Genomic DNA, 217,761 nt, shown 5'->3' on the forward strand with positions numbered 1-217,761 from the left:
AGAACATGAAAATCCTTGGTTACTATAAATTTGTGTCCTCCATGAAATGTAAAATTTTCATACTACAGAATGTTTCTTCCTAAACCATACATTGAAATATTTTGGAAAAAAAAATTCAAACAAACCCCCCCCCCCCCCCCCCCCCCCCCCACACACACACACAACACATATTTTTGCAATATTTTGGTTCCCACTCCAAATGGCAAGAGAAGGTAACAACTTTGAGCAAATTACATCAGAACAAGATTAACACCATGGATATTTGCTGTATATGTTTTGTTAAGTCCTTTTGAAGTACATATGCCCTAGTTTGCCGAGTTGTCCCATATTAAGAAAGTTTTGTATGAAAATGCACAAATAAATTGGGTACATCCTACTTGTATCTCAGAGATTTTTACTGTGTCATTGAAAATATTATGGATTTTTTTTATTGTTATAGCCAACAGCAACATTGGTACTTTGAACTTTGTCCTCATTTATCCACCATGGGTACAAGTAAATGTACATGCTTATGTGTTGTTTTTTATATGAGATTTATGATCACAGAGATCTTTTCTGTGTTAAGAATTCAAATTGTGTTGATCTTTTTTTGGTCATTTTTTGTCCAAACAGTCATATCATTGACAGAGAAAAGTGAATCCTTCTTGTTTTCTGTCAAACATTTTGTACAAAAAGTTATGTTTCTTGTTTCTTTTGAAGTCCTCACTGAAAATCATTGTGTTTAGCATCCATGTATTAATGTTTTCTGTTTCCTATCTTGTTCTCAATCCATGATCGATCTCTCTCTCTCTAGGAAAACTTTAATGAGTTTAACTGATTTAACTGATATGGAGTATGATTTCCTCTGCAACTGTCAAGAATAAAACAGAATTTAATGCACAATTGAAGGTCAACACTTTAACTGAGCTCTAAAGGTAATGGACGTAAAGAAAGTAAAAGCATATTTGATTCACAATTGACTTCAAAGTTAATGTCATAAATATTTAAAATGAATGGGCATTAATTACCTTATCAACATGTATCTGTACAAGTAATGTTTACAAAGTTGCATGTAAATGCTCTGCTTCTTATAATTTGATTAATTACAATGTAATTTTGTTCACTACAGAATTTATTGATGCGAAGTTTAAAGTTTGTATGTTACCACTGACATGGATTTTACAAAGTAAATCTTGTGTTGAAATTGTGTATTTTCTTCTTTTTAGAGTTTACAGTTTTGTTGATAGATGTGTTATAGACCATTTTCCTATGACATATTTTGTATCAAAGTTATTCCCCTTAACCGCCATCTTGTAGGCCATAGTAGGGAATTTTCCTATTTGAGCAACCAATTTTAAACATGCATGCAAGCAATATATGGGGGAAAATATTTATGATCTTAAAATTATGAATTAAAAGAGGCTTTAACAAACGTATATTCATAAGAAAAATAGTGTTATCTTTACCTCAGTAACCAGTATAACAAATTGAACTCAGTTGAATAATGAAGGGATCTAGGAATGTTGACCTACATTACGGCGGCCATGGGGAATCACTCTTGCTTAAATCACCTTTAATGGAAAACACTCTGTTATGATAAACTTTGATGTCAAGGTTCAAATCTTGAGGGAAAACAAAATTTGCCACCTTCTCACTTTTAAAACAAAGTATGATTTTTAGTCTGCAAGGGGATTTGATTACATGTAATTTACCAAATGCACTGCCCAGTCTTCTTTCAGTAAATTTTCCCTCTTACCTTTTAGCTCCAGAAGAGCTTATAAATTAGGGAATAACTGTCTTCTAATTTGGTATTTGCGACCGTTAATGCTGATTTAACGGTCGCAAGCTGAGTTTTACCGGCGACGCGTAATTGCAATTACCAATTTTAAAAAGAAATGCAATACGTAGAGGTATATCGTTAAATTACGTTTTTGAGATGTTCCCTTACCTGTAAAGTCCGCAGTCCGTAGTACGTTGTCAGGTGTACGTGATTCCGAAAATGTCCAACCCGGAGTAGACAGTCGAGGAGTCATAGGACTGTAGGGCAGGTAAAAAGGAGAAAAATTTCCCTTTCGTTTTTTCCCTATCCTATGTCTCCTCTCATAACTTATTTTCTCTTACACAACTCTTTCCCTCTTTCTTACCCTCTCTTTCTTTTTTATGCGCCCGGATCGATAGATCCGAGGCGTATATTGTTTTTGTCCTGTCTGTCTGTTTGTTTGTCCCCAAACTTTAACCTTCGCCATAACTTTTGAACCATGAAAGATAGAGACTTCATATTTAGTATGCATACTCCACTAATTAAGCTCTTTCAAATGACACCAAGGTCAATGACCTTGGGACCTTGACTGTGACCTATATGCTAAAGTTAGCTTTTTTCGAACTTTGTTGCTGCCGCCGGGCGCATAGTGTTTCACAAACACATCTTGTTTTTTAATTTTTCTGCTTTACAACGTTTCGCCGTCTACTGGTCGTAGAAAAATTTATATATGGAAACATTATCAAAAAGTAATAGTGTTTTAAGTCTGGCATTACTTTTATCGCCAAAATTTACGTTACTGGTTAATTAGATTCAAGCTAAATCACAACCATTAATATCTAATTATGATTTTGAACATTCTTGAAAAATTAATTTTCCAAAGAAACATATATGTTAATTTGTAATGACAAAATAAACTCTAGAAATTTGCAACGCATACAAAACGTTTACGCTAAGAATAGAGCAATTGAAGCACTAAAGGTGCCATAGGCGCTTCCCATTCCTATTTAAAAATTGTATATGTATGCCAGATTTTTAGTCTAAAATTGTTTTGCAACTTTTATTGGTAATTAAAAAAACTCTGTACAATATAAAAACCTACATGATTATTCACGTATAGTTTGATTTTTATGGAATCACTGCCTTATAGCAGAACACTACTATTGCATTGTGTCAACCTTCCATTACATTATGTCAACTCTTTATGACATTAACCCACACTACTATTGCATTGTGTCAACCTTCCATTACATTATGCCAACTCTTTATGACATTAACCCACACTACTATTGCATTGTGTCAACCTTCCTTTACATTATGCCTACTCTTTATGACATTAACCCACACTACTATTGCATTGTGTCAACCTTCCTTTACATTATGCCAACTCTTTATGACATTAACCCACACTACTCTTGCATTGTGTCAATCTTCCATTACATTATGACTCTTTATGACATTGTGAATATAAAACTTTATGACATTAAAATTGTGTCATTACATTATTAATACTTATATCATTGTGTTAACTTTCCTTTACATAGTGAACATGTCACAATTATAAATGCATTCTAACTTTTCCTTAGTTTTTATTTATCGTTGGCGTGCATGTTTCTGGCCTTTATATAGGATTTGATTTATGTAGAAGAGATTACGATTTGATAATGACATCTTTAAATGAAAACTTTAAGGACAAATTTATCTTGAAACGTGGAAAGCCTTAACACTGCGACTGTTTAATTTGGTGTTTACTTTAATCTCATAATTAAATAAATCAAATTCAATAATTTTTTTTCTTTTTATTTTGAATTTTTTTTTTTAAAAGTCTTAAAAATACATTGCATTAATTTCACAATAAGCTCTGAATTAAGTTGAAAACTTTTTTTCTATAAAACTATAAACTGAGACTGCCGCCTGTCTCCAACCATATACCGCCCCCCTTCCTTGTTCAAGATTCCCATATCTGCCACTGATAATGCATGCTTACTAAGGCATATTCAATTGATTTAGTCTGGTAGATTTTTGGTTGGATTAAAAAAAATTTATTGGATCCAGTCAGAAAAAAATCATTTACCCGCAAAAATGACAAGCCAAGAAAAAAAGTCCAAGGTTTTTTAAAAAAGATATATAAATTACCCTTAGTGGATTACATGTATACTTCAACAAAAAGTGTTGTGTTTCAATGAACATTACATTTTCTGTAAAGCTATGGAGAAGGCGGGGGTCAATTTTTTTATATATGATTTATGTAAATGTTTTTTAACATAGGTAATGAACTTTTGGAATCAACATGATAAAGAGTTAACACAATATAAAGATATTTTTAAATCACATAAGAAAGAGTTGACATAACGTAATTATATATCTACATCACGGAATGGAGTTTTGACATAATGTAATAAAGTATTGTGTGTGTTACATTATGCTATACACTTTTTACACCACGTAATAAAGCACTGACATAAAGGTACGATGTATTCACCTCACATCATGATGCCCTCGCCGTAAAATAAAGATAAATCCATATCACGTAATAATGCTTTGATATAATAGAAATATACACTCTCAAAAAGGAATGGGGGGGGGGACGTAATGCAATTTTGACCTCACATATTAAAGAAATGAAATGATGTAAAGAAAAATTCATATCATGCAATAAAGTTTTAACACAAAATTTACACATTATCACTTGACATAAAAATTCAAGTTATGAAGTGCTGACATAATGAAAGGATGTATTTACATGTAAGACATTGACATGATTTAAGATATTATATTCTAAAATATAAATTATCTATAAAGATTATAGGACAGATGTTACAATCAAAATTAAAAATCACCTTAAAAGCCGATCGAGGCACATGCAAATTCTAGTAATATTAATCATTGGGGTGTCGATTGGTTGGTTATTGGAAGCAATTGAAAGTGGTACTGAAGCTATGGAGAAGGGGGGGCTAAATGATTTGTATAAAAAAAGATGTGTTTTGTATCTTCAAAAAAATACCTGACAAGCATTTTATTATATTCTAAAAATAAAAAAAAGGGAAATGTCCAAAATTAAAAATCACCTTAAAAGCCACGAGGCACAAAATCCTATATCCTTTTGAAATGGAAAATCCTATATCCTTTTGGGGGGGGGGGGGTTTCGAACTTCAGTACCAAAATTTTTTTTTCCAAACACCACCACTTTCCCCATTTTTAATCTATATTAAGACGTATCTGTGGAAAGTGGGGGGCTAAACCTACGAAGATATGTTCAATGTCTATACTAAGTATATATTTGGAAAAAAAAGTGGGGGGGGGGGGGGCTAAGCCCCCCTTGCCCCCCCCCCCCCCCCCCCCCCCGGTTCCGACGCCTATGTTAATTACCCCTATAAATATCAAATAAAGAGAGGTAATGTTTTGGATTTCAAGATGATGTTTTGATCAGGAACGTGTAGATGTACAAATATAACCCAAAACCCTACTAAAAGTTTGTCCCCCCTTTTCTGACGGATAAGCCTTTAATACCCCCCCCCCCCAAAAAAAATCTATTGAATTACTAGTATTTGCCTACAAGGAAATGTGGGAATTAGATACCAGGTATATTGTATCTAAAGGGAATACTCTTTCTTCTTATTCATTCCTTCCTTTCCTCCACGGTTAAAAAATTCCTGAATCCGCCAATTTGTGTTTTTATTGTAATCTATCATAAGTTTTAATCAAAGCATGCGTATTAAAGATATTAAAGATAACAAAACAGGCATTATCATCTTTGAGCAATGGCAGTTTGCAGTATGCAGTAAGCAGCTGGCTGTCGTATATGGAATTCCTACGATGTTTTTTTTTTTTTTTTTTTAAGTTCAGTGTTCTTAACATGGAGAAAGAATTTTTGTGCAAAATTCCAATATTTCTCTTTACACACAAAAATGCAAACAATAAAGCTCATTCAAAGTTTCATTCAAGAAAAAAATAAAAACGATATCATACATAAAATACACGACATTTAAAGCTTACTCGCGTGAACTGGTACCTAGAGACTTGCATCCAAGATCTATATCATTATCATTTATGGCTCTGTAAGGATTGGTTTTGACATTTTCTCCCAAAGGGTCACATATTACATGCAACTTCCAAAAACTTGTCTATTTGCAGCATGAGACTTACTTGGAATCGTAAGCCATACTACAATAATAGCGAGAATCTGACCTTTAACATTTTCTACGTTGACTTTCGTACAAAGGAACTGCAAAATCATGTTGATTTTTTCCCATAACAAACTTAACCATTTACAGGGTATTTCGGAAAAGCCAGTTGGTCAAAATAGAAAAAAACTTTTAATTTCAAGAAATCGATGAAAATATCAATTATCCTTGACAAGATAGATTTCCCCCTTTGGCCTATGTTTTGCGACTTGCAATGTAGGCTAAGGGATAGAGGAATAACATGAATATCAGTTACTGTATAAGCAATTACTTGCTGATACATAAATGAATTTATAAATAAACAAAAAATGATGCAATATATATAAGACCGATTCCTGCCAGCACAACACTTAAGATTCCGTTTGGAACGATGAAGCCAAGTTAATGGCAGTTTCTCGGCACATTGCACGGAAACTTCATCTTCATCTACAGATTTTGATTAGTCGCCAGACAGGACATTTAATCAACGGATTGGATTTTATTGCCAGAAACTCTAGAAAGGATGAGACCAGCTCAGTCATTTTTACATCACTTTTGCCAAAGTTTATGGACATTGAGTGAAATGGACCTAGATCGATTCAAAAGGCTTGACTGCAAAACAAGTAAGGATATTTAAGCTACAGAAAGGAACTTTAATACCCAAATGGCGAATACATTTCAGCCAAATACAGACCAAGTAATTTCTTTTAGTAATTTCTGAAATAGGTCCAGCACGTTTATCGAGGATACAGTCCTTTCTAGCCGATTTTCCCTTCAAATAAAATCTGCAACTTCTTCAAAGTATTAAGTCGTATTGCACAATTTATTTGCTAAAATACAATCTGCCATACAGAGATTTTGCCATACTCTAATGACTCACGAATCACACTACAGAAAAACAAACGATCGTCTATAGTTGCTTTCATTTTTCGTTGTTTCTGCCCTTATATGGTGCGTGACGAGGAACCCTTATGTGCTCCCTCAACGGTATGAACCACCAACCACTAGAAACATTGATAGGTTAGTCATAATACACTACCGTGCACGGGATAGCTAAATTCTTCCCTCGAGATCACACACGATCTTGTAAACTAAATGCAGAAAATAACAGGAAAATTGCTAGCTTGTCTATTTTGTGTTAGAATGGACTTCATCGCTGAAACTGCATGCAAATAACCGAAGAAGTTCGATGAAATTCTAAGAAAAAAGGTAGAATATTTTCTTTTAACAGGAACATATACCAATAAGCTTGGCAGTTACATACTCTGTAAAATATATATGTATCTCAAATCAATGGTCGGATTCTATGTTAGATACTAGAAGTCAGGACACGTGAAACAAAAACAATTAATATCAACTCAACCAACTGTAACAAAATGCAATACTGTTGTAAGACTAGTGTGACAACGATTTATCCGAATTTCCTTAACAACTTGTTTCCTGAAGAGATTGACCAATATATCAAGATGTCAGTATTATCAACTGTTGCTTTTGAGTCGTTTGGTGGTGAGTACGTAGAACTCTCTATATTCATTCCTTCAGAATACAATCTTCTCATTACTACAATAATCCGATTTAATTAAGAAGGAATGATTGAAATGATGGTTGGAATTAAAGATGTCCAAATGAAATAACTCGAGAGAAAAATAAGTAATATGTGCTGAACTCTGCACAACTGAAAGTCAAATAGAAACATTTTTCATAACATTAATTGTAATAATATGAAAAAATTAATTGAAGCTATAAACTTTGCTATGATATTGGAAGAAATGACATTTAGTCTCAATTAAAGTCAACGTTTCACAATTTCTTTTTCTATACAATGACCTTGTTTACAAATGCAACCTTTCATTAGGTAGAATGTTGAGTTACGTTTTTCAAATAAATTATTTTTAAAGGATTTTTTTCTTAGTCCGATCAAGAGATTCCAAGGAGCACATGACGGATGTTTCGGGCCGAAAAGCGATGCTTACTCCTCCATGGCACCTGATCCAACCTCTATGAGGTCTGTGTTTGCACTGCTCCAAATTTTTATAGTTCCTTTAGAATTTAGAGTCTTATTACAGTTCTTGTCTTCATATTTCATGGTAAATGTCACCAAGGCCAAGTGTGATTGAGACTGTCAAAGCCATCTGCAGAAACTTCCGCGAATCAGATCCGTTTGGGGTGACATAATTAAAAGTTACGTGTCTTCAATTTCAAATAGTTTTTGATGTTTATGTTCTAGATTGATTAAAAGCAGACAATTCATTTTTCCATACAGAACAAAGACTTTGTAAGACGGTACTTTTAATAATGAAACCCTCACATCCAACAAAAAGTGATTGATTTATACATGAAATAGACACATTTATTACTTTAAGAAGCAAAACGCAGAATCACGTGACGCTGTTAGTTTCTGTCTTTGACGTGTCGGTCTTCCGTCTACGATTTGTTCGATGCTGAACGACCAAACGAACTGCACTGGTTGTCAGCAGAACAACACATGCATCCGTCATTCTGAAATGACAAAAAGAAAAAAAAAATGAGAAAAAAATTTGCTTGAATTGACAGCCAGTTGACACGGAAGTTCCCAAAATTTTGTTTCAGCTCACTGATTAAAAGTGAGTCTTTATTCCAAGTATTATTGAGTAATTCTCCTTTGCGACCTTAAAAGTTTACCCCTTCCCGTTGATATATACTGTATGTTTTTGCAGGAAAATTTATGAAATGATTTTCTATCGCTCCATGTGCTTGTGGCAGCATATACAAAGGGGCTAACTTATGTTCTTTGTAAAATGTTGTCGATTGAAGCGAAAAATTCTAAGATCTTGCTTGTTTGTTTTTTAATTAAGGCATCAAAATATTTATCTCTTAAGGACATATGCAAGGTACCTTTCCTACTGATAATTTTTCAAGAAATTCTTAAGTTAAGGTAGTCCGATCCTCAGGTTTAAAAAATTAGCTGTTAAGTAATCAAAAATAGTCATAAAAGTATATCTGAATCCACAAAGTTATGAAAATTTATCCACAGAACTATTTCTTTAAAGTTAAAGATTAAAGTTAATCATATTATATAGGGAAAATTGTCAAATCTCCAATATTTTTGCAGAAAAAGCGTATTGGAATATCAGCAATGCATTTTCTAATTGCAAATTGATCAACAAATGTATTTCAGATTAAAAAAATATAGGTATCCAGGTATTCAGAGAAATAGTGATTTTTATACAGGTCTATTGTTATTTTTTGTCTTCTATTTTCGCCATGTATTCTATGATACATAGTGTAAAAGACTTTTGCTATCATTGCAAGACACCACAAATCACTTCTTATTTCATATCCTGCTAATAAACATTGGTATCTAAGGCTGGATTCAAGAAAATCTTATTTCTCTACAACTGTATTAATTTTTTTTCCTTTTATAGAGTACAAATTTCAACTTTTATAAGACCTTTTCTAAGACTTCCAAAAACCTTGAATCTTATAAAGATGAATAAAATGAAAATTGTTGCATGAAAAAATTTCATTTTCATGCATTTTTAATTAAAAATTAATTTTTGGAGTTATCCTTTCTGGCTGAGGATCGGATATCCTTAAGATCATAGTGCCATCAAATGTTCATAGACAAAAAATCAGCATGCATTACCAGGGTTTTTTAGAAGATATCAAATAATGAAAAATTTTGCATTATTCAAAGAAAATTATACAAAAATTACGAAACATAAATTCCAGCTTTTTCCCCATCAAAATCTGTTTGAGAAGAGATGTACAAATCCATATATAAATATTAAAAGTATTGCACACAGATCCTTCGTTTAGTGGAACTCTTCAACTCCAGGGAAGAGCCCAATAAAGTTAAAACTACGTTGCGTATGAACTTAATTCAGAAATTGATAAACAAATATTACAATGATGGATCAACTTATTTGGTCACTTTTTTTAAAAAATCTGAATCACTCAGGTTTATTCGTTCAAGAGTTTGGACTGAATACAATAAAACTAATTGTACAAAGCGACATCAAGATACCTCCAGTAAAATAACAATCCGTTAAATTTCTTATACGTCAAGACTAACCTATCAATGTTTCTAGTGGTTGGTGATATTGTTAAAATAATAGCCGAAAAATGGATTTTTTTGCTTCATCAAAATAGTTCTAATTTCTCTCTTTCGTTTAGAATTGTAGTGTTCCAATGGAAAACATGGGCATCAAAGCTGAAAAGATAGCATTCGCTATTGCACATAAAAATATTTATTTCCAGATAGAAAATACATGATTCGTGGGGGAATGTTGAATCGTGGAGGTGCCTTACATCAATCTTCTCTGCAGCCCTATATTGGTATATTTAAAATCCGTTTTTTTTACGATTGGGGGCCCGGACATGACCTGTGACCTACAGAAATGAGACTGACTACTGATCCCGAAACTCTCCTAAAAATAACAGTTTCATACGACATTTTTTATCAGACTAATTGCAATATCATTCTGTCTTATCCGTCATGAATGTGTGTAATCCATGATGGATCAAATCAGATAGAAAATTCCATGATTGTATACAATATTTTTTCTTTTTGTAAAAAAGACATTAAATTGCAGGAGGGAAACACTACCAGAAAATAAATGGCTATTTTGGAAATTATTGGGTAGGTAGGTTTGCATGTTTAATGCTATTAATTGAAATCATAATTGGTAAACCGGTATTTTGAAATAAATGTTTAAAACATATTTAATTAAAGAATATTATAGCATTAAATGCACATTGCTGAGGAATACAGTTACTTTAGTGTCAGCAAATATTGTCCTTCTAGGATACTACCAGTAGTACTCGCCATATCAATAATGATATTGCGTCATACAACTCTTATAATGAATAGAGAAACCAAAATCCTCACTGGAATACAGAGGGTGATTTATAGTATACACTTGATCCATTTGAATTTAAAATTATTCGTCTTAACTTATTATTGTACTTTTTGTCTTAACACCATCCTCTGGCTTAGTAAAAGCTGGTACCATTTTTATCCGAGTATTATTAGTAAGTACAGAAATATTATACCGTATACCAACAACCTGACCATATAATGAAACAACATGGTCCGTATTAGTATGTAGCTTGATGTTATATTAATTTACAACAGTACCAAAAATATAATTAATTCGATGTGGAAAGCTCATTAGACATGAAATGTATTTGATAATAAAATCAATATTCGTTCCTGATTATAGCACCCTCTATTTTACTTATAAGTCACCGGTATATTTGCTATTAATTAGTTGATAAAGTACATGTATAATAATATGTATACTTAGTTAAGAAAATAGGAAGACATATTTTCAATAAACTATATGCAACTTTAAAATAAACTCTTACCTGTCAAAAAAACGAATTGTCAACTGTTTTTGAATATCCTCATTTATTTTCTGTTTCCAGAAATTATAAACACGGCACACTTTGACCAGAGAGGACACACAGAGAATAACTGTTAAAGTGTAACAAAGATACAAAAGTCTGTGTAAAAGACGACCTTGTTGAACGCGATAAAAACTTAAGAATGATAATGAATTTGGCAAGGTGATGGCAGAAGGGAACAAAAGTTCCAAAGGTTGAGTTTTTTCGCTACAATCAGAGTTCATACTAATAACTTCACTATCTGCCACATAACCACTACCTAGATTTCTTCTGCTTATTCTGGTTATTCCCGAACTATTAGATGAAGCAGGACTAATGTTGTGTTTGAATTCTGTATGATCATTGACACACAGAGTATCAGATTTATTCAAATTGCAACAGGATCTAGGAATTTTTAGAGTTAAAGGTGTAGCATCCGATCCCTCTCGTGGAAATGACATTGACCTGTGACCTTTTCTGGGTAGTCCCTCAGAGTCTCTTTGATTCCTCGAAGCAAAAGGTTCATCACTGAGCTCATAGAATAAATTTGTGTCTGAAGTCCGTTTCACACCTTCATATTTACCTTCTTCTTTTATAAAATTACATGCCGACGATTTAGAAACCCATCTGTATAGAGAGACGTGTCTACAAGTACTGTATTCCACTGTCGATGACTTTGTTTGTTCTGTCAAACATTCAGAAGATTCTGAATCACTGACTAATTTCACAGAGTTCCCGCAATTTCTGAGACGAGGGGCTTTTACGCGCTTCACAGAAGACTCACGCGAGGAATAATTCCTTTTTGATAGCGTATGGATGCTTATTTCTCGCTTGACATTTCTCAATTCTTGTGTGTATTTGGAAAGTTTAGGGGCACTTAAAATAAAACATACCATATGATAAGACGCATAACAAATAAAAGAAATATCTGATAAAATTATCAAATTCATGTCAAAACAGGTGACAAAATTTAGGATTTGAAGAGTTATGGCCATCAACAGCATACCACAGGTAGTCAAAATAACACATTTAATTCCATTATATTTAATCGGTCTCACATCAAGACGAGTGAGTCTAAGAATTACAACTTGAGTCAGACAGAAACAGTTTATGACGAAAGGAAAAGATAAACTTCTCACTAAGTCAGAATAGTGGCTCACAGACTCAAATAAAAGAAGAACCAAGGAAAGAATTGAGCACAGGTTTGTGATCTCTATATATATGACTAAAAGAAAAATATCCAGAAGCTTAATGGTTCTTTTTCTGTAGTGTATGAACAGAAGTCCGTTTGTCACACCGATCACCAAGAATATGCACAGAAATACAGACACAAACACTATGAGTTTCCAGGAATAGCTTAACTTAGTATCTGTCGCCAAACTGGACGAGCAGTTTACCCCCGTAAGGTTCATGGATATTCTGTAAAATTACCGTATGATTTTAGGTCCTAGATTAGCAAGAAAAAACGTTTTCTTTTTCATTTCCAATAAACCATGTGGTCATCTAGCGACAATAGGGCTTCCCGGTAGCTGTCATCAACACAATTCTTATCGCAGTTAAACGTCCCTTCATTGTACAAGTACATCGTGGCGGTCCTAGCAATGCCTTAAACTAATGTGAATACAATACTGTATTTCTTATTAAGTCATCATCGATCATATTTGGAAAACTGTCTGCACCAATATTCTCACCAACATCGACATGAGTGCTGAATATCGGTTTATGAACCTTTCGTAATTGGTATCACTCGTTACCCCATGTGCTAATGGAGGCCTCTGAACGGTAATTCTGAGGAATAGACTCTAATGAACAAGCTCCATGCTTCACAGTTTTCACACTTTGGGGAATAGGATATGTCAAAGTGTTGCTGCAAAAAACAAAACTGGAATATCAATGTCCTCTCTCTTTTCATGGAACATTACGAACTCATAATTAAATGCTTCAACCAGTCCATCAATGGTTGTGAGAGGGACAGTTCATCCTTTCTGAAAAAAAAAAAATTATACGTAAATTATTTAAAGAAATTAACGAACAAATATATCTTTTAAATACATTTATACAATTTATATTTTAAATTTACAATGTAAATTACATTTTAAACAACAAAATACCAAAAATAACAAAAATACAGAGTATTTAAAAAGCTTCATTTTATTATAAATACAGTAAACAGTAATGCACAATCATTGCTGAGTAAGATTTTCAAGAATTTGAATTTTCAAAGTTTTACTTTCTATGACTATTTCATGCCAACAATATATAATCCACGACCAATAACAAAGATCTTTCAATAAAGCTACCATAATGAGATAACAATGCTTCAAAGCAAATAACAATTTCATAGGCTTTGACCAATTTGGATAATTTGGACCAATAGATACGGGAAATAAGTATATCATCGGCAGTGGCTCTATTCAATTGATCGACTGTTTCCTGCTATTACAGACTTATCAGGTGTAATTACGATGCAAGTCCGTGTTCAGCAGCTGGATTTCTATTCATTTTTCTTTCTTTTTTCTTTTTTAAATGCATGAATTTAAGGATCAAAATTAAGTTATATATACCCGGTATCGTTCAAATTCAGCAAGATCAAATATACGTAGGGATTTCTGACAAATACTATACTCAGCAGAATATTATAATGATGGTATGTGGGCGTTTAATTCATTTCGAGCAGATAGAAACGACTCGATAAATAAAATGCAGCAAAAACAAACTTGATCATTTCACCCCTCACACTCCATTACCAGCATATTATTTCATTTTCATGCAATTTCAGTGCAAGCAATTCCAGCAAGATCGGTGTAAAATTATCAGATTTGTGAATTGATAAAAATCAATTTACAATACAGATAAATGAACGCTAATTTTCTGCCGTCACTTCGGCAAAATGATTCTAAGTTCATATATCTGGGAAAAAAGTATTCAACTGAGAATATCTCCAGGTTATTATTAAAATTTCTCTGTTGTTTTCTGCAATGATTTTTCAGGACTACGAAGTTTGAATTTAATGAGGCTATTATATAACAGATATGACAATTTATTAATTCCTTTTTAAATTATATATTCTGGATGTTAGGGTTAGGGTTAGGTCTGGGGTTAGGGTTAGGATTCCCCAATTATGGCTAGGGTTAGGGAAGGAGCATGAGTCTTGTAATGTTGTGAAAAGAGTTAGGACTGGAATTAGGATTACGGATGAAACATATATGAAGATAAAGAACAGTATTCAAGATCAAAAATCCATAAAACAATACAGAATATGATCAGAGCAATCACAGACCTCAAAATCATCAGAGGTGGGATCAGGTACCATGGAAGAGTGAGCATCCCCTGCCGACAGGTCACACCTAACGGAAAAATCCGTGTCAATTCAGTGTGTAAATAATGGATTAACAAATAGTATGAAAAACGTCATTCAGCACTGGACTCAATGACAAACTATATTTGCTGACAAGGTCATTGTATCGCCCAAAGAACTTACAAAATGATGACTTTAAACTCTTGATATTGTTGTTATATCAACTTGTTTGACAATAATTTACCTCGTTTTAGAAATTATTCATACGTAGAGCATGCTCTTGCTTATCGAATCAACTGAGATGTATATAAACTCCGTATGCAGATGATGAAGGTGTATATTGCTGCATAAGCAAGCGGAGTTAACGTTTGAAAAATTGAAGTCATCACGTTTATCATCGAGCTTGGTTGAAAGATTACCATTAACGCATGTTTTCAAGTAAAATATCCAAATATGAAACAGATGTGTCAGACTCTGTGGTATCTTTTATGATATCTCAAGCTCAGCAGGATATATCGTAACGACATAAGAATGGAAATTACCATTGTTAATTGACAGTACGTCGTCGATATATCTAAATGTCGAGTTGAAGGCCACAGCAAGTGTTTTCTTCTTTTCACGCATACGATTTTGCACAAATTCTGCTTCATGTGAATACAAAAATAGGTCTGCTAATAACGGGGTGCAATTGGTTCCCATGGGAATTCCAATAGATCGTTGGAAGACCTGGTCTCCAAAAACCAAATAGATATTGTCAATTAGAAACTCAAGCATCTTTTTGATGTCAACTTCAGAGTACTTGTGTGTACAATCAGAATGTTTTTTAACAAAATAATTTTGCAAATGACCAATGATAAGTTAAGTAAATCTACGAGTTCCATTTTTATTGAAAAAGCAACAGTCAATTATATCAAAGAGCCTGGACTTTAATTTATCACGGGGAATGTTTGTATATAAATTGAAAAAGTCGTAAGTCGTAAGTTTTTAAGCTATTAGTTTTGGTAAATCTTGTGGGTTTTTTTCAAATTGCCCTTGGAATTTTTAATTACTTAGTATCCACATCTGATTTACACCACTTCTTGAATATAATGTTTCACAGTACTTTAGAAGTTTCTCCTTCACTACTGTTAATATCTTAATGAGGAGTGGCCCCGTGGGGATCCGGGTTAGAATAGGTCCTCAGTACCCCCTTGCTTGTCGTAAAAGGCGACTAAATGGGGCGGTCCTTCGGATGAGACCGTATAAACCGAGGCACATGTCACGGCAGATGTGGCACGATAAAGATCCCTCCCTGCTCAAAGGCCGTAAGTGCCGAGCATAGGCCTAAATTTGCAGCCCTTTACCGGCAATGGTGACGTCTCCATATCAGTTAAATATTCTGGAGAGGGACGTTAAACACTATACAATCAATCAATCATTCTTAGTGAGGAGTGAAGAAAGAGGCTTGGTTGAACATTTACTGTAACCGGATGTATATCTTTATAAAGTTTCGGAATCCAATATAAATATGGTAGTTTAAATTCATTTTGGTTCTTTAGGATATTAAAAATATTTAGAACTGACATATGATTTTGAAGATTTTTTTCCTTAGAAAGGGAAGTATATGGTGTACAACTTGTAAAATTACAACTAGTTCTTCTAAAATACTCTATCTAATTCTTTTTTCACTTCTGGATTATTGAATACAGAAGGATAGATGGTTTACCTATTGCCCCTCAATCTTTTTATACGGAATTGTAACATGTTTCTGATATATTTAATCCATTCTGACAAAGTGTCAACGTCTTCTTTTTCATATCTGGTCCATCGCCTGTCGTAATCCTCTACTGAATCCAAAACTTGTATGAAATTCCGACGTCAGTTGAAGGATCGGGGTTCCCTATATTTAGGACCCTTTAAAATAAGAGATTTAAGGTTCTCATAATAACTATATTTACTTCACATGTAATAACGTGTCCAGCAGGACTGTAGGTATGGAGTGAAGAAGAACCTGAACACGATGAAAGATTATGTTTCAGAAAATCGATATCCAGGCCCTGTAAAGATTTCTTGTAATTAAAAAATTTGGAAGCAATTAGTCGATGTATATTTATAGCAAATACAAGGTGTAGTCCATAACTTGAAATATGGTGGAATACAAGACTGGATCCTTTTATGATTAAGAAAATTGCTGATATAATCCGTGTCAATTCCTTTGTTTGCATCTTGAAGTTTCAGAAAAAGACGGATAGTTTTAGCTGTGTGATTTAAAATATCCATCACAGATCCAAGGCTATATTCTGGTGTCGAGGAATAAAAAAATGAGCTAATGATAATGAGCAGGTAAATTAAAATGTTTGCGTAAAAGCTGCTGACCCCATTATTTATTTGAAATCGATGACCTAATATTCTTTTATTAACTAGTGATCCCTTGGTTTCACCAACATAAACAAGTCCACACAGGTTACATTCTATTACATAAACAAAATAAGATTTCCAGTTCAGATTTTCCCAAGTTTTGGTATAAAAACTCTGTCCAATAAGATTACTGGTAAAAAAAAAGTGGTTAGGGTTAGGGTTAGACTGATTCATGCATTTAGATTTATTGAGGTGTCCAGAAAAGGATTTGAAAACTATACTGGTAATTTGTAAACCGCTGTAAAGGAGAATGCCGATATTCTTTTTACATGATCTTGTTTGTCAATAAATTGCATTTACCTCGTTTTAGATATTGTTCATACGTAGAGCTTGTTATTGCGCATCGAATCCTGTGAGATATAAACTACATATGTGGGTGATATGATTAAGAAATCAATGTTATTAATGTTAACAGCATGTTAACAACCTTTTAATTAAAGAAATAGTTTAAGCTGAACAAGACTGAACAAGGAAGAAATTAATCCTTGTTTGCCATATAATGATCTCTTGACATTTTCACTAGTCAGTCAAAACCAAAAGAATCGTAACAGAAAATTGAAAGACAAAATTCGAACTGTCTATCGTTTTCTTTTCATGAAAACGGCGGTGATGGAAGAATTAGATAGATTACATGAGCAAACTTAGCTTTAAGGCTCCTACATGTAACAATGACGTCATTTTCGAAAGGCTCATTTAATTAACTGCATTTAAGAAAACCTTGGCTTTAATTCTACTTCTGTTACCATTTTTTTTTGTATACTTGCAGATTACTTTCTAAAGATGAAATACTTAAAAACTTTTAAAAGGCACCCAATGTGAAATCAATCTACCCTAGCTATACTGGATTTCTAAACTTCATAAAAACCTTTCAAACAGAGGTATATTTTATGAAAAAGACAATAATGGTGATTTAACAACCAAGCTCTATGATGAACTTGATGACATTAACTTTTCTATCATCAACTTCTCTTACTTATGCAGCAATATACCTTCATCACCTGCATATAGAGTTCTCAGATCTCAGTTGATTAAATACGCAAGAGCATGCTCTACTGTTGAACAATTTCAACAACGAGGTAAATTATTGACAAACAAGTTGATGAAACAAGAATTTCAGCAGGCTCGTTTAAAGTCATCATTTCGTAAGTTCTCTGGTCGATACAATGACCTTGTCAGCAAATACAATTTATTATTGCGTCAAATGCTGACTGACGTTTTTCATACTAATTGTTAGTCCATTATACACAAATTTGACGACGGATTTTCCCATTATTTTTCGATCATGACAATGAGCACACGGCGGGTGTGACCAGTCGGCAGGGAATGATCCCTCCTCCATTGCACCTGATCCCACCTCTGATGTTTTGGAGTTCTTTGTTTGCTCTGCCTCTATTTTGTACTGTTTTATGGACTTTTGATCTGAAATACTGTTCGTTATCGCCATATATTTATTCACGCTTCTAAAAATCCTAAATATACAAAATAATAATCCATTCTGGCGTCTCAATATGAGTAAAAAAATCTTGAAAAGGACATTAAACAAACAACAAACAAACGAAAAAAGTCCTAACAAACAAAAATACATATAATTTGCATTGTCCAGCATATGCCATATCGAACCCCAGGCTCTACGCCTTACAAAATTAAGAATGCTGTAAGAATGCTGTAAAGGAGAAAAATGTTTTAATCAGATGCGGATTCTAAAAAAAAAAAGTCCAAAAAACTTTTTGAAAATTAACAATTTTACAAGTACGACTTTTGTACATTCTATACTAACTCATGATAAATTAAAAACTAGGCTTTTTATTTTGAAAACACAGACAACTGCTCCTTCCATAAAATGTAACTTTGGAATATTCATATTTTGTGAAAGATTATCAATTTTGTAGATTCTATGGTCGTTAATGACCTCGGACTTTTGAATTTAAATACTGTTTGTTATCCCCATATATATATTAATTATATTTCAATGGAAGAACATAATAAAGGGTTCTTATATTACAAGTTAAGTAAAAAAAATTAATGGAAAAATCCTTAGTCAATTCAGTGTTAAATTATGGTCTAACAAATAGTATGAAAAACGTCAGTCAGCATTTTACTTCATGATTGATTGTATTTGTTGACAAGGTCATTGTCTTGTTTTGACCCTAGAACTTACAAAATGATCACTTTAAACTCTTGATATTCTTGTTTTATTTACTTGTTTGTCAGTAACTTAACTAGTTTTAGAAATTAATCATACGCAGAGCATGTATTTGGGTATATCAAATCAACTGAGAGATATACATGCCTTATGCAGGTAATAAGAGCATACTGCTGCAGTTCTAAGTAAGGGAATTTACTACGTTTAACATATAGTTTTGATGTTAGGTGACGTCTTTTATTTAAAGAAATATATGAACCATGAAACAGATGTGTCAGATTCTGTGGCATTTTACTTTAAAGCATCTTCCTTTCCCATTTTCCCTCTTGACCTTTTCACTGTTTATTCATATCACCAAGTTGTCTGTATAATATTGCACAGGTACATATGGACATGACCCCTCTCCCTAAAATATCAAACCCGGGTCTTATTTAAGAAATAAAGTCCGCGTTTTCGTGAATGTTGCAGAATAACCTCCGAGGTCGAGAAATGTTGTTTGAAAGATAAAAGCCGAGGCGCTAGCCGAGGCTTTCATATTTCAAACAACATTTCGAGACCGAGGAGGTTATTCTGCAGCATTCACGAAAACAAGGACTTTATTTCTATTCTTCCACGTATGGTACAAACGCTAAATTAAGGATAATCGTTTCCTCTATAGAGAAACGAATTAGGTCACCATGTCTCGATTACGCTGTTTCATTTAACACCAGAAGTAAAATTTGTTTGCTTACCTGTGTATAGAATGCAGACGATTTGAGCTTTCGTTACATTAAAAATAGCCTTTTTACAAATTACAAATATGTTCATAATATGTATTGATAAGTTAAAATGATTATACAATAACAAAATCATGTTCCTGTTTACTGCTAAAATCACGTTGTTTAATGTGTAGGGAGGTCCGTGGAATAGCCCACTTACAATGAAGCGTATTGAAGTGGTAAAATTTTCCGTTCGAATGGAACGTTTTGAGCTATCTTTAGAACGTTTATTGTCAACTTATGACACGCCCATTTCTTTAGAAATGGATAAAACGGTCAATGTGTTTATTCGAATACCTGTAGAACAGGTTTTCCATAAATATAATAGCCAATCAAATTGACGGTCTAAATAAACAACGAGTAAACACGTGTTCGACCGAAACACGTGTTGTGGAAACTTCAAAAGACATGATAAATTCAAAAATATGTACATATTCGTTGCAATTTGTGTTTTACAGAAGCGGGAGTCTCTAACTCTCTCTTCTAATTTTTTAAAGCTCTATTTCAGTGTAACTCATATTGCTTATCGCGAAGAATGGAGTGTCCTAAAACATTACGAGGAATATTTCTTTCTTGTTTCTAAAAATATGGGCGTGTCATTATGTTATAATTGACGTTCAAAACATGACTCAGAACGTTTCATCCAAACGGAAAATTTTACCACTTCAATGCGCTTCATTGTAGCTATAAAACCCGACATTCATCAGCAACTTGATGCAATTAACAGTGTTTATAATGCAAAAGACGACACATCGATGCGGTCTAAACAAGTATTTCATTCTACAGCCAAACATGCATTTGAATTGTTTTAATTTGATACGTGTTTCTGATCTGATAATTTTTTGATGACGTTCGTGATTTATTGGAGAATAATGTCCGGCGGTTTCCTTTGATGTTTTGAATAATCGTGGTAGAATGGATATTTCTTCACAAATTATATTTATTACACTTATTTATAAAGTATACCACAGGAAAATCGGGAAAAACTACCATGGAAAATACTCGTTCCATACATAGTGGGGTATTTCTTTTATGGAACGATTATTTTCCAGTTTTCCCCGATTTTTCCTGTGATATACTTAATAAATAAGTGTAATACGCCCCGAGGTTGATATTTTAGGGGGGGGGTGTCAATCCACATGTGCAAGTACCTGTGTAATATACCAGTAGATAGATTTAAAAGCTACCGAAACTGTCGAATTAGCTTTTGTTTAAACGCAATTTTGAAAAAAAAGGACTACACTGAATACGATATACTCTTTAACATTCTACACCAACATTCATCTCGGAACGTCTGCTCATGCTCTGAAAGTTTAATTTTTCTCTTATCTCCTGATGTCAAATAGCATACGGCGTTTGTGACCGTTCGGTAGAAGATGATCACTACTCCATGGCACCTGATCCTACCTCTGATGTTTTAGAGGTCCTTGTTTGCTCTGCTCCTGATTTGTATAATTTGAATGGGTTTTTGAGCTTGAATATTGTTTGTTATCTCCTTATATTTCAATCAATTTATGCTTGAATTGTTAAAATTGTCCATTACTTCTATAAATAATTTAATGATAACATTTTTAAACTGGGTAGTTTCTTTGTAAAGAATTTTGGTAAATTATAATTTCATTTTGATTGTCAAGCATTTCCTTTCTCGTTCAAAACATCACAGTCACTTCCAGTAACACTGTCTCGGGCTCATTATTCAAGTTTATCATTGGACTTATATCTACTTTCGTTTTGATGTTTGACTCATAAATGTGAAATAAATCCTTTGTTTCATTGGTGTACTCTAAAGGTTCTGTTCTGTTTTACGTGAGTAGAATGAGGGACTGAAATTAAACATTTATTCTGGGTATCACTTTTTTTTCTATGTATATAAAATTATCCAATTTTTTTTATAGAATTAAAAAGAATTAACATCTTATTAGGTTATGAAAGAAAACTGAAAGTTGTATTTTTATTTCAAAGGGCGTTGTTCTTGTTATGAAAAATTTACCATAAATCTTTTTTTAACTGGAGCAGGTGCTCTTGAATTTTACGAGTTACCAGAGAAATGTTTTATTAAGGGCTTTATTTCTAACTTACTGATGAAAAAATCAAGTTTTTGTGGCTTTACAACAGTTGATCACTAGATAAGCAATATATCCGTAGTTTATCCATTTTCAATTTCCAGGAATTGTGTTACCACTGTTACTAAGTATAGAATAATCTACGGAAATCAATATACACACATGGTGAATGATTTTTTTTTTTTTTACAGTTTTGTAAAATGTCCTTTAGTTGTGAATTTCGAGCCCCAGGATTGCCAAAGAAACTGGTTTATACAGCTGTGAAATTGTAATTCACATAAAATGTTTAATTACAATTATATGTAAACTAATTTTCGATTACAGATATGAGTATATAGTGTATGTTATCCTTGCTTCTTCCGGTGGTCTTTTAATCTACAGTGATGCTTGAGAAGAAATATTTCCGGAATGAACTATAGCCTTCTTTTCCTCCTTTTATTTTACAAGGTAAATAATTTTAAATGGCGTTAACTCTCTGCACATTGATAGCCATTTATTTTGTTGACCCTGTTCATATGTCAACTTCTGAGAATGACCGCTGTTAGTTATCTTTATATAACCTCTTTGTTTGGATATAAGCTGAGCACCGGGGCATGCAACTTATATTTCAACTAGGAAAGTACTTTAAAACAGGAAAATCTGCTCCCAAGAGATAAAGAATAAGCTATTTGATATTTCAGTTTAGTTTTATGAGTATACATCTTCGTACTTTTTTGCTTACCATCTAGGACTACATGTGGATTAACATTTTAACGCATTGAACTAGTCAAATTGCAATCTTGTTTTTTCATTGAAAGCTCACATATTTTCATTGTTTATTTACCTATCTTATAATGTTGTTACCCCGTGATCATGCCCTTGATGGATCCCTGATGAGGGAATCAAATTATTATTATTATGGACTTACAGATGCTGTCTTGTTCATATTACTATAGCCAAACGATCAGAGTTTTGAATCTTTTAAAAGTGGATGTAGCATCCCCTTTCCACCCCAACCCCCCACCCCGCCGATTCTCGCAAGGAGGACAAATTTTCTAGTCCGTGTACTAAACCACACTTTTAAATAATGTTCTTGTCTCGAAACTTTTTTTAAAAAGTTATGTTTACATCACAGGTGTTTATCTCTTATGGTGTGGAATGTCCAGGGAACTCTGACAAATATATATTGCGGGATGGAAAACTTTGTCAAAAAATCTACAACTGTGATCCAGGTAAACAACATTTTACTATTCATTTCTTAAGGCTTTTGACCATGTAGGCCTACCAGAAATGTTCAAGATGTATATTATGGTATAATTGATTTTTTTCCCCTCTCATTTCTTGCTATAATAATTGTATGGTATGAATGATTCCAAATTAATTCCATTGATCTGCGTACATGTACGCTTATTTTAGCTTCACATTCCTTCAAATAAGTAGATTTTTTGTTAAAGTAAATTTATTGTCATTTCAGTAGAGATAAACAATTAATTATACGAGTATGTTGTTTATATAACATCATATAAGAATTTTTCACTCAAAGTAAATTTCAGAGATTCATCCCTTCAGGTGACATCTAAACAGCTAGAAGGCATGATTTTGGCATTGAAGTAGAATGTATTTTTTTTAGATAATGTGAACTTTTCTGGTAATATAAAAGGAAAAAAATTCAATATCATGCATCAACTACTGACCAGAAGCACCCATTTCCTTTCATTTTTGAATATGTTCTTTGGTAAATATGCTAACGTTCTAGCCTTTCATTTGTCCCAGCTAATTTGTACCAATATAATTATGGAGACTTGGTTTTGGTGTCTGAATGGATGTTTCGCCTTATATGTATGGCCTTATCTGAAATTGTTTGCTGAAGGGCTGTCTGCGATTCTTAACTTGGTCTCTATACTTATTTCTTGCAGATGAAATTTCTGCTACAATACGCAAATTACTAATTTCTTTCAATCTTGAACTGGTTAGTTTTTTTCTTAACACTTCAATAGTTTCTTTTGTTGCCAACTCACTGTCCTTTCTTTCAAGAGGAGTCTAGCTTATTCAGACTAAAGGTACTAGGGCTGTTCAATAAATAATGTCCTCGGTGCTCGGAAAGAAACAAAAGACGATTTTCAATGATTTTGTCTTCATTTTTTTACTTATTATTCTCTTTTAATTACAACACATGTCCGTAACCTTTTTCATCCAATTTTTGATTGATTTTAGAACTCATTTTTGGGTATGACCCTTGGTATACTGGAAAATGGCAGATCCAATGATTTCCTGGACTTGTTTCTTTCTTATCAAAGGTGTTTTTTTTTCAAGTTTGGAAATAGAAATAAGTCAAAAGGTCAAAGATCTGGCGAATATTGTTAATGTGAAAAAATATTAACTATCTGTATCCCGAAAACCCGTTTACTCTTCAGGGCGTGCGGGTTTGGACGCTGTCAAGAAGAAATTTAATGTAGTGGATTCCTGATTCTGGGTCCTTCCTCTAGTAAACCTTTCGATTTATTTTTGCAAAAAAAATGTTTTCTAGCCTCATCTAGAAATTAAACTGTCTCCCCGAATACGAATTTGAACAACAATACCACTAATATTTAAGAACATTGCATATAAATCTGCCTTTGTGCTCTTGCAATTCTTTGCTCTCCCCAGAACTTCCCTGTTTTTGTTAAGTACATCTTATGGTAAATTTTATTTCGAGGATTTTAAGCAATAGATTCAAGTTTCATTATCTGTTTGAATATCCAAAAAAAACGTGAATAACTCCAATTACTGATATTTTAAAATAATTGTTAAGACATTCACACACGCTGTCGTTTTCACTCATTTTTCGAAATATAGGGTGAGCTTTGAGTACTAAGCTTTTTTACCGTCAAACGTTTCTTAAAAACAGTGTAAACTACCCTCGATGTGATGTCTATCAAACTTGCTATTTGTCTTAAAGTCAATCCTACATCATCAAGTATTTTTTTTGTTGAAATTTGGCAAACAATACATAAGTGTTATTTTTTCTTGGCAAGGACGGTACCCATTTTTGATCCCCATTGTATAATTTTTTATCATTGAAATCCACCTGCTCATTTTTCTATAAAACAGGTATTGGTTGCTGTAAATGTCACATATTTCAGTGAATATTTCTTTGGGATTTTTAACAAGTTTTGGAGCAGCTTTGATTAAGCTTTTATTTTCACTCTAGATTACCGATTCTTTACCATTCATTTATAATGCAGTGTCTCGAAAAGCCCTTGTTTCCCAGCTTCTCACAATGAAACTATGTGATGAAAAGTGGTCACATGAACTGTTATAAATTCATTAAAGATTCAGTTATGAGAAAAAGCCAATTTTAATATCATATGATATCTGTATTGTATGTCATACAGTTCAGGACATTATTTATTGAACAGCCCTCGTGTAACACTTGTGAGACTAAGACTATATAGAATTTACCAATGCCTTTACCTTAATGTTTCCCTCTTCTAATGATACTCCTGATTTTTTAGATGTGTTTCTGCGTAACAAGCTGTCTTCTTAATTGCCAGTTAGTGTTGATAATCATTTCTTTCTGATGACAAATTTAGACCATATAGACGCCAATGATTTAAATGGTTTAAATGATTGGGAGTTTCATTCGTATTCGTTCTGATAATCCAAGAAGTAGGGATGGAAATTCCAGTGCTGATGAATTGACATTAAAGATGAATTCAACTCTTGTCCTCGAAGAATAGCTTCTTGCAATTGCAATTTTCTTTCTTGTAAATGTCTATTAAACGATCTTTTTCTATAATCAAATTATGTATCAATGCTTGCTAAGCCTTGAAGAATCGCTCTATTGAAAACTGTTTCATTTTAGCAATCTGAACAGAACGCGGTCAACATGCCCATGTCTGGGGAATGTGCCCACACATTTTAGCAAAATACTAGTAGTTACAACATATATGCCGTCATCTATACAATAGTTATTCATGTAACAAATGCAATATCTTTTGAAGCTCTTTGTCTTCTACAGAATTTCCAAAATCCATGGCTCTAGTATAAGGTTCTGACCCCCAGTGTGGGACTGGGTTGGTCATTTATTGACTTAAACAATAAAATGCTTTCTTTATTTGTTATTACTGGAATTAACGGAAGCAGCTGTTGCAGAAAAAATACATAACCCGCGTAAGCGGGTTATGTAAATTGTTTTCTGCAATAGCTGCGACCGTTAATTCTAGTAATAACAAACAAAGAGAGACATTTTATTGTTTATATTATAATCATTTAAATTAGGAATAAAAAGATTAATTATTGTATTAATGATGCGAACGTCTTTTTATGTTTCATTGATGGAACAGCCACTGATCAAGAAATTTGTACAGGCGACATGCCTACTGTAGTTCATGCAGTGATTAACGCAATAGGTTTTCTTAAGAAATAAAGGAGAAAATATTCAGTGGATGTAAATATAATGCATTAAACTTTTGAAAATCTTTCACACTAAGATATCTAGAAGGTAAACTGTTTACATAATATGGTAATGATAGCCTTGTATTAAAAAATATTAAATAATATTACATTGCAGTCAAGCATTCTGAACTGAGATTCAGCGTTGGGACTGAATTGAAAATTACATTCTGTTTCAAAACTTTCTCTTCTAAGGAGATAAACAAAAAGAAATAACTGTTTGCTTTATTACAATAAAGTAATACTTTGACGAAAATTTTAACAGTTATAACACATGGGTACTTTTTAATGTAATATTCCGCTATCATCTGCATTTAGTGTTAACTGTTATGTCTCAAAACTAAGTTACTCGTTTCCATAAAGCATGTTCTAAGTACGACCAATACATAAAACCGAGTCAGACTCTTGAAATATAAGTTGATCTTACAGGTATAACGGATTTCTATAACCTCCTTTAATTCAGCAAATCATAAATTATTTGTCCTTATAATATTTTTTAACACACAAAAAACCTTAAGTTTATTTTTATTTCCATATTTCATTCCAATTGTAAGGCCATTGTTTTCATACTAAATGTTAATTCCACCTACCATATATATACAAAGGGATCACAGCAGTCGCTACCGGTCGTCAGGGAAAGACAGCTTCTTTTTTTCCGGGAGTTTCCTTGGTGTACGATTAGTTTGGTCAACTGGATTTTGGAGATTGATCACTTTGTGTATCTTTTCTCTAGTTTCATTAAAAATATCAGTTTTAATATGTGATCACATTTGCGACAACTTTTAGTCTTTAAAGCCATTTTGATTTACAAGTTACCCGCTGTTACAAATTATATATAGAAGAGAATTAAGAAGTTTTTTAAAGTTTGTTACATACACTGACATAGTGTACAGGAGTGAAAAAGGCGAGGTTAACGAACACTGATCGAACTAAAAATAGGGATGACGATTTTGTCCTTTTTTGGATATGTAAGTATGAGAAAAGTACTCGTAAAGATAATAAACCAACAGAATAACTGATTTCTCTCTCATATGTAGGTAATGAAATAATTGCCTGCAAAGATAATTGTTCACCAGAAGAGTGCCACCAATGTTCTATAGGAAAAGTTCAACCATTTCAAATACACTCCACTACCGAGCCAGAAACATACAGGAAATGTTTCATGCCCCTAAAAGAATGTAGGAATAGAGGTAAGTATTTATGCATCTTTGACTAAATGTTTATTTAAAGTGTGTAAGAGAACCTACTGGTTTTTGTTTGGGTGTGTGTATGAATTACTATACAAACAAGAGGCCCAGGGGCCACAGCGCTCACCTGAGCACATCAGCTAGGAAAAAACACATATCAGATCAGAACTGAAAGTTAATTTAAGTTGGGGGGGTTGAATTTTAACCCCCAAGGGGATCATAATTTGAACAAACTAGAATCTACATTACCTGAGGATGATTCCATACAAATATTACTAATCCTGGCTTTGAAGTACTTGAAAAGAAGATTTAAAAAGGTTTCCCTATATATTTCTATGTAAAACTTTGGTCGGCCATTTTGGCCACACCCTTACCCCGGGGTCATGACTTGAACAAACTTGAATCTACACTACCTGAGGATAATTTCACATGAGTTTCATCTTTCCTGTTTCAATGGTTCTTGAGAAGAAGATTTTTTAAGATTTTTCCTATATATTTTTTAAGATTTTTCCTATATATTCCTATGTAAAACTTTGATCGGCCATTTTGGCCCCACCCTACCCCCGGGGGTCATGATTTGAACAAACTTGAATCTACACTACCTGAGGATAATTTCACATGAGTTTCATCTTTCCTGTCTCAATGGTTTTTGAGAAGAAGATTTTTAAAAATTTTCCTATATATTCCTTTTTAAAACTTTGATCGGCCATTTTGGCCCCGCCCTACCCCCGGGGGTCATGACTTAAACAAACTTGAATCTACTCTACCTGAGGATGATTCCACATGAGTTTCATCTTTCCTGGCCCAGTGGTTCTTGAGAAGAAGATTTTTAAAGATTTTTTTTAAAAATGCCAATAATTTTTCTCTAAATTCATGATTCATCTTTCTGGCCCAGTGGTTCTTGAGAAGAAGGTTTTTAAAGATTCTTCCTATATATTCCTATGTAAAACTTTGTGGCCCTACCCCCGGGGGTCATTTGAACAAACTTGAATCTCCCCTGAGGATGATTCATCTTTCCTGGCCCAGTGGTTCTTGAGGAGAAGATTTTTTTAAAATGCCAATAATTTTTCCAAGTTTGGTTGAACTTGAATCCCCTTCACCCAAGGATACTTTGTGCCAAGTTTGGTTGAAATTGGCCCAGTGGTTCTTGAGAAGAAGATGAAAATGTGAAAAGTTTACGACAACGACAACGACGACAGACGACGGACAAATTTTGATCAGAAAAGCTCACTTGAGCCTTCGGCTCAGGTGAGCTAAAAACACTGATGCTTTGGGATGGCAGTCCATGTTGTATATGGCGAGGGTTAAATTTCCTGAATGCCGGTGACACATCAGGGAGAAGAGATCAAAATGGTACCAAATGAAGGCTGTATTACCTCAAGGAAAATACATGTGAAATATAAAAGCATAAGCACAAATAATTCAAAAGTTATGACCAATGTTAATTTTTTCTTAACTCTAGCGTAAAGGTTAAAAAATATTGATACCAAAGGAATTACCTTGTCTCAAAAATACACCTTAAAAATATGAAAGCTTTAACTCTAACGGTTCAAAATTTGGGCCTCTGTTGGTTAAAAATCTATAAAAGTAGGTACGTCAAACTCCAAGATCTGGGTCAATTTTTTTTCTTATTGTTAAATTTGATAAATTTCAGCTAAATAATGGGTTTTAAAGTTTTTTAAAAAAATTGAACATTACTTCATTGTGCGCAAAACCGAGTCAATTTTACCTGATTTTTTTTGAAATATGAAACAATTGAGGAGAAATTGAGCTTTCAAGTTTCAAAGATTAACTAAGACAAATTTTTAAAATGATACAAGTATACATGTAATATTACATTTTACCTGTAATGTATTAATAGGGTTAATATTTTATACATCAGAGCAAATTTCTTTCAGAGCTGGTCCCCATTCGAAATGGAACTGCTACCCCTGGATGTTCCAAGGCGGATGCGTGTCAGTGCGACTTAGCCAATTGTTGGTTTGGCCGCAATCCATGTAGCTGCAATAAATACAAGCAGTGTCTCGAAGATGAATATCTAGTTCCTGTTAATGATGGAGAGTCTGCAAGTTAGTAGTCTACCTAATAGTCAACATTTTTTGGAAAAGACTTACACAAAAATATGATTTTAAATTGTTTTGGTTATCAGGTTGTAAGAAGTGTCCAAAAGGCACAAGGAAAAGAGAGACAGGCTGTGGGCCGTGCCAACTGATTGATTCACTTAACCAGAGTATGACGACCGCTTCGCCAGCTATTGCTATTTCTGGTTTGCTTGACTTTTCTTTCGTATCATCTGTTCCATGTTTAACAATAAATTTCGACATATCTTGAATTTGTATTGTTTTTATTCAGTTACCTCTGAAATATCCAGTTTGCCTTCCAACGTTAGTAATACTGCAGACACTTCTAGGAGTTTGCATGTACTATGGACAGCGTAAGATATACTAGTATACATTCAACCTGTTTTCCAAACAAAAATATAGTTATCAAGATAATAGTCCAGTCGATCGATTTTCGTATTTTTCAACATATTGAAAATTTAAATAACTTAAAAATTGAATTTTTTCCTCTTAAGTAGCTTGATTTAAATAAAAGGATTTAATAGACTACTCACATGCATCCTTTATTCTAGAATTAGCGTTGGATTGACCGTTGTTATTATTGTTGTGTTGGTTCTAGTCATCTATTTAAGAAGAAAATGCCGTTTTAGTGGTAAGTCAGCTATTATGATAAGAATTACCTATTTATAGATATTTTCTGTTTAATATGGATTTTTTAATGGTATGTCCTTCTCCTGAATTGTTAATCCATTTATTTACAAGGCACACCTAAACAAAGAAACATTAGTGATGAGGAAAACCTTAATGGCGCGGAAGACAATCAAAAAGACGATGACACGGAACATGTTATTCCGATCGAAAGGTGAATTTTTAAAATGACACTTTTTTTTATGACAATTATTTTTTTCTTCAAAATTAATCTTACGTGAATTGTGATCCATTGATCCATATAATTATTTGTTCAACATCATCTGACTGCATTTTTGATTACATGACTTTGACTTTTTTGCAGCTAACAAGCATCTTTTAGTGTGTAATTCTTTATTTCCTTTGTTGTCCCAGGCCACTTATCGTGTGTGCTTCTACAGAAGAAGACTTGACCGGTAACACTCCAAAGTCACCAATTGTTTCTGAAACCGAGCAACCAGTGGCGTTCCATCCATGTGATCCGCGAGCATTACGACAACGACATTTTAACGATCGGGATTCGTCGATGGAAGATGATTCATACACCACTAATTATCCGGAAACAACAGGTCCCGAGTATTAAAATGTCTGAGCTACTTTTTTTTTTTATCTCACACAATCTTCCAAATTTAAATTTTAATTCAAAAAATGTTATATCCAGTACACAGACTGCATGACAAAAGTACATTGTGCTCATGGAGATGACGAAAGTTTTTAATTTTTATGATTTGCTAATCAAGTGTTTGACTCATATCGTAGTTCAGCAAATCTAATGCCTTTGATTTTAGACATATTTTACTCAGATATATCTATTTAAAATGTATTCTAAATATACTTATCACCAGTTTTTAATTTTCCTGTTATAGAAAGCTCTGAAGAGACGAATTTCTCAAATCAACAATCTTATACGGAAACTCCACTAGTGGATACTATCGAAAGAAGTGAAGGTACATTGTGTCCTCTACACAAATTTGATTTTTTCAATTACGATGTGTATATGACAATAAATTTTACTGAAAAATTCTTTTTGTAGAGGACAATTGTATTGCTAAAGATAAGGGGCAATGTATCAGATGCTTATCTTCTTTAAACTGGTAAAAAAAAATTACTAAACTCGAAATGGTCTTTGCAGGTGTTGACTACTTATTGAATAAATTAAACGTGGACAATAGTGAAGTAAAACAACCAGTGCAATGTGAGGAAGAGGCATTAAGTTCACAGACTTCACAGAAACTTCCACACAGTGATTTCACTCATCAGAAGGAGATGTGTGATTGGGGTTTACAGAGTTTAACTGAGGAAAAGTTGTTGTGCTCTACTCAGATTTCGGACAAGACTCACCTTAAACATCACATTGACTCTCTCCTTGAAGATACTCAACAGAAGGAGAAAACCTCTTGACGTTAGAGGAGGATGTGTTTCTATTAGAAGATAGAATTCTAATTTTATAACTTTTTCTAAACCATTATGTTTTTCCATTCACTATAGTTTGTTAATATTATCGCCAACAGTGGTCTAGTCTAGTTAAACTCTGCGATATGTAAATCACATATTCCAAATGGACACATCTTCCTGTAACGAAAAAGATAAAAATAACAATTTGAAGTCTGATGAAGAACATAGGCAAGCAGTGTCTGAATTTTCATTTGGATTTTTAATACTGTACTATGTTTATTAAATTTGTATTTGATACATGAAAGGGTTTATACTTAGTAATCACGTGCGTACAAAATATATTTAGGACAATACTTCAATTGAAATCTTGCGCCCAGGATCATGAAAAAGACAAAACGGAAAGGATTTTCTTTTTGGACTGCCTATAAACTTCTAAATAATTTCAGCACCATAGTTAATTTTTGACTTTAAATGCCTAAACTGCTTTATTATCCCGGAGACTCAAGGCAGAAACTTTTAACTTACTTGAAGATCAACCATGGGATGCAATGCGTTTAAGTCAGAATTGGTTTTGCACATAATCAACGATAAATACGTGTCTCGTGTATATAATTAGCTTTCAAACCCAGAAGGAATCCTCTTTGGCTCGGTTTAGGACCATAATGAAAGGAATCATTGGACATTTATTAATTTTGTCAAGTTTCAGGAAAATGATTCGAGTTATCATTGTGAAAAAGTCTGGCCATTGTTCTTAGATAAAGAATAATTGTCATTACCACAGAAACATTCTTCTTCTTGCAGAAACTTGATATTAATAACGATATTACTTATTTATATGTCAAGTATGTTTAAATAAATTCCATTTCTATAAATTGGTGAATTTACTTTTCTTTATTTTTGTAGAAGTGTTACATAATGTCATCTTTTTTCTCTAAGTACAGAGCTTCAAAGCAGCAGATTGTTTAACAAGTTGATTTAAAGCAAGTTGTATGTCTGCTAAATGACACTTTTAAACTCGTTTTGAAATTTTGGAATAAGAATAAGATTAATATATTTTTTTAATTACTTCATGTAATAATTTATAAACGGTAGTGTAATAAAAGGTTATAAATCAAATGTTGAAAAATGTTTTCCTTGAGTTGTTTCATTTGGATGATGTAGTTCTTGCAGTTCTTCCAACAATCTGTTAGAGTTCCTATGGGTACCGACTGCGCCCCGTTATTAGCAGACCTATTTTTGTATTCATATCAAGCAGAATTTGTCCAAAATCTTATGCGTGAAACGAAGAAAACACTTGTGGCCTTCAATTCGACAATTAGATATACATGTATCGACGACGTATTGTCAATTAACAATGCTAATTTCCATTCTTATGTCTATGCGACATATCCTGGTGATCTTGAGATAAAACATACCAAATAGTCTGACACATACGTTTCACACTGGATATTTTACTTTGACTGGTCAGCTCACTCCTCCATGGCACCTGATCCCACCTCTGATGTTTTTGAGGTCCGTGTTTGCTCTGCTGTTATTATACCCCACGCAACTAGTTGCGTGAGGTATAATGTTTTTGACCCGTCCGTCAGAGTGTCAGAGTGTCAGTCAGTCAGTCCTTTTTTTGTCAGCGCAACTCCTCATAAACTGCTGCACAGAATTTTGTCAAACTTTGCAGGTATTTAGAACACAATGTGTAGATGTGCATAATACCAGGAAATTCCGATTCCTTTACTTTTTCCGGGAATTTCCGCACTTTTTAACATTTGTCCATACCTTGAATATAGAGATGAACAGTTTGTCAGCGCAACTCCTCATAAACTGCTGCACAGAATTTCGTCAAACTTTGTCGGTATTTAGGACACAATGTGTAGATGTGCACATTACCAAGAAATTCCGATTCCCTTATTTTTTCCGGGAATTTCCGCACTTTTTAACTTAGGCCTTTGGCCATACCTTGAATATAGAGATGAACAGTTTGTCAGCGCAACTCCTCATAAACCGCTGCACAGAATTTCGTCAAACTTTGCAGGTATTTAGGACACAATGTTTAGATGTGCATATTACCAGGAAATTCAGATTCCTTTTTTTTCCGGGAATTTCCGCACTTTTTAACTTAGGCATTTGGCCATACCTTGAATATAGAGATGAACAGTTTGTCAGCGCAACTCCTCATAAACCGCTGCACAGAATTTCGTCAAACTTTGCAGGTATTTAGGACACAATGTGAAGATGTGCATATTACCAGGAAATTCCGATTCCATCATTTTTTCCGGGAATTTCCGCACTAAAAACTTAGGCCTTTGGCCATACCTTGAATATAGAGATGAACAGATTGTCAGCGCAACTCCTCATAAACCGCTGCACAGAATTTCGTCAAACTTTGCAGGTATTTAGGACACAATGTGAAGATGTGCATATTACCAGGAAATTCCGATTCCATCATTTTTTCCGGGAATTTCCGCACTAAAAACTTAGGCCTTTGGCCATACCTTGAATATAGAGATGAATAGTTTGTCAGCGCAACTCCTCATAAACCACGGCACAGAATTTCGTCAAACTTTGCAGATGTTTAGGACACAATGTGTAGATGTGCATATTACCAGGAAATTCCGATTCCATTATTTTCTCTTAGAATTTCCACACTTTTCAACTTAGATTTTTGGCCATACCTTAAATATAGAGATGAGTATTTTGTCAGCGCAACTTCTCATAAGAAGAAAGTACGGTATGAACAAAAATCCGCCCAGTCCCAAAATCTTATTAAATTGTTCTAGAAACATGTCGAGAGTGACCACTTCCTATGTCATTTTAATTTTTGTTATTATCTCAAACCATTTCTTCAAGAGACCTCTTCAAATATAGGTAGTTTTCGTAAGAAAATAACGCTATGATGTTATGACGTCGTCAACTTGGCGTTATCGAATTTCAACGTTTTAACGTTTCAACTTTTTAATCCCGATACAGCGCCAAAAAAGAAAATAATTTTGAAGTGAACAAAAAAAATTATAGCTTACTCATCTGTTCCATTTATGAACTACTCTTAAAATGTGGAGCGAGTTCGCTGAATATAAAAATTAATTTTCTTTACTGGAAATATTGTTGGTCATTGATTTTGCTACTTTTTGCGAGAAAACGATTCATCAAGAAAGTCAATGGAACATTTATAGCTTGAATTAGTCTACAATTCCAATCTTTTTTGCTCACGGTGAAATCTTCAAGTTCCGAAGAACAATATATCTTTCTTTTATTCACTTTGATTTTGTGTGTGTGAGGGAGGGTGTGTGTGTGTGTACAGTATAAGATAAACACGAGGACATACACCACAGATATACGACATTGTTCGTGTATAATTATGATGGTTCTAAATGAAGACGGCTATCTTAATTTAATTTTTGTTGATAACATGTATATAAATAAACCTAAGACAATTTTTAAATCGGCTTTTTTCTTTATGAGAAAACACATGTATGTATATATACAAGAACATTTTTTTTACTATCTATACAAAAAAAGAACATCAGGATATTCAAACACGAAAATCTTATTTCGTTTGTGAGAGGGGTGTGTGTGTGTGTGGGGGGGGGGGGGTTTAGATTCGAACTCCAGCACCAAATTTTTTTTCCGAACACCAACACTTTCCCCAATTATTTAAGCCTGTACTGCAACATGTCTGTGGAAAGTGGGGAGGGGGGCTTAACCTACGCAGCAGTGTCCGATGTCTTTACTAAGTCTATCTTTGGGGGAAAAAAAGTGGGGCCCGCCCGGTTCCGACGCCTATATGGATCTCTTTAAAAGTATGCAAAACATTCAAAAGAGTCTTTTTTGTTTAATAATTAGCATTGTAAATTCCCCCTCTGATAAGTTGTGTGAAATCATTAATCCACCCTTTATAATTTTATGACATATGACATTGACGTTTCAGCATTATTGAATCACACGTTATGCACATTCTTTAATTGCAGACTTATGAGTCATCATGTTTATTAACTGCAGATCTGTAACTCTCCGAAAAATATATATTGATAGACCGGAGAGCTACAGTGCCACCCATTGAAAAAAACTGTATATTTATTGCGCACCAAAAAGTGCGCTCGGTTGTCGATTTATTTCTCCATGTTTTTAAAACCGTAATCTCAAAATATTACTAACCGTGTGTTCTTAGCATATTCTTTTACTCTGTCCACAACAAAATATTCCTCATAATTGTTGTTAATAGTCCTCCTGACCCTGATATTGTAATCATCGAACATTTCGCTTATTACGCTTATGGTTTCAAAGATAATTCGGACCAATATTCGTCGTTCAGATGTCAACTACGAGAGAATTTGATAGAGGAGAGAGGAATTTTTTGAAATCTTCCCTATTTTTGCAAATGAGGTAAGAATTTGGAAGAATTAATCAAGAACCGAGAGCACTTTTTTTTTGCGCAATAAATACACAGTTTTTTCGATGGGTGGCACTGTAGCTCTCCGGTCTATCAATATATATATATTTTTTTTTTTTCGGAGAGCTACAGATCTGCAGCTACAAGTTTATAAAATGCAAGTATATCTAACCTTGCAATTGGTATTTTTAACGACTTGCGTTTAATTTTTATTTCAGATCTTTGTTATGCTCCGAAATTCGGAGCAAAAACGACATCTGATTTTAATCAGATTCCCTTGATGGCAAATAAGGACGGTCTTTGCACGAAAAATTCGCAAGAGGTTAAACATCGATATATCATTAGTACTTTATTATTAAAATGCGGGATAAACATTCTTCCGAGTTATATAACACTTGTAAATAAATCTCTTTTTTGTATAATTCTGATTTGAAACATAAGTTGTCATTTTAATTTGATTTAATTGAGGATGTAAATTCAAACTAAATTTTTAAACAATATAAAGGATATCTGAGCTAAAAAAAAACGCGATTAAGTGTAGATTAAGATGATACTTGCTATCTGCGTGCAAATTAATTTTTTTCATGAATTTGAACTTTGATATTCCCAAGTTTCTGTGGGTTAAATTGACGTTAAACTGCATCTTATATTTTTTATCCGATCCGGAAATGAATGTATATATACATGTATTATTGTTTTAAATCTCGAATATCTATGAAACCTGATTGATTTATATTATTGTGTAAATTACAGGAATTCAGATCTTTATTTAAAGCTACAAAAAAAATAGAAAGATCTTTTTAATTTTATTTTGTCTGTACGCCATTTATGACTTTAAAACAAGGATTCTCAGGATTTAATGAATATGTTCTTTGCGAACACTGCATCTAAATCTAACATTTTTTCACAGCACTTATTTCAATGAATGTAAACATGAAAATATACCTTTACAAGATGTCGATGATGAAAACTTTCTTAATGGATACGGGTTAATAATAACTAAGTTTATTAAACATTTACTTTTTTATATCAAAGGGAGCAGTGAGTCGGAAATGTGTTACAGCTCTTTTCCCCAGACACAAAAAAAAATTTATGAAAATTGGGACTGATCAGAAGTGGCAATATATCAATAAGGGCCGCCACGCTTACCATTTTTTACTTTGCAAGGAACCGATAAAAATGACCCCCACCATTTTTTTTTACAATAATTTCATCGAATCCCACACATCCAACCTCCCCCCCCCCCCCCAAAAAAAAAATGTGTTTAAATTTTCTTGTTAACTTACGTCGCTTCCTAACTCCGTCGTCTTTTGATGTTTCGGGATCCCTGACAGAAAATTAATTACAATCATTTTTACCAGGTGAAATATAGGCCTTTTTTCGTTAATTCATCGTGGGATATAAACATCTCTTAAAATATAGACTGGTGCATTCAAAAGTTTATCGAGATGGCACAATAAGCAACAAATATAGAGCGTGAAATTAAATATAAACATTTTCAAGTATCGTTTTTTATATTTTCAGTCTGGCCGCTGGAAGGATATATTATGTATCCGTATAGGCCTACTATCCGTATGTCGGTGCCGTATATATGTACGTATACATGTGCGTTTATATCAGAATGCAACCATGTATGGCCTTGGAATATTGATAAATATGAACAAATTTTGCAAAGAATTATTTTGTTTTATATAGGCTAGTGTTTTGAATAAAAAAAATAAATTATAAGAAATTCAAACGAGATCTATTGTGACGTCATCTTTGCGTTATTACGTAATTTATTCACATCTGCTGATGGTAGCTTTGAACTCTCTCATTTCCAAAATAAAATTATACCGTTGGCATAAAAAAAGAAGCCCGTTTTCTTCTTCTGTGCTAATTAATACGATTATTCAATTGATCTTTTTTTATTTAGCGTTTTCTTTGGCTCTTTATCCTTATCGGAAATATTTGACAGATCTATGCAAGTTAGGCCTACACATCACAGGGCCATTGTCATCTGCCTTATTATCCTTGCATATTTTCCAGTTTGTATGCTATTTTTTGACAAATACACTGACATGGAAAATAAATATATTGCCGATGCATGAAGTATTTCTTTATTAACATTTTTTTAATGAATTATGGTAACATAATTTCACATAAATAAAATTACACCTCTCAATGAACTTTCAATCCCCCACCGGAAATAGTAATATAAAGTCAAAATAAACATACTGCACATTCCTCGAGCAAAATCTTATCCCTGTTTTCATACGTCTTTCATCAAAATGTTTTGAAATATATGTGTTTAATTTTGCTCGAGGAATGTGCAGTATGTCAATTTTAGAAATATCTGTTGAAAAAAGTGGAAAAAATAGCAATTTCCGGAAAAAACGGATCTTTAAACGTGGTGTATACGTTTAAATAACGGAGTGTGGAAATTTTGCTTTGCATATTTAAAAACTACCAATCTTCTAGTACATGTACATAGTTTTTATAATTTGGCAAACCTGTTTATTAAATTACAGAAAATACTGGGCCTCCGTATAGTAACTAACGTACTTAATTCTTTGCTGCACAGATTTTCGTCAAACTTTGGAGATATTTAGGACACAGTGTGTAGATGTGCATATTACCAGGAAATTCCGATTCCTTTATTTTTCTGGGAATTTCGGCACTTTACAACTTAGATTTTTGGGGATATCTTGAATATAGTGATGAACAGTTTGTCAGCGCAACTCCTCATAAACCGCTGCACAGAATTTCATCAAACTTTGCAGATATTTAGGACACAATTTGTAGATGTGCATATTACCGGGAAATTTCGATTCTTTCATTTTTTCCGGGATTTTCAGCACTTTGAGTTTTGGGGGAGCGTGGGGTATGTGAGCTTGCTCACTTTTTCTTTCATTCTGTATTGCTTTATGGACGAGTCAAAATTAGGTCTTAATCGAGTTGGGTATGGACGAACTCTAGCATCGGGCCTCCAAGTACAGTAAGTATAATATACATAGCTTTTACGATCCTTTGGGTGAGACCGTATAAACCGAGGTCTCCGTGTCGCAGTAGATGCTGCCACAAAAAAAGCTCCAACACTGCTCAATGAGTGCCGAGCATAAGTCAAAATTTGCAGCTTTCAACCGGCAAGTGATGGCTTACCCATAATAGTGAAAATTCTCGTCAGGGACATTAAACAACAAACGAACAATACATAGTTTTTTGTTGTTCAATAGAATAAACAATTGTTGTTGAACAGAGTAAAAACTTGCTGAGTAAATTGATGGACAGGTATGTCTCTTTGATTGAATGAACATGACAGAGTTACTAAATAACTATTATGAACATGGTTTTGATGCGGAATAAACAGATCCTGAGGCATTTACACCTAACATGTATCAATACTTATATTACAGTCAATAGGAATGTCTTTATCCTGCTTCAAAGGGAATGAGAAAAAAGTACATTGATCATCGGTAAAATATTAGACGCAAAATAATTATTGATATAAAAGAATTTTGTAGATGAATGCCCGAATATAAACCATTAAAAATATTTTAATTCACAAATGTTAATTTGTTCAGTGATAGAATTATCATGTATATGTAAAAAATATAAAAACATTGTTAAAATAAATATACGAGGGCTGTTCAATAAATAATGTCCTCGATGCTGAGAAAGAAGCAAACGACGCTTTTCAATGATTTAGTCTTCATGATTTTACTTATTAATCTCTTTTAATTCATTTTTATCCAATTTCTGATTGTTTTTAGAACTCATTTTTGGGTATGACCCTTAGTATACTGGAAAATGGCAAATCCAATGATTTTCTGGACTTGTTTTTTCCTTCTGAAAGGAGTTTTTTCAAGTTTGGAAATAGAAACAAGTCAAAAGGTCAAAAATCTGGCAAATATTGTTAATGTAAAATAAACATTAACTTTCTGTCTATCTCGAAAACCCCTTTACTCTTCAGGGTATGCGGGTTTGGACGCTGCCATGAAGAAATTCAATGTAGTGGATTCCTGATTCTGGGTCCTTGCTCTAATAAACCTTTCGATCTTTTAGCAAAAAAATTGCCTTCTAGACTCCAACAGATATTAAACTGTCTCCCCAAATACGAATTTGAACAACAATACTACTAATATTAAAGAAAATTGCATATAAATCCGTCTTTGTGCTCTTGTTTACCTTTGCTTTTGTCAGACCTTCGCAGTTTTTATCAAGTACATCTTATAGTAAATTTTGTTTTGATGATTTTAAGCAATAGATTCATATTCCAATATCTGTTTAAATATAAAACAAACGTGGATAACTACAATTGCTGATATTTTAAAATAATTGTGAAGACTTTCGTACACGTTGTCGTTTTCACTCATTTTTCAAAATATAGGGTGACCTTTGAGTATCAAGCTTTTTTACTGTCAAATGTTTCTTAAAAACAGTGTAAATAACTCCCGATATGATGTCTATCAAATTTGTTATGTATCTTAAAGTTAATCTTTCATCATCAAATATTATTTGTTGAAATTTGGCAAACAGTACATAAGTTGTTACAATTTTTGTTGGCAAGGAGGGTACCCATTTTTGATGCCCATTATATAATTTTTTATCATTGAAATCCAACTGCTCATTTGTCTATAAAACAGGCATCGGTTGCTGTAAATGACACATATTTCAATGAATATTTCTTTGGGATTTTTAACAAGTTTTACAGCAGCTTTAATGTAGCCTTTATTTTCACTCTAGTTTACTGATTCTTTACTATTCATTTATAATGCAGTGTCTCGAAAAGCCCTTGTTTCCCACATTTGCTTCTTTTTCTTTCTTTTTGCTTCTCACGATGAAACTATGTGAGGAAAAGTGGTCACATAAACTGTTATAAATTCAGTAAAGATTCAATAATGAGAGAAAGTCAAGTTTAATGTCATATGATATCTGTATTGTATGTCATACAGTTCAGGACATTATTTATTAAACAGCCCTCGTACAGGCCGCTTACATCAACTGCAAAAATTCGAATTACTAGAAGACTTTTCTACCAATAGAGGACGGGTAGCAGTTGCTTTTATATATTCTCGGGATCTAAAACTATCAAACATATTTAATTCCGCTTGAACATCAACAAATGTTAACTTTTAAATCCTCCTTATCTATATAATACACATCGAGTGTTTTAAAGCGGTTTAATACCTCTTTCATTAAAAAAAAGATATTCAGAGTTTACAGTGTACTTTTAATTTACTCCTAAATAGGTTAGGGGTTTATTTTAAATTTTAATGCTTTATTAAGGTATTTATTATTTAAAATCCTCATATAAACTAAATTAGACCTTTACCACAAAAGTAACCCATAGTAGGAAAGACCCCAAAAGTCCAAGCATTGTCATTAATGTACTAGGGTAATAGATAAAACTAGACTGTAATCTGTCTTGATATTGGCCCTTTGATACCATGTTATTCATTAAATATTCTTCTTAAATAGCTTGGGATCCCCCCTTTTGAATAATGTTTATTTCCTGTCTTATATTGGAAATGGCTTGGTTCCGACAGAGGCAAGTGGACTCTTACTCCACTTTAAATGAGGAATCTGCAATAGAAATGAAAAGACATGATGAAAAATTTGATAAGATCATTCGCAGAAATTCTTTTCAAGAAACACAAGAGATGTGCATAGAAGATTCTTCGAATTATGGAAGCTTAGAGAATGATAATAAAAACAACGTAAATATATCAGAGGAGAAACTGACAACCTTACAGGCTGCATGGAATATCATTAACATGATACAGGTAATGTGCACCCTTATATTTGAAAGTCACCAAAAGCCAAATTTGAATAGAAAAAAATACATAATGGAAACTTAAAGAGGTGCGCTTTTCGATTACAAGATATGTTAATTGTTAATCATTTCCTACATCATGTGCATTAGTTTAGGAGTATTATTGCTTTTTTTTCTTCTTAAAATAAAAGACTGACTTTTTAAAATTTGAAGTCTGGAAAAGTTTTCCTGAAGCACTGATTGACATGAAAATCCGTCGACCTAACAGTGTGTAAATAAGGGTATAAAAATCAGAATGAAAAACATTAGTTAGCATTCAAGAGTCATTGAAAAATTGTATTTGCTGACAAGGTCATTGTAACGAACATAGGACTTACGAAATGATGACTTTAAATGAGACTGCTGATATTCTTGTTTTATCAATTTGTTTGTCAATTTACCTCGTTTTAGAAATTGTACATAAATAGAGCATACTTTTGTGTATTGAATCAACTGAGAGATTATATACCCCATAAGTAAGGGGAGTTTACGATTGAAAATATAGAGTCATTAGGTTTATCATAAAGCTTTGTTATTAGATAACGTTAACGTCTTTTTCAATTAAAATATCCAAATACGAAACAGATGTATCAGACTCTGTGAAATTTTTTATTTCAAGCCCGCCGGGATACATCGCATCGACATAATAATAGAAATGTTCATTGTTAATCGACAATATGTCGACGATATATCTAAATGTTGAGTTGAAGGTCACAACAAATGTTTTCTTCTTTCCACTTATAAGATTGAGAACGAAGTTTGCTTCATATGAATACAAAAATAGGTCTGTTAATAACGAGGTGCACTTTTTATCCACTGGAAATCAAATACATTAGATTGTTGGAATACCTGGTTTCCAAAAACCATAAAGATATTGTCGCTCTAAACTCAAGCATCTTTTAATATCACATTCAGAGTACCTATGTGTACAATCAGAATGTTTTTTAACAAACTATTTTTGCAAATGACCAAAGGAAGCAATAAATTAGCGTCTAGTACTTACAAAAATTCATCGCAATAAACGTTAGACATATGCATATTGACCTTCTATTTCGAAAATTTCAAAACACCAAACTTTGCTTTGGAATAACACCATGTGATTTTTGTTGACTTCAAATATGCCGTTGTGTACATGAAACTTTAAAGTGTTTTTATTTCTTTCAGGGAAACGTAATTTTGAACTCTCCTTATGTGCTGTTGGTGGGAGGGGTTCCGGGTATTGTCCTCACTGTAGTCGTTGGTTACGTCAGTGTCCACACGTGTCGTCTGCTTATTGACTGTCAGTATGACGAAGATGAACTCGGTAATAAATCCAAAACGAGGCACACAATGCATGATATAGCAGTTCATAATTTGGGAAAGAGAGCAGGCGTCTTACTTATTGATCTGCTCCAGATTACGTTGATGTTTGGAAATTGTGTCTTTCAGCTTCTGTTTTGTGGTCAGATGATTTCTCCTTTATTTCCAGAAAATCCCGTCGGTTTCAATGGAATTATTCTACTCTTCTCACTAGCCTTGTTTCCGTTCGCATTTGTTACGTCCATTAAAACGGTCAGTTATTTCAGTTGTGCGAGTGTAGTGGTAACTTCCTTATCATACATAGCTTTAATCTCGTACATGTTCTCTAAAGTTGACAAATGGGTAATAGAAGAATTTCCACTCACTACAAATATCTATCAATCGTCATTATCGTTAGGTATGATTGTATTTGGATTTGATTCCCAGCTTTATGTTAATTCTCTTGATAACAAATTAAAAGAAGGGTCCAACATTAAAAAAATGATTGCATGGACTCATGTAATGTCAGTCTTCTTGAAGATATTTTTTGGTATTGTGGGTATTTTTACTTTCGGACAACTAACGCGTGAAACAATTACCAATAGTATTGACAATATCCCTTTGAAATATTTCTTTAATATTTTATTTCCCATGAAGTTTTTTCTCATTTTTCAATTTCCATATTTTGCAATTATCGACCTCATCCAAGAAAAACTTTTTCAAGGAGTAAACCTAACTCGCTTTCCTTCCTGTTTAGATAAAGAAAACTCTTTAAAATGGTGGGCTATTATTCTTAGATTATCATTAGTACTTTTGGTTGTGATTGTCTGCTTAATTTTTCCGGATGTTGCCATCTTGACCAGTTATACAGGTTCCACAATTGGTGCTTTTATTATGTTTCTACTTCCGGTATATTTTCATCTGAATATGTACTGGAGGAAAATGTATTGGTACCATATTTTACACGATTATTTTGTGCTACTTGCCGGTGTGGTTGTTGTTTTTTGTGGTATTTTTACATTTGTGCAAAGAGAAATTGTGACGAGAATATAGAAATAACCCAATCTTGCAATTCAAAATTGTGTCAGGTTTATTTTCTGTGGCCAGATTTTTATGTTAGTAAAAAAGATACATGCTTGTAATGTTTGTACATTTTCATCATGTTTCATTTATGCATTAGTGTATTTTCTAAGGTTATGCAGTTTAAGTCATTTAAAGGCGTGAAATATCTTTTTATGAAATAAAAAGGTACATAGCACAATTGATTTTTCTCTTATATATAATAAGGGCCTTACTCTGCGGGTACCCTATAGTGACTGGTGATCAGTCTATCCGTTCATCATATACTCACCGTCAATAGAAACGCAACACCCTAATTTCTGGGTGAAAATTAAATACATGCTATAACTATGTACCAAAAAAGTTAGAACATCTTTTACTTTGCCAAATCAGTTATTTAACGGTTGAATGAATTTCTTCCCATTACCGGAAGTTGCTTTTTAGCCCTCTTAACAGAATTCAAAATTTTGCATTTTTAATGAAATTTTAAACAATATTTTCGGTTTTCAAGGTTTTGTAGCTGTTTATTATAAGTATTGTACTAAAAGGCCGGGAAAAAAATCCTTCTTTCTTTACCGGATGTGATGCCTATATTTCCTCAAAATGAATGATTTTTATTGCTAATGCTGAAAAATCTTAAAGAAAAAAAGAGCTACATATGCAAATGTACACTATATCAGACTCATCAGGCTCATGTGTTTCAATAGCATAAAACCGGAAGTCCAAAATACGGCAGGTTAGAGTCGACCGCAGTATCGGAAAATCATGTATTTAAAAATGCCCAAGAATATAAATTTCGCTCAGATTAGGACATTAATAAACTTAATGCATGGTAGAAATCGGGCTGCATTTGTTGTAATTACTAGCACGTTTTCATTAAATGGTAAGGGGGGATGTTTTAAGATTTGTATTTGTTAAGGTCTAAAAATAATATTTAATGTTTAAATGGAGCATTAATTTTTTGTAAATTTACTTTTTACCTAAATATATTCATTTTTAATGTTATCATTAAACTTTAGAAGGTTACACTTAACTCTTAAAACAGCCCCCCTTCTTGCTATCAGTCACTTTGAGGAAATATAGGCATCACATCCGGTAAAGAAAGAAGGATTTTTTCCCGGCCTTTTAGTACAATACTTATGATTAACAGTTTCAAAACCTTGGAAACCCAAAATATTGTTAAAATTTTATCAAAAATGGAAAATTTTGAATTCTGTTAAGAGGGCTAAAAAGCAACTTCCGGTAATGGAAAGAAATTCATTCAACCTTAAATAACTGATTTGGCAAAGTAAAAGATGTCCTAACTTTTTTGGTACCTAGTTACAACCTGTATATAATTTTCACCCTAAAATTAAGGTGTTGCGTTTCTATTGACGGTGAGTATATTTTCTCTCCACTTGTGCTCATATTTCATTCGCAGAGTGCCATTGGTCAATGGATGTACAGTGACTTTGAACGAAGTTTCTAGGTCACAAGGAACCATGTTTCTAGGTTTAAGGTTAAGGTCATAGCAGAATTATATGAAAAATCCTTGTCCGGAGCATATCTTTCCTCCCCTTGGTCCATTGTGGTTTATACTTCACACAAAGAATGCCACTGGTCAATGGATGTGTTGTGACCTTGAACGAAGTTTTCTAGATTAATGTCAAAAATAGCTTCTCTGTTAAAACTTGTTCGGTGCATAATTTCTTTCCCTTAAGTCCAGTCAGCCTGAAACATTATATCTTTACTGAGGGTACGGAACATTTGTGATTTTCCTTCCATACGTTGATGAAGGATATGCAACAATTTTCATAGAGGAAATGCACCAATTGATTTTGCCACGGGATTCACTGTTCTACAGATTTGAATATTGTATTATTGAGTTCAGTATACTTTTTCGACCCTTCTTCAGTCTTCAGTGGAAAATATACTCAGTAGTGTGCTACATTTTAAAAAAAAAATCATGTTTTGCTTTACGTTTTGAGTAGCAATAGAATACAAAAGACAAGTCATTTGCATGTTTTTCAAGTTTGATTTGTGAACTTTACAACAACAAAAATTCATTCGGAAAAATCTTGAAAATTCAGGAAAAAGTCTGCAAAATCTGTATACCATGTATGAGTATTGTCATTTGCTTCTTCACTTTCATCCAGAATACTATACCGATTAAGGTACAGGTACAATAGGTATGCCAGAGAGAGGATCATAATTAAATACACGTGCCCCCCATCCTTGATCAGCCACCGCCAAAGTTTTGTCAACATGTTTATCTAATATGAATCTTTCATCAATATTTCATCAAAAACATTGAAGTAAGTCTTCATCTGTTAAAAAGAAAAGGAAAAATACTCAAAATGAATAATGTGGATAAAATGTCACATTCAATGCCACGAATACTGAAGATTATGAAAGAAATAAATTACCATTGGTTTGAATTGTTTCTTGAAAAACTTATCTTCTCCAATCGTTAAAACTAAAGACATCTACTTCCGCGTTTATGCATTGACATTATTTTAAAAGTAAACAATTCATCAGGTAGAAAAAATTGACATAACTGACAAATAGGCTGAAACAATGAATATTTTAAATGGCTGTTTAATCACATGTTATGCATGTCTCCATATGTTTCATGTACAATTAACATATAAATAGTAAAGATCTTACCTGTGTTTGATTAAAGATACCGCTACAGTCCTTAAGTAATTTACATCCGGTGCTTTATAAGATACCAAATGACAAAATTTGTATCACAGATTAGTTAAACAGTCGAATAACATCATCTCCATTTGAGGCATTTATAGTTTTGTGTGTACATTTTAACATATAAACATGTTCTTCTTATAAAGTTTATCAGATTAAACCACGACAAAACACTCAGGTAAATTTAAAGCTTGTGACATGCAACGTATATTGCAAGGTCGTCAGAAGTATGGGATAGCATACACATGTAATTTTGTTTGGTTTTTCAATTTGGTTATCTAATGTAAATTTCATTATTTTAATGTTTAAATAAATGGTTTGCTTTGAAAAAATGTATCAAATGTCTGATATTTAAAAGTTAATGTAAATTATCACTTAGATGTAATTTAAACTCAAAATTATGACCATATTTGATTTAAGGGGGCCAACTGTAATTTTCATTGCGCAGTATTTCGCGCATATCATTGTAAAATGAAGCGTATTAACTGTTTTAAAGCAACTTTTTTCGCTTAATTAATATTTACATCCTTTATATAACACTACTGAAAGCAAGCGTTTTTATAACTGTATAAATACAGGTAAAATGTTCGTATGGATAAACGTTCGACGTAATTTCTCAGTGACGTCATAAAGGGTCGACGCACGTTCAGTGGATTACATACATGCCGTTGGGCTTGAAAAATAATGCATTTCACACGTTAAAAGTTACAATTAGGCAAATTTAAAGTTTGAATAAGTCACAAATGTAAATATAAGTAATAAGGTATCATTTTTTGAGTTTTACTGGGATGTAAAACGGGTCGGCACATTATCAAATCTTCCATAAAGCCCTTCGGGCTTTATGGGATTTGATCACGTGACCAACCCGTTTTACATCCCAATAAAACTCAAAAAATGATACCTTATTTCTTAAATAAAATTAAACAAAATTAAGAAATTACAGGTTTCAAAATGAAATTACGATTTTATATTGCTGATTTTTCAACCGATTTTGCAACTGATAGGTCAGATGACGTCGTTACAGTGTCTTTTGACGTTATGATAAACTGAAGTTCTTAAAGAAAGGGGTAATAAAAATGTTATTTAAGAAAAAGTAATAAACATACGCTTTTGAAATTTCAAATATAGAAATTTGAGAATATTTCCATATTTTTATTATATTTTCAGATAAATCCTTTGTGCCCGTCACATTTCGTAGTACTCCATAAAAACAGGAAAATTAGTTAATTTTTTGGCATTTTGAGATGCCCCCTCTGGTAACAAGACGGTAGAATTTTTTTTATTTCTTACATATAATGTACATTACAGTAATACTCATCAAATATTATAGTTTGAAAAAGTCTATTGTAGTATTTGTATAACTTTAAAGTGTTAAAATTGGCATCTAATCCTATAGTAAATGTACCTGTATTTTGAGACGATCCCTTAACAATACCTGGAGGTAGATTTTCCCAAAACTTGCCATGTACACTGAAGTTTATGTAAAGTATATATGGTATAAATATGAAGAGTTTCGCTACTGTAGTTTTCACACATTAAAACGATAAGGATTTAAATCAGCAGCGGCTGATTGCAGCAGCAATACCACTTACATCTGACTCAGATAAAATTAATAAATGGGCTTCAACATGGGCTGTGGATTTTAATCCAACTAAAACCTGTAAGAGCAAGGTATGGTTTCTATACAAATCTTGCCCTGTGATTTTCAAAAAAGTAAAACTAGTGTAAAAGATGAAAACTAATGCTTTCTGAATCATTGAAATTCCATGGAGAAAAATCAGCATTTTCCTCTCACGTGTTTTAAATGCTAATTGTGACGTCATAAACATGTGTATTTTCACGTATTTTCTTCAAAAGTTGCAGAAGACACCAATTTTCAATGAAATTTTCTTTTAGAAAATATTGTCCACAGGCATCGCCCACAAAGATTTTGAGATATGTAAATTTTTTTATTGTTTTTTGCACAACATATAAAAAATTAAAGTGGGCGACGGCTGTGGACACTATTTTCTAAAGTAAAATTACCCTTGAAATTTGTTAATTTGAGGCTTTTTCTGTCAAGAATACAAATATGCATCACATTTATAACGTCATAATTGCAGAATGATAATTCTTTGTGCCATATTCTTTCCTGATTTATCAAAGTCATATACTTAACTAATATTTAAGCCAGTTTCAAAACTTTTCGATGACATTACATTTTAAGGGCACAATAAAGCTAAAACCATACCCTCTTTAAATTTTACAAGTTCAAATGACCATCCCCAGTCCATTTTGGCTTTAATGGTAGTATTATTAGTGAACCTAGAACACACTGTCATTTTGGACTTCTTTTTCAAAGTGATGCCAAATTATCATTTCATATAAATATTTATATAAAAAAGCTTGTTCTCGGCTAAATCTTTTAAGAATGTTGAAACATCTACTAGATAGAAGTGCTTTGGTAAAAGTCTATTTTGCTTTTATTCGACCCATTCTAGAATATGGTGGCATTGTTTGGGATAATTGCTCACAAGTACTTTCAAATCTTTTAGAAAATATTCAAGTAGATGCTGCCCGAATAATAACAGGACTTAGGCAAAAATTAATCTAGAAATGCTCTGTATTTAGAATTAGGTTGGGAAGCATTAGATAAGAGAAGGGAAAGACAAAAACTCTTATTATTTTATAAAACTGTGTATGGTATATAGCCCCTCTCTATTTACAAGAAATGGTCCTACCTTTTATACCAACAAATCATAGTTACAATCTTAGAAAGATTGGTAATTTAATTTTTGTCATACCTCAAGCAAGGACAGTCTTATATTTCAACAGTTTTCTGGCTTCTGCTAATTAATTATGGAACAATTTACCACTAGAAACAAAATGCATTGAATCTTCTTCAAATTTTAAGAATGTCTTACTGTAGATAGAATAAAGGATGTCAAGATCTTTGCTAGTAATCGCAAGGAAAACATTATACATTGTCAAATAAGAAATGAATCACCTGTACATGTATATAATCAGTATCTAAGTAAAGTGCGGATACCTTAACGAGGATAACTAGCTTTGTTTTCTTAGATTGCCCTGCCAATAATAATCAGAGAATGGTCTTTTTGAAAGCCTTGAAAGAGTATAATAGAATTAAAAACCCTGTCTCCTGATCAAATTTTGAATACTTTGCTATTTAGTGATAGGCAATTACCTCATAAAATTAACTGTTCAGTTTTTGACACAGTCCAACTGTACATCAAGTCTTCGAAAAGATTTTGATTTTTATATCAAATTTGAGGACAGATGATATAAACGAACTTTTGTCAAAAATTTTGAAATATCAACTTGAATCATGTTTATGGAAGTAAAATGAACAAGTTTAACCGTATATTTTTAATTTTTCATTGAAAGTTTCACAAAAATGGGATTTGAAGTGACGAAAATTTAAATAGATTATGAAGTACGGTTGGTGAAAGGTACAGTTTTGAACATCATGGAAGGTTTACAATTTCTTAATATTTTATGAATTTATTATTTGCGTCATTTACAACAGCAATAGGCCAAAAATATATACCAATCCAGACATCCATTTTTTGTTTGTATCACCTGTCTTTCAGTTTAAATAAATCCTGATATTTTTATACTTACTTCAAGTCTGATCAATTCCATGTATATGTTGTATTTTTCCTGGGATATTTGTCTTTGCACTTTCTTTTTTTTCTTTTTTATTATTCAGTGTTGTTGCTTGCTACGAATTTATTTATCTTTTGATGTTGCTATTTTTTCTTCTCTTTCCTTTTTATTTGTATTTTTCAATGCATATTTGTATTTGCACTTTATCTATTTACTTATTCTGTTTTGTTGTTTGTTTGCACTCTTTTATTTTCTTGTCATTATACTGTATAGTGAGTATACAAACTTAATAATAACACTTATGTATGATTTAATTAATCTAATTATATTTTATTTCTTTTTCCCATTTCCAGTTAAGAAAAGAAATTAATGTAACATATTAGAATTTTTTTCATCTTTGTAAACCACTGTCAATTCTTAACATTTGTAACCTTGACCTTGGAGAGGACTTATATAGACCATGCCTGATGTCTAGTCCAATTATGTAATCTGACTTTACATAATAAAATATTGATTAAATTAAATTAAGGATTTAATATAAATTCAGCAAACACGAAGTCATTTAACGCATGAGGCCTGAAGAACCCTTACATGTATGTCGTATATGTTGTCCATGTTATAATGTCTGCTGTCGCATAAAATCAGTTAAAATTTCAAAACAGAGATGAACATATGTCATTTTTCACACTTTATTAAGCAAGATTACAACTTTAAAAAACGTAGAAAAAACAATCGCACATTCTTTGCAACATGATAATCAATTTCAGGATAAGCATGGTAAGAGCAATATATTTTTTAAAGATAAAATTGCAATATAACAAAAGATGACGATACTGAGAATAGCATGTTGAGTATTAATACTTAATACTTCTATCATCACATGAATCTCTAAACTAAGTCACTCAATGGACGAGTCTAGCAGTTAGAGGAGCATCCTCTTCGCTTGAGAAGCTTGAGCAGGCGTATGAACGGTAACTCAATCCCCACTGAGAACAAAGTACCGACGGCAAACGACGAAATTAGATGGCCAAGGAACATGTATGCCTGGAAATAAATAATTAACGAAGCCACTGAGTCGTAAGATTAATTACATCCTCCTTAAAAGAAAAATTACTTTTTCACTTAAATAGTAGAGCTGAAATTGTTAAAATAACTTTTAAAGGGAATATTACATGTACTATAGACAAATTGCTATTTTTTATACTACAGTAAAATTTGCGTCAGTGTTATCTTAAGTAAAATAATGTTTGTTAAATTTCATTTTTGTCGTACTCTGATTAAAAATCTACTTGTAGTATACAAAATAAATCCATTATAAAGGAAAAGATAAAGGTCATATTCTCTAGCTTTGTATACTTGAAATTATTTGGTTTTGAAGTCTTTTTTTGTGAACGATATTTATATTTTTCGTATCTAGATGAACTACTTACCATTTCTAGGTTGTTCATGTAAATTAAAACCTTCTTATTATAGACAAAGGCCACCATGACGACTGGGTGAATGAGATAGACAACATATGATAACCTGGACAGGGGAAGAAACCCTCGCCATGACAGAATCCAGTTCACAATTCCTATAGATAGACAAATGTATTTAAAAATGTTTTGTGTCAGCTTGACAGAAAAACAATTCATAATTCCTATATACTAGTAGACAAATATATATTTTATGTTATGCGTGATAATGAAGAGTGAGAGACCCCCACCCACCCTTAAAAATTGAAACATTGTATCATAAGTTTATAATATTTTGTAACGGTTTTAGCGCAATTTCTGCAAAACAAAACAACATACCACCATGATCTTTAGCACATGCAAAAATCACCCAAGAGAGAGCCAATGCCCAGACAACGTGGGATACAGCTTCATACACCTCCGACTGGAGGGGGGTCCAGGAATAGCCACCCTCGCGGTGCTTTGTGAAGGGTGAGTAGGCCAGGGTTATCATTAAACCCAAAGAAAATAGCCATCCAAAAAGATTGACAACCTATAGTAATATAACATTGTCAAAAAAATCTTTCTCTATAGAATAAAGCATTTAAAAAAAAAACCTTTGACGATTTCTTCTTAAATAAAAGATAATTATTATAATTAACAGCCAATACATGTAGAATGAAAGTCAACTGTCACAAAATATAAGAAACAATATTCTTTATTTTGATATTTACCTTGTTCATTTTGACTTTTTCTCTAGAATCGTAAGTATCAAATACGAATCCCAAAAGAATACCGATGCAGTAGACACCCACTCGGCACCACGGGGTGATAAAGACATTGTTCCAATAGTCTCCACCATCAGACATCGTCCTTTGGTAAGATTAAAAGGTTACATTTAAAAAAAATATTTAGAAGTTTACAGCTTGCATTTTTGTTCACATCTTAAAAAAAAAATTCGTCAATATATCGTTATTTTCATTCTTTAAATTGATTTTGTATTTACGAATAGTTTTATTATTCTTGAATATCATAAAATGAGGGGATAACTCACGACATGATGTCTCCAGTGTACATTTTCTCTTTGATCGCTGTCGCAACAACGCTTGCTGCCAAAAGGAGCCCAACTATAACCGACCCAAGAACTGAGGACCTTCAATGTGAAATTAGCTAATTAGTCGTTAAAATTAGTTAATCTGAATATTTATATTTCAAAGGATATCAGGCTAAGATTTTAAAATTTTAAAACGTACAGGTTTTAAGCTTGCATTATCATAAACCATCTTATTTAATTCATAGATAATAGTACAGTAATTTTTTTACTTTGTGGGAATTAAACGTCCTTCAAAGTTTATCAATTGTAATTAATTGGTTACCCGTATACATTGTATATTCATTAGAATAAGACGATAGACTATTTTTGAATACTTACCATAAATAAAATACAATGAGTATTGGTGTTATAAGGTAGAACTGCATTAAGCATGCTAGAAACCAAGACCAGGGCATGCACTAAAATGGTAAAGAAAGTCAGAATAAGAAGAATATACAAGATATACCGTAAATCTGGAAATTTTTGCTGTAGATAAATTTTTAGCAAATTTGCGAGTTCGTTGCATTCGCAAAAATATTTTTCTTAAAAATAAATTACCTTTAAGAAAATGTAAACAAAGCAGTGGTCATTCGCAAAATTTTGAAACGTAAAAATTAATCAACAGCATTTTGACCCGAATTCGCAAAATAAAATCGACGTAAAAATTTCCAGATTTACGGTATGATATTTCTATGAATATGTGCACTTCAGTGTACGGAGTGTTTCAAAACATCTGTTAACTCCTGCATATATAAAACAAGAATATGATAAAGAAGAAATACCTGTTCAAAAGCTGTATTCCCTGTCGTTCCTACGATATTGTTTATGTATAGTATATGATGCCACCAGTTTTCCTTACACTTGTCCGCAACAGCAATGGACTGCGGATACAAGGGACTGTCCCCAAGGTAATGATAGAAACACGTGTATACCATCATAATGATTATATAAACAGGGGTTATTCTGAAAGTAAATAGAATATACATGTATATAGAATATATCATCAATAATTAAGCATTTATATATATATACTATTTCATTTTAATTTCATAAATACAATGCATTCTGTAAACTTAAAATACCTTATATATCTGTTAGAATAGAATCCAACGATTGACTGCCATTTCAGTTTTTGTTTTCGTGTGCATTTTCGAAGGAATCGATAAGTCACTAAAAATCCACTGTGACGAAAAACGTACAAGGTATTAACAAATAATCAATATTTTAAAATAATCAATTTTAAAACAAACAAAAAAGTCAACCACCCCCTCAAAAGAAACGAAACAAAATACGGCCTAATGATCTTCTTTTAAAAATATGTTTATTGAAAATAAGGAGATAACGAACAGTTTTTACGTTCTAATTCCATTTAAAACAATGCAAATTGGATGCAGAGCAAACAAGGACTTCTAATTATTTATGGCGTTCAACAAGTCACTTAATCTAGTGTATTGTATATTTTCAATGGTATCCTTTTATGATAATCTCCCAACTATAGGTCAGAGAGCCATATTGCTAATTCCCTTATTATCGTATCTTTCATTCTTTTTCCCCTTCTTTCTTTACCTGATGACGAAGAAAGAATCGATGGCAAAGGGTGAGGAGAAAACAGCTTGAAAAGTGAACTGCTTTAGCATATTCAATCCTTCCAACAAGTTACCTACAAAAGTAAGAAAATCCTGCCTCGTAAACATACAGTTGTCACTTCATTATTAGAACAAATCTCCTGTCAGAAAAGGAGGAATAATAGCTATCGAGGATCAGAATAGTAAAACATCGTACGCGTACAATTTATATCATTTCTATATTGTAGATTAAATGTTGGAACATTTACACAATAAATTGTAACTTTAGGCGAAGAAATTATATAGTTGTGGCTAATGGATCTTTTACTTTCATTTGTTTGTTTGTTTGTCATTGTTTGTTTTGTTTGTTTTTTTTATTTCAAAAACACATTTTCAACAAACCTGTAACTGGTGATTTATTTAGGGACAGAGCTGCATACAGAAATGTGTCCCCTAAAACAAGCCATGCGAGACTCAGAAATCGTATACCGTGAAGACATTGGATGGAATCTTTTGGATGATCAAACGACAAAACATCGGGTAAGTTTTGGTACAACGAAAAGCTCTTTGTGACACCTTCCTTAGCGCCTGGAAATGATAAAGCATTTGTTTCAAAAGCATATGAACCAAATCAATTGAAAACAAACTTCATTGTTAAATTTTCTTATTATAAAAAAAAACTGTGAGGTTTTGATGGATTCGAAAGAGGGGAAGTTACAAAATACACCAACTTTTATATTCTTAAATGTTTTCTTTAAAACACCTTCATATTTTTCAGTGGATGATTTGTCCAAAGACTCGATATCAACGTCTTCAGAGTGCAAATGTCCATTTCCCGTTGTGTGTCCATTCCTCTTTTCGGTTGAAAATTGAGTTTCTTTCATTTCTGATTCATATCCTCTGTTGTCATAAGCTTCAGGCAGTGAGGGAGAAAATACTCTTAACTCCTCGTCGTCTTCCGAGAACCGATAGATGTGAAATAAAGTCGCCATTATGCAAACGAATGCAACCACGCAGAGGATAATTCTAAAATGTAGCCGATATTAATGACAGGATTACTGATAAATCCTTCTCTTTTAACAAACTATGAATGGTCTACATCCACGAGAGGAAGTATTTTTTGTTTGTTTACATACTTACATAACAATGATAGCATCTCTGTCTTTTTCCAGTGAATACGAGTTGGAACATTCCACAGATGGTGCTAAGTTAAAGCTTTTTAGGAGGCCTAAATTCAGAATACTAGGTAAGTGTTTCTTATGCCAATGCTTTAGAGTGACAAATAATATTTTTAGTTGTACACATACCCCAAAAGATGAACAATATAACTATATCTATATTGCAGTTTAAATTTAAGTACTCACCTAATTTAAATAATTCTTTTACGTCTCCTTCCTGACAAGAAGCTGGTAGACACAACCCCTCTGTCAGTGTAATGGGAACGCCATACGTGTTCTGTCAATAAAGGAAACTAATCATTAGAAAAGAATAACATCATATATTTACACATGAATCTATGTAATGGACAACAATCATACCACATCTCCTATCAAAGATGTGACGGATGCCATTAGACTGTCTGGAATATCGAAGGTCGCCCTGCAGTATCTGGTGTCAGTGGTGGTCAGTTGTCCACCGTCACTGCTACTCTGTGGCGTGATGGACAGGCACTGATCATAGGAGCCAATAAAATGAAGATTACCAGTGAGTGTTCCAGTAGGGGGTTTGCCAGCAGAATCGAACACTGAAATAAGTATTAAATATTGAAAATAAATAATATTATTTTGTTTTGAATTGTATATCTTCGAAGTATTTGACAATGAAAAGATGAGCGTGCAAGAGAGAGAAAATACTTCTTACTTTGAACAGCCCATTTTTTTCCTCGAAGAAGGTTGTTCAAGAATATCATAGAGTCACTGTAACACTGGTCTGTAAGAGTTGATCTTTGAGGTTTTGGAAAAACATTTTCCATAGGCGTAAGAATAGTTTGTAGGATACCCACACCAAGCTGTAGTAGACTGGATTGACTCATTTTTGTGTCCGATGTACTGTTTGCTGTTACTTGCAATTGAGACCTTATGTCAGACTGTATCTGTTTTATAATTACACGTGAAATCTTTTCACCGTTGCTTTTTACAAATTCTTTGATCTGTTGACCTATACCAAAACTGGGAAGTAAGGAATCCAGCACTACATCCAATGACAACATTCCTGTATGTAGCAGGTCAAATCGTGATATAAATCCCGCCATGAAAGGGTCTATTCCACTTGTATTCAGACCAGTGATATTGACATGGTTTACTTCATTCACAACTACCCGGGTGACATTCAATAGCAGTTCACTCTTGAGGACTTCTGGTATTTTGTCTAAAACCCATGGCAGCAGGAAACGATTGATTTCTGGTCTGATCTTAACAACGGATATCAATGGTAATGCACCTAACAATATTTTCTCAAGTTTATTGAATAGTTCAGGCTGTTGAATTAAAATATCTGCCATTAAACCTATCTTCTGTGTGATATTCATCTGACGTATAATAGTTTCTATTGAAACTGATTGAGCTGTTGAGTGATTGAGTGATTGAACTGTTGAGCTGTGATTGAACTGTTCAGACTGTATTTGTTTAATAATGACATGAGAAATCTTTTCACCGAAAATTGTTACAAATTCTTTGATCTGTTGACCTATACCAAAACTAGGAAGTAAGGAATCCAGCACGACATCCAACGACAACATTCCCGTATGTACCAGGTCAAATCGTGATATAAACCCCGCCATGAAAGGGTCTATTCCACTTGTATTTAGACCAGTGATATTGACATGGTTTACTTCATTCACAACTACACGGGTGACATTCAAAAGCAGTTCACTTTTGAGGACTTCTGGTATTTTGTCTAAAACCCACGGCAGCAGGAAACGATTGATTTCTGGTCTGATCTTAACAACGGATACCAATGGTAATGCACCTAACAAGATTTTCTCAAGTTTATTGTAAAGTACAGGAGTGCGAATTAAAAAGTCTGCCATCAAAGCTATCTTAGCTGTTGTATTCATCTGATTTATTGCAGCTACTATTCCATCTAGAGACTGTGATTGAACTGTTGGTATGGTTCCCCAGCTGACCAGTACAAACAAGCTTAGCGCTCCAGCAAGCACAGAAAGTCTCATCCTTACCGGTCTGAAAGTAACAAATATATTAACGTTTGCTTTTAAGCTTTCAAGGATAGCAATAATTTTTCTTTTTCTGTCATTGTGGATTAATTCTTCAGTGTCTTTTTAAAAACGTATGATTAAATGTATCAAACTAACTTGTCGGAGGACTTTTGTTTTGTAATTGACGAGATGTTTAATGATGTTTCTTTTTATGTATATCTATATATAACGTTCGGTCTTACTCTCAAAGTTCTTATTTGAAATTTTCTTTGTCTTTATTAAAATCTGAACAACATAGTTCAATTTAGTGAGCTCATTGCTCACAGTACCTCTAGTTTATTCTTGTTTTATTAAAATCGAACAACATCTCAAAAATCTACCTCACATGCATATTTTGTTTGACTCATGTTCATGAAACGTTTCCTGGAGGCATTGAAAGTTTCCAATAGTTCAATGCTTTTGTACTTTCCTCTCTGTGCTTGTGAAAATTTGGCAAAATTTAGATGAATCTCTCTATATATATATATGGCTTTCATATTTTACATATTACCTACTTACTGAATGTGAGGAGAAACAATAACAAAATATTGAAATTAATATATATCGGTATAAAAATTTATATGAGATTCTGGTAGATTCATTCGATTAAACCATACTTCTGCTAGAACTGTGACAAGTTTTAAGTTTAACATGCAATGGATGTATGTATGTAACAAACCTATTTCTGTATCAAAGTCTTTCTTCCATAAACATCGACAGTTATTACCATTTATGAAGAGAACTTCACAAGTTGTTATGACTTGTGTTAAAGGGACATGGGCACAGTTTCAAATGATTTTATAAAAGTACATGTAACTTTAATGTTTATAATTCCTAATTAAGGCTATTCAAATGATTTGAACATCATTTGTTGTATTATAAAGGAGATACAGAACTTAAAAATCCTTCATAATGTAAACAAGGCCTGTGCCTTGTTTTTGTTTACATATAGAAAATATTATATTATAAGAAAAAGGATTCAACAAAAAACACTAGAAACTGTCTTAACGTATTTAGAATTAACTTCTATATTGAAAAAAATCTGCTTTGAACGGACATATTTAATATAATTAATCTATGCAAACAAATTCATGGCACGAGCCTTGTTAGCATAACAAATTTTTGGAGCTCCAGATATGTCTTGTGTTCTCATGATCATTAAAAATACTTTAGTTAAGTATTTGTAAACATAAAAAAATGGAAAAATAAATTTAATTTTTTTTTTAAATCCATGTCCCTTAATTAAAACAATAGAATCTTTTTTTCCCGTAAATTTGATTGTCCAATTTTTATCAAAATTAATGTGTAACACTTTTAAAATTTCACAAATTATTTTTTTTTAATTTTATGCTAAATGATTCTAATTTACTAAATTTACTTTCCTTCCAAGATTCTCAAAAATTCTATTTGTTCAAAATACTCTGGATTTGGTTTTGCTGTTCATGTACATGTAGATTTCACGTAGTCAAAGGTACATGATAATGTCAACAACAGATTCAGAGAAAAGGGCTGTCTCTGATACTGATACCTACATTTTCTGGATTAACATTTTAATCAGCGGAAAATTCGTATCTAGTAAAGAATTCATTTTTGTCCATTTATTTTAAAGGAATGAAACTAAAAATGTACAAGCGTTTACGATTTATTATTTTAGTTCTTAAGGCAAGTTCCTATGATCAATGAGTAGATAAATAAATAGGGATTTTATAAACAAGATTTACGGTGATAATATGTATACAAATACGTACAGTTTTATAACCCAGAAAAAATATCAATATTTACCTACAGGTATATTGATATCATCATTATCAATATGACCCACATTTTCTGAGTAAACAAAACAAAGCAAGATCGTAAACCATTTTTTTTTCAATTTTTCAATTTTTAATGGGGAAATTTAGTAAAGTTAATGTTATTTTAACAGGTAGGAAAAGTTTTTGAAAATGAAAATGCATCTTTATTGTGATTAAAGAAAGGAAAACTCCTTCTTTCAACACCTCATTAAATTTGCTTATTATGTTTGCAAGTCTAATTATTTTTTATCGTCCTTATAGGAACTTGGATTTAATTCTGCAAGTGGTTATCCAACTTAATATCAGGAGGAAATTCTTTTTTAACCATACCCATACTTGGTTCCCAAACTGCATAAAAATCCTTAAGATACCTAACGGGTTCGTTTAAATATTTGACATCGCCTCTTTCTACTCCTCATCTAATACATTGAAATAAAAAAAAATAGGAGAACAATACAACGCTATTTTCAAAATGTTTTGTTTATTGAAAGTAGATAAAATCTGCAAGAAACTTTTAGAAAATTCGAATTCATAAAATGTTACCAAAGTCAATATTACAATTATTGACTTTTGATGAGGTCTACTCGTGACTGATGCAGGTATTGATTTACCGAGGCCGAAGGCCGAGGTTAACTAATACTTGACCAGGTCCGTATATTTACGAGTAGACCGAATTCAAAAGTCACTACATGTAACCGTTTTATTAAATAATACCGTCTTCCAAGAAAGACGGCAATAATCAGGAATTTTTTCAGGAGCATTTTTGGCACTTTAACTCTTGTCACCATCAAATATAAACACTCATAATATAATGTGCAGTGTAACAGCACTGGTTCCTCAGGTTCATTCTACCTATTCCTACTTTGTGAAAATCATGTAGAAAAAGGTAAGATTTTATGTGGGAATAGGTGGAATTTTGTGTAAACAAATAATTAACTATGTTCTTAAATTTAGGTATTAAGTTGCTTTTTCTTGTAAGATCTTTTTATTATTTCAAAAATCCGAAAAAAAAATCATATTTTCTCATAGATGTATTCATTATTTTCTGTCTTTAAATGTACAAAATACAGGTAAATCTAAACATCTATTGTTTGTTATTTGGTAATAGGTGGAATTGAGATTTTTAAAAAGTGGGAATAGCTAGAAGACACCACAGCACTTTATAATTAATTAATTTTGACACCTTAAAATTGTTTTAAAGTGGACGACAATATTATTAAACAATAATACTCAACTATTTTACCTACGAAAGTAGTTAAGTCTATTTGGTACTGGCGTCTCCCATGTTTACATTCACAACGAAACATGCTTTAAGACGCCCGATTTGATTGGTCGAAGAAAATGTAAGCAAATACATGGTTGGTCAAGAGGAAGAACCCGAATAAACCTCCCAGAACGTCATTTGAGGTGAACTCACTCTGAGGCACATCACACACAAAAGGCCTCTTGACCAATCAGAGAGCATCAAAATTCCTGATTATTTAATAATAAAAAACTGAAGCACTATGCAGTCATTCCCCCTTCGGCCTAATTTATAAATCATAATAATATTATGTTAATTAAATTACTTTCTGATTGTACATATTAGTAATTTCCGTTAAGTGTAAAGTTTTGCATTACGTCACGACCTTTTTCGACAGATGCATCCAGCGTAAACAATTCACGTCCCTGCTGTGTGATTGGTCAACTCATATTATCAACATTGACACGGAAATAGTCTGTTGCACGAGCAACCAATCAGGGAATAGAAGAAAGTTCCAGTCGTAAAGTTTGCGGTTAGGAGGCGTCTACTATTTTCCTTGAGCGCAATTATCATCATAGGGTTTAATGTAATGCGCAACTTCACACTTAACTGAAATTACTAATATAAGTAATCCAGGTCGTACGCGTGGCGCAGTGGTTAGGGTGTTGATTAAGGAGTTGATCCTTACGTTGAGGGTTCTATCCTACAGTGGGATGTTGATACCGTATAAACTGAGGTCAAATGTCGCAATAGCCACTGAAAAAAAGATAGACCCTTCACTGCTCAAAGACCTTATACGCAAGCGCCGAGTACAGGTGATCGCCAAGACCCATGGGCCTTGTTTTCGAGAAACAAGGAAATACACATGTACTTGTACATGTATATGTGCTACAACCAAAATCCGAGAGGATACCGGTTTTGTTCTATTAAAATGGTCCTTATCGATAGCCTCCAGATGCACCTATGTTAAAAATTTCTCAGTGAACCTTCACTAAATCTGTCCATAATAGGAATTTCTTTTTAAGTGAGTTAAAACAACTTTTAAAGGAAATGCTAGAACATGATTTTATAGATTAAGACTTAAAAGATGCCATATGAAAATACATACCTTAATGAAGTAGTGGAGAAAGAGAGCAATTATTGTAAGAACACCTTTTGTTGTTATATTTCGTCTAATTTGACCTCGTTAAGGTGTGCGACTTGAAGGTTTGCCTCTTTATTACGCGGTCACTTTTATCAATGGTAGTTTACTTAGTCTGATAGCGTAATTACACATGCAGCAACGAACGAAGGAAAAACAAGAAAAGTAAAAAAAAAAAATGGGTCAGATTAAAAAGGTTTAACTGTGGAAACAAAATTTATCAGATAAAAGTTAAGACCCACTGAAGGTTTTCATTCAAATGTAAATTTGAAAATTATGTGATAAATTATTTTAGCAAATTTCGACAATTTTTCTATGTACAATTGATTAAAATTACAAACTTACTTAAGATAGAGTACATCGGAATTTTGAAGTAATCATTTAACTAGTAACTTTGTTTGGACGACCTTCCCAAATTTTGCAAAAGATCATAGTGTAACATCGCTGATAAAGTTATGATCAAAGTATAAATTATCCGCGATTACACAGTTTAAGATCATTGTCAACTGCGTCTTTATCATAGGGATAAGTTTAAGGACAATACTTCACAAATCATGACCACATCATGATTTCTTTTTTTTTCTTCGTTAGACACCTTTAAGAAATTATGGACAATATCAATCGCATAATCTTCAAAACTATGGAAGCTCAAGTTGTTACTTCCTCTTTGAATAGATACATACGATATTTACATATACTAGTACATGTGTTTAATACTTTTCCTTAAATCTATGATTGAAGTTTGCATGGGAAAAAATAAATAATTCTTTATATTCGCCCAGTTTGTTTGTTAATTAAATGTAAGTATGGGTTTCGATCCATCAATTTCTGTCATTTAAATTCAAAAGTATACCTCAGTCATACGTTATTGAGAATTCGACGTCATTATTACATCTCTGCAAAAAAAAAAAAATGATGAAAAGGTGATGATTCAAAGCTTCTTTGACATGTTACATTCATCATTATAAACATGTATCAATTTTGGGGGGAAAAGTATTTATTTTTATTTCATTGAGTTGTTTATAAACTACCTGTTTTTCTTTTCTCAGGTTTGGCGTTTTAGGGAAGTGTCCTCAAATGATGAAATCGAACAAACATCAAAATGAGATTGAGTTATAAAATATACGAAAATAAATAAATAATTTTATTATACTTTTATAATGATTATCTAAATTGGAAGCATTTAGTAAAAAATATTTTTAGTGGCCACTTACAGCCACCATAGTCGTGAAACAAACTTAGCCTTGAAAATGGAACCTTCAGTTCACATCTTACAAGTACAACATCCGTTCCTTTACATTACGATCTGTTTGTCATAATCTCTATCTTCATAAAGTTCAGACTTGTTTTCTGTCCACTCCTTCAACTTTATTTATTCACATTTACACAGTATTAGTTTATCAGAACAGTGTTTTCATGAATTCAATCAGAAATGAAGCAATTAATCTTCTGTCTTAAGGACAGACGGAACGTTCCTCAATAATATATAATTTTTTCCAAGATTTTGTCATTGAAGAATTACTACTTTGACATGTTTACTGACAAAAAATTGAGGTATCTTACCGGGCATCAGATACCAGATGATGGCATTTCTTATAATCCTTTAAGGAAAAAACTTAATTTGCCAAAATCACATTTTCATTGTTTGAAATTTTTAAATACAATTAGAAACCGGTTTAGGAATCAGAGAGTAATTGAAACGTACATTTTTCATACATTATGGAGATATATAAAACAGATTTTTGGGGAACGTCTCCTCTGACCTTAATATAATGTATTTTTGTAATTTACGTGGTGGAAGTAAATATATATATAACAATTTTCCATTTATGTTGATTCTTCTACCCGGTAAATTCAAAAATTACAATACCGAGTATGGCACTTCATTGAAGTTGAATTCTGTGCGTGTATTGATAAGAATAGTAACGAGGCATCGTGACTATTAACCATAAAGAACTCATGACACACAGGTACAGAAATAACCTTGATGTACACTACAGTGTATATCTTTGTGACATATTGTTAAAAACAAGGAAATCTACTGTTAAATCAGTTATTTCAAAATGAAATTGTTTGACCTTTCTCTACACTCCAGGTAAAAAATAAATATACTTTAGCAAATACACTATAATTTGATTAAATGCTATTGTTCACTGCCCTTTGAAAGAACGACAAAAACAAATCATAAAAAAAACAACCAAATTATAATCCCAGATAAGAAACAACAAAACGAAAGGTTGATCAAGCAGAATTGCTATGTTTTGTTTCAGTAAAGCACTGTAATATAATACAAGTAAGTTGGTTGTAAAAAGTCAAATCAAAAATGGCCAGCACAAAAACATATCTTTGCTCCTACCCCTATATACAGACATGCAGAGAAAACTTTAAAAAGTCGATCACCATGCATCGTCTTTAGTCGGAAACAATAAAATCTAGGTCAAGATCGAGAATTTTTACCGAACTATAAAAAGATAATCATAAATATATACGTATATAACATGAAATCAAGAGAAAACAAATAAAAACAAATCTAGTTCAAAGTTCAAAGGTCCTAGAAACAATATAAATCGGTAGCAGAGCCAATACGGACGACTAACAACATTAGAAGTCGACTGGTCGTGTCCGCAATGTCTTCTTTTAATTGTGACAGTCAGAATCTGGCAAACAGATAAAATTCAAGTTACTTATTGATAGACTGCATTTGTTTACAATTCATTGTATCGACCATAGAACTTGCAAAAAGTGACTTTCAACGAAGTCAAAGAAATTGTTGATACATTTTTACAGCACATTCAATGTCAATTGTTTTTCTCGATTTTTGAAATTGTTCGTATGTAGAGCGTGCTTTTTTTCAAGTTCACTGGGATATATCGAGTCGACATACGATTGGAAGTAATTATTGTTAAATGTTAATATGTCGTCGATATACTGTATATCTAAATATCTCAATTAAATCATCTTAGTTTTAAATGTGGTTTCATTATACCTCAGATATATCTTGAACTAGTACATTTACTTGTTATTCAATGAAGCAGTTCTCTCAAGTCTACATGGAGAGAAAATTTTGATTTGAATAGAATTAATTCCTTGTTTTAACGTAAACACATAAAGATTATAGTTTTTGCAGAAAAAATAGGAATAACCCATATACACGGAGTTTTGTACTTTTCTGCAACACCTACAATAATTGTATCGATTACTATATTTATAACTTAATTAAAAAGATTTATCGTGTAACGATTGTGACCACAGCGTAGTCAAATGATTTTCTAAACGATTTTTTCCTTTAAAGACACAATCATCTTTTCACTTAATAAGTTGATAATATTTCTGGATAAAAAATATTCAAGCAAAATATAGAATATTAGTGACAGAATTTAAGAAAATAGTTGTGTTGAACGTAAATACGTACTCATCGAATGAGTTATATCTCTTACTAGAGAGAAAAAGGCGAAAGAAAAAGATTATATGGTTATAGTCCTTGATAACAATTTCATAAAAATTTATTTAGAACAAATTCTCAGATGTCCCGTTTGACAAGGAAAAAATCCTTTGTATAAAATTTGTAATTCTAGTAATTCGCAAGGTCCGTTGTAATTAGAGTATCTTAATGGACCTGTCGACTATTATAGCTTCAATGGAATTAAAATGTTGGCAAGAATCTCTTCTACATGTGTTGACATAAACTAAAGTCATCGCTTAATACCTTTTAACCCTTATCACATTATCATATCGATAAAACAGAGGAATTCGATATTTTACAATAAAAAATTGACAGGATATTAGGTTTGGTACCGTAAATTAATGTTTTGCTGACAATATTAATTGATAATTCTCTTGCCACTATTTAGCATATTATTTTTCAAATACAGTACTTTAAAGTACGAACAATGATAAACAGCAGGTTCCAGTAAATGTTCTACCAAGTCTCTTTCTTTATCCTCACTAAAATATTAACAACATTTAACTACGAAAGTACTGTACAACAAAATATTCGAGAAGTAAATCAAATGTGGATATTTAAAAATTCCAATGAACGTTTAGAAAACTTGAAATCTTCATTTTACCAAAATTAACATAAAAACTTACAGTGTACGACTTTTCAACCTTATATGCAACCACCATTCCCCATGATAAAATTTCGACATCATTGACAGCTGCTTTTTCAATATATGTGGAACTCTTAAATTTACTTAAATTGTTCCTTATCATTGGTTATTTGCAAAATTATTTTGTTAAAGACATTCGGATTGCACACGCAAGTACTCTGAAGTTGATATCAAAAAGATGCTTGAGTTTCTGATTGACAAATATCTGTATGGTTTTTAGAGACCAGGTTTTCCAATAATCTGTTGGAATTCCCATTAGTGCCAATTGTGCCCCGTTTTAAGCAGACTTACTTTTCTATTCTTTGAAGCAGAATTAATTCAAAATCTTGTACATGAGAAAAAGAAAAACTTGTTGTGGATATCAACTCGACATCTAGATAAATCGTTGTCAATTAACAATATATTTTTCCATCCATGTGTTGACACAATATATCCCAGTGAGCTTGAAATACTGGTAAAAGATACCACAGAGTCAGTCTGGTACATTTGTTTCTTATTGGCTATTTTACCCGGAAAAGAATTGATATTTAACCTAACAACACAACTTTATGATACACGTGACTTAAACTTTCCAACCCTCAACTTTCCTTACTTGTGAAGCAGTCTATCCTTATCAACTGAATACGGAGTTTATATCTCTCAGTTGATTAGATATTCGAAAGTATGTTCTACCTATGAAAACTTTCTAGAACGAGAAATTCGAGTATTCAAGATCAAAAGTCCATAAAACAATACAAAATAGGAGCAGAGCAAACACGGACACCCAAACATCAGAGGTGGGATCAGGTGCCACGGAGGATTGAGCATCCCCTACCGACCGGTCACACCCGCCGCGTGCTTCTTGTCAAACACGAAAAAATCCTGGACTAACAATTAGTATGAAAAACTTAAGTCAGCATTTGACTCAATGATAAATTGTATATGCTGACATTGTCATTGTATCGACCATAAAACTTACGAAATGATGACTTTAAGCGAGACTTCTGATATTCTTGTTTCATCAACTTAAAGGATATACAAAAACACGTTTCATCTATAAATTAGTCCTTCTGAAAATGGAAACCATAAATCTTTATCCTCAATAATGAATCACTTCATCCCAGTGTATCTCAGCGATTCCCTCAGATGAAATCAGTAATGTTTGCAATATCTATATAGCGTATTTTTATATCTTTTACTTGATAAATCTCAGCTGTAAGTATGTCAATTTCATTGAACTAAAGCAATAAAAGTGTAAGAGTACAGAAATATAGTGTAGACTACTGACAAGACTTACGAGTGGGCTTTTGTTATAAGCCTAGCTAATATCGATTTCCAAACCCTAAATAATTTTTTTTCAATGTATTGCCCCATGATTATATATTTGCTCACCATCTTTCAAAGCAATAGAAATAATAATAAATGTATAATGCAATTCTTTTTTTCAAAAGTTTACAAAGTGATAATAAAAAGTCTTTAAAATGCCGTTTGCTTTCTTTGACTTAGGTATTTTTGCATGACGCTGTGGGTTTCCACTTTACGACGAACACTCCGAATCCGTGGATATTTGTCTAAAATATTCGGCTGGCCTTGTAAAACGACGTCAAATGCCTCAAAAATAGATATATCCGCAAAAGTGAGCTACAAAGAAAAAGAAATTTGTTCAACTTTCTGTTTTGGTTCTTCTCTAAAAGTCCATTTTCCTAATATTGATCTTTTGTTAAAATACTCGTAGTTTTCCACCAAACTTAAAATTTTACAAAACAAACTCCTCAGTGTTAAGTACACAATTTAAAGTCCCAGATCTTTACTCTCTCACCTTTTTGCCCACTGCCCAGCCATCTGAATTTTTATTAGTGGATATTACTTCGTTGATTCGCTTACAAGACTTATTCACGGTATCCACAAATTGTGCATTTAATGTCTTCTGTGATTCCTATGTAAAGATGACAGATTTTCTTTTTTTAAAAACTATTACTTTAAATAAATTATCTCAAACTGTAAACTTCTACGAGTTTTAAGAATATTTTTAAGAATACTTTTGAAACATTTTAATAATGTGATATCTACATGTACATTGTATATTTCATACCTCATCTTGCGGTCCGAGATAACATTTAAATGCTGCTTCTTTCATCTCTGCAAGATATGTCGTAATTTCATCTACTTTTGATTTATCCAGTAAAGAGTCGCCATCAAGTCCTGAAAATAAACAAGAGTCAAATACAGTTTGAAGAAATATACCTTGTTTTGATCTTCTTTATTGTTTTAGTATTATATTTCGCCCATCATATTTAACATTTGTTTAAGAATCATTTAATGTACTCCACGAAACTCTTACCAAACATTCTAGATAGATGTCGAAATATAACAAGACTTTGGGTTAGAACTGTTCCATCTATTTCTAAATAGGGGAGAGAACCGGCTGGGGTTTCTGTTAAGAAAAAATATTCAGCATGCTTCATTGAAGGAAAAGCTACAGTTATTTGTGTAGATTAAAGGAGTTTTATGACAAAGAAACTAAAATCATTTAGGTCATCAAAAGTATTATCTTTAGAAGGATTTTAATGGAAAATGTCATACTTTAATACTATTTTGAAAAATGTGCTTTTGATTATCTGAATGAGTGAGCACTTCAGTGAATAATAAAAATAATAAACAATATCAAGCAAGAATATTTTTAAGAGAAATAGTGTTTGAAGTGATATCAAAAATAATTAACTTAATTTTTTTTTTTTTTTTTTTTTTTGCTAACCTACAAAGATTTTCCAGGGCAGAAATACCACAAGTGTACATTATATCGACTAAACAATTTTAAAAACTTACTTGCTTTGTACTTTGGCCAGTCAGCTTGAGGTATCCTTTCATCCTGGAAAGGTATCCCCGCCATGGCAAAAAGCATCCTCCCCGGCTCCCCCCTCCCCCGAATATCAAAATAATGGTAAACGTACTTTGGCATGTCGACTCCTCGATTCAATGAACTGAACTGGATTATTCATCAGTCAATTTAATGATTTGTATTTGTTTACCAATTTCGAAATGACCTGGGTCAGTGTTTGAACTGTCACAGATGTCCTAGATTTAACACAGCGCTTTTTAATTTTAATTTCTCTTTGGAGAAAAACGGAGATTTATGGTAAAAATACAATAAGTGCTCTAATCATTTCTCTCTACTTTTTTTAAACATTTTTTTTCTTAATACATAAAATTTCTTCATTTTACCACAAAAGAAAATTTAAATTTTACCTGAAATATTAAAATCTAACTTACTGTAGAAAAAAGTGATAATTTTAAGAAGGTGTTCTATCTTGTTTGTTTGTTTTCTTTAAATCTTTATCCCTTCAAAATCTATCTCTTTTTCTTGGACATCGTCAATTCCCTTGAAAACTGCAATATTTGATTGAACTCATGAGCATTGAAGATTCACTTTCCTGCCAACATGTATTGGCACATTGGGACTTGATTTTTTTAACAGTGTTATATTGCAACAATTTTAAATCTGCAAAGTAAAGTTCAAACCTTTACTCGAAACTCTATCTAATGCGTGGCACAGTAGTCAGAGCGGTTGCTCGTTGGGCGTTGATCCATACGTCAGGGTACGAATACCACTCAGGGACTTAGAGACCACTCTCACATCGTAGTTGATACTGGCACGAAAAATAACCTCAATGCTCAAAAAAAGCCCTGAGTGTCGAGTAAAAGATTAAATTTACAGCCCTTTCCAGAAAGTGGTTGTGTCTCAGTATGAGTGAAACATCGAGAAAGGGACGTTAAGCAAATAAACTAACTAAATTACTAACTAACTAATGCGCTACGTGCTACTGGGCTATACTAGAAGGGATCATGTATTCACCCACAGGCGTATGGAAATTGTAACAAAGAAAAAAGGTTATCAATCATATCCTTATACTTCCATTATATCTTCGGATGATTTTTCCCCTGTTCAATTCGTTTTCTTTAAAACGAGAAGAAAATTATAATTTATCTTTTTATTACATTTTGTATATTAGTGTTAGAGCTAGAAAAATAAACTTAGTATGGCGGTCATCGGTTGGCTTTAAGTTATTTTTTCTCTTGATATATAATGGTAATTGCACTGTTGAAAAACACATTCCAAATGCATCTTTTTTGTATTGACTTGTTGTGTGCACACAAGGGAAAAATAAGGTTATAAATCAAAACAATTTTGATATAGTGTTTACAGGCACGTAGAAGATACATTACCTTTACTATAGAAAATGTATACTGAAAGGAAGTTGGCCCCCCCACATTTCAGCACAGTGTAGTGTTATAAAGAAAATTTGTTTGTTTTTGAAAAAAGTGCAGGATTACTTTGGGCAACTTTTATATATCAGGTAAGAGAAAAAATACGTGCCTGGTTTATATGTATGTTATTTATATAGTGGGATCATGAACAATACATTGATAAACAGCTGCATACTTTGAACATTTTGAAACAAGAATAAAACGTAAGAGTAAAGAAAGAACCATCTCATGTACTTTTAACGCTCTCTCTCTGTGCTTTTGTTTAGAGAAAAATATAAAGTGAACATTTTTTTTCTATTTCTATTTCTCATTTAATATAAATATAAGATTATAAATACAAAAAAAGCTAACTATAAGTTAAATACACATATAATATTAAGAAAAATGAGGTTGAAATAAAACAATTCAGTCTTTACAAAGTCATTTGATGCTCATGCACACGAATTCCTTGCAAATGATACAAAAAAGTAATATCCTTTCTATCAGTTACATATTCAGTTATAAAAGTAACATTCTCACTAATAAATATACAATGTAATGACTAGAGAAATTAGAATGGCGTTTGCTTTCTTTTGCTGAGGTATTCTTGCATCTTCTTGTTGGTCTTGACTTTCTGTCTACAGGCTTTCACTTTAGGGAACTTGTCTAATGCAGCTGGATGGTTTTCAACAGTGGATTCAAATGCTTCATACAACATGATATCCGCAAATGAAATCTGAAATTCCAAACCAATCAAATGATTGCAATTGTTTCGTTTCCTCGTTTTGGCATTTCTATATTCAGATTAATCACGTGAACACTTTTACCTTATTGCCGACAGCCCAACCGTCCGAGGATTTATTGTAGGACATGATCCTCTCTATCTGAGTACATGATTTCTCTAGAGCTGCCATGTAATCCTCCTTCAGCTTTTTCTGCGATTCCTGTGTCCAAATATTATACAATGTGAATAGGAGACATGAATGAAGTTTCTGATCATTTTCGATACAATACCGGCATTGAATTTCTTATTTTTTTTAATGTGCGTTTCTAGGTTTAAATTTATTTAATCGAACTCCAGCATCATTTTGTAGATATATGCATGAACATTTGTTTGATTATGTCATCTTAAAGACGTTGTTTGGTTACCCTCTCCCGACCAACTGACTAAAAATGGCTTTAAACTTTTTTTTTCAAAATTCAAGACACAATACTGTTTTCCCTTTTATTCATCTTATCCCACAAAAAATACTTGTAAGGTAAAATTTTCTGGGGAAAACATTTCCCATCTAGGCCACCTATCTGAATCGGGAGAGGGCAAGCAAACATTTCTTTTTTAAATGGTTTTAGCTTGTACACTTATTAGGTAATTGATCTGGTTTTATACCTCATCCTTGGGACCAAAAAATACTTTAAATCCAGCTGCTTTAACTTCAACAAGATATTCTACAATCTCTTCTACTCTTGCTTTGTCCAACAAATTTTGTCCATCTAAACCTTTTAATGGAACATAAAATATCGATATATAAACACGTTTTTCCTGAATAAACATGACAAAGTAAACGTGTGAACATTTAAATGATCTACTTCTTGGCAAAATGAATTAAAGGTTATTTTTCCTCATCAGAATGTTTTAAGATCGAGTCAATCATTGTGTCATCGACCTCACACAATGCAGTGTATTAAAATCTATTTCATCATTGTGAAAATTTTCTCGTTTAGGATATACACGCAATTTGCCTCTTACAAAAAGTTCTGTATTCCGACTTACCAAGAGTCCTTGCTATATGTCGAAAAATGACCAGGCTTTGAGTGATAGGCTGGCCATCTATCTCCAGAACTGGTAGTGATCCACCGGGAGTTTCTGGAATGCAAAACAATAAGTCCCACAGATTAATTAGAATTCAAAGATAAAAAATTATGTACCTTTGTTCATAAGCTGTACATTACAGAAAGGCGCTAAATGTGAATATGTTTTGAACAAACATTAGCAATTATCTAAACTTGATTATGGTTAAAATATACAAACAAGTATGTCATTTTATCAAAATTACATTTATTCCTGATAATACTGATACCCACTTGGTTTGAGAGCTGGCCAATCCTCTTGCTTGATTCGACGGTCCTCGAAAGGTATTCCGGCCACGGCAAAAAGCATCCTCCCGGGTTCCCCCCTACCCCGTCCGTCAAAGTAGGTGAACACGTATTTAGGCATTGTACTGATGTTCCGTTCTTTGACACGAATGAGGTCAGGTTTAGTCGATGCCGAGCTTTATATACCCGATCTGGACTTGTTCTTAATTTTGACCATGGAAAATCACATGCTAAGGTCATTATCTAACGTATACTTCAAACAAATCATTATGCTCAAATTGATCAATGCCTGAAATTATTGACATTAACTTATTCATGTTCAAGGCTAATATTGAAATTTTTAAAAAAATTCATTTTCAAGATCTTTAAATCTCGGTTTACTTTTCAATTGTCCCTTCTTCCATGAAGTCGTGTCTTCAAATTAGTTTTCATATTATTTTAAATATCTATAGGAAGTTTTAACTTCATGAGCAGCAAACAATTATAACTAACAAAAACAATTGTGTATTTGCATGGACCTTCATATTAAAAATTACAATTTTGAATTATATTTTTGTACGATTTTTTTCTTAAAACTACTTTCCTGTCGAAACTCTATTTTGGCATTGTAAATTAATGTTGCTTAATGGAGTTTTACTGTTCATTTTCTTAGACCCGATCTCCAATATTGTGTCTATCAAAAATGTAATGAACTATAAACTTTGTGCTCATCATTGTTTAAGATTGAAAACTTGGCTGTCTGTAAATGTGGCAATATTGATACCTTGGCTTACATTGGTGAATGGAACTGGAAATATCTCCTGTCTATATGTTAGTGAATCATTAATATTTTCATGCCCACTGGTTTCTTTAATACCCTAGGTCAAACTTGTTGATCTTCATTTAAACTCTCTCAGAAGCCAGTGTAATATGACCTGATCATGAAAAAATAAAATGTTCGGTTTTGCTCCTTTCGTGATGTCATGGTAGATGAAAATCGGTTCAGTCTCATAAAAATTAAAATCAAATTAGATTTTAGATTTTAAAAAACCAAAATATACACATTGTATTGAAGAAAATGGAACAATTAAGCTGCCAGGATTAGTGGAATTGACTTCACCACTTTCTTCTCTATGAGGTCAAAATCTAGGATTCTTATCTGTGTTGCTACTAAACATTACTTGTGTTTATTTTCATGCAAACAATGTAAATATTAATTCTGATTCAAAAGTTTTCGTTACGAGAAAGACGTACATTAACAAAAAATAATTTAACTAAACAATAAATAAATTGAAATTAAAACAAGCAAAAACAAATTTATAGAAACAGATGCAATTAAGTAAACTATTAATTTACCTGTTTCTTGATTTGCACGAGGGGGTCAAACGTTTACAAAGACTACATTTTTTAAATTCCCAACATTTATCATAATGAAAAAAAAAAACAATTCGAAAGTAGACTACCGTTTTGATCACCTAAAACTTTGAAAATAAAAAGCAAAAGTTGTTAACACAAATATTTGCTCAGATAAAATCTTATAAGAACGACTTATTCTTTTTTTAAAAACTCTTTGACGACAATGACCTTGAACTTTTCTAAGTTTACACTCATAGAACAAATAATTTATTCTATAATTAATGACCTATTTGGATTGGTATCCTCGTCTATTGAAAGAAAAATGATCCATATGATTAAACAGTAATTTCGATGTTTCCTTCTCTATTAATAATTGATTTCGAATAAGAAAGTATACAGGACAAATGTCCGGGAGAAAATTTTAAGTTCCCGATCTTTCTTCTTTTTTTTGGGGGGGGGGGGGGACCTTTATAATCTTATACCAAACTTCTTAAACTTCACTCTGTTTTACCATCCAGATGAGTTTGTTGTCTTGATACGACCTTGGTTTTAAGGCTAACCTTTCTGTTGTGACCTTCTTGCTGACAGTTTAGCTCTCTGTGGAATTTTAACATTACGAACTTATCTCTCGCTTTACAAACGATTATTTTAGTAGATATCCTACCTATCTTGCCCGTGACTGTGAGTTTTCTACGTCCCATTCGAAAACACCATACTGTGAAAGGCATTTGTCCTTACGGACATTGTGCGGTGAGGGGTTTTATTGTATACAATATTTTTCAGTCTTAATATTTCACTAATATTTTTTGTACATGTATCAGCTTTAAAATGGAGTTTAAATATTGAAAAGTAACAAGGCAAAATTTACCACGTCTTTATGTTAACTAATCACAAGAAGTTTTAAAGTTCTATTTTATTACTATTAAGTCATGTTCCTTTTTGAAATCTTAAAGGCGGATTGAGTTAACACATTTTTGTATTCAATTATTGCATAACCTGATACCATTATTTAACTAGTCCACGAATCTGCTAGTAGGGTTCACTGCATGCAGGGTGTTTCTACCATAGCAAATTTCTTCTCCAAGGTCAAGGTATGTTTAGGATAAAGGTACATTGTATGATATACATGTACCGGGTAATAAGACCAAGTTTTAGTGTTTGGTCCTCTAGAAAGTGAGATAAAACTTTGTTGATGCTTCATTTTAACCATAATTTGATTAAAAAAAAAAATTCATCGTTATGGAAGTGTAACTACTTGAATAATTATCAAAATTCAGGGTTGGCCTATTGAATTTAAACGGACTTCTTTTTCATTCATGAATACCATGGGAGAAAACACAGATAATTATTTTTAAGTTTTTGTGATGTACTTTTCCTTTTTGAAAACTTCATTTTTTTATTCATGGCAAATTATTCTAATTCTTGTAACATTCACATTTAAAATGTCATATTGAAGTCTTCGACCATTGCTAGTTAAAGCACTAAAGTTTAAATTCTTTTGTCATTGTCTCTCAAAAACGAATGAATACATATCAAATGGTAATTTACTGTCGAGTTGTGTGAATAAAAAAGGTATTATGCACTTTGCATTCATCTTGATATAAAATCAAAGCACAGCTCTAATGTTTGATTCCCAACTGTTGTTAACTTGCATAGATTTAAAGAGAACGTAAATTCAGTCTTTGTATTTGAATCATAATGGGGCGATATTGTAGGAGTAAAATGCATTATACAGTTATTGTCGTTTTATAGCAATACTGGGATTTAGCTAAAATGTAGCCATTGTACTTAAAAAGATAGGCGAGATCAAATGAGGTCAAACAATATGGATCGGTAATAGGTTTACAGAACTTTTTGTCTCGTGTTTGCAGACTGTTACTGCAAGATTTTCTATAGTACTTTGTGGTGTACAACAAATCACTCAAAAATGGAATCTTCAACTCTTTATTTTGCATCACTTTCGAGGAGAAGTAAAAATTTTTGATAGTTATTTCGCTGAGAAGAAAAAATTAAATAGAAACACTAGAATCTAGTATGTGTCCGTTTTGAGAGATATGTTTTCAAGTTTTTGTTTGCTTCTAATTTCTGTCGACAAGACTTGATTTTTAGAAAACCTAAAGCTGACGGATTTTGGGCAACGATTTCTTCGAAGGCCTCAAACAACATGATGTCTGCAAACGACATCTGAAAAACACGAAGCAGAAGACACGTCAATCTCTTTACCATCTACTGGTATCCATCTGATTATTCTCAATGACAATGAAGTCTAGTATAAAAGCGTGGGTAAAAGTTCAAATAGATGAAACTTCTGAGAAAAATAAAAGAAAATACGCATCATAGAACCAGAAAGAAAGCTCAGATCAAAATTTGACGATGGACTTGAATATATAGGTTTAACTATGGTCCTTTGGATCAGATCTCTTAGACCTTCCAGTAAAGAACATTATACATTGTATAAGTTTTTGGCACACCCGGTATATACAAGTTAACGAAACAAGAATATCAGCAATCTCGTTTAAAGTAACCATTTCATAAGTTCTATGGTCAATACATTGACCTTATCAGCAAATACAATTTATCATTGAGTCAAATGCTGACTGACGTTTTTTCATACTAATTGTTAGTCTATTATTTTTACACTGTATTGACAACGGATTTTTCCGTTATTTCCCGATAATGACAAGAAGCACACGGCAGATGTGACCGGTCAGAAGGGATACTCACTCCTCCATGGCACCTGATCCCACCTCTGAAGTTTTGGAGGACCGTGTTTCCTCTGCTCTAATTTTTTGCTTTATGGACTTTGATATTGAATAATGTTCGTTTTCTTCATATCCTTTATTTTAAAAATACACTGCATACTATGTATGTTTAAGAGTACTGCGTAATTGAGTGCAATTAGATTAAGAGGCAATCAAAATGACAACCTTTGATCTATTAGAAAATTTGGAAAAATTTTACATAAAGCTACTGCTCTACGAAAGTCTAATTTGTAATTACTATTGATATCTAAAGCCTTTGTGTATTTTTGTATATAATGTTTTATTCTGTACTCTTTATATTCTGTATAAAATCTGATGAGCCTTCGGCTTAAAGAATAATAAAAAAAAATGAAAACTAAAAGATGACACCTTTGACCTTTATGATGAACTATTGAAAAATTAGAATTAAAATCTTTGTATCCTTATCCGTTTGCCAACAGCCCAGCCTTCTGGTGATTCGCTACATGAAGGTACTAGTATAGTATGATTCTTGCCTGACATTTGTCAGGCAAAATTCTGTCTATAAACACCCTGAGCAAGCGAAGATGCTTCATAACAACAACAAAATCATTTTTTAAGTTAATTTTTATCTGGTCATTTTCTTTACATTTATATAAATTGCTTAGTTTAGACTGATGTACAATAATATATCAGATTTTTTTTTCAACGTTTTTAAATTTCAAAGTGTAGACTTGTGTACAGTATTAACAAATAAGTAACTTAATGCATGTCAATAACTCACATCAATGTCAAAGAATAATCAATATAAATTAATCTAATTAACTATAAACATTAGAATGGTGTCTCCTTCCTTTTGCTTAGATAATCTTTCAAGTTCTTGTTTGCCTCCATTTTCTGGCGACAGGCTTTGATTTTGGGGAATTTGTCTAATGCTGAAGGATCTTGTTTAAGGGTGCCTTCAAAAACTTCGAACAACATGATATCTGCAAAGCTCATCTGCCAAAATAAAACCATACGATTCATCATAAAAATATGCATTTGTTACAAGTATCATTGTAAGTCTTTACCGTCTTTGCATACATTGAACATATCTTATATTTGATCTTAACTTTAGATAAAATTACCTTTTGTAATTCGACTTTAATCATATGAAAATGATATCGAAATACAAAATATTGTAAAGGAGAACTTATGAGATTTTGGCCAGTGTCTTTGTCATTTGACTATTCTCACCTTGTCGCCTACTGCCCACCCATCTTTTGATTTGTTGGATGAAATGATGCTTTCTATGCGACTACATACAGTTTCAAAAGTCTTCATGTAGCTCTCCTGGAGTTTTTTCTTCTCTTCCTGTATCAACATAAAACGTATATGGAGAGGGCTTATATAGGCTATGCCTGCTGCCCAATCCATTTATGTTTTTGCATAATAAAATATGTTCAAATCAAAACATAAAACGTACATGTGTCACAGATAACTACTATACATTGGGGGGACTTAAAAAAAAAAGAAGAGAATATTTTGAGTTTGAAAATTAATCAGTTTAGAGAAAAACTATATACGGAGTGATTTTACCTCATCCTGGCAGAAAGCAATTTTGAACCCAGCTTCTTTGACCTCAGTGAGGCTTTCAACAATTTCTTCAATTCTTGCTTTGTCCAAAAGAGTTTTGCCATCTAGACCTGGAGATTAAAGCAATTAGTGCTTACTAGTAATTTATGTACATGTGTTCTGCAATGATCTTTAGTTATGGAAATTTTTAGTTGCTCTCAAACATATAAAACATTTTTATCCTTTTTTCTAGTATTTACATACCAGTTCACGATTACTTGCAATTGAATTCGACAAATTTTCAACAAATTCTGTCTTCTCTTATTTTTTTTTTCATGAAGATTGAAATTTAAAATCCACAGCGATGTATTGAGACATACCAAAACACCTTGCCAGATGGCGAAAGATGACAAGACTTTGAGCAATACATTCACCGTCAACTTCCAACACTGGCATTGATCCCAGTGGAGTTTCTGAAGAAAAAATATAATTTGTACAATTGTACATGTATGTATACAAAACGTATAATTCACAAACTGTACATTAATCTGCACCCAAACTCTCTCTCTCTCTCTCTCTCTCTCTGTGTGTGTGTGTGTGTGTGTGTGTGTGTGTGTGTGTGTGTGTAGTAAATCTATAACTTACAATCAGAATGTAAAGCGTACAGTACTAATTTTTCTATTTTTTTTTTTAAATCTATAAAGGGTGTAACCTTTTGTGTTCATGGTATAACAGTATTATTTGGATGTTTACACAATAGGAAACAACAATTAGAGAAGGTTCGAACTTCAGTACCAATTTTTTTTCCAAACACCACCACTTTTCAATGTTGAACCTATACTAAGACGTATCTGTGGAAAGTGGGGGGGGGGGGCTAAACCTACGTAGATATGTTCAATGTCTATACTAAGTATATATTTGGAAAAAAAAGTGGGGGGGGGGGGGGGGGGCCCCCCCCCCCCCCCCCCCCCCCCCCGGTTCCGACGCCTATGAACTACGTGTAATATTCTGACTGCACAAGTTAAGAACACAAAATAATTTCTTATTAGTACTTACTTGGTTTAAAAGCAGGCCAGTCTTCTTGTTTGATACGACGGTCTTCAAACGGGACCCCGGCCACGGCGAACAGCATCCTAGCGGGCTCCGCCCGACCCCTGGCGTCAAAGTATGTATACACGTATTTAGGCATTGTACAAACGTGACGGTTCCTTTAACACGACTATATACAGTGAATGATTCCTGGGCTTTATATACCCATGTATGCTCTTATTCCTGACCCCACACAGATGTTTTTCTAAATCATTTTTCGCATGATTGATTTTTAATATTACACATATATACACAAAAGATGCATTAATTTTACTCTAAAAAATGTGGTGATATAGTTTTACAGGGGATATCTGAATGTGTAAACCACCCTAGCGTTATCTATTATCGATACTTTGCATAATTTCATTATTTCGAAATTGCAAAAAAAAAAAAAAAAAAAATCATTAAATCTTTTACAATGTAGGTCTTCTTCATTCCTTCCTTTTTGGTGAAAAAGAAATGGTAAAACACTGACGAAATGTACCCCATTGCCTTCCAAAATTACAATCGTGAGACCTAAAACAAATGTTCTTGCATTCATCCTTTCACAAAACAAGTAAATAGGAAAATAAATATTTTATGCTACAGCTGTATGTAGATATACAAGTCTGTCAAAAATATTGATATGCTACAAAATCTTTACAACCATAGGCTTATATTTTTAAAAAAATACATTTATGAATGATATGCATATATACATTGTTAAGGTACATTCTTTTAATTGCTTCTTTTTTGTGGACAAGATAGCTCTAACATGTTTCAAAGATTTTGATCACTAATCATGCCATTTACTTATTGACTTGCATTTGAGTTGAATATAATTAATGCAAAATAATTCATGCACCAAAAAGAAATCAAACTAATGCAGTTTATGTCACTTTTATATATACTGCATGAATATCGGGTCGTTATGTTGTACACGTATGTACTAGATGGAAATTCGATACGTGGTGTGTGTAATATAGTTTTTGATTGATCTATAGCGCAGAAGTGATTTTATCAATACTGGATACGTGTACAGAATGCGAACTAAGTAGGACACAATCCACGAGTAAAAATAGAAAAAGCCCATGATTCACTCGGACAATGAATTTAAATGTCTAAAAAAAATTAAGGGGATTTTGAAATATATATTTTAATTATGTAAAGGAATGGTGCAAGTTCTAATAAATAACTTTAACTTGGAGTTTTCTTTTCCAAATTTAAATAGTTCATCGTTATCTTCTATCCAAATTACATGATTAATTTTTTCAAATCATATTTTGCAACTTTAATAGATTCTTTTCAATAACCATCGAGGGTTGTATATTTGCATATCTTTATTTTACGATACATGGCGAATCTCTACACGTGAAAAAAGTGTAAGTTGTTTTCGTTAACGAAAATGTCACGAAATATGACGTGAATGGCTGAGCAATGTCATTTTATTTCGAATTACAGGATCTTTTTTATCATTGAAAAAGAGGGTGCACACTTCAGGTGCCCGTGGTATAAATTTAAAATTTTGATACTTTTTTCCTATATATAATATAATACTTTCTATGCTTATAAAACATAATGAAGATTTTTTTCTTAGAATGTTACAAACAGAAATACTGTGAAACAAAAGCACTGGTCAAAAATATTTCCCGGATATTTTGTGGTTATCAATAATGTTCCAATATTACAATTTTGTTTTCACGATCACCGGAAGTAGGTTGTTTACCATGGCCGACTACGAAAGTGTTTTGTGTGTGAAAAACAATGTCCACGTATACAGAATTCCTCCCCGACCATCAAATAGGGGTTACAGGTGATAGTCTACTTTATATTTATAAAAAGATCAGAAATAGGTCGAGTTTAGAAGCGTAATAATTTGAGAAATTAAATTTGGGGGCGTTTCTGTTTGGTTCGACACCCGGTGTCTGGAATAAACGTTGGGTTGTGTATACTTTGTTCTTCAGTCCTTATAAAATAACAACGTAATACAAATTGTTAATAGAAATATAATACAAATTGTTAATAGAAAGTCCAAATTCCTCAGCAGAATCAGGATATTAGTTTGATAAAGGTATTGAGATGTTCCTTACTTAGTTGTCAGTCACTCAGTGGCATTGCTTTCACTATAGTTAACTATAGGGGAAAGTGTGTGTTTGGGATGGGGATGGGAGGTCCCCCACCGACCCCTCACCCCACCCACCCCTGATACCATATGCCTAGAACATGTCATAAAATAAAACGTATTTCTCCATTAATTAAATATCATATAGTAAGAAACTAAGATATGGTAAAACAGAATGAGAAATAGATAATACTTTGTTTATTTCAGCTAAAAGAAATATAAGCATATATCTGACCAGTTTTAGTGTTTGATGTGCTACTAAAGTCGTATGTTATTTCTTGAAGAAAAATATAAATGTATGTTTTTGCCATCTTTTGTGTAAACTTATAATATTCATAATTTAATTCAAATCATCAATTTTCAGAGTATCATAATATATTAATTTGAGTCCTTTTGATTTCCTTTTGGGTACCATTCAAAAATTAAGCACTCTTCATTCTGAATGGGTATCATTGCCATTTGATCACTAATGAGTAAAGTTTGTCAATCTTGGTTGTAGTTGTGACATACTCTCTGTATGATATAACTCATTTAACTGCAAGCTTTGTCTTTCAACAAAATCACATATGTACTATATTAATACACCATAGGTGCTTTGGTCAAGGATACTGTTTTCTATATAATGTATTTGCCAAGGAAATTCAAACAATACTCGTAACATTTTTTTAAGTAAGTTTTAGTTTTTTGTCAACCTTTCTGCTTCATATACACTAGAATGTCACAGAAATTTGATTTAATTTATGCATGTTTTAAAAATGACATATCCCACTGTATACTAAAAAATCTTCAAAATACATGTTTATAAATAAATTGCTGAAGGTGGTGATAAATTATTACATACTAGCTATTATCAATGTGACTCACGATTTCAAAGATTTTGTTTTTTTCAATTCATTTAAAAGATTGAGTTCTCTGTATTCACTCGTGTTTGCAACTTTTATGGATTTTCATCGTTATTAGAGAAATGGTGTTCTTGTATTTCATGGGTCACCGTTATCAACAATTTCTAACAACAGCAATAGCGACAATATCAGTTCTTATTTTATTGATTATAATTTATCATTTTAATAAACCAAACCTTCACTTGCTTGCAGGGCCTCTGACTGGAAGCTTGATGCCCCAGACTGGGATGGAAGATTAAGAGTTGTAGCCAAAGGCAAAGATTTGTTTATCAAGCTGGAAGACAAAACATCAGGTTCACTTACCAGAATCTCACATCTTACTCTTGTATCCTGTTTATTAATATTGATTCTTGATTCTAACAAGGAGTGATGTTATTTTCAGGGGAGCTTTTTGCCCAGTGCCCTGTGGACAGCCATCCTGGAGCAGCTGTGGAGAGTGTTATGGATTCCAGTCGATACTTTGTCCTAAGGATTAAAGATGATAATGGTAATACTGAAAGAAGAAAAATGTTACTGATGTTATAAAGACAAAACCATGATAACTTATTAAATATTGTAAATTTAATATGTTTACCTAGAATGTTTGTATTTCACAAAATATGAATTAAATTTTTAGTGAGGATCTCATAATGGAATACTGATGTTTGGGTTTTAGTCATTTGTAAATTGAACATCCTTACTGCCATTAGAGACAAGAGTTATCTTTCTTAAAGTGTATATTTCATACAATGTGTGGTCAAACTAGCTTTGAATTTAATAATTTGCTCAAGTCAATAATTTGCTTTGATATACAGTAGACAAGAATTCCTGTCATAGATCTCCATGAAGTAAAATCAGTTCACTGATTCATTATTCTCAGACATTCTTCATGTGAATTGTTTACAGGTCGCAGTGCTTTTATAGGGATTGGGTTTGATGATAGGAGCGACTCTTTTGACTTAAATGTAGCGTTACAAGATCATTTCAAGTAAGAATTTAATTGTAGCAGTCTTCTGCATATAAATCTAAGAGATTCTGTAACAAATTACTGCTACAGATGTAGCTTCAAAGTCATTTTTATTACAATCTTAATATTGTAAATAGTCGAAACTTTTTTTACTTTTAAATTTTGAGCAATGTCAGAATAATATGATATGTCTTGTAGCTCCAGATATAAATTTTTGTAGATGGTTGAAGAAAGAAGAGGAGGCACAGGTCGCCACCAAAGAATTTGACAGTGGACCAAAGTTAGACCTGGGTTTTAAAGCAGGGCAAACAATCACTATTAATGTAGCAAAGGTATACATGTCTGAACATGAGTGTAAGGTATACCTTGTGTGAAATATGTACCTTACATTTATTAAATGCAAATGTAAGAACCATTGAAACCAGAACCTGTGGTAATACGTTAGTATACATAATTATGTTCCCCAAACGGAGTTTGGGAACATATTGTTTTTACTCGGTTTCTTATTATTATTATTATTATTCTTTTTTTTCTTCTTTGTTCTCCGGTACTTTTTTGTCCGCGAGTGTTCTCAGAAACTGTTCATCCAACTAAGCTAAAACCTTTTTAGGGTTAATAGGTGTGTAGTGTAGGTGTGCGGAACGAAGGTCATTTTGCGCGCATACGCATGCACGTGCGTGCGCGTGAAATGAGTGAAATGACCGATATACTTAATATAGCTATAACTTTTACATTTTTTAATTAAATGATTTGAAACTCATTATGTAAAGATATAATAATAGTGTAGATAATATGACCTTGTCAAATTAGCACGAACTCACGCGCATGCACGTGCGCTTCGCTCTGATTGGCTGAAACAAAAATCTCAATATCTTTTCTGTTTTTTGACGAAATAATATGAAATTTAAAATATAGGCATACTGTAGGATGTTCTACAATATTATATATAAAAATTGTCATGAAAACACGCGCATGCACGTGCGCTGCAATCTGATTGGCTTAAACTTGAAATGGCTATAACTCCCTTATTTTTTAACCAGACAGGATGGGATTTAGAACATAGACAGATATAATAGACTCCTACAAGAAGGTATGGTCATCATGCACGTACATGCACGTGCGCTTCGTTCTGATTGGCTGAAACAAAAATCTCAATATCTTTTTTGTTTTTTGACGAAATGCTATGAAATCTAAATATATACATACTTTAGGATGTACTACAATATGATATATAATAATTGTCGTGAAAACACGCGCATGCACGTGTGCTGCATTCTTATTGGCTAAAACTGTAAATGGCTATAACTCCCTTGTTTTTCAACCAAACAGGATGGGATTTAGAACATAGACAGACATAATAGACTCCTACAAGGAGGTATAGTCCTCATGCACATGCATGCACCTGCGTGCATGTGAAATGAGTAATATTAAAATACGCTTAAATGAGTGTATTTTCTAATACTTCTGGATTAATTGATTTGTTATTAAGTATATTAAAATATATATATAGTGTAGACAAGATGATGTGGTCATTACGCACATGCATTCAGATGAGCACGTGTGCAATGCTAAAATTTGAATACATTTTGTATTCTTCTGGGAAAACGTTGTTTAAGTCTAAATTGCATAAAGTGTGTCTTACTTAATAGCGCTTACAGGGAATACGGCACCAAAAGGGAGTAGGGGAGCGTTTGGGGAACATCTGTAACGGTCCCCGTTACAATTAGCCCTAGTTTTTGAAGCAGTAGAGACCATTGTTTAGGAATTTAGATATTTAACATTGATCCACCTATGGGACTTAACACAAGGGCAGGTAACTCACTATGCTTGATTGTATGTGATCAAAAATATACAAATGTTTAATTGACCATGTGAAATCAAGTATAATACCAGTCTGTTATTGGCCCGTGTGGAACTTAAGGATACAATTTTAAAATTACAGTAATAAGTGTAAAGTTGCAATAATTATAGCTCTAGCTGTTTAATTTGCTTTTATTCCACAGACGAAAAAAGTAGGATCTGATACAACAACTTCCAAACCTCGACCAAAAGGGGGTACAACTGGAGGAATATTACCTCCCCCTCCAGGGGGAATGAAATTACCTCCACCACCAGGTGGAGCTTTACCACAGACTTTTCCAGCGCCACCTTCTGGCAATGTGTCACAACCACAAGTGAATAAGAACTCTGGTAGTAATGTTGATCTTTTAGATTTTGACTTTGGTGATTCATCTAGCAGTACGTCTTCAAACACAGCCCCCATTCAACCTGTACAGACCAAAAGTGATCCTTGGGGGGATTTCACAGGAGCAGGGTAAATATTTGCAATTGTCATTGTACTTAATAAAGCATTATAAAATTTTGAAGGAAAAAAACTTTTTTTTCTTTATAACTCTACGTAAAATATAATTCTCACGTGAAACTCATATAAAGCAATCCTTTTACTGACTTATTTCAATAGACATGTAAACTAGCATTCTGTACTAGCAAAACTAGTTCAAAATATGTGAAGTACATATTCTACATGTAACATTTACAGAAAGGTGATTTTTCTTCCATCTGCTGTCCTTTTTTTTTTAAATACATAAAGCAATTGAATTATTATATGCTGGAGATAGTAAATATGCAAATACATAATTATGTACATGTATATACATGTAAGTAGTATTTCATGTAGAAGCCTATCTTCCACTTTAAAAAAACACATTGTTTTACCTACTGTATATATAATTCATACCCTTTCAGTTGTCATAAGCCATGTATTACATTTGTACAGTATATAGAGACTTTAACTATTAGACTATTTAAGAGTGTATTCAGTTGTATCTATTCAGTTACATGAAATCCCAATTTCTTGTCCCTTTGATATCTTTTAAGTTCTATTCCCTCTCTCTTCTCATACAATGCTCATATTATCTTTTCTCTTTGTGAAGTTCTGGTAAACACTAATGGAGTGACATTCCACAATAAGGTGACAGGACACCAGCCATTTCTTTTTATAATACATGTATATACTTACCATGTTTACTCAAAGTTTGCCCCATCCTGTCTTCACTTTGTGACAGTATTTTTTCCTGCACTTTCCATGATGATATTCACTGTATCCCCCACACCACCCCCACCAAATTTCAGATATGGTAGTATTTTTACGTTAACCTTGAAAAGGACACCCATTTGATCCTTCCTCTTTATTATATATTTTTATTTTAATGCAAGTACAGGTTTATGTTATAAAAACAAAACTACATGTATTCATTTTCTATGATAAATTTTGAATTTAAGTTAAGTATTATGTGTAACTTGTTTTAAAAATTAAAAAAAAAAAACACCTTGTATAGAATTTTATGCAATTCATTACTATGTGTATAATTGCCTTTGATTAATTGTTTTTTTTCTTTTGACAGGTCCAATGACAATAACTGGGTACAATTTTGATGACAACAAATGAGATATTGTTGTACAGCTGTATATTGAACTCCTCTGCATTGAGCTACACTCTACCAAACAATGATTTTCAAGTCACATGTACTTCAGCCATTGGACACAGTCCTGTTACCTATTATCTGAAAGTTCTTCTTAGCCAACATTTTGCAGATAAAAAAATTATTACTGGTAATAATTAAAAAATATTGTATTAAAAAAATTAGTTCGATATTTTGATAAATTTCTCTAGTTCATGTAATGATAATGTATAGTTAGCTGTCAGTAAATATGTTCATCTTGGCAGCAATGATAATGAATAACTGCTAGTTGTTATGTAAAAGCAATCACTCATTTTGTATGGGATAAATATTTGTCAGAGAATTTTTTTTCCCTTATCTTCTGCAGTGGGAGGTATAATTTGTATGATTTAATGCCATCTTTTTCTCTGAACTTGTCATATATAAAACACCTAATGCTCAGTGAAGGCTTTTATCATGAATACAGGATTAGGGACTGCCTTTTCTGCAGGGCAGAAAGTATATCGTATACTGAGTATACTGAGCACACTTTTAAGCATAATGATCTGTTTTTGTTGAGTTTTTATTGTTTTTTAAATGCATCTGTATGTGCTTGAAATGCAGAGTTCATTAAGAGTTTGATAGTTGATACATTAAGTCATACTGAATGAACTAGATAATTTACAAGCATAGATATTCATGTGATTTCATATCTGAGGAAGTTTAAAATTGTTCAAAGGTTGTACTGAAATTATGATATTTTTAGACTGAGAAAATATGCTGACATATTACTCTTGATTCATTTAAGGGTCAAATAGATGTATCTCTATATTTTGTGTACAAACTGTACATAGGGAAAAGTACACTTTTTTTCAATATCATCTCTTCAAATTTTTTGGAATATTTTTTTTACATAACATTTTTCTGACCATTACAAATTCATAAAATGTTCTTGCCCATATTTCTTGATGTTTGAATTTCATCAATTTTGAAAACATGTTTTTCTGTGTTGAATAATTGTAATTTTGTTTATTTGGAATCACAATACAGCAAAACTCGTTTATTACGAACACGGATATTGCGAATTCACGGATATAGCGAAGTTATTTTGGATCCCCAGCTTTATAAATTTAACTATTTCCTTATACGGATAGAACGAATTACAGATATAGCAAAGTAATTTCATAGGTCCCAGTGACTTCGTTATAACTGAGTTTTACTGTACATTGCAGTATTGATTTTGTGCTGCATGATATTGATTCAGTTTAATTTGGCAAAAGATAGGAATTCTTTGAATATTGTGCAACATACAATTTTTCACAAATCTTACGGAATTAAAAAAAAAAGATAAATGATGATTGTTCTTTTCTGTCTCTTGTTTTAAAGTAATTGAATGTTCAGTTGAAGTAACTTTGTTACATGTATAAATTTCTTGAATTGGTCTAAAATTGAATGCATGTGTATATATATCAATATGTTTGCATTACTTGCTGACTTGTATTACTAAAATTTTATGTACATTTTTTGTATTTTCACATATTTTCTAGTCAGAATTACAAGGCGATATTACTTTTTTAATGCTTCAGCCAAAAAGGATTCAGGTATACTTTGAAAAAAAGAATCTTGGAAAAAAATACATAATGGGATTTATTTTCATATCTGAAAACGTTTCTTTATGATGAGACAACAAAAATAAAATGAAAATAATGAATAATTTATTTGATATGTGACCAAATACAGATTTGTTGAGCTTATATGTTATAAATGTAATGCGACTTGTGTAAATTGTATTATTATCTTTAGAGAATTTCTCTACCAGTTTCCATTCCATTGTGTGCATGCATTTATAAGGAGTGAGTTTGTCAGTTTTACATGCGCAAACATTAGATGTTAAGATTTATGATGTTTTTCACAGCATTGACAAAGTAAGATATTGATGTATGATTTAAATAAGAAATAAAGATGCAGTACTTAAAATTTGTATTTCTTGAATAAAATCTATGGGATTAAGTATAAAATATATCTATCAGTTGTGTGGGTGGTTAAATATTTATTTTGTGATTTTGGGGAGGGAGGTTTAAATTCTATGATTTCATATCTGGCTAACAAAATGCGCCGCTTGACCTTTCGTTTTTTTTTTTTTTGAATGGGAAAAGGAGAAGGGTTACATTAACACATTTCTGTTGATAATTTCGATTTATGTCTATGATAATTATTTTAAATATATTTGCATAAAATTGACTTCAGAATCTCCTGCAGCTATGCTAATATTAAGCATTACAAAGACGGGGGGGAGGGGGGTAAATTTATGCTATTTTATTGTTAGTGTAAAGTGCTATGGTCTAAGTCATTTGTCTGCAAATCCAACCAAATGAATATACCCCCCCCCCCCCCCCCCTCCTTCCTCTGTTGTGGTCTAGTATGCCTCAATTTTCAGACATGTAATTGTTTGAAGGGAATGGATACAAAATTAACAGTAATATACGCCTCTCAAGAAAAAAAGAATTTGGTGAGAGAAAGCAGGAATCCACATTTTTCAGGCTGCAAAGAGTGTAAAACGAACAATAATACGAAAGACTTGTCAATTAAATACAACAAAGTGAAAGTAAGAAATAGAAGAATGGCTTTTCAAACGATTTGGAGGTGCGACAGATATGTTTTAAAGCTGGAAGTTGTCTAAAGATTGTTTTTTTATTTTAATGTGTTTTTGTGTATAATGAAGACTTTTTCCCGACACTCTTTATTTAATTATTGCTTTTTTAATCTGAGAAAATTCAAGTTAGAACTAACTTGCATGATCATGAGACAGCTACATGTAAGACCCATACATCGACAAGCTTCTACCCAAACTCCCAGTCCAAAAATGAAAAAAAGGATTAATTTGTACAATATAGATCTGTAATATCTCAAAATTTAAGAGGTATTGGTGAAATGAAATGGGGAATGAGTATTTCGAATTTTTTCTGTTAATATTTCTGATGTCCGTCCTTTATTACAACATCCATTTTTTTTTCTTTCTATTATTTGTTTACTTTGTATATATGTAACAGTCCCTTTAAAACATTGTTTGAATTTCCAGATTTTTAATTCTTTATTTGTTGTTTTTAGTAATAAAGAGCCCATCAATGGGATCAATTGTTTCTTTTCGGAGGAGTCTTTCAACAAATACTCGAGGACCCCCTCCACCCTGGAGGAGAGGCTGTTGATGAGGATTAGACAGGTGAAGGGGGAACCAGTGTATCCTAATACAGCGCAGGTCGAAAGTTGTTCTGCTGACACTAAGTACGCTTGAACTTTGATTTTTCAGAGAAAACAAAAAGAGACATAGGTCATAGGTCATCTGTGGAAAATGCTGAACTATTGTTGAAGACTGATCTATAACATTATTCTTAATCAAGTTATATTTTTTTATGTATCCACTCAGCTAAAGTCATGTTAGAGGATAATTTAATTAAAATTTGGAACATCTAATTTTAATAAGAATGGTAAGGGGAACTTTTTCTTTCACGTTTTTAAGTTTTAGTAAAGATGCAAAGTCAGAAGGAGAGAAAATTACAGACACTGGTGACAATGCAGGAGAATCTCAGCCTAAACAAGCAGGGGCATCTCAGCTTAAACAAACAGAGAGGACATTGACTATACCACAGAGTACCCCAGCAAAGGAACAACAGTCAGCTTCATTTTCAGTTTCTTTGCCTATTTTACATTCACTGATCATAATCATATTACACAAATACATATACAAAGATTGGAAACTTTTAATTAAAACAAATAAAAAAAACTACAAATTTGTAAAACAAAATGAACATCTTGAAAATTGCAGAAAGAAGAAAAAGTGCCCAGAGTTACCACATACTAAGAAAGTAGCCCCTCCCAGAAAGTCCAGGTTCTCACATGATCAACAGAAGCGATATGTTTATCTTTACAAAAAATATTCCCACAGAACCTCCATTGATACAACACCGGAGGAGAGAGGAGAAATAAGAGAGCTACAGGTAATTAATACCCCCTACTGCTCCCCCCCCCAATGGTTTAATCTTTTGAATCGTCTATATGTGATGTTTGCTTCCAGTCGTCACATTTTCTATGAAATAATTATAAAACTTTAATGACTGAATGACCGTGATTTCATGTAAATGAAGACTTGGGTACTACATGTACATGTATTTACTTAGTTTAGTTATTTACTTGCTTATATTTCAAATACTGACTAGTAAAGTTAGACTTTGTATAACTTAAACTTATTTAAGTCAAAGTGTCAAAATAATAAAATGAGCATTGTGGTTCATTGGCCTTTTCTTCAAGATAGGTAGTTGTAGAATTCTTGAGTAAATTGCCTATAGTTGACAGTAATATTTTCACAGATATTGACAAGTGAAGTTCTAGAAGAACAGAAAGAATTCCAGGAATTTCAGGAGATGCTTTCCAACACAGCCCACAAAACTGACTATACCTACATGAATCCTGCAGCCAGAAAATACATGGAGGTGATATTGTTGTATATACATATAGATACATACAGTATATAGGCATTACTTTGTTATGAAAATTTGTTTGCATATACATGTACCTGTACTCTTGCTGTTAGATTACATCCCCACAAAATAAATAATTTATAGCTTGATTTTTCAACACCCTGACTTATCTGGAAATATGTTATATATTTTGAAATCCATGTATCATCCTTTGCTTGCAAGATGCACAATCTTGTGTATAAGTTATATCAGTTTAAAATTACTGCCATAGTTACAAAGAACTAGGAATAATACTTCTAATTTTTATTTGATTTCTTTTTAATTTTTTGTAAAAAACATCAACTTGAATATTATTCTGTAAATTTTTGGGGAAATTTTTCAAAGTATACAATAGGCGCACCTCTTCTCTTTCCTGTTATGTGTACCGGGTGAATGTGTAGTAGAGCTTAAGACTCATCAAAGACTTCTGGTTTTGTTTCAGGATTATGTCCATAGTCGAAAGAAAGAGGCGGAGTTATACCCAAAATATTATAACACAGAATCATCATTTAACATTGACGGGGAGGGTCAGCCTTCTAAGATGGTGTTTATAAAACCTCTCCTACAGCTGGTAAGTTAGCAACAAAGATTTCTATCTATGCAGTGTCATTTGATTAGTCTTTCAAATATAAATGTTGAAAACTCTGTATTGAGCTATCAGAAATAAACATGGTAAATTAAAGTAGAAGAAAGTCAATAAAATAAATGTATATGTTCAGTTTTTGAAAACATTAATAGCCATTCTCTGTAACCACTTAAACTTCGTTGCCACGCATGGTCACCGATTTTGATGAAACTTTACCCATGCTTAGTACTTGACACCAGAAACAAATATCAAAGAAAATTTCGTTGCTAAGTGTCTCGGTTGCTATGGCAACAGCCGGAAAACTTTGAAAAATCAAGATTTTCAGCCATTTTAAATCTTGACTGTGGCTTAATAAAAACTAGAAAAAGCAAACAAACCATTTTAACAAAAACATGAACCTTGATGGAATATATTAAGTAAGTGGTAACCAAGGGTACATTTGGAATACATTTAAAATGGTGAAATATGCTGAAAATAACTCCGTATTCACTAATGGTAGGTGTTACATGCTCAAACTCAATCAACGACTAAGAAAAACATGAAAATGTTTGACTTTAAGTATATAAGTATAAGCAATATTATTCTATAAATAACTTTTATGGTTGCCATGGTAACACAGTATAACCATGCAAAACCATTAACTAAGATTAGGTTAATGCTACTGTCTTGAGGAAAAACATGAAAATTCAAGACTGGCAAATATGCATCCTTAGGACCTTGCAACACCAAAACCATAAGAAAAATTGGGTATAATTACTACTTTGCAGTGTTACCATGGAAACAAAGTACCAGTGCTTAAAAGTGAATTATTTTTCGCTGTATTAAGAATTAAATTGCCATTTAATCAAGAAACAAATTAAAGGACTCAGTTTGAATAGTACTTATCTGTTAGAACTGAAGTTGAATATCATATACTGATAAAATTTGATGAAGAAAACAACACTGTTGCTATGGTTACCAAGAAGGGAAAATGTTCGATTTTGTGAACTTTATATCAATATTAAACCCTGTGTGCCAGCTTCTTGCATCCACTTAGAGATTGGATGATATCAAAATTAAAAGTGTTAGCTGTTAATAAATATCAATCATAAAAGTTTTGGGTGTACGTATATATTTTTCAGTTTTTTAAGCATATATTTTCTGCTTATTTCCATAGCAACGCTATATTTAAAGAATCTAATCTGATTTTTTTGAAATGGGAAAAATAGGAGCACACCAACATCTTTAAAAATTCATCATTAGTTACGAGGAAATGTGGATAATCAGATTTAAACATACAGAGTGTTACTTTGAAGGCTCTCTGTGGTATAAAAACCTTGGCAACCATTGCCAACCAAAATGAAATATCATATTTTGTTCTTGATATATGTTTCAAGGCTCTTTTTTCTATTATTTGGTCACATTTCATCCTATAATTGCTTTTTATTTTTACGTGTATGACTTTATAAAATTCAATGAATGTATTTTTTTACTTTTGAATACTTTGTTACCATAGTAACGTATGTAATAGTTGATTTACCAAACATGTTTATCATGCATTTGAGACATCTGACCTTCAACTTTTGGAAACAGTCATTGCCAATTGTTTGCTTTGCCGCAAATGTTAACTATGGGGCTCTAAACATGTTAAAAAATGCCATTTTTCGAACTTTAAGACATGTTGCCATGGTAACTATAAAACATAGCAACCAATTTTTGCCTGATTTCAATTTAGGGTATCAATGACTTTTATCATAGAGAGTTTGGAGAAATTCTGAGACTATGCGTGCCACAGCTCCTATATAAAATTTCAAATCATTACAGAGAATGGCTCTTAAGCAGTATGATTTTCTTTCTAAGGGAATTGTACCTAAGATGATGCTGCCTACAGTGACCCAGCAGCTGAAGCCAGAGCTACCTCTGGATTCCCCGGCGGTCAGTCAGCAGTATCCTGTGTCTAAAAGCAGAAATCACAGACCAGGAGCCTGGAATCATGAGGCATGTTGTGTCTATATACTTTATATTTCTTCACTTTTGTATGATGCATACTTTGGAATCATTTATGTTCTTGCCATGGTGGTGGTCAAGTTTTGTGCATTGCCTTGAATTAAAAAAAATGATTGTGATGAGATGTAATTTTTATGACAAACTTCTTGTCATGGAAATATTGCTTATTGATCAATTTCAGTATTCATTGAGGTAGAAAATTGGGGTTGAGAGTGTATACCCTCATAATACCACAACATAAGCATAAAAATCAATTGAACCCCGCAAATGATAATTGTTTCAATTCTTCAATGGTAGGATCTGTATTTTATTTGATATATACATGTATATATTTTTTCTGTACAGCCTTGTACTTTGGATGACAATGCCACACACTTGGCCGTAGAGAATCGAGCCCACATTGTGATATCAGCCGGGGCCCTTCAGTGCTTGGTGGACAACCATGCCCCCAAACACCTGGAGGAATGGGAGATGCCATTTGTTGTCAGGGAATACAAATTAAAAGGTCAGAATGATTTTTAAAAATGAAAACATACATGTAAATAGTTTCATGAATGAAAAAATATTTGTTTTCAGTTTATGCTTTGACAAAGTTATTAATCATTATGAATTTAAATAACACATGAACATATTATTTAACGTTAGATTTCTTTTTTTTTAGCTCACCTGAGCCGAAGGCTCAAGTGAGCTTTTCTGATCACATTTTGTCCGTCGTCCGTCCGTCCGTCTAGCTGTCCGTCCATCCGTCGGTCTGTCAACTTTTCACATTTTCGACTTCTTCTCAAGAACCATTAGGCCAATTTTGACCAAACTTGGTACAAAGCATCCTTGGGTGAATGGGAATTTAAGTTGTAAAAATGAAGGGCCAAGTCCCCTCAGAAGGGGAGATAATCAAGAAAAGACAAAAATAGGGTGGGGTCATTAAAAAATCTTCTTGTCAAGAACCACTGGGCCAGAAAAGCTGAAACTTATGTGAAAATCCCCTGAGGTAGTGTAGATTCTAAATTGTTCAAATCATGACCCCCGGGGTTAGGGCGGGGCCACAATGGGGAATCAAAGTTTTACATAGAGATATATAGGAAAAATCTTTGAAAATCTTCTTCTCAAGAACCAATGGGCCAGAAAAGCTGAAACTTGTGTGGAAGCATCCTGGGGTAATGTAGATTCTAAGTTGTTCAAACCATGACCCCCGGGGGTTGGGCCACAATGGGGAATCAAATTTTAACATAGAAATATATAGGAAAAATCTTTAAAAATCTTCTTCACAAGAACCACTGGTCCAGAAAAGCTGAAACTTGTGTGAAAGCATCCTGGGGTAGTGTAGATTTCAAATTGTCTAAATTATGATCAGTGGGGCCACAATGGGGAATCAAAGTTCAACATAGAAATATATAGGAAAAATCTTTGAAAATCTTCTTCTAAAGAACCACTTGGTCAGAAAAGCTGAAACTTATGTGGAAGCCCCCTGGGGTAGTGTAGATTCTAAATTGTTCAAATCATGATCCCAAGGTTGGGCGGCACCACAATGGGGAATCAATGTTTTACATAGAAATGTATAGGAAAAATCTTTGAAAATCTTCTTCTCAAGAACCACTTGGTCAGAAAAGCTGAAACTTATGTGGAAGCCCCCTGAGGTAGTGTAGATTCTAAATTGTACAAATCATTACCCCCCGGAGATAGGGCGGGGCCACAATGAGGAATCAAATTTTTACATAGAGATATATAGGAAAAATCTTTAAAAATCTTCTTCTCAAGAACCACTGGTCCAGAAAAGCTGAAACTTGTGTGGAAGCATCCTAGGGTAGTGTAGATTTCAAATTGTCTACATTATGATCAGTGGGGTAGGGTGGGGTCACAATATGTATTACAAGGGGGGAATCTGGTAAAGAACAGAATGGCCAAAGCTTCTTAGGTGAGCGATGTGGCCCATGGGCCTCTTGTTTTAATTGATATTAAAAATCAAGACAATCGGGTTTCATATGCAACTTCCTCTTATTCTTCTGTAGATGGTGATAAAGTATTGGTGCAAAGGGTTGTCTACATAGACAGGCCATTTTTACAACCACAGCTTACCCCCAAAGATAAAAACACAAAGTACTTCAAGTATGCTCTGAAGGCGTTTATAGCCAGGCCATCACAGAAAGGCCATGTGTTCAGCAAGATTGATGAATCTAGGGTTGATGCAAAGGTAGGAGCAACTTCTCAAGTTTATCAACAGTCAACAAATTCAAACAATACAGCAAGTTCCAAAACAAGCTCTGTTGAAATGGGAGAAAGAAGTGTCATCAAAAAGAAAGAAGAACCATTTTCTGTTGGAGATATTTCTCTAGAAGACCTTGAATGCTTTGGGACTGCAAAGAAAAAGGAAAATACAACAGCAAAAAACAAGCAAACATCAGCAGTGGACATGGAAATAGAATCTCAGTTGAACATAGATGATTTGGAATCATTTGGAACTGCAAGTGTATATAAATTTAAGAAAACTGCAGAGAAAGCAAAGCCTAAGGATTCTGATCAAGATTTGCTCAGAAAGATCAAAGAAATGCACAAACCCCAGAAACAGGTATTACCCACACAAAGTCTGGCAAAGGAAAATCCAGCTTTGGATGTAACAGAAATAAAAACAAGTCCTGTAGGAAATTCAAGTGAAGTGCAGGAAATTCATAAGGAAAATGACTTAAATGTACATAGAGCAGGAAATGAGCAAAGTTCAGCAGATGTAGGAAATGTACCAAAGGAGGAGCATTCTCAACCAGTCTCTTATGATACAATTGTGAAAGATTCTCCAGTGGAAAATATAAATATAAACTCAGAAAATAAAATCTCTCAGATGTTAGAGCAGAACATAGGTAGTAGCCAAATTGATGAAGTACCTCAAATGATTCCATGGCGCACACCTGAATTGTTTAATGAGAGTGATCAGAAAACCACCACTAGGAAGTCGGAGAGAATTCAGACAAGGAGTGCACCTGTCCCAAGTGAGGAGGACAGCAGTGAAGATGAGGACAAACTCTTCATTATGGAGAGTCCTACGAAGAAGGTAGAAGTGTTTGATGAGGCTCCTGCCAGTCCTACTCCAGCTAGTCCTGATCCAGGTCAGGAGGATACAGAGGTCTGCAGGATCATTCCTATAGGATCAGACTATACTCCTAATCCTTCTCAGAGCCCAGCTAGGAGACAGGAGTCTCCCACTAGTCCAGTGAAAGGAGGACTTTCTGACTTCTCTGAAACCATGCAGTGTCCTGTCATTCCTTTGTGTAGAGAAAGTGAAGATGAGACTTTTGATACATCATGCCAGGGTCAGATGTCAAAAGAGATGAGTCATTCACCTGATGGTATTTTTGAAAAGCCTGTAGGCACACCATTAAGGAGATCAGGAAGGTACAGGAAAAACAGCCAGAGTCTGGATTCTCGTAACACAGAAACTGGACAGACTGCACAGAATACAGTTAGTATACATGTAGGAGGTTGCTTCAGTGACACAGTTCAAAGTTGTGAATCAGATGTGCATCATGAGGAAGATGATGATTCTAAAGAAAAAGTAATGTCAAAGAGGAAAAAGTTTAAGAAAGATGTCATTACATCAGACAGTGAAAATGAGGAAAAGGAAATCAAACCAACTGCCCAACCAGTGAAAAGGAAAAGAGGAAGGCCCCGGAAAAATCCTACTCCTGAGTCATGGAAAGCTGAGGAAAATGAGAGTGAAAAAGGTCAAGTGGCAGCTCCACTCCGTATGTCGACACGATCCAGATCTAGGTCCTCAGTTGGTGGGACGTCAGAAGATGAGGTCCCTGAAAAGGAGGCAGCTAATCGATCAAGGAGGAAATGCAAGTCTGAAGCAGGGGGATCTAAAGAGGTTGAATCAGAGGCCAGGAAACCCCCTGAGGATGGTGCTAAAGCTGTCACAGGTCTGGAAACTAAGAAAGATGAACACAGTATCAGAGTTCCATTAGAGATATCTGTGGCAGATGTACCAGTGCAGGCTAAAAGACCAAGGCCAGACATTGCTGGTAAGTGTTGTTAAGACATTGACTAGATACTTTGTATTTTTATAGCATGCTGATTATCATATGGAAGTACTTTTAAATCACCAAGATAGAATAATGCAATGTGATGCATATAAAGATAGCAATGCAGTTAGCACCAGTTCATGGTTGCTATTGTTGCTATATGTATAATTTGTTCACAACCTTAAAAGATGTGTTAAGTTTTAAATTTGCTAAATTAGAAACCATAGAATTTTTCCAAAGGTTGTACTTAAATGTTAAAGGACAGGAGTTCAAAATTTTATCAATAAAGTAAATTGAATCACTTGATTGACCAGCCATGAGCTTTGAATTAGCATGGCAAAAACCTCAAACTCCTGTAATATTATTCAGAAATGTGCTACATCAAATCTACATTAACTTATTGAAAAATGAATTTCCACTAATACATGTATAATTCATTTACCGATACATTTTACTTTGATTTTTATTTGTACAGAAAACCTCTTGGGCAACATTGGACCACACAAAAGAGTAAGTCGTGTTGGCAGACTGTCATCTACACCAGCTCACCCTGTCACAAAACCAGAAACTAACCAATCAACACAGGGGTCAGAGGTCAAATCAAGGGAGAGCAAGAAAACCAACCAACAAACACACAAAGCAGAAGACAGGTTCAGTTTGGATAGCTTACTCAATGTGCAGCAGACGCTTCTTAAATCGGGTGAAGGTACTAAAATTATTTTTGTATTTGATTTATCATTTGTGAATTCATTCTATTCTTTGTTTTGCAGTTGATACTAAGTTTATAATTCTGAAAACATGAAATTAACAAAACTGAAAGAAAACTTGATAATTTATCTCTTTCTATCATGTGTTTGCAGTTAGATTATGTATCATTATATGATTATATTATTTGGAAATTTTGTGTATAGGTAGACCATTATATCCTCCCAATTTTGACAAAATTAATGATAATCTGAATTCAATGGATCTATATTTCCATCAATTCCATGGCAATGAGTCTAAAATATGAACAGATTGGGATTTTTAGCTATTTCCCCTCCATGATACTTTTTTAAGAACAATGTAAATGACATAGTAAATGTATATAGGAATTAGAAGTTGAATTGTTGAAGATATAATGAAAAACATGATGATTGGGCCGTCAGTAAAAATATTTTTGTTTGATGTACTCAGACCCTTGTTAATCAAGGTGGGTAAATAGGTAAGTACTTAATTATTTTTTTTTTTGCTTAACAGTATTGGACAAAAAAATCACACACTCAGAAATTTATTTTTGTTTTCTTTACACACTGGATAGATATAAATATATAGATTTATAATTTATTGCTATGAAATTTTCAAATAAAAAAAAAAAACATCCAAGAGAATTTATACTATAGAAACTGGAAAAAATTAAGAATTCAAAGTGCTGAAAAAAATGATTGGGTAGGAGCAAGTTTGATGGGTCGATCGGAATACATCAAACAAATCATTTTTATTGTTCCCATGGCCTCGAATAGCAAAGATTTTCAGAATTTATAGATAATACATGTATTTTAAAATATGATGGGCTAATTCAATTGGGCATTTACTGTGTCACATAAAATTTAAAAAAAAGTTTCTGTAGTGTAGGATTTCATAGATATGTACTGAAGTAATTAATATATACCAAGTGATTTAAAAGAATTAGCTGAATAGTTACTGGTATGTTTATCAGATTTTATCATAAATTGTGAATCTTCATAAGAATATTTCTTCTTTTCCTGATGATTAAGCAGTAAAAGCAGAAACAATGAAGAAAATTTCAACACCTAGTTGTAATTAATTCTTTTATTTAGAAAGATCTTTAATTATTACTGGGTAGAAATTGACAGCAAATTTATTAATGTAAAAAGTATTCTAAATTATTTATCAATTGTGATCACACCTCTGTAATTTTGATTTTACCTTCTCATTTCCATAGCAATGTAATATTTTTGTACCTTCTATATTTTCATTAATTTTTATTATTTATTAAACACCAATTAAACCCTTTATAAAAGAGTAATAACTTGTCCTTGAGCTATGATTAATTTGGTGATGCTAGGCATTCACTAACATTAGAAAAAATATCTTTTTATGGATCTTTTTCCATAACTATGATGTCATCATTTACAATGTACAGTAAAAACACTAATTTTAGGGATTACAAGGTAGAAAGCAATCTAATTCTTAATTAATTTAAAGATTAGCCAGAACAGAAAATAGAATTTTGTTTTCTAAGGAAAGCATAAAATAACAAATATAGCATTTCAAATCTTAATAGCTTTATTCATGGAAAAATATTTATTAAAATTTTATCTGATCTTTAGATGTATAACAATATTTAGTATTCATTTGAGGCAATTACAACATTTTCTTTTCTCTTTAAGAACAAAATCAGTCCAGTTTTACAGCTGAGAACAGTAATCATGTTTACAAGTTTCCACAACGAAACAATGTGACCTATAACCTTTGGGATTTAGGAGGATTTAAGGTCATAGTTCGCTGTAACATTCATGGGGTCATCAGAGACGTGAATCAGCAGGTAGTGTAATTTACCGTAATTAAAGGCCATTTAACGAAGTCTTTCTCAATCAAATGTTCTCAAGAACAGTAATTTATGTTCTGAACAGTTACCAACATTTTAGAAAAATTAAATGCCGTAATGAATAATACTGTCTGAAACAGATGCAAAAGTTGTAATTCTCCATGTAATAGATGATATGTTTATGATAGTTTTTTAAATAGTCCTTAATCTTTTGACAGTTATCATTTGTTCATCTGATGCCAAAGCTGGAGTATCAGTGTCAGTTTGGAATGGAACAGGTCACTCCTAGTGAAACAGCCAGAACCTGGATCTCCTCTTACATCAGACCTAACTGCCGAGTCCTTAGGGGTAAGTTGTTATAAATAGAACTAGTAGTGAAACAGCTAGAACCTGGATATCTTCTTACATCAGACCTAACTGCCGAGTCCTTAGGGGTAATCATTATAAATAGAAATGGTAATGAGACAGCTAGAACCTGGATCTCTTCTTACTTGTGTACATCATACCAAACTTTCTATCTGGTCCTTAGGGGTAAGTCATGATAAATAAATGGAAACAAGAAACAGTCAGTGAGTCACCTAGAACCTAGATTTCTATTAATATCATTTTCAGACCCTGAACCTAGAATCTTTTTCCTTAGTTGACTTTATAATGGTATTTTATTTACTAATATGTACCTACTTATGGCCCACAACCCACAAACAGACACATTGATGTATATGTTTCCATCATTTTAGCAAGATTTCACACCCAGAGAACTGAGCTATTTTCCGTAGAAGAATTACAAGCAGCACAGATTGTTCCACCATCACAGAGCTTTAGGTAAGGCTTTTTATTCGACTGAGATTTCAATTTCTCTTGAGATTTTACAGTTACAATTTATGTCAATTCTGAAAAAAAACAATATATTGTCCTTATGTGATTAAATTGAATATTATAATTAAATTACCCTAATTAAGAAATGCATAAGAATTCTATGGAGGATCCAATATTTATCCTCATTTGATTTCTGATATCTTTTTTTCAATAGCCCAGGGAATGGCTTTTTACTGTTGCAAAATATATTCCACCATCTTCATCAGTGAGTATGAGTTTTATCACAAAAAGCAATGTGCATGTATTCAATTCATCAAGACAACAAGGATATGGTTTATGAACTTAACCTTGAAACTTTAGTATACTGTATGTTGAATTGTTTATTTTTTAATTATTTAGTTATTGCTACTATATAACCAAAATATAAATTAAAGACAAACTGTTTGTATGAGAAGTAGACATATAGGTAAAGTTTGTTGTTTCTTCATGAACATGAAATCCAGTTAGTAGTAGTACTTTCAGTTCTTTGATTATAGGCTTTCTCCTGGCCAGTATCTTCTAAGTCACAAGAAGTCCTCAGATAAATGTGTAATAAAGAAAGCTACTGAGGACAATAAAAGGTATTAATGTTATCTTTTATTTCACTGGTAAAGTGGTGTGTGAGTCATCATCATCAATTTTCACAATATGATCCCTTTGTTAATTTTGTCATGTTCAAGAATGTTGTCTTCAGATGTTTAAATGTCACGCTAAAAGCCACTTCAGTGAAATAATCATAGATTTTCTCTTTGTTCTCTATGGTCTTATGCTAGGGCCGGGCTATTTATATTGAAAATATTTCCTTGAAAATCTTTTCTGTGCCTGGGTGTATGAACTATGTACATAGTTATGAGAAGGAAGGATGCCTCTTTGAAAGTTTGAATTTCAGGGCCCGTGGGTCATGTGTTGAAAAATGTTTATATATTTATATATTTCAACACAATTTCTTATGCCAATGAGGTTCCTATGACTGCTACATTTCTGGGCCCTTTCAATCAGCTTTGGGTCTGATGCTAGGTCATGCACTGATTTTCTCTTTGTTGCTTGATTTACCTCTGGGTATTAAGTAACCAAAGTTTGATGTATAATGATGATAAGAAATGGTGTCTCTTTCAAAATTGTGAATTTCATGGCCTCTGGTTTAAAACAGGTATCAAATTCATTTGTTGGAAAGTTGTTACAGGATACTCAGGTGACCTATAAGGCCATGAGCCTCTTGTTTTATTTGTATGAAAATGTATGTCTAAGAAAAAGAATTTCTTTCCCAGAGGTTCCTATGACCTACATTTCAATCAGCTTGGGTTTGCTGATCCCGAGTTTGATAAGCGGAAGGTTCAATGGACCCCTCTGGATCCCACTATTATGCTCCCCTACCACACAATGAATGGCAGAATCCCAGTGACCTTTGACCCACCAGGTAGGTGAAACTTTTTTTTTAGAGAGAGAGAAATAGCACTTTAAAAACTGGAGGGGGCGTCTTCAATGGGCAAAATTTGAATTATTAATTCATCATAAACTTCTTCTGTTATATGGCTTTGTAATTCAAAATGCACTTTCAACCTTTTTAGTGTAAAATTTTAAAAGATTGTGATAATGTGTTTTGCAAAAAATATCTTTGTCAGCTGGTTGCTCTCTTTGAAAATCCCGTTATTATACATACTTTTGGAATTCTTCAAGTTGATGAAATGTTGTTTTGCAGATTTCAAATTTACCTACTCATCTCAGAATAAAAGCAACAAAAGAAAGAAGAAAAATAAAGCAAAGCGCAAAAAGAACAAGAACTCTGTGTAAATCTCTGTGATATGTATACAGTTGTACATCCTGGATATCTTTCAGATGTGCCATTTCCTGTATGTATCTCTGTCCAGTAGAAGTGATTGATCTGGTCTTCTGAAATAAAAAAAAAAAACACAAGAGTATCAATGGCCTCTAATCAGTTTATATGACCTTTCTCAATTAGTGGATGCAATCTTATTAAAAGAGCCCACCATCTGCTTCTTTTCTGCTTATGATTCCAGACTTATGAACTGAGATTACTAGCTTTTAGTTAGGGAAATTGATATAGAGTTTTCATAGAGAGTTTGGACTTTTAAAAGAAGGTGGATGTACTTGCATTCCACCAAACGGTGAATCGTATATGTATATTCATATGCTGAATATTTTGCATCATAACTAGCATAAACCAAGAAAAAATAGTTTCATTTCCATGTGAGTTCCAAAGATACATTTACATCTAGATTTAACCCCCCCCCTCTCACTTCCCCAACCACAACCCCCCACCCCCATCCACCCTAAAGAGTGTGTGAGCTAGAGGGAAAATAAAAAAAAATTAAATTCAACATTTGATATTAGGGAAAGAATTTAATAGCTTCCCAAGTTATACTGTATAAACTGGGTTGGGGCAGTCTACCCTTTATAAATTGCTTAGTTCCATTATTTGATAGCATGCCCCCACCCACCCAGTTTATGTAAGCCTAGCAGAGATATGGTTTAGATGACCTTTAGTTCTGTATGAGTGGCAATGTCACTCTTGAAAAGCTATGCTGAATTAAAACTAGTTACTGGAGCACTGAGCTCACTAATGATATCCCCTGCCTTCCATATGATTATAATGGCAAAGTCCATGTTTTGCTCTGGGAGACCATAAATGTGTCAGATCAAAAAGTAAAAAATAGGAGATGCACAATACGACTTTCTCATTAAGGCATAGTATATATATTTTTTAATCGTATGATTTTTATTCAGTAAACGGATTCAGAGAAGGCCTGCCGATCGCGACCTCTTTTTTTTTTGGTTCCATAGAAATTCATAATCAAGGGTGGACAAAAATTAATATCAGATTTCTCATATTCTACTTGGAATTTTCGTCGTGTTGAGTTTCGCACCCCCTACCGACCTCGCACCCCTCCATTTTCTGGGGGGGGGGGGGGGGGTTGTTCATTTAACAACTTGAATATACAGGCAGGTTGTATCGGGGGGGGGGGGGGTGTCCAAACATTACTCTTTAGTATTTAAAATGTTCATTGGAAGGCTGATCCCCTCCCCCCTTTCGTTGCGGTATTAGCATAGTATGTGATAAAAATCCGTGTATTATGGTAATAAAGAAATAAAACATAAAATTTTGTTAAATTGAATGAAGTTGAAACACCGCCCTTCAAAGAAATGGGATCTGAAATCGAGGTTGGACAATTTAATTACCATTTTCTTCCTCCTTTCTTTTCTTTTTTTTTTATTTTGGTATTGGTTTGTCAAAATTTTCTAGTAAGTTGAATTTTTTTCTTCTGTTTGGCATCCCCCTTTGCTTCACTCTCAACGATACTACTTGCATGATGAATTGTGAGGAAAATCCCCCCCCCCCTTGATAAAAGTCTAGCTCATTTCGCGTGGTGAGGTACTTAATAACTACAACCGTCCGAGCTTGTCGCATGCCAGGCGGTGTCTAACAATTCCTATGGTTGGTAGCACTTGGCGACTTGTCAAGTTGCTCATTTCGGCAGGGCAGACGGGGATATAAAATCGAATATTGTATTATCGCAGGTAAGTTTCATACAGCGATTGTAAAATTATTCTCTGTATATATTTTAAATATCGAGTTTAAAAGTGTATCATTTGTTTTAATGTATGTGTACATGTGAAGTGCAAGGAGCCCCAAAATCACATGTTGGTAATATCTTTATGGCAATTTTATTGCCCATGTCTGTCAACTGATAAAGACACGTTAATACTTTATTGTCTTTTTATTCTTTTATGAACATCTTTGTCATATACAAAAAAAAACGTGTAATATAAATAGAATATCATTGTTTCTATTAGTTTTATTGTCGCAAAAAAGCAACTATAACTGCACTAGTGCATACCATTTTTTAACGTCAAGATAATCAATGGATTAGCTTAAAAATTAACACTTTAATCGGATAGGATTACTGAAATTTGTCACCATCGGTAGGTATAGGCCAGCGATCCTATTATAACCTGTATATTGAGATTTATTGATTAGTTTTTTGTCTACAGTTGACAATAGAACAAAAGCAGAGAACAATACGAGTAGGTAAATCATTCCTTGCACTAAATAAATGATCACCTACTATACCAAACTACCACAAAAGAAATTGGCGCATATGCCTTTTTAAGCCCTGTTTTCTAATAAGTTCATTAGATTTAAATAATAATAATTAGTTTTTTATTCAAGAGGGCTCTGGTATTTTTCGACAGCTATTAAACCCGACTTTAAAATTCCGTGATATTTATCTAAAAATTCTAACAGTCTATTTAACACAAAATTATCCCTAATTGCCATATACCCGTGTTAGAAGTCTTCAATAACTCTAAATCAAAACAAGAGCAAATTCCATCGATATCATTTATACGTTTTCTATTAAGTATTTTTAAAACGTATATTCGTGTCGTATGATCAGTAAGTTTTAAATTCCTTAATCTTATTTTGAAATTGATCTTTTGTATAACAAATATTTAACGAACAAGTTTTGCTATTCTATTATATATACTGATAAACTCTGCGTCCCGTAGGCAGCGGTCTTTGAGAAGTTGGCGACCTTTATTGTCCACCTTGCGTTTAACACTTTAAAGTTAAAATCCTATTTAAATACTGCCAATATGAATCACCAACTAATTTGTAGGTTGTATCAACAATGTGAAGTGACTTGCTTCGAATTTTTATCAAGGAAGCCGATCTCTTTCTGTATTGTTGGTCATTGTAGTAAACAGAAGACACGCACCCTTTCACCCACGAACATTTGTAAACATTTGGTTTTATTCATGAGCGCTGACCGCATACCGTGTGCTGTCTAATTTCATGAAGAATATGTACAGATATAGGGATCAGTTTTTCCATAACAAGCACATGTGATTGATTTCTAATGACGGATTTACGAAAACGGTGAAAGAGAGTGTACAATTATAGAAGAGATATGTATGTATATTGGTGCTTTACTCATCTTTGAAAGGTACTTCTCAATTCTGTAAATTCTTATTCAAATAGGCACTAAATCTGAGTAACAATGACTGAATGAGCTTGACGATCCTGAGTTTTAGTGGGTGGGGATTGTAAATTACTTTCAGTAAGGTAAAAAGGATTTAGACGTTTTACGTGTTTTTATATTGGGCAATAAATACACGAGTTAATCTTCATTCATAGCTTTGTTAATCCTCTTTGAAAATGTATTGACTGAGGGATTAAACAAATCAAAAATTTTACAAATATTCATATTGTTTCAACGACGTGGTATGTTCACGATTGAACACAACATTCATTTAATTGTGAAAGGTCAATTAGTGATTTTCGATTGTTATATTTCAGCAAAAAATGTCTGAAAAAAAGCAAAACGGCGGCCCAGTTCCGCATAAACTTCCCAGTAAACAGCACGAGGCCCGTGAAACAGACATCAACCAAAATGACCGAATTGCAGTTATGGAGATAATCAAATACTTCAAACAAGAAAGACACCAAATCATGGCGATGCTGAAGGAAAGTAGAGAACATTTTGAAACTCTGGAAATGAACAAACGTGCGATCCATTCCGAGATGGATGCTGTTCGCCAGGACATCAACAAACATCTTGATACATTGGAAGCCAAGCTTCGTAGGAATCTAGACGAAATTCATAAAGAGGCTGCGAAAGAATGTCAGTACCGAATCGCAGAGTTAGAGGCCCGACAAAGTGCAATCCAGGAGTACCAGCGGAGGCTGGAAAACGTCATCAAGTTCTGGTCTCGGAGAAGAGATTCCGATCTAAGTGCCATACACGCTTTTTACGAAAAGATAATTCAACATAGATTAGACATGACCAACAAGTGCTACGAGTACGAGTTTCAGATCAATGATAAACTGGATAATTTGAAATCCTTGATTAAGCAATTTGGAAGCGTTCGATTGAATTGTTATGTCAACTCTTTTGACGATTCCGGTGTACGCGAGAGCCTGAGTTCTCAATTCGATCAAAGTTTGGAAGACTGTACTGCAGTGGTGTCGAATTCCTTCTCCATATGCGAGGACCACAGTTCTAATATTGGGGGATGTACATACCTTTACAACGGACTTCTGATGGTTGGAAATCGTCTGACGAATTCCTTACAACAGGTAAATTGCACATCGATCTGGGGTAATTACCATATTAAGTCAAAGTCCGGCAAAACATCAGAGTGTCCTCTAAAAAAAGGTTATTGCCTTCTCTGATAAAAAAAAAAAATAAAAAATCGGAAGAAAATTAAATGATTTAAAATAGTTTTTGCTACATTACAAAGATATGCAAATAATGAAATAAATAAGATAAAAATAATCTTTAAAAAAGGTGTTCGCTGGACCATAGAATTTAAACAAAACTGATAATTTTTCAAAAGTTCAAACTTTTATTTATATGAGGGACTCTAAAATAAGATGTTATATACGTAATTAATTTTTTGACAGTACGACCCCAATGGTACTTTAACTGCGGAGATGCCGTTACAAGGAAAGCCGTGGGATGTTTGTCTGGTCAATCCCTTCACGGTGGGCGTGTCTCTTCCCTACAACAAACCATGGAACATGTCTTACGTATCTACAATAGCCATTGTCGACACAATTCATATGAAAACAGGTAAAACATGGGATTGTCAATTACCACAACGTGTATACAAAAGATAAAAACTGTTTTTATCGTAGAAGTAAAGTTGAATTGTAATTCATTAAGAGATTTTAACGTTCAAAATGTTTTTTTCCCAACAGAGGCATATACTCCACAAGTTCCTTTCTTTTCAAGTAAATGAAGTGATAAATGCATTTTTGTGTACAGCTTTCTCTTCTCGAGTCCCACAATTGTATTTTGAAGCAATAAAACCTTTTTTTTTGAACCAACTGCGTATGATAATATTTAGAATTTTATTTTCTAATTTTAAGTCAAAGAAATCTCAGTACACTCCAAGATCCATGGTCTGGCCTATGGGGAGGAGAAATTCTATGTGGCCTGTGTAACAGAAGTCAAAATACTCAACCTGAGGGGGGAATCCGTCCATGTGATCAGGGTATCCAACGCCTGCATCCGACAAGTCTGTACTAGTAAGGGTAGGCTACTCTTCTCCGACTGGAATCACAATTCAGTACAGGTAGGAATCAGGACATTGTATCTAATTACATCAGCTCCAACTATGGCTTGATACCAATGCTTTTACTTTTTTAAAGTTCCATCATCTTTGAAAAGTCACCAGTTAAAAAAAATTATCATGGTAGTAGTAGAATTCATCAGAAAAAACCCTGATTATTTTCTCATGATATTTGATAGTGTGATTAATTTTGAAGGTCACATATCTTAACTATTTTTCTAGAACAATTTCTAAATAAGATGCTAAATTTTTACAGTGCTTTGGACGAGATGGCATAGAAATGTTTAACTACAGTCACCCCCTGATGAAGGGACCGGTGGGGATCTCCGTGGATTATGAAGACAATATCTACGTCACTAGCTTCATCTCCAACAATGTCCATCAGCTGACTCCAGACGGGCAACTGAACCGAATACTGCTCAATAAGGACGACGGCATCAAGGAGCCCAGGGCCATCAGCCTTCAGAAGTACACCAACAGATTTGTTCTGTGTGACAATGCTGGAGTTAAACTATGCCAACTACAACCAACTTCAACATAGCAAACAATCGATGTTCTCTGTGACAGTGCTAGAGTTAAACTGTGCCAACTACAACCAAGTTCAACCTAGCAGACAGTTTTCTGTGTGACAATGCTGGAGATACAATGTAAACTATGCCAACTACAGCTAGCTTCAACCTAGCAGACAGTCTTTTGGGTGACAATACTGGAGTTAAACAATTCCAAGTTCAACATAGCAAACAATTAATGTTCTCTGTGACAATGCTAGAGTTAAACTATGCCAACTACAACTTCAACATAGCAAATGACATTCTCTGTGACAGTGCTAAAGGTTAACTATTTCAACAAGTGCAACCAACTTCAGCATTTCTGGCATATGGTGTTTTATGAGCCAGTGCTGGGGTTAAATTCTACAAACTACAGGTGACTCCAACATAGCTGACAGTGTTCTGTATGATAGTGCAGGAGCTTAACTATGCCAACTATAATCAACTTTAAAACAAACAGTTGATATTCAGTGAGACAGTACTAGAGTTTAACTATGCCAACTTGAACATGGCAAAATGGTGTTTTTTGTGAAAGTGCTGTTGTTAAACTGTAAGTAACTATAACCTTCTCCAACATAGTGGGTGATAATTCAATATCAGCATGTTCAAAAGATATTTTGATCTCAGGGAAAAGTACAAAGTGAGAAAAAGAATTGTTCTTTTGGCAGGGAGTCTTAGTGATCATATCGTTTTATTCCTCAGCATTATTTTCTTTTTCTTACCATTAGAGGTACAACAGGATTCATTGTATGTATAGGAGAAATCATTTTCTCATTCATTTCTTTTGATTTCTACATAGTTTTATGATGGGATTGTGCAATTAAATGAGCTTTAAGCATACAAATTTTATTTTTGTTTTGTACACATTTAAGCATTGAATTCATATTTTTGGATGTGGTGGGTCCTAAAGCACATCTGGCTGTGCTGACAAATTGTCGAAATTTACTGTGGTTAGAGCGTCTGCTCTATAGTCACGGAGTTGATCCTTACTTTGCGGGTTTGAATCTCACTATTGGACGTGGAGACTGGTCTTTCGGATGCGACCGTATAAACCGAGGTCCCGTGTCGCAGTAGGTGCTGGCACGAAAAAGATCCCTCGCTGCTCAATGGTGTAAGTGCCGAGTATAGGACAAAATTTGCAGCTCTCCAGCGGCAAGAGATGGCGTCTCCACAAGAGAGGAAAAATTCTCGAGAGGAACGTTAAACAATATTCAATCAGTTAAAAAATCACTAGCTTCCGGGGGCGGCTCCCAAACCACCTGCCTACTCGGGCTTCCATGTCAAAAGTATACTGGCTGCGTCCCTGGTGAACATCCTTAAGGATATGTAGCTCACTCACATAAAGAGCTAATGGATATTATTGCAGTTTAAAATATTAAAAATGTCCTCTCTTTCCCGTATATTTAGTTGTCAAACAACGTGTGTGGCAATGATGAGTAAATACCCTCTTCCAAAATGGTGACATTTGTGACTGTTGGTCAGTGACACAAGGTCAGGGGTCAATGAGAAGATAGAGGTAAAAGAGGAGAGAGAGAGGTCAGGATCCCAGGTCAGGGTCAGAGTTGGGGGGAAGGAGCCTCTCTGTCTCTATCGTCTATCTACCGCTATCAAAACGCTCTCTCTTTCTTTCTCCTCTTCTATTGATCTATCCCCAGTCGCTCGCACAATATACTGTCTCTATATTCTTCCTTCTCTCTTTCTGCCTCCACTCTCTCCGCCTTCGCTATATCCTTTCACTCTCTCTCTCTCTGCCTCTCCCTTTCTCCCCCATTCACTCTTTCCCTCTCACTCCGTCCACCCTCGCTCTCCATTTTCTCTCTTCCTCCTCTCTCTCTCCTCTTTCGCCTTCTCTCTCTTCTTTTCCTTCTCTCTCTCTTCCTTTCCTTCTCCCTTTCTTCTTTCTCTCTCACTCTCCCTCCTCTCTCACTCTCCCTTCTCTCTCACTCTCCCTCCTCTCTCTCTCTTCCCACTCTCCCTCCTCTCTCACTCTCCCTCCTCTCTCTCTCTCCCTCCCCTCTCTCTCTCTTTTCCTTCTCTCCCTCCTCTCTCTCTCTTCCTTCTCTCTTCTCTCCCTCTCTTTCCTTTTTTTTGTTCGTTTGACTCATTTACCCCTTGACACAGTGAAATAGAGTAGTTATATGCAAAACACATAAATATTTCTTAGTTCTTTACAATTAAAATAATGGAAAACATGTTTATTCTAAAATAATGAGAAAATTCTTGATTTTATTTTAAAACAAATCACAAAACGTTTATTCTTGATCTTTTAACTTTAAATTTAATTTAGGAGATCTGCTAAATTTTTCCTAAAAGTGAATATTATTCAAAATTATAAGGGCGATAACTTCACGTAACAGAAAATATTGCTTGTTGCGTTTTTAGCTCACCTGAGCCGAAGGCTCAAGTGAGCTTTTCTGATCAAAATTTGTCCGTTGTCTGTCGTTGTTGTCGTTGTCGTCGTAGTCGTTGTAAACTTTTCACATTTTCATCTGCTTACATTCAAGGAACATAATGACTCAATTAGATATTATTTGTTGTACCGTAATGAAAAGTAGATGTGCGCGACAGGTGCGCCCTATATTTTCTCGCATAATCACCAGTGTAAGATTGACATATCCGGTGTGAGACAGCAGTGGCCAAGTGAGATTTTTCTGTAAAGGGGATTCTGTGTATTACACTGTGTATTACTAAGCCGCGAACGATAACGAAAACACCCTTTTTATATAAAAAAAATTGTAACAATGTTAAAAAATATTACATGAATTTACTTAAAATGCTGTCATTTAATATATAAGAAAAAAAAAATCTTATTCCAGAACCACTGGGCCAAAAGATGAAACTCATGTTTCATCCTTTTAGTGTAGATTCAAGTTTGTTCAAATCATGACCCCGGGGTTCTTGGGGCCAAAATGGAAAGTTTTACATAGGAATATATAGGAAAAATCTTTAAAAATCTTCTTCTCAAGAACCACTGGGCCAAGAAAGATGAAACTCTGGAGGATTCATCGTCAGGTAATGTAGATTCAAGTTTTTTCAAATCATGACCCCAGTTTTGGGGCCAAAATATCAAGTTTTACATAGGAATATATAGGAAAAATGTTCTTTGAAATCTTCATTTTATCAGTTTACACGTATTTACACTACGTGTAAACCATTTTCAGGTAAGCTCTATCCGATGGTGTATTTAGATTTTTTTTAATTACATGGAAAATAAAAAGAGAATTTTTATTTTTATATTTTTTAGCCCTATCATGGCGACGTCATTGATAGGCCGTAATATTGCAAATTATGCGAGAAAAATAATCATTCATTACATACTCGTGTGGGAATAGTGAAAATGGCCAAGATTCACGGTCTAGGACTTAAAGTAGGAATATCCCTCGGTGATCCCAATCGTAGTAAAAATGATTCTATTAATCCACATGAGGGAGGGGGTCTATAAAATGTTCTTTATCTGACCTTATATGTAATAAGGATTTGGCATTCACTATCCTTTTCTCTTGAAGTGGCGAAAGCCTGTCCAGTTTTCTAAAGAGAATATCAATATCACTTTCCCTTGCATGTATTCAGTTTAATTAAATTCTATATTTTTATAATTTTTGTCCTGTTAAGGTCAAGATCTAGTAAATGAAAAGTGCATACAGATTTATCAAACTTGAGAAATAAATTCCTTTATTGATGCTTTACAACTTTAGCTTGTTCAAATAAGGTGTTTCGGGGCATAATTTGTAGATAAACAAGATGAAAAATTGTATTTTAAACTGTCATTTTCAATGAAAAATTAAGAAAAATGGTCATGAATATAGGAGTTTTTCTCATATTCAGACAAAGAAAAGTGTATCCAGATTGCCTACAGTCTCTCAGAAAATGGTAATTAGTGTTCAATTAAATCAATATCAAATTTAATATAGGTATAGTTTATTTTTTACAATTTCAACTTGAACATGAAAATGACCCCATTTTCTACACAATTCTGCTAAAGCCATAAAGTACGGGAAAAGAAAGTTGAAATTGATTATGACGTCATAATGGATCTAGCACTAAAAAGTAGTCTCAAGTTATTTACTAGATCTTGACCTTAAGGCACCGTGTTGTTGCATTGAATGTTAATCAAAATGCATTGCGTCATGATTATTTAAATTCTATATTTTTAGAATTTTTTTCCTGTTAAGGCATCGTATTCTTGCACTGAATGTTAATCAAAATGCATTGCGTCATGACACACTCGTTGGTCTATGAATTATCATGTAGGTCATATTTTCACATTGCATATAATATTTAAATGTTCATTTGGTGTTTTATTCAAAATTAATGCACTCTGTTAACACATGTTGCATGATTCTACTCTTCTGATAACCATAGATTTCCAGTTAACGGTTTTGAATGGTCAGTGTTAAATGACTAACCGTTGGGTCATCAGTGTAATTTGAGTGAATGTTCACCTTATTACAAGCCTTGACCACGCTTCAGGGAAAATTATTAAAATCACTAAATTAAGCAATAGAGCCATTCAATCAAAATGACAGCCGAGCAAATTGTGGGCCTAAAAATTGTGACAAGGTTGACACTGCGGCCCATACTCGCCCTCCTTAAGCAATGTAACATTACAGAAAAAGTATGTAAAACGCTTGAATAAGCATTCAATTCTAAGTTTGGAGGAAGAATTTGGGTTATGAGAATGACCAGGGTTGAGAGAGAAGGGGAGCAAACAAAATTCGAAATTCCTTAACCCCCCGGCTCTGCCCCTACTTTTCTCTCAGTTTTTTTTTCTGCTTGTTCATATTACATCTAAGCCAAAGGAAACACGCTATTTTTGCATTGCTTTGTTAGAAATCACTCTGCACTTTAAAACACAGGCACCCGACGTTACTAATTTTTCTTTTAATAAAAAATATACACCTACCTAATAGGTAGGGGGTATATTTTTATGAAAAGAAAAATAAGTAACGTCAGGTGCCTGTGCCTAAAAAGTGTAATAGTTTTTGCATCACAGATTAATATTGAGGTTCTTGACCATCTGATATAAAATATAATTCTAGCTGAGATAAACAACTATTAGGATTAATCCTTTATAAAAATGACAAGTGAAAAGGAAATTAAAAATATTTCCCAGGAGAGATATTTATTGGAAATAAAAACAAGAAGCTTTTTGATTAGATAGGGACACCAAAGTCATTGTCTTACAAAGTACACATGAATCTGAAACAAGATCGTTTATTGTATCCCCAAGCTCAACAGAGGCCTTAGTTTGGTCAATTTCCAATATAATTCATGCATATCGAATTTTTGATATCATTTTGACCACGTATATCTTCGTTATTATTATTTTTTTTTTTGCCAAGAATTTAAACCATGACCTTGATTAATTAATAAGTTTTTTTCCTCCTTTTTTTCCCCTTTATAATGATTATTACAGCGAAATCCCCTTCCAGGGTCAAAATTTCCATGTAATATACATGTATTTATTTATTTACTGTCTCATTATATAAGAACTGAAAGGTTTCTTATTAAATATTTTTTTGATCCTCACCTTGTCCAAACCCTTATCACAATGAATCGACTAGAGTTTAAGTCAGCTCCAGTTTTAAGGTCGTATCTAATAAAGTAAACGTAGAGATTTATTATACTCCCGCTTGAAAAGTGAGGGGGATATAAAGTGATGGGGGTGTTAGTCCGTCTGTCTGTCCGTCTGTACGTCCGTCTGTTACGCTTTTGGGTACCCATCTTTTATCCGCAACTCCTCCTATACCACTGAATGAAATTTTAATGATACTTTCACAGACTATAATGCCATGTGCACCTCTTACTTTTTGATCGGACACAATTTCGGGTTTTCCATATAGCAAAACAAGGACACTGCTTTTTATTCTCAATAATATTGAGGGTACCCATCTCTTATCCACATCTCATTCTTAACCACTGAATAAAATTTAATGATACTTTCGCAGATTTTTTATTTCATATTGCCATTTCTCATCTACCCCCTATTTTATTTTTTTCATCTGACACTTCTTTCGGGTCTCCTATAACAAAACACGGACTTTGCCATTATTATCATAATGGAGACTGGAGTATCGTTTTGTGTGAGTTCAGTGCTCACCATACCTCTAGATAGAGCTTTTAAATGATTTTTCTGGTTTCATTTTTCTACCCCAACTTGAGACTTCGATCAATTGCTCAATATATGGAAAGTATAAATAGTAAATATATGGAAAAAATTGCTCCACATTTTCAAAGGTTATCTTTTCCAATTGAACAAGATGTGTTTTTGAAACACTGATGCCCCCGTATGGCATAGTATGGCGAGGGTTGAAGTTTCTCACATGCAAGTCAAACTTCAAAGGTCAGAATTGTAGGTATCCAAAGGAAGGTCTTGCCCCAAGGAATACACCTGTGAAAATAAAAGCCATAGTGCTAACTGTTCAAAAGTTATGGTCAAGATTAACCGTTTTCAAAAGTGCGTCAAACTATAAGGCCAAGATAAAAAATATTTACACTCATTGAAAGGCCTTGTCACAATGAATACATATGTGAATTATGAAAGTCTTAGCAGAAACTGTTCAAAAGTTATGGCCAAGGTTAAAGAGTGGTAATTTTTTGTAAAAGTGGGTCAAAGTCCAAGGTCAAGAGGTTAGATTTGGTGGGCCCAACGAAAGGTCTTGTAACAACTAATGTACTTTTTAAATAAGGAATCCAATGCCCGACCCACTCAGAAGTATGGGCAAGGTTAATATTTTGAGGACAAACAGACAGCTAGACAGACAGTTGGGTGGACAGGGCAAAAATTATGTACCCTTGAATCTGCGATTACATGGGTATAAAAATGAAGGATCTTCAGCGAAATAATCTGTAGTTCATGTGTATCAATGAAGCTTGAGGCAAGTTTGGTTGCAATTAATAATAGGCTTTGAGATAACAAATCGAAAATACATGTATGGACAAAAATAATGAAAGCAGCAACTGCTGTTGGGCAAACCGTCAGAAGACGTCCAGAGTTCGACCAGAAAGTTATAATAAAGCCTTATTCAACCAATAATAATACAAAAAGCGTAATTAAACGGGACTTGAAAAGGCGTTATCTTGTCTTGAAAAGTTTTTTAAAAGACGTTATAAAGCGTAATTATATATTAATCAAAATTTCTAAGGGTCCCCGGCAAGTTTTGCTTTAAGGACATACGCAAGGTACCTTACCTACTGATAATTTTCCAATATATTCTAAATTTAAACTTATAATACCATTACATATTTTTTCACAAAAAATCAGCATGCGTTACCAGGGGTTTTGAAAAGATATTAAATTTTGAAAATTTTTGCATTATTCAAAGAAAAATGTACAAAACTTACAAAACATAAATTCCTGATTTTATTTCATCAAAAATTGTTTTAGAAGAGGTGAACAAATCCATATATGACATTAAAAATATTGCACACATGTCCTTCATTTAGTGGAACTCTTCAACCCCAGAGAAGAACCCAATAAAGTCACAACTACGTTGCGTATGACCTTAAATCGCTTTTATATTGAATTGTTTTTACAGTATGATTTAATAAAATACAGGATAAACAAGAGGCCCATGGGCCACATCGCTCACCTGAGCACTGTGGCTGGGAAAAAGCAGAAATTGGATTATTATTGAATAGTTTATATCCAAAAGTAGTCCCATGACCAATCATGGCTTTGCTATTCTTGATAAGATTATTTTTAAAGAACTTTCCTATATATTTCTATGTAAAACTTTGATTCGCCTTTGTGGCCCCGCCCTACCCCCGGGGGTCATGATTTGAACAAACTTGAATATACACTACCTGATGTAGGGTAATCGTGTTCAAAAATCCAGACTTGTAAATTTGTAAACGCAATCTTGTAAAATTGTAATTCCAAACTTGTAATTGACCAGTTTCCTAGTATACATATGTAAGTAGGTAATTCAGACATCCAAGCATGTAGTTCCTAAAATACAACTGTGTTAAATTGACTTTAATTAAGTTCAAAATATGAATGTATGTATCTTTGATGTTGTAAACTTTGTTTTCCGGAATTTATATTTCCGTGCTCTGAATAAAACACAAAGACAATTCACAACTCTACAAATGTACAGTCTACATATTTGTCGAATTTAGATTGCGAGAAACTATGGAGGGCCATTAGTGCCACAATTCCCTTTTAATATTTTTAATTTATTTTTATTATAACTTCTTGTTTTCCAAATTGTATAAATTCTGACTTCTTGTTTAAATTTTCCATTTTTATTTTATTTTCTTCATGGCCATAGGATCCGGGGGGGGGGGGGGTTGCCGATATAAATGTATATAGAATACTATAGAAAATATAGCTATTATATGCCTGTGCCCCCTAAATTAATGACTTTTTTTTTATTGGTAAGTGTTGTTAGTTGATACTTAAAACAATCCAACTCTGAACTTCCCAGGCACGTAGCATCCTTCTTTAAAGTGTTGGGGGGGGGGGGGGGCAGAGAATTTTTTTTTAAATAACAGGTAAAGTTGACGAGCAAAAAAAAAGGACATTGTCCAAACTCGAAAATCCTATTTCGTGGAGGGGGGTTGGGGGTTGGGTAGAGGCCAATTTTTTTTTCAGATGCAGAGTTCTTTCAGTACCAGATTTTTTGCATACAATACTACATTTCCCTTATATCACTTTACTGTAGTAAAATGTGAGAGGGCAACCGGCCTTTCACTTAATATTTTCAATAGTAAAAGTAATGTTGGGAAAAAAAGTGGGGGGCAAGGCCCCCCTGCCCCCCCCCCCCCCCCCTGTTGCTACGTGCCTGCTTCCCATGGCTTACGAGGCTAACGCCCAACCACTAGGCTACTGTGATCAGTGCCCCAATTTCCCAATATAATAAGATCATATTAAAAAAAAAAATTAGTAGAAGCAGTTACGTATCAATATTCCTCGGGGGAAGGGGGGGGGTCCCCAAAAAGAAATGACAAGCAAAAATTAAATAAATAAACTGATACATAATGATATAAATTCTCCCCCTGTAAAAGCTATGTTTTGGATCTTTCTTTAACTTTTCAGTTAATTTTTTTCTCAACGCAAGAATTAGCCAGAGTTAGGTTAATATGCAAGAAACGGGTGTGTTTGGGAGGGGAAATGCAGCCTATAAATGCATTTTCATATCAAAAAAGCTGGTCATGTTTATTTTCCACACAAAAAGTGGAAAACCCGACCTTTTGCTCCCTCCTCTACTTCGGTCCTAAGATTTGTTGAAGTGAAAAATATTCTCAGTCCTACTTTAAAATAATGTTATGTCAATATAAACTGAAATATACCTGATATTTGTAAACAAAATAAGCGGACAATCAGGAATGGGAGTCATATTTATAATATATTTGGAAACATCACCATGGCCATTAAACTTAGACGAGCTCACTTTTGATCACAGTGTCACTTTCACAAAAGGATTGATTAACTGAATTGTTGTTTAACGTCCCTCACTAGAATTTTCACTCATATGGAGGCGCCACCACTTGCCGGTGGAGAGCTGCAAATCCTATGCTCGGCACTCAGGGTCATTGATCCAAGAGGGATCTTTTTCGTGCCAGCACCTACTGCAACATGGGACTTCGGTTTATACATGTACGGTCTCATCCGAAGGACTGGTCTCCACGTCCCAAACTTGGTTTACCAAAGGAATTAGTAATACATAAAAAAGAGAGACTGAAATCAAAAGTGAGCTTATCTGAGTTTCATGGCCCCGGGTCGGACAGGGAGTGGGGAGCCAATGTATTCTATTCCAATTACATGTAAATGAAAGTAATTTCCATTTGTGTCCAATTGTCGGTATATTCATAAGAAAAGAAATCAAGGCTAATTCATTGTTATATCCCCTGAACAGTAATGCCTTTCGGGGGTCAAGAAATATTTGTTTTGTGCCCACCCACAACCCCCAATGAAATTGCTTCCAACAGGCCTGAAAAGGAGAGAAAACACACAAGAATGATATATTACAGTTTTTAAAATAACTAGAGCAAAGCTCGTTGCAAAGCAACGAGTAGGTCTTCCGTCCTGTTTGACCGGAAGTAGCTTTCATTTTTCACAAAAATGAGAAATAACGCCAAAAAATGCTTTGAATCCTCTAAAGCTATGTTAATTAAAGGAAAAATAGGCCATTTTTTTGCTACTTCCGGTTTAACCAGAAGTGACGACGACGCACGGAAAATTAATTTTTAAGCTCCCAGAGACATATGTTACCCAAAAAACTTGTCAAAAACGGCAAAAATACGCGTTTTCCGACTACTTCCAGTTTGGCCGGAAGTGACGACGGTGGACGTATTTTGACGACTCCAATAGATTAAGCTGTCATTTTAAACAACTTTGCTTCTTTGATGTATAACAAATTCTCAATACTTTTTGAGATATCTGGAAAAAACTTTTGGCCCCTCTAGATCCCTTAATTTAGGGGTCATCCCTTTTTCCGACATATCATTGGAAAGATCTTCTAATTCTGCACAAATTATGTTCTATATATTTTAACAAAATATTTTTAGTTTAGAAGATAAAAAGCAAAATATGAGTAATTTTTGGCTCTTTTAAGCATTCTAATTTTTGACCCCTATATAGCGCCATTTTGAATAGAGAAATCGAAAAACAAAAATCGATGTGCACAACTTCAATCCTTCTATTACCTAAAATCAGTAGAATTTCTGCTCCAGCTTTAGCCGTCTCTGAGCCTTTGTCTGAAAACGAAAGCCTATAAATTTTTGATAAAAGGGAAATAACTCAATACCGGAAGGGACTTTTTAAAATTTTAGTCAGCATTCCGATAGACTTTATAAACCTCAATAACCTCTGAACACTTGAGCGAAATCCGTTGAGAAATGAGTGAGATATGAGGCCTCAACGTCGCGGTCTAGGAAGCAGAAGAAAAAAAGAATAGTAATCTTTACCAACAGAATCAGTAGAAGGTCTTCCGTTGGAAACGGAAGACCTTTATAAAACAAAATTCATGTTCCATGGAAATATATCTACATGTCGTAGACTGTTCGCGCAAGATCTGTGAATATGTACAAAAAAGGCCGACGCGCCCCTTTTCGTTTAGATTTCATTTGGATTCCTTAGTTTAATTCTATCATTACGCACTGTAGTCCTACTCTCTTATTAAAACCTTCGATTCTTCTGATAGTTTTACCACAAAGAAAAGTAAGGAATAGTGAAACATAATTCAAAATATCAGATAAATTGAAAATACGGAAGGAAGCAAAATAAAATAAAGAATATGTCAGTATATAGAAAGCAATTTCAGTTGGAGCGGGTGGGGGGGTCCCAAAGCCACGATTTTTCAGTCGGGGGACACTATCAACTAATAACCCCCCCCCCCCCCCCATTAAAAAGAAGTCATCAGACTTTTTTTGAGGGAGCGAAGCATATAGTAGCGAAGTTTTCTATATTGTCCTGTATATCGGAAAAATTATTGTGGGCACGGCACACACCCCTCCCCGGATCCTACGGTCATGAAGGAAATAAAATGAAACTGGAAAATATAAACAAGAAGTTAGAACTAAAATAAGAAATAAGAAAAATAAAGTCGTTAGAATTTATTTGATTTGGAAAAAAAATTATAATAAAAAAAAGAGAATATTAAAAAAAATATAGCCCCGACACCCCTCCATAGTTTCTCGCAATCGAAATTCGACAAACATGTAGACTTTACATTTGTAGAGTTGTGAATTGTCTTTGTGTTTTATTCAGAGCGCGGAAATATAAATTCCGGAAAACAAAGTTTACAACATCAAATATACACACATTCATAATTTGAACTTAAAGTCAACACAGTTGTATACATGCTTGGATGTCTGAATTAACTACTTACATATGTATTCTATGAAACTGACACAATTACAAGTTTGGATTTACAATCTTACAAGATTGCGTTTACAAATTTACAAGTCTGGATTTTTGAACACGCTTATCCTCCATATACCTGAGGATGCTTCCATATAAATATGATCAATTATGGCTTTGTTATTCTTGAGAAGAAGATTTTTAAAGAATTTTCCTATATATTTCTATGTAAAACTTTGGGTGGCCATTGTGGCCTCGCCCTACCCCCGGGGGTCATGATTTGAACAAACTTTAATCTACATACCTGAAGATGCTTCCAAATAAATATGATCAATTATGGCTTTGTTATTCTTGAGAAGAAGATTTTTAAAGAATTTTCCTACATATTTCTATGTAAAACTTTGGGTGGCCATTGTGGCCCCGCCCTACCCCTGGAGGTCATGATTTGTAAAAACTTGAATCTAAACTACCTGAGGATGTTTCCACAAAAGTTTCATTTTTCCTGGCACAGTGGTTCTTGAGAAGAAGAATTTTAAATGATACCACCGAATTTTCAATAATTCCCAATTATCTCCCCTTGAATTAGGGCGTGGCCCTTCATTTTAATAAACTTGAATCCCCTTCACCCAAGAATGCTTTGTGCCAAGTTTGGTTGAAATTGGCCTAGCGGTTCTTGAGAAGAAGTCAAAAATGTGAAAAGTTTACAGACAGACAGACAGACAGACGGACAGACAGACAAAGAGACGGACGCCGGACAAAATGTGATCAGAAAAGCTCACTTGAGCCTTCGGCTTAGGTGAGCTAAAAAGTAGCAAAACATTTTTTTTCACTTAAATATTTTATTGAAGCGCTTTGACACAATATGCAGAAATGTTAAGGCACCCTAGAATTAAAAATTCGCAACGTTCAACGTTGAATACGGCATTATCCTCCTTTCAAACGAATTCACAGCAAGACAACCGCTCCTCAAAGAGTTCACACTATTTAAGAAAAAAAACTAATGAATGTTTTTCCATGTGTTGACTAGGTCGTCCTCTAGTTCCGCAAGAATCTGCTGCTTGAAAAGCTGTCTCACACTCCGGTCTATCTTCTCCCATGCATGCTAGTTAGGGTTGAGATGTGGTTGACAAGGGGGCTTACCGAAATTGTCTGTGCCTTGATGACAATAGTTGCATAATGTCTCCTTACAAGCATTCCCCACTCCTACAGTTTGACATTGAGGGGAGGGTACTTCCGGTTCCATTGATTTTTTCCAGATAAACTCTAGGATTATTTTGTGCTTTTTGTTAAAAATCTAGCGATTTTTAATGATTGTAAGGAATTCAGGTATGCTTTATAGGTCTTTTGGGCAGTAATTAAAAAAGTTTTAAGTAAAATAACGACATACAGTGAAAAGAAACAAAACTCTCGTTAACTACGACCGGCTTGGGCCATTTCAATAAATAATAATAATAAACCCTTCCTCGATTTTAGAATTTTCAAAATTGTGTAATTGATTTTCAGACTCACATTTGACCCTTCCACAAAATAATATACGATAATGTACGACATTGCAATAACGCAGACCTGCGACACAAACAGTTATAAAACATCTACATGTCAGAAAACTTCCGAGAAACAAACGCATAAGTACGTGTAGATACCAGTTTACCCCAAGTCTACATTGGGAGGCGATTATCTGGTTGGATAGTTGGTGAAAAAAATCCATCAGAAGAAAGATCTTTCTTGTTCCTTTACCAGCTGTTTACATCGTATAAGGATAATCATAACGATGATGTGGTTGATAATGTTGCATGTAACAACTAGAGAAAAGCAGATAATTAACTCTTCCGATAAACATCGGAAGTAATGAATTTAGAAGGGTTTTTTTACAGCCCTTTTAAGAATACATATAAAATTTAGAAAAAGCTACAAAAAATCCTTTTCGGCAATTTCAAATTTGGACTTTTCTAGGTCGTCACTTCCGGTGATGTCAAATGGCACAAGGCCAAAAAAGCTTTAAAAACTCATACATTGTACAATTCATTTTATGCTATTTTTAATGATTTGATAGAAGAAACTTCATTTTTCAACTCCTTCAGATGAAGTATTTCCGATGGACAGACATCCCTTTAAACAAAGACCCTTAAAAAAATGAAAAATATTTGTCAATTCTAGACTAAAACTCAGAACACTGGATTTTGAGCATTCATTTTAAGATCAGGGTACCTAAAATGAATGCTCAAAATCCAGTGTTCTGAGCTTTAGTCTAGAATTGACAGATCAGGGGTACATGTACTTAGTTCACAGTTGCCGTCGAACCCCTGACAAATTCGATTTATTCTTACGGACTGATTGCAAAGACTTCTTAATTGTACTATTCGTGCATCTCTTCTGCATGCAGGAATTTTACCATTCAACATCTGTGTGACCTGATTCTGATATATGTAATGTCGAAAGAAACAATCGGATAATAACCCCATGACCAATCAAGTACATTTTGATATGATTCTAATAAAGTCAATACTGACCAATTCATGCATCCCGCCCATACCTATATATAAGAAGCCTTTACACGCCAAAGCTAAGATTGAAATGGGATCAATACTAGTATGATGAACTGTTCCGTCAGAAGCTTAGGTTGTGTGATAGTGATTTTAATGAATCTGACATTAAACAGTGGTCTTCAATCTAACGACCCTCCATTTCGAGTGCTTGTTTTACTTCCCGGGCGTAAGGGCGATTTCTTGTTTCCATTCGGGCAAGAGAAAGCCGGGGCAGCAGGTTTGGTTATTTTATGTTGTAGTGTAAACTGTGGATATTTTTCAATTATCTTAATAATTTGAAATCTTGAATTTTCAAAGTCATTATTTTTTTTATGTTCTGAAGTCTCATTTTTATAATACTGCTTTAATTAATTTTAGCATACATTGGATTGTCCCCAAAGCACATAAGATAATTTACTTCAGTTCTAAACGAATTCAATTTTTAACTCGGGGAAAGGGTACTTAACATCAAAATGTATGATGGACACTTTTTTGTGGAATAGAAAACTCATATGTAATACAAATGCAAATGAAACAAGTAAAGAGCTCACTAAATGATACCCCCTCCGGGTAAACCCGAAATAACTGTCAAATCAAAACGTTAAATCGAACGTGCACCATGGTATTATTTAACAAAGAGTCTGTAAAAGTATCATTAAATTTTATTCAGTGGTAAAAGAGGAGTTTTGGATAAGAGATGGGTACCCTTCAATATATTAGAATGAATGGCAGGTTAATATCTCGTTATGGAAAACCCGAAATATGTGTCAAAATGTAAAACAAGAGGTGCACTATGGCACTATGTAACAAACATTCTTTGAAAGTCTCTAAGTTTCATTCAGTGATATAGGAGCAGTTGCGAATAAAAGATGGGTAGCCCAAAACGTAACAGACAGACGGACGGACGGACAACCTGATCACTATATGTCCTCCCACTTTTCAAGCGGGGGTATAAGTAGAGAAAAATATCCCTTAAACAAATTCAAGAACAATTAATGGAAGAGAAAAATAAAAACTCTTATCCATCAACTTTGATACTATATAATTGTTATTAATTTTCCCCCTTTCAAATGTTTATACTCTATATCTAATAACAATACACTATAAATGGCATGCATTGCCTCTAAATCCTAATAGAAATTCAATATTACCTCTGGTGATATTGTTCAGTTCATTTCAGAACACAATTCTAATGATCATTCACTCTTGATTATACCCATAAAATCGGGCCTATTCATAACATTAACTGGTCAAAATCCCAAGAGAACGGGAATTCTACAGAATTAAACACATCGTGAGTTTATAATATAATCACAAATTAATTATGCATAAATATCCATTTAGCTCAAAATCATACATTTGGTGAATTAACAAAGCAGATTCTTTCCAGTAGATTGCAATTATGATTACTGATGTCTAAGCTACATGTGAAGATAGCATAATTAATATTCATTGATGATGTCTATTCTGTAAGAGGATCCCCTGCCTGTCAATGTCTACCTAAGTTTGGTAACCTAAAGATTACAACATTGGTATTCTCTAAATAACGCAAAATACGGCTACATGTACATACTAATTTTTCTTCCTTTAGAATTTAATGTTCCCTCCATCAAAGATTCGTGGGCACACAGTTTTTAGTCTGTCGATCCATGGCCATCTGTTTGTCTTTTATTCTGTTTGTCTGCAAACATATGCCTATTTTTGAATGGTTACTATACGTAGTAGTGCTAAGGCCTTCATATTCCATTTGTGAATTTCTTTTGACAAGACCTTTCTTTGGGCATAACCATTTATTGACTACCTGACCTTGATCTTCGAGTTTGACGTACCTCTGCAAAATTCTACAAACTTGAAATTGGCCATAACTTTTAAATAATTAAAATTGATGCAAAGCAGCAAATCGGCCGCAAACAAAATTTTGCATTTTAAAAAGTACTCTCACAATTTAAAAAGCATCTATGCTAGGAAAGCACAAGATATTCAAAGTTGAAATAGTGATCATTTTTATTTCAGACTGACTTCAAAGCAAGATAAAAAAAAAATTAAAAATTGAGTAAATAGAAATTTTAGTGCATAAATTTGCTCATCAAATGGATTCATCGATGTAATAATTCAAAGATAATTTGAATATACATAATATGTTTATTTGGCGTTCCATACTTTTGACCTTGACTTTGGAGTTTGAGCTACTTTCTGCATTAGATTTCTTTTCTCAATAAACATGTACTCTTATGTAACATATGCTTTCATATCGGAACAAATTCAGAATATAACGGAAACTAATATTATACGAACCACTATGAAAAGTATTAATACCGATCTGAAATTAATGAAATTATACTCGTGGCTTATAAAAGTCATTGATCCGTACTTATAAGAAATGTAGAGTATAATTAGGTATTAGTCCTCCTGTCTCATCAAAGTCAGTCAATATCATCAACTAATAAGCTTTTTTCCATCATATTGTATTACCACATATCTTTCCCATTTGGTAAAATTACGTTTGGTTATCATGCATAACAAAGAAAACCCCATTTATCTGCAAAAACCAGAACTCACTACGTGGTGTCTTCAGGCTTTTTAGAGAGACTGCTGGGGAAATAAGCTAAATTTTATCCATATACTTTAAAAAAATACTTCCTTGGCTTTCAACAATTTTTTTTGTATTTACGTCACAGGCGTCGGGAGAAAATTAAAGGAGGAGGGGGGCTAAGAAAAAACGTGTTGGGTCTAATCCCAATTTGCAATGTCTTCATGTATGTTATGTCTATCTTTGCAAAAAATGGTGCCCGGGGGGGGGGGGGCTTAGCCCATTAGGTTCCGATGGCTTTATACGAAATCGATCCCTGATGTTTTGCCATTCTTTTATGTTTTGTAGCCTCTTTTACTTTCGGTGCTAATTGCACCTCAGTATGCCTAAAGTATCTATAGCTAAACTGATATCAGCTTCTGATGGAGGGCATTCCTGGTTCATCAAGTTCAATGATCGTTTTTTTTTTTTTTAAACTTTCCTTTTATAGTGGACGCCAATTTTGTGTTTTCACACTGGTGTTTATGTGATTTATGTCTTTCAATAAATTTTTTTGTGATGCAATGTTAGTTCCCGATGTCTTGTTTTGATCCTATTTTGCATCTTGTGCTAGCTTCATTGTCATCAGAAACCCTATTGTCTCTTCGAGCACTGCTCTTTAATTCTTTATCTTGTACTGAGTATGTTTTTTTGGAGCTGATCTTTGAGTCTAGCGGAGTTGAATTAAATTAGTTCATTGTATTTTCTTCGGATTTGCATCTTCGTTTGACCAACATCTTGGTCTCGGATAGCATCAATTTTTTTCCTTTTTTTCCTTTTCAAGCCCTGTCTTTTCTGTTCTACTTCTACCATTGTGGTTTTAATTGTTCATTAGCGATATTTTGTTTACTTTCGGATGGTGAACCAGATTTTATCCTCAAACTTAATGATTTCATGACTTTGGAGTGTTGGAGTTTACTCACAACCAGTGAGGTCATTATTGTTTCCTTTGCTTGATCTTTCTTAATTTCAGCTTTATTAAGACAAGAAAGGGGTCTATCTCAAGTTCTTCTACTATTTATTCGTAAAATAAAATTTTCATTCAATAAGAGAGATATCTCTTTAGCATAGAGAGATATTTCCTGTGCTTAATGAGATATCTCTTTAACTATAAGAGATATCTCTTTGACAAAGAGAGATATATTTATATCTTAGAGAAATATCTCTTTAAACAAAAATGATATCTCTTAAACAACAGAGATCTCTTAAAACAGAGGAAGTCTCTTACTTAGAGATATATCTTTATAGGCTAGAGAGATGTCTCTTTAAGCCAGAGAAATGTGTCTTTAAGCTAGAGAGATATCTCTTTAAGTTGTTGAGATATCTATTGTTTAAGAGAAATCTCTCTAAAATGAGAGATATCCCTGTAATTTAAGGATAAATTATCCGAAAAAATAGCAAAAGGGCTTGCCATAGTAGTCACTTACTATATCAGCCCCTCTCAATGCCCTTCGTCCTGCAACGTTCATCTCTATCTCTTAAAGTTATATAATTACAAATTTTGAAAACTTCCTGAAATGTGCTGAATTCAATAAATTTGAATTATAAGTTAACAGAAAATATTATAGTTCCAGAGCAGTGTATTGTCACAAACTAGTCCGATTTTATATCCTTTTCCAGAAAGAGGACAAAATGGACAAAATTTCAACAATTTAAGCTCTAAAATTTATAGAGCGCATGTGTGTTCAGGAACAATATTGACATATTTCATTGATATTATCATTCTACACATTATATCAAAATATCTATCCTGAACACACATGCGCTCGGTGACTTTTATTCAAAATATCGACGAAATATGTACATTTTTCTGCAAAATTCATAAAAAACTGAAATTACGTCATATTTGTGACGTCCGTACATAATCAATATGAAATTATTCTGTGCTTTTGCATATACTCCCCTGTTTAAGGACTTAATTAAATATTACTCCATCAAAGTTTGATTTTGGGGGGCAAATGTTGGTTAATACCGCATATAGTTCTTTGGTTCTTTGTGTGACCATAAGGTGAGTTCTCAAGGTATTTTGCGAATTATCTTGGTTGAAAGATTAGTACCTCAAATAATTAAATTATTTTCTCGGCAAAAATCTACCGCCAATGATATTAAACTCACAAAAGCCATATTTTCCCACAATATATTCTATTCTTTAATTGTTGTTCCAATATTAATTGGTTAATGAAGCCTAATGAATATTATAGGCCACTCGCTATGAATTCGTCATTGGAAGACCCAGCTTCGATTCCCGTTCTTAAAACCTAAAACGTAAACATAGGAAGTGACTTTTCTTCGCCAAGCTTCCGGCACTAAATTTTGAAAGTCACTAGTCATTCAGATGAAACCTTAAAAACCAAGGGTCCATGACTTTTGTAGACGTTGGAATGATAATGAACCCTCACTGCTCAATGACCTCTTAGTGCCGAGAGTAGGTCTATAAATTTCTTTTCACGGACATACGTTGACCTCTCTGTATGAGTGAAATCTTGCATATTCTACTACGATTATTGCCGACATCAAAGAAATGCTGCGGGCATTATTCTCCAATAAATCACGAACGTCATCAAAAAATATCAGATCAGAAACACGTATCAAACCTGTGCAGTTGAAATGTACATTTGACTTAAGAATGAAATACATGTACATATTTAGATCATCGATGGGTCGTCTTTTGCAATTTAAACACTGTATATTGCAGAAAGAAGCGGGGCTGTTTCACGGACCTCCTTACGCCATATTTAAACTCCGTGATTTTAATGATAAAGTGGTAAAATAAGGAGCTAAATGGAACAGCGCTTCTACAGCATGGTGACCTAATTCGTTTCTCTATAGAGAACCATATTTTTACAGCTGTAGTTAGAGATTAATTTTAGATGAATAATCGAAATGTTGTTTGAAATACAAATATGAAATACAAACATATCTTTCAAACAACATTTCTCGACCTCGGAGGTTATTCTGCAACATTCACGAAAACGAGGGCTTTATTTCTTAAACGAATGAGATGTTATACAATCAAATCCATCACAGTTGAACTTATAAGTACATATATACCCAATAGGTGGATGCGTAATGAATGATGAAAGAAAGCTTTGTGCAGTTCTCTATACAAGAAAAATCTTTTACTTCCTATTCTTTGTCTCTTTTTAGCTCTACTGGTCAGAGACCAGAAGAGCTTATGCGATAGTAATGCGTCCGTCGTCCGTCCGTCTGTCTGTCTGTCTGTCTGTCTGTCCGTCTGTAAACAATTTTTCAAAATGCTACTCCTCCTACAGTTTTGGTCTGATTTCAATATAACTTGGCACACAAGTAGACTACACTAAGATACATAATTCTGTGTATCGGTTTTTGATTTCGATGAACGGTGTTGCCGTGGACACTAAAAATAGAAATTTCTGTGAAATTCTTTCAAAATGCTACTCCTCCTACAGTTTTAATCTGATTTCATTATAACTTGGCACACAAGTAGACTACACTAAGATACACAATTCTGTGTATCGGTTTTCGATTTCGATGAACGGTGTTGCCGTGGTTACTAAAAATAGAAATTTCTGTGAAATTCTTTCAAAATGCTACTCCTCCTACAGTTTTAGTCTGATTTCAAAATAACATGGCACACAAGTAGACTACACTAAGATACATAATTCTATGTATCGGTTTTTGATTTCGATGAACGGTGTTGCCGTGGTTAAAAATAGAAATTTCTGTGAAATTCTTTCAAAATGCTACTCCTTCTACAGTTTTAGTCTGATTTCAATATAACTTGGCACACAAGTTACAATAAGATACATAATTCTGTATATCAGTTTTTGAGATGTTATACTAAAAATAGAAATTTCTGTAAAATTCTTTCAAAATGCTACTGTTGAACTGATTTCAATATAACTTGGCACATATATACAATAAGATACATAATTCTGTGTATCGGTTTTTGATTTCGATGAACGGTGTTGCCGTGGTTATTAAAAATAGAAATTTCTGTGAAATTCTTTCAAAATGCTACTCCAAATACAATATTAGTCTGATTATAATATAAATGTGGCATGCAAGTATCTGCCCTAAGAACATAAAGAGACTTAATCAAGGATCAAAGTATTCTTTTATTGCTGTTGAAAAGTTTCAATTTCCAGCTCTACTTTCTCTTCCTTTGCTATTTAGAGCTTCAATCTCGACAGAGACGTCGTCTCTCTCGAGAATTTTTCATTCATATGAAGACGCCATCATATCACTTGCCCGTGGAGGGCTGCAAATATACTTATGCTCGGCACCCAGGGCAACGGTGCAGTGTTTTTCATGCCAACACCTACTGCGACATGGTTTTCTCCGAAGGACCGATGTGCCGCAGTGGATTCAACCCACGACGTAAGGATCAGCTCTTTCTCCGTGACTCTAGAGCAAACACTCTTACTACTGTCCCACGCGGGCGACTCTGGTTTCCAGTCTAACATCCATTTTCTTTCTTTTCTAATGAGTATTACTTCTCTTCATCGCAGCTATCCTGTTCATCGTTTTTACAAGAGAATAGTATCTGCTGATCAGTAGCAAGTTCTCAAGCCCAAGTTCATGTCCAAAGTTCAAAGGCTTGAATATATTTGAGATATAATAAGCTGATCGTTGTAACATCTCCATCTGGTCGTGAATAGCATTGTTTTATGTGTGCAAAATATGATTATCCGGAGATAATCCGTGAATATCACATTAACCTCCAAGATCACGTTACTTCTTTTGTGAGCAAACAACTTCAGAATGATTGAAAACCTATTGGTCACATGCATATACCTTTCTGACATGTTTTACTCTCTGGTTCTCTTCAAAGTCAAAATATATGTGACCCATGGTAAGAGCGTTTGCTTAAGAGTATCCTTACCTCGCGGGTTTGAACTCCGCTGAGAGATTTTTGGATGAGACCATATAAATACAAGACCAGTGTCACTGTGGTGTTGACACATAAAAGATCCCTCTATGCTCAAAGGCTGTAGGTCTGAAAAGACGCCAAACTTTTTTGTTTTGAAAAAAAAAGTTTTGTAAGCGTTGCCTTTTTCCTTAAAGAATATAAACCTGTTATTCCGAAAACTCTAACCCTGTACCATGCACACCATCTGCTTCCTTTAAATACCACAATTAGAAAAATATTATCTTCAAACAGAGTTGAAACCAACTTCTCTGAAATGGATTAAACAGCACATATTTTGGTATACAATAGGATCATTCAGTTTGCCAAAAATGCCATCGTCCACAAACTTTAAGGACAATTCAGACCCTCTTTGTGCACATTTGAAATAAGGATGTATTCGCTTTAACAAAAGAATTGACCTATAGGAGAGAACAATTTCCCGGAAAAAACGACATTTAAAAAGCAATCTTTATTTGTTGTTTTCTACCGTATACATGTTTAAAATTTTCAAATTTGTATTTGATACCTCAAATTTATTATTTATAACTTTACAATAAACCTCCAAAGTTGATCGAAACACCATTTTGTCCATAAAAGCATTGATTTTTGCATGAATTTTGGCCTTGAAGTCCTTCAGGGCAGGCCTGCCCCTAAATAAAATTGTGATATTTTGATAGGTTAGGATGTAAGGAATAAATTAAGATAAGATTTTTTTAGGGGCACCCCTGCCCTGTGGTCGAAATTCATAAAAAACCTACAAAAAATAGGGAAACCTGATTTTCATCACCAGCTTGAAATTTATGCTACTTATTCTTATAGTCAGACTAGCTCAGTTGATATAAGCGCTGACTTTTGCACCTTAGATACTTTGTTTTTAAACCTGGTACAACACTTTTAAACTTTTAAATTTCGTCTTTTCAAAGACTATTTAGATTTTTTATATAGATTTGTGTATTTTTCCTTCAATTATTTATCCTTTATGCATGCCCATTATTGATATATAAGAAACACTAAAGAGATATCAAATCGTAACAATCCAATGTACAGTTCTCAGTCAGGCGGAACGAACCTCAGTATAAGCACACTTTCTTCGAGGACAAGAATAACTCACTCTGTGTTACTCAATACAGGTATTCTTGGCAGCATTGAGCTGCAATGAATTTCAATTGTATATATTCCTTATAATTAAATCACATTGATTTTGGCTACATATTTCAGTAAATGCATTCCCTTGGATTTCATTTAGGCCTATATAATTTGCACACATTAATGACATGTTTTATTATATCCACGGATAAATGGCCTAGACATGAAGAACATAATTCAGAGACAGTAGACACTACCTTTATGAACCATGAGAAGTAAAGACAAATATCAATTAGTATTTATGGAGATAAACTCAGAAAATCAATGAAAGGGTTCCTCCTACCTCTACTAACTGAAATAAAAATTTAGGAAAACAAATTATTATATGTATTTAGCCTAATGTCATTAATCGGAACGGAAATCGACAAGCTTTTTGTAGAGAAAAAAACCAAGCCCGGTCCTATAGGTCAGATCCCTATTTATAATGAAGTGATCCAAAATTTCAACGATGAGCAGGAAAATGAAGGGGTTTTATTTCCAAATTCTTTGAGTTGTAACGACAGTATGCGACAGATGTTTCAATTTCCCTTAAGAAATATTCTAATTTTACAACAGCTACTTAGTACATTAGATCAAACGCCATCATTTGCTTAGCTACTTGAATGAGGGGTTTCGGTTGAAACAACGATTCGAACCTGCATTTTTAAGATAATCTCTGAAACAAAGTTAGACATTCATTCAACTATGCGAATGACCGAATCAATTTTCATAGTTTCAAAGATTATGTACAAGATGATTTATTTAATGTTTCGTCACTTTTCTATGACAATTTTTTTTTCACTGTTAGTTAGCATTGCCATAGAGGACATCGAAAGAACGGGCATCATCAAGGAGGGATCTATTGAAGTGGAGTACGCTAACACACGATGTAATGGAGTTCATGGCCTGGGTAAGACTGAACTACTGATATGTTATTTTCTAGATTATTAAGTGGTTTCCTACACTTCTTTTCCTTTCTGTAAAAACGCCATCGACAACAGAGCAAAAAACAGAACCTTATATATATATTTAAACTCATCTCATATCAGATTCCTCTTACCGTAACTTATTTTTCTGAAAAAAAAGACGACTTCGAAGATTTAGAAAACTGACTTGATATAAATACATAATTGTCGGTACCCGTAAGATACCAAATACATTTGCAATTTGCGTACGTACAAGAAGGCACATTCTTCTTAACAAAATCTGTATTGATCGAGTCTATCCTCGGGAAAACAAAACATACGGACAAACAACTATAGTAATAGCGAAAGACGCTGTTTCTGTAGACTGTCGATTTATGATTGCCTATTTAGTAGAATGATATAGAGAACATTGTCCATAGCTTACTAATAAATCAGAAAGTCCTATGAGTGCGCGAAATTATAGTTCTTCGACTGTGGATGAATAAAGGGAAACTCAAGTATTTGCATCAATGAAATTCGAGATAATAAGCACCGTCCTCATATTTACCTGGTCTGTATTCCCCTGTCAATCAAGTGAATTAAGATCCATCATTGGGTCCTTGCGTCGCGGGTTCCAAATCTCACTGTGGGACATGGAGACCTGTCCTTCGGATGAGACCGTATAAACCGAGGTCCAGTGTCGCAGTAGGTGCTGGCACGAAAAAGATCCCTCACTGCTCAATGGCCGTAAGTGCCGAGTATAGGACAAAATTTGCAGCTCTCCACTGGCAAGCGGTGGCGTCTCCATATGAAAGAAAATTCACGAGATGGACGTTAAACAATTTACAATCGATCAATATTACAAATGTTTTCATCTGAGTTGTTGCTTATTTCAAATGTCTACATTTGAATTATTGCTTATATCTGGCATCGCAGACGAACCCAGCTAGTGATTTCCCGAGTACATCTTAATAAATTCAAAATGTGCTAAAATAATTTCCAGAAGAGAATATTAAAGTATTTATGTGAATCAATCTTTCTTGTAGTACATGTATTCTCTTTAGGAAAATGGACAAGCTTTCGCCTACATCCATGGATGAAGGCCAAAGCTTGTCCACTTCTGTAAAAGAAATATTCTAGTAATCTCGGCCTTTAAGGAAACCAGATTTATGGTCATTTTTAGTAACCTGTTATACTATGTCTTGAAGAGATTTATATTGTTCAATTGACTATTGGAAACTATTTTTTTTAACATTTATTTTACCTCTATTGTACATTTATCCCAGAAAGATTGCAAACAAATGCACCGTTTCATCTTTTTTAACCTTTAATAATCGATATTGATTACTATGCAAGTGTGTTCACACCGTTGGAATCTGAAAATATATTATTTCGCTTGGAAACTTTCAAATTACTATTATAGCAGCCTGCTTTAACGAGACACGTTCACTAATCTCAGGAATGATGGATGTGATTTTTCTGTTTTTGATATCATAGGTGTATAAAAGTTTTGATTTATTGATGAATTGATATATTTGCATTTGTCTTCACATTTTCTAACAAGTCTTTTTTTATTTCCTGGATTAGGAAGAAATTTTAACGACATTGGTTTCAAGAAAAATCATGAGTTTTCGAGTATTTTTTTAAAAGAAAAATGAATCGTTATGTAACATGCAGGAACATGAATCAGACATTCCTATCAATTAGAATCATTGTCTTCTACAATTGTAATAACGTCGTTTAAAAGTACACCAAAGGAACGAGAAACAGCATAATAATGAAAAGAACAAAACTTAGACGAAAAAAACGTTTCCTTATTATGTTTACTCAATAACGTAAATCATAAATTAAGGCTCATTTGGGCGCGGGATTAATACAGATTTTTCTAACTCCTTTCCCCTTTGTGTTTTTTAATTTTTCATCATAATATCTCGAGTTCCTCAAAACCATTTGCTTTACGTGAAAACTGACGAGGAAGCTTTTTAAATTTCCTTTTTAGAAACGGAAGCGGTCTGTCAAATAACAAAAGAACGTTGTCATTAGTTGTTGCTTTCAGCTTCATATGCTTTTGTTTTAGGAATCACTAGCGATATGTTGCGGAAGAGAAATTACAGTGCCATTATTGGTCCTCAGTGTTCACAAGTGTGCAGTTTTGTGGGACGACTAGCTGCTTATTATAACATTGCGTGTTTCTCAGGAGTTTGCCAAGATACAGAAATGCTCAATAAAGATGTGTTCACGGTATGAAATCTATTTTCAAGAGTCTTTAATTAGTCGTCTTAATAAATGTGTGTGCCTGGATTTTGCTGCTACACTGTAGCAGATGTCTTTTGTTGATAACAAAAACAACTAATCCATAGTTTGCAAAAACATTGAAGCCAAAAATACATAAAAAAGGAAGAAATCATTTCATAGATGACAAGTAGGTTAATCCATCCTGCTTCGTACACGTACATACAATGTCCTATACTTCTAACAGTTTGGGTTTAATCGTGTCCTCAAAATTAAATGTTTTCAAAAACATATGATATTGGCTTAAATATGAATAAGAATTTGTGAATGTGATAAATTATGAAAGAACATGGCACAAAGGAGGCTCCTATTGGACACCCCACCTTGGTACATGTACTTTTCTGAGTTTTAAACAGAAAAAGCCTCAAAATGACTTATTCAGTGGGTTTCTTCCTTAAGAAAACAGTGTCCACACCCGTCGTCCACTTCCGTTTTCGGATATGTCTGTAAAATCCTTTTAAAAAAAATCATATTTCTGATGCATGTGCTCAATTTTACCTGAAAGAAAATGCACAAGTTCATGACGACACAATAAGCATTTAAGAGGTGTAATTCAGTTACTCCATGGAATTCCTATTTCAGGAGGGATAAAATTTTATTATTTGAATTACTTCCATATTTTAGAAACCGTATTTTTGTATCATATTTGCCCCAATTATTACACAGTAACCCCTCCCTTTCAATTTTCCCGTCTTAAAGAGATTAAAAATAACAAGAAAGGCGACAGCATATTTTTGACGATGTTTAGGATCTTATTTTGAATCACTTCAGATCTCTAACTTCTCACAGACCTTTTTTTTTCTTTGCGTGAAAAAAGAAATCCGTAATGATCATTATAGGAGTCTTATTGTGCAATTAACCTTAAAATACCCTCAGAACTAGATGAAATCAAAGTATACGCTTGATATGAAACCTCTAGTGCAGACGTGGCTAAAACAGGTTAAAGACTGTTCTTTCATCTTTTTTTATGTTCGACCTACACTTGCTTTTTGCTTACTTTACACTGTCTGGCTCTTTCTGAAAAGTTGCAATTTTCAAATGCAAATCAGTATATATACTCGTATATTTAGCCCCTAAATAAGTAAATTATAATTATATTGTTCGAATCCTAGTTAGATATCAAATATCGAGAACACCTCAAAAAAGAAAGAATGGCTCAATTATTAACCCATCTTAATTATGAAGTCGAAAATATTACGTAAAACATAATGAACTTCATTGCTTATTTTACCAGATCACACCATTCAGCAGAATTGACGCTTGACAAATATCAAATTTAGCTACTGTAAAATCATATTTTTGTGAGGTCAAATTTTCGTGGTTTGAAGAAAATCTCTTGGTTTGTGGGTATTTGATTTCGTGGATAAAGAATTGTTGAGTATACTAGTTGTTTTTTTCTGTAATATTTTACATTTCGTGAAGGACATGAATTCGTGGGTCTCTTCATACCTAGAAAACAACAAAAATTAAACCCCAAGAAAATTTGTGATTACACAGTATCTGCTCTCAATAATAAACATTGGTTCTGGGAGAACAAAACGAATTACGAAGACAACAAATCATAATCATGCTAGAAGTCCATTGAATCAGTTAAAATAATGAAGCAGAGCACATAAGGACCTCTACAACATCAGAGTAGGGATCAGATGCCACGGAGTAGAAACCATCATCTGTTGACTGATCATACCCGCCGTATTCTCATGAATGAATAAACGGGGAAGTCCAGAGAAAATTGCAATGAACACAGAAATTGTGAGATGTCGACTTTAATCAAGATTGTTGACATTTTTATACCATCGACTCATTTTTCAATAGCTTGCACATTTAAGATTTTTTTCGCACGTATAACAGACAGTGTATTGAATCACTGGGAATCATAAACATTTGTATATCCAAGTTGCCACGTTCATGTAACTAAAAGTACTATCGCCTACAAACTTGATTTTAACTGCAGGCAACAATTCAAGATTCAGGAGAAAATACTCCTTTAAACTCCCTAATATTAAAAAATATTGTACACCTATATATCATAACATAGTTTATTGTGTATATTTAAAGTGCAACTTTTCCTATACTGAACATTATCGAAAACTGTCAGCATAAGTTCTAGCTTAAATAAATTTTAGAACCATCTTTATTTATACGTTGAATATGAGCATTATTCAAATTTGAAAAGGAGATTACTTTCGACGTCCTTGATTTGAAAAAAAAAGTAGGTAGACACAATTCTTCAATTATAAAGACAACCATAAATAATACAAAAAAGGAATGTCTGGACATTAAGACATTTCTTTCCTTTGATTTTTAGAATCTATACCAATATTGTTCTCTAAGCTATAAATTGAGCCCTATCGAGAGTCGTATTTTTTTTAATACAACATGATATATCTTTTTAACATCTTTGAAATACTGATCTCTTTGCATTCTAGACAGATATTGGAAATACAGTGCCATCATGAACTTTTATCTTTTCTGATATATTATTCATTTGGTTAGCAAATTTATTTCAAAGGTTTTTTTTTTTTCAAAACAATGTTAAACATCCATGAGGTAACACTTTAATCATTTTTTCTCATGACGTCCTGTTTACAAAGATATGTTTTAATTTTAAAATTCATTAGAAGTATGACTATATTTAATGTGTATTTCGTAAGTTTTTTAAGTCACAATGAAAGTTTTATATAAATACGCATTTGTTCCTGCATAAAACATTTGTAGCGCGACAGATATATAATATGTTAAATAAAATTATATAGCTTTGATTTATATGTTACAAAACGCATATATCTTAGCATTAGTTAAAATTGTTTTGTTATACAATACCATTATGTAATAAAAAGTGTTTTGGTGATTCAGTAGTGAGGATACATTGATTATACAGTTTGTTTGTTCACTAAATGACAATGCTACCTCATGCAAACATACCGTTAACGATACGAACGACGAGAGAAGTCCTATTATGGATAAATTCTAAGGTGGCTCAGTTTGACACAAGAAAACAAAACTAAATGTTAAGGAAATGGAATGGTCATTTATTCAATCAACTAATGAATGACATTATTACACCAAGAAAAAAAAACATATAAAAAGTTAAAGATACAACAAACTACATGTAAAAGCACGATATCATACTTCAACAGAGGGAGTTGTGTCTTGTTAAATATTCCAAAAATGCCACAACCTTAAAAGTAGAATGCAAAAAGACATACACACAGTATTTAGACTAGAATAAACCTCCCGTGCCCATTGATCATGCCCAAAGACAACAACCGTAAGCTCATTTAACTAACTAAGATTCCCAAATCTAATTTTTAACGTCTGTCTATGTGTACCTGAAAAAAAAAAACGCACATTATTTTATTTTATTTTACATGGTTGAATGTAAAGAACCCCTACTTAGGTCATAAAATGTCTAGAGCTTATCTTCATGGAAAATTGAAATACATGTATTTGTTTCATATTCGTATATGTCACCAGAAAAAAGACGTTAATGGTTCCCTAACAACAAAGCCTTATGATACACGTGATCACTTCAACATTGAAACAATCGTCAACTTTTTACGCAGCAGTATACCCTTTATACTTGCATACTTGGTTTATATATATCCCATATATATTATATATCTCAGTTGATTCGATACGCAAGCATGCTCTACGTACGAAGAATTATCTAAACGATTTAAGTTATTGAAAAACAAGTTGATGGAACAAGAATATCAGCATTTTAGAGTTATCATTTCGTAAGTTCTGTGGTCAATTCAATGATCTTGTCAGCTGACAATCTATCAAGTCAAATGCTGACTAGCATTTTTCATACTCGTTGTTAGGCCATTACTTATACACTGAGTTGTCTACGGATTTATGACTTCACCTTGACTTAAATCTTAACATGTAATTAATCTAGAAATTGTAACACAAAATACAAATTGAAAGTTATTTTTTAAAATTATTCTATAAATATTGAAAATAATATTTTTAAATATATATATAATAGTCATAGAATATAAGCCTAAACAACTCTTATCTATTCTCTTTAATTTTCAGACATTGACAAGATTCTTAGGAACTTTTGATAAAGTTGGATTAGCTGTAAGTGGTATTATGAAATCCTTTTCCTGGCATCGAATTGGAATAATTGCTCAAATGCATACGGACAAGATCTGGATATACACAAGAGATGCCATTGAAAGCATGGCGTCAGCTGATGGAATGAATGTTGCCATTTCTAAAACCATAAACGAAACCGACGACCTATATAAAACATTAGAGCAAGTTGCATTAACATCTAGAAGTGAGAATATTAGCTAATTAATATACTAAAATGCTGGAAACATTTACATGTACTTTTAAAATATCATGACAGAGTTCTGATATTTGATTTTCAATTTTAAATCAAATATAATTCAGATTTTCATTTGTCTCAATTCATAACATCTATCTAAAAATGAAAATAAATTTATTTACGTTTTAAAAATATTACAATTATTTTAAATTTTGTAGAGAACAAAACTTTAGAAAATGAATGATCGTTGCCAAAAACTGCGCACTATGCGATGTCCAGGATTCTGTGTTTCCTAAATTGTGATTATTTTCTTTTACTTTCAGTTATTGTATTGGCGGTTAGAGGGGAGACACTGCGGAAAATAATGATCCACGCTTATGATATGGGTCTGATAAAGCAGAAATACATGTTTATCTGTGTATACTATTACTTCCATAAGAACACATTTGGCGACATTTCTTGGAAACAGGTTGGTATTTGTGTTGGTTCCATTGATAAGTTAAAATTAAAGACTTTTTGCAAGAGAATAAAATTTGGTATTCATGAGTATATTTGCAAGAGATGAAAGAGCGAAAGTTAATTTTTCGCTAAAGCGCTAATATAGATACTCAGTCAAACATAAATATGATTACAGTCTTTTGTTGGTGTTGAACTTCTTAATGTGTAATTTATTAATTAAGAACTGTTGAAATACTTTCAGAATGATACTGATGATGAAAAGGCTAAAAATGCTTACCAGTCAATAATGTTTATCTCGTATTTTACACCAAATACGAACGATTACAGGAACTTTACTGAAAGAGTTAGAATGAAGTCACTAGAATTGTTTAATTACACGTACAAAGCTGATGAAGAGGTGAGTGGAATGTGCTGCCATGTTGAATTTCTTTTTTCATCCTGAAGTAATTACAAAAAAAAAGTTTGTATGCATATTCCACAGCAAGGGAAAATGCTGAATTGTATTCTAAATATAAAAAATGATATTAATTTAACTGACATTTTATTGTCAAAATTAAGGTTCCGTATCCAGCCTCCAATCTTTATGAAGCCATGTACACGTATGCTATATCTGTCAACATGACATCAACAGAGGGAAAGGATTCGTCTGATGGCCAACTGATTGCCTCAAGAATATGGGGGAATACGTTTACAAGTAAGCCCGATGTTATAATAAAGCATCTTAGAGGTTAAACAACATGTAAACCAATGACTTACATGATGGATGGTTGACCAGGCACTGTCACGTACTTTTCAGTGATTAAATTTTATTTCGTTCGTTATACTTACCAGTCATAAATATACATTAGGATATCTTCCCCTTATTAACGTTCATAACTCGCGGGCAAGCGTTAAAAAGAATAAGATTCAAACACTTATAAGACCGAGATCACATCTCAGGTGCTTGCCCAAATCAGTTCATCTTCCGGCGTGCAACAGAACGTTCATATTTTTTTTGGCAGAGATTTCTCAGCCACGGAGTGATACAAATACTTTGTATTTGTATAAGGTATTGGTATAGATACTCTCTTATGCTCTTAGTTTAAGTATGGAAGAAGCCAGTTTTATTTCGAACGACGAATTAAATTCGGGCTCGGAATTCCAGAATTTACAGTCAGTAATGGAGGCCAAAGGAAAAAAACCGCGGTCCGGTAGGAAATCCTCCAGCAAAGCTAACGAGAAAATGGAACAATTAGAAAACAGAGTCAACGAAAGGTTAGACACTATGATGAATTTTTTAAGAGAAAGTATTCAAACTTTGTCCAGCAGTGTTTTAGAGAATACAGCTTCTCATAATGTACACGAGACAAACGTGTCTCATAATTCGTTAGCGGAAGGATACCGGTGGTTTATCCACGCGGAGACCTGAGCCCATGGTATCAAATGTAGACGATTCATCTGGAATGCGTCCGATTATACCTTTGGAAAGTGAAGTCCAAATTGAAGGGACATTAAGTGTGCCTGAAATGGACGATATGATATCATTAGCTCCAAGTGTCAGAGAAGTACGTGAGCTATTGGGTGATATCCTCAGTTCAAGAGGAATCTATTACTGCCCATGATTTTGATAACAATCAACATAAGTTGGACAGCAACAACAACAATAGATTTCAGAACTTGATCAATAAAAGTGACGAGCATACAAAAACTCTAACTGATATTTTTGGCAATGTTTCGTCTTCAGAGGAAGAAAAAACTGGATTAGTTTTAGACAAAACACAAGAGGAGATCTTGAAAAAGTCATGGAGAATTACTGATCCTGAACGCTTGTCTGCTTATAGAGATGAATATAGACAATGTTTCCCTGTTCATCCAAACTCGGCAGCATTTCTACAAGTTCCAGGGCTAGATGACATTTTAGAACCAATGTTAAGAAAAAAACACGGAAATAAAACCAAAGGTTGGGGGAAAAGTAAACATTTAATTTCCCAGCCGTACAAAAGTATTGAAACTTTGGCATATCAGGGACAGATAGCTGCCCGTATGGGTATTATTTCATTAAGCTACATGCAGCAAGCTTTAGGAACGTTGTTAGATTCTATAACTTGTCAAGATGCGGACACAGTTCAAGCAATTAAAGACATTTTCTCCATGTCTACCAAGGCACTAGATCAAATGGGGAGAAGGGGCTTTTCACCATCTTATAAGAAGGAAAACTGCAGCACAAGACTCTGGATTATATACCTTGAAGGATATTCATAGCAAAATTATTTGCCTGCCTCTTTCAGAAGATGGCGTCTTTGGCAAGAAATTAGAAGAGAAACTAAATGAAAGGAAAGAGCAGAAAGATTCTCTTAAGGATTTAATTCCAGAATGGAATGAAAAAAATCAGAAACGCAAATTTTCAGAAAATTCTGCTGAAAACTCTGGAAATTTTAAAAAACCCAGAACTACTACTGTGTTGAATAACAGTTACAGAACAGCTACTCAGAGACCCAATTACTCAAGACGGTCTTATGACTACAAACCAAGAGAGGACAATTCGAGAAATACGTCTACATCTGCTACAGTAGACAGAATTGGCTCCTTTCGGATCCCAAAGAAATCTAATAAATGACTAGAGATTAGAACAGGTAACCAAAATTGCAATGCTTCCCGAGATACCAGTTGGGGGTCGTCTCAAACTTTTTGTAGAAAACTGGAATCTTGTAACTCAAGACAGTTGGGTATTATCAATAATCAACGAGGGTTACAAACTAGAATTTCTTCAAAAACCCCAGTTTTTAGGGGTAAAGAAAACAACAATCCCTCAAATACAAAAACATTGTTTGTTAAAAGAGGTAGAAGATTTATTAGAAAAAAATGCAATAGAACCTGTCTCAAATCAGGAGAGTCAAACAGGTTTTTACAGTACATTTTTCCTTGTCCCCAAAAAGGGTGGCAAAATGAGACCCATCATAAATTTGAGACCCCTCAACCAGTATCTCAAGAAGCAACATTTCAAAATGGACACTTTAAACAAAGTGTTAAATCTAGTGAAACCAAACGATTGGGCAATTTCAATCGATTTAACAGATGCATATCTACACATTCCAATATTTTCAAAACATCGAAAATTTCTAAGATTTTGTGTAGAAAACCAGTGTTATCAATGGAAAACAATGTGTTTCGGCCCAACATCAGCACCTCGAGTTTTCACCAAAATGGTGTCTGTAGTAGCAGCATATTTGAGAACACACAATATTCGTCTAGTAGTTTACCTAGACGATTGGTTAATAGTAAACCAATCAAGAGAAATGTTATATCAAGATCGACAGAAGTGCCTAAATCTATTGGTTTCACTAGGTTTCATAATAAACAAAGAGAAGTCTTGTCTAGAACCCACTCAGGAAATTGTATACCTGGGAGCTTTGTTTTTATTCAGACAAAAAATAGTACTTCCATCTCAAGACAGATTGATAAAATTGGTACAATCAACCAAAATGTTAATGCAGGGTCAGAAAACAGCCAAAGATTTTCTACAATGGTTGGGAATAGTAGCCTCATGCATAGATCTTATTCCAAATGCTCGTCTTTACATGAGACCTGCTCAGTTACATCTACTAAGTTTTTGGAAACCAAGCTCTCTAGATTTGGAGAAAATAGTCCCTATTACACCACATCTAATACAACACCTACAATGGTGGTTATATTCAGTGAACATTTCCAGGGGCAGATCTTTGCAACTGGAAGAAATTGGGGTGACCATAACCACAGATGCATCCTTGACAGGGTGGGGGGGTCACCTAAACAATCAAATAGTTCAAGGACATTGGGACAGTTGTCACAAAGGTCTTCATATCAATTGTCTAGAGATGGAAGCAGTGTTTTTAACTCTGAAACATTTTCAAAAACAAGTACAAAACAGAACAGTTTTGATCAGATGCGACAATACGACAGTGGTTCAATACATCAACAAACAGGGAGGAACCAAATCTCCACGTCTTTGTTATCAGACATGGGATTTGTGGAACTGGGCAATAGGTCACAATATCAAGTTGAAAGCTGCTCACATAGCAGGAAAATCAAATATTCTGGCAGACCATTTGAGCAGGGTCAAGATCAGACAAACAGAATGGATGTTGAACAGACAAATTGTTCAGAGAATTTTTCTATTATGGGGTCAACCTCTGATAGACATGTTTGCATCTATTCACAATCGTCAAACGCAGATCTTTTGCACTTGGTTTCCTCACAGCCAAGCATATGCATTGGATGCCCTGACGATATCTTGGGAGGGGATGTTTCTGTATGCTTACCCTCCGATTTGTCTAATTCCCAAAGTTCTTCAGTACATCAGACAGTTCAATTGTCAAGTAATTCTGATAGCTCCCTGTTGGCCACGGAGACCTTGGTACACAGATCTACTTCAGCTTTTAATCTCAATACCAAAAAGACTTCCAAATATTCCAAATTTACTTCAACAACCAAACACAAAAATTTATCATCCAAATCCAGAAGTATTTCAACTAACTGCATGGCTTCTATCGACAGAGGTTTCAAAAAGAAAGGGTTTTCTAAAGACACTAGAACCCTTTTGGCAGCAAGTTGGCGAACAGGAACACAAAAAGATTATTCCTGTAAATTCAAACAATTCAGTAGCTGGTGTAGTTCAAGGGAAATTGATCCCTATTCAGCCTCTTTAGTTGAAGTAGCAAGTTTTTTGACAGATAAGTATACCAAAGGTCTTCAGTATAGAACTATTGCAGGTTACAGGTCAATGCTGTCCTCAGTACTACCTCCAGTAGATAATGTTTCTGTAGGACAACATCCTTACATTATCAGACTCATCAAAGGAGTCTTTAATTCCAGACCACCAAAAGTTAGACTAGTCCCAGAGTGGGATTTACCAAGGGTTCTTGATATGTTGCAAGTTGCTCCTTTTGAACCTATAAAAAATGCATCATTGAAACATTTGACGTACAAAACTATTTTTCTGATAGCTATTACTACTTTCAGGAGATGCAGTGATCTACAATCTCTCAGACTGGGGGAAGGATTTGTCAATGTTCAGAAAAAAGGAGTAACTTTCATCAGAGAAGGTTTGGCGAAGCAAGATAGACCCAACCATTTTGGAGCAAAAATATTTGTTCCCACATTTTCAGAAAACAAGTTACTGGATCCAAAAAGATCTTTGTTTTTCTATTTGAAGAAAACAGAAACTCATAGAAAAAAACTGAAAACAGATTGCAATAAATTATTTCTGAGTTTACTTGAGCCACATCAAGCTGTGACATCTCAGACCATTTCAAAATGGATTGTTCAAACTATACATATGGCTTACGAAAACAAACAAAAATCTAAAGTGAAAGGACATAGTACAAGAGCAATAGGTCCTTCTTGGGCTTTATTTAATGGTGCATCAATAAAGTCAATTTTAGATTTTGCAGATTGGAGCCAAGAATCTACTTTTTGCAATTTCTATCTGAGAGATGTAGATGACAGCGTACCAGTTCTAAAATGTTCTGTAAATAATTAATTATTTCAATATTTGTTTACTGTGTAAATAGACTTTGTTGTTAGAGATGTGATCATCTTCGGCGAGTTGCATTTGAGAACATTTGTTGTATATAGTTTCCAATCACTCAATATGTGTACATAGTATTTGGTGGACGGCATAACTAATGACAGATGAAAACTGCTGTTCTTGAAATTTTATTTTTTGAGGTAAGAAAATTTTTCTTTTCCTCCATCCATTTCAGATTGCTTTTGAATCTGATTTATCCTAATGTATATTTATGACTGGTAAGTATAAAACGAAATAAAATTGGAAAATTTGTTGTCAAGTTTCAATTTTATGAGTGAGTTATACTTACCAGTCAACTTTCCCACCTTCCACCCCTAAGAAAAATTTATTTTTGGAAGGTGTATTTTCATGTAGGTTGGGAACGTTCTGTTGCCCGCCTATATGAACTGATTTGGGCAAGCACCTGAGATGTGATCTCGGTCTTATAAGTGTTTGAATCTTATTCTTTTTAACGCTTGCCCGCGAGTTATGAACGTTAATAAGGGGAAGATATCCTAATGTATATTTATGACTGGTAAGTATAACTCACTCATAAAATTGAAACTTGATAACAAATTTTCCAATTTGATCGTTACAAAAAAAAATCACCAGTAAAAGACACTCTTTTTGACAAAAACCTGTTACTTCTAGCAATTTTCATAAAATGCCAGTGAAAATTATAAAAGTTAAGATTGTTAAATTTACCTCGTGTTTACAGTGTATATATTTCGAAAACTTTTTCAAACATGCACTGTTTTCAATGATTTTTTTTTCCCGAGGGTTAGTTAAACTCTGTAGTTTGGTCAACATTTCCGTGGGTCACAAAGTGGGTTGGCGGATTTGATTCACGGCACATTTTGCTTGTCTATGCTGTAAATTATATAAATTACCACGTGTAATTTTTACGAATTTTTCATTTAATTCTTAGGCGTTACGGGGAATATTTCTCTCAATGCAAATGGCGACAGACAACAGGGCTACAAGATAGAACAGATCCAAACTACATCCGACTTTCAGTTAATGGCAAGTAGAATGATCTTTTTAATAAATTAATAAAGTCTGCAAGTTTCCATGACAATTCCGACCTTTTGGAGTTGTTGCTCCGTAACAGCATGCAACTATAATGTACTCATTTTTCTAAGAAAAGCACTCGCACTAGCTTTTCCACCAAAATATTTTGATCACAGAGAAGTAATGCATATAACACAAGCAATTGTTGGGTCAAAATATTTTTGCTAACTGTCCAATTTTCGTCGTTATGGTGCTTTTCATATGCGATTAAATCTATTGTAAGTATAAGCTCATCATATAGAGTAGTTTTAAACAAGTTCTTTGATTTTTCAACAACAAAGTTACCTTGCAATTGAACATTGATCATTTTGATTCTACACACAAATTATGACAAATACAATGAAGTTGATATTTTTAAAAAACATGCTGGAATTGACAAAATATATGTAATCTTTGGAGACCAGGTTTTTCAACAGACAGTTGGATTGTACTCCTATAATAACAGCCTGCTTTCCTACAAACTTCCACAGAGAAAGAAGAAAACACTGCTATCAAATTAAAGTCACCAAAGTCTAACATATCTTTTATAGCTGATTTCTTTTGGAATCGGGTCAACTTTCCACTGTATGGCACAGTTGACAATGAGACAGTCGTCAAACTTGTGCTACTTGATGTGATTCTTTGTATAAAATATGAAGCTATTGGCTTCATTAAGTATATTAACAAAGCGTGTTTCTTGATCAAGATGAAGGATGACCAAGTTCTTAATGCACTGAATCACACAGCTGTCCTTGTAGTAGTTACCCCATATCATACTGTTGGTTATGTGTAGATACCCGAATAATGACACGAGGGAGCGTAGCTCCCGAGTTGTCTTTATGACCACGCCCATCGGGTATCTACACATAATCAACAGTGTGATATGGGGTAAATGACTTGTACCATAGTTTTCAAAAATCATGTAAGTCAGCTTAGGAATCGGTCGGACTGGTTCGTGTGATTGAAACATTAAGTGTTTTGTTTCAAAGATGTATTTGGATTTTATATGATTTTAAGCTTCTTCGTGTCCTTCTGACCACGTCCATCGAATATAGGGTAAGTGATTTGTATACACTACTTTCTAAATTTTGCTACAAGTTTTGCCCTATACTCGGCATTCAGGGTCATTGAACAGTGAGGGATCTTCATGTCAACACCTTCTGCGACACGGTACCTCTGTTTATACTTTATAGGTCTCCACGTCCCACAGTGGGATTCAACTCCTTATTTCTTGGCTCTAAGGCAGGTGCTTTAACCTCTGGGCCACGAAAGCGACATAAAAATTCAACATATCTAGGCCCGTTTAAAAAGTTTGATTTATGTAATTGAAAAAATAACGAATTTAGTTTCAATGATATATGTTAATTTGATATGATTTTTTTTCTCTCGTAAATTTCAATCGTCAAAATTACATACTACATGTAGTAATTTAAATTTATTATGAACTTGGTTTAACTTAAATTTTTGTAAACCTGATACAAACTTTGCCGTGCACAGTGGTACGTTGATTGAAATGTTTGTTAGGGGTTATGTATATTTCATTTTAATGAAAATTAGATCCGCAATCGAAAATGTTATTCAAGTACAGTAGTGTACACTTGCTTTTTTGTTGGTTATCAAACGAACAATATATTAGAATCTACTTAGCTAACGTCACCCTGGTCATTACACTATTTAAAAAAATGTTTAAAAAATCAAGCGATTTCTGAAGTTTTTTCTTCACTTTTAACTAAAGTATGTAAAGTATTAATGGCCGTTTTTAACTGTTATTTATTACAAAATGCTGTATACAATTGAAAATTTTTACTCCTTTTTACTCTCCTAAATTTGTTATAACAAGCCCGTATGATTGCTTCATTTAAAAACCGTGCATGATCGTTTTATAAATAGTTCTTTTGTCCCGACTCGATGGGCGGAGTTATAGAAAAGTGTGGGTTATGTACAGAAAACCCACACTTTTAACAAAAGAAATCACAACTAACTATGGTACAATTGCTACTGGTATATCCGTTTTCCTCCTTCTTCGTGCACTATAGATTTGAACATTTTTAGTTTATTCTCTGGAATGAATGATTTATTCCAACCAATTCTTAAGATTAAATATATATGAATATAGAAAAAAAGGCGACAGATTTGATTGATAAATCTTTAAAGCATAGACACTTTTTACTTCTGGAATTTTCCTTTTTCGAGTCCAAAAGTAAGAATTTAAACTATTGGCATGATTGTATTTAGCAATGAAGTTGGTCGAAGCTCGTTTTTTCACCAATTGGTATTTCATTACCAAATACATGCACATGAAATTCTTAGCCCTCCGTGTTCATGATACACTGCCAAGTACAAGCTAAATTTGTCGTACATTGAAATCATGCACGAAATGGAAAAACAAGACTATATGATTGAACAAGAGATGATTGTGAAACACTTATGCCCCCCTCCCCCTAAATTGGAATTTTTCCAAGTCCAAAAGCGCATAACTCTGTCAAAAATGGTGGGATTGTACCCAAAACAGAACTTGACCAAGATTATTATCTGATAAATCTGTATACCAAATATCATTTCAGTATGTGCAACCTCGGCAAAGAAAATGAAAGGAAACTGCAAATAATTGGAATTTTTTCTAAGTCCAAGGGGCATAACTCTATCAAAAATGGCGCAATCATACCAAAAACAGAACTTGACCTAGATACTCATCTGATAAATCTGTACCCTAAAGTTCATTACAGAATGTACAACGGTTGCGAAGAAAATGAACGGAAACTGCAAATAATTGAAGTTTTTCTAAGTCCAAGGTGCATAACTGTCAAAAATGAGGCGATCGTACCTAAAACAGAACTTGACCTATAGATATTTATCTGATATATCTGTATACCAAATTTTATTTCAGTATGTACAACCGTTGCGAAGAAAATGAACGGAAACTGCAAATAATTGAAATTTTTCTAAGTCCAAGGGGCATAACTCTGTCAAAAAGGGTGCGACCGTACCCAAAACTGAACTTGACCTAGATATTCATGTGATATATCTGTATACCAAATTTCATTTCAGCATGTTAAACGGTTGCAAATAAAATGAACGGAAACTAAGTGGACCGACAGACAGACCGCCGACCGACCGACAGACAGCAGCAAAGCAATATGCCCTCCCTTCTTCGAAGGTGGGGGGCATAAATACAGATATGATTTTAATTATGAAAGTTCCTTGATCTGAACTAATGTCTTTGACTCCACTCAATGAAAATAAATGAATCACGTGTGAAACGAATCAAGTCATCCAACTGATTCTAAACAATAAAGGCATGTTTTTATTACACTCATTGACAATTTTAAATTGACGAAGTTTTGTGCTATGGTTGATATACAGACCTTGCTCTGAAAAACAACCCAGTGATGCATCTTATTTTGCTTGAACTGTTTTCTATGAGAGTTGTATTTCCTAGGTCATTGCTTTTATGTTGAAATTGATTATGGAGTTTACTTGATCAATGCTCATGACTTAATGCATTTGTAAATGGTCAACAGGGGATGCTCACTCATCTTAGGCACCTGAGCTTTTCTCTAGTTTTCCAGGGATCCGTGTATTGCCATGTTCATGTTTTTTTGTCTGCTGTCTCAATTAGATTGATCACTTGATTAAACAAACAAGACGCATTGTTTATAAAAATAAGAAAATCAATCTTTAAATCTATAATCCAAAATATATGAAAACTTCACATTTTTAATTTAACAATATTGATTTTCATCAACAAAAACAAAACTAGATTCAAATAGAAAATAGTTTGCTTACTGTTTTCAGAGATGGATATATGATGACTTACCATGACTTTAAGAAAATTTTAAAAATGAAGAGAAATATCTTTTTTTTTAATCTCAGCATAATCTCGGTATAAATGAAATATTAATCACTGACATACATATTTATTTCAATTCGAAATTATGATAAAGGGTAGCTTTTAAAATCAGAATGTCACATTGTTTTTCTGTGCTTGTACCAAAATGCATCCATCTACAAAAGTTATCTTAACATCTACAGGATTTAAATTTCTTGAAAGATATTAAATAAAAAAATACCGGTAATTAATTATGAATATTTTACATCTTATACTCGTACTAGTATATGGTTATTTCCTGTGACAAAAAAACTTCTGTCTCAATTTTAATGGTTTAAAAGGAACTGAGTACAAATGCTTTACATACACGTATGTATCAAATTATTTTGGTTAAGAAAATAGGAATTTAATATTGTAATGAAATTCATATTAGATTGAATTAACTATGTAATCGTTAACTTTGACCCCTTACTTTTGAACTGTTAGTACTTAGACTTTCGTATGTCACAGGTTATTTCCCTGTGACATTACCATCCTTTGGAAACCAATAATTTTGACCTTGACCTTAGAGTTTGTTCCACTTAAAAAAAAATTAACCTTGGCCAAAACTTTTCAACCGTTAAAGAGAAGAACCTCCTTTGGATACCAACAATTTTGACCTTGGATCTTAATTTGCTTTTGAGAAATTTCAACCCTCGCCATTGGATGAGGTATCAGTGCTTCACAAACACATCTTGTATTTTATAAGTTTGTACTTTTCAACCTCTTTGTTCGTAAGCGAATTCTAAAAATGGTCTTAACGTAAATAAGATTGTCGAACTGTAAAATGTAATTTAATAATCCAATTGATCCATAATTTACTTCTTTCTTGGTTCCTGTTGTCGTAATTTTCTATTGAATGTTGTCCTTTTGTTTCAGACTGTTGGCTATTTCTTTACTGAAAATGGTGTTTTTCGAGAAGACCCTCTCCATAAAATACAGTGGCCCGATGGACTGGAGCCACCTTTAGACACACCGCACTGTGGATTCCTGGGAGAATATTGTGATCACCGTATGTAAACCGATATTTAAAATTTTGTACAATTAAGATAAAAAAGATGTTATACAGAGCAATGGACACAGAAATAAATTTAAAGTCAAAGGTATGATTTGTACGCTCCTTGTTCTAAAAAATTTTTACTTTCACGCTTTGGTGACATTGTCCATTGCGTAGCTTTTGAAGTACAGTGTAGATACTTGCTGCCAAACAAGACTGGCTGGCAACCGATGAGCAGTGACACTTAATGGACAGAAAGCGAATAGGAACGGATCGGTTTATGTATAATAGGGCAGATTCCATTGTTTCAGTCTCGTTGAAAAGGACAGTAAGGAAGCTTGAGGACAAAAAGAACAGTACAGCAGTACCCGGAGAGTGCCCAGTGAGGGAGAGGGTGAGAGGCTCAAATTGACAAATCATCGTACAGTCTATATGATAAGAAAAAAAACTGCAGCTGACATTATATTGGTGTAACATAACTTTGCAAGACATCAGAGGACTGAAGAAATACCGGGCAAAATACCAACATTGTAATCTTCTGACCCAAGCATAGTGCAAACAACCTTCTAGTATTTTGTAAGCACTAGAAGATCCTAGAAAGTAGTGCCACAACGGCAGATTCAAGAATAAAGCCATAATAGCAAATCCGAGAGTAGTGTCACAATGGCAGACTCGAGAGTAGAACCAAAATGGCAGACTCGAGAGTACAGCCACAGTGGCGGACTCGAGAGTAGAACCAGAATAGCAGACTCGAGAGTGTAGCCACAATGGCGAATTGAGACTAGAACCACAATGGCAGAATTGAGAGTTGAACCACAATGGCAGACTTCAGAAAAGAGTAACAATGGCAGACGCCAGAGTAGTGCCACAATGGCGGACCGTGAGAGTAGAGTACATGTTTTCTGTTCGGGTTACAGCCCAGAATATTGCTTGACTCTAAATCAAAAAAAAAAAACGATGCAGAAAGGTTTCCATACACTTCATCTATACCACTCCTCATGTACAACAAGAGATGTTTGTAAAACACTTATGTCCCCCCTCATTGGAATTTTTCAAAGTCCAAAAGGGCATAACTCTGTCAAAAATGGCGCGATCATATCCAAAACAGAAGCTGACCTACATAGTCATCTGATAAATCTGTATTCTAAATTTCATTTCAGTATGTGCAACCTCTGCGAAGAAAATGAACGGAAACTGCAAATAATTGGAATTTTTCTAAGTCCAAGGGGCATAACACTGTCAAAAATGGTGCGACCTACCAAAAACAGAACTTGACCTAGATATTTATCTGATATATCTGTATATCAAATTTATTTCAGTATGTGCAACGGCTGTGAAGAAAATGAACGGAAACTAAGTGGACCGAAAGACAGACAGACAGACAGACCGACCGACCGACAGACAGCAGCAGCAAAGCAATATGCCCTCCCTTCTTCGAAGAGGGGCATAAAAATCATTTTCTAAAAATTGTTTTCTTCAGGTTTGCTTGATTGTTTTAATTTAATAAAATACACATTTTCCATTCTCACAGACCTGGAGAAGATGAATACTTTAGAAATCGTGGTGGGAGCCCTGGGCAGTATTCTGGCAGTGGTTGTCATCCTCAGCATCGTCATCCCAAGATTTGTAGTAACGTACGGTTATCCAATATTAATTTAAGTGGGAAAAGCACAGATTACTTGTAATGGATACAATTATTTTGATTATAACAAAAGATAATTTGATTATTTAAAGCAAATTTTGGGTATGCTTTAGTTATACCTCTTCTTTGAGAAGCAATTTCTTATTTAAAGAATCGAGAAGAAATTCTTACACAGTTCCACTTTAGATTTCAGTTGCAGTTTTGAAAGTATGCTTCGAAAGAATGTTTTGAAACTATAGCTTGATTTATATCTTTCTTTTTGAAGTAAATACAGCAAAAGAAAAGGTATATTTTAATTTAAAGAATATTGGATGTAGTCGTGATGGAAAAATAAAGATACACTCATGTTCTTTAATTTGTCGGCTTTTTTTCTTTACACAAGACGAATGAAAAGAAAAGCTAGTGAGAGTGTCTGGAGAATTAAAGAAAGCGATATACTTCCCACCAAAAAATCGGCGTTTTCAATGTCAAAGGTAGGAGTATATTAAATTGATTTATTAAATGTTGTTTTGCGTTCTCATTCGAGAATTCGAAAAGTATATGTTGGTTTACTTTTCAAAAACAAAATGTCTGGTTTATCGATCCTGACGGTTGAATAACTGACTAATGATGTAATTTTGTGGTTGTGTTTGTTGGAATTTAAATTATATGAAGATAGACAGATATATTATTAAAATGTTAGCATGATAATTGAGAGAAACGTGCAAATGACATTTAAGTTAAGAACTTATTGCAAAAATAACTGTCGTCTGACATTAGACGGCTTGTTTTTATCAAACACATGTAATTATAAACATGAAACATCAGCCTTCTTATCAAATATTATTAAATAACAAGAAAAATGTGCATTTAAAAATACTAAAAAAAAAAAACATTGTGGAGAAATCATTTTATGACATGTTATTTATCTAAATGTGAATGTAAAGCACAAAATTAAAATATTTTCTCAAAGTATCGGATTTTAACATAAATATATACATTGATAAAATAAAATAGAATTTTATTACTTATTACATCTTCTTAATTAATTTAATAAATCTAAGGAAGTTCAGGTTATGAGTGGCATTGTTAATAACTTTGTGTGGACACTCTTTTCGGACAATAGATTTTTAGATCACCTGAATCACTATCACGTGTCCTATTACTATCCGTTTTTTTCTGTCGCCGTGCGTGTACATTTGAACATTTTCAATTTCTTTTCTGGAACAGCTTTAGTTTGTCAATGTCAGTCAATTTTGGCATAAAGCATATATTGGTAAAGGGATGGGGTAGGGTTCGGGGTGAATTTTACAGTCCCTGTCCATGGAGCCTGGGAGTGGGGCTTAAACGACCAAAATTATTGAAGATATTAAAAAGCTTCTATACTCCTGGACATTAAACAATAAACCAATGGCATGGTTGTAATAAGCATTTAGCCCCGCTACCAAAATTGTGAAATTCATGGTCCTAAGTTAAATGGTTCTAATATTGGACTCTATTGATTACATAGTGAAATGCATACCTTCTTTCAAAATTTTTATTCTCTGCTCCTGGGTATTATCTAAATAAACTTAGTGCATGGTTTAGATGAACAAGGGAGTTTCTATCAAAATTGTGATCTTCATGGCCCTAGGGTCAGTGGTTCTAGTGAGGGGATGCTCCACTGATTAGAGCAGATTTCAAAACCCCTAAAGGATTACATTGTTTGTGACGAGCTGACGCTTTGCTTGTCGAGAACTTTAAATACTACGTCACATTCTCGCCACATCAAAGGAAGTAGCCGAGATCGCGTCTCTCCCACGCTAAAGTCGGTCAGCTGCAACATACAGCTTGTTTTCGGGGTTCAAAAAATGGAGTAGACAGTCCCGATGTCGTTTTCTTGAATGTAACCTGCAAAGTTAAAAGTTTTTTTTAACCTTGAATTAAAAAAAAAGTTTTTTTAAACCTTGAATTTAAAAATTTTAAGATTTTTTCAGTCCATTACGAATATTAAAATTGGTCGATTATTTTATTCTATTATCGCTAAATTTATACTTTTTTCATATTTGCGTACAAGTCGAGTCGAGTAGTGCATGATTCATTGATCATTGGATTTATTAGTTATGCGTATCAACCCAAGTCATGCATGCTGAGATTGTTGCAATTTGGTACAAAATATACAGGTGAAAAATGCAGACCCTCTTTATGCGTATATTCGAGAGAAAAGATAAAGAGGGAAGGCCGGGGAACAAGTGTCCATTTACCTTCAAATTTTATCGATTGAAGATCAATTTATTTGTTGTATGTACAGGGTAATTATTACCAAACGACGGAAAATATCTATCATTGGCGTCGGAAGCAAATTAAAGTGGGGGACTAAGGGTAAGACATTTTTTTAGACCTCCCAAAAAACCTGAGAAGCAAAAAATAAAAACACCCCCCCCCCCAAAAAAAACAAAAAAAAAAACAAGGGATGTGTATTTTCTAAACACGAAAATCCTATTTCGTGCGTATACCTATGCAGCTATGTTCAATGTCTATACTAAGTCTAACTTTGAAAAGTTAGACCCCCCCTCCCCGGTTCCGACGCCTATGTCTATAAAGCCAAAATCTTACTACACATGCATTTTCTGATTCCTAGAGATGGGCCTGGAAGATTTTGAAAATAAATAGACTGTTCTCGAAAAAAATTTTAAATAAATACTAGTAATTTATCATCGACTAGCAAGAAAATAAATTAAGCTGTCCTTGGATAGTACTTCCAACCCCCAATCCCTACCCGAAACGGAGTTTCTCTTTATCCTTGGCTTGTCAAACTTTTTTCAAATGCAAAAAAAAGTCATCCGTCCCTGACTTACATGATGATATGAAAAAAATCTGAAACGAATTTCACCAACCCCTCTCCTGGGCGCCCCTTTACTCACACAGTGTATGTACATTCATTTTCACAAGATACATGTATATATATTATATAGGCAGCTGCTGTAATAAGGAACAATCGTCTTTTTTTTCTTTCACTTTTCCAACTTATCTCATGTAATAATTGACTTTTTTAAAACCACCATTTATTTCAGATACTTAAGTTAATTATTTCAAAGTGGTTGAAGAAATAGATGGAAAGGAAAACCCGAAAAAGACTCAAAAATGTAGAATAATGGTTATCATCTTTATAAAAAGGAAGTTTCAAAGAACTCAAAATTAAGAAGCGAATGACGAAAAATCGAATCGGATTTAAACGAGAGCATACCCCCTCCCCCTCACACTTTTGTCGCCAATTACTTGAGTCTGTGCTGTATGTAACACAACAAAGTTAATGATATCAATTGGTCTTTATTATCTCACCTGTGCTGAAAGCTCAAGTGACCTTTATGATCACATTTTGCCCGACGTTGTCTGTTTATCCGTCTTTAAACTTTTCACATTTTCGAGTTCTTCTCTAGAACCACTGGGCCAATGTTATCCAAACTTGCCACAAGGCATTTTTTGGTAAACGGTATTCAAGTTTGTTCAAATGAAGGGCGACTTCTTAGAGGAGATAATTCAGAAAATGTGAAAATTTGCAATTAATGACATGTTTTAAAAATCATCTCAAGAAACACACTGCCAAGAATGATGAAACTTATGGGAGAAAATTTCAAGAAGTGTAGATTAAAGTTTGTTCACATAAACTCCCATCCCCTTTAAAGGTAGACTGGGACCACTTATGCATTTAAACTTTCAATACTGAGCTGATTTCTGCTATTTTCTTAGCCACAGTGCTCAGGTAAGCGATGTAGCCCATGGGCCTCTTGTAGTTCCACTGCGTCAGTACAGTATAAATATTCATTGAATCGCATAATTATTAAAAGTTGTCTTAGCATTCGATAAAGTTGTCCCACAGTTGCTGAAATCGCACCTGTTTTTCCATTCTACCCCCCCCCCCCATATATTGAGGATATGTTGCTGTTTGCAAAAACTCTGCGAACGTAGTGCTCGGTATGGTGTTCCCTGTTATGGGTATTTACATGTTCTTACAGACATCTCAGTTTTATAAAGGATTGCGAAAATGTGCTTTTGAGTACTTTTCTACATAATGCACAGTATTTAAAAATTCTGCAGCAGTGCATGTATGTCGTATATGAGCAATCAGAATGGATTTAATGTGTGCTTACTGATAATTAAAAAATCGGAGTGCAAAATTAATGAAAATACCTGACCATATTTAAACATCACTGATGCAACAGAGTGAAATACATATATGCAGCCACTGAAACGTTTCCTGGAGAGAGAGAGAGAGCTATTATACGTGTGTATTTTTTAAAGCAAAACTATGCACCCGTTCTAATTTAGTATTTTGACATGATTATTGACAATTAATGTGAATAGGCATACTTCTCTTCTTGACAGAAATGTTCTTTTATGTATGGATACTTAAAGTACAAGTACGGTTGTTTGGGGTATACATGTAAAAAAAAAAAAAAAAAAAATCTATACATACTTAGTTCTCAAGTCTTTCACTTCATGGTTGTTTGATACATAAACGGAATATTTCTCTTTTCCACAGAAAAATCATTTCACATCAACAGTACTAGTAATTTGAAAAATACTATACAATCCAAGAATGACCAGGACAAAATACTTAAAATCCAGCAATTTAAATTGATCATGTACATCATTTTATATCGCATGACTTTTTGTATACCGTGCCATATACACAAATGGTAAATGCTATAAAATTAAATTTTCACGGCCTTTAATTTATTATGGACTCTGAAAATGCATATAATATAAATAATGCTCTTTTTTAACTGTTTGTGTTTTCTGTCCTCTTTTGTAAACGCGTTAAACGTCGGCGATGTGTATTGCAGCTGACCAACTTTAGCGTGGTAGAGACGCTATCTCGGCTACTCCCTTTGATGTGGCGAGAATGTGACGTAGTATTTAAAGTTCTCGACGAGCAAAGCGTCAGCTCGTCACAAACAATGTAATCCTTTAGGGGTTTTGAAATCTGCTCTAATAGTGAAAAAGCATTTCTTTAAGGAATCACTGTCTAGTTAGGAGGGTATGTCAGGGCATCAACAATAGTGGGAAACATGGGATAATTTGCATAACGGGCGAAGCCAGTCATGTACCATACGTATACATGCAGGTTGAACTTTGACCTTTCAGTAGTATTTCAATATAGAAAAATGTACATGCCACAGGAATCACGGAGAATAAACAAGATTTACTTTTGTAGTGTTTATCACAGGGAAAACAATTGGAAATGGAAATATTTAAAGATATTCTCTGCCCTGGACATATCGGAGTCACAGGATGTTTTAATCAGCAAGGGTATTTTTCAGATTTTTGAGCATCTGGACATCTGGTCCTGCATGGGCAGGGCTCTATTAATTTTTATTCTACTGAAAGAATTTTTCCTTTGTCATTCACTTTTGGTAATTAATCATTCTGAATAATGTACAGAATCAGAGAATTATGCATGATTTTTATTTTATAATTTAAAAATTGCTTTCATTGTTTTATTGATCAATATACTATTATAAATAATAGATAAATAAAAATGAGACAAAAATAAATTATTGAATGTTTTTCAAAGATCAAGAGAGGCCAATGTGTGTTAATATGGGGGTTAAATAGTACTATCTAATAGTACTATTAGAAGCACTAAAAGTTTGTTAATAGTATAGAGATAGTGATAAATAGGGTGGCTTAATTTATGAGTTGTTAGTGAATGGTAGACTAATCATTTCGTTGATCCTGATCATCCAATTACTCTTGCATTTGAGTTAGAGACTTTTATCTATCAGTTTATTTTATACTCTATGGATCCTCTTAATTGTTGTACATGTATTGTACTCAGGTGACCGTCAAGGTCTTGAAGCCTCTTTATAGTAATCGTATTTATAAACGTGACAACATTTCCAAGAATGTAGGATACTGTTGTTTATATCCTTTACTGATACAAGTGATAATGAAATTTTCGCAAGCTGACCGCCTCGCGGAATTACGCAAGAAAGAAATAGAGAGTGATTAACTGTAAACATGAAAAATGTACTTCTCAGAAATAAATTAATTCAATCTCTTTGGCAATTTTACAGCAAACATTTTATGAGAGATACTTTTCCATAACTGCACCAGTATAATAAAAATTATATATTTACATTGTTGGCATTGTATATAGCGATCTACTTTTTGATTTTCAAATTGCTTGTTTATATTTGATTCTTGTAGATATCACTACGTTCAGACGCTCACACCATTGAGAGATGTCTAGTTTCTACAGCTATGTACAAGGTGACGTTAAGCTTAACAAGTAATATGCCCATTATAATTTACTCTAAAACTGTCTTTTAGGAATAATATTTTGAAGTTAAAGTAACCTAATGAATAATATGTTGTTTCTATATACATGTAACATCTATGAATTCGTTAGGGAAAGGGAGGATGTATATTTCAGTTTAATTACTAACAAGTGATTAATGATAAATATTGCGACAAAAGTAAGCATGATATGGTTTTACATTTATAACACCATGTTGCATAAAGCAAGAAATTATTGATAAAGAGTTACAGCAGCAGGGTCTACCGTAATAATTTAATTTGTATACATGTAAATATCTGGTTTTACCTAAATATATTACCATATTTGATCATTTAGGTTTTATTTTTATTGATTACAATGAGTAATAATTATCCTGGAAGATGTAATAAGATTTATTACAAAATGAATCAATTTACCTGCAGGGAACTACAGTAGTACTTAAAAAGTATGAAGTGACAGATTCTTCCTATGACGTCAGAGAATTAAAGCAGGTATAGGAAAAGTTCACTGACCAGCTACAAAAACTGTAATAAAATGATTTCATCAGAAAATCTCACGGATTGGTCTCGTGATATTATTCGTACCTGGGGGGCATATTTAATTACGCTTTCTACTTCAACAGATGCAGACTTTTACCTAAAATAAAGAATTAAAAAGTCATTAAAAATAAATATTAGATAAGATTATTTTCGTAGTTCTCATTGGCTGAAAGGACGTCACGTGATATTCCTCCTTCTGCGATATTGACGCGAAAGCGCGTCGTGGAAAATAATATCGCACGACACGCTGTTCGGTTGCACTAAAATTACGTAGAACTTGACGTCATAATATATGAAGCGTGTTTAACCCTTGTGACGTAATGACAGTCAAGTCCGTTTCAGTTAGGACTGAGTCAGTGCATTCAATTTGAGTGATTATTTAAGGAATGTTTTTAGGTTTTGTGTGAGTTATTGGTGTGTGAATCACACAGACTTGTCACGTATAGGCATATTTCGTGAAGCGCGCTAGCTCTTCATGAAAAATATGCCTACGTGCAAGTCTGTGTGATTCACACACCAATAATTCACACAAAACTTAAAAACATTCCTTATATTTACATTTTACATGTTTAGAAGCACCAAAGACATACTCAATATTTGAATTTCTCGCTGCCCTATATCGTTATTCTTTTACTAACGTCGCTGTAGCCTTACTGTAACGTCACGTTAACGCACGTTTCTCCGTGTATATTTCTACGCGTGAATATACACAAAAATGGTTTTCAAAACAATTTCACTGTTGGCTTAGTAGAAAATCACAGCGAATGTAAATATTATAATATAACTATTATGGACTTCAATGAACGGTCAATATGTGGTTACAGTGTATAAGGACTCATGGCAATTAATATTGACCTCAGACACGGAAAATGATAGCGACCTCGCAGGCTCGGTCGCTTTTCTGTGTCTTCAGTCAGTATCAACTGCCACGAGTCCTTATAACTAAATATCGACCTACGCTGAAGTCCATAATTGTATAATAAATGACGTGAAATGATGAATCGAATATATAAAACTTTTGTTTTCTGTAAAAAATTTTTAATGTAAATATGTGATAAAAGTACGTATTTTGTGTTCTTCTTATAATTTATGATGACAATGTTTTCCAGATTCGAGAACTAGACCATTTAAATGTAGCCAAAGTCATAGGGTTTTGTGTGGATTCTTCAAAGATTACAGTGGTTGAATATTGCAGCAAGGGGAGTTTAATGGTAAATTTCGAATTCTATATTTAAAGATCACACTTTCAGTACAAATGGAAATAATTGATAAATGTATATTCTCTACGCTTAAGTGCAATTTTTGGTTACAATTTAAGAAGAAAGATTCATATATTGTTTTATTTGTTACACGTGCATTCAAGAGTTTTTCAGTCTAATAGAGACGTCACTATATAGTCGTGAAGGGCTTTAAATTTGGACCTTTACTTGGAACTCGGGGCCCTTGAACAATTAGGCATCGATATCTTAGTCGTGTCACATTTAGAGATAATCTCGTTTTTAAGGTTTCATCTGAAGGACCTGCAACTTTCAATTCAAAGAGAATTTCAATACAGGATTTGAATGATAATTTTATAATTTATTTAATGTAGATATACAGTTATTAAAAAAACATTGCTGCCCGCATATACTACATATTTTGATTTAGGTTTTGTCTTGATTTCAGTTAGATACCTTGATGACATGTACGTAACTTTAAAAAGAGACCTTATTTTTAAATTGTTGGCTCTGTTTCTTTACAGGATATACTGGAAAACGAAGATATTAAAATGAATTGGGATTTTCGTTGCTGTCTTTTATGGGACACAATCAGAGTAAATAATAATTATTCGGAGATCCTTGTAAACTCATAAAATAATAATAATAATAATATCATGTAAAATCTATTATTAGTATTTAGAGATAAGGACTTGCATTGCATTTAGCTTAGCTGTACAATTTAACTTTTTCTTCGGATATCGGTAGTGTATAATACAGTCTTAGAAGCAAAGCTGAGAAAAGTTTTTTAATTGTATTTGAATTCAGTTGAACTTCAAGACCAGATTTACGTTTAAAAAAAATATCTGTATTTTTAAAATTCTGATATGCTATTTGCAGAAGTGACTTCTCTTATTACCTTTAAGGGTCTTGAATACATCTTTAGCTCAAATCTTCGTTACCATGGAAATCTGAAGAGTTCTAATTGTGTAATTGATGGTCGCTTTGTTCTCAAATTGACGGATTTTGGACCACGTTGCTGGATTGAGAAGAAAACGAAATGTGAAAGAGGTTAACACAGTTCGGTTTGGTTACTGATTAGGATACAGCTAAATGGCTTTTTGTCCTTTTCATAACAAAAGTATATTACAATGGCATTACAAAATACAAATGAAAAATAAAAAAAACGTTTGACATTCCAAACATATGTTCTTTAATGAGGTGAAGATGTGTGTCTTTCATCACTCTGTTTCACTCGATCTGTACGAAGTTGGAACTTGTTATTTTGTTAAGATCCAAATATCTGAAGTCAAATATTTGAATTAATGTACATAATATTAATTTTTAAAAATTACTTGATATCGTTTTTTTTTTCAAAACATATTTTTGAAAACTATCATTCTTTGATTAAATAAACTGAAAAAAAAAATGGCGGAATGAATAAACACATATTTCTTTTCACATGAAATCTTCTCATTAATAGCACATTTACCTGTCTAAACCGGATATGTTTTAATTATGCTAAAATATTGAATAACAGATTTATTATGGACTTCACCAGAGAGACTGAGATTCAGAACTCTTCAATCTCCAGGAAACTATCAGCAATCGGACATGTATTCCCTAGCTATTGTAATGCACGAATTGTTTGAAAGAAATGGTCCATTTGGAGTCGAAACAATTCAGCTACAGCCTATTGGTACCTGTTTTCAAAGCTTTTTTTTAAAAAATGGCAAAAAAAATAAAAGGTCGTATTTTTAACAGACGATCGAGAAAAAAAAATTCAGAACACATTTTATACCCATTTTTATATTTTACAGAAATTATAGAGCGGTTAAAAGGTCCAGATGCCATTAGTTTTCGCCCTAAATTTGAAACCAATGGGTGTCCCAGAAAGCTACAAGCTTTAATATCCAAATGTTGGGACGTGAACCCAGAAACTAGACTCACTCTTAAAGAGTTGAAAAAGAGCATCAAAATTTCTACGGAGTAAGTATATTCTGGAATTGACAAAACACGTTTTCTTCCTTTAAGTTATTTTCAGTCTTCCTTTAAGTTATTTTCAGATATTTTCATAAGAAAAGTAAAAATGTACCATTTTTAAATGAAATAAAATACACATGCCAGTTGGTTAAAGAGCTACATAACTAAAAGTCGAAATGAAATAACATCCAGTTTTACACGAGAATATTGACATCGATGCGTAGCCGTTGTTGACCTGATAAATCATTTCAAACACATATTAATATTTTCTTCACAATAAATTGTTTTGAATATGAATTTTTAATAATTCTCGTATACACATGTTATCAAACAATAAAGTTTACTAACGGAAATAAATTATTTTATTCGTATCTTTAGTAAATATATCGTTTATATAACCATGCGCATATTAAATTTACTTTTTTCTCTAGCAAACGCGTCTAACATAATCTGCATTTAAGTATTTTACCTCGACAAAAAATTTACTCCAGGTAACTATAGTTTACTATAGTTAACTAAAGTGAATACTTTGATTTTAAATGAAAATTTACCTTAGTTCTTTTTGAAAACTTGGAACCTTTATATATGATCTTAAATTATATACAGTGACGTAATTGTTTTTATTAAATATACAAGAAATAGTTCATTTTCATATAAAAAACAAAAACAAAAATACATGTGCATGTAGAAAGTTTAAAAAATTGAATATATCTATCTGAAATTCATTGTTCGAATACTTCGATTTACTTAAGTGAAAACTTTGATTTACTACAGCTAACTAATATAAAGTAAATTTTGGTTACTAGTAACTATAGTCAACTATAGTACTTTTTTCGAAAGGTACTTTAAAAATCCTTTGTTTTATTATTTATTTAATTCTGAAATATCGAAATTTAAATTTTGGCGACAGTGTCAAGGCCGAGAATTTCTTCGATAACCTTCTGAACAGAATGGAGCAGTACGCTACAAACTTAGAGGACCTCGTGGAAGAGCGAACGTCAAAATACCTACACGAAAAGAGGAGAGCTGAAGACCTTCTCTATCAACTGCTACCACAGTGAGTGATTTTCAGAAGGCATTGTATGTAACTGTACCTAAATCCACACGATTAAGTTTTCAATATGTTTTAAATTTTAAACGTTTTTTTTCTTGCAAATACATCTATAAATTTGCCGGTTAATGTTCTCAAAGTAAACTTAAAGTCCATCAGTTGCTCCTTCTCTTTTTGATTCTTAATTTAATGTAGCTTTTTTAAAATGGGATTTCATGACCATAATGTGTTAGTTCTCCCAAACACACAAACAAATGGACAGGTGAAAAAAGGACGGACGCAATGTATGTTACAAAAGCGAAGGAAAACATGTTGCTGTCTGTAATGTATAAAGAATTACTACCGTTGTATTTCAGGTCGATTGCTCATCAGATTCAATGCCAGGGATTTGTGGAGCCTGAATCGTTCGAGTCTGTTACCATTCTGTTTACTGATATTGTACAATTTACAGCCATTTCTTCCGAATCATCGCCATTACAGGTGACATTTATTTAGCGCTGTTTCCGTTCAGATTGAATTTCTATTCTTTATTAATAAATACAAAGTTCTACCATGAATTTCAGATTGTGGAGATGTTGAATGACCTGTATTCCAGTTTTGACGATATAATTACCTCATATGATGTGTACAAGGTGAACTTTTACAAATCAATATTTTGTGATAATAAACAGTAATTTGATAGTGCAATATCGAACTGTTCTGATTTAAACAAAAATATTTAACCATTTTCAGTGCTAAACTAGATAAAACTAACTGACAGGATACCATAAATATTAAATGACAAATAGAAACAAAGTCAATAAGCCTAGAAATGAACAATTATTTTTTGTAAAGGTGGAGACTATTGGGGATGCCTACATGTGTGCCTCTGGTCTGCCTCAGAGGAATGTTTATCATCATGCAGAAATGGCCAAACTTAGCATATCCATAATGAGGACAGTCAATAAATTCAAAATACGTCACAGGCCGCGTAAAAAGCTCGAACTGCGCGCGGGAATCCATTCAGGTATGAAGATACTTAAATCCCGTAAAAATTTCATTCATATTATTCATGATTAACAATTATAGAGGTTTCCATTACTATTTTAGGTCCTTGTGTTGCTGGTGTTATTGGTGTCAAAATGCCAAGATACTGCTTGTTTGGTGATACTGTGAATACGGCTTCAAGAATGGAAAGTACTGGTGAAGGTTCGTGGCTATTATATACACGAATCCAATACGATTTGAAACATTTAAACTGAGAAAGAACAGAGTCATTTGTTAATGTCATTTCAAGACATACAATGCACCTAGTCAATTTATCCCTATTTTAATTAACAAAGAACTGCATTATCGTGAGCCTTTTCAATAAATAATTGCTGTAAAGTGTTACCTTAATAATGTGATTTTTTTTAGCTTCAAAAATACAAGTAAGTGGTTCCACTGCAACACTCTTAAAGGACTCACCTGATGTTCATCTCAGCACAAGAGGAGAAATCTTTATCAAGGTATCATTATAACTATGCAAAAGAATAATACAGAGCTCAAAACGCAGATTAAATTTCAGTTGCTGCTACATACATAATACAACTTTCTTTAGACGTTTACTAATAATGGTTAATACTTCATTTTATGCATACCTTTAGTAAATCAATTAAATATTTTACAGCAAAGATCTTTCAATATGTTAGATAATATTTAATATGGTTCGAATATTTAATATTAATATGAAAAATATGCATTTGTTAATGATTTTCAGTTATTATTAGTTCTGTATTAATATTTTCCGTGAACAAGGTCTCTGAAACATAACAATAACATAAGGTTGATGAAATAAATACAATAATAAAAACTTGATAACAATTAAAACGTGATATAAACATAACAATCTTATGAAAATATGTAATTAACATTAAAGCAATTATTCAAAATAAAAAAAAGTACATTGTAACCACAAGATTTTGGCCAACTTAAAGGGACATTGACACAGTTTCAGCTTTAAAAAATTCATTTTTTTTTCTATTTTTTGGTACTGATTATAATATATAAATCAGGCATTCTAATGATCATCAAAAATTTAAATTTTAGTTGTCGAGATACAAGACAGATTTAGAGCTCCAAACCTTTGTTATGTAAACAGGGCCAGTGCAATGATTTTGTTTACATAGGTTAAAGACATTATTATATGTGCCTTCAAAACTTTTTTTTTACAAGAAAGAAGTTAATTCTAAATACGATTAGTCAGTTTCTAGTGATTTAGTGAGATCTTTGTTATAAATATGATATTTTCTATATATAAACAAAAACAAGGCACGAGCCATGTATACATTTTGAAGAATTTAAACTTCTGTATCTCCTTTGTAAATTAAATCAACAAATGATGTTTAAATTGTTGCTGATCATTAGAATTGCCTTTAGTTAGGAATTGTAAATATTAAAACTGATTAAAATATTAATTAAACCTGTGTCCATGTCCCTTTAATACATAAATTTAATGAGTATATGTTTAATGTAAATTAAGCATTAAAGGAATCTGCTTGTGAATGTTATCATAAATTATATTTTTTCATTACTAGTTATCTCCCTTTGCAGATTTAGAAAATATGTTTACGAATAGCTGAAAGGATTTTTTAAATTGTTACCTCATATTAACCTTCAATAAATATGAAACCTCAAGTTTACCTTTAATTTGCTTATTATATATTATAAAACTTCGAATATCCTTATACCCATTTTTTATATGTAATTTTCAAATGTAGATCATGAAAACTGAAGCAGAACAATCTAGCTGCATTTTCTCATTTAAAAATTCGTAAAATAAAAAAAAGAGGATGATATATATTTTTTAATTTTAAATCGTCTGTTCTAAAGACTTTAAAAAATGATCACTACGAAGTATTTTTCTTTTAAAAATCTTTAAAAAGTTGAAACCTTTTTTTCAGATTCAATTGGTCTTGGCATATATATACCGCATATTCTCAGAAAAGCTAATTACTTTAAGATTGCTACCTCATTCACACCATTTAGCCCTGAATGTTACTCTTTTTATGTAGGGTAAAGGAGTAATGCTGACATACTGGTTAGAATGGAGGGAGGTTGGTACTAAAAACTTGTCAAGTTTAGAGGAGTCGACTTTGGAATCATCGCAGCACTCAATGTTGAACTGTAATGAACAACCTGCAGGCTTGAGTAATCACTTCACTAATGTACTGTTATAACATATACATAAAGAGATTTCTTCTGGTTTCTTTTCAACACAGTTTTAAATTCTATCTGTATTTATAACAACCTTTCACAATGAAGACTAACCAGCATAATTTTATTTTTAAAATGAATTCTTTCTGATAAATTTCATAGGAAAAGTTCATTTCTGAAAAAAAATCAAACTATAATGTACATGTTTATATGTTAATAAAAACTTGGTAACTCACGATAAAGCTTTCTAAATAATTGTTTTCAAGATGATTCCTAAAACTGAACGCTTGAATTACGAAAAAAATTGACAATTTACTTCATAATTGTGTAATAAAAAATTATTCTCGTGAAGATGTTATGCAAGTTGATCTGAGAAAGAGCCGAGTATGGTAAAGACTACATTTAATTCTTACAAGAATTGAATATTAAAACACAGTACATTACTCAAATTTAAAGTTAGGTATGAAAAATAGAATTGATTGGAATTATTAGATGGAAAGTGATCGGTTTTTTTTTTTTAATTTAGCAGTTTTCATTTTTTTGTTCAGAGAGAGATAACGACGAACTGAAAAGACCTTTTCTTACCTTGTTCTTCATTTAGATGGATAATTTTCTGTTCAAAACATGCTCGAGAAAGTTTTGGGAGTTAAAAGCAAAGTAGATGTCTCTGTTTAGACCGTAGCTCTACTGGTTTGTACTTAAAACAAATGAGTCAAAAGTTTGCAACAGCAGTAAATAAAATGATTCTTGATTTAGTATCTTTTTGTGACAGGGTTGCAACAAGACTAAAACTGTAAGAGAAGTAGCCTTTTATAAGTCTTTCACAGAAATTTCTAATTGTAGTAGCCATGGCAACACCATTCATCGAAATTAAAAATCGATTCACAAAATTGTATTTCTTTGTGTATTCTACTTGTGCCAAGTTATATTGAAATCAGACTAAAACTGCAGGAGGAGTAACATTTTGAATGTATGTCACAGGAATTTCTATTTTAAGTAACCAAGGCAACAACGTTCATCGAAATCAAAAATCGATGTACACAATTATGTATCTCCGTGTAGTCTACTTGTGTGCCAAGTTATATTGAAATCAGACTAAAACTGTAAGAGGATTAGCATTTTGAAAGTATGTCACAGAAATTTCCATTCTCAGTAACAACGGCAACATCGTTCATCAAAATCAAAAAACCGATGAACAGAATAAAAATTATTATGTATCTTAGTGTAGTCTACTTTTGTGCAAAGTTGAAATCTAAATAAACTATAGGAAGAGTAGCATTTAAAAAAATGTTTACATCAGATGGACGGACAAAAACAGATAAATTATTATTTGGCATAATATAAGATAATGTAATGAGAGAGTGTAACACGCAACAAAAACACGTGCTAAAGACAAATGTATGTAGATGGGAAAAAGTTAAACAAACAACAGAACTGAACATGTACTTGCCCATCGCCGAACAGCAAAGTTTGCAAAATTTGATCAAAAGATTATTGCCAAAAAATTGCTTAACTGTAGTTGATATAATGATCTCCATGATATAGTACAGATTTATCACTTTTAGATGTATCAAAACTTTATTGACATATGCTCTTCATACAACGCTTTTGCAATTATCAGTTTACCAATAAAAAGTACTTGGCTGTAATAAAAAAGCAATCCATGAAGCTTTTAAATCTGCATTTTAAACCCCTTTTTCTCCCGAAAAATCTAGGTTGCTTCATATGCTCTCTTGCTTACTTTATTTGTGCTAATAGCGTTTAAGTTACTAAAGCCGAAAAGTCTTTAGAAAACATGTTTTTATCAACATTCAGATTCAAATGTAAACAAAAATGTGTTTACAACTAGAAGTATTGAAACACATGGGCATTATTTGTCTGTCACTCTTCATTATTATTATGCAGATTCTAAATGTTTCTGAAAAAAAATATTTACATTATCATATTCGTATGTTATTGCTCATACCTCACATTTTTAAACTTTGGAGAGGTTTCCATAAGGCTGTAATTTGGCCCATGTTTTTTTGCGAAAAATGAAATTAGATTGCCCACAATTTTCAACTTACTTTCATTATTTTCAACATGTCTCATTTTGTGCTGTGTATTTTATTTTGCGAGAAAAAGTTAGGATAAAATTGGAATAAACAATCAAAGTATGGTACCCTCAACCGCTTTAACATTGAGTATATGGGAAAATGTTGGAGGATTATGTTGTTTAACCTTCTAGTACACCCCGTGTTGCATTCTGAACCAAAACCATAATTTAATAATTAATTACTTATATGTACAGAAATATTACTCTGAAATATGGTTGTGGTTCTCAATGCAACACACACTTAAATACTAATGACTTTTCAAATTTTGCAATCTGTTGAGTTATGGTTAATTTTATTCAAACATTTAAAGTGATTCATACACATTTATAACATTATCCAGTTAATCAAACAGATTACTAGTAATTCCACCCTAACTCTGAAGGAGAGGGATATACTTTTTTACCCTTGTTTGTCTGTCTAGCTGTCTGTGTGTCTGTCTGTAACTAACATTATCCAGTTAATCAAACAGATTACTAGTAATTCCACCCTAACTCTGAAGGAGAGAGGTATACTTTTTTTACCCTTGTGTGTCTGTCTAGCTGTCTGTGTGTCTGTCTGTAACTAATTTTCTTCGCAATTTTTCGGCAACTACTCATAGTAAATGATTGATGCTTTTAACACACGTTTTGCATGTCATATGGTGACATTTATTTTTGTATGAATACAATGTCAACTTTCTGTTTATATGTGTGTCTGTATGTACCAAATTTCCATCACGGTTTTCTCGGCGAATACTCATTGCAGATTCTTGAGATTTTAGTACACTCTTTGTTCAGGCATGCCATATAATTGTGAGATATTCATGAGAGTCAATCAGAGTGTGGGTTTTACTACCGGGTATTAAGTACTGGCTTGTCCTTTTATACATGTATTACAAGCATACTATGATGTCAAACATGAAAGAAAAAAATAACTGATTAAATTATAACTTGCTTGTATGTCTGTTTGTGAGGAAAACCAAAAACTTTGACACTAGAGAAGGTAGTTGCACTGTGTAAAGATCAAGCTCAGACTTATCATTTCACAGTAAACAATATTAATTATTTAATGTAAATCTAGGTAAAAGTTTCTTGATTTGGGTATTTTGCCGTTTCACAGATTTAACTTACATTCTTTTGTTTTCAAAAACCCAATGCCCTCAGTAACCAGCTCCCTTCAACTTAATGTGAATTTGAATTTTACAAGATGTTGATGCAGTTTGTGCCTTGATCTGTCCTAAATCTATTGCTCAAATAACCAGTGGTCTTACCCGCTGCATACAAAGTTTGGGGGTATGTATAGGAATCGCCTTGCCCGCCTGGCTGTCTGTTTGTCCGTCTATCTGTGCAAACGTGTCCTGTTCATATCTTTTTTACGGAGGAACACAAGAATTAATACTTCACACCTTGATCCAAGGTCATTTGGGCAAGTTCAAACGGGCACCTCAGATGTCAGGGGAGATTTTCTGAATGATCATCTCTGGGACACGGTAATAACGTACTAAAATGAAGACATTTTGACAATATCTAATTTTGTAATAAGATAAGTTGATGGAACTACATTGTATTAAACGTTTTTTAATAGTCTGTATATAATTTAACCACACAAAGTAATGGTCGAAAAGGATGCCTCCAAATAACACATGTCAAGCAGAATCTCTAAATATAAACTAAGGTAGTGTTGATCTGTTGTGGGTAAGGATTCAATCCTACCATGTATCCTTTTATCGATATTTTGATCTTGAATACTGTTTGTTATCTCCGTATGTAAATGTATCTTCATGAGATATCTGTAGATATTAGTACCTTTCATTGGCAATTGCCAATTATCACCAAGCAGTGGGTAGTATGGTCAGAGCAAAGTAAAATCAGGAACTATTGGTTTATGTACATAATTAAGTACCTGCGGTTACAAAAACATTTTGAAAAAAATAATTAAGATACGTTTCACATGAAAATGAGTACAGACATGGAATCAAAGAATATATCTTTAGAATTTAAAAAAATGGATTTAAATGAAATTTGATAAAAGACACATCTAAGATTTTGCATCCAATATCAATAAATAGAATAAGTACATGTAAATAATGTTTAATGCCTGTGTACAGTATACACTTATAAAATATTTTAGTATTGCAAAACAATTTATTGATAAGAGATTTATACACTTCCTATGAGTCAATCTAAATGAAATACTATTAAATCTGTAGCCAACATGTATATTTTATCCACCTCCATGTCTCTACGAGCAATAAACTCACTGGAAGTGAATTTTCAGCAATCTAACAAATAATTTTAATCAAGCGAGTTTATCACTTGTAGAGACGACTATAAAGGGTTGGGAGATGGATAAAATATACAGATTAGTTATATAATATGCCTAGAATTAGGGAGTGAAAGGTAGTTAATTGACTGGAAAGTGGAGAAATTCTCCCCAAAAGTGCGAAAAAATTCTGCGCTGTATAATGCACCTTTTTTGTATTACGGGATCTGTAGCGTTAGGGTCAAAGACAAATATATAAAACCATAACGCTACAGATCTGCAGCTACAATTACAGAAGTTCTTTTTCCAAAAAATATTAAATCAGTTAATCTTTTGTGTTACTTCAGCCCTGTTCTGTGTTCCCTGATGATATATGGTTAATCTTTCTTTGGTTTTTCACAATGAATAGTCTTTTACAACAGGCACGTAGCATCGTTTTTGAAAGTGGGGGGGGGGGGCAGCCAGAGAACATTTTTTTTACTTACCTGTAAAAGTTAACAAGCCCCCCCCCCAAAAAAAAAAAAAAACAGAAAAAAAATTGCCCAAACTCGAAAATCCTATTTGGGGGTGGTGGTGGTGGGGGGTGGGGGGGTGGGGTAGTGGCCAACTTTTTCCAAAGCCAACTTTCTTTCATTTCCAATTTTTTTTTGCATACATTACTACATTTCCTTGATATCACTATTCTGTGGTAAGAAGTGGGGGGGGGGGGGCAACCAACCTTTCAATAAACAATTTTCAATAGTAAAGGTAATGTTCGGGAAAAAAAGTGGGGGGGGCAGGCCATGTACAAGTAATAAATCTTCATAACCCTCTTAGACGCTTTTAGAGGGACCCTTTAGATACCCCTTGGTCACGTGACTAGTATAGGTTGGTTTTGCAAACAAATTATAAAATATGACAGAGGAAATATTACTAGACATAACTAAAGGAATTAATTTGAAATTCATAATGGGCCAAAAATAGCCTTATGGAAACCCTACCTTTCAAAATACACAACAATCCACATTATACAGGTTCTAGTTATTTTTTCCCAAAACCATCTCCGATGATCTTATACTTCAATGTTTTCTAAGATGTATGTAAGTGTCATATCCTCTTTATAACATCACAGGTTTTGTAACAAAGAACTCGACCGATATATAAATCTTTACTTTTGTTATTAATTCTTCTACTTGGTATTTACGAATGATGGAATTGTTTTCAACCAGCAGACAAAAAAGTCACATTAACTGAGTTGCAGTAATGCACGTATATTTACATCCACTGAATATTTTTTTCCTTTATTTCTAACTATTTTATGAAGAGCATTGCCATTTTATCAGTGCATAAACGACACTTAATAAGCCACGTGCATAGAGTTCTTGAATAATGGCCGTTTCATCAGTTTTGCATACAACGACATATTCATCTATGATACAACATTAAACATATTTAATTTTACTTTGAATTTTTTTTATATAATTGTAAATATAAACATTAAAATGTCTTCCTTTGTTTGTAAGTGAGGGAACTAACGTCGCAGCTATTGCAGAAAAAAATTATATAACCCACTTTTCTGCAACAGCTGCGACATTAATTCCCATACTAACAACCGAAGAAAGCATTTTATTATTTTAAAAAATATATCAGCGCACAAAAGAATACTGAAATCCCGCACTGAGTTTCTTATTGTCGGATGCAAAATAAGGACTCGGGAGACTACACTACCTCGAACTTTTTGAGAAAACTACTCTTTGCACTGAGTTCAGAATCTGACAAGCCTTCCAGTTCGATGTATCTAAGGACGTAGTGAGCTATATTCTAAAAGTCTAAATGTAAATTAGATTTGTATTCTCAGAAAACTAAAAAGATTTTTTTAAACTTAAATTAGTAAGTTATAATTTTTCAAAGGTAAAAAAACATATTACCTTTCTACACTTGATGAAAAAAAAAATCCCCGAGAAAAATTAAAACAAGAGGCCCATGTGCCTTACAGGTAAACTGAACACCATGCAACAACTTTCCAATGATTGAATTTGGTTCATGTTTTAAAGTAGACGCCATGGCATTAAAAAATTTGAAAGAGGCACCATTGCTCATCATAACTATACACTTATTAATTTATTTGCTTAATTTGATTACTTAATACCCAAAGGCAGGGTTGGGGAACAAAAATTGCATTTCAACAAATCAGTAATATTCAACAATTATCAGTAGTGCCTCTACAACACATGAACCCCTGATCCTAGGTCCACACATTTCACAATTTTGGAAAAGGCACACTTGCTTATCAAAAATTATTGATTAACACCAAGGAGCAGATTTCAAACAATAAATTCACTTTCAGTATATAATTAGCCCCCCCCCCGCCCCATGTTACCCCTGACCAAGCGGCCTTGAAATTCACAACTCCGGAAGAAGGGCCCTTGCTCATCCTAGCTATATTGGTAGTTCATCTGCTTAATACCCAGGAGCAGATAAGAAGTTTTTCAAAGATTTAATGCATTTTCACTATACAATTAATATAGCCCCGCCCTAACACAAGAACCCTCGACCCTGAGGCCTTGAAATTCACAATTTTAGAAGAGGCAGCCTTCCTCATCATAACTTTGTAGTTAGTTTGTTTAATACCCAGGAACAGAGAAGGTTTTCAAAGAAATAAAACATTCTCGCTATCTAATCAAAATAGCCCCACCCTGACACAAGAACCCCTGATCCATAGGGCCATGAATTTCACAATTTTGTTCCCCTTCACCCATAGATGCTTTATGCCAAAATTGGTTGAAAATGGTGGAGCGCGGTTGCACAGAAGCTGAAAATGTTAAAATGTTGACACACGACGCACAAAAACAGATGCCTATATTCAGGACGGACAATGAGATTTTTGATATCAAACCAACATATTGTTACGTAAGTAAAATTGGAACTCGGGCATTTTCACATCTTTTGAGTACTTCGTTAAAAAAAGTCACCGTGATTCTAAACACGTTATCTGAATTTGATATTAAAATGATGCTGAAGGGCCTTATTGACAAAATAAATGTAGTTTACGTAGACCAGGTCTTTCAATAAAATGTTGGGATTAATCTAACCTTGCCCTTTAATTAGCCGGTCTGTTTTTAGATTAATAAGAAGTAGACTTCATTAAAAAGAAAACTCTTGCATGAGAGGAGTACTGTTGTCATAGCCTTCAATTTGACATTCAGATACATGTATATCGACGACGTTTTACCAATTAAGAGTTTTATTATATATATATGTCTACTCAATATACTAGTATCCAAGGAAATTGAATTTTAAGACCCCACGGAGTCTGCAACATCTGTTTCATATCTGGATGCTTTACTGACTAATACAATAGCCAACTAACAATAAAGCTCCATTTAAAATTATAGTATTATCCTGTTGTCATCGGTCGTATTTTGGTTAACACGTTTTATTATTTTTAACCAATTGTTGGGTCTGTGCTTTTATACTATATTTGGCTGTGAAAAGTCAACAGCTAGTGGATGCTTACTCCTCCAAGGCACCTGATCCCACTTCTAATATTTTACCTAATATATGCCCTGTAAAAGATTTTGTTGATTTTTGCTAGCTTCATCTTTTTCATCTTTAAGATAGGCAAGTTGCAAGGGATAAACCAAGCTGAGTTGTAATAAGGTCCGATACATTACATTGCCCCAAGATGCTACTATAAACAAAATTGTTGAGTTTTGCCCAAAAGATGGCCCAGTAGATACCGGTATTCGCCCTGTGAAAGAGTATGGAAATGGATACCGCCTCTTTGTAGAAGTATGCATTACAAGCATATAACTAAGGACAACTTGTGTTCTCATCCCTTACCTGTTCAGGAATATGTTGAGAGACATCCGTCTCATTCGTTTTTGCAGCGACAATTCCATTGAATCATCAAATAAACATATAACATTTACCAAACAATACAAGTTGACGCCGTGAAGAGACATTCTTTCTTCAGAGAAACATTTTAAGATTACAGAGTACGTACAGACGCCTATCTTGTAATTTATCAAATGGTCACATACCCCGTTACTGAAAATAGCAAAAATTCTTAAATCAATTTTGGTTTGTTTCTCACCTTTACCTACTAGATCTAATGCACTTAAGAAGCCTGCTAATTAAAATTCCAAGGATATACCCTTGAACTCGCAGATTTGAAGACAGATACTACATGTAGTATTCAATGTTATGACAAGAATTCATAGAGACAACGAAATGTGATTGCGATGGGAAAATCTTGAGACGAGTTTTCGTTTTTTCTGATCTCAGTTTGCTGTAACAGGTGCGATAAAGTTGAACACGTCATCAGCTGGAAGATGTTCTTTTCAGAGCCAATCTTTACCAGAAGATGTAGTCAAGATAAAAACAGGTCGTGTTCTTACGAAAAAACACTCGGGTCAAGACACACAAAAACCTATCATTCATATTTCCTTAATGAATCAGTTTTTATGATTGTGCTTTAGCAAACTAAAGGCGGGTTGTGTAGGTTTCTGTCGAGTTTCATCGGTTACAAGTCCAACATGTTGCAAAACATTTTACTGCATTAAAAATAAAATCCCGTGTCACGGTAGGCGTTGGCACGAAAGTAAAAAAAAAACTCTCCCAGCCGAGTATCCCTCTAAATTTGAAGCCCTTCACCAGCATATGGCGATGTCTTTTTACGAGTGAAAATTCTTGAATGCAACCTAAAACAAGATATTATCAATCATGTGTCTCCTCAATATGAATTTAATCATCAAAATCATCATTACATAAAGAAGCTTGAGAAAATAATAGATGCTATCATTTTTTGTGGGGAACAAAATGTTCCTCTGCGAGGAGACAAAGGTGGATACCATAAGCAATTCTTAAAATGCTGGCAATGTACATGTACTAAAACTGTTCGCTAATCATGATGCAGGTCCGATTTCATCTACAAATGATGCCTTATATTCTATCATACCATTCAGTCGCGAATTTAAGGAGTTGATCCTTACGTCGCGGAATCGAATCCCGCTGTAGGACATGGAGATCGGTCCTTCAGGTGAGGCCGTATAAATGGAGGTTCCATGTCCCAGTAGGTGCTGGCACGATAAGGACCCCTCACTGCTCAATGGCTGTTAGTGTTGAGTATAAGATAAAATTTGCAGCTCTCTAGAGGCAAGTGGTGGCGTCTTTATATAGGGGAAAATTTCTCGAAAGGGACGTTAAATAATATTTTTAAAAAAAATATAATGTACTTACATTGCCAAGTCATAACTGATTGAAAGTTTGTGACATGAAGAAAGACACACTGGACGATTCATATTTTATTAATGGTGGAAATATAGGTACATATGTAGGACTCCAAAGTGCGATGGGACTCCAAAGTCCGATGGTCACGCCAAAGTCCGATGGTCTGCGCCAAACCCCGATGGTCTGACACGCAAAGTCAAATGGCGCAGAAAACAAATAACGTCTATGACGTCATAGTACTACTGCGTAAGAATTCGATGCCACGGCATGCCAATAAATAAATACAAAATATCAGGAATACAAAGACCAACCCTTGTCTTTTGGATGTAGGTGCGAAACTAAGACTTATCAGTGGAACAATGAGTATCAACTCTAACCTAACTATCATATAGGTAGGTGCAGGACTAATCTAAATAAGCCCAATAGTGTGCGAGGACTAACCCTAAAATCTCTCGGGTGGGCTCGAAGAAACACCTTACTTTCCAAGGACTAACCCTTATCACTCCAGTGGTGTACGAGGACTAACCCTAATACCTCTTGTGGGTGAAAACAAAAAGCAATATCCGTAAAAAGGTATGTGAGACGAATACTGAATCAAATAATTTTGAATGCAGAGTAACGTCAAGACGTCGGACTATTGTGACGTTATAAACGTTAATTGTTCCTCCGCACCATCGGACTTTGGCGTTTCAGACCATCGCACTTTAGCGTCTCGCGTCTCATAGGAAACGAGCCATCGGACCTTGGCGTAACCATCGGACATTGGCGTCCGTAAAGACAACGAGCCATCGGGGTTTGGCGCAGACCATCGGGGTTTGGCGAGACCATCAGACTTTGGCGTCACCATCGGACTTTGGAGTCTTACACATATATCTATCTCATTTGGTTCAAAAGTTATGGCGAAAGTGTAGGTCTGTCAAGGTCACAAGGTCATTGACCTTAGCGTCATATGAAAAAGCTTATTTAGTGAAGTATGCATACCAAATATGAAGTCGCTATCTTTCATGGTTCAAAAGTTATAGCGAAGGTTAAAGTTGACAACAGACAAACAGAGAGACAGACTGGATAAAAACAAAATACGCTCCGATCTATCGATCCGGGCGCATAAAAAGATAACGAGCACTGGTCCATCTAGAAAATCTATAAGCAGTACAGATCTTCAACAGTGCATACAAACAGATCCCCGGTTCAGATGTCTAAAAGAAGTAAGCCTCCCTTGTTAATACAACTTTCTATATTCAATTTTAATAAGTATTAAGCGTGTGATCAGTTGAGTTTTGGGTCAAATTATCAAACAAGGTTTTCGAAAGGTGAAATGAAACCGTTGGATAGATCCCTACTTAATTACTAGTAATCTATGACGGAATTAATCTCAATAACTTAAAGTACTGATTCGAGATGTAATATGAACTCTTCGAGAGCACGTATATGAGCACCTTAATTAAGATGAATTCACATGGAATTTCGATTTGATAAGTTAGGAAAATATCTTCACAAAACCAACCATCGATAAAAACTGATAGGCAGAACTATCATCTATGTACCAAGTACATGTACTTTTTATCATTTCCTTAATCATCTTCGTTGCATGAGATTCTGATTGGGTGATGAATATTAATAGAGGACAATTAAAGTCTTTAATAAATTCAAAAAAAAAAACAAACAAACAAATCGACAGTCTGGACAAGGAATTCTATCATAGCCACCTAAACAACTTCGTTACAGGAGATGGGGATTAAGAATATGAATAGAGGACAATGAAGTTCTTTGTTATATTCTAATGATAAATACAATTCAAAAGTATATTTATAAACTCCTACGTCACAAAATGCCTAAACCAAGCGATTTCAGGCATAATTTCTAAATACGAATACGAAAATGTCATGTTCGCGTCTTTCTTATTAGTTGACAAATAATTATCAATTTCTGGTGAAAACTTTAAATTCAAGCAACCAAATTCAAGCTCGTTAATGAACGTTAATTAAGAATCTGTAATAAATAAGACAATCTGTCTGTAAAATTTTATTTACGAGTAAACCATGAAGGTGTTGAGAGTAGTCATTCTGGGAGCAACTAAAGTTGGAAAAACAACACTTCTGAATAAGTTTTTGCAATCCCCCTCGGAACATGGCATAGAGTCTAACGTATCCAAAGATGTTCACAGTAAAACGATCCTTTTTCCAGGTAAAATTTTAAAAAAATGTTTTCAAAAATATCTTCAGCTTCTTAAAACTGTTTCAAGAAAAATTATATATTTAATAAATATTGAGATGTGTTTGTAGATGGGCTGTATCATCGAGTGGAGTTTGTGGATATCAGTAATCTGGATGAATTTCCTTCCATGAAAGAAGTGTACATCCAGACGGGAGACGCGTTTGTCGTCATGTATGCCGTAGACAACCAGCAATCGTACACAGAGGCCCAGGTCATATGTAAAGAAATCACCAGGCTAAAAGGTTGGTAAACCCAACGGACAATATTTAAACTTGAATTACAAGCTAAATTTGAATTCCAAGTTTTACCTCAGATTTTATATCGCAGTTTTTGGTTCGTACATGTATATCATGTTAATGTTTTTTAGGTCAATGGTTCAACAATATAGTACTGGTTGGAAATAAACTCGATATGAAATCAACCCGGAGAATTTCCACAGAAAAAGCATGGGCAAATGTTCCAGAAACTTGTCTTTTCACTGAGACCAGCGCAAAATTAGGTCTAAATATTAAATGTCCATTTACTCTCCTGTTTGACAATTATTTGCAAACGGTTCAGGAAAATGAATCATCCAACATGGAAATGAAACGATATAAAGTTAGAAAATCGGCAAGCATCCAGATTCAGCGAAAATTTTCCATTCCATTTAGAGGTCGTCTTTATACCGTTTAAGACGACCCTTCTTGTTTTGTCGAAAAAGATGTTCCTATGTATATTGTATAAAGGCTAACAATAATAAAAAGACTTTTTAATCTTTTATTTGTTTGTTTCGTGTTTATTTGTTTTTAATTTTTTTTCTACTTCAAATAGTTTTTCAAGTTCATCAATTTTAGATGTTGTGCATTCGCATAAAAGTGTGAAGAAAAATCACGTTACAATACAAGAAACAGACATTATTTCAATAATTTGAAAGCTTACTTTTACATTGTATTTTTTAAATAATTTTTTATTGGTCTTGAGAAAAAACTTTAAAGTGTGTTTCGTTTGAACTTTTTTTGTTATACTCTTACGCGTTAAATAGTTTCAACAAGAAAATGCTTTCTTTGGTTGTTAGTACGGGAATTAACGTCGCAGCTATTGCAGAAAAATAAATATAAATAGTATTTTTAGGTCACCTGAGTTTGGAAAATAAATATATATATAGTATTTCTAAGTCATCTGAGTAAACTCAGGTGACCTAATGTTATCTGTTTATGTCCGACGTACGTCGTCAATCGGTCGTAAACTTTTGATCATTTTCAGCTTCTTCTCTGGTACCACTGAGTCAATTTCAACCAGTTTTGGCATATAACATCTATGGGTAGGGGGAACAAAAATTGTAAAATTCATAGCCCCTGTCCCCCTGGGGCTTGTGGGGTAGGGCCAAAACCACTAAATGCAATCTTTAAAAATCTTCTTCTTTACTCCTGGACATCAAGCAGTCAAACTGTTGGCATGATTGTAATCAATATTGAGTCTTCTACCAAAACTGTGAAATGCATGGCCCCAGGGTCAGGGGTTCTAGTGCTAGGGCGGGGCTATATAGATTATATAGTGATAATGCATTATTTCTTTGCTAACCTTCTCATCTGCTCATGGGTATTAAACAAACTAACAAAGTAAAAAGTTATGATGACCAAGAGTGCCTCTTCCAAAATTGTGAATTTCATGCCCCCAGGGTCAGGGGCTCTGGTGTTAGGGTGGGGCTCTATTGATTGTATAGTGAAATTGCATAAATTCTTTGAAAATCTTCTTCTCTGCTCCTGGATATTAAATAATAGTCTGGTCATTCTACTGAAAAATGAGAACTAATTGCAACAGTTCGTATTTAAATGCAGATTTGTAGATCAGCTATTAGTAACTCACATATAAAAAGTTTAGAAAAATTCACTCAGGGGAAAGTTGGGAAATCGAAAGATTAAAATTTGGGATCAATATGAATTTAGAATTACCCATTTGCACACCGTACTTTTTCTATAATGAGCTTTCTATGACAGACAGCATGTAAACAATAGCCAATTAGCATTAAAAGTTGTTGTTTTAACCTGTAGTTTGTTATGCAGTCAAAACTAAATCAAAAAAATTGTATATTTTGATTTTCAAAGAAGTGAAGTTTTGACTTGGAACCACACCAGCCAAATATCATCTATACATATATAATGGTTGCAATTACCATTCATGTAAACAAAATGTATGGAACGCTGTTTGTATTCACAATATACTTGTATGTGAAATTCCTAAATGTGAATGTGTTTACTTTCATTTTATTTGTAAACACCTGATGGACATTTATACCCCAGTGGTTTTGGAATTTATACACAAGAAACAAAAAATGTATGGAACACAGTTTGTATACAAAATAAGTCAAAACATTTTTTTCTAAAGATTTCTGCAAGGAAGCTTATCAGATAAGTACAATGTATATCAGACTTGTAACAATTGCATCATCACAGAATATATTTTGATTAAATATCTAGAAAATTTATAGAAATTTATCATTTTGAAATAAAGAGTACAGAATTTATGGATTCACATGAACAGGATTTGATTTGAAGGTCTCTAAGTTTAAAAAATCAAATATTTAATTCCATTCAGGCATCTCCGGAACTTAAATTTGAACTGTGTGATTCAAACATTTTTTTATTCTTCAGATTTACTGCTTATTGCTTTTGTAAAGAGTAGCGAACCTTATATAAAAAGCCAATTGATATTGACCTTTTGTTTTCTCTATAAAGACTGCACCCTGCATCTATACATGTACAAAAGCTGCATTATGATAATAGTAATGGAAATAATTCAAATGGAATCGTTTAGACAGAATTAAATGCTTAAATGCTCTTTTTTAAAATTCTTCATGTAACTTTTTAACAAAATATTTTAAACCCATTTTAAAAAATTATCTTCTCCTTGTAGATCATATGGTCATTTTTGCAATAGTAAAATGCCTGATGCGGCACTTATTGAAGCTCCATTTTATGGGGACTGGTGATAACGGCGCTTCCATGAGCATGCTTTAGAATGTGAACAATCTGAAACACTTTCAAAGTCACTTCTTAATAAGCGCAACATTGAAAAAAAGAAAAGTAGATGGACGTGAATCTTCCTACTATAATTGTATATTGTTTAATAACGTCCCTCTCGAGAATTTTTCATGCATATGGAGACGCCACCACTTGCCGGTGGAGAGCTGCACATTTTGTTCTATACTCAGCACTTAGGGCCATTAAGCAGTGAGGGATCTTTTTCGCGCCAGTGCCTACTGCGACACGGGACCTCTGTTTATACGGTCCTATCCGACCGGTCTCCACATCCCACAGTGGGATTCGAATCCGCGACGTAAGGATTGACTCCTTACTTCGCAACTCTAGAGCAGATGCTCTAACCACTGCACCATGCGGGTGAATTCCTAGATTGAAGCCAAAGTCTTATAATTTCTATTACTGTGAGGATAAAAATATTTGGGAAAATATAACAAACATTAATAATACTTTTACATATGAATTTGAACAAGTAAAAATTGACTACCAGTATCAACCAAGAGTTCAACATTTAATTCACGTGGCTTGCTCTCTTTTACTTCATTCCATTTATGTAAGTGCTTTAATTTGACCTTAGATTTTTTATCAGTAAGAATAAAATAATCTACTATGTGCTTTCAATTGCCCCCACCCTCTTGAAGTAAAATTACATAGCAATTTACAGTTTGAAATACATTAAGATTTAAGAAGGGTAACAATATAATAATTATTAGCTGCGCAGGACCTTTGTGCGAACATTTCACGATATTTTGTACTCAATGCAATTTAATTACTGTTGATTCGGCTACATCTTGGTCAACATTGATCATTTTCAAGGGATAACAATTTCAGATTTTATCCTAAAGCGTGTCTTATCTTCATATTATTGAATGTAGTTGAGGGTTACACTGAAAAAAATCTTGAAATATTTTTTGGAATATCACCATCCATGAAGCAACATTAAATGTTGCTATGTTCTTATCACACCGGAGGGCGTGGTTTCATTCTATGGAGGGAAAAAAGAAATACAATGATCCACTTGATATGAGTAAGATAGCATTTTTATTAAACTCATGACAAGAAATACCCTGTAGGGTACCCGGGTGTGGGGTGGGTTCAAGTTCTGCTCAAGCAAGAACCATCATACTCATTATAGTGTACAAGAATTTTATGATACTGATGTAAACAGAGTATTTTTTTTTATTTCTGAGCATTTTATACAAGTTACCAAGCAATCATATTGCAGGGACTCAAAACTGGTGTCAAAAGTAATTTATTGGGATTAGCTTTGCTGTGCATAAAAAAATTCAGATTTTAGAATATTTTTTGACAAAAAAAAAATTAACAACCTACCTAATCCAGAATAAAAACATAAATAAACATAAATCTATTTCGGGGAGGAATGGGGTTCTGTGAGATCTTCCCACAATTTTTTTCATATACGGGGAAAACCTTTCAGTTACAGGAGGGATTCAGATTTGTTTTTTTTTTTTTTTTTGGGGGGGGGGGGGGGGCATTTTCTGCTACTTTTCCATAAGAAATATTCTTATTGGGGGGTGTCCCCTGACCCCTCTAAATCTGCTCCTAATTATTTTCGGATATTACCTTTCATATGAATTAAAACATTTTTATTGTTTCTTAACTTTTGGTGAGTAAGTATATTCGTGCTATACTTAGCATTGCTGAATACCGAAATTTTTCATGTAAAATTCATTTATAATGTATCCATGGTTACTACCTATTTACATAAATCTTCTAAATAATTTCTTTGAAGCATTTATGGCTAAAGAGTGCATTTTGTGTATGTGTGTTAACTAACGTAGTGACTGTATTCGTGTTTGTAAAGGTTCATTGTTCAAAAGTAGGTGATATTCTCAATTTCTACTGTTTCCATGGCAACCAAAACATATAGTAACCAAAATTTAATATTTTTCCTATTCAGTTTATTCAGTTAAGTTTATTTCCCTACTTACATGTTTTTTTAAACCAGTATAGAAGTTTCTACTTGACATTGTTCGTTTAACACTTAATCAGAGTGAACACAATACGTCCCAATAATGACCTCAATTTTTCAATTTTCCCATGTATAAACTTTTCTAAACTTTTTGTTATATATTCAGATCATATCATAGATTGATTAAAACTAAGTTTTGAAACTGTTGCAATTAGTTCACATTTTGATGGAAAATTTGATAATTTGACTAGACTATAAACTAACCAAGTAAAATGTTATGATGAAAAAAAAAAGACTTTCAAAATTATGAATTTCATGGCCCCAAGGTCAGGGGTTCTGGTGTTAGGGCGGGGCTCTTTTGATTATATAGTAAAATTGCATAATTCTTTGAAAATCTTCTTCTCTGTTCTTGGGTATTAAACCAATATGTACATAGTTATGATGAGGAAGGATACTTCTTCCCAGTTTGTGAATTTCAGGGGCCCTGGGTCAGGAGTTCTCGTATTAGGGCGGGGCTCTTATGATTATATGGTGAAAATGCATGAATTCTTTGAAAATTCTTGTGCTCCTAGGTATTATGCCAATGATCTAAGTTCATATTTAGAGAGGGCGCCGAGGGGGGGGGGGGCAATTTGCAAACAATTTTACTAGGACAATCCATTTTCTGTACTCTACCTAGCGTATAAAGTGAGAGCAAAACATTAATTTGTATGAAAATAAGCTTTCATTTAAAACTGATATTAAGGATTTCAATCCCTAATGGGACCAAATTCTCTACCCTTAAATGTCCGTCAAGTACACAATACTCTGGTATTATATTAAAGCATTTTATGGTGGAAAAGGATTGCCCACGAGAAATTTTCAAAAAGTTCATTAATTAAGCAGTAATTAATTAACAAAGATTGCATTGAAGTCTGTGGGGAAAAGCGCTTTTTCAAAATAAAAATTCAAATAATTTGAATATCAATAAATCCTGTGGTGGAAAGATGCATTGAAATATTAAAAATAGAATGATAATTGAAAACAATTTTTTTTACCAGCTAATTTTTTTTTATTGATTTTTTTTAATTAATTAAAAAAGGGGAGATAACTCTTACCAAAATTCAAGGTCATAAATTAGGACACATCCCACTAAACATACTTATAGTAATAAATGGGAAGTATGTCTAAATAAACTGAGTATTCAATGCCTACATATCTGTTATGTTTTCAATTTCATTGAATTTCTTCCTATTAGGGATTGAAGACCTTAAATTATTAACATGTTTGACGGCATGGTAATTACCAGATTACATTCGGATGAGAGCGACTTCCAAAATTTGATATAATCCTCAACTATGCTGCATGAAAACTGGTACAATGTTTTATGCACAATAATTTATCAGTAAAGTTAACTGAGAAAATTCCACAAACCTAAGAATATCAGCGATTTTCTCCCGATTGTCCTTTTGTTTTAGACCATCGTTTGTCGCCTGCTGCTTGGTGTCTAAATCACGTGACACGATCAAGGGAGATAATTGGTACAAAACAAACATGCTGTGTTTGACTCTCAGATAAACCGATTTAATAAATAACATTAAATCCTATTATGCCAATGATTAAGTACATATTTATGATGAAGAAACGTGTCTCTTCCAAAATAATTAATTTTTGTGCCCCTGGATCAGGGGTACCAGGGGGAGCAGGTACTTAGTCTGAAAAAAAATTTAATACTTTGAAATATGCTCTTTTGTTTTAATCAACCATTTATGATGAAATGAAATAATTTATTATAAAATTTCCAAAATTTTGAAATACGTGGCCCCAGGGTCAGTGGTTCCTGTGGGAAGGGGTGCACAACTGGTGGTTATTACATGATACTCAGGTGACCTATAAGGCCCGTAGGCCTCTTATTTTTATAATCAACAAATAATATAAACCTTACAAATTGTATATGTTTCAGTAAGACTCTTTCACATTAAAATCATACAACATTTTTATTTCATATATTTAAAAAAAATGCAAATTTGTGTAACTTCTGACGTCTCTTTTGCATGCGTCGGCATCATTATTTCTTCTATATATTTAAAAGACGATACAGGTGTTACATTATAAGCTTTTTATAATAAATACATCTGTAGCTTCTCGTTTGTATGTCCGAATTTTCGCAACCAGAATGCTACAGTTTTACAGCTTTGAATTTTTAAAGATTTTTCCTATGTACAGTAAAAGAGGGTGGTATCCTTCATTTGAACAAACATGCCTTTCTTTACAAAAGTTATACTGTGTCAAGTTTGGTTGAAATTGGCTTAGTAGATTTAGAGAAGATGGAATTGTGAAATGGTTACAACGACAACGATCAATTTTTTTTACCAGAAAAGCTCACTTAAAACTTTTTCTCAGGTGAACTAAAACGCAACGTTTTACGAAAGGTACATGCTTATGAATTTCTAAATTTTTTGGGCATTGATCATTAAGATAAGTAAGTATGTACAAGGGCATGTCTTTTGAAGTACCTATAATCGTGTAATTTAGCCCCTGGGAACGGAGTTCAAAGGAGTATAGTAACGCGCTTGTGTGTTTAGTGAGCGAGTGCGAAAGAGAGGTAATAATACATAGAAAAAAAATTGAGGAGAAAAAAAGGGAATGTCCCGCTTAGCAGAACTTTTGTTTGATTTTTCTTAACATGAAAATTATTGAAAAAAATTAGGTTAGAAGCGGGTTGATTTCTCTATCTTCCAGTATCAATTAAAGAATAGCATCCTCTGCTATCTTTTTTATGTAAAAAAAAAAAAACAAAAACAAAAACAAAATTTTAAATATTGTCCATAATTTTATTATGAATTAAAATTTCGTGGCAATGGACTTTTTTTTTTTTATTTCGAGCCACAAATTACTAAAACAAATCTTAAGCTATTTTCTATACATACGCGTGTACCAGCCACCTTCATCAATTAAGTGATATAATTAACAAAACGTCAATATATACATTATATTGTGAGTAATATAATTGTGTCTAATCTAGTCTCTACTTTTTCAATCAAAACAATAAACACATCCTGAAAGATATTAAATTCCCTTTCTTATTATTGGTGCAATTTAGCTATTGGTAAATGAATCCGAGAATACTTACTTATTATTTAGTTGTCGCTCTACAATGTGTTCGTCGCGACAAAACTGTTCAATACATTATCACATAAACCTTCAGTATTGAGTAAAGCCAAGAACTAAGTAGCTGCAGATCTCTACCGTTATATTGTTTTATAATATATAGTAGTATTTGATACGGTAAAAGACTAAATAAATATATACAACATTATTCTGCAGACCTGCAGCTAAAAACTGGGATGACATCCTCAAGGCGTACAGTGAAAGCACTTCAAATTTCTGAAACAAAATGTTGAGAAAGCTATGAAAATCAAAAGATGCATTTATTTTAGGGGAAAATGTATGATTGGGTTCTTCAGTAAGGAATATATAAAAAATGTCTTCTTCTATCCGAGCTAATGATAAATGAAAGACAAAATGTGAAAGCTCACATACCCCAAGCGTGTCCTAAATGTCTGCAAAGTTTGACGAAACTGTGTGCAGCGGTTTATGAGGAGTTGTGCTGAAAAACTGTTCATCTCTATATTAAAGTTTTGGCAAAAAATCGAAGTTGAAAATTGCCGAAATTCCCGGAAAAAAATAAAGGAATTGATATTGTAAGAGGGGTAGCGTTTAAAAGGAATTTCACAGAAATTTCTTTTTTTAATAACCATGGCAACACCATTTATCGAAATCTAAAACCGATGCATTAAATTGTATATCTTAGTGTAGTTTACTTGTGTGCCAAGTTATATTGAAATCAGACTAAAACTGTAGGATGAGTAGTGTTTTTAAGTAATTTCACAGAAATTTCTATTTTTAGTAACTATGGCAACGTTCTTCGAAATCAAAAACCAATGCACTATCTGTATCTGTAGAGTTATGTCAAAGTAACCAATACTGGTTTTTATAAGACGGAAGCCGGACAGAGCTGTGTCCGGACTTATTGACACATGCTGTCGAGGGCGGATTTGAATACCTCGACAGATTTCGCGCACACTATGAGGTCGGGTAGATGGTTCCACTTTATGATGGTGTCAACAAAGAACGATGATTCGTACTGTTCTGTTTTCCTGTATGCCACTTCAAAACACTTAGAGTTCAGTTTTTGCTGTGTTTTTTTTTCAGAATGTTTGTAGTCTTGCAGTTATCAAAAGTTTTCAATTTAATTTGACGCTTTAGTTTTGATTTTGTCAGAAAGTTTTGGGTTGGCAGCCACGGCACCAACCCCTCAACCACCTTATATAGCATTATGAGTCGCACATTGGTCCTTCTGTCCTCTAGAGATGGCAATTCTAGTTGTGTGGCCATTCTGTTGATATATCCTTCCTCCCTACTTCGGTAGTCTCTTTTGATGAAGCGAATGGCTCTACGCTGTACTCTTTCTAATTTATCGATGTCTGATTGTTGGGATGGATCCCAGACTATAGACTCTTATTCCAACGTAGATCTAACCATGGAAGTATAGGCTGTTTTCTTACATTGTTGTGTACAGCTTGAGAGGTTTCTCCTGAGAAATCTTAGAGTAGACTGAGTAGACTTTTCGTGATCTTACTTCTATGGGTAGACCACTTCATATCTGATGAGATCTGTGTACCAAGGTAGGGGTTTTTTTTTTGCACCTGTTCTAGTATGTGGTTATCCAAGGTGTAGAACTTGTTCGTTTTCTGTTTTATGCTCATGATATAGCATTTCTTTGCATTAAAGCGCATGCCCTATTTTTTGGCCCAGATCTATAGTTCATTGAGGTCGTTTTGAAGGATCTGGTGATCTCTAAATGATTTGATTTGGCGGTAAAGAAGGCAGTCGTCAGCAAATAAACGTACTTGTGAGCTGAAAGCATCGGGCAACTCGTTTATATGACAGAGGAAGAGAAGGGGTCCAAGAACAGTACCCTGAGGCACTCCAGAGCCAACTGGCACTTCTTTCGACGTCTCGCCTTCGACTACAGTCCTCATGTTCCTTTGTGTAAGAAAAGTGTTAAACCATTGGAGGATATTTCCTTTAACACCATACTGATCTAATTTGTGTAGCAGCTTTTTATGTGGAACTGTGTCAAAGGCTTTTGAAAAGTCTAATATTGCCAAGTCTGTTTGGATGCCTTATTCATAATTTTGAAGTAGATAGTTCATTGTTGTTATGAGCTGCGTTTCGCACGAATATCATGATCTTAATCAGTGGTTCAGCATTGTGAGTATTTTGTTGGCCTCTGCATGTTTAAGAATGTGTCTGCAAATAATGTGTTCTAGTAATTTGCAGCTTACAGATATTAGCGAGACGGGTCTGTAATTCTCAGCTAGATGTTTATCACCTTTTTTTTATATATGCATGATATCTTCGCCTCTCGCCAGTCTTTAGGAAGGTCACCAGTGTCTATAGATAGTTGAAAGATGGTAGCTAGACTAAGGCTAGTTGTTCTACACATTCTTTAAGAATTTTATTCGGGATGTTGTCTCGTCCTTTGGCTTTTGATGAGTTTACTTACTGAGGAGCTTTTGTACGCCATCTGTGCGGATTTTGATGCCCTTGATGTTGTGGTTGGATGTTTTTGTTGTTTCCGGCATTTGGTCCAATTGATTTTTGGTGAAAACTGATTGAAATTGTTTGTTGAGTAAATCAGCTTTTTCTTTACTGTCGGTTACAAGTGTTGTTCCAGAATTTAAGGGGGATATGCCAAAAGAGTCTTGTTTCTTTGATTTCACATACTTCCAAAACGGTTTTGTGTTGTTGTTATTTAGGCCTTCTAGTATGTTGTTGTTTGCATAGTTCCACTCAGCTTCACGTAGTCTTGATTTGCACTCTTTCTGGAAACTTTTGTTATTTAACCACTTCTTTGTTTTCCTAGCTTGTTTGTATAGCCTTGCTTTTTTCTTGTAGTAGCTTTCTTTCTTTTATGTCAGCCATGGAACAGAGTGTTTAGATTTTATTTCCTTTGATGGTATAAATTCATCCATGTTTTTAAGGATGGTGCTTTTGAAAGTGTTACAGAGCTTGTGGATCTTTTCGCCTTGAGATCTTACATTTAGGACTTTCTCTGAGAGGATGACAAAAGATTGGTTTAATTTTCCCCAAATTGCCTTTGCGTAGATATATACCTCCCGTGCTTTTGTTTTCTGGTAGTATGGTTTTATTTCGAAATCTGTGATTATTATATTGTGATCTGATATCTCGGGTACACTGACAGATGATTTTACAAGGGAAGGCTTTGTACGTTGTAAATACTAGGTCTAGGATGTTATCTTCTCTAGTCAGTTGGTCATGTACTTGTGTAAGGCCAGGAAAAGGCCAGAAAAGCTTGTAGTGTCTATGAGTTGTGGGATGTCTCTTTCGTTGCCAGGTTTCGCTGACAAGTTGTTCCAATCAATGTCTGGGCAATTAAAATCTACTACTCGTAGTATGGTGCTTTTCATTTTTGTTTTTGTTGCTTTCTCTAGAGACTTTTCCACTTGATTTTCTTGTGGCATGTAGAAGGATGAAATGAGTATGTCTTTGTTTTTATTTGACTTTATTTTCACCCATTCTATTTCGCAGTCCGTAATAAGATTTGGTTGTTCTTCTGATATCAAATTTTTGTTCACTAGTATGAAGACACCTCCGTCTAGTGTTCCCCTGTCATTTCTGTAAACATTGAAGTTGGATGGAAAAATTTCACTTGACTTGATGGCATCGGGTGACGGATTTTTCCCTGGTTTTATACCTTTGAGCCAAAACTCTGTTCCACATACTACGTCTGGCTTCAGATATTCAATTGCAGCTGTAAGTTCTTGGTTCTTGTCTCTAATGCTGCAGGAATTAACTGTCATTATTCTTAGGTTTTGCTTCTTTGTTGTTGAAAATGGGTTCTCGTCCGACGATGTAATTGATGTTTTAGAGCTCCCTCTGATACTTGGTTTACTATTTTGATGTTTTCAGTTTTCATTTTTAGCTCTACTGGTCAGAGACCAGAAGAGCTTATGCGATAGTAAGATGTCCGTCGTCCGTCCGTCTGTCTGTCTGTCTGTAAACAATTTTTCAAAACGCTACTCCTCCTACAGTTTTGGTCTGATTTCAATATAACTTGGCACACAAGTAGACTACACTAAGATACATAAAATAGTGCATCGGTTTTTGATTTCGATGAACGGTGTTGCCATGGTTACTAAAAATAGAATTTTCTGTGAAACTCCTTTAAAATGCTACTCCTCCTATAGTTTTGATCTGATTTCAATGTAACTTGGCACACAAATAGACTACACTAAGATACATAAAATAGTGCATCGGTTTTTGATTTTGAAGAACGGTGTTGCCATGGTTACTAAAAATAGAATTTTCTGTGAAATTCCTTTAAAACGCTACTCATTCTTCAGTTTTGATCTGATTTCAATATTACTTGGCACACAAGTAGACTACACTAAGATACATAAAATAGTGCATCGGTTTTTGATTTCGAAGAACGGTGTTGCCATGGTTACTAAAAATAGAATTTTCTGTGAAAATTCTGTAAAATGCTACTCCTCCTACAGTTTTCATCTGATTTCAATATTACTTGGCACACAAGTAGACTACACCAAGATATAATGTACATAAAATAGTGCATCGGTTTTTAATTTCGATGAAAGGTGTTGCCATTGTTACTAAAAATAGAAATGTCTGTGAAATTCCTTTAAAATGCTACTCCTTCTACAGTTTTGGTCTAATGGCTTCTTTTCTCATCCTTTGTTATAAGTTCAAACCAGTAGAGCTACAGTCTCGACAGAGACTTCTGGTTTAACTTTGGTCTGCTAGTTCTTAGTGGACTGAATATGTCTGTGTGTGTTGAATCCATTCTGACGTCAATATTTCATAGTGGTTCATAAAGGTTGGAAAAGCTGATTTCATAGCTACCAAATGTGAAGGTCGTCACGTTTATGCTTTCACATTTACAGAAATGCCACTGTTCGTTGTCCAGATCTTTCAAGTAACTCATAGTCGTGAGTCCATCACAACATACCCCTTTACTTCCCCAATTAGCAGGTTGTTCACACATTCTGCATGGATAAATTGACTTCTCTGCATTTCTTGGTCCCGGGTTGAGTTCTATATCGCCTGCTATGAGGATGGCGATTATGAATAAATTTTTATAGGTGCTCTTATGTATTGGAAGACTTACTGGTTTTCTACTAGTAGTGATCGTTTGATGTTGAAATCAGAAGATGTTGCTGTTTCCATGACGAGTGTTCAGACCAGTTTGTAAAACCCAATATTAGTGCAAGGGTTATCAAGATCAAGGTATTCATAGTGGTATAGCGCGGAGTTCCACACTGACCATACAGTATAACACTGATTAAGTATGACTACCCGGACCTCTTGTCCTGCACAAATATTAGGCTTGGGTTTTGTATCTCTTGGTCTCAGTTTCCTCCCAGCAGTTTCTTTTTGATTGTTCAATTATCTCTTTCAGCCAGGCTATAACAATTAAAGATCCTGGATGTATTCCGTCAGCCATAAGGGAAAAGTTAGTGAATTTCCTAAGTTTTGATGTTTTGTGTTTTCTTGATTTTGTTTTGGATGTTTTATGAAGATCTGCAGCAAATGATGGTGAGTGGATTTTCAGATTATCATTGATTTCCCTTTTTTGTTGTTTAGTTTTGAAACTTGCTCGGCTAGGTCCTTGTCTTCATCTTCAAAGATTTCAGGGTTCGGGTGTCCTTAAGCTGTATTCCAGACTTTGATTGAATATGGTGGTATTTCCAAGATGGTGACTTTGGAGCCTGGATATTTATTTATGATTTACACTAATTAATGTATCTTGGTGTAGTCTACTTGTATACCAAGTTATATTAAAATCAGACCAAATTGTAGGGAGAGTAGCGTTTTAAAGATGTTTCCCCAAAAATTGTAATTTTAATAACCATGGCAATACGGTTCATCGAAACCAAAACCGATGCACTTATTTATGTATCTTAGTGTAGTTTACCTGTGTGCCAAGTTATATTGAAATCAGTTGAAAACTGTAGGAGGAGTAGCATTCTAAAGGAATTTTACAGAAATTTCTATTTTTGGTAACCATGGCAACACCATTCATCAAAATCAAAATCCGATGCACCAATTTATGTATCTTAGTGTAGTCTGCTTGTGTGCCAAGTTATATTGAAATCAGACCAAAACTGTAGAAGTAGCATTTTGAAAACTTGTTTACAGACGGACGGACACCTTACAATCGCACAAGCTCTTCTGGTCTCTGACCATTAGAGCTAAAAATTAATGTCTTCTTTCTATAACTCTACTATATACGTCATCTTCTTTGTACTTTTACTCTTAACAGATTTAACGTATTGGGTTTTTTACACCTCGTTCTCTTGGGCTGCCTCCAATTTCAGCTCGGTCTGTGTTCTGACTTTCGCTATTTTTCATTTTGCATTTGCAATCAGCTCTCCAGGATCCTCATGCTATATACATGTACATCCAGACTTCATCGAAGATTAATCCACCATCATAGTCTTGTCTATCTCGATTTTTTTTCATCTAACGTTCTTTATAGTATCCACGTGTCTTGTAAATTACAACCTTCTTGATTTCAGCCTGCTCACAAGATCACACGTAGTCCTTTAGCCACTTTCATACATTCTGCAAAATAGTCGCCCACATGCCGCAGTGGTTACGGCGTCTGCTCTAGAGTCGCGAAGTAAGGAGTTGATGTTTATATTTTTACGTCTCGGGATTGAATTGCACTGTGAGAGACCGGTCCTTCGGATGAGACCGTATAAATAGAGGTCCCGTGTCGCAGTAGGTGCTGGCACGAAAAAAAAAATCCCTCCCTGCTCAATGGCCCTGAGTGCCGAGTATAGGAGGAAATTTGCAGCTCTCCACCGACAAGTGGTGGCGTCTCAATATGAATGAAAAATTCTCGACAAGGACGTTAAACATCATACAAACAAACACTCTGCAAAATAAATTTTCTCTGTGATTATTACGAGTTCTATAAGGTTTACTGTTTTGGCTTTCACTTTTGACTTTTTCAACCTTTGTTTCTTTGTGACTACCGTTAATGTTAATGTAAATGTAAACTGACCTGAACTTTGACTTCCTAGTATGTCTAAATATTGTCTCTGGTTTACTAAACGACACATTTGCTTAATGTTCTATTCTTATGTGTATGCATTTTCGTATCAGACGTGATAATTGTATATTGTTTTACGCCCGAAATTCAAACTTATTTTGCACTCGAGGCCATTGAGCTCTGAGAAAAGTTTATCAAGTATGCCGAGACACAGGTCTAAAAGTCTCATAACATCAGTTGTACCATTTTCTTATCGACATGGATCTATAACAGTCGAGACTTGTTCAAAACCAGTCTTCAAGTCACAAAGCGAGCGTTCTTACAACTGTAGAGGTGTATTGGAGGTAAAACTGATGTCCATGCAGAGTAAAGATATTGCTGACAAAAGCTGCAGCCATGGGAGTCAAATATCAACCTTCGGTTTCAAGGTCAACTTAGTAGACGGCAATACAATGTCCCTGTAAGAAGTCTTCTTAAATCTGACACTCATTTCAGATGGGATGAAGATATCCATGGTAAAGCATTCAAGGACGTGAAAACTGTTTTGTCGAACACTCCAGTGTTGAGATTCTTTGATGAGCATACGTAGCTAGTTTTGCAGTGTGATGCATCTGAATCGGGCCTTGGAGCTTGCCTACTTCAAGAGGGACACCCAATAATGTATGCATCAAGATCACTTACAGAGACTGAATGCAATTACGCTCAAATTGAAAAGGAGCTACTCGCGGTTGTCTTCGGAATGGAAAGATTTGAGAATTATACTTATGGTAGAATCTGATCGTAAGCCACTTGAGATAATACACAAGAAGAATCTACACAGTGCACCAAAGAGACTACAAAGAATGTTGCTGAGACTTCAAAAATTTGACTATGAGGTACTCTACAAAAGAGGTACTGAAATGTACTTTGCTGATACTTTATCCAGAGCATATCTTAAAGCTCAGCCAGAGGACCTAGAAGAAAAGGACCCTGTGGAAGTACACAATGTAGATTATAAGGAGTATCTACCAGTGTCAGATCAGCGCATTGCGGAAATCAGAAAGGCAACAGAAAGAGATGAAACTATGGATATGCTGAAAGGAGTGATTAAGTCTGGATGGCCTGAGACGAGGGCAGAAGTTCATACGGAAATTCAGACTTATTTTCCATTTCGTGAGGAACTTGTTTTTCAAAATGGACTCATTTATAAAGGTGAACGGATTGTAGTTCCCGGAGAAATACGCAGTCACCTTCTTGAAAGGATCCACAATTCTCACATAGGAATTCAAGGATGCTTACGAAGAGCTAAAGAAAGCCTTTACTGGCCAAATATGGCTAAAGACATTGAACTGTTCATAAGTAAATGTGAAGCTTGCAACATGTATGCAAATGATCAAGTGAAGGAACCAATGATTAGTCACAGAGTTCCAACTCGACCTTGGCAAGTCATTGCGTGTGACTTATTCGAGTGCCAGAACAAAGACTACTTGATTACAGTAGACTACTACTCTGACTACTTCGAGGTTGATCGTCTACATAGTAAAACCGGTAGTACCATAATCAGCAAATTGAAAGCTCACCTAGCAAGACATGGGATACCCGACACTCTAGTCTCAGACAATGAATCACCATTTAATTGTCAGGAATTTGCTGAATTCTCGAGAACATATGAATTCAACCACGTAACGTCTTCACCAAATTATGCGCAATCCAACGGTAAAGCTGAGAATGCAGTGAAGATTATAAAACGCCTGATAAATAAGAGTGTTGCTGATCAGAAGGATCCATACCTAGCATTATTAGACCTTAGAAACACACCCAGCCAGGATATAGGATATTCTGCTGTACAGAGGATCTTTGGGAGGAGAACAAAGACTCTATTACCTGTCTCAGAAAACATGCTGAAACCCAGGTATGCTGACAAAGTCAAGGAACAGCTTCGCTATAGAAAGGGAAGAGAAACGCATTATTACAACAAAGGAGCCAAAGAACTGTCACCGTTACATGAAGGAGATGTAGTTCGCGTACGACCGAAAGGAAATGAGAAATCTTGGAAAAAAGCTGTTGTACAAGGACAAGTAGATATTCGTTCGTATAATATCAGGACAGAAGATGGACGAGAATACCGCCGAAACAGACGACATTTGAGGACAAGCAAAGAAACTTTTGCTAGAGAGTTGTCTCCTATGCCAAGATTACCGATTACCTCAGAGCCTCATCCAAACACCATGAACACTAGTACTGGCTCGTCACACATGAAGGGACCTGAGAAACCAAGAACAGCTAACCCCGACCCTTTACCAAAGTCTCATGTGAAGCCCATTCAACCTGTTCACGGACCAAATACAACTCGTGACAAACCCAAGCTAACTCAAGCTGATCCATCCATTGTTACAACCAGGAGTGGTAGAGTTGTGAAGACACCAAAGCGCCTCCAAGAATGATCCTGAAGTGTTTGATTTTGTTAGGTCACACAGATTGTGTCTAAGGGCATAATAATCCCATATCTGTGTGTTACTAGGTGAAACCTGGTACATATAAATATATTTACTTAATTTTAGGTTGTGTTCCATGTTCAATTGCTAGTCAATTTTCTTAAATATCTAGTCAATTATTGTTTTATTTCATATATGAAATGAGTGCTAGATTATTCTAAACCATACCATTGACTTTATTGAACTGAAAGGACTTGATTGATTTTATGGATTTGATTAATGTATAAATTTCAGCTAAGGAAAGGAGATGTAATCAAATACGAATAATCTTATGTACAACCTATTGTGTTACCATGTTGTCTCGTTCTGGAATAAATAAGATTTATCACTCAACACTGGTTCTACATTTTAATGACATACCCACGAACTGATAATGATACAGTGATGAGGGTATATTACTACATAAGTAAGGGAAGTTGACGATTGAAAAGTTGAAGTCATCACAGTTACCATAGAGCTTGGTTAGATTACCATTTATGTCTTTTCAAAGTAATTATCCAAATATGAAACATACATAAATATGATGTATATAAATAAATATCTAAATTATTCCTTAGATCAAAATCTATTAGATTTTAATATTTTAATTTTGGGAAAGGCCTGCCCTGAAGGAATTCTAGGTCAAAATTTACTCAAAAGTCGATGCTTTCATAAATTTTAAACAAAATAAAAAAAAAAGTGAGCAAGCTCACATACCCCACGCTCCCCCAAAACTCAAAGTGCCGAAAATCCCGGAAAAAATAAAGGAATCGGAATTTCCTGATGCACATCTACATATTAAGTGTCAGCAAAATTTCACAATATTCTGTGCAGTTGTTAATGAGGAGTTGCGCTGACAAACTGTTCATCTCTATATTCAAGATATGGCCTTAATCTAAGTTGAAAAGTGCTGAAATTCCCCCAAAAAGTGAAAGAGTCAGAATTTCCTGGTAAAATATGCACAACTACACATTGTGTGATAATTATCTGCAAAGTATGACCAAATACTGTGCAGCGGTTATTATCCCCTCGCGCAACTAGTTGCGGAGGGAATATAGCATCGCGAATGTGCGTATGTGTGTGTGTGTTAGTGTGTTAGTGTGAGTGTGTTCGTTACACCTTGTGGGCAAGATTGACAAAGAACCTTTGCATTAACCATTCTCAGCCTTTACATACTTGTGTGGCAGTATAAAAGGACGAAGCCTATTCATTTTCAAGTTCATTGATGAAATATTTCTTTAGATATCGCGTTTTTACTGCCTCGAAACCTTGACATTTTATGTACGAGTTGACAATAATCATTTGTGGGCAAGATTGACAGAGATCCTTTGCATTAACCACTCTCGGCGTTTACATACTTGTGTGGCAGTGTAAAAGGACGAAGCCTATTCATTTTCAAATTCATTGATGGTATATTTCTTCAGATATCGCGTTGTACCTGTCTCGAAACCTTGACATTTTATGTACGAGTTGACAATAATCATTTCCGTTAGGGAACCAGTTTAAAAGCCGTGTCGAGTCTGTGGGAACCAGATTAAAAGAATTTGATGAACGTTGCAGTTTCATTACCAATTCGAACAAGTGTCTGGGAATTTGGGGTAAACGTTATTCCTGAAAGCTGTAAATGCAATCCACAAGTTCAATTAACCTCTCGATGTACATTTTTATTAAAAATGCATATTGCCTGGAACTGTGAGAAAATAATGAACTTTAATAGGTACCGTAGGTAAATAATTTAAATTACTGAAACTTATACATGTACTGTAGCATACGTGATATGTTTCTGCTAGGTATAAGGGAAACTGCCCAATTACGTATGCATATTATGCCCCCCGCCCCCACCCGACTAAAATTCTATGCAATTTGATTTTTGTTAAAAATAGACACCCCCACCCCCGATAATTTTGTTAAAAAAATAAATTGTGCTCAAAAACTTTTTAATATGTTGTATTAAACTTTATCACCCCAAAGTAGGTATCCTTGTTGTGCCCCCCCCCCCCCCCCCCCAACAAAGATGCTATGCACTGCATTTTGTTAAAAAAAATTTGGATCAACAACAACACCCCACTAATAATTTTGTCAAAAGTATGGGAGGTGATCCTAATGTTGCCGGTTTGAATCCCATGCACCGTGCGACGTGGAGACTGATCCTTCGAATGAGACCATGTAAACCGAGGGCCTATGTCCCAATAGATGCTGGCACAAAAAGGCCCTCACTGCTCAATGGCTGTCAGTGTCTATAATTATACTAGGAATGTGCAGCTCTTCTGACCGGCAAGCCTTCATATGAGCAAATAATTCCTGAGAAGGGCATTAAACAAAATACATTGTACTATCAATCTTGAACATGTTTAACGTCCCTCGAGAGAATTTATTGCCATTTCCAGTGAAGTTCCTGTCGCGAGGGGATGCTCCGCTTAGCGGTGCCCTTGTTAGGAGTTGCGCTGACAAAATGTTCATCTCTGGATTTAAGGAATGGCCAAAAAAGTCTAAGTTGAAAAGTGCCGAAATTCCTGGAAAAAAAAGGAATCGAAATTTCCTGGTAAAATGCACATCTACACAATGTGTGCTTGACCAAATTCTGTGGCGCAATTTATGAGGAGTTGCGCTGACAAACTTTTCATCTCTATATTCAAGGTATGGCCAAAAATCTAAGCTGAAAATTGCCGAAATTCCCGGAAAAAAATACAGGAATCGGAATTTCCTAGTAATATGCAAATCTACAAATTGTGTGCTAAATATCTGCAGAGTTTGTCCAGATTCTGTGCAGCGGTTTATGAGGAGTTGGGCTGACAAAAAAACAGGACTGACTGACCGACGGGTCAAACATTATACCTCACGCAACTTGTTGCGTGGGGTATAAATACGATTGAAAACAACTCAAGGACACTACTTTTGAAATCTGACTTTGTCTAGAAAAATTATTCTCTCCTGTAGGTCAAATTTTTTGATATTCACTATACATCTTTTTCGTGTACACATATACATACAAGTTCACTATACTCTCAGGATGTTTATGAAGATTATTATTGATGCACGACATTGTTTTGAAATATAAATCAAATACATGTAATTAAAATTAACAATACTTCTCGTAGTTTTTCCTCTTCTTTTCATAATTTTGCGACAAGTGGGTAGTACCCTTTTTATTATTTCTGATATTTTTCGTCTGTAACCTCAGAAGGTGCAGTGTACAGAAGAAGTGGGCAGTGCCCTTTATATTATTGTCGATATTTCATGTTCTGCAACCTCAGAGGGTTCAATGCGCAGAACATTTTGGGTAAAACATGGTAAATTATGTAATACACAAACTTAGGTCAACATACTAATGCATCGATCTCGAATTTTGATTTATTAATTTACTACTAATTCAAACACTGAATCGAAAAACACAACACATTGCAATTTTGTATGTTAATCAGAAGTTGGTTACTTCGGTTCTAGGGTCCGCAAGACTGCAATACAATCAAAGAAACATGCCTGTAAATACTTCATAGTACCGAAAGATCTATCTTACCATTAAGAACGGTTGCCCGAGTTGTTGGTGCGTCTGCTCTAGAGCAGAGGAGTAAGGAGTTGATCCTGACGTCATGGAATCGATTACCACTTTGGGGCGTGGACCTTTGGATTAAACCGAGGTTTTTTGTCGCAGTAGGTGCTGGCACGAAAAATGCCCCTCACTGTACAATGGCCCTAAATGCCGAGTATAGGTCAAAATTTATAGCCCTCTTACGTCAAGTGATGGGGAAAATTTCCATATGAGCGAAAAAGTCTCGAGAGAGAGACGTTTAACAACAAATAAAACCTTAAAGCTGAACACGGTTCGTAAAAGAAATTTGTTGAGGGCAGGTTCTTTTTAAGGATACCGCTGAGGTTCTTAAGGACGGGATGATAATGTACATGTAGTTACCAGAGGGACCCTGCCGCTGTTGTCTTTCTCCCTGTAGCGTAATTTATACATAGGTTTTGTCTGTCATGTCCGATTGATGGCAATTTGTACGATGCGGGCATTGCAGTCTCTCTTGCATATGTGGAATTTTAGGAGACCACTTTGTTCCTTATATTTGGCAAGTGATGAAAAATGCGCTGGATTCTAGTGGCTAGACCCTTAGGCACACCCTTAAATGTGTTTGGGGGATGACAGCTAGTCGGCATACGATATAGATGGGAATCGGTGGGTTTCGTGGAGACTGAAAAGTGTTCACCATCAATTAAGGTAGATGTTAGTATCAACAGAAATTTCTTGTATTAAAAAAAGGTCTTCAAAAACTTTCGCCTATGCTCTTTCCTTATACATGATTAATCAAACACCTGACGCCATTTTCACGTGTTTGACTCGCTGTCTGCATCTAGCAGTCATTCACCAAAACTAAGTAAAAAGTAAAAATTAATGTTCTTTCCATCAAAACAATGAAAGTTTGTAGAAATGTTGATTAAAATATGAAATGTAATAACAAATAAATGAATTGATGTGAAACATGAACAGGAATGCAATAACATAATATTATACAGGAGTGAATTTGCTCTATTGCGAGTCAAATTTATTTTTTATGCCCCTGTAAACGAAGGTTCGGGGTTATATAGTTTTTATCGTGTCCTTCCGTCTGTCTGTCTGTTGGTCTGTTTGTCTGCAAAAACTTGAACCTTGTCCATAACTTTTGATTTAGTGGAGCTATGACTTTATATTCCACATGTGTATTCCTTGTGCCAAGACCTTTCTTTACTTACTTACTTATCCCCTTTGCCCCCGATAGGACATAAGGCTTCTACAAGCTGTATCCATCTTCTATCCTTTGCCACATACTGTACCTGCCCCCACGAGTAGCCCATTTCCTCTAACTCTGATGTTCTGGTTCTTCTCCATGTTGTTCGTGGTTTACCTCGCTTCCTCTTTCCAGATGGTGTCCAATGTAAGGTTATTTTGGGTATCCTGCCCTGGGGCGTTCTCATCACGAGTCCCAGCCATCTCATTCTTCTTTGCTTGATTTCTGTTGTTATACTCGTGCTTTTGCTTTTCTTGTGCAGGTCTCTGTTAGAGATCTTGTTTGGCCAGAAGATACGGTTGATTTTTCGAAGACAGTTGTTGTGGAATGCCTCTACTCTTCTCATGTCGCTGTCAACAACACGCCAGCATTCAGACCCATACAGGGGAACTGATTTGACATTGCTGTTGTAAAGTTGGAGTTTTGTTCTCAGACTGTAGTTGTTTGACTTCCAGATGGGCTGAAGTTGGGCAAATGCTATCTGTGTTTTACTGAGACGTGATTTTATGTCTTTACCAGTGCCGTTGTCCTTACTTGGGATACTGCCAAGGTAGGTGAAGTCCTCAACTTCCTCAAGTGCCTCTCCATTTAATGTGACAGGTTCTGGTGCATTGATTGTCATTACCTTGGTCTTCTTGGCATTGATGTTAAGCCCAGTTTGTTTGGCAAAGGAGTTTAATTTATCAGTATTTTCTTGTAAGTGGATGATGTTTCCTGATACTTCTGCCAGATCGTCTACAAAGTCCAGGTCTTCTAAGTGACTGAACATTGTCCATTGGATACCCCTCATTTTGTCATGTGTGGTGTTTCTTTGGATCCAATCAATGACCATAAGGAAGAGAATTGGTGATAGTATGCATCCTCCAGATTTTACACTGAAGGAACCCGATATTCCATTTTCCATGATGACACTACACTCGAAGTTTGAATAAAATGTTTTCATGATGTTGCAGATCTTTGCTGGTGTTCCGTATACTCTTACTATTTTCCAAAGTGTTTCCCTGTGCACACTGTCAAAAGCTTTCTTAAAATCAATGAAATTGATGTACAGTGGCATTTGCCATTCAATACACTGTTCTATAATGTTACGAATGGCAAAAATTTGGTCTATACACCCTCTTCCCCTAATAAATCCAGCTTGTTCCTCTCTCAGTTTCTTTTCGATCACTTTGTCTATTCTGTATAGCAGTATTTTAGAGAACACCTTACTGGGGACCGAGAGCAGTGTTATGCCTCTCCAGTTGTCACAAATTTGGAGATCTCCCTTTTTTTGGAAGCTTCACAATGAGTCCTGGCGCTTTTGATGATGTTGCAATATCTGATTTCAGCATGTATGCAGTCATTGCCTGGGGATTTACCATTCTTTAATGCTCTAATACAGTTTTGGACTTCTTCGAGGGTTGGTGGTTCCAAGTTTATTTCTAAGTCTTCAACTGCAGGGTCTGGACTCGCTGGTTCATCGGGTTCTGGGCAATTTAGTACTTCCTGGAAATATTGTACCCAACGGTTGGCTTGTTCATGTTCTGTTGCCAGTGGGTGACCATATTTATCTTTCACAAGAGCAGGTTCGGTTGTAGTGCAACCACATAACTTTTTTGTTATTTTGTAAACAGTGCTCATTTCTCCATGTGAAGCAGCTCGTTCAGCTTCTTGTGTCGGACTGTCAACATACATTCGTCTATCCCTCCTAGCACTTGGCTTGACATTTCTATCCTTTTCTTTAAAGGAAGCTTGTAGTTGTTCTTGTAATCTTGCAGACTTGGTACTGATAATTTTCTGCTTTATGTTCTTTCTTTCACCTATTTTTTCCCATGTACCAGGTGTTAGGCATTCTTTGTACTTTTTGGTTCGGTAGCCTACAGTTTTTTCGGCGGCTTCAATATACACTTTCTTAATCGTGTCCCACCTTTCTTGAAGACCTTTCTTTGGGTACCACCAAATTTGACCTTGGAGTTTGACCCACTTTTACACAAAAATTCCAAACTTTTACTTCGGCCATGTCTTTGAACTGTAGATATCAAGACTTTTATACTTCATATATATATTCTATGTGGAAAAATCTTTCATTGGATACCAACAACCTTGACCTCGGAGAGTTACGTACTTATGAAAAAACTTTAACCTTGGCTATAACTTTTGAACGGTAAGGGATAGTGCTTTCATACTTAAGATATGTAATTCTTGTGAGAAGACCCTTCATTGCATACCAAGAACTTTGACCTTGACCTAGGAGTTTGACTTCCATACTTCACTTATTTATTCTTTGTAGAAAGACCTTTCATTGGATACAATTACTTTGACCTTTTGACCTTAACCTTGGAGATTTACGGACTTGTGGAAAAACCTCAACCTTGGCCGTAACTTTTGAACGGTAAGGGAAAGTGCTTTCATACTTTACATATGTAATCCTTGTGAGAAGACCCTTATTTAGATTCCAAGAACCTTGACCTTGGAGTTTGACCTATTTTAAAAGCAAACGTTGACCATAACCTTTTAAGGGTTTGGCTAGTGCTCTCATACTTTACATATTTAATCCTTGTGACAAAACCTTTCATTTGATATCAAGAACTTTTACCTGTTGACTTTGGACCTTGAAGATTGACCTACTTTTTAAAATTTTAACCTTGGCCATAACTATTGAAGGGATAGGACTAGGGCTTCCATACTTCACTTATGTATTCTTTGTGGCAAGACCTTTCATTGGATACCAATTACCTTTTGACCTTAACCTTGGAGATCTCCGTACCTATGAATTTTTTTTAACATTGGCCACAACTGTTGAACCCTTTATTGAATACCAAGAACTTTGACCTTGACCTTGGAGTTTGACTTACTTTTAAAAATCAAACCTTGATCATACCTTTTGTATGGTTAGGGCTAGTGCTTTCATACTTTTTAAATTTAATCCTTGTGACAAAACCTTTCATTTGATATATAAAAAACTTTGATCCTATGACCTTGACCTTAAAATTTTTAACCTTGGCCATAACTTTTGAAGGGATATGTCTAGGGCTTCCAAACTTTACATATGTATTCTTTGTGGCAAGACCTTTCATTGGATACGAATTACCTTTACCTTTTGACCTTCACAATTTCTGTACTTATGAAAATTTTTAACTTTGGCTAACTTTCAGATTTCACAATTGTGTTTCCAGTGAGAATACCCTACTTTGCATTACCAGTTTATGAAATTTGCATTGAAGAAAATTTTAATCTTCGCTTTGTTGCCATACGGGGGCATCAATGTTTCACAAAAAATCTTGTTTTAATTTGGGGCTGGTATCCAAAAAAATTCATTTTTAGGTCACCTGAGTAAACTCAGGTGACATATTGCTATCCGTTTTCGTCCGTCGTCGTGCGTTAACATTTGAACATTTTCAGCTTCTTCTCTGAAACCACTGAACCAGTTTCAACCAATTTTGGCATATAGCATCTATGGGTAAAGGGGAACAAAAATTGTGAATTTCATGGTCCCTGGGGCCTGGGGGTGGGAGGGGCAAAACCACTAATATTAGTGTAATCTTCTTTACTTCTGGATATCAAGCAGTCAATTGCAAACTGTTGGTATAATTGTAATCAGCATTGAGTCCTCTACCAAATTTGTGAATTTCATGGCCCCAGGGTCAGGGGTTCTGGTACTAGGGCGGGGCTAAATAGGTTATATAGTAAAAATGCATCATTTCTTTGAAATTCTTCTTTTCTGCTCCTGGGCATTAAATAAACTAACCAATTGCAGAGTTGAGTTGAAAATGACTGCCTCCTCCAAAATTGTGAATTTCATGGCCCCAGGGTCAGGGGGTTCCAGTGGTAGGGCGGGGGAAAATAGATTATATAGTGAAAATGCATAAATTCTTTGATATTCTTCTTCTCTGTTCGTGGGCATTAAATAAACTAACCAAGTGCATAGTTATGTAGAATAAGGCTGCCTCTTCCAAAGTTGTGAATTTCATGGCCCCAGGGTCAGGGGTTCTCGTGGCAGGGCGGGGTATATAGATTATATAGTGAAAATGCATAAATTCTTTGAAATTCTTGTTCTTTGTCGTTGGCATTAAATAAACTAACCAAGTGCATAGTTATGTTAAATAAGGCTGCCTCTTCCAAATTTGTGAATCTCATGGCCCCAGGGTCAGGGGTTCTATTGGCAGGGCGGGGCTATATAGATTTTATAGTTAAAATGCATAAATTCTTTGAAAATCTTCTTCTCTGCTCCTGGGTATCAGATGAGCTAACCACGTGCATAGTTATATTGATAAAGGCTGCCTCTTCTTAAATTGTGAATTTCATGGCCCCACGGTCAGGGGTTCTAGTGCTAGGGCGGGGTTATATAGATTTATAGTAAAAATGAATTTTTTCTTTGAAAATCCTCTTCTCTGCCCCTGAGTATTAAATAAACTAACCAAGTACATAGTTATGTTGAATAAGGATGCCTCTTCCAAAATCGTGAATTTCATGCCCCCTGGGTTGGGGGTTCTGGTGTTAGGGTCGGGCTCTATTGATTATACAGTGAAAATGCATAAATTCTTTAAAAATCTTCTTTTCTGCACCTGGGTATTAAACCAATGAACTATGTACATAATTATGAGGAGGAAGGATGCTTCTTTGAGATATGTGAATATCAGGGCCCCTGGGTCGGGGCTTCTTGTGTTAGGGCGGGGCTTTAAAGTTTATATAGTGAAAATGCATGAATTCGTTGAAAATCTTTTCCTTAGCTCCCGGGTATTATGCCAATGATTTTATCACATATTTATGCCGAAGAAATTTGCTTCATCCAAAATGGTTAATTTCTGGGCCCCTGGGTTAGAGGCAGTTGGGGGGGGGGGTGTACATAGTCTGAATATAATTTAATGCTTTGAAATCTGCACTTTGGTATTAATCAACAACATGATGAAATAAAATTTATAAAATTTTCAATATTTTGTAAGATGTGGCCCCAGGGTCAGTGGTTCCTGTGGTATGGGGTGCACAGCTGATACAGTGGAAATGCATTTTCTCTTTGTTACTCTGATCTACCTCTGGGTATTAAGTAACCGAAGCAAACATGCTAAGTGTATAGTTATGATAAGCAATGGTGCTTCTTTCAAAATTGTGAATTTCATGGCCTCTGGTTTAAATCACGAATCAAATTCAATTGTTGGAAAGTTGTTACATGATACTCAAGTGACCTATAAGGCCCATGGGCCTCTTGTTTACTATTTCATCTTTTATGTGTGAAACCTTTTAAAATAAACTCAGTCTGGAAATTTTTCAGTGATATTCTTCTTTAAGCCATGTCATCAGCCAAAACTTGTTCAAAACATTTCAAGTTTGCGTCAAATGCTAAGATTAAAAATATACTAAATGTAAAACAAATCACCTACATGTATTATGGTTCCAGCATACCCCCTCTCGGGGGATGGGGTTGGGTGCTTTAAAGGTTAAGTGTCATTTCATTCATTATAGGTTTTGTCCCCCGCTTTCGTGAAAGCGAGGGGACATTAAATCTCATTCGTCAGTCCGTCTATCACAAAAACTTTAACCTTGCCCATAACTTTTTATTCAGTGGAGCTATGACTTTCCTACATATGTATTTCACATGCTTATTCCTTGTGACAAGACCTTTCTTTGGGTACCACTTATTTTAACCTTTTGACCTTGAGTTTGACCTGACCTACTTATGCACAAAAATTTAAACTTTTACTTTGGCCATACCTTTTGAACGATAGATGCTAGGACTTTTGTATTTCACTAATGTATTCTTTGTGTCAGAACCTTTCATTGGATACCGACAACTTTGACCTTTTGATCTTGGAAATTTCCGAACTTAGGAAAAAACTTTAACCTTGGCCATAACATTTGAACGGTAAGAGCTAGTGCTTTCATACTTCACATATTTAATCCTTTTGACAAGACCTTTCATTGGATATCAAGAACTTTGATCCTTTGACCTTGGACTATGAACTTAACCAGAAGTCTCTGATGAGACTGTAGCTCTACTGGATTGTACATATAACAAAGGAAAAGTAGCACATGGATTTGAAATTTTGCAACAGGCAGCAATAAATAGAATTTATGTATCTTAATGTAGTCTACATGATTGCCAAATGGTATTGAAATCATACCAAAACTGTAGGAGGCGTAGCATTTTAAAGAAAATTCACAGACATTTCTATTTTTAGTAAACATGGCAATTCCGTTCATCGAAATCAAAAACCGATGCACTAAAGAACTCCGAACTCTAACTCTTGATTCCCGCCTACATTTTGCGCCCATTAATTTCAATATTAATGGAAATTTGGCCATTAAATCTTTGTTTAATACAAAGAACAGTTCTATGGTAATTTATTAATCATTTTAATTCCAGCGCTAGTTAGTAAATTATCATTAATTCCAGCTCTTGAAAAAAGGGGGATAGACGATATTTTCTAGTGAAATCGAACTTTCAAGAATCACCCATTTTGAAATAGTCTTAAATTGATAAAATGTATCTCATATTTTTTCTTATGTTTTACGCAAATAAATAAAACATATAAATTGATAAAATACCATTATTTAGTTGTAAATAGCTTTAAAATTGGTGAAAATTCAGCATTTTTTTGTTTTTTGTCTAGAAACATATATTCCCCCCTGTGAAACACAAAAAGCTTTGGCATAAATTAGTAAAATGACAGTCCATATTACCTGTAAAAAGGAATTTTTGTTTCACGGGGGGGGGGGGGGGAAGGGAGATGTTTCAAAAATATTTTCCGTTGATTTCTATAGTGAAAAACACAGGTATCCCAAATAAGTAACGTTTTATGAAAATTCATATAAATATCTGTAAAAATTTTGAAAATCTTTCGAATATGTTAACTTTTGAGAATTGACTTAGAGAACAATACTGTCGTTCGTAGTTCTTATATATCTTAGTGTAGTCTACTTTTGTGCCAAGTAATATTGAAAGTGGACCAAAACTGTAGGAGGAGTAGCATTTTGAAAAATTCTTTACAGACAGACAGATGGACGGACGACGGACACCTTACTATCGCATAAAACTCTTCTGGTCTCTGACCAGTAGAGCTTAAAACTTTAACCTTGGCCATAACGTTTGAAGGGTAAGGGCTAGGGCCTCCATACATCAAGTATTTAATCCTTGTAACAAGACCGTTCACAGGATATCAAAAGGTTGACCCCTAGACCTTGGACTTGACGTACTTTTAAAAACTTGAACCTTAGCCATAACTTTTGAACGATAAGAGCTAGGCCTTTCATACTTCACATACGTACAGTGTAATCCTTGAATAAAAGTATGGAGATAACGAACAGTATTACAGATCAATAGTCCATAAAAAAATATCAAATAGGAGCAGAGCAAACACGGACCTCCAAACCATCAGAGGTTGAATGAAAGAAGACCTTTCATTTGATAAGAACTTTGACCTTGACCTTGGAGTTTGACCTACATAATAAAAACCTTGATCGTAACTTTTGAAGGGTTAGGGCGAGGGTTTTCATACTTCACATATTTAATCCTTGTGACAAGACCTTTCATTGGATATAAAGAACTTTGACCTTGGACGTTGACTTACTTTTCAAAAACTTTAACCTTGGCCATAACTTTTGAAGGGTTAGGGCTAGGGCTTTCATACTTCAAATATTTAATCCTTTTGAATAGACTTTTCATTTGATATCAAGATGTTGACCCTTTGACCTTGACCTTGGAGTTTGACCTACTTTTTAAAACTTTAACCTTGGCCATAACTTTTGAACGGTAAGAGCTAGGCCTTTCATACTCCACATACATAATCCTTGTAAGAAGACCTTTATTTAATAACAAGAACTTTTACCCTTTGACCTTGACTTTGGAGTTTGACCTACTTTAAAAAACAAACCTTGACCATAATTTTTGAAGGGTTAGGGCTAGGGCTTTCATACTTCACATATGTAATATTTGTGGCAAGACCTTTCTTCAGAAACCAACAACTTACACCCTTAGACCTTGGAGTTTGATCTATCTACCATAAATTTTAAAGGGTAGGGGCTAGGGCTTTCATACTTCACATATGTAATACTTGTTACAAGACCACTTGACTTTCACGATTGACGTTATTTTTTTTTTTAAATTCAACAATTCGGTGATAATATCTAAATGACATATGATATGGCGTTCATATTTGACACAATATGTCATGTTCGTCTTTTACGTCCCTCTCGAGAATATTTCACTTGTACGGAGACGCCACCACTTGCCGGTGGAGAGCTGCAAAGGAGAAGGTATAGTGACCGCTGAATCTGGTCCCTCATTTGAAGCAAAAAAAAAAACAACAAAAAACAGAACATATATATTACTGTAATAGTTTGTAGTTAAGAACTTAATTGATGCATGTTTTAAAACTAGCACTAATTTTGATTCGAAGCATACATGGAGGCCACAAGAGAGTGCAGAAATAGACACTTTTCCCGATTTTTCTCAATTCTGGTGGAGTTTCGTCAAATTTGAGATACTTTTCACTTCGGAAAGCAAAGAGCACAATCTTGCCTTTCTGAGATTTTTACACACAAGATGCATCTGATACTAGTGTATGAAATATATAAATTTGGAAGATAGTCAAGCTTGTGCTCTATGTTTTCTAATAGAAAATGTGCTGTAAAATTGTTTAAAATTTGCATTAAAATGAGAATATTTGGAAATTGACATATTTTCTGATAGCTCTATGTATCCAGTAACTTAGAACCAATACACATTTTGTGGCAGGGGTGATAAGTGAATTTCAATCTATAAATTTAAAGACACCCAAAACCAGGGACCAAAAAGAGGTCTTACCCTACCTTGTCCCCCCCCCCCTTTTTTTTAACCTACAATCTGCATTACAAGGGCTATTGATCTGTGAGGGATCTTTTATTTGCCAGTACCTATGACACTGGAGCTCGGTTTGTACGGTCTCATCCGAAAGACCGGTCTCTACGTCCTATTGTTGTATTCGAATCCGCGCCGTAAGGATCGACCTCTTACTCTGCAGCTCTGCAGCAGACGCTGTAACAATTGCGCCACTCGGGCGACTTCCCCCTTAAAGGATTGAGGGGCAATATGAAAACCATCTATCCTTCTGCATTTAATAATCCAGAAGTGAAAAAAATATTAGATAGATTACTTTAACAGGCCTACTGGTCCCTGCTGACAAAGCAGGTTACAACATTGTCTTCGATCGTAAGGTTCATAAATATTTGAAAAACTAGGATTTAAGGGGGCCGACTATAGTTTTATTATGCGAAAACTACAATAGCGAAACTCTTCATTTTTATACAATATATAACTTACATTAACTTCAGTGTACATGCAAAGTTTGAGGGAAATCTACCGTCCAGGTATTTTTGAGGGACCGTCTCAAAATACAGGTACATTTACTATAGGATTATATAGGAAAATGCCAATTTTTAGGGGTGTTGCTAAAACGCGGAACGGAAAACGGAACGGAAAGCGGAACGGAACGGAAAACGGAAAATATAATTTCAGATTAAATCATTTACAATACACAAATTTTATCAGAAAGGGTAAACCTGTGCATATTTAATCCCTCGTTAATAAATACATATTGATTATAGTCATGTTAAGTCTCTTATTCACGAAAACCGCTGACATAGCAGTGACGTAGCATCACGTTCGAAAGGGGGGGGGGGGGTGTCGGAGAAAAAACAATCAATTTACTAGTACCTGAAAAGAACTGGACAAGCGAAAAAAGAAAGCAATTGTTCTATTCGGAAGGGAAGGGGGGGGGGATAAATTGCAAGTCAAACTTCTTTCAGTACACATTATTTTTACACTAACTTTCTACATTAATTTAACAGATCTAGAAAGTGTTGGGGGTTTCAATGAAACATTTCTATAGTGAAAATCTTTTGTCTGGAAAAAAGCGGAGGTGGAGGCAAACATTTTATACATGTATCGAAATGAATCATGTTATTGGTAAGAGAAATAAAAATCTAAAAAAAAATATATTTCAAGATTACTGTTACAGTACCCCTTTCCGGCAAGCTCGGATAAACACCTCGGGTGTAAAACTTGTTAAAATTATATACAAAATAGAGCTGCTTTAAAGCTATCTATTAAAATCCTTGATATATAAATAGAGTCATAAATCTTAACTGTGGCAAAATTTATGTATCATCTGTACAGTCAATGAAGTTAAAGTGTGTTTGGAGGTGGGGGGTGGGTATGAATGATCCCGTAAAACATTTTGACTTTCCTGTTTTTTCCGCTCATATCTGAAAAGTTGCAACTAGGCTAAAGAAAACAGTTGAACACGCTGTTAAATTCCTTTGTAAGAACTTTTTTCTTATGTTCATATTTTAATTTCTCAATATGCATTGATATGATGTCACTGGTGGATTTAGAGGGGCCAAGACCCCCCCCCCCCCGCCAACCTATTTTTGGTGACCAAAATATACATGTTTATTTAAATCAATTTTTGTGTTGCTGAGGGCACCTATTCCGACCCCAGACTGCCCCCTCCCTTTCAAGATTCCTGGATACGCCATTGCATGCATAATCTGAATGTCAAACGGGTGCATGCTTTTTTTGTCTTTACAGATACATGTATGTACATACTAGTAGTTTTCCTTCCGCCTATTTCATATTTTTCGTTTATGGGTGAGCTTTCTTAAAAAAATTAAATTGAACGAAACCTTCAGTTGGATACTCTGGATTTGAATCTAGTTAGTACATATCTCACAGACTATATTTAATGACCATCGCATGTACATGTGCCAGTTCTGAGGGGTGCATCAGATTCATGAATATATCGTATTTTACGATAATTTTTCATTAGAGGTGCCTTTTATATGATGAATATTGCTTTTTATGTGTGATTTATATCAAATCTAGGTTATTTGCTTGACATTAATTTTCCGTTTCGTTCCGTTTTCCGTTCCGCGTTTTAGCAACACCCAATTTTTAGCACTTTAAAGCAAATTATACAAATACTACTGTAGACATTTAGTTCAAACAATAATATTTCATGAGTAATACTATATTATATTATACAATATATGTAAGAAACACAAAATTCTACCGTCTTGTTAACAGTTAGAGGGGGCATCTCAAAATGCAAAAAATTAGCAACTTTTACTATTTTTATAGAGTACTACAACATATGACATAAACAATGGATTAAAAAAAAAACATAATAAAAATATTGGAGATATTCTAAAAATTCTATGTTTTAATTTCAAGAGCGTATGTTTATGACTTTTTCTTTAATAATATTTTTATTAACCCTTTCCTTAAGAGCTTCAGATTAACATAGCGTCAAAAAGACACTGCAGCGACGTCAACCTACCTATTAATTGCAAAATCGGTTAAATAACCAGTTATATCAAATTGTAATTATATTTTTATACCTATAATTTCTTAATTTTGTTTAATTTTAATAATAAAGCGAAAAAAAGTTGCATTAAAACAGTAAATAGGCTTCATTTTACTATGATGCGCGAAATATTGCGCAATGGAAACTATAGTCGGCCCCCTTAATACTGCAGTTGTTAATCAAACTCGCACTCATAGTTCCCTTTCTAAGGATTGATTGTTTGTTGTTTAACGTCCCTCTCGAGAATTTTTCACTCATACAAAGACGCCACAACTTGCCTGTGGAGTGCTACAAATTTTGTCCTATACTCGGCACTCGGGGCATTGAGCAGTGAGGGATCTTTTTCGTGCTAGCACCTACTGCGACACGGGACCTCGGTTTATACGTCTCATCCGAAGCACCGGTCTTCACGTCCCACAGAGGGATTCGAATCCGCGACGTAAGGATCACTCCTTACTCCGCGACTCTACAGCACACGCTCTAACCACTGGGCCACGCGGGCGACCCCTTTCCAAGGAAGGAATTCTTCAAAATCATGTCAGTTTTGGATATTTTTAATATTCCAAAGAACCAAAATGAATTTGAACTACCAAATATACATTGGATTTCGAAACTCCATGAGAGTCCTTACAAAGATACAAAGCAGTGTCCAGTAATGAAACATATGGAGATAACAAGAGGTATTCAAGATCAAAAGTCTATAAAACAATACAAAATAGGAGCAGAGCAAACATGGACCTCCAACACATTTGAGATGGGATCAGGTACCATGGAGGAGTGCGCATCCCCTGCCGACCGGCCACACCCGCGGTGTGCTCCTTGACATGATTGGGAAATATGGAAAAAATCCGTCTTCAATTCAGTGTTCATGTATAAGTAATGGGTTAACAAGCAAATTCTAAGAATTATGGTCCCCCGCTTTCGGTGTCTTTTTGGGTGAGATGTCATTTTTATGGCAAATTGTGTCAAAAATTAACGCCCTTTCACATTTTTTGCAGAAATTATTACCGAAGTTGATATATTGTTTTTGAAAATTAGGTCAATCATGAAGGCCAAGTGGTCAGAAATCATAGGAAATAGCTTGTCACAGGAAATGCATATGTCAAATATGAAAGCCCTATCTCTTCTCATTAAAAAAAAACCGGCCAATTCAAAGTAATATTTCATTTTGTTTACAAGCAAATTCAAATTATGGTCCTTCTGCTTTCCGTGTCTTTGTGGAAGAGATGTCATTTCTGTGACATATGGTGTCAAATATGAACGCCCTATCATAGGTCATTTAGAAATTATCACCGAGGTTGAATTTTTTAAACAAGCAAAATTCAGAGAATTGTGGTTCCCCGCTTTCGGTATCTTTGTGGATGGGATGTCATTTTTTATGACATATTGTGTCAAATCTTGTCATAGGTAATGCATATGTCAGATATGAATGCCCTATCTCGTGTCAATCAAAAGTTATAAGGAAGTGAACCTGATGACCCCGTATGGCAAAATAGCGAAGATTAAATTTTTCTTGTTAATTGCAAATTCAATGTATATTGGTAGTTTCTTAAGAAAGGTCTTGTCTCAAGTATTACATACGTGAAGTAAGAAAGCCCTTGCCCGAACCATTCAAAAGTTATGGCCAAGATTAAAGTTTTAAAATGTAGGTCAAACTCCAAGGTCAAAGTTTTTTATATCCAATGAAAGGTCTTGCCACAAATATTACATATGTGAAGTATGAAAGCCCTTGCCAAAACCGTTCACAAATTATGGCCAAGGTTAAAGTTTTTTCAAAAAGGAAGTCAAACTACAAGGTCAAAGGTGAAAAGTTATTTATATCCAATTAAAGGTCTTGCCACAAGTATTATATAATATGTGAAGTATGTAGGCCCTTGCCCAAACCGTTCAAAAGTTATGATCAAGGATAAAGTTTTAAAAAGTAGGTCAAACACGAAGGTCAAGATCAAAGGGTCAAAGTTGTTGGTATTCATTGAAAGGTCTCCTCGCAAGGTTTACATATGTGAAGTATGAAAGCCCTAGCCCTTACAGTTAAAAACTTAATAGCTTATGTTAAAGTGTTTTCATAAGTACGGAAGGTCAAGGTCAAAAAGTCAAATTTGGTGGTACCCAAAGAAAGGTCTTGTCACTAGGAATACACATGTGAAATATGAAAGTCATAGCTCCACTAAATCAAAAGTTATGAGCAAGTTTTTGTGACGGACGGACTGACTGAGATGAACAAGATTTAATGTCCCCTCGCTTTCGCGAGAGCGTGGGACAAGAAGGACAATCGTGAAAGTCAAGGGGTAAGAAATCATAGCATGCTCAGAAATATCTTGTCACAGGTATATAATTCCGAGGTCGAATATGTGATTTCGATGAACGAGTTGCCGTGGTTAACAAAAAATAGAAATTTCTGTGAAGTAGTTCAAAATGCTACTCCTCCTAAGGTTTTGGTCTGATTTCAATATAACTTGGACAAATCGACTGCTCTTAGATACAAATATTATTCTCTATATCGGGTTTTTGCCGGGCTTGTTGTTCAAAGAGCAATTGCCGGCTTATGTCATCCTGTTCAAGACAGGATGTCAACCCCATAGTCGCCATTTTAAAGTTACGTGTAAAAATATAGTTCTTACTCTCAACCGCTTCTGAGATAATACAAACGCTAAATAAAGCAAGATAAATAAAACGAAGTTTTATCTAAATAAATAAACATTAGAAGTAATGACTTTGAAAACTTCAGTCTTAAGTCAAAGAACATAGTTTATTAGCGTAAGGATTTCTGATAGTCAGTGTTATCGTAGTTCTCTACACTAACGAGGAAAAACAGGAGAGGGAACCAGACTGGCCTATTTGTTTACATTCAGCCGTAGTACCAGATTAATTTTGATTCTGACAAAATCGGACCGTGGTATTTGGATCGAAAACTCACTGTCAGTGTCTTATAATTTATATTGCTAGTTTTTAAATAATTTTTCATCAGAATTTTTAATCTGATATTCTTGTTATTTATATGTTAATACAATATAAACGTATGATTCATGTAAGAAATTCATTTTACTCTGTAAATGAACCCGGCTCTCTGTACTTCTGAGTACTTTGTTGATTTCTATGAACAGGTCCAGTCCAAAGACTATTTCTACCTACGTAGGTATTAATAGCTACCTAGGTATTTAAAGCTACCCAAAGTAGCTATATTTACATACTTTCTGCTTTACTTGCATTTTGTGGCCAAATGCAGGAACGGCGCAACATGGTGAGCACAAAATTTCTTGATACAGTCACACTGATGATGAATATGACAAAAATTTGGCGAAAAAATGATTACCTCGTATATTATCAATTTTGCATAGAAACTAATGTAAAATTGCCGATTCACGAAGTGATCATTTTTTGGCCAAAATTTTGTCGTATTCATCATTAGTGTGACCGTATCAAAAATATGGTATTCATCATGTTGCGCCGTTTAGTCTTTTGGTCGCAAAATGCAGAAATTATACAAAGTAGGTAAAAATAGCTACTTTGGGTAGCTTTAAATACCTAGGTAGCTATTAATAGCTACGTAGGTAGAAATAGTCTTTGGACTGGACCTGATGAACGGTGTTTCTGTGGTTACTAAAAATGGAATTTTCTGTGAAATCCTTTCAAATTGCTACTCCTCCTACAGTTTTGTCTGATTTCGATATAAATAGACTTCACTAAGATACATATATTTCTGTGTATCGGTTTTCGATTTCAATGAACGGTGTTAAACAGTGGTTACAATGTACTAAAAATAGAAATTTCTGTGAAATCCTATCAATATGCTTCTGCTCCTACAGTTTTTATCCGATTTCAATAGAACGTGGCACACAAGTAGCTATAGACTACACTAAGATAATTATTCTATTAATTTATCGGTTTGATTTCGTTGAACGATGTTGACATGGTAACAAAAAATAGAAAGCGATAATAAGATATCCGTCCGTCAACAATTTTTCAAAATGCTACTCGGGCAGTTTTGGCCCGATTTCAATCTAACTTGGCACACAAGTAGACTACGCTAAGATGCATAATTCTGTATATTTGTTTTTGATTTCGATAAATACAGTAACTTGATCCGAAGGGTAGTATCACGTCACGTTGACAGGGGCGGATCATCAAACCAGACGTAAAGCGTCGAGTTTGATCTGATGATCCGCGCCTGTCAACGAGACGTGATACGGCTTTTCGGATCAAGTTACTGTTATAATGATAAATTTATTATATACCCCCTTATAAATAGCTAAATGTAGCAAAATAAAGCTTGAGAGATCAATTCTTTAATATTTATTCATAAAACAAAGCATAATAACAAAGGACTTTTTAATGCGCAAGAAAAATAACGTCATGTTTTAGCATACTACGTCATCAGTTTCAGAGAGTGGTGATACGGATTCAGAAACCATAGTGTGGTGATCCGGAAAGTCGGATCACGACGGCACGTGATTGCGTAAAATCAACAGTAAAATTGAGTGATACACATTAGGTATATAATAAATGGTGTTCTGTGATTACTACAAATGGAAATTCCTGTGAAATACTTTTGAAAAATGCTACTCCAAATAAAAGTTTACGTCTGATTATGATAAAATGTGGCATGCAACAGGCACGTAGCAACAGCCCCCCCCCCCTCCCACTTTTTCAAAAACATTACTTTTAAGTAAAAAAAATTCTCTGCCCCCTTTTTAAAAAAAAAGCTACGTGGCTGTGCAAGGAGACTACACTGAGATACGTAATTGTCATTTTTTATGAATAATGTTGCCATGGTAACTAAAATTGAAAATTCTGTAAAAAATTTATCAAAAGCTAATCCTACAGTTGCAGTCTTATTGCAATCTTGCCACATTAAGCGGCTTAAAATAAAAATAAAAAAAATATTTAAAAACAAGAGGCCCACGGCCTTATAGGTCACCTGAGTATTATGTAACAACTTTCAAAAAATTGAATTTGGTTTGTGTTTTAAACCAGAGGCCATGATATTCACAATTTTGAAAGAGGCACCATTGCTTATCATAATTACACACTAAGCAATGCCTACTAGATAGTTACTTAATACCCATAGGTAGATCAGAGTAACTAAGAGAAAATGCACTTCCATTCTAAACCAATTCTGCACACCACCTCATCCCACAGGAACCACTGACTCTGGGGCCACATATTTCAAAATTTTTGAAAATTTAATCATAAATGTTATTTCATCAAATATGGTTGATTAATACTAATGAGCAGATTTCAAAGCATAAATTTATTTTCAGACTATGAACACCCCCCATACCCCTGACCCAGGGTGCATGAAATTAATCATTTTGCTAGATGCACCTTTCTTCTTCATGAATATATATACTCAGATCATAGGCATAATACCCAGGAGCAAAGAAAAAGATTTTTAAAGAATTAATGTATTTTCACTTTCTAATCAAAAGAGCCCCCCTCCCCTTACACCAAATAGCAAATCCCCTGACACAGGGGCCATGAAATTCACAAATTTGGTTGAGGCACTCTTGCTCATTAAAACTTTATACTAAGTTAGTTTATTTAATACCTAGGAGCAGAGGAGAAAATTTGTGAAAAAATTATGCGTTTTCACTATATAATCAATAAAACCCCACCCTAACACCAGGCCATAAAATTCATAATTTTGGAAGAGGCACTCTTGCTAATTATAACTATTACTTAGTTAATTTAATGCCCAG

At 33.9% G+C, this 217,761-nt stretch overlaps 13 protein-coding genes and 1 pseudogene across 15 annotated transcripts; 8 read left to right on the forward strand and 6 right to left on the reverse strand.

The window, feature by feature from the left end:
• Window positions 1–7,659: 7,659 nt before the first annotated feature.
• LOC134244437 (uncharacterized) lies at window positions 7,660–13,205 on the reverse strand. The gene is made up of 2 exons (XM_062726700.1): window positions 11,251–13,205; window positions 7,660–8,400 (listed from the first exon to the last, which is right to left on the reverse strand). Exons 1-2 carry the CDS (start codon window positions 12,678–12,680, stop codon window positions 8,280–8,282), a joined length of 1,551 nt encoding a protein of 516 aa, XP_062582684.1. The 5' UTR covers window positions 12,681–13,205; the 3' UTR covers window positions 7,660–8,279.
• Window positions 13,206–21,548: 8,343 nt separating this feature from the next.
• LOC134244460 (uncharacterized) lies at window positions 21,549–32,731 on the forward strand. 2 transcript variants are annotated; one of them, XM_062726731.1, is made up of 12 exons: window positions 21,549–21,670; window positions 22,252–22,374; window positions 23,042–23,138; window positions 27,378–27,530; window positions 29,426–29,596; window positions 29,677–29,757; window positions 29,880–29,961; window positions 30,160–30,239; window positions 30,350–30,449; window positions 30,650–30,843; window positions 31,141–31,221; window positions 31,407–32,731. In XM_062726731.1, the coding sequence occupies exons 2-12, from the start codon at window positions 22,336–22,338 to the stop codon at window positions 31,673–31,675; spliced, it is 1,347 nt and encodes a 448-aa protein (XP_062582715.1). In that variant the 5' UTR covers window positions 21,549–21,670; window positions 22,252–22,335; the 3' UTR covers window positions 31,676–32,731. The 2 variants fall into 2 exon arrangements, with proteins under 2 accessions (XP_062582715.1, XP_062582714.1); XM_062726730.1 differs by having other exon boundaries at window positions 21,550–21,670; window positions 29,677–29,793.
• An 8,832-nt stretch (window positions 32,732–41,563) lies between these two features.
• On the forward strand, window positions 41,564–44,179 carry LOC134244445 (vesicular inhibitory amino acid transporter-like). The gene is made up of 2 exons (XM_062726707.1): window positions 41,564–41,818; window positions 43,012–44,179. The coding sequence occupies exons 1-2, from the start codon at window positions 41,564–41,566 to the stop codon at window positions 44,176–44,178; spliced, it is 1,422 nt and encodes a 473-aa protein (XP_062582691.1). The 3' UTR covers window position 44,179.
• A 6,966-nt stretch (window positions 44,180–51,145) lies between these two features.
• Window positions 51,146–62,509, reverse strand: LOC134244461 (O-acyltransferase like protein-like). 2 transcript variants are annotated; one of them, XM_062726732.1, is made up of 16 exons: window positions 62,279–62,509; window positions 56,424–57,742; window positions 56,102–56,307; window positions 55,928–56,018; window positions 55,704–55,791; window positions 55,327–55,589; window positions 54,966–55,151; window positions 54,565–54,658; window positions 54,081–54,179; window positions 53,781–53,961; window positions 53,338–53,417; window positions 52,960–53,058; window positions 52,640–52,778; window positions 52,266–52,458; window positions 51,903–52,045; window positions 51,146–51,516 (listed from the first exon to the last, which is right to left on the reverse strand). In XM_062726732.1, the coding sequence occupies exons 2-16, from the start codon at window positions 57,730–57,732 to the stop codon at window positions 51,388–51,390; spliced, it is 3,300 nt and encodes a 1,099-aa protein (XP_062582716.1). In that variant the 5' UTR covers window positions 57,733–57,742; window positions 62,279–62,509; the 3' UTR covers window positions 51,146–51,387. The 2 variants fall into 2 exon arrangements, with proteins under 2 accessions (XP_062582716.1, XP_062582717.1); XM_062726733.1 differs by lacking the exon at window positions 62,279–62,509 and adding an exon at window positions 61,901–62,128.
• Window positions 62,510–67,495: 4,986 nt separating this feature from the next.
• On the reverse strand, window positions 67,496–69,099 carry LOC134244438 (glutathione S-transferase-like). Its single transcript, XM_062726702.1, has 5 exons — window positions 68,848–69,099; window positions 68,363–68,455; window positions 68,114–68,223; window positions 67,841–67,957; window positions 67,496–67,662 (listed from the first exon to the last, which is right to left on the reverse strand). The coding sequence occupies exons 1-5, from the start codon at window positions 68,978–68,980 to the stop codon at window positions 67,498–67,500; spliced, it is 618 nt and encodes a 205-aa protein (XP_062582686.1). The 5' UTR covers window positions 68,981–69,099; the 3' UTR covers window positions 67,496–67,497.
• Window positions 69,100–70,602: 1,503 nt separating this feature from the next.
• On the reverse strand, window positions 70,603–72,587 carry LOC134244439 (glutathione S-transferase 1-like). Its single transcript, XM_062726703.1, has 5 exons — window positions 72,349–72,587; window positions 72,038–72,130; window positions 71,654–71,763; window positions 71,094–71,210; window positions 70,603–71,002 (listed from the first exon to the last, which is right to left on the reverse strand). The coding sequence occupies exons 1-5, from the start codon at window positions 72,479–72,481 to the stop codon at window positions 70,838–70,840; spliced, it is 618 nt and encodes a 205-aa protein (XP_062582687.1). The 5' UTR covers window positions 72,482–72,587; the 3' UTR covers window positions 70,603–70,837.
• Window positions 72,588–77,031: 4,444 nt separating this feature from the next.
• Window positions 77,032–79,312, reverse strand: LOC134244440 (glutathione S-transferase-like). Its single transcript, XM_062726704.1, has 5 exons — window positions 79,026–79,312; window positions 78,350–78,442; window positions 77,994–78,100; window positions 77,652–77,768; window positions 77,032–77,414 (listed from the first exon to the last, which is right to left on the reverse strand). Exons 1-5 carry the CDS (start codon window positions 79,156–79,158, stop codon window positions 77,250–77,252), a joined length of 615 nt encoding a protein of 204 aa, XP_062582688.1. The 5' UTR covers window positions 79,159–79,312; the 3' UTR covers window positions 77,032–77,249.
• Window positions 79,313–80,720: 1,408 nt separating this feature from the next.
• On the forward strand, window positions 80,721–102,941 carry LOC134244462 (little elongation complex subunit 2-like). The gene is made up of 22 exons (XM_062726734.1): window positions 80,721–80,850; window positions 82,254–82,354; window positions 82,444–82,548; window positions 82,947–83,028; window positions 83,228–83,339; window positions 85,011–85,321; window positions 89,556–89,729; window positions 89,965–90,117; window positions 90,271–90,442; window positions 90,812–90,934; window positions 91,404–91,532; window positions 93,387–93,524; window positions 93,879–94,038; window positions 95,540–97,543; window positions 98,019–98,249; window positions 99,937–100,091; window positions 100,313–100,442; window positions 100,832–100,916; window positions 101,125–101,175; window positions 101,447–101,530; window positions 102,218–102,366; window positions 102,649–102,941. The coding sequence occupies exons 1-22, from the start codon at window positions 80,765–80,767 to the stop codon at window positions 102,738–102,740; spliced, it is 4,827 nt and encodes a 1,608-aa protein (XP_062582718.1). The 5' UTR covers window positions 80,721–80,764; the 3' UTR covers window positions 102,741–102,941.
• Window positions 102,942–103,932: 991 nt separating this feature from the next.
• On the forward strand, window positions 103,933–109,436 carry LOC134244463 (uncharacterized). The gene is made up of 4 exons (XM_062726735.1): window positions 103,933–107,046; window positions 107,374–107,542; window positions 107,842–108,047; window positions 108,301–109,436. Exons 1-4 carry the CDS (start codon window positions 106,273–106,275, stop codon window positions 108,583–108,585), a joined length of 1,434 nt encoding a protein of 477 aa, XP_062582719.1. The 5' UTR covers window positions 103,933–106,272; the 3' UTR covers window positions 108,586–109,436.
• On the forward strand, window positions 108,699–166,872 carry LOC134244446 (atrial natriuretic peptide receptor 1-like). Its single transcript, XM_062726708.1, has 25 exons — window positions 108,699–108,876; window positions 132,317–132,418; window positions 134,491–134,654; window positions 138,750–138,996; window positions 139,311–139,456; window positions 139,688–139,843; window positions 140,005–140,140; window positions 145,899–145,993; window positions 150,768–150,900; window positions 152,417–152,519; window positions 152,910–153,000; window positions 158,699–158,761; window positions 159,212–159,280; window positions 160,438–160,539; window positions 161,070–161,141; window positions 161,451–161,595; window positions 162,065–162,223; window positions 162,345–162,513; window positions 163,418–163,564; window positions 163,915–164,038; window positions 164,122–164,190; window positions 164,393–164,564; window positions 164,648–164,746; window positions 164,954–165,045; window positions 166,591–166,872. The coding sequence occupies exons 1-25, from the start codon at window positions 108,699–108,701 to the stop codon at window positions 166,753–166,755; spliced, it is 3,198 nt and encodes a 1,065-aa protein (XP_062582692.1). The 3' UTR covers window positions 166,756–166,872.
• LOC134244465 (uncharacterized) lies at window positions 140,403–142,042 on the forward strand (annotated as a pseudogene).
• Window positions 166,873–178,319: 11,447 nt separating the features above from the next.
• LOC134244447 (NF-kappa-B inhibitor-interacting Ras-like protein 2) lies at window positions 178,320–179,166 on the forward strand. The gene is made up of 3 exons (XM_062726709.1): window positions 178,320–178,464; window positions 178,563–178,736; window positions 178,862–179,166. Exons 1-3 carry the CDS (start codon window positions 178,320–178,322, stop codon window positions 179,164–179,166), a joined length of 624 nt encoding a protein of 207 aa, XP_062582693.1.
• A 15,126-nt stretch (window positions 179,167–194,292) lies between these two features.
• On the forward strand, window positions 194,293–195,951 carry LOC134244448 (uncharacterized protein K02A2.6-like). The gene has a single exon (XM_062726710.1). It carries the CDS (start codon window positions 194,293–194,295, stop codon window positions 195,949–195,951), a length of 1,659 nt encoding a protein of 552 aa, XP_062582694.1.
• A 4,758-nt stretch (window positions 195,952–200,709) lies between these two features.
• Window positions 200,710–201,648, reverse strand: LOC134244449 (uncharacterized). Its single transcript, XM_062726711.1, has one exon. The coding sequence runs from the start codon at window positions 201,646–201,648 to the stop codon at window positions 200,710–200,712; it is 939 nt and encodes a 312-aa protein (XP_062582695.1).
• Between the last annotated feature and the right edge of the window lie 16,113 nt (window positions 201,649–217,761).

The sequence above is a fragment of the Saccostrea cucullata genome, unplaced genomic scaffold (genome assembly GCF_032062105.1).
Source record: "Saccostrea cucullata isolate Sc308-1 unplaced genomic scaffold, CSIRO_AGI_Scuc_v1 ctg359, whole genome shotgun sequence".
NCBI classification, from domain to species: domain Eukaryota; kingdom Metazoa; phylum Mollusca; class Bivalvia; order Ostreida; family Ostreidae; genus Saccostrea; species Saccostrea cuccullata.

What these genes read in the sequence shown, in the direction of transcription:
- LOC134244460 (XM_062726730.1), top strand. Translation starts at nt 22,336, where the DNA reads ATGAACTATAGCCTTCTTTTCCTCCTTTTATTTTACAAG. An exon ending in GCCAGCTATTGCTATTTCTG is followed by an intron (nt 29,794 to 29,879) that starts GTTTGCTTGACT and finishes GTTTTTATTCAG; the next exon opens with TTACCTCTGAAATATCCAGT. An exon ending in AAGAAAATGCCGTTTTAGTG is followed by an intron (nt 30,240 to 30,349) that starts GTAAGTCAGCTA and finishes TTTATTTACAAG; the next exon opens with GCACACCTAAACAAAGAAAC.
- LOC134244448 (XM_062726710.1), top strand. Translation starts at nt 194,293, where the DNA reads ATGGTAGAATCTGATCGTAAGCCACTTGAGATAATACACAAGAAGAAT.
- LOC134244462 (XM_062726734.1), top strand. Translation starts at nt 80,765, where the DNA reads ATGGCCGACTACGAAAGTGTTTTGTGTGTGAAAAACAATGTCCACGTA. An exon ending in GCGTTACAAGATCATTTCAA is followed by an intron (nt 83,029 to 83,227) that starts GTAAGAATTTAA and finishes AAATTTTTGTAG; the next exon opens with ATGGTTGAAGAAAGAAGAGG. An exon ending in CAGCCAGAAAATACATGGAG is followed by an intron (nt 90,935 to 91,403) that starts GTGATATTGTTG and finishes GTTTTGTTTCAG; the next exon opens with GATTATGTCCATAGTCGAAA.
- LOC134244439 (XM_062726703.1), bottom strand. Translation starts at nt 72,481, where the DNA reads ATGCCTAAATACGTGTTCACCTACTTTGACGGACGGGGTAGGGGGGAA. An exon ending in ACATATAGCAAGGACTCTTG is followed by an intron (nt 71,764 to 72,037) that starts GTAAGTCGGAAT and finishes TTCCATTAAAAG; the next exon opens with GTTTAGATGGACAAAATTTG. An exon ending in TTTTTGGTCCCAAGGATGAG is followed by an intron (nt 71,211 to 71,653) that starts GTATAAAACCAG and finishes ATTTGGACACAG; the next exon opens with GAATCGCAGAAAAAGCTGAA.
- LOC134244447 (XM_062726709.1), top strand. Translation starts at nt 178,320, where the DNA reads ATGAAGGTGTTGAGAGTAGTCATTCTGGGAGCAACTAAAGTTGGAAAA. An exon ending in TAAAACGATCCTTTTTCCAG is followed by an intron (nt 178,465 to 178,562) that starts GTAAAATTTTAA and finishes ATGTGTTTGTAG; the next exon opens with ATGGGCTGTATCATCGAGTG. An exon ending in AGAAATCACCAGGCTAAAAG is followed by an intron (nt 178,737 to 178,861) that starts GTTGGTAAACCC and finishes AATGTTTTTTAG; the next exon opens with GTCAATGGTTCAACAATATA.
- LOC134244449 (XM_062726711.1), bottom strand. Translation starts at nt 201,648, where the DNA reads ATGGAAAATGGAATATCGGGTTCCTTCAGTGTAAAATCTGGAGGATGC.
- LOC134244461 (XM_062726732.1), bottom strand. Translation starts at nt 57,732, where the DNA reads ATGAGACTTTCTGTGCTTGCTGGAGCGCTAAGCTTGTTTGTACTGGTC. An exon ending in CATCTTTGATAGGAGATGTG is followed by an intron (nt 56,019 to 56,101) that starts GTATGATTGTTG and finishes CTTTATTGACAG; the next exon opens with AACACGTATGGCGTTCCCAT. An exon ending in ATGTGCTAAAGATCATGGTG is followed by an intron (nt 52,046 to 52,265) that starts GTATGTTGTTTT and finishes GTCTATCTATAG; the next exon opens with GAATTGTGAACTGGATTCTG.
- LOC134244445 (XM_062726707.1), top strand. Translation starts at nt 41,564, where the DNA reads ATGGCTTGGTTCCGACAGAGGCAAGTGGACTCTTACTCCACTTTAAAT. An exon ending in ATATCATTAACATGATACAG is followed by an intron (nt 41,819 to 43,011) that starts GTAATGTGCACC and finishes TATTTCTTTCAG; the next exon opens with GGAAACGTAATTTTGAACTC.
- LOC134244437 (XM_062726700.1), bottom strand. Translation starts at nt 12,680, where the DNA reads ATGAACCTTACGGGGGTAAACTGCTCGTCCAGTTTGGCGACAGATACT. An exon ending in ACAATTCGTTTTTTTGACAG is followed by an intron (nt 8,401 to 11,250) that starts GTAAGAGTTTAT and finishes TTGTCATTTCAG; the next exon opens with AATGACGGATGCATGTGTTG.
- LOC134244438 (XM_062726702.1), bottom strand. Translation starts at nt 68,980, where the DNA reads ATGCCAAAGTACGTTTACCATTATTTTGATATTCGGGGGAGGGGGGAG. An exon ending in ACATCTATCTAGAATGTTTG is followed by an intron (nt 68,224 to 68,362) that starts GTAAGAGTTTCG and finishes GTTTATTTTCAG; the next exon opens with GACTTGATGGCGACTCTTTA. An exon ending in ATCTCGGACCGCAAGATGAG is followed by an intron (nt 67,958 to 68,113) that starts GTATGAAATATA and finishes ATCTTTACATAG; the next exon opens with GAATCACAGAAGACATTAAA.
- LOC134244446 (XM_062726708.1), top strand. Translation starts at nt 108,699, where the DNA reads ATGCCAACTACAGCTAGCTTCAACCTAGCAGACAGTCTTTTGGGTGAC. An exon ending in GGGAGAATATTGTGATCACC is followed by an intron (nt 150,901 to 152,416) that starts GTATGTAAACCG and finishes CCATTCTCACAG; the next exon opens with ACCTGGAGAAGATGAATACT. An exon ending in AATGGAAAGTACTGGTGAAG is followed by an intron (nt 164,747 to 164,953) that starts GTTCGTGGCTAT and finishes GATTTTTTTTAG; the next exon opens with CTTCAAAAATACAAGTAAGT.
- LOC134244463 (XM_062726735.1), top strand. Translation starts at nt 106,273, where the DNA reads ATGTCTGAAAAAAAGCAAAACGGCGGCCCAGTTCCGCATAAACTTCCC. An exon ending in TGACGAATTCCTTACAACAG is followed by an intron (nt 107,047 to 107,373) that starts GTAAATTGCACA and finishes ATTTTTTGACAG; the next exon opens with TACGACCCCAATGGTACTTT. An exon ending in CACAATTCATATGAAAACAG is followed by an intron (nt 107,543 to 107,841) that starts GTAAAACATGGG and finishes TCTAATTTTAAG; the next exon opens with TCAAAGAAATCTCAGTACAC.
- LOC134244440 (XM_062726704.1), bottom strand. Translation starts at nt 79,158, where the DNA reads ATGCCTAAATACGTGTATACATACTTTGACGCCAGGGGTCGGGCGGAG. An exon ending in CTGGCCTGCTTTTAAACCAA is followed by an intron (nt 78,443 to 79,025) that starts GTAAGTACTAAT and finishes TTTTTTCTTCAG; the next exon opens with AAACTCCACTGGGATCAATG. An exon ending in GGTGGGCAGTAGGCGACAAG is followed by an intron (nt 77,415 to 77,651) that starts GTGAGAATAGTC and finishes TTATTTTGGCAG; the next exon opens with ATGAGCTTTGCAGATATCAT.